General features: G+C 40.3%; 2 protein-coding genes and 3 long non-coding RNA genes across 5 annotated transcripts; 2 read left to right on the forward strand and 3 right to left on the reverse strand.

The window, feature by feature from the left end:
* The first annotated feature begins 1269 nt into the window (after window positions 1-1269).
* PDE11A (phosphodiesterase 11A) lies at window positions 1270-192581 on the forward strand. The gene is made up of 20 exons (XM_067549179.1): window positions 1270-2637; window positions 28492-28650; window positions 87796-87885; window positions 91675-91815; window positions 94171-94235; window positions 99975-100110; window positions 104708-104783; window positions 106263-106330; window positions 107207-107299; window positions 112227-112277; window positions 134275-134421; window positions 134518-134625; window positions 142897-143006; window positions 146231-146321; window positions 147595-147695; window positions 165435-165512; window positions 167035-167102; window positions 170165-170235; window positions 173873-173956; window positions 192423-192581. Exons 1-20 carry the CDS (start codon window positions 1840-1842, stop codon window positions 192579-192581), a joined length of 2694 nt encoding a protein of 897 aa, XP_067405280.1. The 5' UTR covers window positions 1270-1839.
* Window positions 175800-180015, reverse strand: LOC137154145 (uncharacterized). Its single transcript, XR_010920107.1, has 4 exons — window positions 179598-180015; window positions 178435-178488; window positions 177954-178031; window positions 175800-176338 (listed from the first exon to the last, which is right to left on the reverse strand). It is a non-coding gene; the product is annotated as an uncharacterized lncRNA (long non-coding RNA).
* LOC137153611 (uncharacterized) lies at window positions 187062-203994 on the reverse strand. Its single transcript, XR_010919849.1, has 3 exons — window positions 203894-203994; window positions 192723-192840; window positions 187062-187609 (listed from the first exon to the last, which is right to left on the reverse strand). It is a non-coding gene; the product is annotated as an uncharacterized lncRNA (long non-coding RNA).
* An 11-nt stretch (window positions 203995-204005) lies between these two features.
* IFT70B (intraflagellar transport 70B) lies at window positions 204006-208383 on the forward strand. Its single transcript, XM_067549180.1, has one exon. It carries the CDS (start codon window positions 204144-204146, stop codon window positions 206145-206147), a length of 2004 nt encoding a protein of 667 aa, XP_067405281.1. The 5' UTR covers window positions 204006-204143; the 3' UTR covers window positions 206148-208383.
* A 9293-nt stretch (window positions 208384-217676) lies between these two features.
* Window positions 217677-240576, reverse strand: LOC137153612 (uncharacterized). The gene is made up of 4 exons (XR_010919850.1): window positions 240548-240576; window positions 239858-239985; window positions 218063-218123; window positions 217677-217857 (listed from the first exon to the last, which is right to left on the reverse strand). It is a non-coding gene; the product is annotated as an uncharacterized lncRNA (long non-coding RNA).
* Window positions 240577-259300: the final 18724 nt, after the last annotated feature.

Below are 259300 nucleotides of genomic sequence, written 5' to 3' on the forward strand. Positions count from 1 at the left end.
ATTCTGAGAACCTGCTTTAACAGTCTCCATTTGCCTGCAGCAGGAGGAGGGGGCGGAGGGTAAATCAGATTTCCCTGCCCCCCTCCACACACTCATCTGCACGTGTCTCCATATTTGGCGTGTATCTTTATAGCCGCACAGAATTCAAGTCTTCCTGCTGGAGGGGGCTGCTCAGTGGGGATTAGTTATCTGGTAGTGTTTGAAGTCTCTCTCTCTCATTTGATTAAGGATTTGGCTGTCTGCGTGTTTTTAGTGAAAATCTCATTCATTCATGAATTTTTGAAGTCGCCTTCATTCAGCCTGGTTATGGGATGAAAGAAAGCTTTATTCACGTGTTAGGATCCATGACTATGTTTTCAGTCACTTATGCACAGGCATCGATTTAACAAGTAAATGTGCTTCTCCACGTGTGCGTAAAAATAGCCCTCGTCTGTCTGTCTGTCTCGGTGGATGTGGTCGGCTTTCCGTCTCGCAGCTGCTGCTGCTGCAGAAGGAGGCACACGAGTCGCATGTGTTATTTGCTGCTTCTACATCCTTAGCAGACCCGCACATTCCCATAGAAAGGTGACCACGTGCGCCTCCTTGGGTCTCCCTCGGGGAGAAAGACCACAGCAAAGCGCTCCCCACAGAAGTACTCACGTCACGTCCTCCCATTCTTCATTCGCTGGCTGTGTTTGCAGAAAAGCAATAAAGAAAATACCGTTAACGATGAACAATGCACTCTGGGCGTGGACAATTCAGTTAATTCAACAGAGTGAAAGCCTCATATTCTGCAGGCGCAATCAAGTCAAATACTTGAAGGCTTCTTTGAAGGAAAATGTATGTTCATTTATTTTTAAACGAACACAAGCATCATTTTAACAATTTATAGAAAAACAATACTTCTATCTCACAATATTTACACCTCCCAATATTCCCACACACATTCACACTCACAAGTCACATATACCCACAAATCTTTCTCGAACACAAACATTGCTCACAAATCTCTCTCACACGCACTGCATTTTTTTTAATGAAAAAAGGACTGAATGCCTTGAGCTCTTTCTTTGAACTACTAACAAAATGCCCTTTGCTGTAGCTCCCCAAAGTATTGATGTTCATGATCCACGGGGTGGACAAGGGGGGGGGGACGGACACACTGCATAATCAGATCTCAGTCCCTCTGCACTGCACACTCCTGGGAGTACCGATGCTACTGCCTCCAGGAAAACAGGATGCTGCTGACTCTCTCCCTGCTATCGCCACTTGCTCTTCCTCCCTCCCTCCTAAACTCACGCGTTCTTCCCTCCCTTCCCACTCCCTTCCTCAGTGGTCTGCCGGCTGCTCCTGCGTAGCCCAGCCACTTGCAGCAGCAGCTTTTTCGCACAAGGGTTTGCAAAAGCGCTTCCACCCAGTTCAGGGCATCTCCATCCTGGTGGGAAGCCGCGGCAGCACCTTTGCCTGAGGAAGTGGAGGGAGCAAGAGGACCTGGCCCAAGGGCCAGCCGAGGGAGCGGACAGAGGAGGACCACAAGAGCCAGGGGCCAGGTGGAGGAGCAGGAGGCGATAAAAGAGGAAGCGGCGGGCCAGGACCGGGAGGGTAGAAAGTCAGACGGACGTTGTTCCCTCGCTTCTGGGCAGCAGCGTCCCCACCTCTCCGAGGGAGGCCCCCCGCCGCCTCCCTACGGCCAGGGGGGGCTGGGCCCCTTTCTGGTGCCACGTGGTGCTCTCCTCCTCTCCCTCCAGCCGGCCATGGTGTAGCAAGGACGTAGACAGTTCGAGGCAGTTTCGGGACGAGCGGTCCCAAGTTGGGAGCGGAGGCTTTGGGAGGCGGCGCTGGAGCTGGAGCCCGGGGACCATGTCAGCTGCGCCGGCTGCCAGCCTGGACTTCGCTGCGGTGGAAAGTTTCCTGGACCGGCACCCGGAGCTGGTGGAGAAGTGGCTGAAGAGGAGGAACTCGCTCGCCGCAGCGCCTCCCCCCGGCAGCGCCGCCGGAGGCCCACCCAGCCTCGGGCCTGGCGCCAGCAGCTGGGGCGGCAGCAGCAGCAACCCCGGGGAGGTCAGCGCGGCGGGCGGGCTGCAGCGAAGGGCCTCCCAGAAGGAGCTGAGGCAGAGCTTCGCCAGGTCCAAGGCCTTCCATGTCAACCTGACCTACGACGAGCACGTGCACGCCCGAGCCCAGGAGCCTCTCAGCAGCATGCGGAGAAGGGCCCTGCTGAGGAAAGCCAGCTCCTTGCCCCCCACCACGGCGCACATCCTCAGCGCCCTGCTGGAGTCCCGGGTCAGCCTGCCCCAGTACCCGCCCACCGCCCTGGACTACAAGCGACACCTCAAGGAGCACAACGAGCGCCAGTTCTTCCTGGAACTGGTCAAGGACATCTCCAACGACCTGGACCTCACCAGCCTCAGCTACAAGATCCTGGTCTTCGTCTGCCTCATGGTGGAGGCCGACCGCAGTTCGCTCTTCCTGGTGGAGGGAGCCGCTGCGGGCAAGAAGAGCCTGGTGTCCAAGTTCTTCGATGTGCACGCGGGCACCCCGCTCCTGCCCTGCTGCAGCACTGAGAACTCCAACGAGGTGCAGGTGCCCTGGGGCAAGGGTATCATCGGCCACGTGGCAGAGCACGGGGAGACGGTCAACATCCCCGACGCTTATCAGGTAGGACTGGGCCCAGCCTCAGGCCTTGGAAGTTTCTGAGCAGAGGAACTCACATGCGGGCCACCCTGGGGACTCAGGGCCCAGCTGCCTGCCTGGCCCGTGCCCCTCAGCTTATGGGGAGCTGGGTGAGGCTTCCTTGGGTCTGGAGCACTGTGACTTTCCAAAGGGGGAACAGGGCAGAGCAACCACACTGCCCTTTGCTGCTACCCTACGCATAGGCTGTGTGTGCCGGAGGAGAGGGGAACCTGGAAAGAATGGTTGAAAAAATTGGTAGGATTAAGCCTGACACTTGATAGAAATCGCATCCAGCATACTGAGCTCTCAATCAAATTGATAGGTAGTGAGAAGTCAGGATTTTGGGCTCTGCCAGGCCCTGGTTAGGGCAAGACACTTAACCACACTGGACTTTAGCTTACTCACCTCTTGAGATACTCCTCTGTTTCCTCCTCTTTGGTTGGGACAGTCACCTTGCAGTCAAACACTATAACAGATCATTACAGCACAATGTGAGATTGTATCAGTGTTATGATACAATGTTGTGCTGTGATGATGACTTGTGGGCTCCTGAAACTGATTTTTGGGAACCATGAATCCTTTTCATAGGCATTGCTTGCAAGATGTGAGATTGCTCAAGTAAAATTAGAACAGACCCACAAAATCCAGAATGGCTGACAAGGCTAGTTTAACTGGCTGTAAAATGAGGACTGATATATTTTTATACTTCATATCACAGGGTTGTTTTAAGACTTGATTCACTTTGTAAGGTTCTTTGAAATCCTCTGATGAAAGGTGCTAGAAAAGTGCAAATCATTATTATCACCCTTATTCTCGATCACTGGCTGAGTTAATCTTCCTTTCCTGACTAGTACTAAATCAATCTAAAGATAAAATATTTCCAAAAAGCATGTATTTCTCTGGCCCAGCCTGTATTTCCAAACCTAGTTTTGGGAACAAGGAAATAACCCCCATCTCTCTTTACAAGGACTTTCTCCACCACATCAGATTATTCACTTTAAACTTTGAAGGATTACATTTAAATCTTGGAGAGCTATATAGGGTTGAGAAGTATATGTCTTCATAGCAGGGATTTAAATATTTGTCTCCTTGATGATAAACATTTGTTCAATGTCTAATGTTGTCCTAGAATAATAAAAAGCAAGCAAACAGACAAACACTTATTCCTGAACCATGCAGGGAGAATACTAGAAATTAGAATAGAGTGTTTTTTAAAATTCATCCTGACTGGCCTGCATTTTTGAGTTTTGAGTGAAACTATATATTATTCATCTAGTACCCAGAAGTGAGATAGGCACGTTAGAGGCATAATAGGTTGAGACCATAATAGGTTGAGGTCTCTGCCCCACAGAATTTATAAACTAAAGAGATAGGACACAGATTAGGAGAAAGGGATATAACACACAAAGCAAAGTAACTGAGGCCAAATTTTGGCACACACCTGATAAATTCTAATATTTTTCTTCTTTTCCGTTCCCATTATTTGCTCCCTTTTCCCCTCTGTTTCTGATCCAGCCCACCACTCTAAAACATCACCCATTACTCCCCACCTCGTCTCCCTACCTTCTTTCCCAGTCATTGACAGTGAGCTGAATATGAGATGGTTGCAATACAAAGAGATTTAAGCAAGAAGTAGCCAGTCAGGAGATTCACTCAGTAGTTCTAAGTGTCTATATCATCTGAAGGGACTGAAGTTTGTCAGGGTCAGGCCTCTCACTATATCTTCTGTCCTCTTTTGGCTTTATGGAGTCTGGACAGCTCCAAGTGCTTTCCTTACAAGAGATGAGGTGATCACCAGTGTGGCATGGAGTTTTCTAGAGGTGAGGGATTGGAGCATTTCAGTCTTACTTGCCCTTTGAAAGAGCTCAATTTAACAGATTTATTTTGTTCATGGCAGAAAATGGAGAAAAATAATCAAGGCATTTTCTATTAATTGGTCAATCAATATTCACTTTACATTCTGTTTCTTATGGCTGGATTCTGTTCATTGTAGTCAGACTAATAGTTTATAATTAATACACTTCTCTATGTGCTTAAACCCATAAGTATATACTTAATGGGGAAGGGGGTGGAATCTTGGGCCCTGTTCTCTATTTACAATACTTAGATCAAGATTACTCTGTTTCAATTTCAGCCACTTCAATGGAATTATTTCTGATGAGCTTCTGCATCAGAAGCTTCAGTCTCTGGTTTCCTTGTGGGTTTTGAATTGAGGATCTGGCTTCTCTTGATTAACCAGTGTGGTTCTGAGTTAGTGCAATTTATCTTCTTGTACCTGGCAGGTATGTGACCATTACATATTATTAAAACAGAAGGAAACATAGTCTATTCAGTACTGGCAAGAATAAAGAGCCCTAAAGAGGCTCAGATATGTGTGCACAGACAAATGACAAATGTTCCCTTTTAGATCATTGCTACTGCTTTCAGATCATTGTTAGTGCTCACAATACACTACTTTAAAAATTAATAAAAATGTGATATGATTAGTCAGTGTTAAAGACAATGCAGGTGTGTTTGATCAGCTGTGAAGTGAAAAAGCATCATCAGGGAGCGAGCTTTGTCAGGCTGACAGATGGAGGAAAAAGGGATGACATAGTAGCATTCTTTTGTATATTAGAGAATGACCACAGTGAAGTTAAAGGCTCAGGTGTTCACAATATTGAGAGATTAGCTAAACAAACACCTTTAATTTAATTTAAAGAGTGTGTTTCAGAACATAATCAAGCATGTTAAAGAGACAAAGCTATTCCCCTAATATCATTCAACTGGTTTACAGAAAAATCATCTTAAAATATTAACAAGATTTGGAAGGTTTATCATTCAATGTTTCAACCATCTTTTACTTCCTCTGGGCCTGATCAAACTCCAATTGAAATCACTGGAAGTCTTTCCATTAGCTTCAGTGAAACTTGGATTGGGCCCTTGTTACAAACAGTGTATTTTCAGCTTCCACTGAGTCACAGGGAGTTAAGAGTGCTTATCATGTAAGATTGGGCCCTAATACTTCAGGACCCAGTCCTGCATTTTGTGTGTGCAGATAGGTCCCCTGTGCCCATATAGAGCTCTATTGGTTTTAATAATTTGTTATGGCATATATGGTGTTTTCAAAGAGCATAATATTTGTTACAAAATGCTTTTTCCTGAAGTGGAACAGTCATGAAATCAAATAATAGCTTGAGGCCTTAGTAGTGAATCTGGTGGCCATTAGGTTATTGGGCTGGATCTTGCAATCCCTTACTCATGCAAGCAATCCCATTGAAGTCAATACTTACATATGAAAGGGTTTGCAAGATGAGCAGAATTAATTTTAAATTTGAGGAGTGAATAGTAATACATTTTTATTAATATTAAATAAATACTTGGCTCTTATTCTCCAAGGTAACTTGATTTATGAAGTTTGAGTCATTAAACAAACATTTCAGAGGCCAGCAGAAAATAGCAACAGTCAGTGTTTGTAAGTAGGAAACTCCTGCTGATGAATGTCATATACCTTATATTCTAGATGTTGCCTGTTTAGTTCTATTATTTTATTTTATTTCTTCTTTACATTTCCTCTTAAGATAAAAGGCATTTTAATTAAGGTGAAATATCACATATTTCAGCTTAAAGTAAACCTTTAGAAATGCACAACAGCACAAAAATGGAATACATTATACATTTTATGCTAAGTCATTTATAAAGAAAAACTATTGTTAGAAAGCTTGTGCTAGTGAAAGTTTTAAATTTGGATGAAGAGCAGATACTAATGGAAATACATCCTTTGTTTCGTTTTAAGAGTCCAGTCTTGCAACTGTTATTAATAAATAATCCATTTGATTTGCGAACAGGAAGTTGTCAGATTTAGTTTTAAAAAATGCATGTACAGTGGCCATTGACATATAGGGCTGCTCCCATCAATAAGACTAAGCAGGACTACTTTAGTAATGCCACTCACTATATGTGTATTTTTTTGAGACTTACTCCAACTGAAACAAAAAGTAGATGGCATAATTTTTTTGAACATCGCTGATTCTCAATGGAAAAATCTTCATTCTAAAATTGCAGTGTCTCTTAAATGAGAATATTTTAAGAGACAAATTAATATTAATAAGATTAGGACCCACTCCTGCAGGGTGTTGAACTCCTGCAATTTGTTGTTTTCATTGAAAGTTGAGGGGGCTCACCACTTTGCTTGACATGCTCAGAACCTTGCTTTATATGGATATAACTATGTCCACTGTGTGTGTGTGTGTGTGAATGTAGGTAAGTCCTCAGCCTCTGTTCTCCCTACAACTGAGTACAGGGAAAGCTGCAGCTTTCAGGTTATCCCACTCCAGTTTCCTCAACAGGGTCTAAGAGCAACAACAGGGAAGTCTTGAGCTGTACTTCTAATGTGAAAAACAAGCAGGGGAAAAAATGTAAGGGGAAAAAAAAGCTGTAAGGCCATCTTAGTACATCATAAAGGTGCAGTATTTGTGCTCAGCTGCTAGAGAATGGGTGCATTATAAATATATAGACAGCAAGGCATACAGAATTCATCTTTAATCATTTGTAAAAATATTTCACTTAGCTTAAAGTTATTGATTTTTCAAGACATTAGTCCTTTTTCCTCAGAAAACTTTTTTTTTATTTTTTTTTTACTGTTTTTGGTCTTTAGTTATGAATTGTTTCAATCTTATTCCAACTTTCGTATGCCAGCAATCACCGAGCAACATTTTAAGTAATATTATAGTCACAAGACACATTAAATTATATTTGAGATAATGTTATTTGTTTAGCTGTACAAAACTGAGACATTAATTTGATGGCATCCCAAATCCTTTCCCAGATCAATGAAAACAAAGCTTGCTCAAGTAGAGCAGTAAGTGTAGTCTTAAACTGCTAAAAATGACATTCTGCCAATTGCCAATGGCAAATTAAAAACCCAGGAAAAGGGTACTATTATGATCTTGTATTAAAATCATAATTATGAAAAGCAGTTTAAGAGAAAGTAGGACGTAAGTTTTTAATAAGGTGAGGAAAAAGAAATGAGCTATTAGAAGAGAAAAATATCCTTTCACTTGTAAGCTGGTGGGATGTGATAGAAATAAAACAGGAATCAAATTGTTTTTCAGCAGAAGTAATACTTTATAATAGTACATAAGAACAAGTTACCAGAGCAAAAACAAGCAAAAACACAAAGCCTTGCTTGCTTTCCATGATGCAAAATTCCTGAAAATTTAACAAATCCAAATATCTCCAGCATGGGGTTCAGCAAAGTCCTAACTCTCCTCTCAGTGGCACCCGAGCAGCCATACTTACAGACCATCTCCTTTGCACCTATGCAAGGCAAGGGAGAAGGAAACAAGAGGTAAGCCCTGGTGCCTACTGGGAATGTACTATTGCTCTGTGTGCCGTCACAGTTCTCTATCTTTCTGAGACTATACAGTTCCTGATCATGTAAATTCCTGATAATAGATTAGATGGATTATTGCTCTTGGCTGGATTTTCTCTTATTATCATACAATAATATTACAAAGGCTTCCACTCATTTGTGTAAACCTTTTAGGCTAGGAGTTTCCTTGTGTGAAAGGCATTTTAGATAATAGAAGGGCATGAGCAGATAGGAACTGCAATTTTTTGTGCAAGGTAACCATTAGCATTAGGTATCAATATTAATACTATATCTCTCTCAATTTCACAGAGTTGATAAGTGATTGTTAAGTGATTGTCAGCACAGAGCCTGAGAGGTGCAGTTCAATGTAAGGGAACATTTGAAGAATTGTTTTATTCAGCATCTCTTTAAAAGTAGATATCAGCTTGTAGCATTGTATTCATTCCAGTACTAGCCAGTAATACTCCCCTTCCAAAGGTAGAGTTATAGGTATTTTGTCACAGAAACATGACAAACAAGATAGACAATCTAAGAAAAAAATACCAAATACAGCAGAAATGAATTCAGATAGTTTAGCACATTAAACATGAATAGAAGAGACAACAGGAAATGGAGAAGAGAATTAAAACAATTAAAGCAATATATATTACTTTAATGTGCACAAGCACATTACATTTTCATCTTAAAATATAAGTTAATTTAAAGTTAAGGTTGAGTGTATGAAGCAGTAACTTCATGTTAACAAACATTTATGGATGTTGTAATTATCCCCAAACCAAATGTTACAAACCCAGGAATTTCAAAGTTAAGGTTATAATACTTGAACATGTTAATATAAGGAAATGCACAGTTAAAGCACCTGAGCAACCTTAACTCTGCCCTATAGTGATGCCATATCATTACCATATGATTCTGATTACAGCATTTTAGTTTTTAATCTCATCTGGTACCTAAACTGATTTTGAAAGACACATTAAGCATTTTTCATGTGTTTGTTTGGGGGCCTTGCATTTCCATATCTAATTTTAGAGATCTTAAGCAACAACTCCAGCTGCAACAAATGGAAACTGGAGGTGCTTATAATCTTTGCATAATCAGGCATATCTAATTTTTTTCTGTTCTTCATTTTCCTTGTTCTTATTATGCTGCAGAATTGTTTCAGTTCATTTCTTAGTGTGTCTATTATGTGTATATCTAAAATATACATATGCATACACAAAAACAAAAGTGAGAAATGGAAGATAAGATGAGTAAAGAAGTAGCAAGCAAGAATTAAAATGAAAATTGAAGTAGTTTAGAAACATATAAATATTAAATTCCAATTCCTTTAACATAAATTAGCATAAAGTCAAGAAAGAGGAACTTTGAGGAGAAGCCAGCGCTTGATAAGTCAACACAACAGTACAGGAAAGTTCTGGAAGAAGAAAGGTAATGTGGGATAAAAGCACCTTCTGCAAGGTGCTAGCTGCTCTCAGTTAAAAGAACAGAGCTGAGATGCATATGTAACATTCACACACACTGTTAGGTGAGGGCGCTCAGAGGTTCACAGTCAGTACTTAACACCTTATAGATACATTAGAAACTCATTTATCTGAATGGCTTTTATCTGGAACTCCCCATTAGCCAGACATGTTTTAGATCTCACACGTGCATTATTTGCAATAAAAATTCCCTCATTTGTCCACATAAATTATTTAGTTTTCCATTCTATTTAGATAAATTGATATCTACTGTATATTTATTGCTTAGTTAAAGCTCTTTTTCAGAGAACATTATCCTTTATAACATGATTAGTCTGTCCCACAGAAAGACAGCCTTAAAGATTATACTGAACATAGGTTATCACTTTCTTAGAAAAACAGGAACACTATTTAAAAATTATGACATTCATAAAATCCCATAGAGTATATTGGAGTATGGGAATAGTTTCTACATAATGCAGTTAAATTATACCTTTGGTTTAAGTACAGCAGTGACCCTAGAGCAAGGGCCTAATCCAACAGTTCTCACTCAAGATGAATTTCCATTTCAAGAACAAGGACTCAATAAGGACTGTAAGATTGTCCAGAATGATTCTGATATCACATCAAGTTTATCTGCTCTTTAAAGTTTTATTGGCTTTCAATTTTCCATGGCAAATGAGTAGTTCATTTTACCTGTTCACAGTTGCATGCTATTATGTATATATTTTCCCCTGAGAAAATCACCAGTTTAATGTAATTTATTTGCATATATGATAACCATATATACAAATTAACTCATCAGCTTTATTTCTCTTTTATAAACACTGTTATATTATAAGCATTTCAAATTAATGGTCAGATGTAGCTCCTTATATAGTGGGAGCTGGATCATGCCTTAACACAGTACTCAACTTAATCCTAATTTTACAATATACAGCAACATACTGAGCAATATCCTTTCTTATTAGGAAATATTTTAAGAGACTTTACTGAAGGGGACAGGAGTCAAGGACCCAGATCCTGCAAACATTTAACCCCATGTGTAACTTTCAGTAGTCCTGTTGATCTTATTGGGACTACCGAAACACATAAAGTTACCACATGCATAAGTGTTTGCATGATCTAGGCCTAAATCTGTAGGCAAATTCCATTGAAGTCAGTGGAAGTTTGTTACTTACCTCACTGGAAGATACAACAGGCCCAAAGCCATCCAGTATTTTTGTATACAGTGAACATGTACCTTTAAGAGAGTGACTTTAGGAGTTTGATTGCTAAAGGAGAATGGAATGCGGTTGGATCAAATGGGTTCCCTGAGTGGATCCTGATATGGAAAGGGAGGTTGTATATGGAAAAGTTTGAGAACCACTGTGCTAGACCAAATAGTAATGGAACTGATCCATCAATGTTTAGTATGACAAGAACTTGGGTTTGTAAAAACTGGTTACCTGACAAAACAGATTTCTTTAATAAAACTATGAGTTGTAACAAGGAGCTCACAGAAGCTGTCACACATGGTCAAACCACAGATTCATCTAATTTGGTATGCTATCTTTGTTGGGATCATCAATACCTTTTGCTTCTGAGGAAGGAAAAACATTGCATAATGCATCTAGCTAATAATGTGCTATAAAAAAGTTCTTCCTGAACCCTGCTGTTGATTAGCTCAGGCTCTGAAGCATGGGATGTAATTATGCATGTTGTTAGCTTAAAATTCATGTCTTCAACATTTTTAAATGGTCATGAAGCTATCTACTCCGTTTTTAATTCAGCTATAGTATTCCACCATGAATTTTTGCCAGTGAGTCGGGTAGCTTATTTTGCTAAGTCAGACATTATTATACAAGAAAACAATGCATATATATAATGGATATACAGCAAACCAGTAAATGAGATAGGGTTCAGAATTCACATGCAAAAAATTCCCAGTATATACCCAAAAATAGCTTATGTATTGCATTGAAACAGTATGCTATTAGGAATGATATGCATTATATGTAAACAGCAGTATTTTTGTTCTTTCTGCTGAAAGCTTATTGAAACCTAAATATCTGAAATTGAACAATTTGTCTCCCTAGGCCCAAACGTGATACTTATTTCATTTTTTCCCCAGCTAAAGGAGTAAAAGTATACTAGAAAACACAAGGGCACATGAGAAAGGTGGGGCACAGCATGGTAGGTCAGGTCTTGAGGACTATCTCTCCTACCTTTGCTGACTAGACTCCTTCCTCTCCCATTGTGACTATGTAATTTCTTTGTCAGCTATATAATCCAACTGTGATTTTCTAAGAAGCCTAAGAGAATTAGGTGCCCAACTCCTATTGTAGTTCAAATGGGAGTGTCGTTTGTTTCCCTTGAAAATCTCTGCCTAGTTGTGTACATAATGTTATGAAAGTGTATGTTTTAGTTGTCTTTATTATGATAAATGTTTTAATCTGTTTTGAAAACATTTGTCAGTGCGCCAAATTCTGTCTGATGCCAGGGCAGCTTTGTGTAGGTCTCCTTAGGTTCAATGAAGCCAATCAATCCAACCATGTGAAGATTCTCCTGATTTAAGGAAATCCTTGTGTGACATAGGTCAATGATCCCAGGAAAACACAGGGCTTTCCATCATAGGTGGCTTATTAGATAATGAATAGTGGCTTCAGCTGCTTTTTCACAAAGCTCTTTGAGAAGAAGATAGCTTTTTTACTAGTTAGTAAAGTTAGGTTGACATCCAGAAAGAGAAATTAGTTAAATCTAGTTACTCTGTTGTGGATCTGGAGATTTAAAAACAAAACAAAAAACAACCAATGGAAGTTGGTGATATAACTGAGATCAGTCTGGCTCTATAAGCCAGATCCTTAGATGTTGTAAATCAGTGTATATCAATTTATACTACCTGAATATCTAGTCCTGAATCTGTAATAGTCTGAACTGTGTGCAAGATTCTATCCCGTAGTTTATTGGGAAAAATAGTTCTAATGGTATTTTCTGCTTCAGCAGTCTTGATTTTCCTTTTGGAAGGAGGTCTTATTGTGAGGCATTGTAGGGGATGATGTTTCATCTTTTTTAAAATCATTAATGATCTGGTAAAGGAGCTTGTGTGTACATTACCATTAACAGATAATACTAAAATTGGAAGTGCTCCAAATAGAAGGGTAGATAATGAACTATTAAGGAAGTAGATTTATACCAGTGTAAATCAGAGCAAAATTTGGCCGTAGCAAGTTAGAAATGTAAGAAAGATAAAAATGAGACAAGACAATATGCTCATGTTTTATGTAACATTATCTTGATAGTTATTGAATACATGAGTAGTTGCACTGTCCTGTAAGTAATAGTGACCGTTTACTCAAAAATGAACATTTTTATGATAAAAACCTCATTCTGCACATGTAACGTTTGAAATTTGTGGTATTGGAGAGTTGTGTGGACTAGTACCCACTGCCTTGTCCCTCCCTATTCAATTACAGTTGTTGGTGGGCTTTATCTGGTTTTTCATTTTTGAGAAATATAGCTATCTTTAGGTAGAAGAAATTCTATGGTAAGTGAATTGAATGCACGTTTTCTTTGGGGCTGTGAAGTTTGAGGTACTCAAGAACTGGGCTGGCCAGTTCCTCTGTCTTTTTTCCTTATATTTGCGGGTTAGGAGATTTCTTTGTGGATGGTAAGCATGGCTGCAATATTCTTTAGATGGCGTATTTTTAGAGATTGTGCCATTTTTGAATTATTTGTGTAATGCAGATTTGTTTCTTTTCTTTGAGGCTGTTTATCCATTTCTATTGGGGGGGGGAAGTAATCAGTGTTTGTTTTTTATTTATGCATAATTTGATTTGTGCAACATTTGATGGTCCAGAGAAGAACTGTAGAGTCTCTAGAACAGCTCTGATGCATTTAGTTAGGGTATCTCTACATTAGAAATGTAAGTTGACCTAGCCACCACAGTAATTACTTTTGTGTTACATTTTTGTTTTATCTGTATTTAATTTCCTTGAATGTTATGTTTTGAGCTTTTTCTGGATCGTTTACTGTCTTTAGATTGTTTTCGTTTCTCATGGAGATTATTTTGTTCAATTTTATAAGAAGCATGATTAGGTGATTTAATAGATCTTTTCCATCTTTAATTTCTATAAGTATCAAGGCTATTGCAGCAAAGGTTCCTGTATAAGCAATCATAGCTACCTACCTTTAATCATCTTGATATACCAATGATGTTTTGCAGTGCAGTAATCAATGGCTTTAACCATGCTATTGGTCTCTCTCACCCTTTCACTATCTTTCTATCAGAGAATCTGCATTAGTTAACTTAGAGAAATACTCCATTCTGGTTTGTAATTTCAAAATAGCATGTTGGAAGTCATTTTGCTTTGAGTTTTTATTCCAGCAGCCTGAGTACTAGTGGCTGTAGTTGCCCTTGTGGAATATTTGAGCCACTCTTCTTGAGAAGAAGCCTGTTAACTTTAGTTCTGCTATAATGGCCTTGCAACAACTAGCTTTCTTCTGTTTTGTGGAATAAGAAAACTCTCATCTCAAACTGTAAATTTGAGTAGGAGTTTTTTGTGCTCACTTGCTTTTCTACTCAGCCTGTTCCCATAAATTTAACACATTAAAATGTGCCTTTACACTTTAGCCTCTTTTACAGAAAGCCTGTAGATTAGTATTAACATTGAATAGCTGGGAATATTCAGGCAATGGGTTTATTGTGTATTATATTATGGGACTGTAGGTTGACCTGCTTTGAAATTATATTCGGGGCTAAATCCTATTGATCCTACTTATAAACAGAGAGTGTGATTTGGCACTTTGGTGTTCAATAACTGCATGTAGAAACCACTAGTAACTACTCCAGAATGAGCATTTTTGGGCTAGAGATCTGTTCAGTAAATACTTTAGTTTTGTTTGTTAGATTATTGATGACAGTAAGAGGTAATATATATTGTAGGTCAATCTTATTTTGAGACAAAATAATTGCTAAAATGGTTACCAAATGTTCTTGGCAAAGAAAGCTGGCTTAATAACTTATGTCATTGAGAGAGTATAAGTTGAACTTTGTCAGAATTCAAATCTTAAAATATTCCCAGTCAGCTGGAGGTGACAGAATAGCCATTCTTTCAACTCCCCCCTTTCCTTCTTTTACAGTCACTTTATTCACTTTTGTTATATGCTGTCTTGTTATTAGCTTTGTCATGACTAAAATCTGTACCTTTTATTTCCTCAATAAATCCCCCTATGTTTTCTTTATTTAAAAAATACTTAATCCTTACTTGTCAAACAATATGAATTGTATATTCATTTGAGATCAACATTCAAATACAATTGGCAAGGCTTTGCCCAGAAAGCCAAGTATGATATCACTTCTGTCAGACTCACCCTGCTGCTACAAATATCTGCAAGAAAAAATTATGCAGTTTTAAATTAGATAAAGTCAGAGCAAAACTGTTATTTTGGTCTGACTGTTGTTTCATAGGAATTTTAGAAAGCTTGTGTATCATCTGTTGGATCACTAGGACCTCATGAAAAAATTTTTTGGGGGCTGGGGGAAGGAATATTTAATTGAAAATGCCAAGTAGATGTGTGAGTTCCTGTAAACGTTTATAAGAGTTCAGTCTTTTTAGTGACTTCACTTCTTCTCAGTGGACATCACTGTACCTATCCTTGCTTACAGACAGCCCCCCAACCTGAAGCAAATACTCACGAGCAACCGTACACCATACAACAAGAACACTAACCCAGGAACCTGTCCCTGCAACAAACCCCGTTGCCAACTCTGCCCACCCATCGACTCTAGTGACACCATCACAAGTCCTAACAACATCAGCCAAACCATAAGGAGCTCATTCATCTGCACATCTACTGATGTAATATATGCCATCATGTGCCAGCAATGCCCCTCTGCCATGTACATTGGCCAAACCAGACTGTCACTACGCAAAAGAAAGAAAAAATGGTAACATCCATAAACCAGTAGGAGAGCACTTCAGTTTCCTAGGACAGGGGTGGCCAACCCGCGGCTCGCGAGCTGCATGCGGCTCTTTGGTCATACAAATGTGGCTCGCTGCTCTTTGCATGTGGCTCTTTGCTCTTTGTTCTTTAGGGCTCTTTGCTCTTTGAAATTGACAAGCTTTTGGGTGGAGGGTAAGAGAGGAGGAGAGACTGACAAGTGAAATTGACATGCTGCAGCTGAAACAGAAAAGGTAAAGTGGCTCTTTGCGGCTCTTTGTCTCTGACTGGTTGGCCACCCCTGTCCTAGAACCTGTAGCTGACTTGAAAGTTGCCATACTTCTACAAAAAACCTTCAAAAACAGACTTCAGGGAGAAACTGCAGAGCTGGAACTCATATGCAAACTTGACACAATCAAACTGGGTCTGAATAGGGACTTGGAATGGCTCTCTCATTGCAAGAAGTAATTGTCACTGTTCACACATTCTCACCTCCTAATCAATGGTTGTGAATAGGCCTCATCTACTTTAACTGAATTGACTCTCTTTACACCTACCTTACATTGTTGTTTCTAACCCCTGGATGTATATATATACCGCCTATCTGATTTCTATTTCATGCATCTGATGAAGTGGGTTGCAGCCCACGAAAGCTTATGCCTGCAGAAATGTTAGTCTTTAAAGTCCTACAGGACTCTCGTTGTTTTTGCCATATTTTATTGCTTCCTCTAAATGAAAACAGTTTGTTTTCCAGAGTAATTGGTCATAGGATTATTTAAAAATAGATTATATATGAAGAAATTGCCAGCTTGTTCTGCTACTGAAATCAATAGAAACCAGAGACAGTAGTATTGGATGTTAGCTGATTATTTTCTTATTTTCTACTAAAAATAAAACTGGTTAGTATAAGTGTATGGCGTAAGGTCATGGTTCTTGATAAGCATCATATTCTCAACTTTGCTAAATTGATCAGCTTTTTTTTTATAGTTGTCATTTAAATTCCTCACAGCTCCCATGACTGATTCTGCAAGCCGATTTTTATGTATGCAAGGGTCAGTCTGTCCAGGTGGGTCCATTTCCAAGATCTGAACTCAATCAAGGCCATACTCAGGTAATCTAGGGCCCTAGACAAACTAGGACATGGGGTCCTCTGTGGCCTTGTCCCACCTTTGGAGTAGTGGTAGCAGGGGCCCTCCCTCCACTCCACACAAAGCAGTGGCAGGACCCTCCTTTCCATTAGGAGCAAGCCAAAGGATGGGCAGTTGCATGGGATCACCCCAGTTAAGGGTATTTCTGGAAGGGTGGTCTCATTATCAATGTTATCTTTACAATCATGAGGGCTGGACACTTAGAATCTCACTGTTTTTAATGAAAACTGATATAAACACTTGATTCCAGGAGCTGGGGCCCTTGGCACACGCATTAAGTGTCTGTACCTTGATCTGGCTCTGTATATGGTAAAATACATCTGCCTATATATGTTTTATAGTCCCAGTAAGTATGACTAGATAGGCAGAGAGGACTTTGTCTGCAGTGCAATTGCTCCAGCTGCTAAAATACTGACACTTGGATTGATGGATCAAGTCTATTCAGGTTTGTGTCTTTCCCTGATTGACCATCACATTTTACAGGACAATATTTTCTGAAAGAGGAATTTACAGTCAATAAAAACAATTTCAGACAAGAGAAGGTTTGTCCTCCACATTGACTGTTCCTGATATATGTATTATATTTTTGTTGGCAGTCGTGAAATTCCAACTTGAATGGGTCTCCGGCATCTGAAATTCTAACTGCATAGTGCCAAAGGAATTAAAACAGAGACGTCTTTTTGGCATAATTTATATTAGTAAACCAATGGTAGATTGCACATCATAATGTCTGCATTTTTATTAAATGAAAATGCAGTCAATACAATTAATTTGTCAAAAAGAAAAGATGTTTCACATCTAGTTACTCTCTAATTTTTGACAGGGTTTTTGGTTAAAATTGATAGAATCCGAAAGCAAAAATTTGAGATTATTATTCCTTATATTCTGGTAGCATCTAAAGACCCCAGTCTAGATTAGGGCGCCAAAGCATTCTTCCAATATTTAGGAAGACAGTCCTTATCCCAAGTGCTTGCTGTCTAATTAGATATGATGCAATAGGTGATGCAACTAACAGAGGGAAAGACATGGGGACAGAAGGATGTGAATATAATTAAGAGCTGAATAACTATGTGATCTCTCATGTGAATATCTTGTGGTTCAGCAATATAAATACCAGCTGAAAAATAATTTTGTTTACTTGAATCTATCTTTTTTCTTCCTTTTTCCCTAGCAGCCCATTGAAACCAAATTTCTTATCTGCCTTTTCACCCCATTATTTCAGAAGCTAAAGTTCAATTTCTTCAGGCATAAGCTTTCGTGGGTTGTAATCCACTTCATCAGATGTAAGGAATAGAAATCAGATAGGGGGTATATATATACATCCAAGGGTAAGGAACAACAATGGGAAGGTAGGTATAAGCAAAGTCCATTCAGTCAGAATCTATACCTACCTTCCCATTGTTGTTCCTTACCCTTGGATGTATATATATACCTCCTATCTGATTTCTATTCCTTACATCTGAAGAAGTGGGTTACAGCCCACGAAAGCTTATGCCTGCAGAAATTAAATTTGTTAGTCTTTAAAATGCTACAGGACTCTCGTTTTTGCGATAAATAAACTAGGGAGCGCACAATTGACCCAAACGAAGAGAGAGGAAAAAAAGTCTCCTAGTCAGACCAGTTTCCTATCTCTATGTGCACTGCACACCAGGGCAGATGAACACCACAACTATGATGGCAGAAGTTGGATTAAACAGAGTGGAACTTGCACCTAGAAATTTCCTCAGTCATTATAAGTCAATTTGGTGGGCTGGTGATTGACCTTTTTGCATCTGGAAATAGCAGTAAAGTGTCCTGTCACTGTGGCCTCTCCACGTGTCAGGCCCTGGGATGCAAAGTGATGGATGGTCTCTTGCATAGCCGGGGAAGGTCTTTGCTACTTCCCATTTTTTCCACTGCTCCTCAGGACCATGCAAAGGATAGAGCAAGAGCAGCAGTGATACTTTTTATGCCTTTCTTGCTGAAGAGGCTGTGGTTCTTAGGCCTGATTAACCTGGCACTGAACCTGAAAGTTTCCTTTCTTGGAGTACTAAGGTCTGTAGATCCAGCCTACTCTGCAGACAAACAGATCACCCAGAATAGAGATGGAAATAGATAGACAAAGATTTGTGTTTACTTCATTAAGGGAATTTTCCCATACTCCGCAGCAGAAGAAATTGTGCTTTTTCTTCAAAGTATTGTTAATACACCCCGTAATTTAGGAAAATAGAATGGAATTATCTTGGTAATTGAATCTGTCTCAGTGGGAGGGAACTTCAGGAAGAGGGGCATTTGCCTGCTGCTAAGTGACTAACAGGTTTGATTCTGCCCCCAAACTGGAAGCAGATTGAAGTACTCCTTTTAACGGACCTGTAGACTTTATTACTCAAAGAAAGGAAATTTTGAGGTAAACCCATATAATTTCTTAATGTTTGCTTCATTCATATGTTTGTCTTGCAGCTGTCCAGGTCTTTTCCTTAAGCCTACTCCTATACACAAAAGCTCTCCCTATTCTGGCCTGTCAAGCTGCCACCCAGTTTTAATTCATATCCTTCCCTAAAGCTCGTTTCGTTCATGATGCCCAGAAGATGCGAATGAACAATAATATTAATAGCCATATAAAGATTTCCAGTTATTCCATCATATTCCACCTTGTTTACTATTCTGCTTTAGACAAAGATCCATGGAGCAGGGACTGTGTATGTTTTGTCTCTTCAATAATGCAAAGCATATTAGTATTTCAACAATAATAATTAATTCTGGATAATAATTGAGATGTAATAGAGAAATAGTTGCACTAGCCTGATGAAATAATATCTTTGTGGTATTTCATTTTCAGAACTGGTAAAGCCTACTCTGTGATAATTGCACTGCATTCCACTTTATTACATGACTTAAGGCAGAAGACGACCCTGTTTATAGGAATGATCCTGCGTAGTGCAGAGTGCCTCTTACTAGGAGAGTGAGGGCCCTCAGCTCCTATTGAAGTCATTGTGAGGGTGCTCAGCAGTTTGCAGGATGCTCTCAACACCATGCAGGACTGGGACCTTGATGCCATTATTAAAAGTCGTTTATCTTATTTTTTGGCTCTGTTAAGGAAATTGTCAGACAAGAAACTCAAGGGAATCTCATTGCTTTATCAACGATTACAGTTTAGTAACCCACCCTTTCTAGAAACAAAGGACGGTTAGTACACTCCTGAGGCACAAATAAAGTCCAAGGAAGAAGAACTACTCCTAATTAAGTTACAGCATTAAAACAAACAAATTAACGCCAGATACATTGATTGCGACAGATCACAGTGATTTAGAAACACAAGGTATGATCAGTATTATGATCCCTGTTTTGAAGGATAAAAATGCCTGAAGGAGCATTAAAACAGCTCAATATGTGTCTAACTCATTAAGCTGGTTGAAGAAAATAATGTCTTGTGATCTAACACTCATGTTACTCTTCTGAGATAACTACAATGTTCTGTTTCTGTAAGCACTACAGAAATAACATACTAACTGTCACATGCAACAGGAAAGCATGATTTAAAGAAGACATTTTCCCAATAAGTAGTGAGATTTATGTTTACACCTATAAATATATTTTTTTAAAAATCCTTGTATCAAAACTCCCATTTAGAGCTAAATCCACAATGCAACTAATTTATACTAATTTCTAAGAATGATTGGTCAGTGTCACCTTTTAATATATCTATGGACCAGTGGATTCTCCAGCCCCAGCAAGATTGACAGATGATCACTAAATTATTTGGGTTCCAGGTAATCTCCTATTACAAGTATCACCAACTCATTGCCTGGTGGGCCAGCATGACTGGACTACTGTAGAAATGGTAAGGAAGGAAGGACACGAGAATGTAGGAATACTTATAAATGGGGTATATTGGTATTCCATTTATCAGCAGCAGCACCTAGTCTTTCATTCCATTTCCCCATAAATTCTCCTACCTCGCAGGCAAGGCCAAAATTTCCTAGGCCCCAGACTGTGCCAGTTCTCCCCAGTTTCAGTGCCTCTTCCTCCTCCCAAGATTATTCCCTCTCCCCACAACAATCCTCAAACTTCACTGTCTTCTTGGATGTTGCCTGTCTTACTCCCTCTTCTGGAATGAGCTGGGTCAGGTTTATATAGATACCAGACCCCCTCCTACTCCTTGCAGCCTCTGAAACCACTGGTTAATTAGAATCAGCTGCTTGGGATTTTTTTCTCATCACATATGACAATTCATACTGTCACAATATCATTAAAGGTGTTTTGTGGATTTCCTCTTCAGCATCACAATCAAATGTCTAGACAATTTTACTTTAAATCATAAAAATTAAATACGGTACAAACTAAGTTAAATATTGTTCACTGCACCAGCGAAAGCAAAAATACATGCCAACTTGTATTTCTGGAGCTATATTAATTTCAATACATGCATCCATCACATTCAGGTTAGTCTTTCATTGTTGAGCATAGGAAGCCAGGGTGCAGTCAAAGTTTTCAATCACAAACAGATCACTTCCCAGTTATAAATATACCTATCGACTAGTTTCCTGAAAGTCCTGCTTTTTCTTGGTAATTCAATATCAGTGACAACGGGCCCATTTGTTTTGGGAATATCGTGTAACCAACACTCAGGGCTTCCTCCAATAGGAATACTCATTTAAATGTCCACTTAAAAATAACTCCAAGGTTTCCAGCACTGATTTTGGTCAGTCTTTATTTAAAGTCTTCCTCTGCTAAACTGCTAATTTTGCTTTCAGTTGTTTCATTGTATTTATATAAAATAGGTCGCAAGAATCTTTTATCATGGGAGGTGTTAGTTAACCTAAATACTGGGCTTCGCTGTCAGCTCCCCTTATATGTTCTGATAACATTTGTGTAAATTTCATTATAAATGTTTCCATTAATTGTGAGACATAGTCAGTGCATCTTTGAAAGATTTTTCTGATCACATGTACAGTAATAGTCATTCAGTGGCTACTAGCCACACATCCAAAGACAGAAAAGCCTAAAAATCAAAGTGAAAATCCAGACAGTGTAGCCATTGTAGGAGGCCTTCTTTTAATGATGCACTGAGGGAGACACATCTTCATTTAGTTACTGTACCAATATACAGAGAGAATGTGTCTATATATGGTGAGGAGGCTCATGGAATGGTGAGAACCCATGCTTGGTTTAAGGTTTCGCAATACTAACAGTTGTCCATAGGAAATTTAATGCAGAAACAAAAGCCACCCTCCTATTTTTACATTTACTACATTGTAGTTTGTTTGTAGAATTTTTTTCTCCTGTTTGCCTGCCATTTTGAGTTCAGCCACACAGCATGTATCAGCTAGCTGCTCTGCACAGCGAGCAAGTCATTTTTAATCAGGAACTATGTATGGCTCATGCAGCTAACATGGGAGAAGAGTTGCCAACAGGGATGGATGCTAATCCTGTTAGAGTATGTGAGAACTGAAATGGATCCGAGGGGAAAGAGCTGCTTGTACTGTGCCAGTACAGTCCCCTAATGAAGATTGGCAAGAAATGGGGGACGGACGGCACTTCTGCCCTCCTGTGAGGCTGCATCCACCTATTTTAACAATACTAATGGTGCCATCCATTACAACTGGAAGACTCTTCCCCTGTGTTTCAGCCTGTAAAATCAGCACCCATTAATATCCATTCCCAACCGGCGTTGACAATGGACTCTAGTGACAGAGTTCAATACTCCACCCAAATCTGTCATTTAATCTGACAGGATGGCTTGGGAATGGTCATCTCTGAAGCAATAACAGGGATGTGCTGCCCATATTTTAACATTAGGCTCCCACAAAAATGACCTTTGCTCCTCCCCCCTCTAAATTCTGGTAAGTATGATAAAGAAAAGAGGCAACATTGCTGGCAAAGGTGGTGCATTTTGCTGGAAATCTTTATAACCTATTCCTGAAAAATATCTTGAGTGTATTGATGAGATAGCAGTGTTCAGTTTGTTTAATTAGATGTGGGCAGTGGGAGTAGGACCGTGCAGTGATATTGGGGTGTGAAGGAGGACATCCTCAGAATTTTTCTTTTAACTTCCTGCCATTTGGTGCAATCTGGTTTATTCAAAAGGCAAAATACTTGCTTTGAGAAATACTTTTATGAACTCCAGCATTGTCAACTCTGTTAGGGATGATTTAGTTGTAGATAGGTAGAAAAACAGTGAGCTTCATCAGAAGTAAGAAAATATCAACCTTCCCTTCAGCTTGGGGTCTGAATTTTAACTAGAGTCCCCGGGGAGCTCCTGAGAGCACCCTTCTAGAAGGATATCCTGATTAGAAATAAATCTCCAGTCAGAACCTACCTCAGTGTATAGATTAAATTAGAGACTGCTGATGATTGATTCAGCTATAGACTGATCCAGCCAAGAAAGAAAGAGCTCATGTTTTACAATTTTTAGACCATGGTATGGACATGTGGCAAAGTTCCCTGAAAACTTTCAGGAACAATAGCAGTATTTGGGAAAATTGTAGATTTAGATGAAGTGAAGAATATCAAGCCAACAGGAAAGAACAAGATTTTAAGTCAGTGTAAATTGTTAAATTCACTTTAGACCTGAAGATGCTCAAGTGGGGAACTGAAGGTGCTGCAGGATTTAATGTATTGCATTTTTAAAATTTTGTTTTCTGTCCATCAGATTATCATTTCTGATAATAAATATGTCAATTCCAATTTCTTAAATTCTTCCATCTGTGAAAACTCAATTTTTCATCAAGGTATGGTAGCACTGAGGGCACAACTTTAGTTTTGTTCGAAAAAGGTTAAATTTATGTCCCTGGCCTAAAATCCGAATAATCAGGTTTTATGCGGATGAAGTATACAATGGTTGGACGTGGAGGTGGACATTGCAACTACACCACTTTCTGCAATCGCCTGTGCAGGACAAACACAGATTCCGTAGCCACAGAATTCAAGGAGCGCCTATGTACCTGGTGTGGCTGCCTGGCCACAGCTCCCCGTGCTCAGCCGTACTTTAAGGCATAAGTTGATGTGGAGGGCCTTGTGTGGATCTATCAGGGGAGGTAGCAGAGGTTTGAGGGGGCCATCCCCTCTGTAGCACCTAGGGTAAGAGTCGAAGGCACATAGTAGCACAAATCCAAAGTGCCACCCTCTCTCTGGCCGCAGCAATGCTTAGTGGCAAGTGTATGTAACCCGAGCCTATCCTACTCCAACAGGTTCTGACCCAGGGCCCTATGAAACCAATTACCCCAATGCAGGGTTCAGGTCTTCATGTCCCCAAACACATGCCCTGAGTCGCTTCCTGCCCTTAGGCCTACTTTGGGCTTCTCCTCTGCTGGCAGTGGCTTCGTGTCTCTCTCAGTCCCTGTGGTCAACTGGTTCCCCTCGGTGTAGTCAGGATACTCAGTCTTGGAAGTCCGGAGTCTCGGCAGCTTCTTCGCAGGAGCCTGCAGTGCACATCCAGTCTCCTCCTCAGCCAGCTCAGACTGAGCTGAGCTGCTTCCTTTTATATCCTCCCTCTGCTCACGAGGGGGATTAGCTGTGGCCTCTTGGGCCCACAACAGTCTATATAAACCCCCGCGTTGCCAGTGCAGGGATGATACACCTCGTCACAGGGTTTTCTGTACCTGCATGAATTTTCTCCAGCTTGAATTTAGTTTTTTCCCTAAACAAAAGGAATTACACTACTCATTTGTAAGTACTAAAGATAATGTAGCATATTGTCTTTTAGGACCAACATTTTACATGAGTATGATTATCAGTGAATTCATCTTTTTTTCACATGAGACCAGAAATATTTTTAAATGTATTAGAGAATTCATATTTAGAGCTTTCTTCTTATTCCTGATATAGGGCCAAAATGTATTCAACACATTACAGACGAGTCAGAAGTCAAGGCCCCTGCTCTGCAGACAGGGCCCAAGCATAATTTTTTCAGGCCCAGTACAAATTTGTAACATGGGCCCCCTCCCACACACATCACAATCCCTCATCCCATACATACAATCTCATGAGTCATGAAAAAAGTTTGAATTCTGAAATTACTGTTTCATATTCTACATTTCTGAAAAATGCCCCTCCTCCCCCCTTTGCTATTTTTGTTTAACATAACACCCAGCCTGAGAGTCCTACAGGTTTGCTGATTATTTTGTAACTTTTTGGTCATTATAAAGGTATTATATCCTGTCAGTGTCTTGATTTTTTTATTCTAGTGGACCAATGTGACTGCAAACATTTTATAATTAGGCCAATTAACTTTAAAGCTTTATTTTTGTGGTCTTTTTCATTGCAAAACCATGAATTAGCCGCCCCCCCCCCCCCAAAGTCAATTTGTCTACTGAGTGTGAACTTGCAAGAGAAGATAGCTAGGTGGCTTAACTGTTCTTTTCGGGCCGCAAGCTTTGTGGCTTTTCAGGCCACAAGTCTGGATCTTTGAAAAGACAAGAATCAGAGAGTGTAGCACTACTCTTTCCTGCTTCTTGTAAATCTTCTTAATGTGGTGGTGCTAATGGTGATACTACCTGACACTCTTCAAGCATTAGATGGGAGTCACATGACATGATGCATGTTATGGCAGCTTTTTGTTGTCATCAATTGCCAGTGCCACAGACACAGTTTCTATATTGAAATCATTTTCATCTTGATTTTGTTCATCTGCTTCCCTAGTTAGAATATTGCCTGACTGCAGAAAGGCCTTGTTTGATTTGAAAAACGGGAGGATAGATTGGTGTCCTTTAGCTTCTTTTAGTTCCTTTTCTTTTACCTCCTTACATTTCTGGCTGCCTGATTTGTATTTATAGACACCACCAGACATGGCAGTATGGGGTGTGTGTGTGACTGTGACTGAATTAGACACTTAACTCACATATATTTCGAGCCTGCAAATCCTACCAGAAGCAGCAGCAGCACTGGCTCCCACTGTCCTATGGTGCTTTGCTTTGCCCCTCCCACCAGCTGTCTCTCCCTCCTGCCTATGCACAAGGAATTCAAGAACTGGTAGGTCTTGATCTTGATATGATAGACCATGTCACAGAGAGGAGCACAAATTTCTCTGTCTCTAAGTCTTAAACTACAAGTCCTAGTTTAACTGCACAAACACACACTCGCTATTCTAGAGAAGGGCCTGGACTGGGCCAGGAGGCCCAGCAACTCATTGTTCAGAATGTTGCTTGAGACTGCTCTAACACTGCTTCTGATTGGCTCCAGCAAATCTCACAAGATCTGGACAATAGATACATAGATATAGGGAAATAAGTTTCTATAAATATCCTCAGGCATGATCTACAATTTAGCTTCAATTTTTTCCTCATGGTAATGGGGCTTGCAGCCTGAGCCGTGCCCCCCAGGGCCTCCAGGCCCTTGTAAACTGTACCCTTTTTTCCGCCCATGTGGGGGCTCTGTCTGCAGAATTTACAGTCTGAATATATACATTGAATTCCAGATGGAAAAATCTAAATATGTTTAAATCTCTGCTTTCCAGAAAGATTTGATATTGTATTAGAGTCCTATAATCCCACTATGAATATTAGATCTCATGTAACATGCCAAAACTTCCTTAATAAACCAAACCTAATGTGAAAACACAAAGAGGATTTGGTCAAAACCAGCAATTTCCATCTTTGGGAAAGAAAAAGCTTGCATAGGCTATTAGTAAAGTACCCCACATAGTCCAGCATGCATACATTGCCCAGCACTATTAATTAGATCTCTTATCTTCATCAGATAACTTCTTCAGAAAAAATGGTCTGTACAGTGATTAAATTATTTCGTAATAAAGATTAAACTGTAGTTGGTTTACATACCCTTTTAATATCCTCTTCCTAATTATATTTGATTCACACTTCTAATTACATCCCTGTAATGAGGCCCTGTGGCTATGCACTTTGTGTTTGTTAATTTCTTTTATGTATCTATACTCATCACTGGAGTATCTGAATGCCTCTTGGAGATAGTATTCACCATTCTGACCTCACTTGGAATGGGAACGAAACAATGCATGGGTGCTTCCTTGTAGAAAAACAAAATCAAATTGTTAGCTGTAAAAACAGTTCTAGTTTCTATTGAATTATTTCACATTTCAATCTTGAAAGTTGTCATCTTCTAGTGATTTGAAGGGACAAGTATTACCATATGTTTAGCTCTCATTTACATCCATCTTTAATGAGGATTAGTGGACATGCTATCTTAGATTTAAAAATTAATAGTACAAAAATACTTACAAATATTTTGTCATAGATGAAATCTTAGCATTTTGATTTTGGTATATTGTTTAGTATGCTGTCTCCAATTCTGTGTTACTTGGATTTAAAAATAAGTCACACCTTGATTTCTATTATCCTATTGGGAGAAGTCCCTTATGTTTACAATGTAGATTCAGATAAGCATTAAATACACCATCCAAATTTCTCAGAGAAAGTACATGTTTTTATATGATTTCCTATGGGAATTTTAAATGTACTTTTATTGTTAATGTTATTCAGTTTATGATCTGGAAATTATATACAAACATTCAATAACAGACGTTCATGAAATCCTAGGGTATAAAAACTAAGTGACAGTGTATAGATGAGAGTGTGACTTAATAATACTAAAAATGCATTCTCCACATCCATTTTAATATATATAAATACCTGGTCTATATAATGTAAGATAGAATGCCTGGTATAAAGTGTATATAAAGTATAAAATTATATACTATATAAAGTAAAAATAAACAAAATGGCAAGAAATTAAGTTTGCAAATTGCTTCAATAAGTAATCACTACTTGCCATGTAACGCTTAGGGATGCATTTTCATTGTGAAGATTCAGTCACACTGCTCCCATTAACGTTAATGAGAGTTGTGCTGTGAAATCCCTGCACACTATACTGAAAACATACCCATGGGAACTCTACAAATTGAAGTAAAAATTAAAGCCAGTTAATGGATACTATATTTTAAGAACATTCAGGTTAACGGTATTTGCCCCTACATTTTTAATGTGCTGCAGTGGGATTTAGTTGGACATTAATTGTAGCTAAGCTGTGGGCACCACTTTGAAAATATTGGTAGCTAATCTTACATTGTTGAACATCTGTTCTGTTCAGATGGTCTCTATGAAATCTTTCATTGTTTCATAACTCATAGTGCAGTTTGAATATAGCAACCTGGCAAACATAAGCTTAAAGGTATCAACTTAAAAATGGCATTTCTGTCTGAAGTTTTTATCTGATGTGGTTACGTGTAACGATTATGATAATTAAGGTTATTATAAATTAATGAGATTAAGAGAACAAATATGTTCAGGGCTGGATCCCATGAAAGACAGAGCGAATGAATCACAGGAGAACTCAATTCTTAAGCACATTGGGGATCACTGAGGAAAATGAACCCAACTTGGTGGAAGCTGCATGGCTAGAAGGAGAGACTTAGAGCACTCTTTTTTTCAGAAGAGGAGGTGCAGGAAGATGACAATGGCTCTATTTTTGTCCTCGGAGATGAGAGGTAATGCTCATTTGTCCTGGCTTCAGGATGAAAGAGAGAAGGAATATAAGGGAATGTTGAAGTAGAAAGAGATGCTGCTTCTGGTTTCCTTCTCAAAGGCACAGCTCTGCTGTGCTGTTACTTATGTTCCTCACAATCTTTCCTTTTTAATGCTTCTTGAGTTTTCTTCTCCCACTCTCTTCTTGGGGTCTTCTGTTCTTCTCCTTAAGGATGAAGTCTACCCTTGTGCCCTATTTTGAGGGTTTAAATGATGCATAGGTCTTGTGCTAACCTTCTGCAAAAAGGTGTATTACATCTTGTACTTGGAACATCCTAATAAGGAAGTTTATCTCTTGCACTATATTAACTATGGAAAACAACTATTAGGTATGCTATGATAATAGGGAATAAAGTACCTATATAATGTCACTGTTAAAAAAAGACATTGAGTGAAGAAGATATTCAATAAACATTTTTCCTTGAAGAAAACTCAGAAGTATAAGATGCACATGGTAATATTTCCCTTATTTCCCTGTGTAGGATCGTCGCTTTAATGATGAGATTGACAAACTGACTGGATACAAGACAAAGTCATTGTTGTGTATGCCCATAAGAAACAGCGATGGAGAGATTATTGGTGTTGCTCAAGCTATAAATAAAACTCCTGGTGGTGCTCCTTTTACTGACGATGATGAAAAAGTAAGATTACATTTATTTTCTATGCTTCGTTTCCCTGGAAGCTTGAGAAAATCCTTCCACTATTAATGATCAATTCTCCTATTTTGTAAGAGAACCCACCTTGTTCATAATGAATTTTCTCTGTGGTGCTAAAATCATATTGTGAGAACTTACAACATTCCTTTGTTTCTCATGTATTCATTATAAGTTTTGGATGTATTCATATTGTAAGATCAGTTTGTACCTTGCTTCAACAAATCTAATTAGGCTTTCTAATTGAGAATCTGTTTTCTCAACTCTTCCATCATTGTCTAGGTAGAACTAATAACAAAGTGTTGCTCGCTTAGCTTTGTGATAAAGTGGATATAATTGTAACCCTACAGCAATGAGCTCAACACTAACTGTTTCTTATTTCATGAGGTCAAGTCCCAGTGTTCTACTTTTATCAGTTAGCATTTTTCAAGAAAATCGGAGTTTGTGTATATCATCTTTCGTTAATTCATATATAATAGAGCCTTGATGTAGGAATGAAAATTCAAATGCTATTTTTGTGTGTGTCTGGTATCATCACCACAGTTGATAGTACATCGTCTCTGTATTAACCTGTGATTGCAGAAAATACCATTACCCATAATTACTAATGCAAAATGATTAACAAAAATGTTTCAGAGCTTAACATGCCAACAACTTAACAGAAATATGAATTGCTTTTGAATAACAAACATTTGCTTAGACTATTTAAATTTATTCAGGGTAGTTGCATTAAATAGCCATATTAAGTTGGAGGGCGTTTATTAATAATGATCTTTTTTATCTTATAGTAAATTTGGTCTTTTTGACATGATCGTATGACTATGTTTACACTAGACACTGTTTGCTAAGATTTCACACTACTGCTATCACTGGTTCAGTTCCACCAATGGGAGCACTAGTAATTTAGGATTTAAAGTGGTGTGTTCTGGTTGGTGGACAGGATTCTAGGTGGCTAGTGTATTAAGCATCCTGTAACACCACTCAGCAACTCTGCACGATATTGCTCAAAATGCTGTTGGCCATCAGGGTTTTGTCTGCACTAGAGTTCCCACTAGTGAAGCTGCGCTGGGGATAGCAGTGGTGGGAAATTTTAGGAACAATTTTCTAGTGTAGACAAGGCCTTAGAGAAGGAATGAACTCTGCAAAGGTTAACAAAAGATTTCTGCTTGTTAGGCAAGATGTAGTTTTGTAGTATGACAGATTAGCATTAAAATATTGTATATTTAAATTTGCTGAGAAAGAATAAGTCATTGTTTGTGGTTTCTATAATATAGCTACAGGCCAAACACACTCTATTGTACATCTAATGATACATATTGGTATTTCTTCATGAAATTGTCTCCATAGATTTCCATTTTTTGGAGTTGCATGGACTCGACTGTTTAAAATGTAGTTCAGGGTTAGGAGAGGGTAAGGGGAGTCACCTCCAAGCCAGTAATGAGGAGGCTCATGTGTATGTATTTAATCAGGATTGAGCTTCCCTGCTGGCTGCGGTACAGACCACGCCCTGAAGAGTTTATTATCTAGAAGTATTGAGAATTCTGTTTGTGCCAGTGGTATAATATATATGTTGACATTATTGTGCCATGACAATAAGAGGAAGTACTGTATTTACTGCAGGATAAATAATAAGGTCTGTTGTAAAGAAAAATTCCTGCCTCCTTGGCTTATCTCCTAAATAGGTGGTGATGGTTTCTAGAATGGAGAATGATCAGACATGAGTGAAATGAATTAGGAAACTGAAACTAATGTAAGTTGTGTACTGTGTGAAATGCTTCATAAATAAAAAATGGTTTCCTGTAATTGTGTGTAGTAAGTATGGTACTGTGAGTCTCATTTTTTTAAATCAGTTTTATATGATTTGTTCTCATTAGATTTATATATTTTTATGTTTATTATAAATAGAGTACAGTGCACAGCAATAAAATTGTTGCTGAAAAAAGGGAGTCATCATAAGAACTGTTGTGTGACTAGTGAGGATAATAATATGAATTTAAATATGAATAATGTCTGTCGATAGCATCAGTATCTCTTTGATTTGGTGTGTAATTAGAAACTTATTGCCTTTCTGAGGTATCTTTATGTGATGGAATCTTTTGGCAGTCCAGGAGGGAAAATACCAACTTAAACTAATAACTGGCTAGATATTAAAGATGAGAAAGGGAGGAATAGCTGTTATTTTTGCAACTGATAGTAGCTGTCAGATATCTTTGATCGGAAACGTGGATGAACAGCTATTTCTCTGTATTTCTGAGAGATATGGTTACACCTCCTTGCCAGGAGGTGGAGACAGTCCAATAGATATGTTGAGTGACATCAGTTTTGTGCACCAGGTGTAGCTTGTGCGCTCTCAGTCCTCATTTATTTTCATTTCCAGCAGATGTAACTGTACCCATTTCGTTTACTTTGTTTTAAATTTCTTTCCATTTTATTTTCTAATCTGGTGCTTATTTGATCTGACTGGCAACTGTTGGGTTAAGCTTCTGGCTTTTCATTTTCATTCAGATCACACTGTTTTGACCATTTTGAAAAACTGGAATTTGGATATCAGCGTTCTAATTTATACACAACAAGTGAGTACAACATATAGAAGAAGAGAGGATATAACAACAGAAAATATTTCCATTGTTAAATAAGCTAACAAAGATGCACACTTTGAAGGTCCCAAATAATTTAGAGATACTGTGTGGTTTAAACAAAATAAAAAAATCATCTGCCACTGGCTGCTCCTCATTTTAGCCACTAACATAACCTAGTTAACATAACCTAGTTATGTTAGTAATTAATTGTATAAAAAGAAAACCACATAAAATGTTCACTGCAGTGGATTTGTGTAACTGAGATGTACTGCTGGTTAGCTGGTTTCCTTGCAGTGCGTAGGAGTGACAGAGCAGCATTCCTGTCTACGTCAGCAGCACCAGATCTGGCAAGAAGGAGAAAACATTCAAGCTCTGCACTGAAGATATCTTTTCCTCATGTGGGAATCTTACAAACACTAATGTTTCCCCTGTACCTTACAAAAAACACAAAACAAAACATAATGTGTCTGAACAAATGACAATAAGGTGCTCTAGTTCTAACTTTAGGCAAAGATTTGGAGAAGTGACTTGTGATTTGGGGGCCTCAGTTTTTGGGTGCCCAACTTGAGGTACCTTAAAGGGGCCAGATTTTCAGAGTGTAGGTACTCGGTGTTTTCTGAAAATCAAACCCTCTTAAGGTATCACAAATTGGGCAGCTGTCATTAGAGGCAAAATTGCTAGTTATTCTTGAAAATCTTGGTCATATTGTATAAACTCAGGAAACTTCAATTATAAAACTAGCCCTGTCTGTTACAGTGCTTAGCCACAAGTGAATAAAAGAAGCAGTAGCTGCTTGAAAAATCAACTGCAAGGTTCCTTTTTTCTTAAAAAGATTTCTGCACAACCATTCTTGTGGGTGCAAATTGTTCCTGCATAAAGGGAATTGCCCTAACAGCTGGCCTATAATTTTTGATGTTACATATGTCAACAGCACATACAATTATCCATAGGAATAACTGATAAACTATCAGCTTCATGAATGTGAATTGTGTATTGGATGTAGATAGATGTAAATATTTCATACCAATTTCTTGGGTTCTACCATTACTGTATTTGCATTCAATGTTTTGACTATTAGATGTCATGTAAAATCAGTGCTATTTGTTTATTTCTTATTTGCTACCTTTTGTACTATCTTTCTACTAATCATTTAAAGAAGTGTTAGAATTCTAAGACAGTATGTCATAGCTCTTAGGACTACATTAAAGGGGCTCTGTCACACATAGATTCTTAAGAAAAAATAAATGAAAATATATTTGGGAAAATAATGCCCTATAATACAGCTTAGATTTAATGAGATCTAGCAGCCCCTGTGCTGGATCTCTTATGCTGTTCTGTTTAAATCTTCTGTACTCTTGAATTTCCTCAGGCTGTGGTAACCTCAAATGCATTACACGCATCGATGAAGCTACACAGAGTACATGGGATTTTGACAAAACATTCCACAGGATTTAGCATGCAAGCCTTGTTATAGTATCAGCAAACATGGGGGGGTGGGGGCTTGTTAAAGTTGAGGAAGAGAACAGGGCAGTGCTTTCCAGAACTTATTTAAACCTTTCTAAATATTCAGGTGATTCAGAAGAGAAAAGGAAGGTGTGCAGGCTAGTTCTTTCTTAAGGGTTGGTTTGACCATTCATGGTTTTAACATATTGGATTCCAGTATGCAAATGAACTAAATTCAGCTATATATTGATTGGATGGTGTCATTGTTCCCAACAATGAAATATATTGTAACAAATTTAAAATGAAACTGGTAAACAAACAACTCCCCACATTTAAGGTATGTTTTTTCCCTTTTGTGCTATTTTTTCCTCCCGGAATTATATAAAGAAATCAAGAAATAGTCTTTTTCAAAACCTGAAGACTAAACTGCATGATGAAACAACACTTGTGGCCATTAGTGTCTTGATTCGATAGAAAACAATTATATTTTCAATTAGAATTAACTAGATGCTAGCATTGTTTTTTGTATTTTTCTTAATTGTTTTTTTCCCCCAAGCTGCAACCAGGTTTATAATTTACCATATGTAAACAGGTGCAATGTTCTAAAAATCTCTGTAAAAAAAGTGAAATTCTGTTTTCACAGCAAATGTTTAATTTCCTATTTCTGTGAAATCTATGGCAGCTGTGCGAATAAGATAGTATTAATAGTGTGTCAGAGTGAATTTTCCATACATAGTGAATGTTGTTCAATGTGTGATGCATTTCTTTCCTTCTTTCTGGTAAGGGCCCAGATCCTTCACAATGGGTCCTTCATCTTCTTTGAGCTTATGGGCAGAACTGGACCTGTCAGTTACTGGCAGTAGGACAACACTCCACTTGAAGTTTCCTCTTCCACTTGAAGTTCAGTGGCCAGTGATCAGCCAGAGCTCCTGCCTGCAGGGCAATTCTAATTTAATATGACCAAAACGTAGATGGCTTTGTTTATAAGAGCATGTTTATTACATATGTAAAGCTGTAGTGGAGTCCACTACTTTTTAGGAGAAGAGGCTGATATTTACTACTTTTACTTATTTTCATAGTAGATTATATTAATTTACATTAATAGTTTATATTAAATTAGAATTGTAAAATTTATTTTCTGAATATGGAACAGTGGGTGGCCTGGGAAGGCATAACGAGAAACAAAACATCTGTTTGCATTTCTGGTATTATCCTGGTATAATCTTTTGCGTCTTCTAGACATTAGTAAACACGGTGAGAGACTCATCCTAACACAAGTTTGAAAGTCTAATTTAGACTACTGAATGCTCCTTTATGTCCATTTCTAGTTTTCTAACTAGAGTCTTCTGATATGTTACATCAGTATAAATCAAATATTGCATCAAGGAAATTTATAAGATGTCATGTCTCTTGGGTGGCGACCTGACTCTCCCTTGTGACTAGACTAGACTGACAATTCTCTGCATTCACTGTGTTACTCCCAGCAAAGACAGGCTGTCTAACTTGTTAACTTTCTCTAGTGTAATTGCCCCATTTATAAGTTACTACACAGTTATTTCTAAGCAGGTCTATTTTATGTTTAAAGTAAAAACACTACTGAAAAAAATATTAAAAATAAAATCGACATGAATGCTTATAAGATAGCCAGAGATTATCTCCTTCCTCCTCTCAGTCTCCGCAAGAGCTCTGGTCAGTATCAATCCTTCCAGCCCTTTCCTAAGGACTAGGTAGCTATGTGGATCAGAGGTCCTGTCCATTTGGTGGATTAGAACGAAGACTCTGAGTCAATTTACACTCCAAGTATTTATTCAAGAGTCCTTTGTTTGGCTGTTGGTCCCTAGAGAATCCTGTTTGAAACTTTGAAGTGACTAGTGAATAGGTAGTCAGCCAGACAATGGGTCCCCTCCCCAGGGCAAAGTTTCAAAGGTACAGATAACTGGAGGAACAACATTAGCATCCCCCTCCTCCTACAGAAGTTGCATATCACAATGACACAAGCAATTGCATTTTGAATACAGTGGACCCCAAAAATATTACATTTAATTCAGTAAGGTTTATCTAGGATATTGCATATCTGTCACAGGAAGGTCACCCCTCTTTTGGAACAATTGTTTTGAGTTATCTGACTATAAACTCAGGAAGACACCATTACCAGGTTTACATTAAGGACTTTCTTCACAACTCCATAAAAACTAGAGAAGTTAAGCTCTCATTTATAATGATAGTAAAATCTGCAGAAATTGAGGGGGCCACAGGCTATCTGCAACCTGAAAGCCACAGTTGTTTATACACCATTGCTTGAGATCACATGGGGACTATTTACTGTCATGTTTGGCAGGTTGTGGGAATAGCTCTTGTAAATACATTACAAATGATTGTGGTATGTTGAACATGGGAAATCAATGCCCTTTCTTGAGAGGTGTTGTACAGAATTTAATAACATTAAGTAATTATGTCCACTAGGACATCTGGGAACGTTAACAGTGAAGCAACTCTGCTTCCTTGTGTACTGCTTGGCAATTTAGTTTTGTTCATTTAAATCAAAATTACCCCTAGTATGGATTGTCTTAACAGCGATTTTGTTTTAGTAAAATTCCAGAAGAGTTGTGAGAGGGAAGGATCAATTCACGGAGACAAACTTTTTTTTAAAGAAGAATATAATCATGAAGTTTTCAGTTGCATTTAGGGCTAAATCGTACTAGTGAGGGGATCTGCAGGTATTTCTTCTTATTGTCTGCAGATTTTGAAGCATGCTCATGGTAACAGAAGTCATTTTAGATTTCCCTGTGCCTGCTATTAAGATCGAGCTCTGGGAAGATTTTCCAGCTCTGTACAGCTAAAGCATATGGTCAGCTTTCTGGTATTATTGGTTCAAGAGGCCTTATTCTTGCAGACAAATATGGAATGGGTTCCTTAATTGGTCTCCTGCCTGGATTTACTCAGTATATTTTCCCAACTGGAACTAAAGTTACCTCAAGCATACTTTTCTGTTTGTGCTAGAAGACTAAGGTAATAATAGTTAATGCAAAAGGTTGTTCTCTTAGTGCGTTGAGTAAAATATTACACAGGACAAAGATCACAGAACTCCTTTTCTTGTCCTCCATGTAGCCATATTTACTATCCTCAGGTGTATAGAGAGTAGTTTAGAGGTCTCAGAAAAAAGACTAGAAGCCCTTAGTTGTGATCCAGACTGTCCAGCCAGTGTGGCCTTGAATAAGTTTGGCAGAAACTGGGTAGGCAGCAGTTAGGCAGAAAAGGACCTGGGGGTTACAATGGACAGGAAGCTGGATACGAGTCAACAGTGTTCCCTTATTGCCAAGAAGGCTAATGGCATATTGGGCTGCATTAGTAGGAGCATCGCCAGTAGATCGAGGGAAGTGATTATTCCCCTCTATTCAGCACTGGTGAGGCCACATTTGGAGTAATGTGTCCAGTTTTGGGCCCTCCCTCTCCCTACTACAGGAAGGATGTGGACAAATTGGAGAGAGGCCCGCAGAGGGCAATACAAATTATTAGGGGGCTGGAGCATATGACTTATGAGGAGAGGCTGAGGTAACTAGGCTTGTTTAGTCTGCAACAGAGAAGAAGGAGGGGGGATTTTTGATAGCAGCCTTTAACTACCTGAAAGGGGGTTCCAGGGAGGATGGAGCTAGGCTATTCTCAGTGGTAGTAGATGATGGAACAAGGAGCAATGGTCTCAAGTTGCAGTGGGGGGGGGGTCTATTGGATATTAGGAAAATGTTTTTCAGTAGGAGGGTGGTGAAGCAGTGGAATGGGTTACCTAGAGAGGTTGTGGAATCTCTATCCTTAAGGTTTTTAAGTTGCGGCTTGACAAAGTCCTGGCTGGGATGATTCAGTTGGGTTTGGTCCTGCTTTGAGCAGGGGTTGGACTAGATGACCTCCTGAGGTCCCTTCTAATCTAATCTTCTATGATTCTAAGTCATTTACCTATGTTAGGCCCTGTCTACGCTAGAGAGCTTACAGTGGCCGCTCTATGCTGACAGGAGGGAGCTCTCCTGTCGAGATAATTAAACCAGGCCTAACGAGCTGCGGTAGCAGCTCTCCTGCCGACATAGTGCTGTCTACACTGGGGCTTATGTGAGTGTAACTTATGTTACTCAGGTTATGTTTTTTCACATCCCTGGGCAACATAAGTGGTAATGTAGACAAAGGAAAACTTAAGCTATCACTCATTGATATTGGAACAGTTGATAGAGTTAGTGTTTCTAGATTCTTCTGAAGATGACAAATGCTATTATTAAAAAGAGAAAGCAGTAGAAACTACATCAGTTTGTGGTTTGCCTTCTACTTTATTGGTAGACATGTCACAAAACAGTTTTTCATCTATGCTGTGTTAAGTCTCTTGGTCTTTGACTACACAGTGAAATTGACTAGAATAGCTTCAAATGTGAATTATCTGTTCCAGAATAAAAGTCACTTTTATTCTTGAATAATTACTCCACTTTATGATCTTAATTCCTTAGTAGTTATTCTGATCAATATCCCCAAGTAGGCAAGGCCTTATAGTACCAGATGTGGCACTGCCTAATTGGTATGTTATATAGATTAACCGTTCTTGATCTATAAATACTTTGTCAGTAGCAGCATGCCAGCAGAACTTTTGCTGGTAATATTTTCTAGCATAGACAAGGCCTATGTCTTCCTCTTCACTGATATAAATCCCACAAAATGCATACTATCTCAGAGCTGGCACAAGGATTAGTTGTCTGTATAATGGTTTGAAGCCATTACGTGCACAGAAGTATTCTTATTATCTCATGTAAGGGGTGAAATTAATTTAGCACCTCAACTAGTCTTCATATTCACTAGTAAAAAAAAAACAACCAAATTAATTGGGCCAAGCCACTCTTGCTTTTGGGGAAAAAAATCTGTTTGCACCAACAAAATTATGTATTGAAACCAATGCCTAGTTATAGAAGCATGTAGAGAAAACCTTCCTAGGCTGTAGCTGAAGTAAGCCTTATTTTCTGCTGATTATTTGAGATCTGCCCCACGGGTCTGTTGGGACAATTTAAAGACTTTTAGTGATGTATTTTTCTGAACTTCAGTCTGCTCCATTCCCAATAGCTGTTCTCCATAATAACTACAAGGACTGGTACATATTTTTAGACAATAGCATTTCCCACCTCTGGGGGCAGAGTGAAATGTTCACACAACAGTTATTGCTATCAAAAATATTTCCCACTGGAATAATGATACTGTTGCTGAAGATTACATGATGGGGTACTGAAAACTACTTAGCAAATCACTGTGCTAACCAATCAAATCAACCTCTGACCTTCAGGCTTCATTTGAAAACTGTAATTATACCTATATTACTTGGCTGTGGTACAGATTCGCTGTCTCAGTTTTCACCTCAGGTATTCTTTACAAATAGAGATCTCCCTCCCGCCCACCAAATGTCAAACCTACAAACTCAGCCTGAGATCTTAGAGTCAAGTTGAGTTCTTTCCTTCTCCCATATCACTGGTAATTAGATCTCAATAGAAAACAGCAAAAAACTTTCACAAAAAATGCATTGATAAACGTTTTTTAAAATATGGTCAGTGTTCCCTATAATAAAAGGTTCTGTAGGCTAATTTTGCACGTTGGTGGCGACTTTGCATAATTGCCACTGATTTGAATTTGATGAACAATTCCATTGATGTTACACCAAAAGGAATAGACTCCTGCCCCTAGTCTGTAGAATTGCCCATCTGGGGGGTTTGAGCAGGATGTCAGTGGCTATGATTACAGTGTTAAGGATGCAGTAGCCTTCACAATGGATATTATTCCCTTCTATGTGGGAGGATGGCCAAGGATCTGCGATGTAAATCCCCCAGTCTTTATCCTATTCCATCACCCTTAAAAATGAGGAACTCCCCCTGGAGCAGAATTCCATGCCACTGATGTGGTCCCTTCTCTTCATGGGGTCCCAGCATCCTGCTCCCTGTTGCCTCAGTTCCCTTGTGACCTGGGGGAGGAGGAAAGATTTGGACCATATGTTGGAATACTTCACTGAAAAACGGGTAATGAATTAATTGTTCTTGCTGTCGTATCATTGACTGACATCTATGTCCAGAATTGCTTTTGAAAGTGAGGGCAGAATCTCATTGATGTTTTGATGATGCTGCATCTCCACAACACAACAGAAGCCCCTGTTTTGTTCATCAATTAACATAATTAACATTCAGTAAAGCAGGCCAATTTTAGCAAAAAATCTGTTATTGTCCTTAGGAAAGATTTCAGAGCGCTCTAATTGGTTGTGAATGTTGTGAAGTGTCATGCTATTAGTGATGGAGCATAGAACACAAGGTACAATTTGTCAGATTACCACTGACACTTAGTCAACAAGGCTACAAATTGTTGTGTGTCCAGATTACAGATTTCAAAATTTCAACCAGCTTGAATTATGTGAACATTAAGTTAGTTATCATTAGCAACTTAATTGGCTAATTTCCTTCAGACCATTATACAGAAAACCAATCCCTTCACTTTATCCCCTTGGCATGCAGACATTTAACTAGACTTAAAAAAAATAGGATTACATTTTTGCAGTCACAACATTGTTGTAATTGTCAGAAATAGTCACATTGTTTATAATCATGTATAAAGGCTAAAGATTAACAGAAAAATGTTGCATGCTTTATATGACAGAATAACTGAAGTGTGCTATATAAGAATTCCCTTTGCTCAGCTTAGTGATACAGGCAGGGGAACCAGAAAGGACATTAATGTTAGGATGCTTTGTCAAAACCATGTGTGAGCGCATTAATTATTATTGGAGTCTGTCTGGAAACTTACTGCTTTGAATGTTTATCCCTATACATTTATCATCAAAACAAAGATGTTCACATCAGTAATTATAAAAGCTTACAGTCCTTGGCCAGAACTTGGCAAAATACAGTCTTGCAAATCTTAATATAAATTAAGTAACCACTTGCCTATTTTGCCATAGTAATGGGGGAGGGAGCGTTTAAAAAAAATATATATAGATGTTACTTGCCTATCTAAAAAGAAAATAAAGATACTTGCCCAACCTGAATGGAGAGTAGAATTTTATAAGACTGACGTTGCTGTTATATAGCAAGCTGTACTTCAGACCCCTTTTTGTCCCTCTTGAGTGCACTCCTTTGAGGACAGCTATCACTACCTTCGTTCCTCTCTCAGGATGAACCATGGGTTTCTGAATCCTTGGGTTGCAGCTCCCTGCTTATCACTCATGTTAACCTGAGAGGGCCAATTGTGTTTTTACCTGCAAGTCTTTCTCCCCTGGGAGCCTAACAGTGATTAAATTGACTCAAAAACAACTTCTTCAAAACAAAGCTGTATTTATTCACTCCAAAAGGTGCATAGTGCCCAGAGGAAATAGATTAAAAAACCCCACAAGGTCTAGATGCAAAAACAAATAAGGTCTAGATGCTTATTTTCCTTTACCTAAAGGTCAACTTAATCTTTCCTTGAAAACTTGGGTAAGCTCCATTCAGCCCAGTTATCTCCATCTCTAGGTTGTGAGAAGCAAACTGCTATGCTGCAGTATGTCTCTCTCTGTGTGCCTCCTTGCATCCCTCTCATCACTCACTGAACAGCAGGTGGCAACTAATGCAAGCCCTTTCTTGTATACGCCAGGATCGTTAAGATTTTTAGTATCTCTAGTATTGGCCAACACCAAATGTTCAAATACCATGAGTCAGATTCACCAAAAATCATGAGATTGGCTTGAAAATCATGAGATTATGTAAAAATAATAGATTTGGAGGGTTTTTTATTTGCCTTCTGCTTTTTTGAGCCTTTAGCGTACACTGAGGTCACATTTTGAAGCTGTCTCCAAAGCCACGAGGGCTTGAAACTTAATTTTTCTTCAAGAATGAAGGCTGAAATCATCACATATCCACTTGACACCAGGAGCTGAGGCTTTAAGAAAACAATCATGACACTCATAACAAAATCATGAGAGCTGGCACAGTGTATCCCCTTCAATCCCAGGTTTTGTCTGGGAAGATTAAAGCTTGCCAAATTGGTTGGAGTCAGGCAGGAGCATTCTTCAGATAATGCCTTCCTCTGTTGTTTCCTTAAGGAGCCTTATCTCAGGCACTGCTTTGGTTCCTATTTGTCCCCTGCTCACAGCCTCCTTTGATTTAACTCTGAGCAGTCAGGCCGGACAAGGTAGCTGAAGCCTGGCCTGACATGAAGTACATATATTAATAAAAAATACAGATAACTTCCTCATTCTACACAGCTGGCATACCTGCTTAGTAACATGCAGGAACTCAATGTCATTCAGTGATATTGCCATCAGAGAAGGAAACCTCTTCAAGACAGGTGGAATTTTAAGCATCTAGGACAGCGGTATTCAGTCATTATCCTCTTTTTTTCTAAAATAGGAAACACGCTGTTTCAGTGGAAACAAGTGTCCAGAAACAAAGTAATTACATTCCGGATTGGATTTGTCAGCAGTCAGTACCGGTACCATAGTCTTACTGTGCTTTCATTAGACTGTGGCACTGTAATGGCTCTGAAACTTTGGGTTTTCACAAGGAATTTGGTTTAGCTTTCCCTACTGATGACAGTAGGGTTTTTTTAATGGCTTGATTTTCAGAGGTGTTAACACCTGTAATTTTCACTGAACTCAATGAGAGTTGTTGTAGCATTCCAAATGTCAGGTAATAAGGGAATTACTGACAATCTGCAAGGCTATCATCAGAACCTGAGGAGTTAACCCCATCCCTTTTACCTCAATCTGTGTCAGACTTCTGAACTACAAGAGTTTCGTTCTTGCCTGCAATGGAAATCAGCAAAAGCCTATAAATAGGCAATGTTAGTCCAAACGTAATAAAAAACGGATAGATAAGGGTGTGATCAGTATCAGACATTGTCCCATTGAATTCAGTACCTTCCAGATTTTTCTCTTGTTTATCACAAGAATGATTTATCTTGAAGGGCATTATTAGTTATCTATTTGTTTGCAGTAATGCCCATGGGTCCCAGTCAAGGACCAGGACTGTATGGTTCTAGCCCCTGTTCAAATACAAAACAAAAAATTGTTCCTTGTTCCACAGAGCTTACAGTCAGAATACGAGACAAGAGACAAGTGGAGGCAGATAGACAAGTAGCACAAGGAAACATTGAAACAAAAATATAGAAGAAAAATTAGTGTTCTCACTTTACTTTTAGCACTGCTACAACTTGCAGGTTAAAATGATGGAAGGACATCACCTACAAACAATAGGCGCGTACCTCTTAATCTAAGCATGTATTACTGACTCCCGTTTATTTACGGGTAAACAAGTAACTTTCAAATACTTCTTACCTTTTCTTCTTAGCAACAATGCTTTCTTCTTTTTCAATTCAGAGAAAAACCTTCTTAATAGTACTTCCCCACTAGCCATAAAATAATGTATTTAGGTGAGATTTCAGTTATTTGCTATGTGTTGCAGTTGGCCTGAGATCACTTACCTTCGTGCTCATGGTGCCAACAGAAGCAGTTCCCTGAAAGTTCAGAATATGCTTCCATTAATGGTTAAGATATTTAATTCCTTCCTCCCTTGACTGATTTCAAGGAGATGGGCAGGCACTGTTAAATGAGGTGAGATGGTCACATTAGGTCTCTTTCCACTGGCAGAGCTGGTTTTGAAGGCAGGAGGAATGCCTGTTGGTTGCAGTACACAACCAGTTAGAACTTTCCATTTCCTTTGTAACCCTCAGTGTAAAGCATATATAAGCCACTGGTTAGTGGGTGGGGTGACCCCGGGCGTTTGATCTACAAAGATTTCAAGTTTGTTGCAGCCATGAGCTGCAAAGCCTGTTGCTTAGCTCAAGAGACTCAAACTTTTAGCTCTGAAGGCTCCAGTGCTAGCTAAAATGGCAGCTGTCACACATGCCTGGTGGAAACAGGGTGCAAGAGTGGAGGCCTAACATCACAATCCTAACTGTGATAAGAGATGGAGGCATCATGAAAATTCTCTTAGTTGGAACAACAAATATTTATTTTAATGTGAACTTCAGAAATAGCATGGAGTTGTCATTAGAGCTCTAGGAGTAAATATGAATCCCACTGGTTTTGAGAATAGTAGGTATATACACTTTCAGGTAGGGTAATTTATCCTGAATTCATGATAGCTACTTCCACTTCCAATCCTGGGAAAGTTAAGAGTTAAAAAGCAGACTACGTTCTCTACTGTACAGAGTTCTGACAAGAACCCTCCAAAGCAGCAAACTGGAGAAGTAAAAAAGTATCCAGTTTAAGATTGATTGTGAGAATTATATATTATGTGGACTTAGTATTTTTTCCTTACATGTGGACAGATGATCTCTGTACTTGACTGAAGAGAAATTGTTATGAACAGCTACCAAAATTTGATCACTTACAATAAACTCATTAGTTGCTTGCCTCCCAAACAGTTGACTGCGTAGATGAAAACATTTCATTTTTTCAAATTGTGGCTTGGAAAGTCTAAGTAGGGAGCAAAGGCCATGTCTGATCAGAAAATGGAAGTGTTTGAGCTGTAAGGAGGGCAGCAGTGGAGGTCTCCAGCTATTTGTGCTCAGCTGGGAGTTTTGAGTGGCTTGATGGGACTGCCTGTATGTTTTGCATTTGGAAGACCCAAAAAACATATTATTCAGGATATTAGTAACACTAATCATGTTTTCTAGAATCCCAGCTTCAAGCTTCAGAGAGGAAAGGGCGAGAGAATATTTGAGAAACATTTTATTAGGTTTGGTATATATACCCTATGTAGCGTTATATAGAGCACACTGTATTGATTGATATATTTATAAAATAAGAGTCCAAAAGGAGGTTGTCCAATGAGTCTGCTTTCCCAGGGTTTTAACATTAGTTGAGTGTGTTCTCAACACCCAGGCAATATACTTAAAATTATTTTTGGGATCAAATGCTGACTTTTGGGGGGCGAGGGGAGGAAGGAGGTTGATAATCTCTGATAAATAATTTAGTTCTGTGACGAATTTGATAACATGGTGGGTTTCCTTTATGCTCAACAGAACTTAAGTTATGCTTTTGTATCAACACTTCTGTTTGCAATTCTATGGATTTTCTGTGGATGTCAGTGTCCTGCTAGATGTTATGATTATCTATCTTTTCTTGTGTACAAAAAATCCCATAATTTGTGTTTATTCTCCTTCCAAACTTTTTATTAGCATGTGATGTTAAAATTTAAAATGCATAGATAAAGGATAAATGTGCCTGTGATAATTTAAAACAAACTTTTCTTTTTTTTAGTAGTCCTGATAGGAAATTAATCTTAAAACCATGAAAAACATTGGTAGCACTGTAAGCAGCAGGAATAATTACAAATGTATATTTTTATGTAATATTCTAGTAGATTAAAATGTTATTAAATAATTATAGCAGTAGAACCCTATTTTTAAACAGAAGTAATTTGTATCTGCCTCACTTCAGGGTTAGCGTTCTCATTTCTGAATCAGTTCTACATTCTATTTTTATCTAGACCACAGGTAACTTTGCTTGGTTGGTCATGATTGTTATCTGTTACAACTGGAGATGGAAGTAGTGAATATCTGCTGTTATGCTTGTTGACTGAAAATCAGATTATACACACTGTTAGACTGGTATTGTAGCTACTGAATTAATGTTCAGTTACAACATGAGCTGTTTATCCCTATTGTTGGGTCAGTCAGAACTTCACACTGGTACCTGATCATTTTCATCTGCAGTTACTGTCACCACAAAACGACCATGCTTTAACCCTGTTTGGGCATTTTGAGTTTTTGCCCTACATGTCGACCACTTAATTTCCAGCATTCATCATATATTAGCTTAGTGTTTCCAACTTTACACTGTTTCCAGCGACTTTAGCCCTAAAGGTTTAGTCTAAAAGCTTTGTTCTTAAAGTAATAGGCATATGTACTGCAGATAGCTGAAGGTGACACAATGGTGTTGTGATAAAGGCATCACATACAATTCTTAACACTTGAGCTTGGACTGAGTCAAGCTGTCCCAAATTTATTTTTGATGCTGAACTGAAAGCCTGGCATCCACACTTAATAATTAGTCCTATTAGTGTTCTTTATTGCATCAGCACTGCTTTCTTATCTGCACCCCAGGAAATTCCAGAAATGCTTTTAATTAAGTTGATTTGGCCTTTATACTTATCTCTAGTATTTTTAATATAATCCTTCCAAGTGAGCTTGCCATCAAATAATACCTAAAAATTTGAAGCTTTTAACTATACTTAATTGCTGACAATATAGATAAATTAAAAAAAGGTGATATTGTTCCTTTTAATTAAATCATTCCTTTCATTTTGTCAATTCAGAATTTAAAGTCCCACCTGTTTCCCCATTCTGTACCCTTCCTTAGGACTTCATTTACTCCTTTAGCAGCTGTTTTGGCCCATATAGAACAGTCATCAGCAAATAAAGTGGTACCTATTATTGCACTCATCACTTTTGGAAGATCATTTATCATGATGTTGAATAAGGTAGGACACTCTGCTGTGGAGTACCATTTGTATGTGTATATGTCTGGAGTAGACTCTCCGCTCTGACCTGCAGACTTTTACTTAAGAAATCCCTCATCCATCTATACATAGAAAGACTGGAGCAGAAAGGGCCTATTTTTATACTAACCACCCAGCTCCTTTCCCATCTGGACTTCATCTTTAACTACATCTTGCCCATCTTCCAGGTGCAGCCAAGTAGCATAATTGGTCTCTCAGATGCACATTCATTATTTCATCACCTATATAGGGTAAACATTCCATCACAACACATTATTTTGCTAATGTTAAAAAATTCTTACAACTTTTCTTGAGAAACTCTACCACCTCCATTCTTTGGAGCAACCACTTGAAATTTGACAGAGGTGGTCATCCAGGGGTGCCTTTTGTGGGCCTTGTGAAAATCCATTCAAATATGACTGAATTATAAGCCTCTGAATATCATCATTTGCAGATGCTTAGCAGAGGCTTGTGGAAGGCTGGCAGCAAAGTTCTCTGAATGTTCCCTCTCCAGTGAATATGCTCCACCCCCAAATTGCTTTGTACCAACCACTCTGAGCTCACTAAGCCCACAGAGTTCTTTGAGCATGATCCAGCCTGGAACTGAGCAGGACTTTTTCCTCCAATATTAATGATGTTTATTTTAGGAATGCTTAAGGGCCAACCAAGAATTGCTCCTACTTGCTGCCAGGGGCTACTGTGGTCTCATCCTCCCTTCTCTCCCCCAAGTGGCTTGACTTTGAGTTCTTGACTTTGCAACTTAATTTTTTTTTTTTTTTTGTAATGGTAATATAAAATGGTCCACTATAATACCCACTTAATATGATGTTCACTCATTAAAGGCTTGCCAGAGCTATCTGGTTGAACTCTGTCTTAGTGTTTCTAGTATTTTGCCCTTTGATAGCACCTTTCACCCATAGGCATCAAAACACTTCATAAGCTTTAATTAAGCCTGAGAGGCTAGTTAACCACCTTTTATGCTCTTTCCATTTTTTGAAAGTTTTTGGCACTTTAAGGCTATTACCTGCTGTTTAGAGTAAGAGTTCCACAGGTTTTTGCAGCTCACACATGCCAAATCAGTGTCTAACTGCTGGCAGAGCATTCAAATTCTGTGTTTAAGAATCATATTACATAAACAGAAATAGCCTATTCATAGTGCCATCAAGTGGAAGCAAGCTATAACAACACCAACAGTAGGTTTAGTTTATACAGATTCCCTAGAACATACATTTGTATTTGAGAAGAACCTAATTTATTCTTACTTCACTAATTTGCAAATCCTGATGATTCTGACAAAACCTATGGTGACTATCTTTCTTCCAGCAAATACTGGATAGCAGAGGCTGGCATATAGATCTCATATTGTCTAAGACTTAAGTACTTTTACTAAATTATGGAGTCACAGTAGTCAGAAGAGGGATTTTGTAGAAAAAAATAATATGTAATTAAATACTTTATCATAGTGCATATACACAAAGCACATGAATTAAGGTTGTACAAGCAACCTTAATTCTGGTGTTCCTAACTTTGGAGTGCTCGACTTTGTAACCTTAATAATGTTCTTTTAACATAGGTATTGTGTGTGTAATTTCTTAAGTTTTTAAAAAAGTAAACTGGGAAAAAGAAATTCCATTATGTGGCATCTGATTGACACTTATATGGTTCATCAACAGGATTGGAATCTTTAGATTCACAGCACAGATCTCTGTTACTTGAGGTAACACCGTAACAGATAGCAATAGAAGGCTATGAGAGATACACTATCAGTGGTTTCAGAAATATTTGCTGACAGCGGAAGAATGGTGAGACTCAGGAATCTTGGGTTCCATTCCAGGCTCTGGAGGGAACTATGCCTAGTGGGCACATATTCTTTCTCTCCTCTCCCCCACCCCCACCTTCCTGGTTCTTCTTGGCTTTCTGCCTTTGCGTTATACTCCATTTTTAACCTTTATGGATTTTTCTTTAGTGCTACGTTTATTATTCTCCCTTTATTTCACCCTCCTTCCTGTGTACTGTTAAACTTTTCTGATTTTTCTATCTTTTCTGATTCTATTAATATTTTATTCCTTATTTATTTTCTGTAATACTAAGGGGATTTTTCCCCCTAACTTTCCATGTTGTAGTGGTCGTTTCTGTATAACTAAATTCTATTTGTATCTTATTTTCATATACATTTTACAGTTTCATTTTTCTTCTTTGCTCTTTTCCCTTCCCATTTTCCTCCTCCTTTTTCTAAATTAGTTACTAAGCATTATAAAAAACCCTGACTGTTGCAGGTAGAAAGTGCTATTAAAGTATGAACTATCATCAGACAGAAAAAAATCCTCCTTCTGTAGTTTGATTTGGAGATGCTATCCTTCACTTTACCACCAAAAATTAAAACTAGTGTTATAGTACTGGTGCATAATAGCTGTCAAGTTCTACCTCAGAAGTTTTTTGTCAGTAGTGCTCAGTTGTTACAGTGATGGGAGTCAAATATTTATATTAAATAATCCTTGTATTTATGCATACTTAATATTTTCTCCTGATTGATCTTTTAGCTTCCAACTGCTCCATCCTACACCTTATTTTGTACATTGGAAATACACATCAGTTCAATAGAGTTAAGTAAAATTCCCTTTTTTACTTAGTTTAAAGCCCACCTAAGGAAATAAGCAGAAGGGCTACAAGTCTCCTGCAGTAAGTGGAGAATATTTGTCAAACACAGTATCATCACAGAAGCTGTTATACTGAATCCAAACCCCTCGTCTCTGCACTACACTGTGTCCATCAGTTGGTCTGGAGTATTAGTGCCAGTTTCTCCAGTCTGTTAAATCCACTTTTTATTGGTATGGAGAGGAGCGGGTGGATGGGAAGAGGGTGTGGTGCAGCATAGGTCTGCTACACACTGGTGAAGAATACAGTAAGGTCTCAAAGGGACCTGATGCCAATAGGTAAGTGAATGCTTCACCAGGGTCATAGTGGTCCCCTGTCACAATGTGTCAGAGTGGCATTTGGACACAGTTGAGAATTTTCCCCATTGTTACCTTTCTTTTCTGTTGCTTGGTGGTGGAAGGACCCCCCAAAACACCCTCCTCAGAGCTCTTACTAGGTTCCTGAAATGATCATATCAGGTCTTCCTTACTCAATGTCATATATTCCTCTTCTCAGTCTTTCTCCTCCTACCAGACTACTATCCTAAGGAATTCTCCAGAGTATTTTAGGATATCTGGTGCCCACGTTATGATAATTGGAAATCAGTCTGCACCTCATGTAGTTGCATAACACTCATAATAAATAGCTCTCATTTCTGACTGAAAATACTGAGGGCTATATAATTAAGATAAGTTTTGTTCTTAGAGGAAAAAGCTGAGGATTTGAGTGGCAATTGAAATAACTGAAAGACACAAAGGAAGCCAGGCCACAAAAGAACCCAAAGGGAGCAACCCACAGGAGGGATATAGCAAGATGAAACCACAGGCAAGACACAGCCAAAAAGTGAAGGAAAGCTAAAAGTGAGGAAGCAAGGACTATGCAGGAAGAGCAGCAACCGAGATTCTTCGCTTGACCAGACAGAGAGGGGTACCTTGGAAAAGAGCCCAACAGAGGCAGCAGCCCCATCTGTAAACCAAAGCTGAAAGGAAGCCAGCAGAGAAAAAAGGAGAATTCTGATCAATGACACAGCAGGGGGGAATCTGGGTATCACATTGCAGGGGTGCAGTTCAGACTAGCTAGTGATTGCGTCACCACCCGTCCTGTAACCTTGGTATCTCATGGTGCTTTGCTACTGTAGCTCCCAACCTGAGTCCCTCATAGATACTCAGGGTGTGACCTGCATGCTGTGTATAGCTACAGCCTGCCAGCAACACTTCAGTCACACTCTGGCTTCCACCAGCCTTGGTTACCACTTGCAGGGTGACTCCAATACACTCCCAATCCTGGATTTTCCCCAAAATGTGTATGCACTGACCAGCCCTCTCCTGGATAATTAGATATTAGAGGTCCATTGGCCATGTAAGAGGTCAATATCCAAACAGTCTGCTACTTTAAATGGAGTTACCGAACAATTCAGTTTAAAAACCATGAACAGGGGATTAGTTTTGATTAAATAATAAAACAAGCTTATTTAACTACAAAAGGTAGATTTTAAGGAAGCACAAGTCAGAAATGGTTACAAGAGAAAAAGATAAAAAACACTTCCTAGTAGTGAGACTTAAACTAGACTAAACATGGAGCCTGGGGGGGAAGGTGTCCCTATGCTCTTTCTTCTCTCCTGTGTATGCAGAAATATTGATTTGCCTTGTCTCCCTCATCCTGTCTCAGTCTCAAGGATCCTGTTTACTACCTAAATGTAAGTAGCTCTCACTACTTTGTTTCAGATAGACCTGCTTAACCACTCCTGCCTAATCAGGGCTATGTGGGTTTGAACATGTACTACCAACATCATACAGGGGGGATTCATTACTTTATATGTAATACATTGCTACATAAATTTCACCATATTATTGACCAGAGGGCTATTAGCTGTCAAATGATCCCTCAAAAGCCATATTTTATACAAAGATTACTACAGTAGTGTGTAGGGTGTGAATATGGGAGGGGGGGTGCATTTGGCACATTGGGTTAAGATATTTGTGGTGGAAACAAAGAAAATAGAATGGTGTAGGGTGCCTCTTAAGTGTCAGTCAAATAATACCACAATGAAGGTGCTACAAATCCTGAAGTATGCTGGGAAAAGGAAGCTTAACCTGGAAAAATGTTGATTTTGATTGCTTTTTGCATCTGTGTTCCTTTTTAAACATTGTAGATGAAATCCTAATTCAATGATAAAAATCAGTTTTTACACTGTAGCTGTGTAATTACTACAACTCAGCTGATGATAATGACTGTTGAATTCAGTTTTGGGAGGAGATTTTATTCTTTTTGAATCTTTGTAAAGTTGGGTATTCAAGTTAGCATTCATGAAAAATTACAGATGGCACTGGACACAGTGTATTTTAATTACCTGTTTTCCAGTATCTAGGCTCCTAGTTTTCTTCTTTTCATTGTTAGTGTTTATGATCAATGCAAATACTACCAAAAACATTAGAGAAGATTAACCTAATGAATACAAAAATACTTTGGGATCATGGATTCTCTACCGCAGACTGTTAATAAACTTTTTTAGTATTTTGTATTATTCTGACTCTTTATGAACCCTTCCCAAGGCAGCTGCAGCAGTTTATTTTCAGACAACAGGGGTTAAAAAAATAACCTTAGGTTCATGCTTATGAGTCTGCATAAAAGCCACCTCTTACTTTCTTTTTATATGAAAGTGACAGCTTTGATTAACAGAGCATTATTCTTTTCTCTAGTGCTCTGAATTTATTTTATGTTTGTTGTAAAGATGAGAACACTTCCTGCCCTAGGTTAAAAAAAAAAAAAAGTATTTGAGAACGCAGGAGAGAGAGATTAAGCAATTGCTGAATCTACCACAGAGAGATACTGGTCTGTTTAACTAAGTTGTCTAAGTGCTCTTGGGTATTATTTCATCAGTTTGAAAAAACCAAATGTTGATTTTTTTATAATGCCCTGCAAGTCTTTTTGGCTTAGATTTGATTGAAACTGTTAATAGAATATGTAACACTGACAGTGTACTTTTTTTTAAAATGACAGATTTTTAAGCATAATCCTCAACCTTTTATTCTCCCTCCCCCCCAAAATCTCTTAGATATTGTCGTTCCTTGACATCTTTTCTCTGGCAGAGAGAGCATGCTGGTCATAGAGGCCTGCGCAGATACAAAATCTGTATCCTCATCCAATCCACAAAAATGATCCATTGTATCATCTTGATAAGTGTTTATATCTTTGTGAGCTAGAGATTGTACTCCGGCTCCTTTTGAGTTACAGGATTTCCTGCAGACCCTTTTAAAAAACAAAAAACAAACAAACAAAACAAACAAAACCCACCTACTGGGGAGGGGGTGTCATTCATGCAATTCCATAACATGCAACAACCCCCCTCACCTTTCCTGCTAGGGGAAGATTGCATATACTGGTTCGGCCTGGTTGGAGAAGCCTACCAAACAAAGAACTGTATAGAGTGACCAGCCTGACATTGGGGGAGAGGTCACACACACTCTCTCGCCATGGTTGGAGAAGCCTACCAAACAAAGAACTGTATAGAGTGACCAGCCTGACATTGGGGGAGAGGTCACACACACTCTCTCGCCAAGAATTTACTGAAATGAGACTGACAGAGGGATGCAAGAGGACCTGAAGTACTTTGAAACCTGCCAGTCTTCCTGTGGAAGATAGGTGACAGGCTGTCACCTAGGCTTGTGTATAAGTAGTTTAATGTTTAAGATATTTTCTCAGTAAGGCTTTTGTTTTGAATAAATATTTTGCTTTAAGAAGGCTGAGCAGTTACTGGTTAACCCTGTCCTTGCCCCTGAGAGAACAGGACTGCAAGTGCTGAATTGAACTCAGACCTGCTGAGATAACCAGTGAATTGCCAGAAGAATTGCAGCCTCTCCCCCTCCAGACTGGAGATTTGGTCATGGGACTCAGCCCCGCAAAAGGTGACAGCTAGAGGCCTGAGACCTAAGAGGGGTTCTGTTAAGGATGCCATGAAGGGGTCAGAGGTGCAGTTATCCCAGCACTGTGATATTACTTTCTCAAAAATAGTAAGAATTTCCTAAGAATTACATCCCAGCTATAGAATTGTGTTGGTTGGTTTAAAATTTCTAGATAAAGGTGAATTATTCTTCCTTAAGGGATGACCCAAAAGGCATTGAAGTCAATAGAAAAACTCCCATGGATCAGGCTCTTAAATGCTACAGGAAGTTTTTTTCATAAGAGATTGTCATCCAGCACTTCTGCAGAAACATTCTTAAAACTGGAAAGATGATAGAGTAAGGGAGTAGATTTTTTTACATAGCAGTTAGACCAGTAACTTCCATCACTTGACACATGAGACAGTAGGGTGTCATACAGGGCAGTAATATCAACACCACCACAAGGCATTAACAACAATATAAAATAATTATGTAAGTGACACCTTAACATTAAAGCTGCTAACTTTGCTACTCATCTGAAAGGAAGGAATAGAATAGTGCCTATTTTAATGATGTAAGAGATTATTGAACATTGCTGGCTGGAGAGATTCCATCTCTGGTCTGGCCCAGATATGCTGCTTTTCTTTGGATACGTGGTTTGTGTGATGTACAAAACAAAATTCACCAATGACAATTTGATTTAAAAAGAATATTGTTGGGTTCAGGATGCGGCAGGTATCAGGACACACAAAGTTTGTTTACAGTGAAAAGAGCAATTTTTGATAGTGTGTTAGTGTTGTCAAGCAGAAAGTAGGTTAACATTCTGTTTTCACTTAACTAGGGGGGAAAAAAAATCACTTAACTCTAGATTTACACCAGTGTAACGCCATTAAAATAAATGAGAGCAGAAGTCGATCCCCTGTCCTTTAAAAGCTACATGCACTGCAGCTGCAGCTGCTCTCTTTTACTTCACTTATTGAAATGATCCTACGACAAGACAATCCTTTAAAGGGTTCAGGATTACTCCTCTCTCACAGCATTCACATTCATACTTAACATGTGAAAATCCACCTTCAGCTCAGTAAAATTTGAGCTGTGTTCTTAGTGGTTTGCACTGACCCATGGAAAGTTATTTTGCTCTTTTTATTTACTTTATTGTGTGTGTATTCTGTCTGATTAGTGATGTATTCTGCTTTTACATGTTAGAGTATAGCTTTATTATTTCAACTATAGCGAAATTGTGAATTTTTTTTATTTTGACCCCTGTAACATATTAATACTGACATTCTTCTTTGAGCACTGGTCCCTATGTTGATTCCACGCATGCACCGGAGCATGGGATTTCATGCCATGCACCGGAGCCGGAACTGTTCATATTATGTTCGTTGACCTGCATGCATGTCGGCCATGTGGTGCATCCGAGGTCTTATGAGGCTGCGCGGGTCGATGCCCCTTCAGTTGCCTCTTACCACTACATGGCCAGAGTTGGAACCCTCTTCCTCTCTCCATAGTGGTAGCCTTTTTAACATTGTTGTATATAGCTTTTACGGAGTTAAATGTAGTTTTAATAGTTAGAAGTTAAGTTAGGAATTTAGTAGTAGTTGTCCCTTCTATCCTTTGCGGGGTGTCCCAGCCGCTTAGGGGGACTATGTCCCGGCAAGCCGGCTTTAAAAGCTGTGCGTCATCTCCACACTCCTTCTCAGTGAGTGATGAACACCAGTGTTGTCTCTATTGTTTGGGCAAAGTCCACATTGTCGCCCACTGCTCCATCTGTCACTCCTGCCCACCCACTCATGAGGCTCGAGAGCTCTGACTCCGAAAACACCTGATGGAGGAGGCAATGCACTCACGTGTGCATTTGGCTGGCACGCTGGCGGATCCACTGGAGCGTTTGGCCTCCCTGAGTACTTCACTGGTTCCATACAGAATGGCATCTTCTGCACCGGCGCCATCATCGAAGCAGCACCGTGGTCATAAGCAGCACATGCATGGGCACAAGGACAGCTTCCTGAGAGGAACTGCCTCAAAATGCAGCATTGCCTCCCTGAGCTGTGCCAGGTTAGGGGAGAACTCTGCTGCTCCTTCACCCAAGAAGTCTCAGACAGAGCACAAGTCTAAACACCGTTGAGACCAACTGGTGTCGTCCTCTCGCTACTCCCTTTCCCAAGTCTCTCCATCACCTGGCATCACTGCTCACTCCACGGGGGCTCAGCGACCACGGCCACCCTCCTCATGGATGTTTCATGGCAGTACATTTGTAAAGCAGCCACGTCGTCCTCTGTCCACACACTCACTGCTCACTACACCACAGTCCCATCAGCGGCAGCGGATTCGGCAGTTGGCCGCACAGTTCTGCGGATTATCACTTCTGAGGAACCCTCACTCCCACCTCCTTGCTGAGTACTGCTCACTATGCTACCCGCGTCTGGAAATCCACATAGGGACCAGCCCGCCAAGAAGAAATGGAGGTTACTTATTGTAACTGGAGGTTCTTCGAGATGTGTGATCCCTATCTGGATTCCAGTACCACCCTCCTTCCCCTCTGCTGCAGGCTCCATGTGTCGGTAAGAGGGACCTGGAGGGGCATCGACCCGCACAGCTTCATAATACCTTGGACGCAGCCCGCGGCTGACACACAACATGCACGTGGGTTGATGAATATGGCTACAAACCGTTCTGGATCCCTGTACATAGAGCGCGTGCACCACTAGGTTTGGAATCCAGATAGGGACCACACATATTGAAGAACCCCTAGTTAAAGTAAGTAACCTCCATTTTTCTTGTATAAATCCAAATTCTGTAGGATTTGGATGGTCTCACTTAGCCCCTCTCTTCCTTTTTCTCCTCCACCTCACTGCACGCATTTTACACTGGGTTTTATGGGGGGATACAGCCAAAGGATATATTGGAAGTGTTACCTAGATGCTCTGGTATTTTTTGGTTAGTATGCCCTGGGAGACGGAAAGGAATTTTTGTTTAGTGTATAAATTGCTGTTTGGGAAAGGTCTTTAATAAGATAAACTATCTTAGATACTGTGTTTACATTCTCTGTGGATCCTGTGTTGGGTTTTTTTTTTTTTTTTTTTTTTTAAGAAGAAGAAGAAGAAGAAAACTTTCATTACGAATGTAATAGATGTTATGGAAGCCCTGCTTTTTCAGGTGTACTGTTCTTGTATTATAGGAAGAGATAAGTTTTATGTTCCTGATCCACTTTATTTACTATAGCCAACTAAATAGTGAACAGTTTTTTTATATTAGACCCATTTACCATGAAAAGCAGCTCACTAGCTTATTTGCTTTGAGTGCTGATAACTATCTATCTGTTAAGCTGGTAACACGTATGTGGTGAGCGTGGGATTGACAACAGTACATATACCAGAACTTGAGTTGTTGTGGTACTTCTGATCTAGCTCCCCTTTCCAGAAGGGAGGATAGTGGCTCGATTAACCTGGGTCACCCATGTTAATGAGCCACTGTCTGTCCTTCTGGAGAAGGCCCAGAAATGGATGAGGTGGAGGAGGCAGCATGAGGAGATGGCAATCTTGCGTCCTCCACCTCTGCCATCTCTCCTTCTGAAGCATGGAGCTGGGTCTGGAGAGTTCCAGCACTTTCAAAATGTGGGTGAAAATTAGGAAGAGACAAATAAATAATGGCTTATGTACAACTCAAGAATTTTTTGGTAAACTGAAAGTGAAGGGACTTATGTATACATGATCAAAGGAGTCAATATACAGCCCTGTTGTGCGCTGACTCTTACGCACGGTCATGACAACAACATCAGCTTTTTTCATGCTTTGGACTAGAGACTGGGTGCCTTTCCTTCCACTGCTTAAATAGTGTTGGATGCAGTTGAACTACTGCCGTCAGTCACATGGATGCTTACATACGTGATTTATTGGGATGCAGCATTGAGTACTTATATTAAGGTATATTTGCTCTCTAATTGTACACTCTATGCCAGAGAAGCCAATGCTCCCTTCTCTTAGCTAGCATTAACTCCCCCTCATCCCTGAGCACCCTCTTGTGGCTAGTCACCCTAATGCCAGGGTATCATCCCACTTTCGCTCTCGGATCCCTAAGAACTCCACAATAGGCGGTGTTGCCTCAATATTATCCCTCCTTGGCAGGGGTGTGTGTCAGTTTATTATAAAAACTGAATGAAAAGCCATAACAAAAGTCCTAAAACATAGTCCATCTCTCACCCCCAGTGCACATAGTCCTTACAATGCGCCAACATCTAGTCCATCAACATAGCACATACCACACTAGCCCTTCCATTCAGAGGGCAACCCCGCTCTTCCGAGCCCAGCCTCTCCCCACCCCCATTTCCCCAGCTTCTCTGCTGGCAGTTTATCCTCAGAGGAGCATTCCTTCTGTTCCACTAACCTCTTCTCTCAGACAAATCAGCAGGTAGGCCCTGCCACTGTCCCCCTGGCCCTCAGTTGCAGCTCTTCAGCAGAAGGACCGCAGCATGTATTTTCATTATCTGTAGCTTATAAATCTTGACCCACAGAGGTAAATCCACTTTCCTTTGTCTAAAGGCAGGCTTGTTCATCCACTGCCTCCAACAGAAACATTTTCAGCATACCTACATAACACACAACCCATATATACATCACACAGTATGTTCATGACCAGTGTGTCACCACCAGCTTTCATAAAAGATGTTACTCGATACATGTTGATAGTGCAGGGCTGTATACAATCAGTTGAATCAATTGCTTATGCTTGGGGGTTCAGAGCATCTGTTCTCCCTTGGGGTGTCTGGGCCCCGATTGTCACAGCACCTAAACTCACTCAGCACCTAAGTTTCTACCTCTAGGCATGCACACTGCTACCTCACGCTAGGCATTTGGATGCCTATCTCCTGCTTAAGCCCCAGAGCAATCCACATGTTGGGAGAAGATAAAACATTCATCTGCTTCTCTTACTTGCAGGGCATGATCTGCTAGGCAGCCTTTGAGGATTAGGTCCCAATCAAGATCTGGTTAGTGGAAGAGTCGGTGCTGCCCCCCTTATACAAACTTTTAAGTTCAGTGGGCATAGCCCTCACCTGGGATATGGGGTTCAGTTCTCCCCTATGCATGATGGGCAGAAAGGATTTGAACATGTCTCCCACCTGTCAGGGGTGTGCTCTAACCACTGGGATATTCTGATATGGGATCCTTCTGTCTCTCCTGTTGCTTTCCCCCTTTCCCAATTTCAGAGCCCAGGCTCCAGCCTAAGTGGGAACATCTACACTGTTATTTTTAGCCCCGGAGTGTGAGCCCCGTGAGACCCCGGCAGTGGGCCCAACTCTGGGACTTGTGACAGTGGGTTTATTTTTTGCTGTGTAGATGTGTCCTCAGTATCTATACACAGTGGAAGGCAGGCGCTTACACACTTTCTTGTGAGAATGAGTTAGGTGATGAAGTCTCCTGAGTTCAGGAGAAGGGTTCCTGGTTGTGATTGCAGGCAGAGGTAGGTACTTCCTTATAGCCAGGATGTAGGCGCTTGACGCCATGAGGGAGAAGAACTGGGCACACACCTGTCTTGTCAGTATCTCCATTGGGTCTCTGGCTAGTGTGTTGGCTGTTGTGGATCACATTTTGAGATGCCCCTTCCTCCCTGTTTGTTGTATATAGAACTACGGTGCTTAACCCCGGCTTTGTGCATTGCAGTATTGTTCCTGTGATTTTCTAGGTGCTTAAAAAGTAGCTGTTGCAATGCCTAAATCCCTTTGTGGATCCAGGCCTTAATCCCTTTCTTCTCTTCCTTTCACCGTATAGAGGATTAGTTCATCCCTGCCCTGCCCTCCTGATAGTTGTCCGGGGTCAGTTGTTGTTTTCCCTTGAATGCACTGGGTGTTAAAAATTATCCACCACCTCATTTCTACAGCCTTGGTCTGTTTGTTAAGAGTGCTGTTCATTGTGACTATTTGATACTCAAAATATGAGATGTTTACAACTGACATATAGAGGATGTAATATGTTTGTTCCCTGATTGGATAACTATGACTCAGTGAGTCAGATTTTTGGAGCAACTACTCACCCTAACACATTCAAATTTTACTTTCCCCTGGATGTTCTCCAAGAGTTACTTAAAATTCACGTTTCCATGGTACTACTGTGCTGGTAAGCTTGCTTGCTAGAATATTCACAGAAAGTGGACACACAAATGGAGGGAACACAACTGAAGGGAATTGGTTTAGTATTCCAAACAAATATTCCTTGATGAATTCATTAATTATCCCCTCTGTAGTTGCCCACCTCTAGTGCATCCGTTGATAAAATGTGAAATAACTTCTTACAGGTGGAGGCACAGTGAACAGTCATCATATAAAACACACACTTGCAGCAGGGGAGTAAAAGTATCAGCTTTAGAAACACTGGCCTAGAGTCAGTGATCTGAACAAGAATCTTATTTCAGTAAGTTTTGGAGCTGAAGGTCATTATTTTAAAATTTCTACAGTTGCCTGCATGCAGTTTAGCTGCAGACTGTATTGTAGGTGATCACATACACATTTGCTTCCAAATGGACTCATGACCTTGTAGATAATCCTAATGCTCATAAGAGAGATCCACAGAAGGGAAATGATGTTGCATTTTGTTTACATGAGCAATGAAAAACTCTGGCATGTGATTCTTCTTCTAAAGACATTCAGTACAGTTCTAGAGGGATAACTAAAACTAAACTAGCAGCATATACCCAACATGAGCCAGATGTTTGTGAATTTACAGAAACTAGAAAAGGAAAGGAAAATATTCTGCTAAGGATAGTGAGTTTAGTGTTCTTAAATGTCAGACAAATGTTTCGTAAACAAGGAAGTTAAAGGTTCCTTCAGAGACTCGTGAACTCTGAGGAGATCATGACAATTTGTTCTTTATACTTTGTACTCTAATTGTAATAGTACATTGCAGTTCTACAGTAACTGCCAGCTGCAGATTTTAAGGCTTTTTAGAAATAATGGTCTGCAGCAACCTATTAGGTAGGTAAGTATTATTAACCCTATTTTACAGATAAAGAAATTGATGTACAGGAGGGTTAAGTGAGTTGACCGTGATCACAAAGCAAGTTAGCAACAGAACTGAGAATAGAAACCGCAACTGATTTCTTAATCATGTATCCTAACAGCTGATATTCATTCCCTCGTTCTGTGTATAAGGAAAGAAGATAATTGTGTTTATTATGGTCTAAAATATAACTATTTTGGATTAAAGATTTTGCTTAAAATCAGAGGGTTGCACCCTCAGCAGATGTATAGCATAGCTTTACTGAAGTAAATGAATATCTGAATTCAGTCAGTGGAGCTGTGCTGATTTTAACTCACTGACAGCCTGGTCCAGAGAGTTTGACAGTAAATGACCTTTAAATATCTTTTCCCACAAAAGACAAGTTGAGTCTGGCACAACCATGTTCTGGATAAAAGCCTTTAATACTCTAACTACATTTTTAAGTAGTCATGTGTACATACCTCACTGGACTTCGAAATAAAATTTATATAAAAACAAAGGTAGCAGCTCTGGCTCCAGCCGCCTGATTCCTGAATTCATTGTTTAGGCGCTCCTAACAAATTTAATGAAATGAAAATCATTTGATAAAGTTAGATATAAAAGTTGATTGTTTCGGTTTCTCTTTATATATTTTAGATTGCAGCAAAATAAGCTAGAGGCACTAGACTTAATGATACCTAATTTTATTTTTGGGATCCAAAAACCATGGCTAGATAGGAAAACCCATTCTGAATCAAACAGATTATTCTGTTAACATGTTTCCAGTTGCTTGCTACAATCAGTTTGTATTCCTGACAGTAAGTAGCTGTGACCTTTGGGAGCCAAATGAATCAAGTTTGTTCAGGAGGTTAGAAATATAGAATAAAAAATCTTTAATCAAACATGGAAGCCGCTGGGCTTTTCCTGTATTTATTTCGTCTCCTTTTTTGCTCACACCTGACTAATAGATCTATCATGATATAGTTAGTGATCTTCCTAACAACATTAAGATGGAGACAATCCTTTTCATACTGTAAGCCGAAGACATGAGAGTTTTGTGTGCTCTAGTCAGATTCTTTAAGACACATCCTATATAACATTTATCGTATTTGTATAATGAACATTGCATTAATATAGCTTCTACATTTAAGACTCATTTCATACACAGAAGCCAGGAAATTAAAAAGGGGACTGTTCTCACCGCACCTATAATGGCCAGTTGGAACTGTGTCAGGGATAGAGAGCAGGGGATATACAATGGAGGGGCCAAGAGAGGGAAATTCACACAATACTCTCCAGCTGTCCTGCTCATGCCTGCTTCCTGGCCAGCGCACCCACTGCACAGGTTCACTCTGTACCTTCTGACAGAACCCACTGCACAGGTTTACTCTGTACCTTCACATCCGCAGTCTCCTCTCTGGCTGGAGTGTCTATATATGGTGAATTAGGCAGAGTATAATTTAGAATTCCTGATATTTATGTCTGAACTAAACAAATCTGAAGTTAATTTTTTTATAATAAAATAGACCTTAATATATTGTATTCAGTGTTGTTACATCACACTAATTACTGTAACCAAAGACATTATGCCATGTACTGTGGGAAAGTTAGTGCTATGAGAAATGAACATTGCATTTAATTGTTGTCTTAGTTAATTTGTATAAATTCTGTTATTGTTTGTGTGTTAGAATTCCTGTGTATAATATTTTGCAATTACTTTAATTAGCTATTTTTCTGTGGGGATCAAGTGATGTGGGTCACCCACTTTAAGCTGAGTTACCTGACAATATCTGAAAATACCACACGACTAGGATAGTTTAGCATACCAAATTTTTTTTGATGATAGACTCCACGATTCCTCTGAAGTCTCAAGCACAACTGACAGAGGATTTAACAAGACACCACAGTTTTGTCAGATAAGTTTCCCTTTACTGATTTGATATTCATTCTGTATACAGTTTACTATTTTCATTTCAGGGTGTTAGCATTGGTTACATTCCATTCTTCTCTTTCAGGTAACTGTGGTAAAATAAAGGTGAGAACCTCATACCCAGGAACTTGGTATAATTGAATCAGGTAAGTGTGATGATTATCTAATAATTATAGAGATGGATCTTAACTGAAATGTCTCTCTTGCACACCCTGTACTCTACGGTTTTCGCTGTCTGAGACCTCACAAGCACTCACTTGGTCATCCATTCTCTTGGCAATTACAGAGTCACTTTGGGAATTGGATGGTTAGTACTAGAGAGGAGCAGAGTAGGGGGAACTCCTGCCCCACTGAAGCTTACAGGAGATGGGAATCCTTTCGTTCATGCACAAGCCATTAGAAACAGTTTCAAGGAGCAGGTATCTTCAGACTCAAAAGCTCAGTTAGCCAAAGCATTGCATTTTGGGAGCACAGAAGAATAGAACAAATGGGAAAATAAAATAAAACTGTCTTTAACCCCTTAAGGATCCAAGGATAGAAAATGCTATTGAATGTAGGACAAGGGTGAATGGTAAATATTACATTCATGCTCCATATCCACTCCATACATGAGAGGGGGGGGATGATCGGAAGAAAAAGGTCCTCAGAACCATAAAAGATTTTTTAAAAGGAGTCCTAATAAAAGAAGAGGTTGTTCCTGTTCTATCTGTACTCAAGCATTGCTCTTTAGGGTCTCTTGAGAAGATGATAATACAAAAGAGAGTTAATGTCTCTGTCAGCTGTAATTCTGAGAGCCTCTTTCCCCCATTATTCCCCTGATCAAGGGGCAAGGAGGGAACAGAATTTTAAAAAGGTCTACTAAAGAAAATTACAAAGGAAATCCAAACAGACTACCTTGTCGCAACTTTCAGAATGTAGTGGATCTTCCTTAAAATTAAGTTTTTTTCCATGAAGGAAGTACAAACAGTTCTACCCTTATAGGCAGATTTCTAATACACACACTGCTCTTAACTGATTTTCAAGCATTTCCAACCTTTTATCATTAACCTTATTTCCTTTAACAAAACTTTTTAGATAGTACAAGTGCTGCAGAGGTGTTACCTCTCCTGCAGCATGTCCCATATGTTGTTCCAGGCCTATGGTTTAGAAATATCTATTACACGGTTTTCTTGGGTGGATAATGTGCCGTGCCCCAAGTCCAATGAATTAACACAAACCTGTCCTGTACAGAATGTCACATTAGGGGGAAAATGGACAGTGATATCAAGGCTGTTGTGGGCTGTGCCTGTGTATCTCCTTTAGTTCGGATTGTTGGATGCTATTAGGGTAGGTCTACACTGATGCAGTGGCAGGCATTGATGCAGCGGCATCAATTGAGCGGGTCTGCATAGACTCAATTAGTCCACCTCCACGAAAGGCAGCATTGACAGGAGGGCATCTGCCATCGATGCAGCGCTGTGAAGACACTGCAGTACGTCAACGCAAGTACGTCAATGGGAGACACACAAGCTACGTGTCTCCCGTCAACCACTGCCACCCGTGTAGACCAGCTCTTAGAGGACCGAGAGTCGCACTTTTTGCCTTTAATTCTGATTGGCCTCCCAAAACATGGTCTGAAAAGTCCACAAACAGAACAGAGAAGGGTGAGGGTTTCTCTGAAACTGCTCTACCTGGGATGAGCCTCCCTGGGTTGTTGCCCAGCTCTGTCACCAGCCTTATTTTGATTATCCAGGTTTGTATAGAAAATATTTTTATCTAGGTTTTGAAATTGTGCCATATCCAGTTGTATCACACTATTTTCAAAACAAACCAGGGAGACCTGATGGAGCATTTTGCTTTCCAGATGTGACCTTCTTATGTCAGATCCTGCTCCCCTTTCTCACACTATTCATGTAGGTTAATCAGTGGTGCTATTTGCACGAGTAAGGAGGGCAGGATTTGGCTTTTCATGCACAACATTCATTTAGAGCAGCAGGTGGGACTAGTTGTACTTACAGGATGGCTGGCTTTCCACATTTTCAGTTACCACCATTGATCATCAATAATATCCTACAGGATACAAATTGGGCTGCATTGATTTTAACCAAAATAAACATTTCTTAGTCAGCCCAGTACTCCTGTGGAGGACAGAAGATGAACTGTCTGTAGCAGGTTCAGAGAAGTCAGGTAGAGTCACCGAACACATCTGTCTTACCATGCAACACCCTGGGAGTTAGTCTCTTGTCTAATGCAGATTTACTATGTCTATTACCCCACTGAACAAAAGAGGCGTGAAAGCACTGTGCTCAGAGGCTCCAGATCACAATCAGCACACTAGGGGGGTACCTTTCTCTGGCTAGTTGCAATTCTATTACTTATAGGGAGCAGGGGAGATATAATGGTGGGGCTGAAAGAGGGGGCAATAAATCAGTTTTAGCTCGAATTCATTTTTTTAATTGTATAATAAATCTGAATGTCTCAAACAGCTGGCAGTGTTTTTAATGTCATGTTTGTTATAAAATAAAAAAATTGCTAAACCTTGGTTCATTTGTTTTACTCTATTTTTTTCATTGTTTGAAGTTTTATGTTAAACAATTCATTGTACTTAGGATTCTCAGCTTTAAGTGCAGTTATGGTCAGAAGAATAACTCAGTGAAAATGACATTTCTATTACCTATAATATTTACTTATGGTAGTGCATACCGTGTGCTAGGCAAAAAGCATCTGTTACCAGCATGTCTGAGCCATATCTGCATAAACAGTATTTGATACTGTCAACAGTGCTGTGCCAATATACATATGGAAGAATGAACTAGATTTTAATGTTTTGCACGTCAACAATATTTTTAACTAAATTCTAATCGCATAATCATTATTAAATGTCAGATCCCTGGCTGAGCTTATGGGTAAGATGATCTTTTGACTTGAAATCTGAATACTTTTGTTCTGGAAGTAGCTTATCAGAGAACTATGGCACTTTGTTATTTTTACCCCTTTTTAGCCAATTTTTGGGATCATGTGAGTTGTTGTAGAAAGGAGGAAAAATTGATAATGAGCCAGCTAGGTATTTCTTTGACACAATTGTGTTTCACAATAAAGAACATACAAAGGCCTGTTTCCCTCGGCATAACTGGAATAAAAAACGAGTCTCTCTTTGCTTACAGTTCCAAACCCCTTTTCAGCCAGCACTTAAGCTGAGAGAGCTCTTGAGCTATTTCCAAGAAGCATGCTATCAGTTCTTCTGTGGCTGTATCCTTGGCTTTCTGCTGTTTCTCTCAAAGCTTCTTTGACACCTCCTCCAAATATTCAGCATAACCTCAGAGCTCAATTTCTGATCAGTCTTACGTGTGCTTTTATTTTGGGCAGCAACATGTGCTTGTGGTCTGGGTGGAGGCTTCTATTGTTTCAGCAATTTGGTTCCATTAAGAAGCTTCATTGTTTCTTACATTTATCCTGAATGATGGGTAGCCGTTTCTTCCACTATCGTCAATGAGATAACCCAACCCATAACATCGTTTTGCTACCTTAGTACATGATTGCAGGGAGGTAGCAATGTACATGCATACATAAGACTGTTCATATGAAACTTTGAAAGACTTAAATAGTATTGCATCATTCCTTTCTGCATTGTTGTTTATATTCTCAGAGTTCCAGCTCACAAATGAGGCAGTTAAATTTGCAAGCATCAACTTATTTTAGTTTAAAATATATACTTTGTGTTGTTTGAAAACACGTTACCTGTATATACACACGTGAACAGATTCAGCTACTAAGCCAATTAGTGTGGTTTGTGTTGCTCAGGTGAGAATAAGTGGTGTTTAACCCTTTTTAATATAGAAAGGCTCCTGTGTTCTTGCCTGGAAAAGGAGTATTCTTCCAGTTTGAAAACCGGAAAAATCCATGAAATTGCATCATTAAAAATAAAGACCTTGAATATGAATTGTATACAAAGGGCCAAATCCTTGCAGTCTCCATATGAGTCATCTCACTGACTTGAAGGAGAATATTTGTGGAAGTGAGTGAACAGGATTTGGCTCAAAATAGACACCGAGGGCTAGACTGTCACAGTTTTTACTTGACTGTGCAGGGGAGAAAAGCCTCCCCTTACTCCTCTCTTCAACCAGGCTCTTATTGCAACTCTGGCTGCAGCATGTAAAGCAGCAGGTTATTTGTTCTATATGCTGTTCTCTAAGCAAATGGGGCAAGAGGGGATAGAGCAGGGCAGGTAGTGGGAGGAGCTCTGGCTTCACACCCCTCTTTTCTACACTGGCCAGAGTAGCTGGCACAGTGCAGAGAAATGAGCAGGCTGTTTCACAAACATGTAACTTGCTCCCTCCCCCAGAAAGAGAGAGGAGAAATAGGGGAGGAATTGTGACTAAGACCCAAAGCATTCTGTAGTCTGCTGGCCAGTGGTGCAGCAGTGCATCATGCCTCACTGAGGGCAGAATTTAAAGTTAAAGAGTTTTCAGCTTCTCAGACAATTTAACTACATCCATACCACAGCCCTGGAGTGAATCTAGAAGAAAAAGTAATAAGAAACTGGCAGTGTTTGTAAACAAGGTATTATAAGGAAATAAAAAAAAATTATTAAACACCAAAAATATTTCACACTTTTATGATGCCTTTCCTAGGAGGCCCTCAAAGCACACTGCAAACGTTAATTCACCTCATAATGCCTCTATTTGGCTTTTTAATACCCATTTTACAAAATCCTAACTGTTCAGACACTGAAACATGAAGCAACTGGATAAAGATTATGCAGCAGGTCAATGGCAAAACCACACAGAATCAAGGAATCCTGACTACCTCTCAGTCACTAAACCACATTTGCTTATAAAAACAAGGTTAATAAGCTGAAATAGTAGTAAATAGTAGTAAAATGTCATTTTGGAAAGTGTTTATTCAAACCTGAATATTCAAAAAAGGAGGAAGTGAGGATTATACCCCAAATAACTAGTAATTTATGTATTAGGGTAGTAGCTGTGAGAAATAAGAGAATGAAAAGTTTGCAAAAAAATTTTTTGCAGCTGCTGCAAAGTCAGATTTATAGTAGCTATTTTCAGAAGTGACTGTCTCCTTACAAAGAAATAGCTGAAGTGATTTTTCATTAAGGGACGGGATGACTCAGGCAATTGGGGGACTTTTTGCAACAGTTGAAATTTAGTAGTACTGTTTTCATGTGTTGAACATTCAGTTCCTAGGAGACATCACAAAAACTACCATCACCCTTGGCATTTTCAGCAGCATGGAGAATAACCTTCTTGTTAGCCTCTAGGTAAAGTTGGATAAGAGGTGGCTAAAGTAAAATTGATTGTACCTTAGAAAGAGAGGGAGTTGAAAATAAGAATTTTGTTTCAAGCAAAGAGAAAAGGCTGGGATTGAAAGGAGAAAGAAAAGAAAGTCTCTGGCAGGGCCTACCTCCTTCTACTCAGGGCTTGTCTTCATGGAGTTTCTCTGGTGCTGGTCATTTCATCCAGGTAGCAAGTTGTCTGTGACTCACAGCTGGACCCAGGCATCCTCATCAAGCAAGAAACAAAGCTCTGGGGCTAGGACTTCTTTTAACTCTCTACACCTGACATCTGCTGCAGGTGTAGCAGGGCAGGGCCAATGGAGTCCACAGGCTCTCATTCACCCTTTCTTGCCAGAATGGGGCAAAAGCCTCCATGCCAGCAAGGGCAGGGAGTACCTAAAAATGATCATCTCTGGGGAACAAGGTGGGGTGTTGCTCACCCACTCAAAAGCTCAACCACTGTGCAGTCCCTTTTGTGTATACCTTACACCACAAGCATGCTAAAAGTAGAGTGTAGCCATGGCGGTGCAAACAGTGGGAACTCTGACTATGTACCTGTCCAAGTTACACCAAAGAAAATAGTGTCCTGGGCACCAGGCATTTCTGACGCAACTCAGCTGTCAGAAATCACCTGTCCGCAGCTCAGCAAAAGTATTAATAGTAATACGTATTCACCTCTCCTCAGTGTGCCTCATCTTTTTGGCTTGAGATGAAAATAATGAAGAGTACATAAATGTTATAAAATGTTGTTGATTGAGGAAAAATACATATAACTGGAAGGAATGACCTTGTTTATGGAACCAATTCCCTCTGTAAGGTGTTTTTTGGTACCAAAAACCAGGCTTCAGAGAGGTTTTGCAGGGCAGGGCAAAATCTGCCCCTCCTCCATTCAAAAAAAAAAAAAAAATTACCACTGGAGGGGGTTCCTATGGCATGGGTGGGTGGGTTGAAGAGCAAGCCTGCCTCGCATTCACCTCATAGCAGCAGTTTCCATCCCACTGGGCTGGGCTCGGCTCTCTGCTCCAGGCGTTGCAACTTGGCACATGGCATGGCAGCATCACTCACTCAAATTTGGTGCGGCGGCCCCTCTGACATGATGAACGGGTGGGGCAGGGCAAATCTGAGTGGTGAAGCAACTCCATCGCAATGCCACTTCCTTTGGGTTCCTCTCAAAAGAGGGCCCAAGGTAAACTGCCTCTGCCCTCTCTCCTCCTCCCCTGCTTAGATGCCCTGCCAAGAACTTCATGTGGCTAAAGGAATGTGTGTATGACTTAATTTGAGGTCCAAAATGTAGTCCGGTATGATACGCAGTATTAAAATGCAGGATGCAGTGTATTTACTAGGTATAATATTCACATCCCTTAAAATTTACATATATCTCTGAGATTGTAACTCATAATATTGCTTAAAATACTGTTCTCACAGAGTGTTCACCCAACCATTTTCTGAGCTCTTCCTGCCACCCCCCATAATATTACCCTCAGGAAAGAAAGGAAGACAAAGAGCTTCATCAGAAGCTGTTGTGAAACCACTTCCTGGCCAGTTTCTGAGCAAGGAGAGGAAAAATATGCATTAAGTGTTACCAAGGGCAGATGCTTCTGAACCCCGAACTCATGCAAAAGACCATAATGGGAGATTTGTTTGAACAAAGCACAGAGGATGTGGTCCACAGTGTACAGCGCTTGCCAGTGAATGAAAGATTTCAGTTTACAATATTGTCACACAACCAGAAATAACAGTTTTATAACAAATTAAATATCTGCAGCATGCTGCTGCTGCTGAAGAGCTCTGGGGAAATCCTGCTCCCAGATGTAGAGGACCTGGATGGTAGTGCTGTCTGTACAGTATGGAGGGCAGTGTACCAAGAGCCGGTGCGCAGAGTCCACACTCCTTCAGATGGGGGACAGGATCCACTACTGTCCCCTCCAGATGAAGGGGAGATTCGCTAGATGTAGGCTGCTGCAGATCTGAACATGCAATAGCAACCACTGAGCAACTGCATAACGTGGGTGGAGAGAGGATTCAGTGTCCCCAGATTCACACCCTTACCCCTCCACCTCCAAACACACACACAAGCCTCGGACAACTCATGGTCTGTGCAACTGGGTTATCAGGATTTGGCCCTGTGCTTCCAGTTTATAAATATCCTTGCATAGAGATTGACAGTGATGTGTGCAGGTGTGTATCATTAGTTCAGGAGATAATGATGTGTGGAATAGTACCAGAGCTTGCTTCCAAACCAGCCCACACACTTTCCTCAGTTTCTTAAAGTCTGCAGCTCAAAAAAAAAAAAATGGGGGCAAACATGCGAAGTTAGGCTGCCACAGCTTGCACCAGTACTAAACTGAAAGAGATAGTATAGTAGCCTTAAAACATGGTGCTTTCCCTAACACCCTGTGAACTAATCAGCATTGCTCATAAAACAAATGCTGTGGGAGTTAACAATTTACTGTAAAAAATAATGAACAGTTTAAATTGGCCAAATCATAACAAGAAAAATATAGTGTGAATTTACACCAATACTGAAACGATTTTTTTAAATCAAGATTTTATCTTATAGAAATGTTTATTTATCATCATTATGTAATTTATTTCAAGAATTTTGAAAGTTAGTGTTATCAGTAATGACTCTGTGATGATGGGACATTTAAGAGGTATTTACACGATTCATTACAATCTAAGGAAATTATTTTAACCATGAAAAAGTGACTTGGGATGAAAGTTGATAAACAAAATTTGTTTTTAACCAAATTTAAAAAAGAGTTTTAATTGCCTCTGGCATTTTAAAATCTAGAACTTAAAATATATACTGTAATTTCCCCTGACTTGTACTGCTTTTTAGCCAAGTTATTGACAACCATCCTGTCAAGCTATATCAATGAGGACACATCGGAATTTTTTGAGTAATCAAATGTAAGGCTAATCATTCTAAGATGTGACCAAAAGAAGCCAATGTGTTGTTTATGTTTTATAAATAATTTTAAAAAAATGTAATCCATCTTCTTCTTTTTTTTTTTTTTTTTTTTTTTTAAATAAAGCATGAGACGCTGTTGGCCATCCTCGTGAATGGCTTAATGGCAGATTTTCTCTCTCTCGTGTGTATGTGTGTGTTGTGGGAATACTGTGATTGGTAAGACGTCCCAAGCTCCCATCTGCCCACAGCCTCACCTTCCCTGGCATCAGCACTGCCTCAAAGCAGTGCCACCCCTTATCTCATGGCAATTACCCTCTGATCCACTGCACAAACATATTGTACTAATAGGGTGCCCAGCAGAACAGCATCCCAGCCCTCCCATGGTCCAGACAACAATTCTTTATCCCTACTCCTGCTTGGTAGGGAAGTGAAGAGCAGCCATTGGGCAGGAGTGGTTAAACTCCTTCCCCCTTCATAAAGAGATAAGGATTGTCCCACAGAAGCAGCTGTCTTCATTTCCCAGGGGCTTCTAGCACCAAGTCTCATCACACTTGGGGTGGGAGACCTCTTAGTAAGAAGTTTTCTTCTCTCCCAGGAGAGAGAAAAAGGAGGTGTTTCAGTGGACAGAAGGCCCAGTCACCCAACCATTTGGATCTAGACGTAGCAGCAGCTCTTTTAGACTTCATGAATAGAAGCAGCCACACTTCTGCCTATGTTTGGAGACTCCCAGCAGCAACTCCTTTTATCCCCATGGCCTAATGCACTTGGAACCACAGTGTACATTAGAACATTGCCATAAGGAACCTTAGTGTACACTTGCCTTTTCTGCAGCAGATGTATGGTTACATATACTGGTAGTGGAATGTTTACCTGCTAAATACAGTGTCTTAGGGACAACATTTTCAAAAAGAAATCCTTTCTTACTTAGGTCTGGACAAGACACTAGAGAAAGTTCAGATGCAAATAATTTTCAATCAACAATTTAAGGCCTATGTTAACCAGACAGTATCTCTTTAATATGAAATAGGTTTCACATATTCAGGTTAGCTTATTCTCAGTACTCAAGCCTGAATTTAAGTTTTTCTTTCTGAGGGCCCAATTCTGCAGATGCTGGGCTATCTTCATTCCCATTAGCTTCAGAATTTCCTTTTGTTGTTGTTGTTGTAAGTGGTAGAAGTATCTGAGCCATTCTGAAATATACTGTAATAGGATCAAACTCAGAGATAATTTCATAGAATCAGATTAAATTAACAATGTAAGGGACAAATTCTGTTCCATTCTTAGTCCTTGTTATTGTCAATTGTATTCAACCACATAGTCTGGCCTGCTAGAGTGTAAATTGGTGTTGTCGTGTATGAGAAATATTAGCAGTATAGTATGATGCTTCATGTTAAGTGATATTTTGACAATGAGTCTTTTTGTTAAAATTTAAGTCAAGTAAGGGCCCTAGAATATGTACTTTTAGTTTACAGACAAGAAGTGGAACTATCAAAATTATAATAAATACATGGGCAAACCTGCAATATTGAGGAACTGATTATGAGAAGTTTTCCTACCTGTACTGAATTGCCAAAAGACTGATGTCCTACTATTGATTTGTCATCCTAAAAAATGGAAAGGAAAATAGAGACAGCTTTCTCTGGGAAAATGAAGGAAGAATAGACCCAAGTGTCAACAGCAAAATGTGCAATGACATGCTGTGACAGTGACATTAATATTAAATACATCTCAGCTTGAAATAGATAAGTGTAGAACACCAGTGGCGAGTTTCTCAGTGTCCAAAGGCAAGCCAACAAAATGACATGGATGTATTTTAAAAAGATACAGGATATATCCTACCAGAGATGCATATGATTCTATACATTACATAATAAAATATTTAAATGGTCAATAAGGTCAGCAGAGACAGATATAATAAGACTGTAAAAGATAAATAGAAAAGTTTTGGTGAAATGCAAATTATGTGGTCCTTTATCTGGGTTATTCCCATGCAGGGGGCAAGAAACTCCATGAAGTCCCCCTCAAGAACTTTCCTAAACATTCTTCTGTTTGTTGGTGAGGTTAGTTGCTGCAGAAGAAGCACCTGGATTGCTTTGATTGACAAGAAGTAGCATCAAGGGAATGTCAAGGGACTTCAGTGCTTTCTGAATCCCCTGGATTTTACTTTAACCATCTTCCAAATATCAGTTCATGTTTTGCATATGACAGCACCTGCTCCTACTCAGAACTGTTTTGTAGTGGGAAAGAAAGGAGAAGAAAAAAGCAGCAAAGTCCACATTGAATCAGTGCTACAAATAGCAGGCCAGTCAATGGAGTTATACCAATTTACACTGCTGAAGATTGACCCAGAAAGCCTGGTTTGCTTAGTTGTGACATCCAGCTTCCACTGTTCCTTTAGTGTTTTGTATTGGAAGTGATGAGCTTAACACCATTTACTTCAGTCGAAGCTGAGGATGTTTGCAGAAGGCTCTCAGCACCTTATAGGCTTGGGCTCTGAATACAGTCTGTTCCGGACGACCTTTGTCACTACTAACTCCTTAGGCTAAACAATCTGTTCCACTTTGTATTTAGCTGTGATACTCTGAGTACCTTTCCCAGGCCTGCAGAAGAGTCTGGGTAAGCTCAAAAGCTTGTCTCTTTCACCAACAGAAGTTGGTCCCATAAAACATATTATCTCAACCATCTTCTCTGTTAAATAAAGATGTCTTACATAAAAAAACAGATACCTTTGTAAATCACAAGGTGTCTCTTGAAACTTACAGGAGAAGAATCTGAACTGAAAGTTAATTATTTCAGCATGATCTCTGTGTAGACTGTTATATGTGGCAGAGCTAAAGAGATGCCAATCCTCTCTAATTTTCCATAATCCTCCTGATTTTTACATGTAATTATGAAATTACTAATTCAGGCTTAAACCTACTGATTTTGAAAACATGCACATGTGTGTGTGTGTCATATATATATATATATAAAATTTGTGTGCTTTTGTGTCACTCATCACTACTCGCATCCTATGAAAACAGCAAATAGCACCACAGGCGCTGGGGACATTCTTCTCCACCACCCTGTGACACATGCATAGACTGTGTAGTGAAGGTCAGATAGGAGGTAAGCCACAGCACTTTTGAGTGGCTTGGGACATCGATGGTTTCACCGTTCAAGCCACAGGATGCATGTTGCTCTCTAATTGCCCTGTGTAGACCCTGCTGGATTATATTAAATTCACTCACCCATGCCAGCAGGAGCCACACGGGGAATCTAGTGCCTCAAGCCCCACTGAAAATCACTGCAGCTTGCCTCCTATCAGACCCCCACTGTGCAGTCAGTGAGGGAGGAGAAGCCAGAGTTGAGAGGGAGCACAACAGAGGATGGAAAAGAGGAGGATCATCCTGGGAAGGAGGTCCAGGCCTGGGACTAGTCAAGGTATTTAAGAGCTCTTGGCATAGGAGGGCAGCTTTCCTATGCCTAATCTCCCCAGTCTCACTGTTTGGGTGTGGGGTGCAATGAGAGGGAAAGCCTAGGGGATCAAGGCTCCTCCTTTGGCCATAGACAGGCAAGGGAGGGGAAGGGAGAGAGGTCCCAGTTTCTGCAGAGAGAGGGGATGGGTAGAGAGAAAGAGGTACAAGCAACTTCCCTTATTCTGCCCTAATATTTTTCATAAACATCCCAAAATGTCTCAGAGCGAGGTTGGTATCTCTGGCTAAACTCTTTTTTGTTAAACTACAAACAGTATTTATGTAACTGCAGAATTTAGTCTCGCTTGCCCCACATACACTGACACGTGCCCACACACTATCTCCAAAAATGTAATTTTACTGGTAGTAAAAGTGAAAGAAGTGAAACCAACAATAAGAGTTCTGGCACCAGGACATAAGTGGAAATAGTTTTAATTTGTGCTCATGTGCTCTAGGATGTAAAGCCTTCTGCAAAAAAAAGACTACAGATTAATTTAATTCTTATTGTTGCCAGGAATTGTGATGAAAGTGTAAAAGTAAATGGTTTTAATAAGTGTTGTCATTTAAAAATTAAATTATGAATGCAAGCATATGGAGTTTATTCCTGTTTTTAATACCACTTAGAGTGCTCTCAGAATGTTCCCTTTATATAACTGATGCTACCTAGCTTAATCTGAAAACTGGAAAAACAAAAGCAAGTCTTAAAAGACAATTTCTAGTTTATTGTTAATGACAAAATGAATGTGCTTCAAAAGGACATACAATTATTCAACCTTCCCAATGTAAAGGTCTGATCCTCAGCTTCTATTTTAACAGTACCAATGTCAGCCACTGTCGGTCTTTACAAATCTTACTCTACAGTTGCAATATGAAGATGTTCACACCTCCTCAAATGATCTTCGTGCAGTTTTATAACAGTGCTTCAGTCATGAAAGATGAGTCTAATGATTCAGGCCCAGAACTGAGACCCAGGAGCTCTGGTTCTTTTTCTGACTTTGCCAAAAACTTGCTTTGTGATCCATAGCAAGTCATTTAACCTAACTGTTTACCTAGCTGTAGAAAAAAATCGGTGTCATAAGGCTTAATTCACTTATGTCTGTTAAATTTTTTGGGATTCTTAGGGTATGTTTACACTACAAGCACTACAGAGGCATAGTGATGTAGTGTAGATGGTACAATGATGGAAGCAGTTTTCAATCGCTCTAGTAAATTCACTTCCTCGAGAAGCAGTAGCTGGGTCAACAGCAGAATTTCTTCATCGACCTTGCTGCGTGTACATTGGGGGTCAGATAGACCTAACTACACTGCAGAGGGCATGAAGTTTTTCACAGCCCTGAAAAATGCAGTTAGGTAGACCAGGCATTAAACTGAAGACACTGCAGAAGTGCCAAGTGTTTCTAGACTTATGGCTGATGTGTTTTGAGTTGCCCTCTCTATATAAGAGGGAGGAGTGATTAAAATTACACTTTTTTTTCTCTTGTCTTGTGTGTCCTGCGCGTTTTCTCTTTCTGGTGGATAGAGATTATGGTTATGTGGATGTTCTTGTTTCCTTCATGTCCCAGTTTATTTAAAGGACTTGTCTGGAGGTAGGGAGTCTGAGTAAGAACCTTCATGTCACATTTGATCTAGACCTTTCCATAGAGAACTATGGGTTGTTATAAATAGGACTGCTACACCACCTATTATAAAGGCTGTCAGAATTTTCTACCATGGGTAAAACAACCTATCCTTGATCTTGGAAATAACTCGACTATTTTGGTTGAAAGTTTCAAAAAATATTTAGCCTTAGGCAGACACTTACACTGTATGTAAGAGAGCACTATGATTGCTCTGAGCTCCAGTATGAAACTGGAGATAAGCCAGTTGAGAGTTTCTGGGTTAAGCTTAGAAGCAAGAACAATAAGGGTGATGTCGTTGTGGGTGTCTGTTATAGACTACCAGACCAAGAGGACGAGGTAGATTAGGCTTTCTTCGGTCAACTAGGGAAAGTTTCCAGTTCACAGGACCTGATTCTCATGGGGGACTTCAATCACCCTGACATCTGTTGGAAGAGCAATACAGCAGAGCACAAACAATCCAGGAAGTTTTTGGAAAGTGTTGCAGACAACTTCCTGGTGCAAGTGCTGGAGCAGCCAACTAGGGGCCGTGCTTCTCTTGACCTGCTGCTCACAAACAGGGAAGATTTGGTAGGGGAAGTAGAAGTGGGTGGCAACCTAGGCAGCAGTGACCATGAGATGGTCGAGTTCAGGATCCTGACGAAAGGAAGAAAGGAGAACAGCAGGATATGGACCCTGGACTTCAAAAAAGCAGACTTTGACTCCCTCAGGGAGCTGATGGGCAGGATCCCTTGGGAGGCTAATATGAGGGGGAAAGGAATCCAAGAGAGCTGGCTGTATTTTAAAGAAACCTTATTGAGGGCACAGGAACAAACCATCCCGATGTGCAGAAAGAATAGCAAATATGGTAGGCATCCAGCTTGGCTTAACAAAGAAGTCTTTGGTGAACTTAAACACAAAAAAGAAGCTTACAAGAAGTGGAAGCTTGGTCAGATGACTAGGGAGGATTATAAAAATACTGCTTGGACGTGCAGGAATGAAATCAGGAAGGCCAAAGCACAATTAGAGTTGCAGCTAGCAAGGTATGTGAAGGGGAACAAAAAGGGTTTCTACAAGTATGTTACCAACAAGAGGAAGGTTAGGGAAAGTGTGGGCCCCTTACAGAATGGGGGAGGCAACCTAGTGACAGAGGATGTGGAGAAAGCTGAGGTACTCAATGCCTTTTTTGCCTCTGTCTTCACAGACAAGGTCAGCTCCCAGACTGCTGCACTGGGCGGCACAGAATGGGAAGGAGGTGAACATCCCGCAGTGCTAAAGGAACAGGTCCAAGACTATTTAGAAAGATTGGACATACACAAGTCCATGGGGCCAGATACAATGCACGAGAGGGTGCTGAGGGAGTTGACTGATGTGATTTCAGAACCATTGGCTATTATCTTTGAAAGCTTGTGGCAATTGGGGAAGGTCCCTGATGACTGGAAAAAAGCAAATATAGTGCCCATCTTCAAGAAAGGGAGGAAAGGGGTTCCAGGGAACTACTGACCGGTCAGCCTGACTTCAATCCCTGGAAAAATCGTGGAGCAGGTCCTCAAGGAATCCATTTTAAGGCACTTGGAAGAGAGGAAGGTGATCAGGAACAGTCAACACGGATTCACCAAGGAAAAGTCATGCCTGACCAACCTGATTGCTTTCTACGAAGAGGTGACTGGCTCTGTGGATGTGGGGAAAGCGGTGGACGTGATATACCTTGACTTTAGCAAAGCTTTTGATACGGTCTCTCACAATATTCTTATCAGCAAGTTAAGGAAGTATGGGTTGGATGAATGGACTATAAAATGGATAGAGAACTGGCTAGAGCATAGGGCTCAATGAGTAGTGATCAATGGCTCCATGTCTAGCTGGCAGCCGGTCATAAGCGGAGTGCCCCAGGGGTCGGTCCTGGGGCTGGTTTTGTTCTACATCTTCATCAATGATCTGGAGGATGGGGTAGATTGCACCCTTAGCAAGTTTGCAGATGACACTAAGCTGGGGGGAGTGGTAGATACCCTGTAAGATAGGGATAGGATACAGAAGGACCTAAACAAACTGGAGGATTGGGCCAAAATAAATCTGATGAGGTTCAACAAGGACAAGTGCAAAGTCCTGCACGTAGGACGGAAGAATCCCATGCACAGCAACAGACTGGGGACCAACGAGCTAGGCAGCAGTTTTGCAGAAAAGGACTTGCGGGTAACAGTGGATAAGAAGCTGGATATGAGTCAGCAGTGTGCCCTGGTTGCCAAGAAGGCTAATAGCATATTGGGCTGCATTAGTAGGAACATTGCCAGCAGATCATGGGAAGTGATCAGTCCCCTCTATTTGGCGTTGGTGAGGCCACATTTGGAGTATTGTGTCCAGTTTTAGGCCCCCCACTACAACAAGGATGTGGAGAAGTTAGAGAGAGTCCAGCGGAGGGCAACAAAAATGATTAGGGGGCTGGAGCACAAGACTTATGAGGAGAGGCTGAAGGAACTAGGCCTGTTCAGTCTACAGAAGAGAAGAATGAGGGGGGATTTGATAGCAGCTTTTAACTACCTGAAAGGGGGTTCCAGGGAGGATGGAGCTAGGTTGTTCTCAGTGGTGGCAGATGACAGAACAAGGAGAAATGGTCTCAAGTTGCAGGGGGAGGTCTAGGTTGGACATTAGGAAAAAGTTTTTCACTAGGAGGGTGGTGAATCACTGGAATGGGTTACCTAGGGAGGTGGTGGAATCTCCAGCTTTAGAGGTTTTTAAGATGAGGCTTGACAAAACCCTTGCTGGGATTATTTAGCTGAGGTTAGTCCTGCTCTGAGCAGGGGATTGGACTAGATGACCTCTGAGGTCCCTTCCAACTCTATGATTCTATGGGAAATTTAAACTCAAACAGTTAAAAATTGGCAAAATTATGAGCAACTGAAAAAGGTCAGTGTCATGGGAGTGAGAAGTGTCAGGCTTCCTTGCTAATACGCGGTGCTACTAGCCCCATCTGTAATTAAGTGGTTACGAAACTATTGTGCACATGCTGACTCTTTTCTTGTGATGACCTCAGAGAAGCAACCTTTATTACTTGATTAATGTGGTTCATTCTTATCAGGCCTTTCAGTAGGACTTCTCCAAAGCTTGGAATTAATTCAGGCTGCAGAAGTACATCAGAAGTACATCTGCTCACTGGTTTGATCAACCATGCTCATATTACGCCAACTATGCAGTTTTTACATAGGCTGCCTATAAAGTGAGCAGCCTTTCTTTTAGCCCTGTTTTAAAAACGTAATGGTGCAGGGTCTAGCTCTGTTTGAAACATCTTCATTGAACTTCATGATGGCTGACACCACCTTCAATTTTGAGATCCTCAGTAATGTATTAGGTTGGCTTATTATTATGCCTTTGCTTTGATGGGCCCTACGATGTGGCACCCATTCAATCCTAGACATCCCTTTCAGTCTGGCCTTCCTCAATTCTACTCTTCACAACATTTCTTCCCCAAATTTATTTTCATATGGCCACTCTTGTGTCTTGTATCCTTTCCCCTCTACCCATGTCAGACATCATGATTTAATGTTGGATTTTGAATTATTGTCTAGTGATCTAAAGGAATTGATGAGCCAGGTTCATTTAGAATAAAATTATTATTAGAGATTCAAGTCAGGCAACATTTCCATTTGCATTAATAGGAGTTTTACAGGATTTGGCCACTAAGTATTAATGGAGATGAATGGTTTTCCCCTAATCTCTCTTAACGCTTCCACAAGTGTGTTTTGGCTTTGGAGAGTGTACTAGGCATATTGTCATATTTCAGATTTATCTGAAACAACAAAGTTTATTATCAGGCTTTCTGTGGGAGGTCAAATACAGATTACGCACTCCTCTTCTGCACACTAAATGCTAAACACAAGAAAACATATAAATATTAAATATGCCTGATAAAATGTAGCTAAAATAAGTTTATTAAATCCTGTGAATATTTTGTGTGTATTTATATGACAAAACAATTCACAACATAGCTTACCTAGATTTTTCAAGCTTCATCTTCTTTTGGTGATGTCAGATATGAGTAAATCTTAACATAAAAGTGACTGGGTAAGAAACATCCAAAGGTTAAACAGAGAATTGAAATAGGAAGAGTAGATGAGTATAATTCTGATTATATAAAAAACATTTTTAGGACTTCATTGTTATAAATCAAACTTCACAAGGATTTACAGGGGAGGAAGGGTGGAAAGTCCTATTTCAAGACCTGAGGTGTGTATAAGAAAAGATGCAGGTTCAGATTTTGTGCTACACCACCAGGAGGGGCACCACAGAAGGTCCAGGCCAGGGCAGGCTGTGAAGTTAAGCCATGTATATGCCCTCCTGACTTTAGGTTGTCCAGAGGCTGAAATGGCCCCCAAAATTACTTAGGCAGCTCATGGACCTTTGTGCTATGGCCCTGCCCCCTATTCCACCTCCAGCTGCTCTCCAACAGCAGGGCTTGTGAGGATGGGGTCCAGCAGATGAGTCTGATCTTTTGACTTTTTAGGGGAGTTGTTTTCTACTACAAAACGGTGTAGGGATCTGGCTGGTGAAGAGGCTATCTAGTTCCCTTGTGCGCCGGAAATCACATGAGACAGACCAACACTTGGCCCGTGCTGGGGAAATTCTCCCTGGCCTCTTGCAGGCTGTTTACAGCCCCTGCAATACAGTCTGAATTCTGGCAGCATATGTTTTCTTTGGCTCTGAAGCACCATGTGTTTTTATAACATTGTATAAATAATAACATGTAAACATGAATTTATAAAACTGCAGAGGTAATGGACTAATCAAGCAGTGTACTGCTCATTGATGTCAGGGGATGTATGTGTCTGGAATTAGGGTTCATAGACTGTCCATAGAGTATAGGGGTTCAATCTTATAATTAGTTTGGAAAAATCTCTGTTTTTGGCAGATGTTTCTGTGAAGTGCAAACTGCCGCTATGCTTTGATTTGATCATAGGAATGGATATAAGAATTGCCAGACACTGTACAGATGCCAAAATGTAATATGATTTGGGTGAGTGTTCACACTTAACCATATTGCAATTGATTTTGGTCTGTAGATTCTTGAACATAAAAAAACCCATTTAATATATTGCGTCTATTTTTAGGAATATAGGAAATGTTTAAATGGTATCACTGACTCTGTTTTTGAATATGCAAGTCAGGATGAATAAAAAACAAATTTGGAAAGTTTTTGTAGCTGTGCTGGTCGCAAGATATTAGAGAGACATGGTGAGTGAGACTAGGTGAGTTGGTCTATTATTAGACCAGTTCCTTTCAGTGAAAGAGACAAGCTTTCGATCTACATGGACCTTAAAGAAGAGCTCTGTTTAGCTTGAAGGCTTGTCTCTTTCACTAACAGAAGTTGGTCCAATAAAAGATATTACTTCACCCACCTCTCTGAAACAAATATGGGGTATTAAAAACATGTCTGTTTTATGAACAAATTTTCTCATCTTTCATTTTCCAGGAAGCCCCCTTAGCTCTTCCCGAACTCCATAAGCAATCTCAGGAAGAGGGGGTAGCAGAGATGCTTGAAGAGAAGTGGTTGTTGGTGCTGTTGTTGCTGCTTCCAACACTCAGAGCCAAAAAACCCAAACAAACCATTTGCAGAATGGTAACTCCCAAAGTCATGTGCCAGGCTAGGTGGACCAGGCCAGTGAGAAGCACCCTGTGGTCACCACAGCTCAAAGTTAGTGCCATTTGAGGTGTTTGTGGGGGGTGGAGTGGGCTCAGGGGAATGCTTCTGAGCAGGTTGGTACCCTTAAGTATATACTCTGACTGGTCTGTTTAATGCTGCTCAGTCCATTCATCCACTTAGTGCAATGCAATTGCCTCCCACCCTCCATTGCTCCCCTCTCTTCTGGAACTATGTCCAGGAGTAGAGGGAGACTGGAAACTGGGCTGTACATCTCTTTATCCCCCTGTGTTTCTGCTTTGTTCAAAGGAGGAGGGGCAAGTTAGAGAGAAGGGACTGGGAAGAAAGCATCTTTACTCCTTTTGCCACTCAGAATAATTCTCTGATCAATTCTGTGTGGTCTCTGAGTTTCCTCAATCTTCAGATATTCTAATTTAGAGATCACTTGGCCTGGCATAATTCTGATTTCCTCACTATTCCTTCCTTCCCTGCTGAAAAAATGTACATCTGCTGAATTCTCATCAAAACTTTTACAAACAGTAGAAAATAAGTCTCTTTGAGTCAGATTCTACTCACAATTATACTGATTTGAACCCAAAGTAACTCTGTTGAATTCAGTAAGCTTGATTCACAGACCAGGTTATGAGCTCCTCATTGTGGTACATTTGACTGGGACTGGAGGGATTTAATGGCACCAACTGCCCACAACATCTCTGTTCTACCAGGGAGCTGAGCGGGAGCCATCTAAATAGGGTGAGGTGAGGCAGGCTGGGAAATGTGCTATTTCAATCTGTCATGCAGAGAATCTCTGCCCTCAAGGCAGTTATGTATGTGGTTGTAGGGAACTTGGCTCATAGGGATGATTCTGGCCCATGGTATTTACAGTACAGTGGATTTACAGAGTGGTGTAGCAGAGAAGAATAGGCCTCGTAAAATTGTAAAGTTGTGTTCAGGTGAATCATCACCTTCATTAAATATTAATGCAGTAACTGTTTAATATAAACTCAATAAACAGTAAATTACATACCCCAACACTGAAAATATCAGTATCTGAATTTCTAGTCTATTTGGTAGTATTATTTCAAACGGTTGATAGTCTATGGTCACATGCTATTTAAACCCTTTCTGGGGATAGTGCAACATTTAGTCATTTTGAGGACATGGAGCAAAGGCTTTTTATAAGGGTTCATCTGATGCTAAAATTTTCCAGAAACAGTTGCCTGGGTACTTCAGTCTGTAAAGTCAGCCTGTTCATAAAAAGAGCTGAGCATATGCAACTGTCACTGAGGTCAATGAAGGTTAAGGGAGCAGTTATGACAATGGAACAAGGAGAAATGCTTGCTTACAGAAGAGAGATTATAAAGAAACTAGGGTCTTGTGAACTGATGAAATCTGACTTAGAATTCTGAGGTCTTTCACCCTTAACCAAAGTAACATCAATGATGTATATTAGAGCTTTTGTTCTGTGAGATGGACATTCAAACAGGTTCTGAGGCTCTCTTTGAGATTGCTCTGTTTATGAGCTAAGATTTAATTTTCCAAGAAGTAAGCAAGTATAAAACCAGTGTAACTTGGAAGTGAGGGATTTTCATCAACACTTTTTGCTGGCTTGGCTTTGTTTGCTCTGTGTATGTCCTTTCCTTTTCTCTTTTAAAATTTTTTTCTGCAGATTATGGATTTAATATTATAAACCCATTGAACCATGTATTTCTTGGGTTTAACAACATACGTTAACCTATACAACCATGAATTCTGCCTTTCACTACACTATTTCCACTGGTTCTGACCACCAAGAGAGAGGAGGAAATTTTGTCCAATACCCAGCCCTCACCGCAAACCTAGCCATGCAAACTGAACTCAAATGGATCAGGGGCCCTACCTGTTGACGAAGTAGCCACAGTTTAGGCCTGAGGTTGACAGCAATAATCACCTATCAATCACTTTGCCATAAAAAGGAGCCCCTGTTCTTTTTTTTTGTACCTTCTGCTGTGTTGGTTGGGAAAACTGATTCAGCAAAACCAACAACTTCTGAGTAAGCTGGGAATGTTTTAGTTAACATTTACATCATTCCAGAAAAATAGGTAAAGAAAGAAAGCTAGTTTTGTAGCTTGCCATTTTCCTGTAGACTTATGGTAATAAATAATGAAGTTTGCATTATGTGTTTAATTACTGGGAAACTACGCCATAGACTATGAGACAAAATCCTGATTTTCTTTAACAACTATCAAATAATGATTATTTTGGTATTTATATTCTATTCACTTTTTTGAGGTGCAGTGATTAATATCTAGTTAACCTATAAACTTTGACAGTAAAAACTTTATAAACCTATAAACTTTGACATCTGAAAAATCAGATGTAGATGCCTTGCTTTAGGTACTCAGATTTGAAACCTTTGTCTTCTGATTCTGCAGTGATGGACAGTATAAAAATAGATCAGACACTGCCCTCTTAAATTCTGCAGGTGAATTGGCTCAGATGATCTGCATTTCAAAACCAGTTACCCAAAATCAGTAGCATACATGCAGGACAATTCACAAATTTCCTGTATCAGTATTTTACCCAGTGGGAATTCAGAGTGTTTTGGGCCTTGAAAATCAGGCAATTTTTATGTATATATTTAGATATCTAACTTTAGACATTCAAGTTTGAAACTTTCGGCCTGAGCATCTAGATCAGTCACACTGAATTGATCTTGTGTATATGGAGATACTAACAGTTTATATGAAAAATATCTTTCTGTAGAAAAATTAAGTGAATGGGAGAGGGCATTCACTTTGTCTCCTTCTTGTTTAGCAGAAACCATATCTGTTTAACATTTGAGGATTACGACATTAGCTAAAATTTATATGAATGTGATTGGATACTGAGGTTCCTGGTTCTTAACCTATTTCTCTTTGTAGCCATGTTCTAAGACTCCTAAAATAAATTAATTCTTCAATAGAATAAAAGGACTTAGAGATGAAGAGGATCAGGTAGTGGAACTGGTGCTCATCAGTTTATCTTCTCTTCATAAAAGTTTCATGTTCTGATAAAATATTGAACAGCATGTAACCTAGTACTTCTTTTGTGTTGTCAATTTGTGAGATGTTTAATTGCTGCCAAAGGACATCACAGTTTTTGCAGAGTGAGGCATGAGAAATTGTATCCAAGTATCTGTGTCCCATATGTTCATACAGTTTCACAGTATAACCTTGCTTACTTGCACTTCTCTTATCCAATACCCTTATAATCAGTACCAACAAATGGTGGTCTCTCTCCACCTCTCAGCAGTTTAGATAGATCAGTTTATTACTAAGACTGCATTATTTTTACATAATAGGCTATCACACATTTACGGATGCTACTGTGCCATGATGTACCATTATAAACCATTAAAACCAAGCTACAATTGCCAAGATAAATGAACAAAGTACATTTTGTGAACTGGTGTCCTTGGATTTTTTTAAAGTGTATTTATTTGCTTTCTTAATAACGTGTACAGTTCAATCATTTGCAATGGGTCTCCCAGTCATTTATTGCAAATTAGATAGGGTCAAAAATTACCTTTCATGCTACTAATACTTCATCAACTTGAAAAAATGCTTGCTCTTTGTGTGTTGGATTGGTAATTGGATATAGCATTGATGAGTAAATTCATCTGTTGTTGAATGGTTTATACAATAAGCTGCATTTTTCCACGTGAATTTCACATCATTGGCAGGACTGTAGGCCACAGCTATGCCCCCCTTTTATTACACCTTCAAGCACAGACATAATGTATTTTCCTTACTCAAGCTTTGGACTTGTTAGAAGCAGCTCCTTAAAAGTTGTAATGTCAGATCTGAGCGGATAGTTTCTTGTGCAATAAAACCGTAGTGTTTGGTAAAACATTCACAGACCCAGACTGTGACAGTTAAGTTCCCTCAGGTCATTCTGTAGTGCAAAAGGGACAACAGAGAAAGTACAGGAAAACTGCTCCTTCTTAAAATGTTCCTGTGTCACACTAAGGCAAATTAAAAATAACCTGTCATTTGTCTCTGTGTTCTTTCCCCTCATGGCTGCTTTTGATAACATATCTATGACCAAGCATAAGACTTCTCCTTTCTATTCAGTCTATCCTGTCTAGTTTATTTAGTAATGCCACAGCTGAATATTTTTATATTGGATCATTTGATGGCGGAGAATTGAGATGTCAAAAATTGTGAATTGTAAATCAATGAAATGTATAGTGCTGTTTATTATAAAAACATGACACTTCTACTTAAGAAAAAATATTTTTAGTAACCATTAATGATGGGGAAAATATAATTAGAATTTATTTTAGTAAAAGATCCTGGGAAAGCATGATGCAATATTCTTTCATGTTGATGTGCCAGAGGATCTTTTATTACTTACCCATCAGCCAAAAAAAAAAAAGGTGGTGGGGAGGGATAGCATTCAAATTCATGGTGACATTTCTTCAGCTGTTCACTTACATTCTATTTTGGGAGCAAAACCATTGAAGGATCTGGTATACTGTCAGGTCCTTATAATACTTGGCTAAAATGTAGAAGGGCGATCAGCACACCATTGGATATTTGTTTAGAGCCAATTGCCATAGTGTCTAAGTTCTGTAATGGTACTTCTGAATGTTTCCTGTCTGTTAAAGTATCACAGAATGCATCAGAAAACAGGTGTTTTGATATTGCAGTTGTAAATGCATATTTAATTTACTTATTTGAAGCCAAAATGTGATAACTGCTTTCTACTCCATTCTGTGATTCTGCAATAGAGGAGCCTTTTAAAAATGTTAATAACCACAAGTGATGTATCAATTACTGTATTACAGTTTTGCCAGAGACTGTTTAAGTAGCAGTAGCTATAGTATATGGCTCAGAAAAGACAAAATAGTAGTGGCAGCAGATTTTTGGCTTGCCAAACACTCTTTTAAAAAGTGGCATAATTGCTTTAAAACACTGGTGGTTCTTCTCCATATGATATTGAATTATATCACTTAATAATTGTGAACTTGTATTCACTCATTTTATTCTTTATTGTAAAGTTTTCAGTATTTTGGGTCTGATTATCCATTGCCCTGCATCTTGTGTAGTCATCTATAGTTGTGCAAAGTGGATGTAACACCACTTTTCTGAGCTAATAGCATTTTATATACCAACTTTTCACAGGTGTAAATGATTACACAGGGTGCACAGCAGTGCAGAATCAGGTCTGCTGAGTGGTGGTCATTCTCACCAGACAGTAATTTTTGCTTCTTATGAACCATTTTTGTGATGCTTGAAAATACATGGTGTGTCATCTTATTCCACTCCTATCACCCTGGTGTCTGAACACCTTGGTCTAGAATAGAAATTTGACTCCTGACTCTAATGGATACAGAATTAGGTTCTAAAAGTTCTATATTCTAATAGTTTTGTAAGGCTTGAGGTTGTTTTCAGCTAACAAGTTGTAGGTCGAAATTCATTTAAGTGGCTGATGAGCATACCTGATCCTCAAGGACAATGGCTAGTGTAAGCTTCCGTTGGCTCAGGAAGCCAGATGTCCTCTTAGTGATTCTAATTCCAATGAGAACAGCACATTTGTTTTTAGAATTTCTGTCTCATCTGCCACCTATCTGTAAGGACACCCCCACCTTCTTCCTCCACCCTACCCCCACAATGAGTGTATCCCTAGCATCCTTGATGTAAAGTGTCTCTACATGTATGTAACGACCATTATCACTGTTCTCTCCGGATGGGACAATGTCTGTATTTGTAAGTGAATAGATAAAGAATTTAAAACGTACTATGTAATCGATAAGAAAGCGTATATAATTGACCACTATAACACCATGAAGTTGAAGCTGATTTTTCAGACTTCCCGGTATCATGAATAAACTTCTTCAGTATTGTCTGTGCTGCCTGATTCTTGGAGAAAGAATCCTTCATGCTTTACAGTTTAAAAGTAGTCAAAACTCATGAATATGTCAAAGGTCATAATTTTTCTTGTAAGAACGTTTTTTCTTCCCAGATCTTTTCCCTGGCTATGAAGTTCAGTGATGCATTGCTTGTAAGCAAGTTTTCTATTTTATTTAAAAAACAAAAACTAAACCGAGATTTGTTAAATTCTCCCAGTGCAGTTTTTATAATAAAAAAATGAAAGTTTAATTCCTTCCCTCATGTGGTGGGGAGGGGTCGTTTCAAGTCGTGTCCCGTTGCCTTCCTATGGACAAAGAGCAAATGTACTTTCTGTCTAAAACACATCATTTTAATTTAAGGAGAAACACCACAAGAAAGAACCAAAGCAAAATCTTCACAAGAGAGCAGTGTGTGTGTTTGTCTCTCATGTTGCAGGCTGTAATAACTATGAGAACAAAATTAATACTTTAAATGTTAAAAAGACAAAAACAAAGACATCACAGTTTCATAGCTGCTACACATCAGAGCTATTACATGTTGTCAGGAGATACTCTCAGAATTCTTATCTTTGTACAAAGGCCACGTATAATGAATGCTAAACTGTACTGTACTATTCAGCCACAAGGAGGGTTCATGTGTAAATAATTTTAAATGAACCTTAGCCATACCTGGCAATGCATTAAAGAATCTTACGATTAACATATCTGGTGTGTATAAGCAAGCTCTGTGACCAGTCCATATATAGTACAGAAGTACATGACACAAAATAAATGGACATGTTGGACCAACACAGTGGTAAGGGAAGTATCAACCAAATTAGTAGGGTTCTTCCCAGAATGTTCCCTGAAATTTTGCAATTGATTGGATATGTCTTTAAAAAGTTACCATGTTTCAGACAGACAAACAGGAATGCCATCAAGTTGAATGTTGTGCCTCACTTTACTCAGTCAACAACTGCACAAAAGATTTGTCTTGGCATAATACCAAACAGATCAAGCAACAACTGTAAACATCACTGGACCTGAGGCTTCCATCTGTGTTGGGGTACCTATTGCTAATACATTATGGGATCTCCTTATGGGAGCTCCAAGATTTCAACCCACCTTTCCAGGAGAGAGTTATTTTTATTAGGGCTTTGTTTTGTAAACAAGGTAGACATTATGCCCTTCAATTGTAAGTCAGTTTGGTTTTTTACATCCTATCAGTTCTCCTGTCAGTGATGTTTATTTTTGTGTTCATCTCATCGGTTATTCCTTCCAAGGATGTCAAGATGGACTGACATTCTTTCTGTCTAGCCAGGATCTCTTCCAATATCCCTCTAGTCATCAGATTGCTTTCTTCCTCTGCTTCAGCATCACTTTCAGACTCAGAGGGCTTAATCCTGGTAACACTCTGTGTGTCCTCAGCTCTAATTGACTTTGCTGGATGTTGAGGGGCATTTCTTAAGAGGTGCTCAGTGTCTCACAGGCCTGGGACAACACAAGCCAGCAGTGCCAGTGTTGCTCCTGTTGTTGCAAACCTCTGGTTTGAAAGTGCCAACATTCTTACATTTTTACTCACTTGATGGTATTGTGAAATCACCTCACTTCAGGGGAGCTTTGTGCACAAAATCCTAAACTTGATGGGTATTAAAGTGCTTGGCCAGAGGATTTGTTCATTTGAAATGCAGAGCCAGCCCAATCTGTGGCCACTTCATTCCCTGTCATCCTGTGTCCCACCTCAAAATGTGTTTTTAAAAAAATGATGTGATGAACCTTAAAAGTTTCAGTGTAGTCTCAAAAAGTTTAGATTCTTACCTTAACGCATATGAACTTTATGAGTTCTCTTTCTCTTTTGTCACATTTCTACTGCTGTTCCCTTTTTCTTCCTCCCTTCCCTACAGCTGCTGAAGCTTGCTTTCTAACACTGTTTTTCTCCCTAAGAATATAATCAGCTTCCTGACTTGCATCTGATGACTCGTGTGCTCTGTTCCACTATGCTAATGTCCTGCAAAGTCCATTATGTCTAGAGTCAATAGGAGTGTCAGTCTCTGCTGAACTTGCCATCTTCAGATATTGAATGCTCGGGGGGGGCGAGTTACCATGACAGAGGCAATTCCAGAAGAAAGGGAATCCTTTGACTTGGGGCAGCTGCAGAATATTTAAGATTTTAATAGTCTCCACCTGAGGACAGAGTTCTGTACTTGCTGAGAATCCTGCAATGGACTTGTCAGAATAATAGGAAAGATCCTCACAAGCTGAATCCATAAATCCAAAGAGTTTTGGGTTTGGTTTGGGGGCTAGTGTTTGGAATAGTTCTTTCCCTCCTAACCTCCATAGACCATTCACAAATAATTTGCTTTGTTTTTAGTTTCATGATTTTAAGGGTGCAGAGCACTTCCTGACAGTTGCCAAGTGTCCTCAGATCTCATTGCTAAATAATATGGATGCTTACGTTCACTAGTATTTTCTAATGAACTAAAATTTCTCTTTGAAATAGGTGATGCAGATGTACCTCCCATTCTGTGGGATTGCCATATCTAATGCCCAGCTATTTGCTGCTTCAAGGAAGGAATATGACAGAAGCAGAGTAAGTAGAAAGCAGCAGCTTGGACAGCTATCAAACACTGTCTCCTCCCTTTCCTTCAAATTTCAGCTCTGCATAATTGTTTGTAAAACAGACAGTCTTAAGGAACCAAATTATGTTTTATTTCAAAATAATCTACACAAAACCTTTCAAGTGGATGGTGAATATCCTTCAGGCTACAACTTAGAGGGTGGTAGATAAATTTGCTTTTGATGATAGATGTTTGTTTCATGATGTCAATTTCAAGTTTATTGTGCTCAGATAGGTGTGTTTAGAACCCAGGCTGCAGAATGAAATGAGTTACATTTCCACAGATTCAGATCTTTTAAAAATTCAGAAATACCAACCCTCAAGCATCCTGGATTTGTAATATTTAATTTGTCTACAAAATAAGGTGGATATTTATCTATGAAAGTGAGTGAGCACAAATGCTGTATATGAGGGGTTTTATCAGCCTGTGCGTGTATGAGTGCATTACTTGTGACTGGTGAAGGCATGAGTTATGCGCCTTACCCCCAAAGGAGTACAACCACAATCTTTAAACCACACCATTATTCATTCTGTACATACCACATATTTTTCAGGAAAATGATCATAAAAATGTTCTAAAGGGTTCTAATTTTTTATTGATACTTTTTAAAAATATCTTCTCCTGTGCAGCTAAACTCCCTGTGTTCAATACTCTCATTGAGTTCAATGGGCCAGGATTTCACCCTATGTGTCAACTAGTCACACTACTTCAGGTATTAAAAACTTCTAAACATTACCTTAGTTTTTGTATATATAATAATGTGATTATAAGTATCTTGGTATCTACCAGGACCAGATACTTTTACTTTATGTCCCACTGGGAAGCTCAGAGTATCCCCTTTCCAATAGTTTAGAGCTCTAGTTTGTATCCTTGAAGGTCATGAAGTCTCTTACTCCTGTTCAGGTGTGAGTATGGACCACTGCAGTTTTGTGAGAGAGGGAGAAGAGACATTTTCGTGGCAGTTTTTTTTAACAATATCGTGACTGTTTGAAGCTGCTGAGGGATGTAGCTATTTGTAATTAATTATTTAATGCTATCTAAATCTATATAGGAGGGAGGAAGGAGGCATTGCCAAGAGCTGTCTTTTACTCTTTGGGACTTGATTAGTTGTAAGAAACTCTAGTCTTTAATTTTGAGATTTAAGCTGATGGAAGCCAAATCCTCTGGCATATATAAACCTTATTTTCTCTTGGGACTAAAAACTGATGGTGAAGTTTCTCCTTGTTATAGTAACCACTGATATCAGAAGTGTGCTGATATTTCTGATGATGTTGTGGCACAAAGAAAGAAGTAAATAAATAAAACAAAACATTTGAAATCCTCAAATCACTGTGAAGGGACACCCTTAAAGTGTTGATGATGGATGCTGGAGGAAGCCTCATTTTAACGTCCTCAGCCAGATGGGTGGTTTTAAACAGGAAAATATTAAGGTCATTTTTCAGGGCTCTTGGATACCTCCTTCCCTCTCCTGAATGCTTCTCACTCACTCCTTCATTAGAATATGGCCATTTCTGGGGATTGAGCAGCTCAGGGAATCAGCCTGGACACACAGATCCTTCACTTTCTTGATCGCTATTTCAACCTCAAGTTAATAGTAACTAATTTCATTGCCATTTGGCAGCTCTATGGTGACCTAAGTTCAGTGACACTGTAGAACTTGCAGGAAGAGCAAAGGACAAGGAAACGCTTGTTTGTAAAGTTGCTATTTTACATACACAGTTATTATTTTAAAATTTCTTGGCAGATTATGTTTTAGTGCCTGTTGACTTTCCCTGAAGATTCGTTGTGATATCCATTTTAAGTTGACTTGAATTTGGGGCCTGTCATCCCAGCTGTGGCTGTATGTTTTATCTGAAGAAAAGTTCTGTGGACATTACTTGACAAAATGTTACATGGACATTCATGCAAGCTCATTTTGATATCATCCTGGTTGTCAGTTTGACTGTTTTATTAATTTTTAGGTGGGATTCAATTAAACCGAAGTAATGAAATTTGTCTTGCAAATATAGACCTACAAGTTAATTTAATTTGGCAAGATAGCAAACCCTGAATCAGGCAACATAGAGAAGCTTGTATGAGTTGGATTGTAATCTATGTAAATCAAGATTTTCCCCATTTGGACCTAGTTTACTATTAGCAGTACTCAGACTACTAATTTTCTTTTATATATTTAGTGATATGGAGTCATTTTAATGTCAGTGCTGTACGCAGTGACACAAAATGGGCCAAATTCATCTCTGGTATAACTCCAGTGACTTCAGTTTATTTAAACCAAAAAAGAATTTGGCCTATTATTTTTAAAGATGATATTTTAAATAGAAAAGGAAACAATATTTTAAAATATTTTCAACTTATAGTTAAGCTGTACATTTAAATTTGGGTTTTTGTCTGTCAGATTTACCCTTACATTGCAGATATAAGTTAAATAGTAAAAGTTGCCTGTGAAGGAAAAGACTATTGTGTTTATGCCTTTTTTTTTTTTTTTTGCTTTCTCATGCAGTATGGGAAAGGCCTGGCAGCTTTTTTAAATTAAAAAATATTTTTTTCTTCTTGTTTTACAAAAATAGTATCAGGTCTTGATTTCCTTATTTTTGGTGGATGACTTCTTGGATGGTTGGAGGACTAGCGATTATGACACATGAAACATGAGGTATAAAGATTGGAAGACATTTTTAGCTAGACTAGGGCTTTATTGTTAACCTCTGTTTTAATACTTAACTCCTGACAAAGAGACCCTTATTCATGTTGAATAATACCTTACTCCACATATAGACCTGCAGAAGTCAATAGGACGGTTTTTGAGGTATGTCTACACTGCAGTGAAAAACCCACAGCTGGCCTGTGCCAGCCAACTTGGGCTCATGGGGCTCGGGCTGCATGGCTGTTTCATTGAAGTGTAGACTTCCGGGCTTGGGTGGATCCCAGGCTCTAGGGCCCTGTGAGGAGCTATGCCTACCTGCACCAGCTAAGGAGCTGGCCTAATGTTTTTTCCTTGCACAGCACCTTCAAATATCTCTCTCTCTTCATGGAAAACGTTCATATGAAATGATTTTGTATGTCTGGTACCTTTTCATTACATTTTATGTCTATTTTTAATTGAAAAAAATGGGTTCATTCATATCTATAAAGGTTTATGTACGCTGATTTTAAAGTCAGGATTAGCATGACTGTCATGTAAAAATATTTACATGTCTTTCTAGACATGTTTATTGATGTCTTGTGTTTGAAATAGCAATGAACTTTTTTAAATAAATGAGTAAAGCAGGGAGACAGGATTATAATTAAAGGCATCATCATAATATTCTTTGAAACAAACCTTTGTCCCCCCAACAATATGTCAGCACATGCGGACGTGTTATTAAAAGACACAGTTTTCCATACCATCATGAAGCATTTAGCCCTGGTAGCTAAATATTCTAGATATTAGCTAGATATTCTTGTATCCAATCCAAAATCCATAGAAGTAAATGGAAAAAAACTCATGGACTGCGGTAGAGTTGGAATGTGCCCTGTGTTGGACCAAACCCAGGAGTGATTATTCAGTTCTTATTCACTCTTTACTCAAGAAAAACTCCCATTGATTCAATTGACACTGAAATGGGTAAGAATTTTGCTTGAATGAAGATGTCAGTGGAATTATTCTAAATGTGCACCAATGTAATGATATCAGAATTAAACCTAAAGATTGCACATCTTTACAAGTAAATTATTTAATTATTAGTTCTACAACCAAGTTAATAATTTCCTGTCCTTTCATACAGGCTTTGCTAGAGGTAGTTAATGACCTCTTTGAGGAACAGACGGACTTAGAGAAAATTGTTAAGAAAATCATGCATCGAGCCCAGACTCTCTTGAAGTGTGAACGATGCTCTGTGTTACTCCTGGAAGACATTGAATCACCAGTAAGTGGTCCTTCAGATTTTGGAGAAAATCTAATATGTGAGTGGTATAATTTATTATGGTGAGTCTGTTATGTATAAAATGTGAGTATGGTATTGCACAGTGAATTTTTTCAACATATAATTTTTATTTTAAGTTACATAGACTTTATATTTATTTTTGTCAGGGGAAAACCATACCATCTGTGTATGGTCCCTTTTGTTCACCTAAGAGATTTACTGTTGTTGCTCTAAGTGCCTTATAGAATTGACTAAAAGAGGAGTGGATCCAGCTGTAGTTATATAGTCCTTACTTGCCTGGTTTTTTTTGTTTTTGTTTTTGTTTTTTTGGGTTGTTGTTTTTTTTTTTGTTTTTTTTTTTGAGACCTTGGTCCCTATGCAATGGTAACAGCATTTAACTGAGAAGCAAACTGCTGCTTTGTTATGGCTATACAAAAAAAAAATATCAAGAGGGATGAAAAGCATTTGTCTTCTGTTTTCCTTTTCTCCACAATGCAATTGCTCTAAGGAAAAAATCTGTCTTTGTTGTATCATCTTCCTGAAACTCACTGCTAAAATTGTCATTTTAAGAATATATCCAGTTGGTGGTACTTGAAAGCAGCCTTAATATAAGGAGCTAGTTCCAAAGAACCATAAACCAGTTCTTTAATGTGCATCTTTTAGAACCTAGTTCTTTCTGCATGCATTTCAGCAAATAGTCACCAACTGCCTTTGTAACTATTTCCTGTAGCTTTTGTACTTATGCATCTTTTATTTTTGTTAAAATGTAAGTTCAGAAATATTTGCCTGAATCCTTAAATATTTTCTGTACAAATATAAAACATTTTCCTTTCATGTGAAAATACCTTTTTTGGGGGGTGTACATGTATGGACATTTAATCACATAATCATGTTGCTGCTGCCCTGAAGATTCAGCATTCTACACCTCTATTGTGTCCCTTCTCTGTGGGATGCTCCACCTCTACTCTCTCCTGTCCTTTTTTGTCCCATCCACATTTTCCCCTGGGTAGAAAACTGGGAGAGGGCCAGTAGAGCTACGCAGTGTCCTGTTTACACACACATACTGTGGAATAGCACTAGGTCTCTTGAATCTGGGGACTTCCATAGCCACAGAGGAGGTAACAGGACTGTCCCCTACATTCTCCAAACTTTTCATTTGACTGGCAGTTCTGGAATTGTAAGTGGGGTAAGAGTTAAAGATACATGTTTCTGTCTGAGTCCACCTGTAAATGTATGATTTGTTATTGCTATTACTGTGATTTTGGAAAACGTGCTGTTGGATGGGATATATGCCATCCTGTTCTCTTTCAGGGATGTGAGTTGCAGATAAACTCCTGGGAAACATTCAAATTTGTATCACCAGAGATGGCATTAATTGTAGCTTGGAACAACCTGTGGTAATAAAATGTGGACATTACTTATAAAAAAAAAAAAGCCACACTGTTTATCTGCTGTTCATATACCATGAAAAGATGGTGTATGGGAAATATTCTGTCCACTTGTCAAAGGAATAATTATTCTACTGTAAAGTTACGTTAAAGACTAGAAGGTTAACAATATAAAAGTACTTATTAAGAATTTGATTTCATGCACCATTTCAACTTGTGCCTTTACAGAATCTGTGCAACATCGACATTTGCAGTCTATTGAACATTTCTTTAAGGATGTACACTGGTTCTTTGTATGTCTGATAATTGTGCATCTCTGCAAGGACTGTGAATCATAATTTCAATACACTGGAGGAAATGTAAGAGTCATTGAGGCACCTGGGGCCAACGGTTAACAGTCAGAAATATTCTCTCTATGGAGAATAAGGTGCCATCAGCTGTTAAGCACAGCTCCCCATTGAAATCAATCAATTGATTTAAATGGGAAATTGTACTTAAAAATTGGTGACACAATATGGCCATATTACATATATTAGAGGAAGTTCAGTTGGAGTCAATCTGGTCAACTGATGTTGTGTTTCTCCTCTGATTATGTCCGGGTGTTTCTGAGATTATTTAGCTGTTTCAGTTATTTACTGTGATAGAATGAAGATCTGGTCCTCTGAAGTCATTGGGAGACTCTCTGTATGCTGTAGCAAAACATTGTAGGAAAAATACTATTTTGGGAAGGAATATGAAGAAATCAATTGAGTGTATCTTTATAGTTTGCGTATGTGCTGTGTTGCAGTGTAAATTTTGAACACAGTCTACCTGAGGAATGGGCCATTGAACATTCAGTCTAAGATCACTGGCTGAAAATATCATTAAAATATAAAAATATCACATTGCTGCTGAATATATATGTAATTTTTCATGAAAAATCCCAAGCTCAGATAGCATGCTTTTTTTTTTTTTTTTTTAAATATGACAGGTGGTGAAGTTTACAAAATCCTTTGAGTTGCTGTCTCCAAAATGCAGTGCCGATGCGGAGAACAGGTTAGAATTCATATCTTCTATGGTAATGGATTGATGGTTATGTCATAGTGATTTACAGCTGTTTGGTCTATATTAGACCTTAGTATATTTTCTTATGAAACACTGGACTGATTTGATTAAAAAGAGCCTGATCCTGCACTTTTTACCCAGGCAAAACTCCCATTTATTTCCAAGGGAGTATTGCTTGAATAAGGCTCCCCATCTACTTAACTGACTTTGTGTCAGTGTGCCAGAGAAGATCTGATGTCCTTTTATTGTTCATGAAAAACACTACACAATTTGCAGTGACAAAAATTTTGCTTTGCTGGGTAAGTATCAAAGTAAAAATAATATAATACAGCTGTATTTTATTTATGGAATGATTTTAGATTTGTGCTCCATTGATAGAGTGTAAAATGCCTCACTGCAGTAGTGTCAAAGGATTGGCCATCAGACTGTTCAATGTGTTTTTATTTCTGACTCCTTCCTATAAAGGCCCCAAGAAACCAACCTATTGCATGGGAATTCAGGGGTATCATTGAAATATTTTCCCCTACCATTAAGGTTGAATCCTAAAACTGAATCTTATCCTAAACATTTAATTGAAAGTAGTTTGTATTAATTTTGAAATTAGTATTAGGCATGTAATACGAGTGCTACAATGTTAAACCTCAGTTTCTATCCGGCTGCTAACAATAACCTGGCAGATAGAGTGGAGGTACGGTTTATATATATACACCCAAAACAATACACATTTGCTAGGTCTATTTTATGCTTTAGCAGCTTTGACAGTGCCCTTTTAAGCAGCCTTCAAAGAATACAGTCATCTAAAATTTAGCTTTCTTAATGCTGTGCTACTTCACTTCCAAAATTGTAAGGAGAGATCCCACTCCAAGCTACCATGGTGATTGGATGCATTATACATTAGATAATTATAATGATAGTGCTTAGTACTTTATGAAAAACTTTTCATCCATAGATCTCAAAGCACTTTACAAAGTGTGTGTGTGTGTGTGTGTGTGTGTGTGTAGCATTACCATCCTCATTTTATGGATGGGAATCTGAGGATCAGAAGGGTTAAGTGACTTGTCCAAGGTCACACAAAGTCAGATGCAGAGCCAGGAACAGAATCCAGGTCTCCTAACTCCCATCTGTACCCTATCCACCAACAGAGAGGGATGCAATAGAGGAAACAAGGAGTAAAAGGAAAGTGAGCAATAAGAAATGAGAATGCTAGGAGTATGAACTGTTGACCTGCTAGTTCATATGAGAATGGTAAGTTATTGCTTTTGATCAGAAGTCTCAGAATAGCAATGGTTCTTTCCTAAGACAGTTAATGTGGACGAAGGGTGTCTGTTTATTAAAGCGTGGGGCCAGGACTCAGGAAAAAGGATTCTATTGTGCCACAGAGGCCTAGAAAAGTCACTTAGGGCCCCATAGTCCCTTCCACATTTGTGTGTGAAGAAGAGCCTGCACCCATGGAAGGAAGGAGCTCCAACTCTGTGGCAAGCAATCTCATGTCCCATGGAAGTTGCCCTTTGGGGTTCCAGTTTTGCAAAGGAATTGAGGATGGCATTGAGCCCTGTATCTCTAGCATAACAAATGGCATTACTTTAATCTGCGTGAAGAGCCAGGCTGGGTTTGCGAAGGTTAGTTCTAGACTGGCAGTTAGTGTAGATTTAGATCTGAATTGTAATCCTAGCATACATGCACACTTCTAATTAGTTGCACTACAATGGGAAAATAAAGGTTATTTGGGATACCTTGAAGCATGTGACATTTGAAAATTATTTCCAATGAATTTTGCCCTTTTCAGTCTAGATTCTGCAGTCCTTATTCAGGAAAACTCCTACTGATTTAAAATCACTGGGTGTTGTGCCTGAGTGAAAAGTGCAAGATCAGATTCTTCATTGTGACCTTAGTGAAGATTTGTACCATTATGTAAAACTGTGGCTGGGAGCCAAGCAGACGGTGGACTGGGGAAAGTTGTAGGCAGAAGTTCTACAGTGAAGCAGGGATAACACAGCTTTCCAAATTCTAATACATTTCCTTTTTCATTGTTAGAAGAAACTGACTTTTGTGCGATCCTTTACCTTTATCACCTGTTACTTCCCTACATATTGCCATGGTAAAACAACCCTGATTATCAGTACATATTTTCCGTGCTCTATTTGCAAAGAAATAGCCTTGGAGACCACATTTTTTTTACGTTCATCATTTGTTTGATTTATCAGTTTCCCACATACTGCATGGTTGGTTTCAATTTACAATATAATCGCAATAATCACATAATGTACAAATAATCAGAATGATAGATTCACATTCTCATTTCTAGTAGTCATTTCATTCTTAATGTGCAAGTTTTACCAAACATTTCTAATTTCCCCCCCTTTTAAAAAGGAATAAAATTTTCTTTTATTCACATTATTAATACCTTTTAAAAGTCCTGAAGGCTCCATCCTCATCTGTGCTGAGTTTATGCTTGATGCATCTGAGGTGCAGGGAAGGTGTCTTTAAGACATCTTTCTGCTCCTTCTATTCTAGGATCTGAAATGGCTTGTGGCATAATTTAGAGCGGCCAAAGCGCTGCTTAAGGTTACTGTGGCCGTGACAGTCCCATACAATTCCACACACTCATAGCAGTTGTGTGTGCTTTGCCCTGCCCCTGGTACTTCCTCATCCTACATGGAGGAGATGAGGAGTAGATGACATAGAGTTACCTAAGCCAACCCTGCACTACTCAAGAATCTCCCTATGTTGGGGGATCTTTGGTTGCCCCTTTAGGGCAGCTTCCCATTTGCTTTATGCTGTTGAGGCCAAGGATTGAACCTCTTGATATGAATTTGCACTAAAATTAAATACTGAGATTCTTCCTCCTCAAATCTCAGTTTCTCTCTCCATAGAGTAGCTGTAAAATATTTGTTGGTGATGTAGACAGTACACTTTTAAAGCTTCATCCTGAATTATGTCTAGTTTCTATAACTTAAATATATTTACTACTTCAGATGCTTGACACCCATAATCCAGTATGTATTTAATCAGTCTCTCATATAATAATAATGTCCAGATTTTAATCTTTGCTGTAAATCTTACTACTCTTTAAAAAAACCCATAAAATTGGTAAAGATACACACCAAGTGCTGTGCATCGGTAATTAGAATTTTACCCTTAAAGATTCTTTTTCTCTCAGGTCTGTGATGCCCCTGGAATAAATCTTAAATTATTTATCTAAATTTTGCATTTATCTTTGAAATATTCAAATTTCAGTTTAGGTTGCTGTCAAAATATTTACTATATAATTTATTTATTAGAGTCATTCAAAATTTTTGTCCCAAATGAAAATTGTTAAACTTCTCCTTTTTTTTTTTTTTTTTTTTACGAAGCATCTTTATTTATAGCTTTGCTGAACATTGTTTTAAGAATATTGAGTTTCCTTTGAAACAGGCAATTTCTATGGATTAGTCTTCAGAAATTAGCATAGCCAGCTGAATCAGTCCTTTCTCATTGACCAAGACATCCGGCTGTACAGCCTCTTTTCTTTCATCTCTGGGCAATGCCCCAAAATTGCTAGTTTCTCAAGGCAGCTCAAGTCCCTTTGTTCTTTAAAAAAAATTTTAATAGTTGAAAATTAAACAGTTGTCACTTCAAATCTGAGATGACTTGCATTTAGTGTTGCACTTATAAACAGCTGCCCAGTACCTAAGTCATAATCCTGCTCCCAAGGAGTCAGAGTGAATTTTGCTATTGACTAGATGAGAAATAGTGTAAGGTCCTTTTAACTTCTGCACAGTGGGTGTAGAAGTGTGGTGAATCAGGCCCATAATCCTGATATCCTGTGATAGTTTTGCTGCCAGTTTTGCAGCTGTTAGGCTAGTTGTGGCAGAGAGTCAGCCATGAAAAGGAGTAACATTCTTCTATTATATGTCCAGTAGGTTCTTACTGCTTCAACACTCATGCTATCTATTAAAAAAGACTACATCATGATTCCCTATCCATGTGCCCCACACAATCAAAATTACAAAAAGGTGACACTCCAGATATATTTTCACCATTTCTGCCAATGCTGAGTGCATGTAATAATCATGTCAACAAAGAAAATTAAAAATACAAAAAAATTGTGATTCCTTTTATTTATTAGACCAATTTGAAAAAATGAAAAACTACAAATGATACATTTTTAGTTACCTCACTAAAAGTGATCATTTACAAGTAGTTCTTTTTTGTAAGTAAACTTTTACACAAAATGAACCTTGATCCACTCTCTGATCTGTGTATAATTATAACTCTTTGAGTATCATATATAACTAATCTCAGTGGGCCCATCCTGGCATCAGTACAGGGCAGAGTTAAGGTTGTTTGGACATCCACCTTTGTATTTCCATATCTTAATGTGTCTGAATTTCTTTTAAATTTAACTCCAAGTTCAATTGTTTTAGAATGCTTGTTTTGGGGATAATTACAACATCCCTGTGTTTTTTTATCCAAATCGTTGATAGGTACTCTCAACCATAACTCCCATCATAAAATAGTTTTTGCCTGGGAATGTAAGTAGAATTTCATTAAATCTCTGCTAGACATTTTTCTGTATTGACAAATCATACAATTTGGTCTTAGTTTTGTAGCGACCTGATTCTTAAGCAACATATTCTTTAAACAATTTCTTTATAATGTTATGGAATATTTTATACTTATTCTATTGTTAAAAAGAATAAGTATGAAATATTCCATAACATTATAAACTAACACTTTCCTTCTGGGAAAATATCCATTTAAAAAAAAGAGAGAGAAGATAAATGCTTGACACTTCCCAGGATTGAGCCTTGAGTAATTTCCTGGATCTGAAGCTATGCAAATGTCTCCTTTCTCTGAGCTTTGACACACATTTTACAATACTAGCTGAAGTTAAATTAAGTCAGTGTTGTAACAATTAAAAAAATCTTCAGCGCTAGATTTCTCATTACTACATTAGCTTGTAATATTTCTCTTAATGGGGGAAAATATAGCTGATTAATTTATTGAAAAAACTGACATGCACATCCTTAGCGATATAGATGCTCTATTTTTAATAATGCAGTTGATCCACATTTCTGTTTATATTTGGAGTCATATTAATAGTTTCCTTTTTTGAGTAAAGTAACCCAGAACCTAAGATATAGGAGGACAAGATTTTCAAAAGTGACTAGTGATTTTGGGCACCTTAAAGGGGTCTGATTTTCCAGGGGGGCGTGTGTGTGTGTGTGAAATCCTGGCTCTATGGAAGTCAGTGGTAGTTTTGCCATTGATTTCAGTGGGGCGAGGATTTCACTTAATTAAACTATTCACGTGAGTGAGGGTTTCTGGAATTAGTAAAGGGCTAATTAGGATAGGGCCCTGGTATGGCAGCTCCTGCACCATGATCGAGACTAATGGCTTGTTTAAACAAACACTTAGTTTGTGGCAAGAGGGGTTTCGAAGCAGGGTAGATCCAAGTGCATTAGGGAACTTTGAGTGTTTGGCTGCAGAGTGCACATGAGTGTGTGATAGGCTCGTATGAGAAAGATTCAAACCCAGTTTGCTGCGAAGTAAGTGTTCATTTAGACAAGTCCAGAGACTTTTGAGATTGCTGTTCTGATAGTTACCTGACTATTATTCTGTGGCTGATGTCATTTAGCAGTTTTTTATGGCTATAGGTAATTCTGATGTTTAAAATGACTATACCTGGTGGGCTTTCAAGCAACATTGATTGTATTCTTTTCTTCCTTTGCTATGCCTTTATGATAGTTTCAAAGACAGTATGGAGAAATCATCATCTTATTCTGACTGGCTAATAAATAATAGCATTGCTGAGCTAGTAGCTTCCACGGGTCTTCCAGTGAACATCAGTGATGCATATCAGGATCCTCGCTTTGATGCTGAAGTAAGATTTTAAAAAAAAAATTAAATACACTGTCATATTTTTGCAGCTCAGAATAATAGAAGTCAAGCAAGTCCAAATGAATATAAAACAAAAGAACATTTGTTCTGAATTATCTCTTTCTTTCCAGTATGTCCTCTATTTGGCCTATCAGCAGCAGCATGGCCTTAAGCAATAACCACTTGTTACAGAAAGACAGCAAAAGGCAGTTTTATCTAGGGGATACAGCACTGTTCCTACTTACAACTATAGGCAGTTACATCACCTACCCATGCCTTGTTTTTCCAGTCTGTAAACTGGGATAATGATGCCTTCCTTTCTAAAGTGCTTTGAGATCTGTGAAAGCTAATTATTTTTGAAAATTCTACCACTGATAGTTCATGTCCCTCGTTAGCAGAATCATAGTAGGTAGCTGTCAGAGATACTGGGACTGTACACACTGAATGTAAACAGGAGCTGCAGTAACATTATCTCAAAAGACATGATTTTTTTGATCCTGCTTAGCAAACTAATTTTATTCCAGTATGTTTTCACAAATAAAATATACACAGTGGGCTAATTTTTTCCTCTCAGATACTTGCATGCAACTTCCCGTGAAGCCAGTGGGAGCTGTGTGTGCATCTCCTACAGCACAGTTTTGCCTGCTGAGATTTAGCAACAGGTAGCAAACAGCACTTTTGACAGCTATTGTCAGCACTGGGTTACTTTCCTAAGTTTGACTCAACCTAAGAACGAAATAGTCCCTGCATGGGTTATTCCTGCTTCCTGGACTGGGATTCTTGTGAGTTTTGGCTCACAGAGCTTTACATTGATCAAATCTGTCTGTCTAGGCAGACAGGAGGTTTTGTCCCCCTACGCATGGAACTGATGGGGGTTGGCCCGCAGATTCTATTGAGAGCCCGTGGAGATGAGGACCATCCAAACAGTGTTCTTGTGCTTCTGTGCTACTTTCCAGTCCCACTGACCTCCTAGGCAGAGCAGTATTTCTACAGGAGCTGTTCTGAGAATCAGTCTTCATCTGCTAGTGCTCACAAACCCCATTCAGGGGTGAGGGAACTGACAGAAATAAATGCCTGCTGGGTTATGATTAACTTGTGCTGGGACCCTTTGTGAAACTGGTGGTGGGAATAGCAGCTACCCTCTGGCCTGGTCAAAGGCCAGTCCCTGCAAAACACGCACAGAGGCCAAGAGGGTCAGTGTTTCTCACATCCGCTCATCCCACTCAGACTGGCTGCTTTTTGCATGCTTTCACTGGCAGAGAAGAGGGCAGGCTTTATCTTGACCATCATGTGCAGATAGTTTCTGAGGATCAGCCCCTATCAGGCCTGGGAGAGGAGGGTAAGCCACCTGCCCATCCCTTGGGAACAGTGACCCGTCAACTCCATGGATCTGACTTTTTCCAGAGATGCTGAACACCCACAATTCTAACAGAAGTCAAGGGGAGCTGCACGTGCTGAGCAGCTCTTAAAATCAGGCCCTGGTTTCCACAACTCAGTTTCCACTCCACGTAGAGAATGCTTTGGCTCCGAATTTTAAATTTTGTTATTGGTTGAGTTACAGTATAGAAACTCGTTCTCTGGCATTACACATGTAGGCTTCAGACCATGTCAGATTTGGAATATTTCAAGTTATCATTCCAGTTTCAGCTAAATAACTGGGTTACAGTGAGTTATGGACAGAGGGGCAAATTCCACCCTGCATTATATCCCTTGCAACACCACTACTTTAGTGACTTGCTTAGGAGTTGGGCAATGGGTTCACAGTAAGTTAGTGCACAGTTCCGTCCAGTGAGCCTGTTACATTACATTACTACAATGAGCACCTTCCATTTTGGTAGTTTCCATTTTGTGTATAGGGAAGAGCTCTCAAACCAGCAGAATCTGTCAAACGGAAAAAAATTTGAAGTGTGCACCCACTGTACTACTTTATGGGAAAACTATGCTAGCATTAATTTATTCAGAATTTCAGAAAGCACAATTAATGCCTGGGGAATATTTCCTGCCAAAGTGATATGCTGAAGTAAAACACGGCATACCCTTGATGTGTCTGCAGTCATATTTTAATATGCCATGTTCTGATTAATAATGCAGCCATCTCATATTTGTTTCAAATTTACTGAAAGTCTATGCCAATAAGAGATACTGACTAACATAAGAAGAATAATGATGCAAATTACCAAATATAAAGGGCAATAATTATTTTCTGTTGGTATCATCATAAAAACTTAATTCCCCAGGCCAGTTGTTAGAAATAATGATTTCTGGAGACAATCAAGTGTATTAAAAAAAAGATGACCATCACTCCTTATTAGTAAAATAAAACATGTCCTTGTATTTGTAATCATGTTCTATTGTCTACTACTCTTACAAAAGCTCTCTTTCCTCCACACTAATTTTTGTTTTTAAATGAAATTCTGAGGCTTCATTGTAAAATCACTTTCACTGAACATTTAGTACTGAGGTATCTTCATTAAGCTTATTTTAAGATCTACATCAAGATTTCCAAAAACTCAGACAATAAATAAAACCTAGCAGTTTTTCCCCCAAAAGACTGCATTATATTGAAATGGGCCATAGGAAGCTCCATCTTATGAAAATTTACAGCATGGAAGAAAAAGAATACATGTAACTGATATGTAATTGCTCTGTTAATGCATATGTTTTAGAATTTGCACCTGTGAGATTATAATACGTATTGGCACACATATCAGTATGAACTAATACAAAAAGGAGGTTCCTTTTATATTATATTCCATACATCTATGTAACATTTTTTAAAATGACATACTACCTAGGTATACTAAACACAAGTATCCACAAGGTGATCGCTTTCAATTTTTATTTCATCACCATTTTGAAAGGGGGGGGCGAAGAAACCACAATTTTGGAGAATAATATATCAACAATATAGGAAAAGTTAACCATGGAAAATGCTAATGGGGCCAAATTCATCATTGATGTAATTGTTCCTCTCAGTTGAGTTCAACTGAGTTGTGCCAGGCTGGCTCAGTTATATAAATCTGTACTCAAACATACTGCCTTCTGAACCTTGATGATTTTCTAGGATAAACGTTATTCCCCAATTTTCCTATCTTTTTTGTATTTTGCATCAAGTAAATGGAAGACTATCTCTAGGTAATTGGCAAAACATGACACAATCATGAGGGATTGAAGGTCATTGTTAGTTATGATCAACATTTGGTTGTTTGAGAGGGTTTGGACATTCAGTTGGTAATCTGAGTTCAGTACATTCCACCTATTCCTTCTTCTGCTTAAATATAATTACCCATTTCTTCACAGAAGAGTCATAAGACTAATAGGGCTATTTCCTCTCATGGATTTTATATGGGACTTCCCATTGATTTCAATTAGAAGTTCCACAGATGTATCGATGGCAAGATATGACTCTAATAGTAAACTGAATTGCTTCAGTTGAATAGCAGTTCCCCCAAGTCCTCAGTTGGAGGTCATTATAGAGTCAGTATGCAGCTGCTCACATTACAGACTTTGGAACTGCAGCATGAGAGAAGACATCTGTTCCCAGTACATCGCTTCTTTACAGAATTGTAACCTTTGCGCCTCATCTCTTATTTGTAGTTTTTCACTGTTTCTCCTGCTGTTGGTTGACAATAGCACCAGCAGCATCTCCTGATCTCTACCATTGACTGAGAACCGCAGCTACTCACAGCCCACCCTTTTAGCCCTCTTCAGTCTCTCTTCAGGGTTTGAAGAATCACTTACCTCCCTTGGGATGTCTTGCAGCACTAATTCCAAAGAACAGCACAGAAAATGGAGAATCCATGGCATTAAAAGTACATTGCAAAGCTTCAAATCACAGTATATTACCTCAAAACTAGCAGGGGAGGCAAAAGGTCTTTTTTGAATTACAGATAACATCTACATAGTAAATCTCACATCCTGATTTTTGACCACAACCCTCAGTTCCTCCTGAACTTGTCTTTTTCCTCCCACCCAGTTCCCAGCTCACTTCTTACCTTCAATTTTGCAAATCTTTCTTAACCCATATATCTCCTCTCTTTCTTATTGGCTGTTTTTCAAACCCAGTCTCAGATTAACCTTTGGGGAGGGCACCACACCCTTCTTTTGATCCCATTTAGCAGGTGATTCATATTTCCTTCCCTAAGATACCAATATAGTTGACCCAGGAATGATCTCCTCTTGGCATAGCCCTTCCTTGAAACTGTTCTATTCAGCTGTTATCGAAATGACTGGGCATTGTGTCAATCACATTTAGTCCTTAGTTCAGGTCAAGAGCCAAACATTGTAAGTTCTCTGAGACAAGTGCTATGTTTTCATATATGTTAAGACAGTTTCTAGTCTAGGTCCTGATTCAGCCAATACTTTGGGCCAAGTCCTGCTTGCTTCACTCATGCAGGTAATCCTACTACAGATTATGCTTCAATGGGAGTTTTGCCTGAGTAAGGCCTGCAGGATTTGACCCACGTGGGAATTAAATTGATTTGTAACTATGAGCTTGTTGAAGTCCTCCTTGATGTTACTATTAGTGGGACATTAGAGGACTATAATTAGCTACCCAAATACTGTACCAGTGGCTAAAGTTCTCATTTCTTACATCCTAGGCTGACCAGTTTTCTGGCTTTCACATAAAGTCTGTTCTTTGTGTTCCTATATGGAATAGCAACCACCAAATAATTGGTAAGATATTTTTCATAACTGAGTTCAGCATTGTGCTAATATGAATTTACTTCTGTCTTTTTAATTCTGTGTACCTTTTTCTCAGCTGAATATTGTTAAGTAGTTACGATACCTAGGATGCATGCTAAGTACCCAAAAAGGAATGTTTTGTCTTGGATACTGTATGGTCTGGTTTTCAGCTTTCCAATTGCTTCTTTGTTATATTACTTGAAATAATAATCTCTTTGTTGAAACTTCAAGGTGAAAGAGATGAAAACTGATAGGTTCCTCTAGCAATTTTCATGAAAATGTGTGTACCATATTGCAGTGCTGACACTAGGCATAACCAAACTAAGTAATTGTTTAGGGTCCCAAGCAGCTCAAGGGAGTCCCTCATTTGCTTTTTTAGTATTTGTTGGGGGAGAGGCGAAAAAATATTCCTGTTTAGCCCGCCTGTGCTATATTGAGACATCATTCAAGAGCCTCCTTTATCTGTGCAGTTGAGGCAGTTGTTGGTCTGATCCTGAAAGGTGCTTAGTACCATCTGTAAGGATTTCATTAGACAAACAATTATATGATTTTTGCACACAAAAGGGAAACCCTCTAAAATTATAGAGCCGGATCCTCATAAATTCTCAGAGCTCAGTTAAAGTCAATGGAGCGGGGACAGTTTACAGCAGCTGAGGATCTGGCCCATAGCCCATATGTTACGGAAGGCAATCAATGAGAGTTGAGATTGGTACGTATGATGCAGATGTGATGTTCACTCCTCACATCACAGATTCAGGCCCTGTGTGCTTAACCAACCAATACAAGCATGGTAATTGTGCCTTTTAAAAAATGTGGTTCATAATGTTTATTTCATAGAAGGAGGCAAAAGAGAAACTCACTGATAAATCTTACAATATTTTGTGCGGTCTGTAAGTAAAATAGAAGGAATAGTCTTTCACAAAGGAATTCAATATTGACTTATCTAGAGCCACCAGCTTGAATAGATTTTTCTCTACAAGTTGCTTAATAGAATTGGATATTTATTGACTCAGCAAAAGGTTGGGCCAGCCTTGGGGGAAAAGAGACTTATATATGTGGGTCATAGTAAATTAGCTAAGATTTAGGAATGAAGGCACTGATTCAGCAAGTTACATAGGCATGTACCAAGAAGTCTTTGAGACTACTTATGTGCCTAAAGTTTGTCAAATGCTTAAGTACCTTACTGACTCAGGGCCTTAATCTCTCACACAAAGCATTGGAGTAATACTCTGTAAACTGCCAATATTCCACTTGCACAGCAGAGAAAAACAGCTAAAAGTTGTTTTGATGCCATGATTCAGTTTACTAAACAATGAGAATTTCAGATATTACTATTTGATTACTATTTTTCATAATAAAATATTTGGAGTTTTGCTTTAGCGTTGGAAAAATATCATAATTAGTAATGAACAGAATGTCTACATTATGAATTAATACACTTTAAAAGTTTTGTCTTTTAACTTTCTAAAGGTGTAGCTCAAGTGTTGAACAGGCTTGATGGGAAACCTTTTGATGATGCTGATCAAAGATTATTTGAGGTAAGATGTACTTAACTTTGCAACAATTCTGTACTCTGTCAGCATAAATTCTGTATTGTTGGATATTGAGTGTTGTTTAAACTTAACTTGCAAGGAAAAGGCTTACACTGTCTATATTACTAATCAGCAGGTTCTTCATTGATGCATTTGGATTCTAGCATATCGGTGGCAGCTGTTTTGGAGAGATGCCCCCACTCCATTCCCTGTTTCATCTTTCATACCATTAATCAAGAATCAGAAAAAAAATCTTATTCTGACCCTGACCTGCAATGGAATAGGATAAATTTAGAGATAGATTCCAAGCTACAAAGTTGGAATCCTGATCTGAATTTCTCCAAAAATTGAGAAGTTCACACATGGTGTTTGGCAAATCTATAAACAAACATAAATAATAAGAGGTATTAAAAACTGATATTATCTGATAGTTTAATGATTATCCAATTAAAAACTATCCTTTCTAGCATCTCTCAGATCTAGTTTATTTGCTTCTTAGATGTTGCAATTGTAACTTTTCCCTATGAGTGCTATGTATAAGTGTTTTGGCATATTTGTGGCCAAATTAAGAGTGGATATAATTTATTTATTTGTATTGCTGTAGCAATTCAAATGCTCCAGTCAGGACCAGACTCCCATTGCACTTTGACCTATACAAACACACAGAACAACATACAGTTACCTAATCAGGTTCTTCTCATAATCATTTATCTTACAGAACAGCTTTACTGAACTGCATTCCCAGCCAATATGTCCTTAATCTAAATACAATTATTTCTACAATGTGTCTGTTTTCTAGTTTACTACTCATCCTATTGTCTTAAACATCTAAAACAGCATTCATCTTTGTGCTGATATTTTAAATGAATTCTTTCTTGTTAGGCTTTTGTTATTTTTTGTGGCCTGGGCATCAACAACACAATAATGTATGACCAAGTGAAGAAATCTTGGGCAAAGCAATCTGTGGCTCTTGATGTAAGTATATGATCAAGATATTCAAACACTCTCTGTAAACCATTTTTGTTATAAAGATATCATACATAAAAGGTCATTCTACTGCAGAATTTATCACAGTGAACTTTGTAGTTAGCCTCATTTTCTAAATATACAGTTCCGTTTGCTTAGAATTCTTGTTTCATTAAGATAACACTAAAGAGATTACATGGGATACATAAATTATAATGAACCCAATCTTCAGTTTATTTAACTTAGTGTCGCTCAAGAGAATTCCCCAGTTGCAATGTACATATACCAGCTAAGTATTGAGCTGATAATGTCTATCTAATGGCATACATTTTATTGTGATTCATAGAAGTAAAAAAGGATGTGGTCCCAGCCCTATGGAGCTTGCAATCTAAATCAGATAAAACCCAGCAAATGGTGTAAAAGGAAGGGGTAGAAAAGGGAAAAACAACATTTTAAAAAATAATAAAATTAATGAGAGTCATGTTATGTTATGAATGAAGCTTATAAATTCCCACACTGTGAGGAAAAAAATAAATAGCACTAAAGTAGAGGTCAGCAGTAGGAAGTAAGGTGAAAAAAAAAGTTTTGAGCAGGGATTTGAAGGAAGAAAGTGAAGATCCTTGGGGCATTGGAAAAGGGCAGTTATTACAGGTATGTGCATGGAGGGAGGGGAGAAGGTGTGTCAGAATTTCTTTGTTTTACTTCCAGTCCACAGTTGGATCAGAAGAGTGCAGTTACTGAAAATTTGTAGAACTTGATATTTCACACAACTGTGGGTGTTTTTTTGTGTTTAAACTTATTCCATGCAATGAAAGAGGCAGAGCAACTGGGAAAAATTCTGAAGGGAAGAGCTGATGTCTTATAGCCATCATGAGGCAAAATCTGTAGCAATCTTTCTTTCACAGTTGTATCCATTATTGGAATAAAGTGAGGGTCTGCCAGAGCTGAATTATGTTCAAGAATGTCACATTTCCTCTGCTAAAGGTCCAGGCTAACATACAGTGAAAGGTCTGCTACATGAATTCCAACACTGCATGTTACAGTATCTCATAACACAACTGCCCTTAACCAGTATGGGCGCCAGAGCACCATCACACAGCTTGCCAGTTGCAGACCAATGAACCTAAAATTGTGGAAAAGGTGTCTTTTTCTTTTCTTGTCCATTATTTCTTAGAAAAAGACACCCTTATGGGAAAGTCTTTAAGGTTACAGCTAAGCTACAGGCTTGTTTGTGTACACATACTCATACTAGGCTAATGAGAACTACCATGAGGATGAATAGTAGTGTTGCTACGGTAGCATGGGCGGCAGCAACGGCAGCAGTTTAGCCGTGCCAAGTACATATCCTATTTTTCAGGCAGATTTGTTCTCAGCACAGCTAAGCCACGTTGCCACTGTCCATGCTACTTTGGCTACATTGCTATTTACACGTGTACTAGCTCGGTGAGAGTTGTGTGAGTATGTGTACGCAAGTTGGGAGTGAACCCCTACCTTATAGTGTAGGCGTAGCCTTAGAATAATGAGGGATGAAACCACTGAGGTTCTATAAAAATTAATCTAAAGTCTGTAGCATTTAAAAAATAATTATTCCTTTTTGTAGTCCTTTTAGAAACATTCTGTAGAATTCTGTAGCAGAATAGAATTCTTTATTAAATTCTATATGATAGTTAAACCCCACTCTGCACAAAAAACACTGTTGAAAGGCTAATTTTCTCTTAAATTCTGTAGATTTTAAGAGAAGTGATGTAACAAGTCTGCCATGAGCTGCTCACATCAACTTCTTTCCCAAAGAAATCAAAGCTTTAAAGCTGGTCATACAGACTTCTGCTACTCCTGCTATGGCTGGCTGTAAATGCAGTGTTGGGGTAGCTGTGTGTCTATTTGACATTCAGAATGATAGCACTATAAATTAGGATTACTTTTTAAATGTTCCTGATGTATTTAAGACACTTCTTAAAAATTGGATGATATAGTTATGATGTAATCAGAGGCCTATATGATGTTTCTAGCCAAATGTGGATCTGATGCAATTACAGCTATGAAATAGAACTCTTTTTCATTAGGGTGTAATGAATTTTTGTCCTTATCCATTAAATATATTAAAATATATGTAGCTAGTATAGCCTTATAAATTAGAGGCTTTACATACGTGCATTTTACAGATGTCATGTTGAGGTTCTTACCCCTCCATTTTCAAAGTGGTGTACAGAGGTTTTAGATACGAGACTCTCACGAAAGTCAAAGGAAGTGAGATGGCTTTAAAAAAAACAAACCACACAGCTTTGAAAAAGATAAGTCTTTTTAAAGGATTTTAGTTACTCTACTGAAAAACAGGGTCTTTAAAATTCCCAGATTTACTGTTTTATTAGAGAAATGGGTGAGAAATAAGTTGAAAATCAATTAAGTTCATGAAAGTGGTATAAATCATCAAATAAAGTTTGCCTGGGAAGACTGTTTCTTTTGCTATGTATCACACCCCCACCCCCACATTATACATGAAGATAATATTTTTCTTGGGTTTCAAGAAATCTGTAATCCACTTGAACTTCATATTCTTGGTTCACACAATTACCAGTAGCCTTGGTTAAAAATATAGTTTAATTATTGCCTGTATGGTTTCCTCTCTTTCTTCTTACATTAGTCTATGATAGCTAAGTTTCAAATTTTTGAATAGTCACATGTAAACTCCCCCTAGTATTTGAAGGGCATGTTTTTTGTCAAGAGAAAAGTAATTTCCCCTAGATTTGCAGTAATGTCTTGGATTTCACACAGAACCTCAACTCCATGATGATGTGGATTCTCACTGTACTTATCTCTTGAATAGACAAATCCACTAGATTTACATAAAACACACAAATGTGGGATATTCAGACCAAAGTTTCCTGAGCTAAGTCATAAACCCCTGAACTCCTATGAAAATGGCACAAGCTATTTTTTGCCCTGGAGATTTTTATCTATGTCAGTATGGTCTCACTCCATAACTCAATCCAAAGCATTTAAGCATGTGCTAAATTTTAAATCCTTTGAAGTCAATAGGAGTATTTACATGATTAAATTTGAGCACATGCTGAAGCACTTTTCTGGATCAACACCTATGTTTGTATGAAGACTTGAGATTTAATAGGGAAAGTGTAAACCCTCTTTTCTTAGGGCTGCTGCAAGACTCCGTATTCTTTACAATTATAATAATCACTATTTGCAAGACCTCACAACCCCAGTTATTTCACATGAAATCACATCTTGGATTGAATCCTCTTCCACAAGAAGAAAAAGAAATTACAGCAAATATTAAATTGAGCTAGGTACAAAGCAAAGAACGTTTAGGTGGGAAATGGCTACTCATTATTTTATGTAAGAAAACAGAATTACTTGGTTGTAAAATACAACTACTCTCTTGGACGGTCTATAAAGATTAATCACCATGTGGTTTGGATGTTGATTAAAGGTATGATGAATGGCTACCATAATTCAATGAACAGTTATTCTTTCCTTAAATGAGAAGCAACCCACAATAGTACTTGGGTGAGATGAGTGCAAGAAATACAGAACAAAAAGAGGCTAGTAGCTCTCTACTGAAGGATGAAGACTCCCTTTCTCAACAATGGAAATACTTTGTTACTCTTTATGTTTATTGATCCAGCTAGATCTGCAATATCTGAGTGGCATTTCAAACTGACATTGAGACCAGATTTAAGAGAAGTCAATTTGATACAGACTATATTGGGATTCACATCCAAAAAAATACAGATACTGCTTTTTACATGGAGCTCTCATAAACACTGGCTAAGAAACAGAAAACAAAAATTGGAATAAGTGGTTAGTTTTCAATATGGCAAAAGATTAACAATGGAATGCCTTAAGGTTTCGTTCCAGGATAAGTATCACTGGGGTCTGGACTCCGGGACCCTGGAGACCCTGTCAAGTCTTACGTACCTAGTATATTTATGAAAGATATGGGAAAGGGAGTGAACAGCAGGATGGCAAAATTAATTTGGAATAACCAAGACTTGAAAAGAGAGAAAATTCAGAAGGACTTACCAAATCTAGCTAAATGAACAACACTGTGGCAGAAGAAATTCATTGTGGACCAGTGCAAGCTAATACACGTCAGAAGGAATAATCTGAACTAATCATTCATATAGCTGGGTTTTAAATTAACAGTAACCAGTCAGGAAAGAGACTTGGGCATTGTTGTGGTGCTGCTAAATGTGTTGTGTGCTGCTAAATGTGCTGCTGTGGCCTGAAAAGCTAATAGAATGTTAGGCTACAAATAGGTTAAAAAAGATCCAAAAATATTATGACATTATATAAACCCATGTTATGCCCTCACTTCAAATTGTTTGTACAGTTCTGGTCACCTTTTCTGGAAAGAGATATAATGGAAATAGAAGGTCTTCAGAGGCCTGGTCTACATTTACTGTGAAATTCGTCTGTAGTCAAGGACGGGAGGTGTGCAAACTATGTAGTATAGCTTGCATATCTCCCTTCAACTTCCTAAATTCTAATGAACACCATATTTAAGGGAATGGCAGCTATAGGCTAGAAATGATAATTTGCTAGCAGTGAGAAGCTTTTGGAAAGGACATATAAGCTCAATACTTGAATGAGAATCATTACTTCCAAATCAAAGTAGAAATAACTATGGACTTTCTCCTCTTTTAATTGCAGGATTTCAAGAGAACTATCATTATGCCTTTGATATTACATTACTTACTGTATGTGGTTACCTATAAAATTATCTGGAATGTAAATGCCTGATGTATACCTGAGAACCTGCAATTAGTTATACTGAATTTGCTGTAATTCACAGCTAACTGATGCTGCATAAATATTACTAAAACTTATTTTTAAAGCAATTTATTAGACAGCATCAAGGAATCCTAATTTCTACTTGTCCACTACGAAAAATTGATTTTTTTCTTTTGTTCTACATCAGGTGCTATCCTACCATGCAACATGTTCAAAGGCAGAAGTTGACAAATTTAAGGTAAGAATTTATGTTTCAGTTTAGCGTACAAAGCCACTGTAAGATCAAATGAATGCAGGTCAGCTAGAAAGAAGAAACAAAACAGTCAATTTTACTTTTACATTTGAAATAGATGCAGAGGCTGCATGGTGCTGACAGACAGTACAAACTGTTAAGGGATGAGTGTAGCTCCAAAAGGCTTGAGGTTAAGATAAGTAGTCAAAACTTCAGAATCTGCAGTACCCAACAGTACTGCTAAGTCTCCTGTTACTAGGTGGATGATAGAAATAAGGTGTTTTCTGTGCCAACTTTCAATTTTCTTTAGTACAGCTAACAAATGTAAATAATGACATACTGAGGCTGAGGAGGCAGCTGATAATTGTGTGTTCATGCTGAATCCTGCAAGATTATCAGGAGTTAATTTTATAAGAAGGGACTACGCTAGTTTCTGTCAGCACTCCCTGTGCACGAATAGCACACATATTTTGAGTGACTCAGAGTATTTGTCTTCTGGAGTGCTTTTCAAGTTGTATATGACGCGTCTAGGAGGATAAGTATGGTCATCTCTCCTATACAAGGTGTATATGAGGCTGATGGGAAGGTTAACTCTTTGTTTTGGGTTGGGTTTTTTTGCCTTCCTCTGCAGCATGGGGCGTGGGTCACTTGCAGGTTTAATCTAGCGTAAGTGGTGGATTTTCTGTAGCTTGAAGTCTTTCAATCATGATTTGAGGACTTCAGTAACTCAGCCAGAGGTCAGGAGTCTATTACAGGAGTGGGTGGGTGAGGTTCTGTGACCTGCAATGTGCAAGAGGTCAGACTAGATGATCATGGTAGTCCCTTCTGACCTTAAAGTCTATGAGTCAGTGAGGAGCTGCGGGCTGTCTCATCCATTCTTTGCTGCACTCAGCTCTGTCTCCATTGCTCCTGACCTGGCTACAGCAATGTAATGAATCAGTGTCTATGAATTTGGGGCTTGGCTAGCTGGCTGCAACTTAATCTGGACAACACTGAGATGATCTTGGTGCGTTGGAGAGGCAGCAAAAGAGTTGGAAGAACTTATATCAGTGCCTGAGCTGATTGATAAAGTGCAACTGCAATTTCTAATTCAGTTGCAAACATTCATTTTGCTATTAAATGCCTAGGCAGCGATCGTGGCCTAGAATGCTGTATGCATCTGTGCCTTATGAAAAGAGTGCAACATTTTCTCTCAAGTGTGTACCTTGCCACAGTTATCCACACCTTTATCTCCTCAAAGCAATACTACAGTGCATACTACATAGGAATACACATTGAGGCCCCTCACAAACTGAAACTAGTGCAGAATATTTTGACCTACTTAATAATAAATTGAATTTCATGTCAGGAGCCTATTACACCGGTGCTCTGGAATCTGCTCTGTCTTACAATCTGGAATTCTAAGTATTGCTTTTAGCTCATAAAGCTCTCAGTGGTTTGGGGTAGAGGTTGACATTTTCAATTTTCATCATTTCCATCACCTGTTCCATATGAAATGGCAGGACAAGTTCAGCAATGTATATAGCCAAACCTAGCAACCACCTTCATCGGCACTGGTTCAGTTTCTGTGGTTGTAGTCTAGACCAAGGGGTTGTAGTCTAGGCTGTTCAAGAGTTACTGAAGTTCAAGAAATTCCAATTTAAAATCAATTTTAATTGTTGCAGCTGAGAATAATACATATTGCTACAGTGGGTGCCCTTTTGAAAAAGAGTTACAATTCAACAGAGAAATCATATAATCAGCAAATGCCATTTTTGAGTTCCCAAAGTAAGAAATGACACTTTGGTTACTATTGCTGCTATTCCCCTATTGAGAATTCACTTCAAAAAAATAAATAAATAAAAGAAACTGCCTTAATTCAAAGTCTACTTCTAGTAGGCCGTGTAAAGATCTCGCCAGGAAAGTAGTGAAAGCACCATTGGTTGGGAGGCTGAAACCCATATTGGACTGTACAGGAGGAAAGTACAATACAGAACATCCTGAATGAGCATGATGATGGACCATATAACCTAATAGGTCTTTTCCATATCTGATTTCTATGATTGTCTCTAAAAAACAGCTCAGTGCTGAGGGGTCGTCATATCTCCACATTATACTTAGTTTTCTACATTTTTGGAAGGGCTTCCACTTCTTGAATTATTGGAAAGTCCCTCTTAAAAATAGCCCTTCACTGATAATAGGTCTTAAAAACTGGGTTGCCTTCTTTTAAAAATGCTTACATTATTAGAAGTTACTCTCTAAATAACCCTGCATTTGGGGTTATACCAAGATTTTATTATAATTGGAGGTTCCATCTCAATAAGAAATCCAATTATATGGATCATTACTCTCTGAAAATTAATGGCCCCAGCCCTTTTCACTTTTTAATCATTAAAAAAATTGACTAAAATAACATGAAAATACATTTATTCCACTGTTTTTGCCTATAAGCAGTTAGGTACTTAATGTACATTTCTCAAAAGGCCAGTCAGTATGAGAGGCAGAATTTTCTATGAAATGTAGGCTTGGTGTAAGTGGGTACAACTCTACTGACTCCATGGAAATTTGCCCATACACTCTGGTGTCAGTGACTAGAAGAATAATAAAATGTAATTTATGTTTTTATCCTAGCTCAATTTATCATTATGATGAGAGAGGAAGATTGGTATTTTGGCTAGGCACTGGAGTGGACTCAGGAGATCTAGGTTCAGTATCCAATTCTGTCACATAATTTCCATGTGACCTTTGGACAAATCACTTAATTTCTCTGGGTGTAATTCTGGCCCCATTGAAGTGCATGGGAAACATTAGCCAATGTCTTCAATGGGCCTAGGATTTCATTCTCTTTGCCTCAGATCCGTTATTTGAAACATTATTATGCAGTTTTACCCTTTGTATGTGTTGTCTATTCCGATTGTAAGCTCTTAGGGTGGCATGCTGTTTCTGTATGCACTGTTAATGTGTATACCTTGTTTACAACAGTGGGGCCATGATCTCAGTTAAGAACAAATGAAATTTTAAGGCCCAAACCTACATTTCTTCCCAATTTAAAAAACAGTCATCATAGTCAATGAGAGTTTGGGGTTAGCATACAACGCAGATTGGGATGGACCATTTTTCAGTTACTGTAGTTATAGAATAACAAGTGGATTTTAGATGGGGGAGGGAATTACGGAAGTTTATACAAGTAGTGCTACTAATCAAAGTCAATCAGGACAAATAGTATTAGGTTTTCCACCATTGTCCCCATAATTGGGATGTGTGTAGTACTCCCATCTTCCATTTGAAAATGGATGTTCCTTATGTGAATGATGTACAGAAGTAAAAGAACAGCACAAGTAAGAGACATTTAAACATAATGTTACACTATGGTCTACAGCTGAACTGGAAAAATCATGGAGCAGGTCCTCAAGGAATCTATTTTGAGGCACTTGGAAGAGAGGAAGGTGATCAGGAACTGTCAGCATATATTCACCAAAGGCAGGTCATGTCTGACCAACCTGATTGCCTTCTATGCTAAGATGACTGGCTTTGTGGATGTGGGGAAAGCAGAAGACATGATATACCTTGACTTTAGCAAAGCTTTTGATACCGTCTCCCACAGTATTCTTATCAGCAAGTTAATGAAGTATGGGTTGGATGAATGGATAATAAGATGTATAGAAAGCTGGCTATATTGTTGGGCTCAATGGTTAGTGATCAACAGCTTGATGTCTAGTTGGCAGCTGGTAACAAGCACAGTGCCCCAGGGATCAGTGCTGGGGCCAATTTTGTTCAACATCTTCATTAATGATCTGGAGGATGGGGTGGATTTCATCCTCAGCAAGTTTGCAGATGACACTAAGATGCGGGGAGTGGTAGATACTCTGGAGGGTAGGGATAGGATACGGAGTGACTTAGACAAATTGGAGGATTGGGCCAAAAAAAATCTGATGAGGTTCAACAAGGACAAGTACAGAGTCCTGCAGTAAGGACGGAAGAATTCCATGCACTGCTACAGACTGGGGACCAACCGGCTAGGCAGCAGTTCTGCAGAAAAAGACATGGGGGTTACAGTGGACAAGAAGCTGGATATGAATCAACTGTGTGCCCTTGTTGCCAAGAAGGCTAATGGCATAATGGGCCGCGTTACTAGGTGCACTGCCAGCAGATTGAGGGAGTAATTATTCCCCTCTATTTGGCACTGGCGATGCCACATTTGGAGTATTGTGACCAGTTTTGGGCCCCCCGACTACAGAAAGGATGTGGACAAATTGGAGAGAGTCCAGCGGAGGGCAACAAAAATAAATAGGGGGTGGAGCACATGACCTATGAGGCGAGACTAAGGAAAATAGGCTTGCTTAGTCTGCAAAAGAGAAGAATGAGGGAGGATTTGAAAGCAGCCTTTAACTACCTGAAAGGGGGTTCCAGGGAGGATGGATCTAGGCTGTTCTCAGTGGTAGTAGATGACAGAACAAGGAGCAATGGTCTCAAGTTGCAGTGGGGGAGGTCTAGGTTGGATATTAGGAAAAAAAATTTTTCTAGGCGGGTGGTGAAGCAATGGAAAGGGTTACCTAGAGAGGTGGTGGAATCTCCATCCTTAGATTTTTAAGGTGTGGCTTGACAAAGTCCTGGCTGGGATGATTTAGTTGGGGTTGGTCCTGCTTTGAGCAGGGGGTTGGACTAGATGACCTCCAGAGGTCCCTTCCAACCCTAATCTTCTATGATTCTATGAACAAATAATTTCTAATAAATAATGTGCTGGACAAATGTAATCTTTTCCTATTCACAGAATGTCCATGAACAGATTCTCTCAAATTTATTTGCTACTCAGAATTATTCAACTTTTTAAATAATATATTTAAACTGTGATGGCTTGCTGTTTGGATCTGTGTTGCTTAGTTTGGACTGGTCACACAAATCACATTATGTTGTTTTTTAGTCTCTGACTGGAACAGCATAATTCTTATAGGCAGGTTTCTGCTGCAACAGCTGTTTCCAGAAAGCAAATTTAGCCTTCCATAAACATTTGTGTGCATGAGATTAAAATATGCTTTCCAGAAGTGTTCTTGCTTCTAAAACTCAGTCATATGAATATTCACAGGAATTGAAGACAAAATGAATGAAAATATAGATGAAGCAAGTTCCTTAAAAATTCAAATGAATATTTCTCAAATTTTTGGAAAATTCACCCAGTTCTACTATAGGTGCAAAACTCATCTCCTATGCTGAGCATTATTATACAAGTTAATGAAGATCATGGGCCTGATTCACCGCTATATTTCTCCTGATTTACATCAGTATAATTCCATTAAAATCCAAATGAGTTACATCAGCATATAACTGGAGTCTCAGTGATGGATCATACCCCATATCTACATTAATTCATTTTCTTTATTGCGAAGCCGGGGCTATTTGTGTATTTAAAAGCTGTGTGCCAAGTCAGAATGGAAGTGAAAGCTTTAAAATTAGGCAGACATCTCTAATTTCCATACTCCCATGATTAGTGTTTGGCAAAAATTATTTATAATATTATAGAATGGAAAAGCCTCAGTTAACCAAAATTTAGCCTAAATTCAATTACGTCCTATAGAGTGGTACTACACTGGCTGGTGCCTTTTCATTGGGATCTAGATTCACCAAGCCGGAAACATAATCGTCTTTTTTTACAATGCTATCCAGATTTAGAAAGCCAGCCATCATGAGCAAAGAATGCAGGATTGAGCCCCAGGACTGGATGTTTTTAGAAAGAAAGTCACTGAATTCTGAGATATGATTAAACAAGTACTATGTCTTAGATTAGTTTTAAAACTCAGATAGCAAACAAACACACCCACAAACACACATCACCTTAAAATTCAACTAACGTATTTTCCTAAGGGAATATGCAAGCACTTCTCTATTGATGTGTAATATACAAGAAGCTATTTTTAAAAAGCTAACCTAATTGTGCAGCTCTGAATGGTATAAGCCAGATCAATATTTAATGGCTGTGTTTCATTATTTATAGCCTTTCGAGATATTCCCTTCTGTAGAGCAAACAGTACACAGGAGAGCTACACGCTAACAAATAATGGATCACCTACTGTACAGAATCTTTGATTCAGAATGTAGTGATAATAATATATCCCTTATGCCTCAGCTACTTTGGCCTAACTCTGGCTGATAAAGGACTAGCCTAATTGTAGAAAACTGAAAGTTGTGCTTGGATTTTTGTCTCTTAAAAATTACAGATATTTTATAAAATAAAGATTGAGAAAATTGAGCCAAAAAGAGGGAAGAAAATTTTAGTACTGCTACGCTACCTGATGATCTAAAACAGCTGGACACTTTCAAGACAACTGGTTTACATAAATTGAATTCTGTGAAGGCACCAGCTGTAGTGGTATAATGGATGTACTAAACTCATTTAATATGAAGTTATAATTTTATACACATCCTTAGATACTCTGTGATGGACAACGCAAACAAAATTAAGTTGAAATTTTTAAAAATGCCACCAGATCTATAGATGTAAAAAATGTTCCAAAAATTTCATTAAAGTGTTTTCGTTTTTATTTTCAATTTTTTTATAAGCTCTAGTTAATTCAGTTGAATAATATTGAGTTCATGTGGAAAAAACAAACACTCTTTCTTGCAGGTCAGGTGGAATGTTTAGATTCCAGAATGCTGTATGTATAACTGTCTAGTGTATTTATATGGTGTCTGTCACCATAGTATCCAAGTGTTGGTATCTAGCTAGGTTTCAAGCTCTGTTGCTGATGGATCACATGAGTGAGAAGGGCAAGTCACTTCACCTATTTATGTTCTGTTTCCCCCTCTGTGAAATGAGGATAATAATATTTAAACCCCTCTGTAACGCTCACAGATTCTTGAATGATTGGGTGCTATACCAGTACAAAATATGATGAATTATCATAAACCCATCCAAAATGTATTGGGGTTTAGGCGGAAAATTGAGACGGTTCCAGTGTTTTCTGAATTTAGTAGCTAGTCCTTTATATAAAGATCATAGGACTTTAGTAGAACATCTCTTATGGAACAGTCCTATAGAATCTAATAGGGATTAAACAATAGGGGTCTATAGACATTTATTAAAGTTCTGTGGAAATTACTCCACAACATTATGGAATTTAGTAGAAAGTTTTTAATAGGAGTGTTCTATGGAATTCCATAGGGAAGTGATGTCTCTATGATTATATGCTATGTGTTAAAAAAAAAAGCAATATTGCTGTTCTGATTGCAGAATGAGGGAATGCCAGCGATAGCCATATTAAATAATAAACGAGTACCGCTAATAGAGAAAGTTGTCAACTTTATAGACAAACTGGAGTATAAATTGTATTTGTTTTAAATCTCTACCTAGTTGTACTTATCCGTAAACTACAGGAAATTATTTTTATATTACTGTAAATGGAAAAATTACTGTAAATGGAAAAATGGAACTAGACAATACAAGTAAGCAAGACATTGTTCCTTTTTTTGAAGAATTCTTCAGGAAAAGACATGGAAAATTATTTACTGATTGTATTTTACTATAAATCTAAATCAAAGCACCTAACCTGGGCTCCAGGCTCCTTTTACAGAAATTAAAAATACATTCCTAAGGAAAAATATGCCCAAATCATCAGTCTAAAAATGTCACTGATTTTCTCCCTTTAATGTTGGCTTTTTTCACTTTATTAGGTAATTGTTCTCACTACTGTAGTGATATTTTGACAACAATCAGGTTGAGAAACCTTGAACAGGGAATGATGTAATAAAAATAATTGATATTGACTAATTTATCCCATGCTAAAAAAGACTATGTGTTAGTGTCTTGCTCCTATCATTTATGATACTGTATACTGTTGCTTATGTTGAAAATTTCTCCTTTTATTGCATTTATTGTGTTGTCCAGAAATATCACCTCAGGGCTTAAGAATGCTGTTTCCAGTTTGCTTGTTTTTCTAAGCAAATATTAGGGACATTGCATCATTCATAGCAAGAGGTGAAATGATTCATTATCCAATATAGCTACTGTCTTTCCTTCAATCTGTTTGGTCACCTCTCTTACAGAAATCTCTTGTCATCTGAAAAGCTCTGAGGAATAAATGCAGTCCAGCGTTGTTATATTCAACAAAATAAAGCAAAAAAAAACCAGCAAACATGTAGTCCATAGAAAACGTTCTCAGAGTGAGAGCAATATCTGTTTTATGATAAAGCATCAATGCTTGACAAATGATAAAGCAGTATGTTTCAGTCATGAACACTTACATGTAAATTTAAGTATATACTGGAAAAGGTCATGCAGATAGGAATGAAGACAGAGGAGTGTCTGCACATTCAAGTCAAATCCAGAAAGACTCTGCTCTAGGAATTATCACTCTTATTGTGAAGCCCCTCATTATGGATCTGACTGAATCATTTAGAAAGGTGAGCAATTATTCACAGAAGTAAACTATTGACATTGAGATAACTTGAGTGGAATTGCTCACTACTGGGAACACCCAACATGACCTTATTAGGAGCATTGTACTGATATTTTCTCTAAATATTGACAGAACTCTTCAAAGTAATCTAGTACAAAACTCTATAATTTTATATATTTTTACAAATCTAATCTATTTTTCCTATAGCATCCATTGGTTGGAAAATACAAAAAATATTTTCTGATTTTCATCAAATTTCATTTCACTGGAACTTTTTTGACCAGTTCTAGTATTGTCTACACATTCTTTGAATATTAAATGAAGATTCTTATCTTAAAAATCATATTAAAAAGCATAATCCCTTTATTAGTGATGGTCATGATATTAAAACTGAAAACATATCGCTTTTCTCTCAGTGTGGATAATGAAAATGAAGTAGGCAGTTTTCCTTTGTTAAAAGAGCAGTTCACTTTCTGACTCTTATGCTCTAGCAAAACGCTGCAATGTTTTGGATGCAAATGCTACAGGGGAATGATTTATTTGTTTTTTCACAACCTTCTGCTGCAATTGTTTTTAAAATATTAATGGTAATATTCCTATAGTGTTTTTTTTATAAAAGCTTATTTTAAAATTTTGACCAAAGTTAGCTTGGTGTAGTGTCCCTTTAAATTTTTTAGGTAAGGGCAAATGGTTGGCATTTGTGCTAGAACCTCTTTGTAATTAGACAGCTCAGGAGAGGTCAGAAACTGGAAATCCATGAGAAATAAACCCACTGTGAGATGAACATATTTGGCCACTGGGTGCCATCCTTGCTCCACATTAAGGCTGGTAGTTGAGCAGCATTTCTTTAAAAATATAAAATTCTAAAGAAGATGATTCCAGTATAATTTCAAACTGTAATAATGTTTTTTGTGTGCATGTACTGGAATATGTTAGCAACATAAGCAGTTTATTTCTCTTGCACAGTGGAGTGAGGTGAGAGCCTAAAGAAATATCATCACTGGTTCAGATGTGTTAGAATCAAAGCCCCACATCAATAATTTCATCTCACAAACCTCTGTATACTGATACAGGAGTAGGGTGGTGCTGCTGTATTTCTGCATGCACGTGAGTATATTTGTTCCCACGAGTAGTTTCAGTTGGACTTTACTGGCCCTACTTGCTGGAGTAAAGTTACTCAGATGTGTAAGTGGGCCCACAGAGGCCATTAGGCATGACAGACAAGACAATCTATTATGTATTATATAAAAGTATGTGATTACTGTTTGGCAAAAGTTATTATATTGTTTCATTGCCTGTCAGGGTGATTCAGAATTCTTTTAATCTACAGAGTTCATGCAACTACTCCTTTTCCTCCTAGCAAAAGCCCAGGCATAGTGAACATATTTTCTAATGCAAGAAATTAGTTTTACATTTTCAGTCTTTTAAATTATAAACATTTTAAGTATGTGAAAATTTGATTCCAGCAATTCTGTTTCTTGCTGCAACTGCATAGAGATTGTACGGATTGCACCCCAGGCGAGAACAGTAAACTGAATATTTTATGAGGCAATTTCTGTGAAGGGTACTGTCATCTTTCACTTTGCAGCAAGCTATATCCAGCATTGTGAACAAGAAAAACAACTGGGGACATCGCACATCAATGTTTCCTAGTGTAGTTATGAACTTGACTGCACATATACAGATCTATATATTGCATTTTAATAGTGTAATTGACCCCATTGTGTATCTCCATGGTGTCATGGCACTTAGTACATCCCAGCTTTACTACAAACTGGAAGGCAAAAGAAGTAAGTGAGTGCTTCTGTGTCTAGGCTCCTGCTAAATAGGCGCCCTGCTAAAGAGACGGGCCTTGCCCTGAAGAGCTTACTGTTTTAGTAAGCATTAGCTTTTGCTAATGGCTAATGGCTAATCAACTGGCTTCCTTCAGATGAGAAAAGACTATAGATATACCTCAGTTTACCCATACTCAGTTTACACATACATTTTTCAACACGCAGCTGAACTGCATTTAGGTCACCCATTATGTTTGCTTCTCCTAGCATCCTCAAACCATTCATTACCTACTTGGCATCTCCCTAGCCCCACTAGAGCCTTTTCCACCCTCCTCACAACAGAAGGAGCTACTCTTTCTTTGCTACCACTTGGGCATCCTCCTGGTTCTTGTGTCTTCAGGTCCCCAGGTCCTTGGGAATAGGGCCCCCAGGAAAGTCAAGAGAACTACCTTATCTCCTGAGAAGCCACCACTCACTTATTTGATCACCTGTGGGTCAGTTCCATTGTTCTGGAGAAGTTTCTAGTATCTGTAGTATCCCAGAAATTATGACATTCACATCAACCAGGTGACAGTTTGGGGAGCCTCTTTGAATTAAAAAAGAAGTTTTAGATGGTATACTTCGACTGATATATATGCTTGATTGGTCCACTTCTCCTAGCTATTAAAGGCATTCAGCACTCATTGCAGAGTTAACTAATTTTCCAGAAATCTTTGAGCATTTTCCATCACAGCTTTTCTCCTACCTGAATCTATAGGGGAGTATCATGTGAATGTGTAGCATGACAGTGATATCCATGGAAACAGGCTGATGTCATAAAACAGAATTATGACTATGCAGGATCAAATAAATGTAGAAGCTGGTTTGGAGTGGGAGGGAGAAAGCTCTTACTTACCATTCACAAATACTGCAATAATAGCAAAGAGAATACACAAAGGTAAATTCTTTTTTGGGTTTGTGTGAGTGTGGAAGTCCTTTTCAGTAGTAAATGTTAACAGCTAGGCTTTTAGAGTTACCATCACATTAAAATGAATGGGGAAAGTTCCCACCATTCACTGTCTGAGCTTTTGTTTCACTCTGCTTGCAGACTCATCAAGATAGCTTTACACATTTACACAGTAAATAGAAAATCTTCACCACTAACAGGGCAAGAAACCATTTTTGAAAGCTTTAGGCCATAGCAAAATATCATGAAATTAAACTCTTGCTTGATTAGAATAATGTAGAGTGAGACACTGTGTAAAAACTGTGGGAGACAAAACTGGTATATTTTGTTGGAGATCTAAATATGTTCATTACGACCTATTAACATTTTAACCTATGTTAAATAACATCTTCACATGAATAAATGAAGGAATAGAAGAAAGTGAGAGATGAGGAAGGAGAGGACGAGAAATTTAGGTTTGGGCCCAGTCATTACTTATATAGGAAACCGTCACGGAGAACCCAAGAACTGCTGAAAATGAGGCTTTGTGTTGTTACACAGCTGCCACCTTCAAACCCAAAGCGTGATTTTTGTTTGTATAGATAATTTATAAAGTTTGTAAAACACTTTGGGAATCTCTTGGGAAGAAATGTGCTAAATAAATACAACGTGAATATTATTTACTTTAGTGTTGATAGGGCAGGTATCTTTAGAGATCTTATCAAATGTCCACCTTCTGTAAGAAATCCATTGCAATTTAGTCTTTTTTCACCTTCTCCTAGGTCCTTTAAAAAGCTTAATTAGGAGTTTTACACTCCATTGTTAGGCTCAGTCATTGGCATAAAACAGAGCTGTGTGCCACTAAGAGGATGTGGGTTTGGAATTTGAATTTGCTCATTTGCTATCTATCAGAGCTGAGCAATGTTGCAGAAGTATCATACTCAGCCTCTCGGACAGGAGGGAAGGTTAGCTTTGTGTCACTGTACGGTATCACCAGTCAGCCTATCAGAAGCCGCAGGAACTCAAGCTACCCCGCAAAGAGTAAGGCAAGATTTTTTTTTTTTTTTTTTTTAAAGCTGACAGTGTCAGGAGAATCCAGGTCACCATGAAGAGGCCTAAGGTGTGATTTAATGACTCAGCATGTTGGATGTGTTTTTAAAATCTGTACTTGGAAGTCGATGGAAACCAAAAAGAACAATACAAAGATAAACATTTCGTAGGGGAACTTTGAGGTTTTTAGATGCTCGCCTGAAAATGTATGTTATTCTTTTGAAGGTGTTGTTAATTTGATTTTGATTTAAAGTCTAACACAATTCTGCTATAGCTGTCAATCACATAAACCTGAAATAAGATTTTATCCACAATGGAATACCAGCCCACTCGTATTTGCATAGCTTCTCCCATCTGTCGCTATTCTGCCAGCCTGATTGGTCACAAACACTTAGAAAGAAAGCTGCACAGCCCAAAAGGAAATATTCATCCTGCTTCATTAATGCGCATGTTTCCAGGACTGTTCCGGCCAGCCAGCCATCTGACTGTACATCAGAGTGCCTAGTTCAACTTACTCTCTCCTCAATACTTGGAATTGTATCAAGCTGCATCAACTGGATCAGATGCAGTGAATGCTGCTGATGTAGAGTGGGCAGAAAGTAGTTTAATACCTGCATGTAGCTACTGCAAATGTATTTTTTTAAAGCCACCTTCTCCTAGCCCTCCTTTCTCTCTCACACACACACACCTCCTTTCCTTCCTCATAGAAAGGATTAGAAGACTTAGTTGGCTCCCAAATAACCCTGGCTTCCTTCCTTCCTCCGTAGAGAAGCCTGATTGTTTACCTCCTCCCTTATTGGGCTCTCTCCCCTTGCTGGATCTTCTGGGCGGGGCCACTTGACCTCTCTTCTACCTCATAAATCTTCTGGAGGAACAGAATGCTGGCTTCTTTGCTCTCCTTCATTTACATGGAGCATGTAGCCCATCCTCATTAACCATCCTGCCTCTTCATGGGGGTAACCAGTCATCCCTCTGTCCCATAAAGGTAGGTAAGGACCTTGTGGGGATAGGTAGTCTGCATGTCTGACCCCTATTCTGCAGAATGATTTGGGAAACACTTCTCTTAGTCTTGCTGCTTGTGGCCCTTTAACACTCTGGGCTGGTACTGCACTAATGGATTACTATTAGCTCTTCACCTGTACTAGTAACCCTTAAAAAAAATCAAGCGTTACTACACCGTGGTGTTTCTGTGTGCTAGAAAACCATTTTAACACTGCAGATTGATTTAATTTGTAACAAATACAGTAAAGTCTGCTTTTTCTATTATATTTTGTGACAAAACTTTGTAATGTAACATTTTCACTTCAGTAGTCTATGACATTTATCTCTTTTCATGAGTCCTAGTTTGGAAAAAAACCCAGTTAATTCTGAAAGGATCAACTGACTGATCAGAAATATTTGCAAGATGGAGTTGCTGTGAAATTATGTGAAAATAGGATGCCTGCAAAGCTGCCAAGATCAGCAGTGTCTCCTAGGAGGAGTCATTGCTAGTGGCACATTTTAAGCTGTGTGAGGGCAAGGTTAATTGAGATACCCTAAATACACATAACATGCATGTTTGGGTCAGTTGTTTTTGAACCGCATGCTATTAGGCAGGACTTTATGAGCCAGAACCACGCAGGAGGGTGAAGGGAGGGGGAAGGAGTATTGAGGGACAGTGCTAGAGTGGCAATTACTAGAAGCACTCTGCATGCAGAGGACAATCAGGGAAAATGTTCCTGGGGCTCTCTTGGGGAAGGCCAATAGTGTATTCCTCCAGAGCCATCCCCTTTGTGCCTCTACAGCCATGGCCACAAGTTGCAGACAGATACTTCTTCATTTAGACTACACAAAAACGTCAAACATGGGATGAAATCCAAGCCCCATTGACGTCAATAGCAAAACTCCCACTGACTTCAGCCAGGATTTCACTAATGGTGCATTAGTCTGTGTAGTGTAGACATTATTTTCGTGCGGAAGGGGCACATTTGTTGTTGATTTATGTGTTTATAGTGATAGGGGTAATTGCAAAGTTTGGTTTCAGATCTGAATCTGAAGATCCCAAAAGTCAAAAGTGTTCAGATCCAGTGTTTTCTTCCATGGCCACTTCTAGTATTTCTTCTTGGTTTCAATATTTGGTTGAGTGACCTTCCTCTGCCAGCAACCTGATTGCTCTTACAACTTCCTCTTCCCTTGCAGTATATCCTTTCTGTGCAGTAACCCCTTACATATCCTGTCAATAAGCAGAAGCAGATAGCTTGGATGCTTCAAATGCTGCAGCATACTAGGCTCTGGTGTGCACAAGGTTCAAATCAGAGGCAGATGGAGTTAATTTTTGCAGAGGAGAGGGAGCATCCAGGCTGGTTATACTGATAAACAAGTGGGACTCTTGGGTGTGGAAGGAGATGTGGAAATCTGGAAGGTAATGGAGCAGGGAGACTGACAGACCTGTGGGTGGTCAAGTGGGGGGGTGGGGGAGAAGAGGTGTAAAATGTCAATAAAGCACCCTCACTCAACTCTAAAGCCCTCCTACTAAAAGCCCTCTAAACTCTAAAGCTCTCCCACCATAATACTCTCTCTGCTTCCAGTTCCTTCGTTCCCATGTATTGTGACCCATTTTGGGACCAAAATTTGAGGGGTGGGGAGGAAGTTGTTGAAGGGCAAATAAGAGCAGGATCAATATTTACAGCTCTCATTTTGACCCTAGAGCAAAAAAATCAACATTAGTGTGCTAGGCACATTAGAATTCAAATACAGACAGCACACATGCAAACTCTCCTTGATTCTATTCCCCATTCACTCCTTTTACTATAAATAGTCAAAAATTCTCTTTAGAGGCCGCTGTCCTATTTCTGCTGCTGCAGATTGCTTGGGAGGAGATGCTGATTCAGCATCATGAAGGGCAAAGACATACCATCAGCAGGATGCAGTGGCAGATGGAGACCTTTAAAACCAGGTTTGCACTGGCCATTAAAATATCCCATATCTGAAATAATTGGCTCCATCCTCTTTAGAGAGAGAGGCAAAAAGGTGCTTCAGATGTGCTGCCCCTTAGAGACATCAGGTTTGGTTTTGTGCAATTGTAAATAGAAGCAAAGTTTGGCCCACTATGGCTAAACAATGTTTTATTATAAAGAAATTTCAATTAAAAGCAGCTTTACATTTCTTTGCACATACAAAAATATGCAGGTAGTTTTTATGGGGCTTTCTGTGTAAAGAAATAAAGATATTTGAGGCACAGATATTAAGCTCACATAGCCAGCCATTAGCAGAGCTAGGAGCAGCATCCATGTCTCTCAAGTGCCAATCTAGTGCTTTGTCCACTTGGCAAGATGGCTTTTTCATGGCAGTGAATATTTTATAACCAGGATACTATAGAATCTGCTGCAAATTTGAATGTGTCTAATATGGAATATAGTGACACTAAGGATGCTCCATTGTCAAGATCAACCTAAAATGGCTTACAATTCCCAGATTTCACTGCAAGATATAGTATGAGCCTCTGTGCTGTGTTCTTATTATCAAACGGGAAACCCAAATTTAGATCCATGTAAATAAACAATGCTAATTAGAATGACTACAATTAGAATTTGATCTGTAGGAAGTTTGTGAAAGAAATTCCTAATGCCACTTACCAGTGTGCACTGACTTCTGTGAATCAGGACTGGACAACGAGGAGTTCAAGAGATGGGAGAGATTACAATCACTGCCCCTTTAAATTTCCATAGCTGCCCACCTCCTGACTCAAAGAGCTGCAGAACTGACTTGTGCCACTTAATGTTCCAGGTAACCATTTTACATGTTTCCACTATGTTATAATTTCTCCCTGTGTAAGAGTTCTCCTTCCTAGAATTATCTCTATTGCCAGATCATGTCTTGATCCTGATCTCTTGTCTGTATATCAGGCTAGCTAAGAAGAATAAACTAGCGTCATGTTAATTTGGAGTTTGGTATAGCTTTTGGTGCTGGATAACAAGAGTTCCCTCTTATCTAGAATACCTTTGACTGTGAGACCATTAGGGAAACCTGTAAAGCTGCACAATTTTGAAACAGTGGTAACATATTTCCAGGTCTAAAAATAGAAGGGTGCTTGCCATGAGCTTTTGACCAGCAGTCATCCACAAATTATTCAGTAGGGGAAATATTTTTCCCAAAAATAGTTTAAAGGCATCTGTTTTTCTTTAAGGTATTAATCAATTTGAGGGTGTTCAGTGATACATTTTGCAAAACTTTTCAAGGACAAGATTGCAGTGTTGACCGCTGTGTGAGTTTTAATGCAATATATTATTAGAATTGAAAATAAGATTAAAAGTAAAGTTGTTTGCAGGAACATTCACCAGGCTAAATGTAATACCAGGCTTATTTCCAGTATGGGAAATGTGCTTATTGGACTGGCAGAAGTTTCCCATTTTGGTTTGCTTGATTGATTGCTCTTTCCTTGCACATGATTGCTTTATTCAGCAATTACAGTGTGAACACTTTAAAATGCTGTATATATTTTTACTGCATGAGCTGATTTGATACACACACACACATACACAGTCTGTAAGAACACAAGTGAATAAATATTTATCTTTTTTCATCTAGTTATATGCTAACAACATAAAGAAACAAATCTACGCAGCCAATATGTTCTAAGAATGGAGAATGTTATAAAATACTTGTTTCCAGCACTGCTGAGGTATAAGCACCAGCGTTTACCTTTCAACTGAAATAATAAACTCTCAGTGCTTCCCAATCTTGATTTGCTAAAGTTTCTTTGTTTAGGTTCTGCCCCACACTTTACATAGCCATAGAAGCCTAGGATCAGATCAGCAATCCATCTATTCCACTATATGCTGTCTTTGACAGTAGCCAAAACCAGTGGCTGCGTTTTGTATACCCTGATCATGTCCCCTCTTGTTCCGTTTAATTTTTGATGCTGGGATCCTAACAAAGCCATTGGCCTTCAATGAGCCCCCCGGATCATTTTATAAATTGATTCAGCAAGGCTCAGTCATTCTTTTCCCAGCAGTTCACGTGTCGTTATAAAGTCATGTGGTGATATTTGTACATTAAAATAAAAGCAACAAGGAAATGAGGAGGAAAAAGGTCTGACTATGTCTGGCCCTAACTGGGTACCACAAGGGGGAAAGCCAGCACCTGGAGCTCTTGCCGCCACCACCATGCACCTCACACATCGAGACAGTGGCAGCCACAGTTCTGGTCTGTGTGCTCTGATTACGGGTTATCCATCTGATCTTGGGTGATCCCTGAGAAGGATCTGGGAGTTGTGGTGGATCAAACAACCTCAACATCAGTCAGCAATTCAATGTTGTCACAAAAAAAGTAAATGCAGTTAGGTTGCATTAACAGAGGAATTGCATGCCAGTCACGGGAAATGATAGTACCACTTTACTCGGCGTTGGTTAGGCCTCAGCTGGAGTACTATGTCCAGTTTTGGTCACCAATGTATAGAAAGGACGTACAGAAACTGGAAAGAATCCAGAGATGAGCAATAAAGGCGATCAAAGGGATTGAATACAAGCCATATGAGCAAAGGCTGAAGGAACTGGGTATGTTTAGTTTGGAAAAGAGGACATTGAGGAGGCACACGATAGCGGTCTTCAAATACTTGAAAGGTTGCCATAAAAAAGATGAGAAAAGTTGTTCTCTCTTTCCACAGAGGGCAAGACAAGAGACAATGGGTTCAAACTAGAGCATAGCAGATTTAGATTAAATCTCAGGAAAAACTTCTTGACTGTAGGAACAGTAGGACAATGGAACAGACTGCCTAGGGAGGCTGTGGAAGCTCCTTCACTGGAGGTTTTGAAAAGGAGGCTGGATAACCATCTGTCTTGGATGGTTTAAACACAACAAATCTTGCATCTTGGCAGTGAGTTAAACTAGATGACCCTTGCGGTCCCTTCTAACTCTTTGGTTCCCTGCCTCCACCATCGGCTGCCAAGTCCCACCCACTGAAGCGAATGATACATGGGAAGCTCCTTGGTCTGGAGATTGCAGAGGAAATTTTGGCCCTTCTGTAGCTTTTTAGATAAAAGAATAATCAGGCCTTATGTGTTAAGAGGGGTCATGAAAACAATTTGTGTTTTAATCAAATCTTTGTTTTGAGCCCAATATGGCTACAACCAGTGAAGGTACATGCATTTCTGCTTACAATAGAATTATGATAATAAACATAAGACAATAGATTCTTCCCTGAGTAAGGATGAAATGAAGGTATTTATAATTATCCTGCCAATAGTGGGGAGAAAAGACTTCAGGGCATAATGATGTTCTCAGTCATTTTGAGAAAGATACAAAAATTTACTCATCAAAGGTAAAATTTTCAAAGTTGCCCAAGTGACTAGGAGCATAAATCCCATTGAAAGCCAATTGGACTTAAGGCAACTTTCAGTGCCTCCTAAATCAATAGGCACCTTTGAAAATTTTACCCTGTTAATCCAGTCCCTGGAGCCTTAATTCCATCTATCCTCCAGAATGAGAACCTTTGTAGGTATTGTTTGTTTGTCTGTTTGTTTGTTTGTTTGAAAAGAAATTCAGTGAAATTTACCCTGTTGTACAGGAAGTCTCCTGCAGGACAGGTGGAATACTGAGGATTCAGGGCTGTATGTATTTTAATATTCTGTATATTGAATATTTTTTTACCTTTGTAATTTAAAAAATGAAGTTAAATGGCCCCTCTCCTATAAAACCCCAGACTGCTGTAGCTCAGATACAAGAAAGTGAGGACAGACAATACCAGGTGCAGCCAGCACATCGCTGCTGCCACACATCATTTTTATAAACATTATTCAAATTAGCTTCAGCACTCATAATTCTGTTGTTTCCTTTATTGCTGTTGTAAAGCAAATGGTTCTTTTATACAAATGTTATCTCCTGCCTATTAATCCAGTAATTATTTTAGATTATGGCACTCCTATTAAATTTAGGGATATAAAGCCTCAAATATTTAGAAGTTTAAGACTGACATGGGAAGAAATTTCCTTTGACTTGCTTTATTAATATTCTGTGGGTCAATTTGCTACTCTGTTCTTTGACAAAGAGAAAAGAAAATGATGATAGTGCATTTGAGCTACAGCATCAAGTGTCTCCCTTTGAATTAGAATTGGCTGGGCAAAACATCTTTTTTGGGAAAAATTTCAATTTTCTTTTAAAATTTTTCTGATTTTTTTGTCTTTTCAATAAAAACCCTAAAAAAACTAAGACAAAAAGTGAAAGCTTTCCAGCAACTTTTTTTGTGAACATTTTTCAGGCAGTTCTAGTTCTAACGTAACTTTTGTTGCCAACACTTTTGAAGTTCATGCCCATAAACATTCCTTATAACATTCAGAAAAGGCTCAGATATTTTGCATCCAGCAACATTTTGTAGAGAGTGCATGAATCACAAATAATGCATGTATTAACTGGGGAACTCCACGTACATTGCAAACAGCCTGAGGAAGCTTTGAAGAGTGTGTGAACCATAAGAAACTTTGCCATTGTCTATTAGCTCTCTGAAACTTGTTATAGTAGAGACTTAGCAGTTATGGCCCAATTTCACATCTACAGAGACAAGATGGGTGAGGTAATATTTTTATTGGATCAGCTTCTGTTGATGAGACAGATAACCCGTGTAAGCTTGTCTCTCTCACCAACAGAAGTTGGACCAATAAAAGATACTACCTCACCCACCTTATGTCTCTAGTGTCCTGGAATGGACACAGCTACAACAACACTGCATATTATAATAAATTTCATAATAAAAATTGTGATTTTCTCTTTTCCTAAAAAAATAAATTTAGTGCTTATAACCCAAATTTTAAGAAATGTTAGGCACCTATAACTTATATTGATATAAAACAGAGATATTCAGAAGCTTGCAGGATTTGCCCCCTATGGAAGATGATAAACTGATAAAAACAGAAGTACCGTGTTAGTTTCCAGAGCAGATATATCTCAGGTAATAGCGAAGCCAGCTTTCCCAAATGTACCCTGCAAAAGTTCAGTCATGTCCTGGAAAGACTCTAGGATTTAGATGGTTATTCTGTTTCCCGAGCCAATTCAGTTCTAGGTTGATGAACCCTTTCAGCTAGCACCAGTAATGGTGATTTTTTTGTGCTACTGGCTCCCCTCCATTAGATACTGGATTAAAAATACCATTTTATTTTAGTTGGCTATTAACCAGCCACTTTAACATTCCAACGTCTGTACAATATTAACAGCAAGTACACACCATCTCATATTTCAAGGTGTGGTTGAACTGGCTTGAGCCTAGTATAAAGTGATTAGCAGGGACTTTGGTATGGAAAAGGCTTAGTGCATTGATAACACTCCAAGTTTATAACCAATATTGTAAAGGATGAGTTTTCAAAAATAGAGATGTAAGATTGGAACATACACTTTTTAAAATAAATAACAAAACAAAGTGACTGCATGGGCAAATCAGGTACTTGTGTGCAAATGGCTGTATCCATTCACATTTAACTGATTTTGGTGCACAAATGTAATAAGTGCACAGAGAATTGTCTACACTGTTGTACTATTTGACATAAACTCCATTCCTCCATTTTTAAAAAAGGTGACCATAAATATAGTGTTATATTTACAAAGAACAAAATGTAAGACTGTTATTATGTAATTATAAAATTGAACTGAATGCTCAAAATAACTTTGTTTAAATTTGATAAATATTTATACTAGAAATATATTACCCTTTTTGTCTCTGAACATACAGTAAAAATGTGTATAATTGTACAGATACAGGATGTAAAGACATTTGGCTAGAAAAACTCTGCAGGATGGTGTATTTTCCATTTCTGAGGCTGGTCTACACAGTTAGGTTGACATAAGGCGACTTCCATCAACCTAATTCTGTCAGTGTCTACACTACAGCCTTCCTCCGGCTGATATAAGTGCCCTACTACACCAGCGTATTAAGTCCACCTCCACAAGAGGTATAAGACTTACCTTGGTGTAGTTAGGGCGATGCAGTGTCTGTGTAGAAGGAGGAGTTGTGAAATTGACAAGAAAGCTGGGCAGTTAGAGCCCAGCTGCTCTGTGCTCCCCTGAAGAGCTGTGCAGCTGGACCCAACTCCTGGCCAGGGCGAAAAGCCTGAGCAGCTTCAGACCCCTCTCCCCACCAGGAGCCAGGCGGCCTTGTCAGTTTCACAGTTCATTGAGCCATGAAATTGACAGAGCTGCCTGGCTCCCAGGGGGTGTGGGCGGGGGTGGAAAGGCAGAAGCTAGGGCAGCTGGATCCCACTCTCTGGGCAGCTTCCCCTGGCCCTTAGTAGGGAACAGGGAGGCGAAAGTGGTGGCAGTCCACCAAGAGCCTGGAAGCTGTGAGGAAGCGAGGCTCTTGGCAGGGAGCTGCCAGCAGAGCTGAGAGACCAGGCTCTCATCTCCCACACTGACCCTCTTAGGTCAGTGGAAGCGCTCCTGGTGACCCAAGGGGAGTAGTATGGACGTGCACCACTGCTCTAATTACTGTAGTGGCTGTAAGTCAACCTATGCTAGGTCGACTTAGGTTTCTAGTGTAGACATACCCTGAAAGGTAGCAGTTAAAATTCACAGGTGCTGACTGTCCAGGAGTTTGTTGCATTAGACCATTGTAATTTGCACTGACTATATTGTGTTACTACAGTCACTGTAAAATGGACAGCTCTTACAGTCTAAATTCTACATATGGGCTCCAGTATTGATGGTAGGCATGTTTCCTGCTCAGATTAGCTTTTTTTCCCCTTATTTGCTAAACAAAAGTTGCTGAAACAAAAAGTTAAAGTTTTAAGTTTAGCTCTGGTAGAGATTATTTCCAGGGCAGGACTGACTTACAGTAAATTTGTTCTGAGAATCAGACAAAGGAAGAAAAGGAAAAAATCCTGAATTTTGAACGAGGAGTTTCCCTGTCTCTTTGTCATTACTAGGCAGCAAACATACCACTGGTGTCAGAGTTTGGCATTGACGATATCCATTTTGATGACTTTTCACTCGATGTGGATGCCATGATTACGGCAGCCCTCCGGATGTTCATGGAGCTTGGAATGGTTCAGAAATTTAAAATTGACTATGAGGTAACCATCTGCTCTGTAAAGATACCTGCTGCTTTGTTTTGGCAGTGCTATGTACACATTTAGTAGCCCTGATACAATTTGTACTTTTTGTTTCAGACACTGTGTAGGTGGCTTTTGACAGTTCGGAAGAATTATCGAATGGTTCTGTATCACAACTGGAGGCATGCTTTCAACGTGTGCCAGATAATGTTTGCAATGTTAACTGTAAGTATTCAACTACAGGGACAGCCCTCAGAAGAGCTTTTATTATCACATTGTCTTATGTGTCTAAACATCTTTTTCAACATTTGTTTTCTAGTTATTCCGTTAATTTATTTGATAGCAATGTAAAAGGAATCAGAATATCCTAATTATGGCAGTACATCTCTGGCAACATTTTATAATGTGTTAGCAACAATGATCTCACAGGAACATTAAAATGACTAATAATTAACAGATGACAATGAGCAGGGTGCTTATTAGAGATCTTGATGTTACAGTAGTATGTTCATTTTCTGAAATCTTTGATTTTGCATTTATTTCTGCATGTGAAAATGAAGGTGACAAAAACATGGAAGAGTAGAATCCTATCAGCACAGTTGTTTGGTGTGTTGATATTTATCAGCTACTTCCCTACTTTCATCTAAATAGATGTAGGAGATGTTGCCTTATAAACCATCTTAAAAATGGTTTTCCTTTAGAGATGATCTAAATGGGCTCAGCAGCAGTCTCCACATATTGTTTTCTGCTATTCAGCAAACATATCTGTCAAAGGGTCTAACCTCCTTTCTGTATATAGACTGCTCCTGTTGATGTGAACAACCCCCCCACCCCAAATATCTCACCATATCAGAGCATTCATATTCAGAAGTTGATGGTGTAAATTCTGCAAGTACCGTTTTTAGATAACTGACCCCATCAGGTGTAAAACCCTGGTTCATAGGCTAGAGAAAAGGATTGTAGCTCTGATTATTTTTCTGTAGTTGTCTCCTTTTAGAGATTTGTTTTTAAAACTAGAGATGATCTAAAGCCAAAATTGTAAATCCAAATCCCTTCATTTCAGAAGAATACAGTCTGAATTCCTGGATCCAAACTTGCTCTGAAGATTTGTGGGTAGAACCAAAACTGGAAAGGGTTTACACTTTCTGGTGCAGATGCAGCTGAAACCTTATGAGAACAGCAGTTTGAGAGATTTCAGCCCAAGGGGGTGGAAAGCCTTGAGGATCCCTACTGTTCAAGGCAGTAGAAACTGGTCCACCATGAGATTTGCCCTGTTTTGAGCTAAAATTTAACATCTTGTGAGATTTAACTCCCCAAACTGAACATTAACCCTGATTCAGCCTCAAACTCTAGTGTAAATCTAATCTGTATCCAATCACACCCTCATTGGTTTATCTGTAGCCTTAAGAGAAGGCCTTGCAGTATAGTGTTTGTGCAAACATTTCCTCATATGTAGGTTGAAAAATGGCTATGAAAAGTTGCTAACGTTTAATCAAGTATATTGAGATATAAAGGGTGAATAACTTTAAAGATTTGCCTTAGGCACAGGGAATGAATCACATTAAGAGCCATACCCATTGCTAGAGAGTCATTTAAATAATTAGTTTCATTCGTCCTTTTCCAAAGGGTTTGCCTGTCCCCAGCATACATCTACCCAAATCAATAAACATGTAAGAAGCTGCACATATCTTTGCAAAACAACCTGTTCTCACTCTATGACTATTTGCATTTGAAATTGTATATCTTCATATTTACAAACCTGTTTTGGGGCAAAACTGTTGTTGTTTCTGGCAACAAACACAGTTTTCTGCAGAAAAAGTGATAAAATTTCTATCCTCTGGGCAAAACTGATCTTTCCACAGTGAATGATGATTTTACTGCTTTTTTTCCTATTTAAAAAACGTAGAGAGACTAAAACTTTTAAGCTCCCCTTTTTCCCCCCCTCAACAAACTTCTGAACTTTTTGGTGTTCTGCTGTTTTTACATTTATTTTTTAAACAGAGTCCTAATTTGGGAAGCAAATATTCTAATATTTGTGAGCAGGTAATACAAAAACTGGGACGACTGAGAGACTTGCTTTATCCAATTGGATTCAGATTAATCATTGGGAAAAAAAATCAAACCCAGCTTGGCTTGGTTGGATACCCACAAATCGATGCACCCAAAAAGCCCAGGCCACTGTTGAAAATGCCGGCCTCTTTGCTTTTCCATGGTCATACAGGAAGCCGGTGACTGACATATCAGAAATAGACCCCAAAAGTTCTGAATCATTTGTCCTGTGGTTTAGCCCAACAGCATCCAGCCGTTTGAATCAAGGCTGTGCGGAGAAGTTTCATCTATATCTTTTTCTACTTGAATACCAATTTTTATGATAAATGTGAGCTACCATAAATGGATGGTGGGCTATTATATTACTTTGTATGGCTATGCCATATGCTGATTTAGTCACTCTTCCGTTAATGGGATCTCTGTTGTACAATGCTAAAATGCTTACATCCTCTCAAGACACTCTAGGAGGAACTCCTGAAAATTAGTTGGGAATTGATGGCTCCCTCCATCCAAATATTTGCAGAAGAATAAGTAAAAGAACTGGAACATGTCGTTTACTGGGACAGCAGAATTCTAGGTGGTGAAATCTGAGATGAAATACATAGGATGTAAAAGTAGACTCGAGACAGAAATCTACCAGTCCAAGAATTAAACTGATTCATTGCATTTTGTTGACAATAATATATCAAAGAAATCAAACCACACAAGCAGTTTCATGGTATATTCCAACACATCTCCATTTTGGAGAATCCTGGTCTTATTTGTGGAGATTAGCAAGGAAGGGCTTTGCTGGAAACCAGGTGCATTGCAAAAATTGTGTACTCGTTCTCTAAAGGGAGAGGAAGGAAGGGTATGTGAGCATAGCTGCTTTTGAAGACTCCCACCACCTGACAGTCTATAACATACCATTTGCATCACTGATGTTGCTACTAGCAGTGTTTTCAGAGGAGGCTGCATAACCTGTCCTGTAACTGGATCAGATTGGGCCTGATCCAGGGCCCACTGAAGTCTTTCCACTGACTTCAATAGACAATGGATCAGGCCCTTAGCACTGCTGCACAAATAAGATCTAATGCATTCCCACAATACTCCTTTGAGGTAGGTAAGTATTAATATCCCTGTTATACAGGTGTGCAAAGTGAGGTAGAAAAATAAAGAGGTATGAAGCAATTCTAACACATCCAGCATTAGAACTCTGTCTCCTGGCTCATAGCTGTCTCAGACCACTAAACCACACAGCATTTCATAAGACAAAGTGTGTTTCATTACTCTTCCTGAGAGGAAGTAAATAGAGAGGTTCAGTGGGGAGAAAGATTTAGAGGCTAGAGAATGGCAGTCATTCTTACTTTTCTGATAGCTGGAGAGATGTTCAGATAAACAGAATTAAAATTGTTTCTACAGGCAAATCTACAGGGACGCTTTTCTGTATCTGAAATACTGTATCAGACACAGTGTATGAACCTTACACTAAACTTCACAAACAAGTTGATAAAATGCAGGCAAGTAGTAGTAGTACAAGTTTTAGAACATTAATTTTTCATGGTAAGGAAGGAAACCAGGATGCCAGACAAGCCACTGATATGCGTCTGAGGAGTAAAACCAAAGCCAGGACTAACTGCTTAACCATTTGAAATTGGACTGAATTAAATTCTGTGTATTTCTATCAAAGGCTACCAGTTTGTGTGCCACCTTTGCTCAACAAGTGCCACAAATGTCATTTATCATATAAACTGTCCTCTGGGTGGTGCTGTAATGCCAAGTTTTCAACATGCTGCTTTTTGTGTGTGTGTGTGTGTGTGTGTGGTGGGGGGAGGAAGCATTCCATCCTACCGGGAAGCTTCTTTTCATCTAGAGATGACTAAATAAACACCAAGCAGGGAAAAAAGATAGATCTTCTTGTTCTCTATAAAGACTTGACATCCAGTCTAGCAGGCCTAAGTCTTCACGTGCTTTGAGAATAGTTCTCAGAACCTAACTTCAGAATCCCCTCAAACATTGTATAAGATAAATATTTCAACCCAAACAAATAATCTAAATTTTTCAAACCATGCTCATTGTCATGGTTTGAAAAATGTTGAGCTCCTGAAAAACCCAAGAATGACTGTACAACTGATTGTAAGCAAACTGCTGAACAAGCGTTCCAATGGAATTTTGTTTACAGTGAGTCTGCTCCAGCTTTGATGTTGATTTCACTGAGAACAAGAGTGGATTCAGTGTGTGCCTCAGTTTGGGTATGGAGGAAGGTTAGTCTTGTGTATAAGGTACCAAACTAGCACTCAGTTGATCTGGGATCAGTTCCTGGTTCTGGCAGCGGCTCTCGGCATAACCATAGGCAAGTCACTTAATTTCTTGGTGCCTCAGTTTCCCCGTTTTAGAAATAATTCCCTATCAGGATTGTTGAGATAAATTCATGATTATATGGAAGGTGCTGAGGTAGTATACATAGAGATGTATAGGAGAGGTTTTAAGATATTTTGTACTTAAAATCTAGTATAATGTCTTTCAAAAAACATTCAGGGTTGTCTGTGCCAATGTCCCAAAAACATAAATGTTTTAACTAAATAAAAAGTAATACCAGTATCTAGCAGGCCCAAGTCAATGTACCTAAAATCCTGTATTACAAAAAAGGCCCAAAGGGAAGATCATGCCAAACTTAGAAGAAGATAGTGACTTCAAAATGATCTTGAAGGCTTGCTTGACTTTTCAAAAGATATTCATAATTTTCAAAAATAAGTTTGGATTCAAAGGGACAAAAGATCAAAACAATATTTTACAGGTATGTCAATTGTGATTAGTCTCTGTTATCCTGTTTTTCAAGACTAAGGATAGTTTGCTCTTGAAGTTAGTATTCATGCATTGAGTGGTTGTCCCATTAACTTGCTCTTTACCTGTAGTAATTTTTAGATAATTATTTTGTCTGCTGTCCATCACAGCCTTATTATATAAACCTTTATATAATTATATCTGAGCTGACCAGAAGAAATTGTGTTATTTCCCCTCCACCTCAAAATCTTTAATAGCTGTTTATGGAATATTAGAATTTTACAGAACTGACTGGTAACAAGGAAAAAGCCCACACTCACATTCGAATTTATGATGCTGCTTCCAGATGAGCTGAACTAGGGAAATGCAGTTCAGTACTAACCACAGAATACCCCAGCACACACACTCTTACATCCACAGATGCTGCTGTATGTTTCTTTAAATGCAGCTGTAATACACATTTAAAATCCATATTTGTGATGTCAGCAATCTGATTTCCAGAGATAGGCTGAACAATTTATTATTCAGGGGACAGTAGAGAGGTTTTCCAGACTGCACATTGTGTATATTTCAGTGGGATTTGGGCACTTAACTCTTAGATTCCTTTCAAAACCCAAGTCTTAATTGTTTATAGAGTCTACCTTTAGTCTAGAGTTGCTCCTAATTACGAACTGGTATTTGAACAGAATACATTAAAAATACATGTTAAATATCCAAAGGTGCTTCCAGAAAAAATGCTTACTCCTAGATTTCTGTGGCAGAAGGTTCTCTAAGGATATGTCTGCACTGCAATTAAATATCCATGGCTGGCCCATGCCAACTGACTTGGGCTTGTAGAGCTTGGGCTAAGGTGCTCTTTAATTGTGGTGGAGGTATTTCAGACTCAGGCTGGGGCCTGCACTCTAGCACCCTGCAAGGTAGGAGGATCCCAGAACTCAGGCTCTAGCCTGATCGTCTACCCTGCAATTAAGCACAGTTCCTTAGCCAGAGCCCAAGTCAGCTAGTACAGGCCAAGGGCATCCAATTGTAGGGTAGACATATCCTAAAGGTTCCTATACTACAATCATTGTACTCTATCTCTAACCCCTCTAATCTTCCATGGAAATCAGTGCTGTTGGCAAAATCAATCAAGAGAGCTATGGTTTTTCTGCATCACTGATTCAATGTGATAAAACTAAGAATGAACTATATAGGTCTTATGGTCTATAGTGTCTATTTTAGAGCGTTCTCAGGTATGCCTTACTGCAACATGGTGGTCTCTAAGTTCCCAGTTCTGCTCCCATTGAGGTTAGTGGCAAAATTCAAATGGATTTAAATAGAAACAGGATTCAGCCCTAACTATATGGAAATAAACCCACTGGCACCCCAAATGGATTGAACCACTTGAAGTTAATAGGAGTTTTGAATGTGTAAAGATAAGGGAACGGAATGCCAGTGCAGGGTACAGACCCATCATACCACACTTTTGTATTTCTAACTCATGAATACTCCCATTCACATCAATGAGACTACTCATGAATATGGCATGAGAACTGCTCACAGGACCAGGCCCTAACTTAGGGCATGTCCACACTGCCATGGCGGCAGGGATCAATACAGCGGCATTGATTGAGCAGGTCTGTATAGACCTACTCAGTCGATGGGAGAGTGCTCTCCCGTTGACTCAATTAGTCCACCTCCACAAAAGGTGGAAGGCAGCGTTGACAGGAGATGCTTGTCCGTTGACATAGCATCGTGAAGACACCGTGCTGTGCAGACATAAGTACGTCAACATGAGATACGTTAGTTACATTAGCTAACTAGCATATCTTACATCGACCCAGCACAGCAGTGTAGACCAGGCCTTCATCTGACCCACCCTTCAGCAATATTTATTTTTAAAAGTAAATGTGAAGGAAAAGTAAAGCAATAGATAATTAAAGTCGCATCCAGTGTGCAAATAACAAAACACATAAAAGTGGGGCAAGGTATAATGCGATTCATTTCCTCCCATGAAAGAATGACCTCCATAACTCACTTTAAGCTCTGCCACTCATGAGTTATGGGTCATTCATGTTCTGGTGAAAATAAATTCTATTACACCATCATCCATAGCTATGTATTTTTCCTCTCTACGCATAAATTTAAAAAGTGGGGGACACAGTCACTCTCTTCCTGCATTATGTGCAAAGCAGACATACTCCTACCATAACAATGTTTTTAAATTAAATGTTTTTATTAAGTGAAATATCCTATATCTATTTATATATTCCATGACAAGATATTTGATTTAATAAAAAGTTTAATTTATTCTTGCACTATTGCAACTGTTAGTAAATTGCTTAACCTGTAGCCCTGCATTTATGATGCAGGCTAAATCCTTGAATTCAGTCAAACCTTGTGTTAAGCAAAGCACTGTTTATTATGGCATCAGTTTTCCATTATAAAACTCCAGTTTTCAGTGGTTTATAGCTCAGCCATGGACATTTTCTTTGGACTGAAACTTGGCACATTGTGTTGTTAGGTTATTAGCTGTTTTATTTATAATTTTTTTAAATGGGACCTTCTTTATTCTTTGTTGTACAAGAGTAATCTTAAAAAAATAAAAATAGAAGACTGTATTTTTCAGATGCTTCCTCTGCTCTTGAAACTGTTATTGAAACTGATGTTTTAAAGGCAATTTATCTACAATTCATGAGCAACCATTTAATAATAGTCAAATTAATCTGTCTATGGACACTTCATGTGTAGATCTTCTTCCACATTTAGATTAGCCTTTTTTAAATGTAGACAGAGTCCAATCCTGCTTGGTGCAGAGCCCTCCCAGAAGGTGCTAGGCACCCTCAACTCCCACTGAAATGGATGGGAGTTGAGAACACTTAGCACCCTGAAGGATCAGTGGTACATTATAATCAGTGAATCCAAGCATCACCCCAGTCACTGAGAGTTCACATCCAACCCAAGGCAGAAATCTGAAGTAAAAAAAACTAGCCCATTCGAGCTAAAATGATCATGATTTGGCCTAAAGTATTTTCTGTATTTCTCATGTCTACTATGTCCTTTTTAGTGCTGAAGAATTCCAGTGCATTATTTAAGAACAATTTCCTCTCAGACTCATGCTGGGTATTTCTAGTAGAATTATGCTATTGAAGGTATATCCACCTAAAATCATGCAACATTGTTTCTAATTCCCTTGTTGCAGCTAACAAAACGGTCTCTGACTGCTTTAGTATTTGCATAGCTAGTAAAGTTTCTCGCTCTTAATCCACCTTTGATTTAGCTTCTAAGTTGTCTCCAACAATGTAGATTGACAAATATGGCACCTCAGGGTATAAGAAGTTCCTGTCTACTTAACAGTAATTTTAAAATGGGACTAATTTTGTTTTATGTTTTTCACATATGTAAACTAAGTTTCTCATCTTAGTGTGTAAGGATTGTTTTTATTTTCAGCTCTTTTCCCACTGCACCTTCTGGGTACTGAGGAAAAGAGTATTAAAAATGTGACAGAGATAATAATAGATCACTACAAGGACATTATCTGTTCCACTAACCATCTAGCATATAGCAGTGAATAGAATATGACAATAAAACATTTATCTTGTCCTTATCTGAAGGATGGTGGTTTCAAAACAAAGATGACTGTTACTCAATGGACTAACATTATCTATCCTTCCTGCTTCTGATAGTTATTTTTTTTATTCTCAGACAGCAGGATTTCAGGAGATTCTTACTGAAATTGAAATTTTAGCTTTGATTGTGGGATGTTTATGTCACGACCTTGACCACAGGGGAACCAACAATGCCTTCCAAGCCAAGTAAGTTATCTAATTCTTATTACTTTAATTTGTTTTCCTTCCATATTAGAGCAAAAGGTGACAGGGGATAAAGAATGAAGCTTTAATTTCAGGGCTCCTAGGCCAAGGCCAAGTATTCTATGCTTACATATAATGAGGGACTATCCATCTTTATAATTCCCTATTCTTTTTGGTAATTGCTGACTTGCCTTTTGTGTCATGCTGTTGATTTGAGTTGCCCCTTGTGAACTAACACCTAATGTAGAAATGAGATGCCAAACTTTGATGATCCCTCCAGTCAGAATATCTGCCAGCTCTGCCAACACTGAACATGAGAAGTATTGCAGATATCCCACTCTCTCTTTGGCTGCGGTGTTGGAATCATAATGAAACATTTTCCAGTTATTTAATAAATTTAAATAAAAGCACTTAAAACAGAAGCCATGGGTCCACAAAAGGGTGATATTCATTCCACCTACATGAAGTCCACATTTTCAGTCTTTGGCATGTGGAAGGGTTGCCACCAACCTAAAACCATGGTGGGGGGCATCTGTGCAATCTCTCCACAGCTGATGGGCTGAAATAGCTACCACAACTCTACCACACCAGCTAGGTGGAGTACTGGGTCCACTGGTTCCATGTAAACACAGGTATGTGGCTTTTCCCTTGGCCTACCCACAATGAGACTGTGGAGCTGGCTTGAAGACCTTTGATGTAGTGCATAGGGGGTGTGAAGGCACCACTTTGAGGCCAGCGGGTTGGTGGATATGCTGTAGAGCTTGTGTTAAACTTTCTTTTCAGTTTCTTGTATCTCTTAAGTGGAGTCTTTCACCTGCTGGACAGATCCCAGTGAATTTCATTTTAAAAGGAAATCTCATTAAGGGCTCCAGGACTTGATCCTGCAGCCCTTACTTAAACATTTACTCTTCACTGCCTCAGGCAATCCCCTCCTCCACACGATTGCTGGTAGAGGCAATATTGTGTAGTGGGGGGAGAGAGGGTTTATTCCCTTTCTTTATACCTATGGTGAGAAGAAGGTTCTCTTTTCCCAACACCCCCACCATCTGTGTTTGGAAGGGGGCAGGAAATCTCTCAGCTGAGCTCTTCCATGGCGCTGTCAGTCAGATAGATTTCTAATCTAGGACCTATATTGTTTCATTGGCTCGCTGACATAAAGGAAATGTGACCACCTGCAGATAACCAGAATCCAAAAAGATCATCGGGATTTTGCTGTCCCACAGATTCCTGGGCCACAGCATGGTTTTGTGGCTCCACACTGCTGCTAGTCCTGTGGACCAAGGGCAGAGGCAGCTTACTCACAGCTATTTGAAAGCCAGAGAGCTGCTGTGCTAACTTATTTCCCCTCCTCCCCAAACACACACGTTTTTGTGTGCAAAAAAGGAGCACGTGTGCCCAGTGTGTAGTGTAAATGGACTGCTTTGTTTCTTAGGGCAAATAGCTTCATTACATTCTACCCTTGTTGATGTTTCTGATGCACCCACTTAGCATTTCTTTAAACTGCTGTTTCCTCAAGCTATTGGTACTGCTGCTCACTCTCAATAAAACAATGACATTGTCTGGATCCTCACTTGCCAAGATGAGAAAAATCAATTGCAGTGCTCAACAGACAGGACTACTGGTGCACAGGTTACAAAGCTGCACAGGTTACAAAGCATCACCAGTTGCTTTATGCTGCCGGAGTCTTGCAGAGAAGCAGAAAAAGATGGGAAATCATGTAAGATAAATGGGAAAGCTTTGCTGATTGATGTTTATGATCCTAATTCACAAAAATTAGATTTATGTAGGATTTAAATCCCTATAGATTCAGGCTAGGATTAACCTAACCATTTCTCTATTGGTATGTTGTGTAATATTTCTCTTGGGAAGTTTGAAACAGAGGCATTAAGCACTTGAATACTATCATTTCCAGTTGTCGTTTGACAACCGAGTACAAAGAGGATACTGACTTTCTAATGCTATAAAGAAATTCCTGAAGACATTTAAGAGAATACATAACACACACATAAAATATCCCTGAAAAAAGAAGTTGTACCTCTCATAACAGCAGCTATGATTTATTTTTCCAAACTTATCTATAAAGTTAAGCACCACATTTTCCTATTTTATCTTAGTGCTGAGTACCAGTGTTTTGTGTGATGAAAGATCAAGAGGTAGATGATGGAAGCAACATAACAGTTCTCTGAAATTGCTCTGTTAGTACACCTCAACACTGTTTTCTCTAGGGATGATGTTTCCCACTTATCCCCCTCTCTATTACAGCTGCCCTGATGATTAAATATCAGTATGGTACAGCTTTGTAGTATATGCTCCTAAGAGACGCCTGCTATTCGTTTCTAGCATAATCTCTTATACTCATTTCTTTGGAAAGAAAACCCATCTTGTCGCTTTAGGCTGGTTCCCAGAAGTGAAATAGTGGTGGACATTAATCTACTCTGACAGTCCAATCCCACTCCCCTCCACCTTCCAACAATTCTCAATTTCATAATTACATTTCATAGTTTTTCTTCCTTTAAAGTTTCAGCTTAGAAGTTTTAAACTGTATGCTGTATATATTTTGCAGCCAGCCATTTATAAATGATAACCATGATTAGAAAAATATATTCTAAGAATGTTAAACTTTCCTTTTATGGTTTCAGCTTCTGTTTTTGCTTACTTGATTACCTTTTGAAATCACTCTGGCGTTGCCCACTGCAGGGACAGGATTTTAACTACTCTTGAGCCTCTTTTACAGCAGAGTTTTGCAAATGCCTGCTATCTATATACCATAGTTATCTGTATTAGGGACTGGCTTGGTACAGAGGAGAGGAAAAGGTGGTCTCTGCCCCCACAATATATATTACTTGTCTGTGTATCTATCTGTTTGTGAGTACACCGTTGCAACATATGTAGCATATACAAAACACCACCTAATTTGAAATTAAACTAATCTTGCTCTTGTTATTATAGACCGTAAAAAAGGCACCATCACTCCTGAATTTAAATCACTTAGGTACTTTTGAAAAGCTCACTCAAAATTTCTATATTGCTCAGGAGGAATTCTTAGCTGGTCAAAGCAGACTTAAAATTATAGACCTGCAGGTTCTGGACTCTGTTAATTGGGTCTAGCCATAAGGTAGTATATTGAACTGTGGAACTCTATCTCTGCATTTCCATAAGACATCACTTAAACTGTGTTTGGTAAGAGGGCAAATGCTAATTGCTGATTGTCCCTTCTTCTGTTTCAGGAGTGGTTCAGCTTTGGCTCAACTTTATGGAACTTCTGCTACTTTGGAGCACCATCATTTTAATCATGCTGTCATGATTCTTCAAAGTGAGGTACTAGGCTAGCTAGGTTATTGCTTTCACTGTGGGGTGATGCGCTGTTTCATCCCCAGGGGAAAGGAAATACACCCCATGCCCAAACTCTTTTAATGGTCCTTTCCTCTGGGCAGCCTTTATTGGCTACTACAAAGCTTACTTACAACACAACATAAAACAATTTAACTGCAACCACTGGTTGTTTTCCCCTGAGGCTCTCCCTGCCTCATCCAGCCACAGAAAAGGAGAACATACCCTTCCCCTGTATTGCCCTTGGACCATTCATTTCTTTATATATACCCTTCTCAGTCATCTGATAGTCAAGGAATTCTTAGTCCTTTCCCAGTTAATGTGCTTACCTTGTCACACTCACCTTCTATTGTAAAAATAAAAAAATTAAAGCATTAAATCTGCTTTCCTTTTATGGACAACCACAATATGTTTGTAGTGTTTAGTTTTGTATTTTTAATAACTGTTGTTGGGTTTATTACATATACTGCAGTAACACCCAAAGTGTGCTGGGAACTTTACAAATGCATGGGGAGGCACAATCCCTGCCCCGAGCTTACTTTTTAATTGTACACATGATGCGACACACTAGCGGGGTAATAATAAGTGGGGAGAAATAGGCAGGGGGCAGACAATGGTTACATTCTGGCTGCAAAACAATTTTCCAGAGTCATAAGCTTTTACAGTCCTTTAAAAATTGCCTTCTTGTAGGGCCCACAGGGTCTTTTTGCTGCCTAGGGCTCCACAAACGTAGCTTCTCCTGAGTGATTAAAGCTTGAATGTATAGTGAGATGGTGGAAAAGAGTCAGGGGGAGTGGAGAGCCTGTATTTTGAATGAAAAACTGATTTAGTGTCTGTGACTGCTCTAACATCAGCTTGCATGCCTGTGAGCAACAGCACAGATGAATCTTTTGGCAGCACAACAGAAAACCACAAAGCACAGCTCCAAAACCATTTGCTAAAAGGGAAAGATTGAGATGTATCCCTGGTTTTCCCTCCATCAGCTGGGTCTGTGCAGAGTCAGACCAAAGAATAAATCTTTTTGTAAGAGGCTGTAATTTCATCACAGTTAAGAACACAACCCAGCTTCTTGATTACATTAGGGCAGGAAGTGCTGGCCACTGTAATCTCAGTAGCATTAACTTTATTATTTTGCCATGGTTTTGCCATGATTCAGAAAAATTTCTCTGTAGTGAAATGGGACAGATTTACAGAGTTAGAAACCTTTTAAAAATCTATAATGATTATTAGCCCTTTACCTTCTCTCACTCTTTCATTACAGGGTCACAACATCTTTGCTAACTTGTCCTCCAAGGAATACAGTGACCTTATGCAGCTTTTGAAGCAGTCAATATTGGCAACAGATCTCACTCTGTATTTTGAGTAGGTATTGGCATTTTTTATATTTGACAAATGAAAATCCAAAGAACATTCTCTTAATGACCCATAAAGCACCAATGGGGATACATAATATATGAAGTTAGTGGTTAATTGTGGTTGGAGAGATTTAGTCTAACATTTATTTTATATTAGGCTAATGGAAGTTTCTCATATGCCCAAATAAGTTTCATTTTGAAATTCAGCAAAAGCTAAGACATGTCCTGTCGTCAGACTTGCAGCAATTGCAGAAGAGAGTAATAACCCAATCCTGTATTTCCTTTACACAAGATTCCCAAAGAGTGCCGGATTGTTTCTGTGGGCATTTTAGAAAATGCAAAGAGATTGTATTTTTTTAGCCCTTTTTAAATGTCTAGTCAAATCCCCAATGGTGTTATTTATTGTACTAAAAAAAATTGTTCTATTTAGTTACTGGGCCAGATGCTCAGGTGGTGTAAATCAAAGTAGCGCCATTTAAGACAAAATAGGATTATTTATATCAAATGATGATCCCTCCTGCAAAGTTTAACTGGATCAAGCATGACTGGAGGCATCCCACAAATGCAGTTACGTCATATTCCTTCTTGGTTTTCCTATCACACCTCCAGGTAGTCAAAGTAACGCCAGTTCTTCCATTTTCCTGGCATTGTGATTAGTTTAAAAAACACAAAAATGGGAGATTCAAACTGAGTAAATCAATGTCCAATAGGCAAATGGAGTCATGTGTGCAATTGTTGGCATCTCAGTCAAGTTTTACATGTCCTGAGCATCATACCTCCAACAAAGTAGGTCAGGCAGAATCCCACTTGCTGGCATGGCATTTGGGTAATTTACTGGGAGGAGTGCAATAGAATGTGCAATTGTAGCTCAACTCCTGCCCAGACACAACATTTCAGTGTATTAGAAAATAGCTTGTTGTCCATTAGCACCATACTTGCACTCTGCTAGATGGCATTTACTTACTGATTTTTGACCTTGTATGGAAGGGGATATGGATTTTTCCTTCCTCAGTCCTGAGTGCTGATGGCTTGATGCCAAACCAAGTTTCCAAAGAACTTCAGACAAAATCTTTTCCTCATAAGGTCTGTTAATCTCTCTTTAAAATATTGCATACTATTGGGCACTGATTTGAATGGTGCAAACAAAGCTTGCTCTGACTGCTTTTTGTGTTATTTCACTACTGCATTAAGATCTCACCTTCTGCTAATACTGGCCATCTCTCAGAGTACACTGCTTTCTTTTCTCCCCCATGGTAGCCTATGACTTTTCATAGACAAACGGAGGCATCCCCCTCTCAAAACAAAACTAAACATTTTTTCTAAAAATAGCTTCAAACAATAACTTCATCAAGGATGTTTCTTTAGGGAATGGAACACATACAGTGTGCCCTGGCTAGGAGAAAACGGCTTTCACAGCTGCTATCAACCTCACACTTTCTGGCCTTTCCAATCTATTATGTTGTCTGTGCAAATTGCTCTGGATTTTGAGGGAAAATAGGATATGGAAATTGCCAGTGGCTTGGAACAGTGATGTTAGGGCCCACAATAAGCACTCTGTATAGCCCCCAATGTCTTAGCACAAGTAGCTAGTGCTCCAAAAATGGTTGGCATTCACTGGTAAGGGAGTGTGGGCAGTTTGGCTGAGGGATGATGATGATGATGATAAATTTTGCACAGTTCCTGAACAGACTCCACCAGCAGGACTCCTGTGGAATTCCTGGAAGAGTATGAAGCTCTTGCTCGCTCGCTCTCTCTCTCTCAGCAAAAATACCCAGGAGAAGGCAAGCAGTTGCTGCTTTCCTTTGGGGGTAAATCCCTACCTGGGCACAGCAGCCCTTTCCACGTCCCGACATCAGAAGGCGTGAATCTGACTCAGCCTGCAAGATCAGGTTTTGTGTATCATCAAACAGCACTGATCTCAAACAACATGCAGTAACTGAGGCTCAAGAATATTCATTCTTGGGTTTTATTATTAACATTGATGTTCTGACTTATTCAGAATGTTTTCAGAAAATTAAGGCCTTGGCTTGAATTCTGCAAATAAGACATCTTTTTCCTCAGTATTATCACATATTAAGATAAAAACACCTTCTATTGTGCCATTTGTGCTAATAGAGCTACTTGTACTGTTCTCTGCTAATTGTACAATTTACTTTTAAGTGTGTTTGAAAACCACCACCATATAAGCTTTCTGACTGTACATGCATTTAAAAGCTAAAATATGCATACTGATTATTTTGAGCAAGCACATTCTTGCTGCATTGACATAATTTCTCAGTTTTCTGCCTCTTAAATGTCTTTCGGGGGAAAAATCAGCATTGCGGTATTCTTGGATCTCTATTGTACTGCTATTCATAAAGTTCACGTAGCACTTAGGGATTTGGTTCGTGATGCAGTACAAGTATAGATGGAGAAACTTGCTCCAGGTGTTGCATGTTTATAGGACTTTAACTAATGAACAAATAAAAAGATGACCTGCAAGTGAAAGATCAGCACTGAGATTTGTTAGATGTGTAGATATATTGATGATAAATTATCTCAAAGACTTAGTAGATAATTTAAGCAATTTTAACAGATACCTGCTCCTTAAAAGTCCCAGTGTAAACTGTTGTTCTTCAGCAAGCCTTTCAGGTCCATAGTTAGAAAGCTCTTTACAAACTAACACTGACAGCTGAAAATAGCATTGATGGGTTCCAGAGATGATTGGATATAATCATCCTTGGTTAGAACAAGAGTTACTATGATGGGTGAGGGAGAAATAGCCAACCCTCACATGAATATACTCACATAACTGTTCTCACCAAAAGTTATTTTAGAAAAGTTCTCTCTGTGATTCTTTCCAAATTATGTATCAGCTTTCTCTTTTAGATCTAGCTGATGAATGTCTTTTTATTTTTTTAAACTGGATTCTCATCTGGCAAAAGAGCCAGACAATTTTCCCTTGTACAAAAAGGGTCTCAATCCATTGCATTATCTCAATCACTAATATTACTATTAATAAACTCATTGCCAGCCTATTATGTACTTGTATCTCCTGTGAACTCCAGGTAATGTATGAAACCCAGTCTCCTGAAAACATTCTCTTGATACTACACACTCCCCCCCCTCTTTTTAACTGTGATACTTGCTAGTACAGTATGTGTTGCGAACCTACCAATGAAAATGTTGCTTATTGTGGACACTTACTGCTCTTTGCCATAAGTGGGTAAACTTTAAACAATACAAAGTCCTGGGGTTCTGACTCAGGCAGAATTCTCCTACCATTTAGGATTTTAACTGGACCCAGATGTTCTATTCCTTCTAGCAATGCATATTAAATAACCTTCCATTGTTCACTTTAACACTGTAGTTGTACAAGTATCCAGAGTTAACTTTATGCATAGAAATTCAGTTAAAAACCAGTACTTTTTGTTATTCAGCGAAATAAATTGGCTATTGTCAGGCAACATTCAATTACCAAAGATTTCCTGAAGTACACTACACCTGTTATAGCTAAGAATAAGTAGAAATGCATTTGGTTCAGAGCCCCAAAAATGACTTTTTCAGTTTTTGTTTATGAAAAGAGAAGGAAAAAAGCCATCTGCTTCTCTTCATCCCACTGGTGTCCTGGCACATTTTTGTCACATTTTTTTTTAAACTTAAGTGTCTTGAAGTCTCCACTAAACATGAAGTAGATCAGAAAAGTTTCAGAGGTGTTTTCTGAATTATCAAAGGTGGATGAGCTTTTGAATGCAAGCTTCTGTTTAAGCCCCAATCCTTCACAGGGGACCACTGTGGTAGTCTTTTCTGACCTCCTAAGTAATGTAAGTACCTAGATAGGTGGTATGAAGGATTCAGCGCTGCAATAAGATCTGGACAGGCACAGCAGCTGTAATGGGACTCTACAAGAATACAAGGGTTTGATTACAGGATTGAGCCCCTATTTCCTGAGATTCTCAAGTCAGGGAACTGTTATTGTTTTTGTCCGTTTAGTGCAATGTATACCCTTGACACTGTATAAATAATCAACAGTGAGATATAGGTGAGAATTATTGTCATTGCTAGACCAAGTAATCAGACAACAGGCAATGGAATAGAATTGAAAAAATTTGTAGCTATGAGGCTTTCATCCTTACAGCTCATGTTAGTAGTGGTCATATATGTACCAAAAGGGAAAAAAAAAATGCAGGTCCAGTAATAACATTTCATCCCTTATACTTTTCCTTAGAGTTTTTGAGTTTCCAGTGATTCAGGGCAAAATTTCAGTGACTGTAGGACCTTTATCTCTATTAAGCCAGCTTTGTCTTTATTAATGTATTTATGCTCAAATATTTCTCTTCAGCCCTCAAGCGGATTACAAAATAACTGATTATGTTTATTTCTGACACTCTCGAATGTCACTTGCATAGCTTTATTTACGGTAATTACAAAACTAGTCCTAGTGGATACCATGTTTAAGCACCCACTAAGGCAGCGTTAAGTTGTTTCCTCACACATGGCTGCTTTTCACAGATTGAGCCTTTCAGACGCTAGAATCTCTGAGGGGATTTAGTATGTTCCTACTGCATCTGTTCCCATGGAGCTTAAAGCAGCTCTGTTATTCAGAAATGTGTAGCTCACCAAAATGCCTTGAATCATCTATATTTTACATTACTGCTTTATGAATCTGCTTTTTTATTTCTGATGTCACAATGTTCAGGGTGGGCATGAGGGGTCACCTTTTCTTCTGAATTGTCGGTTTATTGCCCAGACAATATGTAGTGCCTAGGAACCAGCAATAACTGGAAATGAAAGAGTTATTAAATTTTGCTGTACTGATATTTCTTCTGGTAAGATTTTGGCAAGGAAATGTGTATTAAATAGAAAAACGTAAAAGGCCACCACCTCCGGCTGTGCTAATAACAATGTGTAGTTGCCAATGACCAGCCCAGGATTAGGTTGATTTAGGGTCTATGCGCCAGCTACTCTAGGCCATTAAAATTTTCATCATTGCAATATTTATTCCCACAGGGGCAGTTATGCCACCATGCCAGGAATCTGTGTGAAAGAAATGAATTTTGTTTTCTGCTTGTGTGACTTTGCATTGTATTAGCAACTTTTCTAAAGTGCAACCACTCTATCATATTTCATAAAACACACAGAAAGATTAGAGTGTCATTTTATCTGCTGCTTCATGAGTGTGCTAGCAATCTCTACATTAAATAAAAGGGGGTGGGGAAGGAATCATACAAATGTCATTAGAAAAATTCTGTGATTTGCTGCAAGTTAGTGAGATGTCTTTGTTGTTAATGCATTGTAATCTAACCCACAGAAAAAGTTCAATTATTTCTGTATTTAATTCTGTTCTTATAGATTCCAAGGCCAGAAAGGGTTGTTGTGATCATCTAGTCTGACCTCCTATATTAACCATAGAACTTCCGCAAAATAATTCCTAGAGCACAGTTGTTAGAAAAAACATCCAATCTCAATTTAAAACTTGTCAGTGTTGGAGAATCCACCATGACCATTGATAAATTGTTGGACTAGTTAATGACCCTTACTGTTAAAAAATGTATGCCTTATTTCCAGTCTGAATTTGTTTTGCTCCAACTTCCAGCCATTGGATCGTATTCTATCTCTGCTAGATTGAAGAGCCCATTGTTAAATATTTGTGTCCACTGTTGGTACTTAGAGACTAATCAACTCACCCCTTAACCATCTCTTTGTTAAGATAATGCTCATATCCCAGTCATAGGTTATTGGAGAGCCACCCATTATGCCTTAGAATTCGTAACTGAAGGACCTTTAAATAGGGGTGACTTTATCAAGATAATACAGGCTATTTAGGGCTTGCAGCATTTCTGCTAGGCCCCTACATGCCCCATTTTAAATTCTCTCCATTTGTAATGAGCAAGGGTGGACAGCACCAAGTGTATGAAATTCAAATTGAAGGTACAATTGTATGATTACACATTCAGATTGCACTTTCAAATGAACATACTGATGTATTTATTTGAATGTGCAATTAGTGCAGAAGTGGATACATTTCAGTGGTGGATGAAGTGGTTGATGTCTATACTTTCAGTCTAACTAGGCCTTCATTCAGCAGACTATAATGGCCTATAAGACGGTAAGACCCACTAAGATCCATTGTGCTAGGAATCTAACTATACTTTTGCTTGACACAAAGGCAGCAGGGTCCACTGTAGAAGAGGGCACAGGATTGGCACTCAGGAGAGTTGGGGTAGCAGAGGTATGTCTACAAAGCATTTTGAAGCAAGCCTCAGGCTAGAAGCCTTTTAGAATGCTAGTGCAAGTAGTTGTATAGAAAGCGCTGTGAAGTTGCAGCTGGGGCTAAGGCTGTGAAGCATATGGAGAGGGGTGGGCTTCAGACCCTTAGCTGCAACTTCAAAGTTGTTTCTATACAGTTAGTTTTAGAGTGCTAGTGCTCTGTTCACTCAGGCTGGAGGCTCACAGCAAAATGTTGTGTAGCCATACCTCTGGAGTCATAGAATCATAGAATCATAGAATATTAGAGTTGGAAGGGACCTCAGGAGGTCATCTAGTCCAACCCCCTGCTCAAAGCAGGACTAACCTCAGCTATATCATCCCAACCAGGGCTTTGTCAAGCCTCAGCTTAAAAACCTGTAAGGATGGAGATTCCACCACCTCCCTAGGTAACCCATTCCAATGCTTCACCACCCTCCTAGTAAAAAACTTTTTCCTAATGTCCAACCTAGACCTCCCCCTGCAACTTGAGACCGTTGCTCCTTGTTCTGTCATCTGCCACCACCGAGAACAGCCTAGCCCCATCCTCCCTGGAACCCCCTTTCAGGTAGTTAAAAGCCGCTATCAAATCCCCCCTCACTCTTCTCTTTTGCAGACTAAACAAGCCCAGTTCCCTCAGCCTCTCCTCATAAGTCCTGTGCTCCAGCCCCCTAATCATTTTTGTTGCCCTCCGCTGCACTCTCTCCAAATTGTCCACATCTTTTTTGTAGTGGGGGGCCCAAAACTGGACACAGTATTCTAAATGCGGCCTCACCAATGCCGAATAGAGGGGAATAATCACTTCCCGTGACCTGCTGGCAATGCCCCTCCTAATGCAGCCCAATATTCCATTAGCCTTCTTGACAACCAGGGCACACTGCTGACTCATATCCAGCTTTTTATCCACCGTTACCCCCAGGTCCTTTTCTGCAGAGCTGCTGCCCAGCTCGTCGGTCCCCAGTCTATAGCTGTGCATGGGATTCTTCCTTCCTAAGTGGAGGACTCTGCACTTGTCCTTGTTGAACCTCATCAGATTTCTTTTGGCCCAATCCTCCAGTTTGTTTAGGTCACTCTGTATCCTATCCCTACCCTCCAGGGTATCTACCACTCCCCCCAGCTTAGTGTCGTCCGCAAACTTGCTGAGGGTGCAATCTACCCCATCCTCCAGATCATTAATAAAGATGTTGAACAAAACCGGCCCCAGGACCGACCCCTGGGGAACTCCGCTTGTGACCGGTTGCCAGCTAGACATGGAGCCATTGATCACTACTCGTTGAGCCCTATGCTCTAGCCAGTTCACTATCCATTTTATAGTCCATTCATCCAACCCATACTTCTTTAACTTGCTGATAAGAATACTGTGAGAAACCGTATCAAAAGCTTTGCTAAAGTCAAGGTATATCACATCCACCGCCTTCCCCACATCCACAGAGCCAGTCACCTCATCATAGAAAGCAATCAGGTTGGTCAGGCATGACTTTCCCTTGGTGAATCCGTGTTGACTGTTCCTGATCACCTTCCTCTCTTCCAAGTGCCTTAAAATGGATTCCTTAAGGACCTGCTCCATGATCTTTCCAGGGATTGAGGTGAGGCTGACCGGTCTGTAGTTCCCCGGATCCTCTTTCCTCCCTTTTTTGAAGATGGGCACTATATTTGCTTTTTTCCAGTCCTCAGGGACCTCCCCCTGTTGCCACGAGCTTTCAAAGATAATAGCCAATGGCTCTGAAATCACCTCAGCCAACTCCCTCAGCACCCTCGGGTGCATTGCATCCGGCCCCATGGACTTGTGAATGTCCAATCCTTCTAAATAGTCTTGAACCTGTTCCTTCAGCACTGCGGGATGTTTGCCTCCTTCCCATTCTGTGCCACCCAGTACTGCAGTCTGGGAGCTGATCTTGTCTGTGAAGACAGAGGCAAAAAAGGCATTGAGTACCTCAGCTTTCTCCACATCCTCCGTCACTAGGTCGCCTCCCTCTTTCTTTAAGGGGCCTACACTTTCCCGAATCTTCCTCTTGTTGGCAACATGCCTGTAGAAACCCTTTTTGTTCCCCTTCACGTCCCTTGCTAGCTGCAACTCCAATTGTGCTTTGGCCTTCCTCATTTCATTCCTGCACGTTCGAGCAGTGTTTATATAATCCTCCCTAGTCATCTGACCAAGCTTCCACTTCTTGTAAGCTTCTTTTTTGCGTTTAAGTTCGCCAAAGACTTCTTTGTTAAGCCAAGCTGGACGCCTACCATATTTGCTATTCTTTCTGCACATCGGGATGGTTTGCTCTTGTGCCCTCAATAAGGTCTCCTTAAAATACAGCCAGCTCTCTTGGGTTCCTTTCCCCCTCATATTAGCCTCCCAGGGAATCCTGCCCATCAGTTCCCTGAGGGAATCAAAGTCCGCTTTTCTGAAGTCCATGGTCCGTATCCTGCTGTTCCCCTTTCTTCCTTTCATCAGGATCCTGAACTCGACCATCTCATGGTCACTGCTGCCTAGGTTGCCACCCACTTCTACTTCCCCTACCAAATCTTCCCTGTTTGTGAGCAGCAGGTCAAGAGAAGCACGGCCCCTAGTTGGTTGCTCCAGCACTTGCACCAGGAAATTGTCAGCGACACTCTCCAAAAACTTCCTGGATTGTTTGTGCTCTGCTGTATTGCTCTTCCAGCAGATGTCAGGGTGATTGAAGTCTCCCATGAGAATCAGGCCCTGTGAACTGGAAACTTTCCCCAGTTGAGTAAAGAAAGCCTCATCTACCTCGTCCTCCTGGTCTGGTGGTCTGTAACAGACACCCACCACGACATCACACTTATTGTTCTTGCTTCTAAGCTTAACCCAGAGACACTCAACTGACTTATCTCCAGTTTCATACTGGAGCTCAGAGCAGTCATAGTGCTCTCTTACATACAGTGCAACTCCTCCCCCTTTCGCCCCTGCCTGTCCTTCCTGAACAGTTTATACCCATCCATGACAGCGCTCCAATCGTGAGAGTTATTCCACCAAGTCTCAGTTATTCCAATCATGTCGTAGTTTCTTGACTGTGCCAGGACTTCCAGTTCCTCTTGCTTGTTTCCCAGGCTTCTTGCATTTGTGTACAGGCACTTGAGATAAGTAGCTGACTGGCCTACTTTCACACTATGAATCGGGAGGCCTCCCCTGCTGCCCCCTCCTCCTTCTGCTTCCATGCCGTGTCCCTCTTCCCAGCTGTGACACTAACCTACTGTGTGACCTTGGAGAAGGTCTGTGCTTAGACAGATAATTCTTTGGGGCAAGATCTTTTTCACTGTGTTCGTAATTGGGAGCCCCCCAATTACATGACACCTTGTGAACCCAATTGAAATACAAAAAAAATAAATTGTCATAAGTCAAGATTGTTAGTGAGAAGGCTCCAAGCCAGCCTTAACATGGTCTCACCCATTTTACTGTGTGCAGTTTTGCCCTGTGAATGATCCTTGTGTTCATAGAGTATTAGGGTTGGAAGGGACCTCAGGAGGTCATCTAGTCCAACCCCCTGCTCAAAATAGGGCCAACCCCAACTAACTTATCCCAGCCAGGGCTTTGTCAAGCCAGGCCTTAAAGACCTCTAAGAATGGAGATTCCACCACATCCCTAGCTAACCCATTACAGGGCTTCACCACCCTCCTAGTGAAAAAGTTTTTCCTAACATCCAATTTAGACCTCCTCCACTGCAACTTGAGACCATTGGCTCCTTGTTCTGTCATCTGCCACCACTGAAAACAGCTTAGCTCCATCCTCCCTAGAACCTTCCTTCAGGTAGCTGAAGACCACTATCAAATCCCCCCCTCACTCTTCTCTTTTGCAGACCAAACAACCAAGTTCTATCTTCGAGTGATTGCTCATATGCATTCCAATGTAGGTGTATGCGCGCCCCGTGCACAGATTCCCGGAACATTTTCCCTAGCAAGCCCCGCATGGCCAGCTCAGGCGCCCCCTGGAGTGCCGCGCTCATATCGCGGTATAAAGGGCGCTGCTGGCACCGCAGGTCCCCAGTTCCTTCTTTCCGCCTGTGACGGTTGCTGGAACTATCGCCTCTTGCTGCGTGCAAGTAGCTCATTCCCTAGTGTTTTCTTACTGTTTCAGAGTTGTTGTTCATTAGTTGTTATATAGTTAGATAAGTTAGTTAGTTATAGTGATAAGGTTAGAACCCCGGACGGGGTTCCTTCTACGAGGAAGTCATGCCAGGTTCCACAGGCTTTAAGAACTGTGACTTGTGTGGTAAAGCCTTCCCGATCAGTGACCCGCATGACCGCTGTCTCCGATGCCTTGGCGAAGAACACCGTCGAGACAAGTGCAAAATGTGTAAGTCCTTTAAGCCTCGGACTCAGAAAGAAAGGGACGCGAGGCTAAAGGCAATTCTAATGGAGTCGGCGCTCCGTCCAGCTTCCGAGCCGTCCCGGTCTCCGTCGGCACCGAGTGTGTCATCGGTGCGGAGCGCCCCCCCACCGGCACCGCTTTCGGCACCGCCGCGGGCCTCGAAGGTGCCCAAGAAGACGGCACGGCCCCTGGCCGCACCTAAGGACTCCCCCTGGCCCGCGCAGGGCGGAGGGAGTACGGAGACGCCCCAGCCAAGGGCCGTAGAGATTACTCCGGCACCGGGGTCTCCGCGCGGGCTGCCTCCCCCGACTCCTGGGGGTGGGGGAGTGCACCTGCAAGGGCCGTCGACGCCGGAGGCGTTTACTGCGGCACGAGCCCTCATGGCCTTGCCCACGCCTCCGTCCCCCCCTCGGCTGAGGGACAAGGGACCTGCGTCTCGGGGCAAACCCGCGCTGGGTGGTCCCGGTGGTTGGAGACGCTCCCAATCCAAGTCTCCTTCCAGACGGTCACGGAGGGTGGAGAGCGTCGGCTCCCCTCCGAGCTCCGACTCTAGGTCGTCGAGCGACTCGGCACCGCGGCACCATGGGCGGTCCCGAGTCCATCGCCGGAGCCGCAGGTCCAGCTCCGATCTGAGCAGGGACCGGAATTCGGGCTCGCAATCTTCGGTGCGGAGCCCATCCCGGCACCGATCCAGGTCACTGTCGGCCGTCTCGAGAGGCAGCGACTCACATCTGGTGGCACCGCTGACTCCGGCACCGATGGGCCCGGCACCGGTGATGGCCCCGGCACCGACATCGGGGCGACTGGACTCCCCTCAGCGTCGCCATCGTCGGCACCGCTCTCGGTCCCGAGGGGGTAAGTGGCACCGCAAGTCCTCTCGCCGCAGGGGCAGGTCTGGTGCATCGTCGTCGTCGTCCCCGACCTCCTCGTATCGCCGGCACCGCAGAAGTCGGTACCGGTCCACGTCGTCCTCGTCGGACCGCTCCACGCGCCGGCGACATAAGCGGCGCATGGGGGGGCTCCAGCGATAAGAACGCGGTGCGGCTGCATCAGCCTTCCCTGCAGGCCGCCGGGTGGACCCAGGGCCCTTGGCAGTGGCCGTATTGGGGACCTTGGAATGCCCCTATGCCCCAGGGCTCGGTGTCACTACAATCGGTGGTGGCCCCCCCCAGTACCCCCGGCCCCTAAGGCCCAAGAGCAGGGTTCGGAGGATTCAGACCCAGGGAGGGACCCTCTACTGCACCCCTACCTTTCTCTTCCTCATCCTCGCCTGATGAGGCAGCAGCAAGGGACCGTAAGGGGCCCCTGTTCGATTTCAGGGCCCATCAAGACCTCCTAAAGAGGGCTGCTGAGAACTTGGGCATGGAGTTTAAGCTCATGTCTGAGGAGGAGGACTCCCTCTTTGGGCCCTCGAGCTCTCTGGGACCCTCCCGGGCGACCTTGCCAGTACATGACAATGTCATGAAGATCGCAAGGAAACTTTGGCAGACCCCCTCCGCCCTGCCTTCCACTTCCAAGGGGGTGGAACGGAAATATTACGTCCCCAAGGAACCATTTGAGTTCCTCTACAACCACTCCGCGCCAAGCTCCCTGGTGGTCGATGCGGCCAACCAGAGGGACCGTCAGGGGAACCAGGGTAGCACTCCTAAGGACAAGGAGGGCCGTAAGCTGGACTTATTCGGGAGGAAGATCTACTCTACTGCGGCGCTGCAGTTTAGAGTAGCGAACCACCAGGCCCTATTTGGGAAATACAATAAGAACCTGTGGGCCTCGATGCAGAGGTTTGCCTCCCAGCTGCCCCCTGACCAGGAGGCAGATTTCTCCACTGTCCTCCAGGAGGGGGCTGCAGTGGCTACCGCTGCGCTACAAGCTGCTAGCGACGCGGCGGACACCGCCAGTAGGGCAATGGCCTCGGCGGTCGTGATGCGCCGCTGTTCGTGGCTTCAGGCCTCTGGCCTCACCCAGGAGGTTCAGCAGGCCATTCAGGACTTGCCGTTTGATGGCCTGGGTCTGTTTTCGGAGAAGACAGACGACAAACTCCACGCACTCAAGGACTCTCGGGCCACCCTGAAGTCACTTGGGTTGTATACCCCTCAGGCCTCCAGGCAGCAGTCCAGACCTCAGGCCCAGAGGCAACCACCACCCCCGCCCAGGCCGGCTCCTCGACCCGCCCAGCAGAGGAGGCCGCCAGGGGTCCTCTGCGGGGGGCCAGCAGGGGCCTGCAAAAGGAGGTAATCAATCTAATAAACGTTTTTGACCCAGAGCAGGAGGGTAGTACTCTTCCTTCTCTCTGGGATCTTGGCCGACGGTTTGCGGATAGGCTTCGCCCTTTCCTTATAGAATGGGAAGCCATTACTACGGACCGGTGGGTCCTGGAAGTGATTGCCAAGGGGTACACCCTCCAACTCACAGTCTCCCCTCCCAACACCCCTCCTGGGCTGTCCCCGACGGGGGATCCGGCCCTAGTTCAACTCCTGGTCCAGGAGATTGAGTCCCTCCTCTTGCTGGGGGCGGTGGAGGAAGTCCCGCTGGCCGAAGTGGGTCGGGGATTTTACTCCAGATATTTCCTAATCCCCAAGGCGAAGGGAGGCCTTAGGCCCATTTTGGACCTACGTCGCCTAAATAAGTATATTAGGCGTGTTAAGTTTCGTATGGTCTCCCTCGCCACAATTATTCCGGTCCTTGACCCAGGGGATTGGTATGCCGCCCTTGACTTGAAGGATGCATACTTCCACATCTCTATATTACCGGCCCATAGGCGGTTTTTGAGATTTGTGGTAGCGGGACGCCATTATCAGTTTTGGTCCCTACCCTTTGGGCTCTCCTCAGCACCCAGGGTATTTACTAAATGTATGGCCGTGGTGGTGGCCCACCTGCGCCGTAGAGGTGTTCAAATCTTCCCCTATTTGGATGACTGATCAGGGGGAGGTCGAGTTCACATGTGCAGCATAGTCTGCTTCTCACATGCGAATTGTGTGCTAGACTGGGGTTGCTTATTAATGAGCAGAAGTCCACACTTACTCCGGTGCAATGTATAGAATTTATTGGAGCCAGGCTGGATGCGGTACAAGCCAGAGCCTTCCTCCCTCAAGCGAGGTTTGAGGCGATGGCAGCCATCATATCTGATCTCCACCTGTCCCCCATGACGACAGCCAGGCACTGCCTGCAGCTGTTGGGACATATGGCAGCTTCTACATATGTAGTAAGACTGGCACGATTGAGGCTTAGACCTCTCCAGAGCTGGTTGGCTTCGGTATACGTACCGCACAGGCATTCTCTAACTAGAATGGTCCTGGTTCCCCCACAGGTTCTGTCGTTCCTCGATTGGTGGAGGGACCCGAGGGAAGTGATGACGGGCGTTCTCTTCAGAGAGTTTACCCCATCTGTGACGCTCATCACAGACGCATCCGATCGGGGATGGGGAGCCCACATTTCTCACAACCAGTGCACCCAAGGGCTTTGGTCACCGGAGGAGAGAGCTCTGCACATCAATGTACGCGAGCTCAGAGCGGTCCGATTAGCCTGCAAGGCTTTCCTCCAATACCTGAGGGGCAGGGTAGTCCAAGTCCTCACAGACAATACGGCAGCCATGTTCTATGTGAACAGGCAGGGAGGGGCACGCTCCTCGGCACTCTGCCAGGAAGCTATTCGCCTCTGGGACTTCGCGGTGAGACACGGGTTTCATTTATCTGCCTCTCACCTCCCGGGGGTACGAAACAACGAGGCGGACCACCTCAGCAGATCCTTTTCTCCCCACCACGAATGGTCCTTACACCAGGACGTGGTGGCTTTCATCTTCCAGCGGTGGGGTACTCCCCGTCTGGACCTGTTCGCTACAGCGGAAAACAGAAAATGCCCGAGGTTCTGCTCGCTCAGGGGTCGCGAGCCGGGCTCTCTGTCCGATGCCTTTTTGGTTCCCTGGACAGGGGATTTAATGTATGCATTCCCCCCCGTCCCGCTCCTGCCCCAAGTTCTCCTCAAGATCAAGAGGGACAGGGCAAACATCATCCTGATCACCCCAGCGTGGCCGAGACAGCACTGGTACAGCATGCTGCTCGACCTCTCCACCACCGAACCGATTCCGCTACCCAGACAGTGCGACCTGATCTCCCAGGACCATGGGAGATTGTTGCACCCCGACCTGGACTCCCTCCACCTCACCGCCTGGAGACTCTGTGGCTGATGGAGGGAGAGAGAGCCTGTTCCATGCAGGTTCAACAGGTCCTCCTGGGCAGCAGGAAGCCGTCCACGCAACTCACATATAAAGCTAAGTGGCGGAGGTTTTCGGGGTGGGCGGAAGAGAGAGGGCTGCACCCAAGCCTATCCCCTATACAGGCTATCTTGGAGTACTTGCTGCAGCTTAAACTGCAGGGCCTGGCCTTGGCCTCCCTCAAGGTACACCTAGCGGCCATCTCGGCCTTCCACCAAGCCATGGAGGGCCGCTCCCTATTCTCTCACCCCATGTCGGTAAGGTTCCTTAAAGGGGTGGAGAGGACTTTCCCTCAGGTGCGGGACCCAGTGCCACCCTGGGACCTCAACTTGGTCCTCAATGGGCTGATGGGCCACCCCTTCGAGCCCTTAGCTACATGCTCCCTTCTCCTTTTATCATGGAAGGTAGCCTTCCTGGTGGCTATCACCTCGGCTAGAAGGGTCTCCGAACTGAGGGCGTTAACATCGGAGCCCCCTTACACGGTTTTTTATAAGGATAAGGTCCGGCTGAGGCCTCACCCGGCTTTTATGCCTAAGGTGGTGTCTCAGTTCCACTGTAACCAGGACATTTTCCTTCCTGTGTTCTTTCCAAAACCCCATGGGTCGGAGGAGGAAAGGAGAGGACATTCGCTGGATGTCAGGCGAGCCTTGGCCTTCTATCTTGAGAGGACCAAGCCTTTCCGGAAGTCGACACAGCTCTTCGTAGCGGTGGCGGACAGGATGAAGGGCTCACCTGTCTCCACCCAGCGTATCTCCAAGTGGATTACTGCCTGCATTAAGGCATGCTATGAGCAGGCAGGGGTACCCCTCCCAGGGCCGGTGAGAGCACACTCCACTAGGGCCCAGGCCTCTTCCGCAGCCTTTTTGGAGCGGGTTTCCCTGCAGGACATCTGCAGGGCAGCGACCTGGTCGTCAGTCCATACGTTCACGTCGCATTACGCCATCGTGGAACAAGCAAGGGAGGACGCAGGGTTCGGCAGAGCCGTGCTGTCAAGAGCAGGTCACCGATAACTCCTACCCTCCTCCAAGGTACGGCTACGCAATCACCTACATTGGAATGCATATGAGCAATCACTCGAAGATAGAAAACAAGGTTACTTACCAGTAACTGTTGTTCTTCGAGATGTGTTGCTCATATCCATTCCAAACCCACCGCCCGTCCCCACTGTCGGAGTTGGCAGAAAGAAGGGACTGGGGACCTGCGGTGCCAGCAGCGCCCTTTATACCGCGATATGAGCACGGCACTCCAGGGGGCGCCTGAGCTGGCCATGCGGGGCTTGCTAGGGAAAAAGTTCCGGGAATCTGTGCACGGGGCGCGCACACACCTACATTGGAATGGATATGAGCAACACATCTCGAAGAACAACAGTTACTGGTAAGTAACCTTGTTTTCCCTGAGTCTCTCCTCATAAGTCATGTGCTCCAGCCCCCTAATCATTTTTGTTGCCCTCTGCTGGACTCTCTTGAATTTATCCATATCCTATCTGTAGTGGGAGGCCCAAAACAGGACTCAATACTCCAGATGTCGCCTCATCAGTGCTGAATAGAGGGGAATGACTTCCCTCAATCTGCTGGCATGCTCCTATTAATGCAGCTCAATATGTTGTTAACCTTTGTGGCAGCGTGTTTTAGATTTGAAAGGCAGAGTTTGTTCTTTATTATTTTATTTTAAAATGTAAGAACATTATTTAATAAAAAGCATATTTCCATACAGGAAAACTGTAAAAAACAAAAAACAAAGAAACCCAATAGACAAAACCAAAACCATTAAAAATTAAGGCCAAAAATTCCATCCTTACCTGATGCTATCTTTCCTATGCCTTTTGGGGGGTGGGGAGGGCCGGTCTGTAAACGTAATGGATAATGTTCTTTCTTGAGCCAGAGGGACCTATATTGGTCAACTTCAGTGAGACTTTAGCACATACAGCAGAGGGCAGGAATAGCCCTAAACCTGAGCTGTCCACAAGTGATTTAACTGGTAACTATAGGGCCATTAGCTTAGGGAGGACAGCTCTTTGGAGGTTTCTAGCAGAATCTTGACCTAGCACCTACAGTCACTGCCTTTAGCTTCAGGCAAGTTTATCATGACATAAGCAGGCAGCAAGCATGTCTACACTGCAATAACATCTGTGGCTGGCTTGCGTCAGCTGACTTTGGCTCACGACTATAAAATTGCAGCATAGATATTCAGCCTCTGGCTGAAGCCCAGGCTCCGGGACTCCAGCCCAATGCAATTTTATAGTCACAAGCCCAAGTTAGCTGATACAGACCAGCCACAGATGTTCTATTGCAGTGTAGACATACCCCGGGATATGTAAGTGCAAAGTAAACATGGGTTTTGACAGACAGACTGTAGCATCTCTTCTTGGGTTAACATCCAACAATTACGGAAGATCAAAATGGAACATCAGTTTGGATTGCCTTCCTTTCAATATTTTTTCCCCTCGGTCTTATGGAAGGAGGTAGGGTGTTCTAGTGATTAGAACACAAGTCAGTCAGTCATGCTAGCTTCTATTCATGATTGCTACCAACTCACTATGTGACCTTGGACAAGTCATTAAACTTTTCTGTGCCTTAGTTGTAAATAATAATATTTACCCATCTTTGTGAAACCCTTTGATAGCCTCAGATTAAAGGCAAAGTATCATCACCATTTAATATACATTTTATGTGCATATAGCCCTATTGGCTATATGTTGTTACCGTTAAAACATTTCATTCTTCCATAAAAACCTGAGTATTGAGGTGCCATTTATTTGTGCGTCTACGCATATGTACGGTTTATCTATTATCAGACAGCTCGGATGTTGTTGCTAAGCAATTATAAAGCACGTTCCAAAAATTAAAAGGGTTGTGAAATGGATTGTCAACTTAACATTTTCTAACATTAAGGCAGGACGTACAGTGATCTTGTGTTCTCACAGAAATTTTGTTCACAACACAGCCCCAAAAGTTTGTGTTTTTTTCTCCTGATTATGTGTTTTGTTGCAGGAGGAGGACAGAGTTTTTTGAACTTGTTAGTAAAGGCAATTACAATTGGAATGTCAAAAGCCATCGAGAAATATTTCGGTGAGTCCTTCCTTTGCTTTCCTATTGCTTTGGGATGTAGCCTCAATTTGTTGAAGGAGGTTAATGCCAGGAATACAGAAAGTTTGCAGAATACAGAAAGCCTGGTGTTAAAATAACTAAGTATTTTGGAATCATTTTGACATATGGGGACAGACTGTGGCTATAAAAGCACAGCCCTTGGTAAGGGAAGAAGGGTTCCTGGAGCAACTTCTGTTTGAATCTACGTCTTCTATCACAGCCCAGTTCCAAAAGCCAGTAGGGGAGGAATCATCATGGGTCCATCCTACCTTGCTTCTCCCCTACTCATCTTTCTTTCTTTCTCACTTCTCCTAACCCCATCAGGTGTTTTATTTCCTTTTCCTTTCTCAATGGGCAAAAAAACAAAACAAAGAAACCCTAACCAAACAAAAAACCTCCACCTTCTGGTTGATCCTCCATCTCAACCTAGATCCAGTGACTTCTCTTCCCTTCTCCCCCTGTTCCCTTTGATGCCTCTTTTCCTGGCTGAATTTCCCTTTCCCCACCTGCTCCTCAGTTAAGGACTTGCAAATGTGTTGCACTCCATTAGCTCCTAAGAGCTGCCCATTGGTGAAAGGTTTGAGGACAGCAATGTAACCTAGCAGTTTTGCCACATTCTGAGTGCCCACCTCAGCCAAGATCTCAGCAAAGACTGGGAGCGGAAGAGGAGAGTGGCTCGGGTACAAGAGAGAGATGAGATATCATCGGCACCTGCACCCATCTGTGTTGACTTATCTGAAATTTCTAAGGTTGTTCCATTTTGGTGTTTGAGGGCTGAGGTATGAGCCATTTCCTATTTTTCCATATAAATTCACCCATCCCTAATTTTAGAATTGGGCAGTATATTTGATGCTTCCTTTTCAACATCCTAGTTTTCATTTAAGCTTTATCATACTTTAATCTGCATCATGGTCTATACATAAACCGCTTTCTACAGCTGAATAATTCTTTCTAATGTGTATAAAACATAGTGTAGCCAAGTATTAAACTACACTGAAACAGTGTAGCCCTTATAAATCTTAATTTTTTATTGCAGATGAGCAGTAGAAACTGCTGAAACAATGTCTGGGATGCCTCTCATGATTATAGGTTATCTTGCTAAGCAATCACTTATAAGTAGATAAATAATTAATCCAGTCTGCATGATTATATAATAACTCCCTTATTTACATCATTGTAATGAACATGCTACATTGTACAGTATAATTATCACCAGTTAGAAGTACAATTAGTAGCAAAATTAGTAATTTGTCTGTAGTGATATGTTTCTTTTCAGAACACAATAAATTTTAAATTTTATGCATTATCTATATAATATTAGACTTCTTAGGTGTAATGTGGATATAAAAAACTATGCTGATGGCTGAGATTTCAAACAGTGCTGTTCCTTTCAGAGGAAAAAGGTGCTAATCCTGATTTTTTTTTATTTATGCATTCAGGGCAGATTTGTTTAGAAATACAACAAAGGTTTATTCAGTTTGTATTGTTCATTTCTGTTTTTCAGATCAATGCTAATGACAGCCTGTGATCTCGGAGCTGTGACCAAACCGTGGGAGATTTCAAGACAGGCAAGTCATGATTAATAGCAGGGCTGGAAAGAGGCGGTACTGGTAGGACAATATTCCCAGGGCCGTGACTTGCAAGGGAGCAAAACTGCAGTCAATTTACGGCAGTATTAATGTAGCTTTAAAAAAAAAAGTAGCAAGGGGTTTCTGCAAGGCATGGTTTATTGCACAGTTTTTTCCTTTGCTTGGTGCTACTGAGCAATATTTAGGTATCTGAAGAGATCTTATATCCTCTGCTCATCTATTTACCTCTTAACTCCATACCAAAAATGGCCCTTTTCCAAAAAGCATCTCTACATTGCAAACATTTTCTCTTTTGGTAACCCTAGAGTTACCTTTTAACCATGTAACTACTTCTGTAACCAAGTGGCAATAGCAGAATTTGTCCTAAATATGGACCACCAGCAGGGACTGCCATTTGATGAACATGTCCTAATGGACATAGAATATGCATTTTTTAGCATAAAGAAATCTGCTAGTTATCTCAGCAGTGGCTTAACATTACAAGATGTACTTTTAAAGCCCTATTCAGCATTCCTTACTCAGAGGGGAGGAAAAAAAAAAAAAACAAAAAAAAAACCAGACCTCCATTGCTGAGTGGGGTCCTGAGAAATGTATATAATGCCTATGCACTCACCAGCAACTTTTGGCAGGACAAACCACTATAGGATGAGAAAGAGTCCCGTAGCTGGAAGGCTGGCTGGGTCAGGATTGGCCCCATCCAAGAGCCCGGACCTTAGCCATCCATTTACAACTGCCAGAAATCTTCCTCCCCCCCGCCAGCCTCAATCACTGGCATGACCCATCTTTCCTACTACCAGCTCCCAACCTTACCTCATTAAGTAACGTAGGGAGGAGGCAGCTTATGTTGGAAGAAACATCCAGCAGCAGAAAGCATCTAGAAGATGTGCTCCTGACAGTGCTCACCACCAGTTAAAACACTGTGGAGCAGAAGATGGAGGTTAGGCGAGAGGTGGGGAAATGGAAAGAAGCCACTTTTCTTGGGGCTGGGAAAAGAGGGACTGTGGGTGGAAGATGAGGTGTTATGGGAGGTATATATGTATCATTTTAGTACTCCGATTTTAAAAAGCATTTTGGTATCCATCAGCTTCCAGAACTCTTATTCCCTTGACGCAGAATACAAGTAACTCATGGAAATCAATGGAAGTTTCTCCCACTGCAGGATAAGAGTTTTAGGACTCTTCACTTCAATCCCACCTCGGCTATGGTTGCAGCACGTCATTCCTCAGTTTTCCCTCTAAAACTCAGCTAGCTTTTCCATTTCCTTTGGTATTTAAAACAAAGTCAGAATCTGCTTATGCTTCTTGAATGAGTTTTTTGGACTATGGGAGATCAGTACTGAAATCCAGGGCCGTCCACTGAAGTGTAAGCCAACTATCTTTTCTTATGACTTCCAAATGCTGCAGCTGAACCTTTCCTTGTGGTCTAACATACTTGTATTAAAAACCAGTCTAGGAGCATTAAGCATCATCTGGTTGAGTTTTTCAAGACAAAAATAAATAAGACACACTAATGAGGCCACAGAATGAGGAAATCTGTGGAGCCTCAACCACGCTGGGAGGAGAAGTCGTCAGAAGGGAGCAAGGTGGACAAAAATACATAAAGGGAAGGAGCTAAAGAATAAGTGCGAAGGACAAACATTGCAAAAGATTAGGAGGGGGACAAGACATACAAAAAGAGACAGGGAGATGGAATGTTGAAGAGAGCAAGAGGCAAGTACATATTGATCTGGAATAACCCGTAATTGCTGTTAGGCTGTCCAATTATTCCAATGCAAGGTATATTAATCCATGATTTTATTCAAGCGATGGGGTTCCCTATAGGAACAGCAGTTCCAAACGGTGTGAGATGTTTCTGCTGGTAATTAGCCTTAACTTAGCTGAAGATTTAAAATCATTTTATCATTTCAGTTCACATGCTTTCAACTTTTGTGACTCGTTTTTAAGCTGCAGCAAGTTTAATCTCCGATAATTGTTGATTGCTATGCAGTCACTTGCACAGGCTAACTTGCATTTCCATGGTAGACCAGGAAGTTTAGTTATTCTGAAGTGCAAATTCGATCCTTAGTTCACGCTGTTGTGCCTTGGTTTCTTATCAGTGTATCTTAGAACAGGAAGTAGGCACAACAGGGTGAGTTAACAGAATGTCATCTTGAGTTTCCAAGCTTTTTGTTATATAGAAAAACACCTTTATCTCAATAGCCACATATTTGTGGAGGTGCATGACAGCAAGCACATTTACTTAGCAAGCAACTTTAGTATAAACAGCAGCCCTGTCTGGGCTTTACTGGTTTCTTTAGGTTTAGTGTTTTAAAAAATAATCTAGTTTTGAATCCTGCATCCTTCCAAGTAACACATACCATTGTCAAAAATGAAGACAGCTTCATGCAGTCTGGCAAAAGAGTATATAATACATTTCCAAAAGTCAACCCTGCCATTCTTACATTTAATCAAATCTGACCATTTTAGTTGCTTAAGAGCTACAGTGATGAAAGTGGTATAGGGTAGATATAGTACAGAAAAACAAAGCTGAGTGAAGAAAGAGCCTTATGATTTCACATTAAGTTTAGCTAACACAGAACTTGCTGATTAGCTTTGTTTTTCCAACAACTGAGAGTTTCAGTTCCAGCAACATTGTAAATAGCAGCAGCACCTGCCCGAGAGCTCATGCACACTTTACAAAATCTTTTTACAAAGGTAATTTTATATGACTCCATGGAACTAATAATGAGCTATTCTACTCTCAAATGCACAAGTTACATGCAGCTCCAATTTGACTGGCCATTGACAGGCATCAAAAAGGAAATGAGAATTTGGAACATGACTACAAAGAGAGAGAGACATAAATCTACCTTCCTGTGACTGAGACCCAAGCTTAGCAAGGTGCTTAAATGTGCCTTACTCCAAGTACGAGTGGAACTAGCCATGAATTTACAGTTAGGCTCATACTTAAATACCTTGCTGAATTGGGACTGTAAGCAAAAAATTTGTGACCCTAACAAATAACTAACATGAACCTTAATCTTTAGTGTGATTATATTTTAGGCAGCTGAATTGGTAACCAGCGAGTTCTTTGAACAAGGAGACAGAGAGAGATCTGAACTCAAACTCACTCCTTCAGTAAGTTTATCATCACTTTTGAACTAGTTACATGTGTGTGTAGGAGGAAAATTGTTCTCTTGTCATTGCTTTAATTCAGAGAACCAACTGGGTTTCATAAGAAGGAATAAATGAGAGAGAGATGAACAACCTACTATTGGAATCCAGCAGTGAAATTTAGGGCCTGATCCAAGGTCTATTGAAGTTAATGGAAAGACACCGCCCAATGACTTCAGTAGGCTTTGAATCAAGCTCTTATTCACGATGTGCTGTACATATCCCAAGGTTTATATTGGCAACTCATTTTACAACAGTACTGAGTACAATTTCCAAGATGCAATAGTCAAACCAGAAGTCACGGTACTAAAAAGCATAATTGCTTTGTTTGCGCTACGGTGTGACATTTCTGCCATCAGTTTTACGTGATGCATCCAGTACCCTCCTGAGGAATTGCTTCTTCTGTATGCCTACAAGTAATGTTATCACCGTCATTGTAGGGTTATTTGGGATGGTCTCTACATCATACACAGATATAAATAAGACGTGGAAAGGAATAAAGTGTCAAAGCAAACTGCAAACAGGAAGAATGAAAACAAAAGACTTCTGTTACAAAGAGGGGACCTTCCCAGTTAAGTATCTTAAAAGAGAAGGAGAGGGAAGACGACAGTTTGGGCTTCTAAGCAGTTCAAGTTGAAGCCATTCAAGAATATAAGAAAAGATCGGTCGTCTTAATCTACATATAATTCTACATACGGCTGATACTTCAAGAAAATGATCCAGACCTCTCATACAAGTTGTCTTCATGGCAAGCATTCTCTGGGCCAGATCCCCAGCTTTAATCAGCATAGCTTTATTGAGGTCAATTGACTTACAGCAGTTTACACCAGTTGAGGATCTGACTCAGTGACTCACGGTTACTGTGACTGGAGTCAGCATGGCTTACAACTCGATACACTAAGCTATAGAATCTTGGGTAAGTTAATGAATTTCTTTCCTGTAGTAGTTCTCTGTATACATAAGTAAAAAAGTAGCTATAGTACAGTGAATTAGCAGTTAATTAGCCAGAGCACTAAAAATGCGGGTGCCTTGGAGGAAATCTAGCCCTGAATAACTGAAAGTACCATTCCACAAAATATGTATTTAGGGCCTTTTACATAATGCATATAGAAGCTAAAGTGTCCTCACACTAACGAAGTCCCACAGTAACAGAAAATAAATTTTACTTTTAAAACATTTTACTATCTTCAAATAGCAGGAAATTCAAATGCCTTGTAGCATTTAATGCAGATAGCCTTGCACCAACAATCTTAACAATGAACCAGGCCATGCCATAAAATCTGCATTTTGGTCAGCTCATGGACATGGTGTCACCCTAATATAGCAGAACCCACCTTGCTGAAGCAGCAGGGTGGATGTGAACAGGGTGCGGGGACGTATTACCGTAGCTCCTGAGGGTTCCAGGAAAGCTGCATGCAGCAACTTTAGAAAGAGGGGAAGGAGAATGTGCTGTTGTGCACATCCTCAGGGCTTTCTCACCAACACAGGGAAGACACTGGGGCTGTGGTGTCTACTGCCAGTAAGATTGGGGTAGTGCCTGCATTACGGGTCCACTCCTGCTCTAGGGCCTGAAAGAAGAATTCTACCCCTTCCCTTACTCCCTTGGCATTCCTGAGTGTCCAGACAAGTTACTTGGACTGGGGAGGGGGGCCCTGTGTGAACCCATACTTTTTAACACAAATAAATAACTTTTTTTAAATTAAAAATTGAAGTTTAAGTTAAAATAAAAACCCGGATGTTAAATAAAAGCACAAGCTTATTTTGAAAATTTAACCTATTTAAAACTGAGTCTATATTAAAGGTCTAAACTTACTGTATCTATTAAAGAGACAAGGTAGGTGAGGTAATAGCTAACTACTTCATGCTAAACTGTCTGTTTAATCTTGTATTTAGCTCTGACACTCTTAGTATCTTTCCCAGACCTGAAGATCTCTGTGTAGCTCAAAAGCTCGTCTCTCACCAACAGAAGTTGGTTCAATAAAAGATATTACTTCACCCAGTATGTCTGTAATATCTTGGGACCAACATGGCTAAAATAACACTGCAAATATGTATTAAAGTTAATTGAATTACAACATTAAGCAGTACATGCTTGCTGCCAACTTTTAAAGAAAGTCAAAACATTAGACTGGTGAAAGTCATCGGCTAAGCTCCTGAAACCAGAGTTTGTTGAACTGCTAAACCAACTTTTGACAGCAATAGCCTCTTCTACAGGTGCAGCAAGAATAGATACATTCTTCATTTTAGTTTGTTCAACAAATTCAGGTCCATGACTAGCTCATTCAAAGTTAAGAAATCAACTGGGAGTTTAAAGGGGTGGAGAAAAAAAGCAGGAAAGCTTGTTTTCCTTTTCCAATCTATTAATAAAAACTAGGTGTGAGAGGATGGATGAATTCTAAAATCTTGAAGCACATGGTGACCAGAAACAATCACATCAATTCACTAGCTACACATAATACTTCCTTTGTTTAAGAAATCCGTTTAAATGCAAAACATGTTTTGATATTTTTTTCCCTTGTATATCCAGCACTGAAGGTAAGTTTGTTTAACAAAAAACCAAAAAACTGCTGTTTGTGCATTTTTAATTGGATTTGAATTTCCATCCAAGTAGAGCAAATGACAAATCACAAGTAAATATTTAATCTGGTGAATAAGAAATGCATCATTCACCATTTTCTAATATAATAAAAAAGGAAAAATTAAGCAACTAAGTGCAAGTTAAGCTATATAATTACTTTAATAAGTATATATACACACTGTATCTTCCTCTTTAGCAAAAAGATGCACCAAATGTAGTGTGAAGGCTATACTAAGTTGTAAATCAATATGCTTTGACTGTTATCAACTGATAATAATCAACCTTTCTTTAGGAAGAGAACTAAAAAGTACAAATGCAGGACAATTAAAATCAATAATTTAAATCATGATTAAAAATCTGTGTTTTAATCTGCTTCGATTTAAATCAAACCACCCTGGAACAAATGATGGAATATACAGATGTAAAGTCTGAGGGATAAGGGCCAAAATCATTCAGAGTGTTACAATTTGAATAATGGGCATTTTAAAAAGCTACAGTAGCAGTCACAGAAATGTTTAATGATTCAGCCTTATCACAGGTCACCTAAAGGAAATAAATATGTGTATACTACTAGTGAATCTAGAGAAGCTAGCTGGGTCAGGAAGACAAAGTGGTATCCTCTGCCTGTCCACACAAGGCTATTTCCTTGCATTAAGTTTACAAAAACGGAACCAAGAATGGGATTTTCAGAAATACCTACTATATCACTTAAGAGTTCAGGTTAAAATTTTCAAAATCCCACACAAAATCCTCTTCTCGGTTCTTTAAGTGAGTTCTTGAATCCCATCCCTAGGATCCCATTAGATTATAACAGTCAAATAAATTCAGTTTACAAATTTCATAAACAGCTGTTTATTTTTCATCCTAGACAAAGGGCTAGAAAGACTGTAAATACCGATTATTGTTTATGAAGTGTTCAGTTTGTAACAGTTTGATCATAGTCACAAAGTGCTGAATGCAGCATCTGTAAAATATTCTACGTAATAAAGCATGACACTTTCCCCCCCTTCCCTCTCAATTCAGGCTATTTTTGATCGGAACAGGAAAGATGAACTACCCAGATTGCAGTTGGAATGGATTGATAGCATCTGCATGCCTCTATATCAGGTAATTTTTACTTCTGCAATTGTAGAATCAGAACACTGGTCCTGCATCTGAGAGAGAGAGAGAGAGAACTAGCTAGCGCTCGCTCTATATAACAGCCTTTGAGAAGGGCTGGGTCTTTAAATCCTTATACTTATTCATGCAACACCCTTAATGTGCTTCCTTCTTCAACTTCAAAATTCTCGGTATAAACAGAAAACTTTAAATTTACCGAAGAAAAAGAGGAGATGATTGTTGTACATATCATTTCTCTTTAAATTCAAAAGCTTTTTTGTCATTCTGCCTGACATTTGAGACTCAACATCGTAACGGCTATATTGTGCAAAATGGTTCGTTCAATAGATAATTCTCGGCTCGGCACTGCATACAGGCATAGACCACCTGAACAACCGTGGCTCAAAGGAAAGCACAGGGCTGAATTATTCCAGTCTAGTTCTGGCTCCCCTTCAAGTTCAGCGTGTGTGTGATAGAAGCTTTGGAGGGGCATTCCAGGTCAGAGTCTCTAAGACACTGGAGATGTGGTCCTTGATTCAGCAAGCACGTTGTCTAACCCACAATGTGTTACTGTGATCAGGCACCCAGAGATTACTTGTGTTCCTGGTACAATTCAGGTGCATATAAAATGGCTGTGTTAGGGGCTGCACATGACCAGAATCTTCCAGTTTAATCCAGATATTTAAAGCCAGTAGGTACCTCTGCTTGCACCTAAAGGTACAAGCAAGACTTGAATATAGATGTGACACTTTACAAACAGTAAATGGCTAGAACAAACAAACAGATCCAGAATTTGGCCCATATGGAACTTGTATTAAAAACAGAACTGAAACAGTGAACTGCAAGCCACAGCTATGCAGGGAGGGCTAAAAGATGGGAAGTAACACTTTACAATCTCAACCACAAGTCACTGAGTCAACAACTTTCACACCTCTTTGTCAGCCAAACTCAGCACCAAACCCTTCATTCTGTCCCAGGCTAGCCTCTCATGGAAGTCAGAGGAGGTTTTGCCTGAATAAAGACTGCAGGATTCAGCCATCAGTGCACAAAAAAAAAAAAAAAAAAAAAAAAAGCAAACAGATGCATTAGAAAATGAATATCTAATGGAGGCACTAAAGGGGATGTTCTGTATGTTACCAGCATGACCAACTATTCACTTTGAAATCTGTGCTAGAGTTGTGCTGTCCTCCTGCACAACCTTGTGCTCCCAGAATTCCCAGTGACTTCAACAGGCATGTGAGTGTACAGGGAATGAAGGACAGGATTTTAATAGCAGTTCCAATCTGTTCACAGTAACTCCTTTGCTCAGACGCGTAATTGTGTGATTTAGCTCTTATACGTAAGAAAAAATTTGTTTTAGAAATCTGTCTTCTGATTGTGGCCACATATGCCACTTCTCTCTGGCCCTTTATGTGGGATTCGGGTCCTGTTGAAGCTGGTCTTCCCCATACCCAAACTGGTATGGTGCCTTACACACCTGTACTTTCCTGGGTGGGTGTGTGGGGCAGGTCACAGGCTTTTCCATAATGAAATAACTATTTTGTAATCTGTGAGACTAATTTACAGCTTCCAAACAAGTGAAAAATGGTCATAAACAAGACAGAGACTTTACAGCTAGCAATCCTGCCTTTATACAAAAGATAAGTGGGGGGGGGGAAACAGACATTGAAAGAGAGCCTATTTTTTGCTAGTCTTATTTTCCCCAACCATGGCAACCTTATTAGGAATACTAGCTCTTATGCCAGAAGTCATGATTTATTTGTGACAGCGTCTTTAATCAGAAAGAGTACAATAAGGCAGGGTGGGCAGAGAATCAAAGCAGCAAACACCCACGGGCAGCCTGCCCTCAAAGCAGCCTGTATGTGAGTAGACTAGCTCTGAACACTAAAGCACTGGTTAGTTAGCTCCATCTTAGCAGGAGATCTGTGGGGAATATATTCACATCTGATTCCTCTGCTTTCTGCTGTCTTTGCATCATGCTGTGCGGCTGTTAGCCTGCTGCTCAACAACTTAAAAAATTCTCTATCAAACCTTGAAGTCATTGCAGCACCAGCCTTAGGGGTAAACAGAAAACTTGATGTCACAGTATCATGCTGCGTGAGCTGCCCTCTTGAATATAAAGCCAGTTTTTAAATTTCCATATCCAACTTAATCAAACCTCCATACACTCATCGCATCAATGATGCGCAGAGGCACTGTAAATTCTGTTTACAGATGGTAAGAAACCTCCTTTAGGGATGGCTAGATGCACTACAAATATTGCAAGTTCAGGGGCTTTTTTTCCCCTTTTCCATATCAATTTCTCTTTTAATTTTAACTTTTATAACAAAAATTGCATGGACTACACATCACGGGATACAATGGCTTTCATTATAGTTGCATCAGTAACACCTGTGAATGAAGCATAAAGAGGTGGAATGTTGGTGGACAATAAGAATTAGCAAAACCTGAGCAATGCTTATATAATGCACTGGCATAAAGTTTAGAAATTATTGGTTGTTTGAACAAGTGTAGAATTTTATATCGAGTATTGCCATTTTATTATAATATTAATCCAGACAATAAACAGGGACATGTTAATGTAGCCATTTCCCCACTGCAGTCAGAGGGAAGTTTGGCTTTAGTAAGACCTGCACTAAAAGGCCTGCAAGTCATGCTGATTAACTTCACATAAATGTAATAATGCTACATTCCTCCAAAGCTTCAGTAAAAGCAAACCGAGAAAGAAAAAGCAGAAACCTAGACTCTTCCAACGTCTAAATCTGAACCTTTTTTTTGTATCAGTGTATTAAAAATGTAAACAGACAAGCCCACTCACCAGGACTAGCTCCTGCTAAGGTAGCAGTCCCCTTGATCCTTACCTAGGCTGCTCTAAATTATGGAGGCTAGGGCCGTCTCCAAGGGATTACTTCACTAGTCAAGGGTTGCTGGAGTGTAATGTATTTTCAGCTCTGTTCCCTCATGTTCTCTGCCTCCCCAGAAATGCCCCCTTTGTTGTTGCACTACAGAGACCAGGTTCAGTCACCTAATAGTGTTTTTCTTGTGAGGGTGTTGTTGGCTGTCTTTGACTTTACTCCTGATCTTTGATCTCTTGGACCACAGCAGTCAACCTAAATGAGCTACTACAAAAGTGTGTAAAACTACAGTTAGCTAATGACCTCTTAGAGGAGGCCCCATAGAGATTAATTACTTTTCTACTCTAAATATATTGGTTGTTTCCAGTGAAGAAAAAATTCATTGGAGCCAATGGGTGAGGAAGCTAAAATTGAAATAATCCATTGAACTTCATTAAGCAATGTATTAACTCATATAGATCAGCTTTACCTGCAGTGAACTTGATTTAAATCAATCAAATAGCTGTTGTTTGAAAAGGATTTATAACAGCATTCTCTAGAATTAGTGTATACGTTTGTAGTTATATAATGACAAAACATAAATCTAAAGGATATTTTGGTATATAATTTTCCAAAACTTCAAATGAGATACTAGAAGTCTATTATATGGGTGTTCTCAATTTAGTCTAAGAACATTATATTATATTAATTACTTAATAGCTGTTTGGACCTGTCATTAGTTAAATATCTTCATTCAGTGAATAGGACTGATTGCTGTTTTTATGGGGGACAGGGTCTGTCTTTTAGGACTTGATTCATTTGTGACTGTTGAACAAGGTGTGTGTACATGTGTACACACCCATATTGGCAGCAAGATACAGAATATGAATTTCTGAATATGCAAACATCAAAGTTATTCATGCCAATAAGGCACATAATCACACTAACATTTTTGTACATGCAATTGTGCATGCACAATTTTTTAAAAGTAAGACCTTAGTGTCATACTCTAACAGGCACCCAGTTTAATAACGCAAAGAAGAACTAACAAGTTTGGATTTGCCTTTAGAAAGCATTAACAAAAATGAAACTATTTCAAAGTTGGTTATATGGGTATTTTAAAAAATTTTTGGTTTAATTGTTAACCAATTAAAGTTTGTGATAAAATTTACCTTAAGAGATTTGAAACTTTCCAATTCCAGTGCTTGTAGTAGTAATCATAGTTGATTCTTTCCTCCCTGCTGTGCATCCTAGTTGTGAAGAGAAGATCTTCCTGATTCTTTGTTTATTGTTCTTTATTATAGCATCTTAAAATATAATTTTATTGAATTTACTCTTCTTTGTAACTAAATGTAATGATTAGGGATCAGAATATTTTATATGACATTGGAGTTTAATTTTGAGTAACAGTACATCAATCTATTTGAAATTAAAGTATCTAAATAGTTAGAATTTCCATTATTCTTTACTGCACCATGTTTATTCCTTATTAAGAAAAACTCCCTGGAAAGCACTCACATAGAAGAAAATAGATGATCAAATTTAGTAGCTTAATTTAATAATTCCAAAAACATAGCTTTTTCCTTGGAGAATATTTCAAACCTCCTGATATAGCTTCAGTATCAAGTACTGTATAAATAAAAGTAGAATTACCTCCATTGTTTTGGCTAGGACGCACTCTTCAGAAGAGGAGAGAAACAGATTTGTCTAAAGCAGAAAAATCTAGGTCATGACATTGAAAATAAAGTGCCTGTGTATTCTGTTAGATGTACCCACAGCATGTAGAAGGGAATTTGGGATGCAGTTTTATAGTTCCAGCAGATACTGGACACAATTTTTCCTGTAACTAGAAAAATCTGTTTTTAAATGCTTCACAACTGCAGAGTTAATTTGCATTTCACAGATATCAAGGCATTCAAAGTCTCCATGCAACTGGTGTTCAAAGTTTCAACAGCACAAGGAGCCTCTTCTAGACTCCAGTTGCATTTTGTGTGCACCTAAGGCAGGGTTGACCTTAAAACTTTGATTTCCCTAACTAGGACTAGATTACAGCCCTCCTATGGGGCTCAGATATAGAAATCTGATCAGAGATTTTCACAAACAGCATTAAAGCTTGGCCTTCAAACAAAAGATGTTAACAGAAACCCACCCACTGCTCACTGGGCTCTTAGGCAGAGAAAACATCATGAATAACAAGGCCAAAGGTCAAACTCTGCTTCTGTGTATTTATACACAGTCAGGTAGTCAGTGACAAGTGACAGCAGCTCTCTTACATTTAAGGGAGATGTCTTTGTGGGAGATAAGTCCACAACCACATGCTTTTGGCACCCTGGACGGTCACTTATTTCAGTTTTAGTCAAGACTCTTTCGTGTGCCAGAAGTTGCAAAGTTTAGTGCTCAGAAGAAGTTAATTTGAATTGCTCCAGCTAAGTCTCCATTAAAAGTTTGGAGGATCTGTCTCTTCCATCACCAAACATTTTCAGCATTTTAGACTTCATGCTGAGGGACGGTAAGAATCTCTGCATCTTTTTCAGATGCTATTCTTGACACACCAAGGAAGAAATCAGGTTGCTTCCTCCATGTACTTTGATATCACTTTTTGCTAATCCTTATGAAACAGCAAATCATCTCTGACCCTGTAATTACACTGTTTATAAAATGATGTTGCTACTACAACCCTCTAATTTATTCAGTTCATTCATATTCAAGAGTGGATGAAAGGCAAAGGCTTTTAACAGTAGTAGTGCTTCTGAGACCCACAGGGAGAACAGACAGACATCCCCAAAGAGTACAACACTGTGGAAAGGTGGACTCACCACTACAGCACCCCATCACAGCTGGGCATGGCATAGCAGCTCTTTCCTCTGTAGCACCATCTGGTCTGCTTCATCTTTTGACTTAACCCTCCAGTCAGGTCACTTTAAAAATCTCTTCCCTTTGAGGATAATAGAACTAAATGTCCAACACCTCTGGGATGCCACCTGCAATTCTGGGCCCAGGGGCCCATGTTTCCTTTTCTCAGGGCTTTCAAAAGTCTTTATCTCTTTTTGTCAGGGGCTTCATGCCACCGTCTACAGGGGCTGGGAGGGGAACACAGGCCCACCCTCTATACAGAGTTCCAGTTCAGAGACCCTAAGACAGCCAGTCAAGGTTCACTCTGCCAGACTTCTTCCTACACCTTGCCACTCTTCCTGTTCCCTATGGGTCTCTCTACTACCAGGAAAACAACTACAGCATTTCTTTCTGCAGCCCCCTTTTGGTCTAAACTTCCTCTGTTTATCCAGTATCTCCAGCTGGGTTTCATCATTAATTAGGTCTATCTCAGCCTCCAGATTCAAGCTTCTCTACACATTTCCCTCACCTGTGTGGGGTAGGTATCCCATTATAGGCAAACACTTTGTTTTCCTTTTCCTTTGCAAGAATTTGCCTTGAAACATGACTTGGAAGTACATGTGTATGCTATATGACTTAGGCTTAAAGTATAAATTATTATAGCAAATATAAGGGAGTGGATTTTAATATTCCTTTAGAGTGATAGGAAATACAGCACATGGCTCACATCCACAAAAAGGACGTAGGCACCTAATCCCCACACTTAGGCACTTAAATCCCACTTTTAGGCTCCACGGTGATCCACAGAATTCCCACCCCGCTGCCGCCTAGCCCTGTATGCACCTAAACTCATTCTGCACCTTTGCAGTAAAAGATCCCTAGGCTCCTAAATTTATGCCTCTGGGCATACTCACTGCTTTACCTGAGGTATCCTAGTGCCTCCCTCCTCCACACCTAAGCCTCAGCACGATCCATGAACCAGGAGAAGATATGGGTTCACCTGCCTAATTTATGTGTGAGGCCCGATCGGTAGGGATGCTCAGGAGCTGCTGTTTTGGGTCCTACTGCAGCAGCAGCAGCACTTCCAACCCAGTAGTCAAAACACTCACCGGCACTGAGGAAGTTCTGGGTTGATTTCCCCCCTTCTGCCTGAGGGGAACAAAGGATTTGCACCGGGATCTCCCACCTCTCAGGAGAAGGCTGTAACCACTAGGTAAAAGTTATTACATGGGCATGGGCATTGACACCATTCCTACCCCCACCAACCCCTCTAGCTGTTTTCTGTGTATTGAAGCAGGCACCTAATTCAGTTGCACAAGAAATGACTTAAGCATCTAGTGCTGAGAGTAGTTCCTGGCTGTGGGTTGCTAGCAGAGATAAGCACCTCTCTGCAGCCCACACTCAGCACCTAGTTCGGTGAGAGGGGCAGGGCTTATGGCGTGACCCTCTTATCAGCATTTCTCATTTAGGTGGCTCCTTGCCTAGCATGCCAGCTTTTGTAGATCACATTCTTAGCTGCCTTTCTCTCCTCACACATTGTACAGGAAGCCTCCACACCTAACTCAGGCTGTGTGGATTGCATTGTTATGCCTGTGATTTATCTAAGTGCTTAAAAGTTAGGCATTGCAACACTGAGCATTGCAAGAGTCCCTCTGTGGATCCAGGCCTTTGAGCCCTTCACAAAAAGAGAAGTTCAAGGATTGCAGACAGTGCTAAATCCTGATTCAGCCCTTACTCAGCTACAATCCCCACTAATTCAGTGAGAGTTTTTCCTGGGGAAAAATTGAGTAAGGGCTTCAGGATGTGAACATCTCCATTCAAAGAGAGCCCTACCCAGAATTTACTGTATGGGATGGTTTAAAAGAAGTTTGCAAACATAGGGCCAAGTCTTGAATTCCTTACTAAGGTAAAGTCAAAAACCTGGCTGCATGCAGCCAAAACTATGTCCACGAACATGCATTTAAATTCCAACCAGCTTTTTGGTTCAACTCATATTTCTGTCTCTCATATTCACTTCTCATGAACATTCGTATGACACATTCTTTGTTTGTGTGAATGTTTCTTTGTACAACTACCCATATTTGCTAGTGACCAAGGCTATTTGTACAGACAAGTGCGCACTATTTTTGTTGCTTTTTTGCCTCTTTAAAAAGTTTCAATCATCCAAGTAGTGAGCAGAAACACTACCATATGACCTAGTCAACCAGGTAAACCCCACAAATACTGAGTACTGAATAGGCCACAGTCACAGTTTTCTGAAATGTGCTCCCATTTAAATGTTTTGAAAGTGAATGAATTAATGAAAAATCAAAATCTGTTTGTGAACAGAAAAAGGACTAGATCTGTCAGAAAATGAATTGACAGTGAATAATTTGATCAACACTGGACAATTTTCATTACATCATTTTTACTTGAATACAGACTTTTGGACTCGTTTATGGATAGACTGATTATTCCCTAGTGAAGGTCTAAAAGGCTATCTTTCAAAAACTTTTAATAGGTGTTAGAGAACACCACAGAGAACCAAGCATTCAGAAATGTTTGTTTGTGACAGTTAAGTTGAGCACTGACATTGAAAGATAATGTGTCTGTGCTTCCTGGGAATGATGAGTAAGGCATATAGTCTCAGCCTGCAGTACGTGACACGTTATAGACAAGGTCTGGCATAGGTAGTGGCAGATTAGACAGTTTCATTTTCTGCTGCAAATGTTGACGTACAGGGGGCACTGCTGCTAAAACCTTTCAAGGAGGATCAGCAGCTGCAGCAATGTCTGCTCTACTCACAGAAAGGTTTGCCTCAGGAAAAATTAGATCTGGCTCATTACACCATGTCGCTGTGCCAGAGATAGGGTGGTAGATAGGGATCATGGGGGTTTAGGCAGTTGGAAAAGGGGCTTCTGGGGTGCTTAGACAGGAACAGAAGCATCTGGTTCAGAGTGTTTCTATAGGAGAGGTTGCCTAGGAATATTTCTACCACTGATGAACCCAAATCAGAGCAGCCAGTCCAACACACCTTGAATTTTCAGGAAGTTCAGGTTCACATGTGAACTTTAAGGCTCTGGTCCATTTTTCCACCTTCCAGTAGTGAAATGGGCATCATTGGAGTATCGTCCAAACCTCATTCTCCTAAACTAAGAACAATATGTTTATTTTTACTGCTTCGCTTCTGGTGGATAGGGCACAGGTGAAAGAGTGAAGTTCAGGCTCAACATGGAGCACCACAGACAGGAAACCAGAAAAAAAAAAGTCAAAGGAATAAGTTAACTGGCAATTCCCCAGGAAAGTGATGCATTGTGAAATAATGACTATGAGAAGTATGGTGCCAGAGGCACAATTTTTGAAGGGTCTGGGGCAAAACTGGTCAAGAAGAGTTGCCTGCCCAACACTGTATCCATCTACATTGTTATACATCACTGTGGCGTTGAAGAATTCACAACTTTATTACAACGAACACAGAGTAGCTGTGTAGCTCTCTCGATCTTTCCTTCCCCCACTCTCTTGAGTAGTATTTTATTGTAAATATGTGATTTTGGTGGGGTTATTGAAGGACAGCTGGATCAAAGAAGTGGCACATTACCCTGCCACTGATAATGTAGGAATATGCAAGCTTTCCCAGGCCATCTGAGGAGGGGGAGACAGCATACTCCCTCCCTTGATGGGCTGAGTATTTCATATTGCTCCTCAAGTAACCATGTAGCCAGCAGAGCAGAGTTATTGACAGGCCACAAAAGAAAGCCCATCCAGTCCTCTGCTGGACTGATAGATCAACAACTAGGCCTTCTGAAAGAAGGAGTGAATAGGTGAAAGAATATCAGGGGAAATACTGGCCCCCATGAAGTCACTGGGAGATCTGCCATTGAGTCAGTGGAGCCAGATTTCACAGAATGAGTTCAGAGGCTTTTCAGCATCACCTGTGAAAAAAAGGTGGTGAACTATTTGTGAAGTAACAAATCAGAAGACAACAAAATTAGCTGGCCAGTACATTGAAAAGGAATGACTGGTGAATGAAGACACATATTAAGAGCACAGGAAATGGATTGAAAAGTTGGCAAATAAGGTAGAAAAGACAACCAACAGAGTGAGTACAGCAAATCTGAAAGAAGATAAATGGATAATTTAACAGCCATTCAGTTTTGAAGAAAGACAAAGGACAAACTACATTGCATCAGAAAAGGACTAGAAATGATGATGGATGAAACACTTTAACTGTTGAACACAACAGAATCACAGTTGCCTGCAGAATTCCCAGCTGAGGGTAAATTTAAAAACCTAAATAAGGATATGAAACTGATAAGGATTAAAGAGTTGTTCAAAAATCTATGTAATGGCAAGGCAGAAGGCATTGATCGCTCCTCAGTATAAATGTTGAAAGAAAAGGGGAGTCATCTCATATTTTTCACAAACTGTGTTAAAATATGCATGTAAAAGGCGTATACTGAATCCTTGGTTTTATTAAGTTATTATGAACAGATGGGCTATCAGTTTGCCTAGATATGGTAGCAACACATCAGTTAGCTATTTCAATAGATTTCCAGGCTCTCGGTCACATTTCTTCCCTTTGACAGCAAGAACAATTTTGACTCTGATCAGAGCACACTTTGCTACAAAGAACTTACAAGTATAATATACTTTTTCCTCATTATAGCATATGGGTCATTTTATCAATAAAAAAGAAGCTTGTTTTATTAATCCCCTAGCCATAACTTTATTAGAAACAGATATTGCAGCATTATTTTTGACAGCGTACAGAATGTTTTGCTTTCACCAGAAGGAAACTTTAATAACTATTCATTTCAGAGGCTGTTGAATATATTTTTTGTATGATAGATCACCCCTCCTCACAGTTTGCTTCTCCTGCACCAATGAGGGCAACTACAGCCAGGTGAATTCATTCCCTAGGGAGGGCAGGCACTGTTTTTGTCATTGCCCTCCTTTGGAGGTTTCACAGGAGACAGCTGCTTTAGATTATATTGGTAGGCTCCAGAAAAACTGCACCAGCAGAAGTCCAGAAGGAATGCAATGATTTAGTGCAGCTCTAGCTTCCCTAGCCACACACCAGCCAAGACTCTGGGAGCTGTGCTTGCCCTTCTAGGCCACCCATCAGTGGGAAGCACGCAATCTTCTTCTACAAGTGCAACTTCCTCTTGTGGTGCACTTACCCCTTTTGGAGTTTTGCATCTGGGTCTGATGACTGAAGCTGGAACAAAGCTGGCCTTTTATCCATAAAATAAAGCAATAAAATATGCACACACCTCTGTGAAGTAGCTCCTGGAAGCTAATCAACCTGTTGTCCTTCATCTTCTGTAGCAAGTCGCCAGAAAACAAACCTCTTTTAGCAATACAGTTTTGTTTTTCAGTACTAGCACGTATGTAGAGCTAGCAAACCAAGGGATGATTTTGGTTTCATAAAACATCGTCTTGTCAGGCCAGAGCTTTGGGTGGCTCATCTATAGGTTCCATTTTCCTCTGACCTCAAAAATTTCAAGGAATTTCAGATAAATGGTTCACCTTTGGCCCATGTATTCCCTTATGAAAACCATGCCAGCAAAACTCAGAGTCCAGTTCAGCTCTGTTGTGATCCACACAGACTTTAGTGGTGCATCAGACCCTAACATCTGGTCTGAATTTATCTCTATGACTTCCTGGTCACTAGCTCTCCCTTCCATATCAGGAAATTCCTGCACTATAAAAATGAGTAATTAGAAACCAGTGGATGCTCAAAATAAAACAAGTCATATGGTCTTATTGCAAAACTTGCTTTACACACATTAGACCTGCAGCCATACTTCCTTGAGCTGGAATCTCATCAACGCTCATAAGTTAAATAAAGTCAGAACTGGTCAACATTTGGGAAGGAGCCTCCAATGAAAAGCCTGGGTCCTGCTGAAAGGTGGTATTTGTGATTCAGTAGGTGCCATTCTTTCCCTTGAGTCAGTTTGGCATTGGGTGAGATGCTGAGTTTTATTTATACAGCATTTTGGACTAAGAGAGACCTTCTCTCCCAAGCCACGCTGGCTCTGGGGGCCCATAAGGGAACAGTCCTCCTGAGATTAAAACTGCCTGGGAGCTGCTAGAAAAGTGCTCTTAGCAGAGGCCCCTCAACTTTGGAACTTATCCCACTGGTCTGACTGAGCTAATTTATTAACTGAGTGCAGAGCAAGACCAGTTTCTTTCCCTAGGCTTTTGCCTGCAGTGGTTGGTTGCGGGGCTTCAGTGGGATGCTTGGGGAATGTGTTTGTCTTTTTCAAGCTATGTTTTATGAACTAATGTCCATGTGCTATGAATTCATATTTGGAATTTTAGTAGTAAAGGACACAAACAATTCAATAAGTTTTTTAGCAGCAGCTGCTGTGATAGAAAACTCAGCTCTCTTTCTGTTGGCTTTATCATCAGGAGACATTCTTTTAAAACACCTGACTGAACTGCTGTCAAAGCACAATGCTCCTGGTTCAGTGCTCACCTGGTCTATATGGATATTGAACACAGGACAGATTCTGATACCCTTACTCGTTCTGAGTAGCATCTTCCTCCATGAGCAGTCCCTTTGACATAGTCAGCAGGATCAGCCCTTCAGAGCATGAGGGTGCCACACTAAGGGTATGTCTGTAGCAGAACCACACTAGGGGTACATCAGAGGTGTGACTGCAGCAGGTGTGGGTATATCTGTGCTAGCTTTCATAGAACTAGTACAGCAAAAAAATAGCAGTGAAAACAGACTGGCGCAAGACCGCCAGGTATCCTGGGTACACACTTGTATTGCCAGCCCGCACAGAAACCCACATCACGTGTGTCTTAAGTGTTATTTGTAACCATGCTACCCAAGCTGCACTCACACCTCCACTGGCAGTGCAGATATATCTTTGCACCACCTCTGTAAGGTAGGCAACATTTACTATCCACATTTTACAGATGAGGGAAATTGGGCAAAGAGATTCATTATGTTGTCCTAGGCTGCAGAAGGAGTCAGTGTCAGTCAGGCTAAGAAGTCAGGAAATCCTGGCCCTCAATTCTCCCTTCAGACCACTTGACTATGTGTACCAGTTAGTGATAGGCAAAGTTTGTAACAGCTGCAGGACAGTCCAGTAAAGCCAGTGGGTATGCCAGTCAAAAACATAGCTAATCTTACCCTCTTTGATCCCAGTCATGCAGCTCTGTTTGCCATCCTCCCATTGATATCTTCCTGGTTACCTTCACAGCCTTAACTCTGCCGACTTGTGCATAGGTATCATCACAAAGCATTACGACAGCTTCCATGACACAATCACACACTATTTTTCAAGTAATACAAGTCTTTGTCGACTTTTTTTCCTTATACCTTTGTCAGCTGCGTCCTATAAAATGCAGTGAATATATAGAGTTCCTACCTCATTCACTGTGCATCCTTTCATTCTCTCTTTGTGTGGCCTATGCAGAGTAACATAGAACAACAAGAACAAACAAGAACTGTCTGAGTTTGTAGAAAAAAATTGTGTGATACAGAACCATTTGAGAAACAGTATTTAATCATATATTTAAAATCTGCAATATATAGACACGGAGATACATGCCAACGTCACTGGTATTTCCTAACTTTTGAGTGTTAGATATCTAACATGAATGTTCTCTTAACATTTTTGTAATGGAAAATGGAGACAAAAAGCTTTTACACTAGCTAGGGATAACTTTATAAAGAATACCAATCTTGAGGCCCGATCCTGCACCTGTTATTCATGTGATTAGCCCACTCCATTGACATCAGTAGTGTGCGCCAACAGGTTTCAGATTGCCAGTGTTGGACTCTCCTCATGCTTCAAAGCATAAACTGATCAGCAGCTGGGGTCATTTTACTAGGGTACAAAGACATTCACAATAATAGCTGCATTATTGGGGATTTGTGACTTCTTCTGAAGCATTCAGTTTCATCCTTTGCCCTCTGAAGTCAATGGGAATTTTGCATCAGTAGGAGTGGGACTGGATTTTATGAACCTGGACACCAAATTAACGGGCATGGCAGTTCCTATGAGGAATAAATGAAAGAAAAAAAGAGTTGCATGAAGGAACATTACATCAAGAGATTTTAATTCAATAAAATGGAAAGTATATTGTAGAGCTAGAGGTACAGAACCCTGATTGGGCTAGAGCCAAATAAACTGAAATAGCTTTAGGGATAAATTGGTGAATTAATTTGGATCATGGACAGGTGCTGTGAATGTAATGCAGTAAATGTTCGAGAACCTGCCAGGGAGGAGAGAAACGTTGCTTTTGAGATAATTTCCCAGAAGCTTCATAAAAAAAAATTGATTACAGGCATTTAATAAATAAAACAGGGCCAGAAATATAGTAATCAAATGAGTTTTTAATTACATCTCAGGCACAAATAAAATCCAGTTTGTGTAGTTTGTGTCAGAAAAGTCCTAGTAAAATGCTTTGGTAAGTGGAAAAAGTAAAATAAAGGCTCATTTCCCATAGGAATTACAGTAGTAGGTTTAATTAAGAGTAGATCAAAATAAAGGGGAGCAAATCCAAACTATAAAACACTATTTCTGTATTGTAAACATCTAATCAATGTATGAATAGATATTTTATATAATGTGTGAAAAATTTGCGCTGTGGAGCATTTCTAACATGGTAGCTTGACTAATGTGTAACAAGCTAAAGTTTTTTTTATTATTACACTCCATATTCTGTAACTATTTAACAGAATTAATTGCCTGTGATGTAATAAGACTGAAAAATCAAAGATCTGGTTTATTCTTTGTGAAATATTGCTTTCAATTTATTTTAGCCAATTTTAATATCCTTGGGTAATCTTAAGGAGTATACTAAAAGCATCCTCATCCTCCTTATTTAATCTTTAAATGCCTGAGTTACTTGACCTTTTAACATACACTTAAATCCAAATTTATGAGCAATCTATATATCCACATAGGGAATCAAAAAGATGTTCACATTTCACAAAATATGCTGATTAACTTGCGATTCAAAAAGTAGAACTGATGCTGGTGCATTCTCAATACAGCAAGGGCCAACACTGTTTGGACTTTTAGGAGCCAGGAGCAGGATATGGTCCTTTAGGCTTAGCTTGGTCCATGTTCATGTACCCATAGGGACAGCGGAAACCCCAAGCAGAGATACTGCACAGCACTTGTGGCAGTAGAATATCTTGTCCATGTATAATGCCAGCAATTCCACCTTCATCAACCAGTACGAGGCTATCGCTGCACCACTTTTGGTATGCAACAGGTAGTGACATCAGCTCTGCAGCAGGATGGGAAATGGACTGGACTAGGGCCACAGAAAGCAAAGAACAAATCTGCTTTGGTTCTAGGATCCCCTTATTACCCATACTGTGCAAGCTAAAGGCATGTTTGTCAGATGTCCTGGCTTAGAAACATTATTCTGACCTGCAGCAACAGACCTTGCACCACAGCAGGTCATTTCCAGAGTGCTTTCACCACCCTGGTGGACAGGGAACTGAAAACGCCAAACCTGTGGTGTGGTCTGATTCTGTGGTGGGACTGCCGCTCAAAGAGCAGAGTACAGAGTCTGCCTGGAACTAAAGAACAACTGTCAGGCATTGCCAGGTGTGCCCAAGTTCCCAGTCTCCTACATCTCCTTTACATTCACTGTAGGCAGGTATACGTTATTAGTGCAAACGTCTATAGCATGGGCAATGTGTACATCATTCTGTGTTTTCAGGTCACGGGGTCTGGAAGGTGCAGAATACTGTGTCTCTGCCTAATGATAGTTTTCAAAAGTGGTGATTTTTAAAAAATCATCAAAAATTTGCACTTTTTCATCAAAATTTTGAAAATTCAAGACATTTCTGCTAGCTCTAGCCCTGTCTGTTGATGCACATCTGTAGATGCATTGCCATCGCTGTGACAGGATGACTGCTTTTCATAGGAAGTTCCTGGTGAACTGCTATTAGGGCTTGTATGTCTAATTGACTGCCTCTGAATTCTGGAGGGGGTTGCCTGTCCACACCAGCAATGAGTTTCTCCCACAAATATTAAAGTTTATAGTGGGCTGTATCACATAGGTTAGCAGAAATATGTAATGCTCTGAAATAAAGAGCTAGAAACATAGAGCACTCAGAGGTGGGCTAGTTGCTGCCGACAGAAACATTATAAATTTGAACATGCTAAGTCCTAAAATGTTGCTACAAAGTAATTGAAATGCCACTGTCAGGCATACCATTTCTGAAACTGATTGGGAGACCATTTAAGCTCTGCCTCTAACCCCTCCCACTGGGCTTCAAGTCTCACTCCATGGTAACTGCATAGTCGAAGCACTTCACAGTAGATTTACTCCATGCTCTAGACAAATCAATTAGTTACTTATAGTCTGATTTTCAAAAAGGCTGAGCATTTGTATTTCCTACTGAATCAACTGACATTGCAGGTGCTCAGCACATCTTAAAATCAGGTCATTGAACTTTAATCATCAAGCAGGAACTCAATTAAAAATCTACTAAGACTTACTTCAATAGGTAACCAAGCTTCCCTGACTTGCAGGGTACCCACATTAACCTACAATTCTAGAGAGTCTTCTGGGCTTGTGAGGCCATTTAAGCTGATTGCAGGTGAACTAACATAGAATCATAGAGTTGGAAGGGACCTCAGGAGGTCATCTAGTCCAACCCCCTGCTCAGAGCAGGACTAACCTCAGCTAAATAATCCCAGCGAGTGTTTTGTCACATCTTGGTGATTTGGTTTAAATGACAGGATTAACAGCAAAAAACCCATTCCTACCATCCCCTGTATTTATAAACATTCTGCATGTCTGTAAAATTGTCTGCTCCTTCATTTTCCCGTCTCTCCAAATTCCTCCACCTTGCTTCAGACTGCAAATATGCACTTTACATTCCATCACAGAAAGCAGAATATCCAACCTGCTTGTAGAGGCCTCACACTGTTAATGGAAAGGGTTGCACAAGAGTGATACAGCGAACTTTCTTTATCTCAAATCTAACAGATCTGACCAGTGCAGGGCCCCATACACTTCAAATTTAGCAGGCATGCTGCTTTACCCATTCTTAGTGTATGTTCACTGCTGTTTTAAGGCTCCATCTTTAGAAATACGGTGTCACAGCCAGGGTACAAATGGTGACTTCTCAAGCATGCATACATAGTTCCAAAATGAAGGTTTGAGGTTAAAAGGAAAATATACATCTCTAGTAATCTTCCTATGAAGGTCTACCATGGCTATGTCATTTGGGGCCTGATCCAAAATCCACTGAAGTCAATGGAAAAATTCTCACTAACTTCTTCAGATCCAGCCCCGTGTAAGGCTGTTGGCTTCAATGAGACTAGAAAAGAAAACTATTTCTGTGCTTTATTCAAGTTGCTTTATACATTCTTTATTCTGAATATGTACAGCTCAAGTGAGTGTTGTATGAACATTAAACTCAGCTGAGAGGTGATGCTGCTCCAGCCTTGGAAAGCACATGCAGGTGCTGACAGTTGCTGACTGCCATGTGTTGCTTACCCACATAATGTGAAATCTAAGCTCCCTTATCTTCAAGGGGATTAGAGGCTTGTTCATGAACTCTCTTCAACTTGTGCATCTTGTCATTCAACTAATAGGCCTCCTGCTCATAGACACCAGGAACCCAGTGGTGATCCTGCAACCCTTGCCCTCCCAAGTAGCCCCAGGGGTAACAATGGTATAATTCACAGGAGTAAAGACTAGAGGGAGGCTAAACTATTTGTGGTGTTGCCAACTTGCATGGTATTACTGAGAGTCTGGTGATAGCTGGTGTTTTAAGAGCCCCAGCTGCTGGAGACAAGTGACTATGTGAGACTTTCAGCTTTCATTTTAAACTAAAACTCAGGGTGAAATTCTGTGCTGAGCCTCTAAGGGAATGTCTCTAGTACTGGAGCAGCCCAGAATCATTAGGCTGCACATAAACCACTCTTTTGATTTGTGAGTTCTCTGTTGAGCCACTTAGGGTACTGCAAAAAAGGTGTGTTCTTAACCCAGGGTAGCTAACTCGCATTCTCTAACTCAGGTTAAAATAGCAGTGAAGACACAGCAATTTAACACTGGAGAGCAACTCAGGTTTAACCCCAGGTTCTCCTATAAGCTGTAACTCGAGCTGCTACGCCCAGTTAAAAGCCAGGTGGCTGTGTCTTCACTGCTGTTTTAACCAGAATTAGCTAGCGCCAGTTAAGAACATACCTTAAATGGCTCAGCACAGAACTCACAGCTCCCAGGAATTGGGGTTGATGTGGCTTAGGCCCCTTCTGATCCAGGCCCACTCCAGGGGCTAGAGAGGCTTTTAGTGGCCTCCCTGAGTTATTCTATGGGTCACATTGCTGCCTGGAATCTCCATAGCACTGCATGCTGCAGCCCCGCTCTCAACACTGCTCTAAGCCTGGGGATTGTGACAGGGTTCACTCCTTGAGAGAAAGTCTTATGGCTGTCTGCCCCAGTTCCTATGTTGGGGAACTCTTCCCTTGTCCACATACGGGGCTTTTCAAGCCCTTTGCACTTGCTCCTTTACTCAGTACAAAGAGGCTGAAGGGGGGGGGTGAGGATGTCACCCTAAGTTTCTAGCCCTCATGACTGTGGAAAAGAGTTTGAAAATGTAACCTGAGTACACCCCAAAAGCTCAAACCCAGAAGGCAAATAAAAAGAACCTAAAATAGATTGTTTTAAAATCTCTTGATTTTAAGCCAATTCCATGATTTTTGACTCTTTGGGGTTGTCAATACTGGTGCAGCCAACAGGTTCCCTTTATCTAATTATTCACTATATGTGGGAACAGAGAATCAGAAATATTGTCAGTATTTATTTGTTTTTCTCCCTTTTATATATTTCTCCAGTCTCTAGTGAAGGTGAATGTGAAACTGAAGCCCATGTTGGACTCTGTGGCAGTAAACAGAGGTAAATGGGAGGAGCTGCACCAGACAACACTTCTCTCCCAGACAGCATCCTCCTCCTCTTCTTCCAGCTTTACTATGTCTCTTGAAGACATACATTAAGCCTACAAATGTCAGCTGCTGTTATGACGACAGCCATCTGACAGGCTGTCTTAAGCTTAGTCACATCATTTTTTAAAAATGCTTCCACAGACATGATTAATTGATTGGATGTAATTTTGCTGGCTATGATTTAGCTTTTACCTGTGAGTTCAGTTGGTCTGACAAGAAGGCCTGTGATAAGATGATGCTGATATCTGGAGTCGCATCGAAGACACAGCACAAAAAGCAATCATTCAGCTCCACCACATTTCAACTGCTACTGTTAAAAAAAAAACAAAACCCCACACACACCAACGAGACTGACATACAAGAATTTACAGCTTAATAAAATTAATACAGAGCAGACTTGGAATGCACATTTATAAATGCATATGCAAGGAGCTGAGGGAAAACAGAATAGCGTGTAATTACTTTGTTGTTTTGCATCTTTTCAGTATTTGTTATGAACCAATTATGCCTGCTTTTGTAATGTTTCTCTCACTCTTCCTTCCTCTGTTATGCTTGAGAGTTCTGAAAAGCCTGCTTTGTATTCTACAGAAGTATTTTTTTACAACAAAGCTTCTTAGTGATTGATCAGGGCTTTTAGAATTGCCTGTCTTTGCTACATTTAAAAACAAAACTTTATTATCTTTAAAAATACCAACCTGTCCCAGCTCCCATAAGATATTCATATTAACAATGCAGTGAATTGCTTTGCAGGTGGAAATTTTATAAAGGCAAAAATTATTGCATGGTAATTTGGGTTTGTTCTTTTAGAGATACTGTTTTTAAAGCATTCATTTTTTAAGCTGTAGAGTTCCCAAAAGAAAGGACTAATGGCCTTTAACGAAAATAGGATAAAAAGAAAATCTGTTGCCTTGTGCTAGAGAATCTGCATTGAAGAGCATACTATGGATGCGTCTTTCTGCTATAATTTCCAACTGACATGAACATTTTGACTGTTACCCATAAGATATGGTAGGGGAAGAGAGTACCATCACATGGGATATTGACTACCTCTTATTTCTCTTACCATTCTTCTACCCTATTACAGCTAGCAGAAAGCAAATCAAAGATCACATATCGGATAAACTGTTGTACATAAAATTTTAATCAAACATGATAGATCAAGAATTTAAATGTCTAGTTCTCAGCGATCACACTAGCACTGCAAGACGGTTGGCCTCTTCCAATTAGTGCTGAGATCCTTGGCAAACAGCACTTAATCTGTGACTTGAGACTGCTTGCTCTATTCAAAGCACCTGAATACAAGAGGATGCATGACAAAATGCTTCCCGCCTTTAGAACTTCAAAAGCATGAAATCGCCCCATTCAAGAGAAAAGATCATCAGTTATTAGAGGTCATGACAATGTCATTTTGAAACTAACAATGGCTACTACTGGGTAAAAACAGCAAAGAAATTAAAGCCAGCTTCTGATCTTATTTACACTGGTGTCAAACCAGAATAACTCACTGACTTCAGTGGAGATACTCTGAATTGTCACTGATGTAACTGAGATCAGAAGCTGGCCTATAAAACCAGATTTTCCACAAAAACTAAGTACCATCCTCTCCCACCTAGGCACCTAAGTAAGATGGGCGCTGAGCACTTTTGAAAATCTGACCATTACTATCTAATTGACAATTTTAAAAAATATGTCCATTTATTAAAACGCTTTGTACTACTTATAATTTGTGTAGACATTAGAATGCCTGGTTCCAGAACCACTGCAAGAAAATCTAGTTATCTAAACCACTGAACCATATCAGGTTTACTACCAAAGAGAAAGCCGGGGGTGGGGTGGGTAGGTGAGAATCTATGCTATACAGAGATGAATACATGCACAGTCTGTATGAACGTGTTTCTGTTACCTTTCCACCTCCTCATTCTTTCTCAAATAATGAAAGAGCTGGGATAGTCTGCTGCAAACCTATATAAAACTTATTTATATAATATGTGCTCTATGGGAAAAAACAGACACCATGATTGACTTGGTAGTGCTGGCAGCTACACATAGCTTTCCTGAATTTTGATATTACATATTGTTAAGTGTAACATAATTTATAGTACATATCCTATAGCTTCCTCCAAGGTTGAGTTTTCCCTCATTTCCTTTCCTTTTTATTGGCTTCAGTGCACTGTTGCCCATAGCAACACCCACTGGCAGTGATGGGAATTCAACATCACTGCCACCTGACATACAGTTGGGGCCCTAACAATGTCAACCATCAATCAAATGGCTATTTGTAATTGCCTCCATCTATTTCTCCTGTCTTGTGGGTATCTTATCTATTGTGGGTCAAAATTCAGAAACTGCTGACTAATGCTATGATTCTATTCTTTCACAAGAAAGCAAATGAAAGATTGTAGCAGGATCCTCATAAAATTCTGCTTTCAAACACACTGATGCAATTTTGTTGAAATTAGTAGGATTGTACTGGTAGAAGTGAAAACAAAATTTGACCACTGGTATTTTGAAGATTGAAATACTAAAGTCTTGGGCACAAAAAAAAATCTTAGCATTAAAGTTTTCACACTTTTAGCTTGAAATCCTGGCAACACATTTGTATTTCTTCAGAAAAAGGGGAATATTTGTACAGAAAAGTATACAATATTGGTTCTCAAACCTGGGATGGTGTCAGAGACCTTTGTCACTGTGTCAGCTTCATTATTAAAGGTTTTGGTGTTTGTTGTTTCGGTGCAAAAACAGCTTTTCTAGAGAAACAAACTTTTCCAGAACTGAAATGTTTTGTAAGCCTATTCTAGGAAAGAAGTGCATGAGAGATCACTGTAAAGTGTAGACTAACAGCCAAACCCCGCAGTCCTTGCTCAGTCCTTTGCTGATGCAGAGATCCAGCTGGGTGGTTCCACTGCACAAGTGGGAGGAGCAAATTTGGGGGGAGAGGAGAGGCTTGTAGAGAGTGTCTGTCTACAGCATACTGAGCTCTGGACTGCAGTTACTACGTGTTTGCTATGTCACAGGGACCCGTGGGGGTTAGCACGGGTTTAAGCAGGGCAGAGGAGGACCCACTTGTACCCAGAAAGGAGGGCTATGACAGCCTTGCTCAGCCCTTTCCCCCAGCCTTCCTGTGGAGACACCCCACACACAGATCAGCATCCCACTGGGCAGTGAAGAGTCCCCAGTCATTTGTCCCCATCTTCAATAGGAATTTTGCCTGATTAAAGACAATAATTTGTCTGTAAGATATTTGTGGCCCATAACTACAAAGTGCTGAGCACCTTCCATTAAAGTCAGTGGGAGCTCTGGATGCTTAATTCCTCCCAGGAGGTGCTTAGTACTTAGCAGAATCTGGGCACTGGCACACCGTCATTTACAAGGTTTGAATTTGTTGATTAGTAGGATTTGTGCCCATCAAGTAAATAAATGATAAACAATAGTATGGATGGGTATATTCCATTTTAGCTCAGGTATTCATTGAGTCACTAGAACAGCAGCTGCTTTTTCTGGCCTGGTGACCTTCTTAACCTCTCCTACTTCTGGTGCACTGCATGTTTATGAACATGCCTAATTATCAACAAAGCCAATACCAGTATTCACAAAACACTTTTGAAAACTGCAGCCAGCGGTGCCTGATATAAAAAATAATTAGTGGGATTTAGACAGTTCACTAGTTCATGCTAATATAAATAATGTTTCAGCATACATACTGAATATGTTAGTTGGCCTTTACTAAAATTAAGAAATTCTAGGTATATCTAGATATTTTGTGTATTTATTAAAGTTTTAGGACTAGCTTTAAGGTTTCATGATTACATAAATCTGTCAGAACAAAATTAACAGAAGGCACTTCCAGTGCTCAGAATGTCAGGAAACGTGAAGCAAGAAAATGATACTGGCAATCCTCAAAGAATCTGAGGATTTTATTAACATTAAAATTTTCTGGATTGGTTCTAACCAGTGAACATAAAAAGATATAAATTAGCTGAAATAAAAGGGTCCAGAAGTTATCATCAAGGATGTGCTATTGAATTTGACAGTACTGGGATACATACTGTATATTACTTGTTACCTTTTCCTTCTCTGATTATTTTGGATTATGAAGCTTTTGGATTTAATTTTTAGTTTACAAGCATGTTGGACATTGCATCTTTCAACTCTATGAGAAATACTGTTGTAAACCAAGTCTGTGTGTTTGTGAGAGAGACATTATACACATGCAGAGTCAGGCATAAAATGTATTTTTTCTACAGTAAATGGAGCCTATGTACTGTAAAAATGCATAACTTGGGACTGGAAATTTGTCTTATTGCATCTGTTTCCTTTCTATATTTCTTATTGTAATTCCATTTCCCTCATTGTTTTGTTTTAGTTTCTGTCAAACAATTCTGATTCAACATTTTTTAAAAGCATGTTTTGAAATGGACAAATTGGTTTTCTTTTATTTGTCTCATTAAAAATTAATAAATCACTTTAATGGTTTCCTGTAATTTCTTCCCCCCCCCGACCCTCCCAGAGGACTATCTAATTATCAGAGCCTCATCTATTGGTTATTCATTCATATAGAATCATAGATTAGGATTGGAAGAGACCTCAGGAGGTCATCTAGTCCAACCTCCTGCTCAAAAGCAGGACCAACCCCAACTAAATCATTCCAGCCAGGGCTTTGTCAAGTCGGGCCTTAAAAACCTCTAAGGATGGACATTCCAAGACCTCCCTAGAAAAGAAAGAGTAGAAGCACTAAAAACACCTTTGAGGGGTTCAAATTTCATTTCTTGAAACAGACCTGCAGCCCTTTTTCATGGAAGCAAGCCTTCATTTCAGGGAGTTGCACCCAATTTACAGTGTTGTGACCAAATGCCCATGACTTCAATGGGACTATTTGCAGGTGGGAGGATTACTCACACTAGTAAGGGTCTTTGATTTGTAATTTTCGGGATGATGTGCCATTATCCAGAAGAAATGGTACATATGCTTAGCCATTTCTGATGAAATGTCACATTGAAATAACCCATGTTTTTTAAGTGAATAACTCTTAAAAAGTTCAAAAAATGTTCATTTATCTCAATAAGGGCTTTGGAAATTATCACCAAATTCTTGTATGACATACATATATCTTGCTTTACCTCGGGCCCTGCTATTTATGGGCCCTGATGTGTTGAAACGGGTATGTCTGAGGCCCAAAAAGGGACAAGATACTATTACTTATTGTTACAACATTAAACATTTAAGTATGGTCTGGGATTTTGCGTCATGTTATACTGGCTTACTCTTGTTGTAACAACCACCATTAGAAACTTTAACCTTTCATTCAAGATACTGAAAAAGGAGGAAACAGTTAAAGCATCTGAAATATTAAGTAAGGCTTTTATTTTAACAATATCCCTTAATCCCTTTACCTATATCTGCGGAGTTTTTATAGGGGAAAAACCTATATGACCATCTTTTCAGATCCTTTTGAGGAAAAGAGAAGTTAGTTGAGATGGTCTGAAGCAGTTGCTGTAGAATTCTGATCCCATTTCCGTGAAGACAAAACATACACAAAAAGGGACAGAAAAGAACAGCAAAGATAGAAAATGCATCTTCTATTTCTGGTGCCAACTCTCACTTGAACCTTGCTGCTGAAGAAACATGGGCACAGCAAAAGGCTTTTATCAGCCACTTTGAGACCTGACAGACTTGCACCAGCCTCAGGCTTTCAACTGCCTCATTGGTCACAGGCTCAACACAGCATTGCAAAAGCTGCAGTCTTGGCCAGCCAAGCCAGACTGTTATTAAACAGAAGGCAAAAGGAGAAAGATAGGAAAGAGAAGAAATAAGGCAAGGAAAGAAAAAAAGACACAAGGCAGGGAGTGACCGCAGGAACCTAAGTCTCACATTCTAGGTGTTGCTTAGACTTTGCCGAAGCCACTGGAGATAGCAATGTCATTGGTTCTCTCTGTCTGGCCAGTCTGATCAGAACATCTTTCAGGATCAGGACAACAAAGACCCAACAGCATTGTTATGGATCCTGGGGTCTCAGGAGACAGTGGGGCTGCAGCCAGGGTAGTAAAGTTTGCTCCTCCCATTCCACTGTGTGAATCAACAGTGTAAAACTTTCTAAAAAAGCAAACATCATTCTGGAATCTATTAGCAGGAGTGTTGTAAGCAAGACACGAGAAGTAAACTCTTCTGCTCTACTGTATGCAGATATGGCCTCAACTAGAGTATTATGTCCAGTTCTGGGCGCCACATTTCAAGAAAGATGTGGACAAATAGGCAAAAGTCCAGAGGACAGCAACAAAAATGATTAACAGTCTAGAAAACATGACCTATGGGGAAAGACTGAAAAAAATTGGGTTTCTTTAGTCTAGAGAAGAGAAGATTGAGGGGGGACATATTACCAGTTTTCCCAGTACATAAAAAGTTGTTACGAGGAAGAAGGAGAAAAATTGTTCTCGTTAATCTCTGAGAATAGGGCAAGAAGCAATGGGTTTAAATTACAGCAAGGGAGGTTTAGGTTGGACATTAGGAAAAACTTCTTAACTGTAAGGATAGTTAAGCACAGGAATAAATTACCTAGGGAAGTTATGGAATCTCCGTCATTGGAGGTTTTTAACAGCAGGTTAGACAATTACCTGCCAGGGATAGTCTACATAAAACTTAGTCCTGACATCTTCACTCCAAAGTTTTTCAAGGACATCAAAAGGAGTTGATGGATGGAATGTTGATCCTCTCATTACTTTGTCTACCAATTAAGTAGCATTTCTGATTCACCAACTTTGATCCATTAATTTCTGATTCCATTCTCCTTTTGTTTACCAGTTATGATTAAGGTTAACATTTTGTCACAGTTATTTTTAGTAAAAGTCAGGGACACGAATGAGCAATACAAAAAATTCATGGAAGCCTATGACATGTCCCTGACTTTTACTAAAAATAACTGACAAAATGGGGCTGACTGTGGGAGGGCCCAAGCTCTGCTGTTTGGAGCTTGGGATCCTCCCGGCGCATGGGTCAGGCAACAGGGCAGAGGTGAAGACCATCTGTGAAGATGCCCCTTGCCTCATGTGGTTCTGTTGAAGTCTGTGGGTTCAGGTAGGAGAACCCCTAGTTTCTTCAATAAAAGGGCAAGGGGAAAAGTCACTGTGGATTGATTTAAATCAAGGCAATTTAAATTAGTGATTTAAATCATCAAGTGGAAAGCCTTGATTTAAATCATTGATTTGAATCAACTTTTCCATTTGTACTTCAGTTATTTTCTAAAGAAAGGTGCATTCTCACTGGTTGATATAACTATTAAAACATGTTGATTTACAACTAAATAGCCTTTACACTAGATTCGGTGTATCTTTTTGCTACCTAGGAGGATACACTATTATTATATACATTTATTTAATAGCTTATATAGCTTAACAGTTTCAAATTCTTATTAATTATACATTTTTAGTATGTCAGAAAATGGTGAATAATATATGGCTTATTTACTAGATAATTCACTTTTTGCTCATGATTTGTGTGTATAAAATTTATTTTTATTAAGCAAAACTGCCTTCAATGTTTTGGTACGTGAACTTCTCTTATCAACATGTTCCACATTTCCAATTAAATGATTTATTAAACAAAGGGATTAAGTGTAGTCAGTGAATTTAAATAATTATTTCAGGTCAGCCTGGGAAAATTTTCAAATATGCCTAAGTAAAAGTGACTGGAGCTTAAAGTTATACTCACCTACATCTCTTGAAAATGAGACAGTCTCCTAAATTACATAGGCTGACTTATAGTGCCATATTTATAAAACTTGACCTCAAAAGTTAGATATTTTCTCCGATTCTTTCTTTATATAGAAAAGCAGCCTTTAACTCTAACTCTGACTTTTTATAGTGACTCATTGTCTCTGCATGTTTATATTTTATTCAAATCTATTACGAGATTTTAAGAAGTTTAGGTCTTAACATATTTTGTATTAAATTCAGATTCCATTTTAAACAGGTTTATGTAAAAAAAACCCCAAAAACATAATTTAAACAAAATAAAAAAACCCAATTTAAATTAAAAAAATCAAATTTTTATCCACACAGAAGTTATGACATTTACCTTCCTACATATTGGAGAAAAGGCCCCAGTGTTTATAATTGCACAAAGTTAGGCAGGCATTAGTTTACTGGCCAAATTCTGCTACTTATGTATGTGCAACTCCCATTCTAGTCAATAGGAGTTGCAGCTGTGTAGCCAGGAAGATTTCAGCCCATGGGACTAGATCCACAAAGGGACTTAAGTGCCTAAGTCCAAAATTTAGATTCTCAAAACCTCTGCTCAGCTGCGGTCTGGCCCTAAAGTCACTAGGTGCCTAAATCTCCACGAGTAGATATGCACAAAGTTCCCTAAGGTCCTGGAGAGCTGTTCAAACTAGGCATTACCTGCCCTGATGCAGAAGGTTTTATCAGAAGCCGCCTAAGAGCTCTCCTACCAAATTGGGTACTGCCCAAATCACAGCAGTGGTGGTCTTATATCTTCCAGTCCATTGGTAAGAGCACTCACCCCTGGGTTCAAGTCCCCACTCACCTCCCAGTGAGTGCCCTAAGCATTGGGCTCTAAGGTATTCTGAAAAGGGGAATCTCTTCTGTTGAAGCTGTTCCACTTTGTATGGAATGCTTAAATATTCACTGGACTAGGCATTTGAAACAGTATCTTACAGGAGAGTGCACTAATCATTGGTCCACAGTCATTCTCATGGGTCTCTCTGGCCCAATGAATTTTTAAATATTTTATGCAAAGTGGAACAGCTTCAACAGGAGAGAGACTCATCTCACAATATCCCATAGCCTCCCCACTGCTCCAAATAAGAGACAGTGAGTATTTGACCAGGTCTCCCACAACTGTTCTAACTACTGGACGACTGAGCAGAGGGTGAGGGGAGGAGGAGAGGAAGCCTCCTCAGTTTTTGTTTTTTGGAGAAAGGGTTGAGCTGTCTTAGGCACTTAACCCCAGGGACAGTTAATTTATGTGAATCCTGAGCAGACAGAGGCATCTCCCTCCAGCTTAAGAGTTAAGCACCTAAGTCCTTATGAGGGAGAGGGGGGCATAGGCCCTGCGCACCTTTCCTTGGCATTTCCTACTGGCTATCTTAAGCAGCTCCCTGCCCAGTTTGCTGGCTTCTGTGAATCCCATACTGAGATCCTAACTCTCCCTATGCATTGCACCTAACTTTTGGCTGAGGATTCCACTGGATAGCAGGGCACTTCACGTTAGGTGCTGGCTGCAATGCTCAGGTAAGTTCCCTTTGTGGATCTAGACCCTGGTGTCCATGCAATCTCTCTTCAACAATTTGTATCTATCTTACAAGTGCAACCTGGTCAAACTACCAACAGTATTTGTTAGGTGGATCCTTCGATTTTGTTTATTCCACAACTTGTGTAAACTGAAAACCTGAACTTTATCAAGATCACACTCTCTTACTTTGAAATCTGCTCTGAGTTTTTAAATTACATTTCTAAGATCATACCATGAAAGGGTAATCCTTCAACATTTTAGAACACTTCAATGTATTGATTGCTCAACAAAGATTACAGCATTAATTAAAAGGCCTTCCAAAAACAAAAACACACAACCCACCAATCTCTATTTCTCAAGTACCCATCAAAAGCTGAATGAAGTTGAGCAGTCAGACCAACTTTGATATCCATGACAATTTTGGTCTGTGATTTGTGTATTCATTTAATTTGAAAATGATTTTGCCTTCATCTGTGAATGCAAACTGTGTGCTTCTATTCCCTGACACCCCAGCCAGTTCTCTGGAACAGTATTACATTAAAAATATATAAATAAAATGTTGCACAGACACCCTTCTTATACCCATCAATGGCTATATTCAGAACTAAGCTGTAACAAAAATATACTGTTGGTAATTGCAGAGGAACATAATTGAACACTTTTTCAACAAAATCTTTGATATATCACAAAATAAGACCTAACCTGAGTGTAGCTTATTTATGCATCTAAATAGCTTATGTAGTGGGTTTCCTTCTCCTCCCCCCAAATACCATAAAGCGATAGTGGTTAATTTTGTGGCAAGCTTAATTTTAAAAATCTTAAATCTGTTTAACTTCTGTTTTTACACACCAATGTCTGCAAACAAGTGGAACTCATTTTTAAAATATTTTATAAGATGGCTTAGCACTAGTGCAGAAATCCAATATATTGCATACACACTGTGCCTCATTTAGCCTCAAGTGAAACTTAAATTGTAGATGTCAGAAAATAAAGGTTTATAAAGATACTATTACAATCTAACTATAAAACCCGAGAAATCCACATACTTTTGGGTATTAGTCTCTTAATTAATTAACAATATATATCTGTGTCTATTATTATACTATTAAACCATTAAAGAGTCCTGCTTCAATTAAATCATGAAAGTCTAGTTGAGGAATTTGCTACTTCTTGTCCATGAAAGACAACATGGCTAAACCGTTAGGAATAAGTCGATTGGGGGGTGGAGAGTGGGGGTTATTCCTGGATCATCCATCAATTTACTGTGTGACCCTGGATGAGTCACATTTGGCCTGTGTTTCAGCAACCAACACCTTTGGAAGTTAGGACATTAATCTCTATACACCTCAGTCTCTTCTTCTATAAAATGGGGCTAATACTCCTCCCCCCACACACCTTTGTAAAACGCACTGAGATCTGGGTTACAAATGGTAGCGGATTGCCCTCTAGTGGCCGCTCTCCGCCACAGCTTCCGACTTCTCACAGCCCTAGTAGGTAGGTGAGCTGAGCTGAGCTGAGCTCCCGCGTGGTGTCAGCACTGAGGCGGCACCAGGTTCGATCCCTGGTGCAGGGCGCCCGGGGCAGTTTCCAGGCTACCACGGCAGGTACCAGGCCGGATCAAACTAGGCATTTTTCGTCACCAAGCCAGCCTGGCCCTGGCCCTGGCCCTGGCCTTGGCCCTGCGGCCCTCTGGGGATGGACGCTCGGGACCCGGCGGGTTTACCGGCCCCGCTGGAGACAGGCCAGGCAGCCGCTGTTTTTTGTTACGCAGGCACGCGGGTCCTCCAGCCACAGGGAGGCGGGGGAAGGGCCACGCCCCTGCCGAGAGGGGCTGTCAGCCAGGCCCAGGCTCAGGCCCTGCCTGCGGCACGCTGCTCCCCGCGCCCCTCCTAATGGTGGGGCTTTGGGCTGAGCAGCTCTGACTGAGCCCGCCCGGGCGGGCCAGCCGCAGGCAGCCAAGTAGCCACACATGCAACGCGCCATCCTATTGGCGGAGCAGCCCGCAGAGAGACTGCGATTCCCAACATGCATTGCGGCACGCCTATCGTCTCCACGGGCTCGCGGCCCAGCCCTCACTCCCGGAACAAGCCGGAGAGGGGCGCAGAGCGAGACACACTCACCGGCCAGGGAAATACGTCATTTCTGCTTCCGACAGAACGGCCGCCACCCGCGCGATAGCTGTGGAGGAGGGCGGTTCCCTTCCAGTTCCAAGCGTTTCCGGTTTCCGCCCAGGCTGTTGCCGTGGCAGCGAGGACGTGAGAGGAGCCGTCCGACTGACAGTCGCGAGTACTTCCGCTTCCGGTGGGGCGCCGCCGTTGCCTTGGTAACGGAGACAGAGGGAGGGACGCACTGGCCCTGGTAGCCGCGGGCATGGCCGGAGCCGCTCCCATCCCGGACGGGGAGTTCACGGCGGCTATTTACGGGCTGATCCGGACCGGGCGGTTCGCGGAGGCGGTGGGGATCCTGGGCAGCGAGCTGCAGAATAGCAGCCGCTCCCGGGCCGGCCTCTCCCTGCTCGGCTACTGCTACTACCAGCTGCAGGACTTCGCGGCGGCGGCCGAGTGCTACGAGCAACTGGGGGCGCTGCACCCGGAGCTGGACGAGTACCGGCTGTACCAGGCCCAGTCCCTCTACAAGGCCGGGCTCTACGCTGAGGCCCTGCGGGCCGCCAGCCCTCTGCTCGATGTGCCCGCCTACCAGGGACGCGCCCTTCGCCTGCAGGCTGCCGCCCATTACGCCCAGGGCGACCTCTCCGCGGCCAAGAGCCTGGTGGAGCAGGTGCTGGCCTCTGCCACCGAGAGTAGCCCCGGCGCCGCTGAGGATCCCTCCGAGCTGCCAGATGCCGAGGTCAACCTGGGCTGCCTACTGTACCAGGAAGGGCGGCACGAGGAGGCCTGCGGCAAATTTGCAGGTGCCATGCAGGTGCTGGGCTACTGCCCCGAGCTGTCGTATAACATGGCGCTGTGCTGCTACGCAGCCAAGCAGTATGCGCCTGCCCTCAAACACATCTCTGACATCATTGAACGTGGCATCCACCAGCACCCCGAGCTCAGCGTGGGCATGACCACCGAGGGCATTGATGTCCGCAGTGTGGGCAACACCCTGCTGCTGCACCGCACCGCCCTGGTGGAGGCCTTTAACCTCAAAGCCGCTATCGAGTACCAGCTACGCAACTTGGAAGCAGCCCAGGAGGCACTCACAGACATGCCGCCAAGGGCTGAGGAAGAGCTGGACCCCGTCACCCTGCACAACCAGGCGTTGATGAACATGGACAGCCGGCCCACTGAAGGGTTTGAGAAACTACAGTTCCTTCTGCAGCAGAACCCTTGCCCACCAGAGACCTTTGGGAACCTGCTGCTGCTGTACTGTAAGCATCAATACTATGACCTGGCTGCCGATGTGTTAGCAGAGAATGCCCATCTGACCTACAAGCTGCTGTCACCTTACCTGTACAACTTCCTGGATGCCATGATTACGTGTCAAACTGCTCCTGAGGAGGCCTTCCACAAGCTAGATGAGCTGGCAGGAACAGTGACTGAGCAGCTGAGAAAGCTTACCAAGCAGGTGCAGGAAGCTAGGCAAAACCGGGATGATGAGGCTGTCAAGAAGGCAGTTAATGAATATGACGAGACTCTGGAGAAATATGTGCCTGTCTTGATGGCCCAGGCAAAGATATACTGGGACATGGAGAATTACACTATGGTGGAAAAGCTCTTTCGCAAGTCAGTGGAGTTCTGCAATGAACATGAGGTATGGAAGCTGAATGTGGCTCATGTACTCTTCATGCAGGAGAACAAGTACAAAGAGGCCATTGGCTTCTATGAGCCCATTGTCAAGAAGCACTATGATAACATCCTGCAAGTCAGTGCCATTGTGCTGGCCAACCTTTGCGTCTCTTATATCATGACCAGTCAGAATGAAGAGGCAGAGGAGTTGATGAGGAAGATTGAGAAGGAAGAAGAGCAGCTCTCTTATGACGACCCTGATAAAAAGATTTACCACCTTTGCATCGTTAACCTAGTGATCGGCACACTCTACTGTGCTAAAGGAAACTATGACTTTGGCATCTCAAGGGTAATTAAAAGTTTGGAGCCTTATAACAAAAAGCTAGGCACAGATACTTGGTATTATGCTAAAAGATGCTTCCTGTCCTTGCTGGAGAATATGTCCAAGCACATGATCATGCTGCGTGATAGTGTTATTCAAGAGTGTGTCCATTTTCTAGAGCAGTGTGAACTATATGGCAGGAACATCCCAGCTGTTATTGAGCAACCACTTGAAGAAGAGAGGATGCACAGTGGGAAGAACACAGTTACATATGAAGCTAGGCAGTTGAGGGCACTGATGTATGAGGTCATTGGGTGGAATATGTAAATACTCTGGTATTTCTATACAACACAGATATGGACTTTCTCTTGTTTTATTTTCACTTTTGTTGATGTTGACCCTGGTTATACAAAGTAGTATATTTTCTTTTTGATGTATAGCATTTAAATATATTTGTATACTGTTTTGCTGTATTTAATGGAAAATGGTGTACTAGCACAAAATTAACATGTGTTTAATGACTAACAATCCTCATGCACCAGTGATATTTTATATGGGTTTTTTTTAGTTCTGACTACCAAGAATCTTATTACAGCAATGTTGTGGAAGTTATTCTGTGTATATGGTTTTATTAATGAAGCAACAATCACTAGCTTTTTTCATCTGTCTGTCGACACTTTGAAATAATTTCTCCTTCCCTACTTCAATGGAAATATCAGGCAGTGCTTTAATTTATGTTCATTTCCTTCTTTTGGGAAATGCTTTCTTTCTTTTTTTCTATTCCACTTCACAGATCTTATGTTATAGTGGTTGTATTTCCCAATATAAAAATAGGGTTTTTTTTTATAAAAATGAGGCTACAAAAAATTAGCAGTTTTCTGTTATTTTTACCCTTGTGCTTGGGGTTGGGCAAGTGACAGGTCTAATTCAGGAACTGAGAAGGAGGTGAGGTGTGTGTAGTAGAGCAGAGAAATGGGAACCAAGTTTACTCTGCTTCTCTTCCTTCAATGAGCCTCAAAGATGAATGTGTTCCTGGTTCTGTGGTGTACATTACACTGGCAAGATGGGTATTTCTGTACATTCTAATGTAAATTGGGCTGTGATAAATAGGAGTTGGTTCAGGCATTGGTCACTTCATTTCTAGTACTTATGACCTACTTTCATAGCTAGCTCTTCCTATGTTATGTTACTACCATTGCTCCCTTCCAGTTTAATAAGTTATGCATTGCATGTCACTTCATGTGTTGGTCTTAGAAGTACCGTCTTGTCTACTATCTCCCATCTACTCTCATCTCTAGAGTTTACTCGATAGCTTGTTCAAAGTAGCACATGTGGAAATAACCCATCATTCGGGGTCTGTCCTGGTGTGTTTAGATATCTGTTCCGTCTCTCCCTTTGATGGCAATAGTACTCTTACAATTTGCCAACCTCAGGTAAGGGCTGCATGAATTAGTAATTATATCAGAATCACCAGTGTTCAAAAGATTTTAATACCAATTTCATATGAGACTTACTGCTCCTATCCTGTGGTGAAAAAAATCTAATCTTCAGTCAGTTTTCTCCTCCTACTTGATACCTCTCAGAAAAGCTGTTCATTTACCTACTCCCACTCCTTCCTTCTGCAGCTGCGCTAATACTGGATCTAGACAGCCATCTCTATATTCCTCCTATACCTTCTGAAACATATGTTCCTTCTTTGTTACCTTTGTGCAATCCAGCCCTCTGCTGGTCACTGTCCAATTGTCTTCCTGAAGGCTGTTCTCTTCTTTGCACACCCTTCCTCACAAATTGGTGATAAACCTGAAATATCCTTCTTAAAGGATCTATATTGTACCTTTAATCCACTCCCTTTAGATAGCTTCCCCTTGCACTGCTTATTCAGTAAGATTTCAAATTTCAGGAACGCTTGGCTCTAAAAGTCCAGTTCAAGTCCAGTCAAGCTGTGGTTGACCTGGCAAGAGAAAGGAGATCTTTTGACCAGTTCACGTATTAAGTGTGTTTATTGGTTTTACTGAGTGTGCGGTAAAGAATCCAGATGCAGTGAGAGCCCCCCCTTATGTATACTGACTTTTCCACGTCTTCATCTTGTTCTGCTATGTTCATCACCCCTTTTTTGTCCAGAGACCAATCGTTAACACCTCAAAATTTGTCTTTTATAAGGTTGATCATGAATGGCAGGTCCTTGATTAGTAACATCAAACAGAAGGCTTACAACAGTTTCAACATTGGTGAACTAAATGTGTTCACACACTGGGAGAAAAACCTCTGGTGAGGGGTACAGTTGCTCATCAGATTTTCAGACAAGGGAAATGGGTGTGTTTTAGGTAATATTAAGGCTTAAGCAGAGTTTCTGAAATGATGCTAAATGCCTTCTGATCCAGACTACATGCGGAAAGAAATAATTTTCAGCATTAGCTCAGCTGCACCCTGTCAGCAATGGGCAAACTTCCTAGTGTAGACAAGACTAGAGCATGCCATTTGGCACAGCGTCATAGAAGTAAGGCCTCCATAGTTCATTACTCATTCATGGAGCCATCCAGCCCCGCACCATTATATTAACTATTTTCCACTACTCTTTCCACATGAGGCAGGAGACCTGTGATTTCAATTTTTGTTCACATTCATGGAGCACAGCAGCAGGCAGTAAAGCATCTTTCTGATTTACAGTGAAATTGTATTATATATTATGCAGCATAAACAGCATGACCTTTAAAAAAGGGTTTTTAAAAGTCACTCCACATAAGAGACTGAAGTGCAGGCTGTGGGCAGGGACACAGGGAACATCAGGGCTTTGTTTAATATTCATCATGCATGTTCTGTAAAACCCAGTGAACATTTTAAAAAAATCACTTTGCATGTGTAGGTGTCAGTGCAAATGTTGAATGTCCTTCTAGCAGTTTAATGCAGAATGAAGAGCACTTTAGTTTTATTCATGGCTGAACTATTCTATGATGTTTCAATGCTCTGTTTTCACATAACCAGTATTTAACAGTCATCATTGTCCATAACAAGTACCTAATAACAGAGAGGGACTCCCCCCTCTCCTTCCGTGAGTACAGAGGGGCGGGCCCCAAACCATGAATCTGATCACTGAAGGCTGTGGTTGGGACTGGAGAGGAGCTTCTAGCAGAGTCAAGCTGGCTCCTTTGTATTGCTCCCTCTCCACCTTGGGAGTTAAGGGGCTGCCCCTGAGTTTGAAATGAATGGGAAACATGCCCCCAGAGCCAGCTGTTCCCCCTTCTCTGCTGAAGTTTCCAGGTGCTGTTCCGTCTCTGTAATGTGGTTGTACCCAAAGAAGATGGATCTAAGCACATACATGGCTGAGAGCCCCATGACAACAGACCATTTGTTGAAGTCACACTGTCCAGGGGCCAGAGAGAGAACTCTAGGTAGAAATGTGGTCACAAGAATCCTCTCTGCATTAGAAGTCCCTTGCTTCCCACAGATCTCTGGTGATCCATGAAGATCATGATGGATCCGCTGCAAAGAGTTTGCACTCTCCTACTTGGGAATAACTTGCACATAAGGGAATGGGGTTCTTAGACTGAGTAAAATGATATAGACATTAGGAATTATTGCTGTATTATCTAGTACCAATCACTAGAGGGTGGAAGTTCTTGCTGCATGTTTGAAGTTTGTTTCTTCCTCCTCTGACAAACCCTGGAAAAAATGTGAATAGTAAAGTGCTTTCTATACTTCCTTCCCTCCCCTTTCCCCTCCCAAAAAAATCCTATGCAGTAAGGACATGCTGTGTTTTTCTGGGTTAGTGCCTACTGCTCTCTTTGAAAAGCTTGTTTGACGGCATGTCCACCTGCAAAGGATTTGATCATGAAACTTGTTATATAAATGTTACAGCCAATCTTATAACTGTCTTCACACTACAACTAATGTTACCACTATCTGGTTTACATGCAAGTACAATTTTAGGGGGAAGGCACATACATTTTTATTTGGAAGAGAGAGAGAAGACACCAAAAATGAGTTATGCTACTTAGAAAATAACAATCTGTCCAAATCCATGCATGTGCCTGCATACTTCTGCTTTGTCAATATTCAAGATATTTGTTTTCATTTAAAAAAAAAACAAACAAACAAAAACCAAAAGCCACACTACTCAGAAATAGCTGATTGTCTTACTGGGGTGTTCACTGAAGACAAACATTGCTTCTTCAGCAGAAGCATCTAGTTTTTGAGGTGCATGGCAAGAAAGAAGTTAGCAACCTCCTTTTATTACGTCATTATACGAAAGTTCAACAGCATGAAATCCCACCCTGCTCTCTCTCACCCCCCCCCCAGTCATACACACACACAACTATAGTGATCCTGTATTTTATCAGAATCATAGTTTGTTTCACAGCTTTTCCTTACACTGAATCTAGTGTCATATTATTAACCTCAGATCTTAAAAGGAATGTCACTTATACATTCATAGATTCTAAGGCCAGAACAGACCACTGTGTTCATCTTGTCTGACCTCTTGTATAACACACCATAGACTGTCCCTAAAATAATTCCTAAAGCATGAACTTCTTCTCAACAGTCCTGTTCCTTTGGATGACAAGTTGTATTATGCTGTGGTGTGCAGGGTTAGTTTTTTTTTTTTTTTTTTTTCCTCCCTTCTTTCAATTACTCTTGTAATAATTACAGCACATATTACATGGGGTGAAGGCCTTGAACTGGCGCTCTCCCAACAGTTCAAAATGGGATATCAGATTAAGCAAGGATGGAATGAAGAGTCAGCAACATGATTTACTTCAGACCCACCTTGAATCCCCTTGATGTTTAAATCTTAGTAGTTAATCAAATGGCTGCTGACAACAACAGAGTAGAGGCAATGGATGATAGGGCCACATCTATAGTGCTGCAATCAAAACGAATCAAAGAAATTCAGTGCTCAAAGCAGAGTTGAACTTCAGAATAAGGCAAAGGCACACAAGACAGGGAATAAACAGAATTATTTGTTTTACCAAAAACGGAAGGGATCTCATTAGTGGTTTTTACGGACAGGTTGAGGTTATTTCCACAGGGTGAAGGAGTCGCCTTTACAGATAGAGGGTAACAGTATTTTAGAGTAACCCTATTTCTCTGAACTCAGTGAGGTTACTGACAGGAGTAATGATCATTCACTGAGGACCTCATTTTGGTATCTTGATGTCCCATAATACCTCACTGTAAGTAGAGCCATTTAAAGGGATGAATGGGATACTTTTGAAGTAAATCTTACTGAGTGTGAGCAAGGGTGGCAGAGTCAGAACCTGAACTAAGGTTTGCAGGCTTGGGATCCCAGTGGCTTTACTGTGTGTGCTGAAAGATAAGACCAGAAAGATCTATCTTCTCTTCCCCTCTCTGCCTTTTTCTTCTTTATCTCCTTTTGTCCCTTCATTTACGTATAACGCTACGACTTACTGGCTACACATAGCTGTACCTGCTGCAGTAGATAAGGTTTTCACTAGTAGCCCTTAGAACTTGTTCCTGCAAGGTGCTGAGTGCCCTCAACTCTCACTGAATTCAGTGACAATTGAGGACTTATGTGGGCGTTGCGGTCTCTCAGAACTTGCAGGCTTAGTCTTTAGTGCTGTATTAGAGCCTAGCAATAGTTGTAACCATTCAATATAATAAACTCTATTGTTAACACTTCTGAACCTGTCTGAGACCCCAGTGATACGAGGAGGGTGAAGTGCATAACCAGGAATCTGGGATGGGTTTTGTTTTCTGTGAATTGCACATTTATATTTCTCAGTGTTCTCCTTGCACTGAATTCAAAAGCCATTTTGTTTTCAGAGTTTATTGCAGACTGTCAGAGGAGACCTGGTCCTCTCTCATCAAGATTTTACTTTTGTTCTTTATTTTGGCAATTGAAAATTTGAGAAATTCATATTTAATTATAGGTTTTGCCAATCCTTTTAAGAAAAACAAATAAAAAACCCTCTAAGTTTTGGGCTTTCATTAACTAATGCTGTCTCCTCAAAATAAATAGCGGGATTGCCCTGCACAATGCATGTCTCCTTCAGGTTTTGGATCATGTGATAAAATACATGTATGTACTAATATCACCTTGTTCTGCAGCATATTTCTGGGTAGGTCACTTTCCAGCAAAAGCATCTCTTTTACAACAAAGTGTGTGGATAAGGTAATAGATTTTTTTTTTTTAAAGTTCCAGTTAAAATAGTCTTTTATTCAGCCTTTCAACATGCCCCAGAGTTTGCAGCACTATACTAGTGCATGAGAACCAGAAGAGGAAAATGACTCACTCACAGCAAAAACACAGCTAGCCAGTTTAGTGTCAGTGTCCAAGCTGGAGAAAAATTACATAAACAGCATGAAAGTGAATTGCATTTTTTAAATTTCAGTTTGAATTATCTCAATTAGTCACAGCAATAAGACATTTGAAGTGTTCATTTAAAGTGACCGATAACATTTATTCTGAAAGACTGCAGAGAATACTTGTGTTTGAAGCTCTCAGCCTACAGAACAAACAGCTACTTTTCAGTTCCCAGCCCCTTATTTGGTCTGTGTAACTCAACTATGACCAACCCTTAGGAACAGTTTCCTAGTAAAATAAAAGAGGCTTTCAGGCTTGACAAACATTTAGGATTTGTCTTCAGGAAAACAACTCTTGGTTAGCTGAAATGGAAACCATTAGACTTATTTTACAAAGGGCCTTCTGATTTGGTGTAATTTTCCTAAAGCCTGGTTGAATTTAGAGTCAGATCCTAAGAAAGCTCTGGGATATACCACACCTGGCAAACCCAACAACTTGGGCCCAGGGACTCTTCCCTTAGCTTCAGTAGTTTTAAGGCCTGATTCGAAGCCCATTGAAGCCAATGGAAGAATTGACTTCAGTGAACTTTAAAATCAGCCCCATAGAAAATGTCCACTTTTCTAGGCTGTTTTTTTCAAATCATCAGACAGAAAGTCCCTGTAAGTACTGAAATACAAGAGGCCTTCAATAAAAAAAACTATTTACACTTGTAACCATGTGAATCTTCACTTATAAAACAGCTCACCCATCGTTTCTTACAACACACCCGCTGCATGTACAACATGAAATCAGGAAATATCACTGTTACAAACTCACAGGTCTAATCATAAGGGCCTGATCCTGTGAGTAGATCCATTTAGGCCGATCTTTAATGGGATTGTGTGGGCGCTCAGGTGGATCTGATTGCAGGATCAGACTTATAAGATGATGCACTGTATAGCACAATAAAACAAATGTAATTTGGACATTGGGGTTTATTCTCATTTTAATGTGCAAAGCAGTGACCTGAGGAGAGAATTCATCAGATCCACTTTCTTGTTCTCACAAAGCAGCACAGCACTACAACATGAAGGTTGTGAATACTGTATGGGCATATTTAACTCCAAACATTTTATAAACGTAAAATAAAAATGTTTTATTAACATGTATTAAAATAAAGATTTGTAAAACTTTTTGAAAAGCAATAATCCTAAATTTGTGTCATGAATATGACTCCAACTGCCAAAAACAAAGACACATGCACTTCAGGCTACTCAGATTAAATTATACACAGTTAGGGGCATAAGGGATATTTCTTAAGGAAGAAATTTTCATAGGTCAGCCTTCGCTAAATCACAATGGAGAAAATTATTAATCTGGCACTCTAAAATGCTTTGGTATGAAGTATATCAAGTATGTCACTCCAAAAGTTATTGCAGGCCAACTTGAAAACTTTGCTACAAGCTCAGTTTTTTTTGTTTGTTTGTTTTTACAGAGATACCCACACGCATCTGTGTGTTTTTACTATAGATTTCTATGATTTTGTTCCACCAAACTTTTCAATAAATAGAACCATTTTCTCTTCTTATTTAATAAGAGGACTGTTTCCCTCTCGATAGCCTAGTAACAAAATACCGCCTTTCCAGTCCAATATACACAAAGCTGCTGTGTCACCTGGCACCTGCTTAGCCAACTCTGGTCTTTTAGGACTGACGACGGAATCCGTGTGCCAGCATTGCTTAAGAAATACAAACAAACAGCATTAACATATTTTTTTAAATGTTCTATCATAAGTTGACACCAGAGACAATTTTACTCATCTCAGTTCCTTTCAGAGTAGGAAAGCAAACTTGCATATACATTAGGAGGGGGGAGGGGAAATGATTTTACTATATGAGCAATTCAGATTTTTTGAGATGTGGGAATTACTACATAATACTGTAATATATCCTTAATAATTCATTGCAGTCAATCTGCATACTGGCCCTGATCATACTTACACCTCCTCGACACTTTCTTCTCTATTCCGCATAATTATATCCCCCTCGCCTTTCCCCAAAACCTCAACCATACTCTCTTCTTCTATTTCTGTTGCTGTTTATGTCTCTTTCTTTCCCAGCAGTATCTCTGCAGGTGTTTTACTCCCTCTCTTAGGTCCACAGAATCAGAGATGTAGGGTTGGAAGGGACCTTGAGAAATCATCTAGTCCATCTCCCTGCGCTAAGGCAAGGCACCTCATGCACAAACAGAAGACATTTTGATTACTTTTTATCAGTTTTATTTTACTGCACTTTGTTTCTGCTGGAGAATGTAAATGGCTAACATTCAAAGACTGCTAAAATCAGCTAATATTCAGCCACTGCTGTAGGGGGAACTCCTTTCAGAAAATAACCTTCCTCCCTAAAGTAAAAATAACAAAACGTTCCTTTTTCAGAAATGAATTTTATTTATACCCCATGAAGCTATTTGTTTTGTTGTCCTCTGATTCATTGTAGTTCAAACAGTCTAGACAAGCAGACATGTAAACATACTGTATCTGATTTTACTGATAGGAGTTACAGTGATAAATCCTATTTGGATTTAAGGGAACTGCTTTTCTATCAAAGTCCTGGGATAAGGATTTTTCAGAAGGCACATAAATCCTCAGCATACCCACTGCAGAAGAGCCTACTACATTTTATGTTGAAACAAAAGTCACATCTTCATGTTGACTATCATCATCTATTTTTCCAACAATGAGGATAATAAAGAGGTAACCACTATCTTAAGTGTATTTCATAGAATTACAACTGACTCATAGCTACAAACAAAACTGTTGTAGAGAGCTCCATTAGGAAATATTACCTGATTTTTGTAAGTGATTTTATCCGTATCCTGGCAGCACATGCCTTTGTGTAACCTTCAGATAGCTACATTTAGACAGATGCATGCCATTCTCATGAGTTGCTACAGAGGGTGCTGATAAGACACAGTTTGGCACATAAACCACCACTCTGTTCTCCCACAGGAGGTCAGCACTCTGACATTGAATCCAAATGCTGTAGTCTGTTAGGAAACCACTTCATGTGTGACAGATGAGAGGCACAGAGTGGAGGGAAGAGCAGCTGCATGCAGCATTCACTAATAAAACACTGAACAGAAACTCCAACCACAAAATCACAAATAAGGGAGGAATGAGCACTGGCATATAAAACACACATGATCCTGCAAGATGCTGCGCTCCATCAGCTGCCACCGTGGACCATAGTAGTTGAAAGCACAGGACATTGCCCAGGGGAAGCTTGGTGCCTCCCAGGACTGGGCCCAAGCAGTGGATCTATGAAATAGAGCACTAACAATGAGATCAGGAACAGGAAAGAAACGAATGAATGGCTAATGCTCAAACCAGATGGACAGACTGAAAGGCAGCTCAGCTCTCACCCTGCCAGCACAGTTTCTCCTTTTATCTGAGGAGAAAACAATGAAGCCCAAGATGTTGGCATAAATGTAAAAAATAATGACATTGTCTCCCACAGGAGGGCTGTGCTCCTTCAGGACCAGATTCTGCAGGCCTTTCTATGGGTGTGGAGCAGGGGAAGCGGGCAAGGAGTCTTCTTCCAGTGTGAGGCCTGCATAAAGGCCTGGCAGAATTGCAGACCTTGCACTCCAGGAGCGCAGTGGTTCCTCTGTCCCCCTTTTTCCTGGGGGCATACAGTGTTCCAAAGGAGATGAGGAGAGAGTGGGGGCCATGGCTCTGTTCTTTACTCCCCAGTCAGAACTGCAGCCAGCTGCATGTGAGGGGTAAACTGCATCTCCCAAAGGAGTTTAGTTTCAGGTGTTCAGCATCCGTGCCCCCCCCCCCGAGAGCTCCAGGTGTTGTTGTTCCGGGCTGAGCCAACACCTCCTTGGTGCTTCCTCGGGTGATGCTGCTCTGCACTGCCTCTAAAGCATACGCCTAAATGGCAGTCTAGCCCATAATGAGCTACATTCATGGTTAGATCAGGACTATTCAACCACATCAATGCAAATCTGAAGTGACACCACTGATTTCATTGGAGTTACTTTGTATTTGCACTGATGTAACTGAAATCTGCATTAAGTTATAGGCATTTGTATGACACTCACAATCACAATATCTGAGCACGTCACAAACATTAATGAATTAAATCTTGCAACACCCCTGTAAGATAAGGAAGTACTTCTTATTTACAGATGGGGAAACTGAGGTAGGGAGACCAGGTAATAAGTCAGAGATAAAACTGAGAACAGAATCAGGAGCTTCTGACTCTCTCAGTCCTGTGCTTTACCTACAAGAATGTTGGCAGGCTCCTGAGAAAGAATCATATGAATGCTTTGGAAGATATAACATGCAAATAACAAGAGTTAATAACTATGACACACATTCAATGAAAAATTAAGTTATTATAGAAGTATTGGACCTCTGAAAATAAAGCAGGAAGAGTTTTCGGCCTTTTTGCTTAGTCCTAGTCATGCTTAGTCCTCGACATGAAATACAGAGGTGCAGGTCTGACTTTGCGAAATGCCTGCGAGTTAGCAGAAGTAATGTACCGTATAGTTTTGCCAATTGCTGGTATAAATCTGGTTACAGAAGAATTTAATATAAAAGCAAAACAGTTTATTTCTTTTTGATAATTTCTCTGAGGCTTCAGTGTCTCATTCTGGTCTTTTGTGCATGCCTAGAGAGGTGATCCTAATATTCAGTGTAAATTGTACAGATTCCCTAAAGGGAGCTCAAAAGAAATTCTCTGCTTCAAATTCAAACCTGATGGTACATATCACATCAGGGGATCCTTTTATCAGCAGGATACTCAGAAGGGATGAATGATTTACTCACATAATCTCTTAAACCTTCTACTTGCAGATTCTAGGATAGAATTTATTGCATTTTTATCTTTTGGTCCTAAACCCCCCCCAGCAAATTCCTCTATGAAATCTGAAACACTAGTCATCGATTTTCTAGCTGATGAAATTTCAAAGGCATGTGTTCTTCCGTGATAGAGTCACAGCAGGCCTCAGCCATAGCTTTGGTGTTCCCTCCTGTTAGAAATCAGAGAATGACTCTCTAGGGATGCATGTTAAATGGATACCTCCCATCTTTTGCATTTGGAAACTCTAAGGATTTGTATTAACCTCACATAATTTAAGACTGCATCAAGTTCTCAGAGATTTATTTCTTTAATTTTTTTTTCCAAATAGAGATATATTTACATGGAAAGCCTAGACAACTAATGGGTTCATTTTAAGTTTTAACCTAAATAATCAACTCTGAGTGAGTTAAGGATGATGAGGATAAGAATTTATGCAGCCAACATTGGCCTAGTAAAATGATGCTGTCTATTGCAGGCAAACAATATTACAATGAAACCAAAATTGAGCTGTGATTTTTTTTCTTTTAAAGTCTTTACATCTATGCAATGTGTTCTCTCTTACTTGATTAACATATATATTAGGGCCTGCTTCTAAATTTTGTTTATGCTGGTTTTACATTGGTAAATCATTTTTTTTGCTCTGGTGTAATTAATCTTGAATTATACTGGTGAAAATAAAATCAGAATGTGGCCTGTTGATTTGGAAACTAACTCTTTTTCTAATTAATTGCCTATCACCGTTTTTTAGTTCTGTGTTTGTCCAGCATCTAGCATGACAGATTCTAGGTCCACGACTGGAACTCCTAGGAGCTGACGCAATACAAAAAAATAAATACTAATATCCTGTTTCTTTATTTGATCTTTAAAAAACTGTTAGATCCAGGAACAAATGTGCACAGCTAGAATGCTGACGAGCACAGCATAATACCTAGAAAGACAAATCTGATTTTAGAAGACTTAGGGTTCAGTTCTGATCTCATTGAAGATGACCACAGTTGTGCTCTTAGAAGAGGCATATCCTGTGACCTGTACTACCGTATGTTGTTTCTCAAGAGAGCAGAGAATCAGCTTTGGACTGTAAAGTGCCCAATTGTCCTCTCACACCATTTTTACACCAGTGTAATTCCACTTACCTGGCTGGCACAGATCCTGATTCAATGTGTAATGTGACAGTAGAATCAGACTCATAGAATTCTAAAAAAGACATGGAAAGATCCTCCATTGATATAATCACCATAGCTCCATTTACATCAAAGGTGCTAAGCAGATTTTTATCATCTGAGGATCTGGCCCATGGTCATACCAAAAAAAAAAACAAACCATTTCATTGGCATTATTACTCCCATGAAATTCAGAACACTTTGGATTTGTTCAGCAGAGTATTTCCCACTCATTAAAAAGTGGGTATTAATTTAGTGAGACTGGAAAAAAAAATATTGAACTGAAAGAACCCAGCTCGAGGGGGCAAATGTTGGACTCCTGCTTTTTAATCCCCAAAGTAAATTCAATCCTGACTGAGTGTTTCTGGGCACTACTAGAACACCAATAATAACTATAAAGGGCCAGATCCTTGGCTGGTCTAAATTAGTGCTGATTTACACCAGTTGGGGATCTGGCCCACACATCAAATAATCCCTGACAACTTTATATTTATAGTTGTTAGCCCTAGGATTTCCACTTATAATGGCATTATTTTCAATAGATATAGAGAAGGGTTGGGGACCTTGCATGTGGGTTATTTAGTCCTTTCTTCTACACTGATACAGGATGGCATGGGAATGCTTATTCTATGCTGTCCAGAGAGCTATTATATATACACTTTGTGACCTTCTTAATGACAGTTTCCTGTACTAACATTCTTCCACCTTCTTTAAAAAGGTGTCCATAGCACAAACTATCCTTTCTAATGTTACTCACACCCTCACCATGGAGAACAGGGAATAGAACAAATGTCTTCTTAATAATCACATCAAAACATCATTGCTCGGCGAGTTGAACTGAGACCAATAGATAATCTCTCTCTGACCTCCACAGTGAAAAATATTCTGCCCTTTGCACCACAAGCAATGAAATGTGACCTGAGAATGTGTCAGGAGAGATGGGGCTGTCAATGTGGGAGGCAGCGCCTCAGCAGCAGTAAAAGGAAGGATCAGCCTGTGGAATGTCATTCTGGAAGGAATGGTGTCAGTGGGATCAGGGGATCTCGACTCTTTACTATCACATTGGTCTTCTTTGGAGCAGAGGGTATCTGTGCCAGTAGTGGCCTTCTCAGCAAGTGCATGGGAGGATTGGAAAAGGACAGAGGAATCTCTCCAGAGGAATCTCTGGTGGGGCTCAGCTGGACTGGAAAAGATGTGTAAGGCATCCAGCTGAACACTGTGAACTGGGAGTTGTGTGGAGAGCCAAATTATCGATGTTCCCTCTGTTAGTATTTACATTTAGAAGCTGATTTCATTCCATGACAAAGGGCTAATTCCTCAGCTGAGGGGAATTGATTGTGGCTCTATTGGATTTCTTCAAAAGGTTTGAGAAACTAATCCTCGATTTCTTAATTCAAAACTGTCTGCTTCCCACTCTCTGCTCCTTTTTTTACTCTCTCGACATTTGGTTTTTTTTCCTGTTTCAATCACTCTGCTTCCATTTTCACCTTATTTTTTTGCTATAGATTTTTTTTTTTTTTTTTTTTTTTTTTTTACCACACTCCCTCGTTTATCAAAACCAAATCTGAACCCAATGATAAAGCTGGAGTTTATTGTCAAAATTTCAAACCCATTATAACCCTGGGTCAAAATGAGGTGACATGAGTTCATCCATTCCTGATAAAACAGTTTAACATTCAAGGCTATACAACTGTGCACAACAAATGTAACATTGCCTGAGCAGGAACAGAAATCCACACACACTAACACATTTGCTTCCCCCCCCACTTCCCCTACAAACATGCTGCTGGTTTTCAATAATTCTTCCCATTTCTCAGGATATTAAATTTGAGCACAAGAAAACTCAGACAGCATGTAATCTCACTGTGACATTATAGTGGACTTAATAAAAGTCCACAAAACTTCTCAGAGCCTGGGATTTTGTTAAGAGGCATGTGTTTATGTTTTGGATCAGAGAGAAACACAAACAGGGTGAGGTGGGGTGGGAAAGGGAAAGAGAGATCAGATGAAGAAACTGATTAGGGCAGGACCTTTTCGGAAAATCCATGTTCTTCTAAAGAAGGTGTGGCCAAAGTTTGGCTTTAGCCTGAATGTGACTCAGATTTCTATTGCACACCTTTAATATGGAGGCTCAGTTATACCAATGCCCCTGAGCAGAGGGTCTCCCTGGCTGGTGTACAGCTAGAAGGAGGGCTCTGCAATGGTTAGGGATTGCACTGGAGGCTGTTGAGGTGTGTTTGGTCTGTGGCGAGAGCACACTGCCTTCTGGCTCTCTTCTAGTTTCCAGGAGCCACAGGAACCATGGGAAGCAGTGTGAGAGTTAGAGTGGATGCTGAGGGGTAGGCAGGTGCCTGCATGGCTCCAGAATGCTGGGAGCACAAAGATGGCTTAAAACTATTTTAATACCCTCCCAACCACCTCAATCCCTAACTCAAACACAAGAATAGAGTAACTGAGAATTAGGCCCCGAGTCTCCAAAGAGTATAAATCTTAGCATGCAATGTTCCATCTTAATCTGAGTATCTACAGCTCATTGCATGCTGGAATTTATAGCATCTCTAGGCTGAACCCCCCGATTAAGAATGAGGGAGTCTACAGGCACCTGGCAAGGTGCCTCACTTTGGCAAAGATTGACACCACAGTAGATCTATCTATAGAGTTGTAAATAAAATAATAACCAAGAACTGCAGTTCTAATCCCAGCAGTGCTGCTGACTCACTGCACTATATATATCATCGCTCCCCAGGCTAACAATTCTAATCTCCTGACTAGTGCAGCAAACCACCCTACTCAATACCCCAAAAAGCTCAGGATGCTAGACCAGCAAGTAAAATGTCAATATACTGGTCAGCAAGAAGAAACAATCAAAAACAGGAAGCAGCTAGATGGCTACAGACCCCTGCATAGAACTATCACACTAGCCGACTAACTTACCACAGGGAAATGTGCAAACTAAGGCAGATGCTCACCCAATACAGAACCACCGATGATCACTCACTAGAGGTGGAAACATGCAAGTACAATCTCCATAGAGGAGCAACTGTGTACCCAACGTGCCAGCGGAGAAACTGAGACAGAGGTACACTTGCTACACAAATGTCCTAAGTAGGAAGAAAGGTAAGAACGTTATATCCTTAAATGATCAGGAATCATAAAAGACATCTTATCTGAAGGTTATGAGGGGAAGCTGTGTGACTCTGAGATAAAGGAGGGAAATGGTGTCATGCTATAGAGCAACAGTCCATTGGACCAGAACTGGACAGTCATGACAAATAGGCAGATCAAACTGCACAACACAGTGTGGGACCCCTATCTTGGATGGGTCATACCTGCTCTTGACAGATGCCTGAGGGGTTGTCCTTTTCTTAGACTTTAGCAACATGTGTACAGCTTGTCATATCAATCAAGACTCACGGAAGTTAACTGAATTGTGTGGTCTTGGGAACATTTTTGCCTTGTTTCTTTATCTGTTTAATGAGAATAGCTTTCATCACCAGGGAGATGCTTCCTGCCCTGATTTATGCCCCCCATATAATCTTGTTGATTACAATGGGGTAATGTGGGGCATTAGGGCAGAATTTGAACCAAGGGTATTGGGGAAATTATTGTTTTGAACAGCGCTTTGCAAATGTGACATCCCACAGAGGTGCTATGTATTATCATTCCTTGCTCATTTACAATAAATCAGCTTATTTTTCTATACAGTGAAACTGCAACCTATCACAAACAGGAACTTGTGTGCATGCACACACATGTATCCATCCATCCACCCTTGCAGAATGAAAATTCCTATTTGAAGACAAACACCGATTTGCTATATTTGATGGAAGAATTTGGCATGATGTGTATATTTCACCTCAGAATCACGACATCCTAAGGATTTAACAAGGAAATCTATTGACACATGCAAGCATGCAGGAGTTAAAAACCATGTTATGGGGACATTTAATGATTTTACAGGGCTGCTGGCAGGACTTGGAGTAATGGGAATCCCACTGGTGATTTGTATTTTTGAAACAGGAGGACCTGAGTTGCCTCACTGCCAAGAATTTGATTTCTGACAGCAGCTGTTTATTCCATCTTGGCACTGCACCCCAAGCAAGGCAAACCCAAGCCTCCTGCAGAGGCTGTAACAGGCGCTGCTTATTTTTATCACATCATGGAAATGGCCTCACTCTGTTTTGCTTTCTTTTTAATTTTTTTTATACTTGCCAATTCTCACACCTAGGAAATAAGACTTTCAACTCACTCTATGCTCAGCTTTTTCTTTTTAATTTGATTTCTCCCCTAGCAACTGCACTTGAGCAAAATTACTTCTCTGACAAAAACAACTCTTGTCTCAAAAAACTAGAAAACCTTGGCTCTGCTTGATATACACCCTAGTTAAAATAAACAATAACATTCATATTTTCCTTCAGGCTGCACCAGAGCACTGGTCAACCATTCAGTAACTGGCCCATATTTCTTCTTTCAATTTATGGCCTCGTCGATGGACAGTCACTAATGTAATGTGCTAAGGTTTTGTGAGGGATGGTGTGGGGTGTATAATGGCTTTCTAGTTACCTACACTGAACCTCTTCATTGCAGATACACAGTTCAGTGATCTGTTAAGCACTTTTAAGATGATGCAGTGTGTAAAAAAATACTACATACTTGTAAATGTCAAGAGGAGTTACTGGTATTTATAGAAAAGTAACCGTATTACTATTTCCAGTTCTGTGGAGCAAATATGCTGTATACTTTAGGGTTCAGCTCCCACAGCTCAGTGGTTTTCGTGTGGTTAAGATTTTTAAGGTCATAAATAGATTAAGATGACCCAGGCAATCTAGCATTGTCTCTGGTCCTTTTAAAATATTAACACTCTAGGAAAAGGCAAATGACTTTCAGGAGAAAATAAAAAGAAATAGGGATGTGTAGCTTTGTAATGTGAAACTTGGAAGCCTTGTTGTTATACTTTAGGTTGCATTTTACAAAGGGCCTAATATTGCTCTGATTCGCAGAATCTGGCTGGGTGCAAGGAGAATTTCTTTAGAGCATCTTGTGGTTTGTAACTCAAAATAACTTGCTGATTGAATTTGCTAAATTTAGGTTTGAGTCAAGATTTTTAAAAAATGACCATGTAGGCAACATCTGACAATAAACACACATTCTGCAAATCATGATTCCATAATTTAATGCACCATACAGAAGGCTTTGCATTTTAATTTATCCATTTCTTTTTAATTGACCAGATTAATTATTCCCACTTTGCCATTTGGCAGATATGTCACTGTTCTTTTTCACAGCATTAATGAACTAAGTTAGGTTTTCCCCCTGTAATTAAGAGTATGAGTTACAGAGATCACCTTTCTAAAATCAGTTTAGCAGGCAGTTAAATTCACTCTTTAGTAAAGAATATATATGACATCAGTTATTTCTCATTTCAAAAGGAATTTAGTTTCTATTGCATTTTCCTCATTGACAAAGCTCTCCCTCTTTTTAGGCTGGCAATAAACAGGGACACAACTGGACATTACAAACCAAATCCTGAATAGCACCCAATGTTTACAAATGCTCATTCCATTTCTACACCAAGCTTTTTTGTTACTGCCTTTCAGTTGATCCTGGTCTGCAAATTTAAAGGCAGCTCAGAGATTCAAGTTGATATAATTGCATATTTTAACCAATGTTTTAAATTCTCAAGGTCTTTCATGACCAGTTCATAAAGAAAGAATTTAGAGCACACTACTGTGTTGGCTTAGGAAGATACATTGCAATTGTCCCACTAGCTTTATTTATTTTGTTTTAGAGGAGACTGGAGGAACATTAAGACTTTTGTAACCATGTCAGATCCAGGATTTTAGAGAGCTTATCTCTCTCACCAACAGAAGTTGGTCCAATAAAAGATATTACCTCACCAACCTTGTCTCTCTAGTGCAATCAACCCAGTAGTTGAACTCTCTGGGGGTAGACTTGTTTGTGGGTCTATAACACTTACAAAAGCATGTTTGAATTCTTGACTTGTCCTCCACATCACTATATTTAAATGAGAGTTTTCATGCCTTCATGTACAATGCCAGTTGTTTTCCCAGAGAATGTGTGTGCGCCACCTGATCTATGCAAGCTCTCAACAGAGCTCTCTTTCTCTGGTTGCATTGATTGGAGATACAGAGACAGGGAGACAGTAATGGAATTGTTGGGGAGGAGGAGAAGGAAGAGGCTGGGGGGATTTGTACAGGAATGGAGCAAGACCAATAATACAAACAATTATCCATGGACATTCTTTTGCATTTTTTAATTAATTCACTTCAGCCAGGTTGAAAGCCCTTTTTGTGTTTGCTTTCAATTAATCTCTACATGATGAATTTTGCTGTAAAAAATGTTCATGGAAAACAAATTTCGGATTCACATGCATCGGTATTCATGGAATCCAGTGGAAACTGGATTTTAAATTCACACATGCAAGTGTTAACCCTGAACATGTTTGTGCACTCATCCAATCAGATAACTGAAACAATGCCTTTTGACTTATTTGACCATTCACAACTAAGCAATGCAACTCACATTTAAAGTGTTCAAGATCAAAAACCACAGGAAATGTATTTAAATAATGAAACAATAGGAGTAAGAAGGAATCTGCTCATGGGTATTCCAGAAGCTGAAAAAGAGGCGAAATGCATTGAAAAACAATGTCATGTTGAATTATTTGCCCTTCTCTAATGGGAGAGATTAAATACTAGAGTGCTTAGATAGGAGATGGCGGGCATAATAAAAAGGCCAAAGCTGATAGAGAAAAGACAAGGTAACAGAGATTTAAGGATTTATGAGGGTCAGGGGAGATTGAAGAGATCAAAATAACCAAATTGGGGGCCTCAAAATCCTAATGCTGGCCCTGAAAAATAGGGATCCTATTTAGTAAAATTACAGATTTCTTCCCCATGTCTTAATGTGCCATATGCATCTGAGGTATGGCTGTGAGGTACATTTCTAGGTTTGTCTCTGTAGGTCCCATTTTTCAAAAAGAAAGAATGGACAAAAGCTTTAATGTATAACAAGACATTTGGAATGGCTCTCAGTGCATCTGGGAGAGTGATCTTAATTCAACAGGACTGTGAATAAAAATACAGCAACTGGTATTTCTAATTCCATTTCTCAGTGGAAAGCTTCTAGTAACAGCTAATAACTAAGTCATTCTAATCAACTCAGTGACAAAACCTCTAAAGTATGTATTATTACATAGTTTCTGATTTTTTTTTTAATGGAACCTGCATGTTGCAATCTCCTACGCCACAGCTGTAAAATTTTATAGTGTGCTCTTTTGTCTACTGAGAGTTCAGGTGTTTAACCACTGCTTTTTATCCAAAAAAATCTGAAGCAACAATAATGCTATCCATGTGCTACAATAAAGGAATATTTCAATTTGGCTAGCAGTTATATTTTCTCTCACACACTCACACACACACACACACACACACACACACACACACACGTTTACCTTCGGCTCTGAGTAACAGTGGTGTAAATCTCAGTAACTTCACTGAAGTCAGTTGAGTCATCCCAATTTACACCAACATAACTGAGAACAGTGTTTGGCTCACTTTGTATATATGCAAGACTAAAAGGACAGCGTTCTGTTCTTGTTTAGCGTGTAGCAGGCAGAACAGTGTTGGTGAGGAAAAGCATACATGCCTTGATTGCGGCCAACAGTGGTGTTGCTACAGAATTCCATAATCATATGGTTCTTAAAAGGGGCTGGAAGTTTGGTACTTTGCCCATTGGCTGTAGGACTGAGGCATTTTACAGGATTTATGTGTAAGTGACTTTTCAACTCAACCTTAACCCACAGACAACTCTGGAGGGACAGTGGTGGAGACGAAGAGGGACAGCGTATGGGAATTTGAAGTAATTAAAACTACTGCATGCATTCCAAGTCAGAACAGCTTTGTCCACACACTGTCTTGTGTTATGCTGGAACCTGGGTCTTTGGAAAGGGCAGTAATAAAAGACAGCAGTTCAATGAAATAAGTTCTCCAGTCATAGAAATCTAATGAAACTAGGGAGCCCCCTAAATTCATTACCAGCCCTGACAGGCCTTAGTTTGCTGCAATGATAGAGATTCATTACAAATGACTGCAATTCAGTTTTCATATCTTACCTTATAAAAATGGTCCAGGGACCCTTCCAGTAAGTACAATCCCATTGGCCATAGGGAAATCATCACTTACAAAAGTTCTCTGCTTCCACTTCAATCTGGTTTTCCTTTTGGGCAGTAATAAAATGCAGCAGCAGCAACAGCATTAATGGAGCCGTTCTGTATTATTGTGGTGCCTGCTATTGCTGCTACAGTTAAAGGTCTAGCAGTATTTTCAATAAAATAACCTATTTTCAGGGGTTTATTACTTGGTTACAAAAATTCATTCTGGGCTGAAACTTGGCACTCAAGGGTTCTGCCTGGAGCAAATCCGGCAAATCATCATCATAAAAAAAAATTCAGTTTGGCAATTTTGAGATTAGAGTGGGAGAGTGAAGAGGAAGAAAACAGACAAGAACAAGCTGCAAAGTGCAGATCAATTTTGTAAGGCTCAGGATCAGTTTTCTTGGTTCAATCTATGCCAACGGTAAAAGCCAGCTGTGGAGCAGGACTTCCCCCAAAGCTGGGGAAATGTATATCTGTTGTAATTGTTTGGACCCATCTTACAGAAATGCAAGTTTCTACATGTAGCAGTTTCATGGAGGTGAGGTGGGGTGGCTAATTACCCTAATTCAAAATGACTCTTTTAAACAAAAACATTCTGGTAATTTCAACACAGGGACAGCCTGTGCCCTCTTGCTACTATGGATATTTTAGAATTTTATTTCAGATTATTGGTATATTTGTTAAGCACTAACCGTGTGCAAGATGAAGGCAGTCCCTGTGCCAGAGAATTTACAGTCAAATAGACATAACGCAGAGAAAACAAACAATGAGAGTCCTGTAGCACCTTAAAGACTAACAAATTTCTGCGGGCATAAGCGTTCGTGGGCTGCAACCCACTTTGTCAGATGCATGAAATGGAAATCACAGATAGGAGGTATATATATACATCCAAGGGTAAGAAACAACAATGGGGAGGGCAAGTGCTAACAAAGTCAATTCAGTTAGAGAAGACATAGAAGCCCTGGGAAACCCAGAGGAAAGACTGCATTTGCGTTTTATAATACCCCTCTCCCCCCCTTCTTGTGGGCATCACCAAAGAAGTTAACATTTCAGAGGGGTTTGAATACAGTGGCTTGGCAAACTGGCCTACCTCTGGATATTGGAAAATAGGGCTCTATGTTGCAGAACTCCCCCTTACCTCCGCCCCACCATGCACACACATACTCCATAATGACTTTCACAGTCTGTTAGACCCTCCTACCCTCTTCCGACACCAATGTAGTTAGTGTTTCTACCCCACTCTCCTACGCCACTCTCAGCACAGCACACATGCAAGTACATATACACATATATATGTACACACACACACACACACACACACACACACACACACACACCCCCACCCCCCTTTCTGGGGTTTGCTGTTACTGTTAACTTGGACAACAACCCTTACCCAAAGTTTTCCCTGAACTTTCAAAGGAAGCTTTGTTCCTTCTCCCTGGATTTAGCTCCTTTGCTTAAATGGTGTTTTTCATTTGCAGATTTAATTGCACTTTACAAGTGTACTTTTAAGATGATTTAAATTACACTGGTGCAGACTCCTGGGAGGACAGTCTTATTTTGATTTAGGAATGGCATATATTTAAATTTAAACACATTCCTAATTGGTTTAAGCAAAATCAAAATAGGCCTGGTTTAAACCAGAATAAGAGGGTCCACAGAAGGGCTTGACCAGTGTAACTAAACCAATTCAAATTCATACCTTAGTTAAATCAGCGCAACTTTTCATATAGATAAGGCATGAGCCAAAAACTGAGCTAGTAATAAAACCTTGGCTGCAGGAAGGGACAGGAGTTCTTCAGTTCCTCACTCCTAGTAGGAAAAAAACCCCCAAAACTGTGTGGGCTGCCCTGTAATGTCATATCAACAGGCAGAAAGTGAGGATGAGTGAATTGCCTGTTAAAGAATAATAAATCAGTCTAAGATTTAACAAGAAAACATTGACCTGTACTCTGGTTTCAGGTTTTCACAGAAAAACAAATGTTTAGCCACAAGATTAATGAAAGAGAGAATTTAGAAAGTAAATGCAAGCTCTCTCTGAACTCTAAACACCTACACTTTATCAATTAAAAGGACTGAAAAATAAAGTTGGGGGGGGGAGACAGGGAGACAGTAGAAGGAATTCAAACCACAAAGTGCTTGTGCTTTCCGGATTCTTCTGCTTCCAGTCACTTCTGTCCTCAAATCTACAGAGCTCTTATACCTTTGTTAGTGAGAGCTGTCCTCAAAGCTGACAGAGTTAAAATTAATATAAAATTAAGCTCCATGGTGTACCCCAGATAGTGTTTGTGTCACCATGGAAACAAGTCATCTCAGGGTTCTCTCCATTGCCTAGTCCAGGGCTAGGATTCGCAGCTGAACAAGTGTTACACTTTTTTTTTACACCCTCTGAAGCTTTTGCAGGATTCCCTGTCAAAAACTCTTCTGGTTTATCCCATTTGGTCAAAACCCACTTGTTTAAAGAGCCCTGGACGAGGCTTTCAGAATAAACCACTGATTCTTAAGCCGCTTAATTTGTCAGACAACAACACGTTTTAACTCCACTTCCAGTGTCAAGGTTTAAATAGTAAGTCTTGCCATCATTCTATTCTATTTTATTGTTTAAGTTAGATGAAGAAACTGATCTTTTTCCTACTGAAATCAATGGCAAAACTCCCATTTACGTAAATGAGGCAAGGCTGGATCTGAAACTGGGTTCAGTCTCACAAGATGAAAAACAAGAGGTATGTTGAGCTCCTTCAACTTCTGCAGAAGTCAATGGAACCTGAGAACACCATGCAGGACTGGGATCTTCAAATGGAGTACCCTTGGGCTGATGGTTGGATGGTAGTTTAATAGCACTGCAGTGCATTGATTGATGTACAGAGAATCTGTGTTAGTTACATTTCCTCCTTAAATGGCCACTATTTGGAATAGCTACTTTCAGAGCACACAAAAAGGAGGGCTTACACTCCAGGTAGCCCAAAACAATTCAGTAAAGAGGTGGTCCAGGAAAAAAACAGTTGATACACTGACGGCGGCAAATTCACTGCCGTCAGATTGACTTCTCTGAATCGACTGAGCGGTCAGTGAAGACCTGCTCAGTCGATCCAGAAATCGACGTATTAAGACCACCTTCTCAAGTGCATCAACGGGAACGCAGTTCTTGTCAGCGCAGTGCAGTGAAGACGGCGCGCAGAAGAGAAGCAGAGAAGTCGACGGGAGTTACGCACTTTTTTGCGTAGCTTGCGTAACTCCGGTCGACTGCCACCGAATCTCGGAGGTAAGTGTAGACAAGCCCTAAGTAATAGTGACCATATTATAATAAAGCTCAACATCCTTGGGAAGGAGAGAATACCAAAAACTAGCACCGTGACATTAAAGTATTGGGAGGATAATTTTTTTTAAAAAGTGGAAACCAGTAAAAACAGTCTTTAAATTCAAAAGTGATGAAATTAAAATCTTTAGACTCATCATGGAAACTATTTAAGCAACTTCAATGTTGTCAAAGAAGACACATATAACCCTAACCAAAAAAGGAGGCAGGAAGGCCAGAGGGAAGCCAATATGGTTAAATAGCAAGATGCTATTCAAGCCAAACAGACATTCTTCAAAAAAATGAAAATCCAGACCAACGGAAGCCAATAGTGTATTTTCTTTCTCTATAGCAAATAAAGTGTCAGCTGATGCAAGTTAGGAAGGCTGAGTGGGATTCTGAAAAGTCATTAATGAAAGACATAAAAAACAAGTGAACAATTCTTTAAGAATATCAGAAGTAGGAAGTCTGTGAGGGAATTGGTAACTAACCTGATTTGCCAGAGAGTGACAAGAGCAAATAAAAATACAATAAGGGCATAGCAGAGGAGCAACATGATTTCTTTCCTCAGAGAGGGTTTAGGGGATACCTGCCCCACCTCTACTCTTTTCAGGCATTAATGTTGAGAGGCAGACCGTGATAGAGATATCAGAAAAGTATGTAATGAGACAAAGTGAAAAATTAAACAGGAGGGGACAATTCCCTCTAAGGGGGGGCATATTATTTATAAAGCTTGTCTAACAGACACGCAGAGCCAAATTCACCTCTACTGCCCCCAAAATGAATACATTTGGTGCTTGAACTAGAAGGGTCCCAGTGATGGCTTGGAGGTGAGATGATTCACAAGAACAGACTCACAGCAGCACTAGGTACCCAGGCAAAAACAAGAATAATATCCATCAAATGTTGATCCATCCATGCCCTAAAGTACACAGATCTCTTCTCCTGTCCTGTGCACCAGGGCTTCAGCAGGCAGCTCTTTGCACCTCTTAAAATATGACCAGAATAGTTTAAATGTTGTATCCCATCACCAATCACTACGCTTATTGCCAACTCAAAAAGAAATAAGCATAAGATCTCAGTTTTCAGAGCAGGTTACTAGACATCTTACATTATAGTTCCATTTAATTGTCTACATACATCTGGCAATATTTAGTTAATCTATGAATTCTACCATGGTGAATTCAGCCACCAAGTTGACTGCATTGTATAAGTCTTAATGTGTCTCATGTTTCCTTTTAATGGTCCAGAAATAAAATGATCAATTATATTAAGAAAAGCAATATGAATTCATAGATTAACTAAATATTGCCAGACACATGCAAACAGACATGCTTTATATCCACTGTCACACTGATTTAAAACAAGATGAAATGAGTAAAAGGTGAAACAGACACAGAACATTTGGTCTGTGTGTTCGGAGCAAATAAGAGTTTCTGCATAATAACTCAAGTTCCTCATATTTGCAGAGTTTGGAATGAGCTGTGGTGGCCACAAGGTGCGATTCAATTTGTTTTTAAATTCAGTTTTGCTATACTGTAAATGCAGGCTTTATAAAATCAAAAGAGTGAGTGAGTAGGTGGACATGGGGGTGGAATATTCCCTAGGGAGCTGTAAATGCAGAGATTGGGTCCAAAAAGCTTTACAGGAGAAATCCATCTAAATAGAGACACCGCATGAAACTGCATGTAATATTTAAGAGACAGCTCTGTGATCTAACTGTATAAACCTTAAAGCTAGAACAGAAGACAAAGATCCAGACCCTCTCATCTCTATTGGTAAAATTGTACAGTCTGATTCACATATGTTCATCTTTGAAAAGGGATTTAAGAGAGGTCAGCTGTGGAATGCATGCTCAGCTGAGGCATTTTGTGATTCCTTCCACATTATCAAATATGCTGAACTCGTGGTCCACATGCCTGCCACATTTCAGATGGCGGTGTACAGAAAGGGTTAGGTTAGGCCAAAAATGGGTGTTCATAGCTTGTGTCATGTGTTAAATGTATGTTATCCAAAAATCACTTAACTGAAGTCCATTTCAGAAAGGCAAATTTATTCCATTCATTAGAATAAGTTATCCTTTGCATCTTTCTGCGATGAGAACTGACTGGTCACAAGTATTTATAGGAACAGATCATCAAATGTAAATACCCCAATGAAAAACCCTGCAACTAAAATCCTCATTTGTATCTTGGTGGAATTAAAGAAATCAAAGGCCAAATTCTCTGCTAACATAAATTGATAAATCTGTTGAAATCAGTAGAGCTGTGCCCATTTATACCAGCAGAGTATTTGGCCCCAATACTTGTATCGCTTATATGCCAGTTACATTATGTGCATGCTATCATCTTTAGTATGAGAAATTTCACCATTGTGTCTTTGGTTTCCCCATATTTTTTTCACCAAAAGGAAATTTTAAACAAAATCATTACTAACAAACATCAATTTTTAAAGCTAGTGCTATTGGAATTTAATAATTTCTTAGTAGTGTGGAAACTGTTTTCTGATTATAATATGCATTCACCAGTGTATACAGAATGGGCCAAATTCTGTCCTCACTTAAAACCATATAGTCCCATTCAAGTCAAGAGAGGCCAGAATTTAGTGTGTGTGTGTATAGCAAAGCAAACAAGAATGAAATACCCTTATTCTGAGACAGCTTTAAATTTTCTGTGCTAATGTGGTGAAATAAGAACAGTAACTCTACATTAATGGAAAAGGATTCTCCAAAGGCACAACCCAGCAGGAAAATATTAAAATGTTAGCTTGGAATAAAGCAGCATTCAGATGTACTTTAGAAATTCTTTGAGAATGTGAAATTTGTTATAAAATAGAGCCTTATTCCCCCCATTGCAGGATACCAGTAAACCAAATCAATGTGATTACCGGTATCTTGCAGCAGAAAGACAGGCTCCTTAAACTTTTTTGTTGCTACAAACTCAAGGTTTTGTGGTTTATTTTGACTGGCCAATGCCTAGTTACCTCTAAGATTTTCTGGAAGCTATGTGTACTGAACGACTTTGAAGTGCAATGGAGATCGTTTTAAGGGATCACCAAGCACACAAGAAAATACACAAGACAAAAGAGGAGGTTTGCTCACTTAAATCTTGGGGGAGAGAATTAAAACTTCGGGGTTGGTCTTGAAACACGTATTCATGCAAAACGCCCATTGCCATCAGTGGGAATTTTGGCTGGTGAGGAGTAAGAGTGGACTATAGGATACGAGTGCTAAATCCGTCATTTTCACACACTGACCAGACTATGAGCAAACTAGTATTTGCCATCCTCTGTGACAAGAGGTGTTAGCTGATGTGATGTAATGAGATATGTAATTAGGGTGCATATAGGTTCTTGTGACACACCTGACTCTACTATTGTGAAGTCTCTCTCCTTTTCAAGTAGTAGCGCAAGCTCTCACCCAACTAGGTGAGGGATCAAGAATGACAGAATTCTGAGTGGCTAGGTCTCTGGATGAAGTAGTTCTGGCTAAGATAAGTAAAAACGAGAGTTCTGTAGCGCTTTAAAGACTAACAAATTTAATTTCAGCAGGCATAAGCTTTTGTGAGCTTCAGCTACCAACTGAGGAAGTGAGCTGAAGCTCACAAAAGCTTATGCCTGCTGAAATTAAATTTGTTAGTCTTTAAAGTGCTACAGAACTCTCGTTGTTTTTGCTGTATACAGACTAACACGGCTACCCCTCTGGAACCCTAAGAAAATGCAATTCTGTATATTTGGATCAGTTTCTGTTCCTCTTGGAATATATTACTAAATACTTTGAAATTAAGTAGCATCTTTTCTCCAAGGCTTTTGGCATGGTTCACAAACATGAATCAATCTTGGGAAGCAGGGGAGCATTATCAAGTCCATTTTATGGAAGGATATAATTTGCTCCTCTAAAATATGAATATCTGCAAGATGCAGAATGAATTAAATGCACAGGGTTTATTTGTAGGATATGCTAGACATCAGCCCACACATACATTCTGGGTCTGCACAGCCCAAACTGTTCAATATGGGAAGGTCATATATAGATCCAGATGTGTAACTGAATTTCACAGTTGTCACCATCTTTATTCTAATCCTGTACCCAGCATGTAATTTAGCAGTTAACTCCGTGCAACCTACTGTCTTAAGCAGCAGTGTTTGCAGAGGTGACACTAGCTCCTTTGAGAAATCATTCAAGCTCTGATTGCATGAAGTGTATCTGGATTAATAGCACATTTTCTCATTAAGTATCTCAGAAAAGCCTTTCAGCTCTTTTTAAAGTATCACATATACACTGCAAAACTTAATGGAAAAGAATCAGATGAGTGTGATCTTGCAAGCCTATGAATGCAGAGCATTGCCCAGGCACTCAGAGAGAAATCGGAGGCAGCAGCATCTGTAAAATATGCACATATAGCTAGAAAATTCCTGAGATAGCCTGAAGGCATGTCTGACACTTTAACACATTGCCATTATTGGCACATCTGCATCTCAAGGGATCCAACCAACTCATGCTGATAAGTGAGAGCTCAGTTATAAAGTGTGTGCAAAGATGCTCAAGAAAGAACCCAGTCATTGTAGAGCAGGTGACCAGTATTACAAGCTGCTAATGGAAGACAGTGATTCAAAGAGTACCAAAAGATTGGTGGAAAATTTACATAATTGACAGGTCTCTCCAGATCATAATGCACTATCCCTGCCATTCCCAGTTCAAGATATAAAAATGACATTTCCAGTCCATCTAGCTCATTCTGATGTTTTTGAGCACGGCATTCTCCATAGGAGCTGCTCTTATTCTAGACAGCTGCACTTCAGAGCGATTCCAGGCACAGTGTTAATGATGAGCCCTTGTTGATTTGTTAACTAATGCTATGGTGTCATCAGCAAATCTAGTTATGCAAAACCTTCTGGACTGGAACCTGCCAAATCACTACAGTCACATTTCAGATGCACATGATGCATTTATACCACTCATGAGACATGCTCTCCACTCCATTAACAATAACAACATTTGTAGTTATACTAAAGTAGGGGTAATCAAATCTCATGCTTCATGGTGTAAAATTATCAGGAAGGAATTATTACCCCTCACATGCAGTGTTGCAAAATATGTTCATTCATTTTGAAGCAGCACATAATGTTCCTGACAGAGGCAGATTATTTGGTTTGAAAGATTAGTGGTCTACTTCATTATAGCAAATTTTATACTCCAAACCTACAAATCAGTTAACCCAGGATACCAAAATATAATCCATCTTGTCTGGGAAATACCTGGCTCCAAACCTCAGGGAAATGGGGGAATCCAAATCTGGATCCAGATCCAATTTCTATATCTGTATCTACTTTTAGAATGGGCTGAATCAAACCCCCATTCCTAATACTCCCTAGGTTTGAGAGTTTTGACGTCTGGGTTGAGTTTTGCTATTTGGGCTCATCTGAAACACCATTACATTGATTTTCTATAATCCTTTAATACTTTCCATGACTGGGGGGAAAAAAGAAGCGGAGAAACAGCTGCCTTTGGGCAATTTGAATGTGTATTGCTGAGTTCATTTTCTTTTGTCCATTGCTGCTGTGAAATGAATGCTGCAGAATGACCACTCATGAAACAGACTAACACTATGTTAATCTGGAGCTGTGGAGGCAGCAGATTGCTGACCCAACGGCAGATTGTACACCTCACCTAACCCTTGTTTATTAATGATGGGTTTTTTATTTATACAAGAGGAATCAATGGAATCTTTCCCAGTTGATGGAGACAGAAATTGTAGAGTTTTCATTATTGTTGTCTCCATAATGTAGATGCTAGTTTTTGGCTCCATTCCTGGATTAATGCTACACAGAGGTTGGCATTTTAAATGACTTGAGAAATATTATTGGTATGACAGAATCAGTGTGTGTTGTACGATGTCTCCCAGTAGACTGGCATTTTTGCAAAACTGCAGCCGCAGGCCTGGAGCCTGAGAAATTACCAGATGACAGTGTCAGATTTATAAAAATTAAAATATATTGCTAGTTCTTGAAAATGCTATCAGAGATGGATTTTAAATCATCCTAGCTCTCCTTGCCTAAGTTGGCTGCTATTTCAAATCACCTTGGCACCAAAACCCTGGCCTGGCTGATGCTTCAAATTACCCTGGCATCAATTGCCTGGAAATGGTACTTTTAAATAAATGACCTCAGCACCAATAGTGGCATAAAATTGGACAATAAAATGCTTTCTTTTCAAGAAACAACTCAGCCTCACGCTCTCAGTTTTACAATCTTTTCCTTTCCCCTTTTCTCCCCTCTTTCTCACCTCAGTGCCTTTAAGGCTCAGCTCAGAATTCTGTTCATGACTTAATTTCTCCCTCCCACTTTGTAAGTCCCATGTTGTAGCCCAGGTGAGGAAGGCTGGCGAAGACTCCACAGAATCCATCATCATCACTCCTTACTCAGCTGGAATGATAGTTGACAAGCAACCTGATGTCCTCCTTCTTCTCATGAAGCAAGACTCTCAGACTGGGAAATGAACCCAGATGTCCTATATGCCAGCACAGAACAGTTCTAAAAGGATCACCAGGCTAGTGTCATGATATCTTCAGAGAGCATCTTGTAAAAAACACCCAGTCATAGGCTCATAGAAGATGGACGAGACCTGTGTCCTTATTCTCAGAAGTACTGAGTACCCTAGCACCACGAGTTCTACCACCCAGCAACCAGCACTTCACTGGTCCCAGTAATCCAACCAGTCCCACCCCAATTCCCAGCACCTCTTTACCATCCTCATCTTTCCACAGCACTGAAAAATCCTCCCTTGGTTTCTTCCTGTTACCAATATGATGGATTATGCCTGAAACCAGCATTCTTCATCTTTCCTCCTCTAATGAGGCCCTGTTAGTAGTTTTCATGCTGTGGATCCAGGATGCCTGGACTAAGTCAGCTTTAGACCATGTAGATGCAGCATTTCATCATGTTTGTACTATGTGAGTTCTGTATGGAAGTTGCAGCGGGAGCTGCAGTGGTGCAGCTGGAGCCCAGAACCATGCTGTCTTCCAAAGGGATAAACCTTCCAGCATCTATTACTCCAGCCCAGAGACCATTTTTCTGGTCTCCCAAAGAAATTGCTGGTGTGTGGAGGTAAAAAATGACTGCAGCTTCAGTTGACCATTGTTCAACTCCTTAGAGAACAAAGTAGAAGAGAACTGAAGAAAAGTCCTCTATCTAGCCCTACTGAACAACAAAGGGCACTTTGATTTGTGACTTAAAGGAGTCTGACCCACAAACTGATACAGCTGGATTATTTGTTTGTGCTGGTGCTTCACTGTAATGCAAAACTTGAGCCCCTGGCACACATAATATATATATTAAACTATAATAAATATAATAAACTATATTCAGGCATAATTATTTCCATATTTCTTGCTTCTCCTGGAAAGAAAATGGAGAATGGCATACCAGCTCCTTTGGCTCTCCTTCAAGCCCTGGTCTATACCCTTTAAACTACTAGATGGGGGAAAAGTTTTTAACTATGGGCCAGTTCCTCAGCTGGTGTGAATCCGTGTAACTCATTTCAACTTCATTGAAACACATGGAACTATGGCTGATTTACACCAGCTAAGACTCTAGTTCTTTCAGTCTATATCAGAAGATCTATTTTCCACCTAGCATTTTGGATCAACTTGGAAGACTAGAAAATGCTTAGCTTTAAAAGGACAAAGGAAAATATCAAGAAGCAACTGAGTTCTCAGGAAGGCAAAGAAGCACAATGTAATGGCTGCATGTTCAATTAGCAGACAGAGTCTGATGTCAGGAATGCTCAAAGCTGACATAATTCATTAGCCAACACATTCCAATAAAGTCAACGTGATCCACTACTGACACAAACCGATAGCGGGCTGGAGGCAGTCACTTTCAGTTTATGAACGCTGTAAACCATTGGCGTTATGATCGCTACAATCTGTGGTGCATTTTAAACAAAGAAATATGATGAGCAGGATTCCTGAGCCTTGGCATCCTATGAGGACCCAGTTATGTCAGAAAGTTCCTGGGCTTCTGGGGGGCTGGCTGGTTCTATTTTATGGCAGGATCTGTTTAATAGGTTGCAGATTTAGCAGTCCTCCCAAATATTTTTGTCCTTAATCTAAGAATGCCTGCTACTAAAAGCTTTTAGTTACCTCTGTATTTCTGCAGAGTAGGTAGCTGAACCCTGAATCTTTAGAGGTCTGCCAGCAAAAACCCCACCATCACCAAAAAGCCAACATTTTCTCCTCCTCACTTTTATTATCTCATCTCAGAAGAGCCAAATCTACAAATTGAAACTGTAGCTGATATTTAAGTTGCAAGTTTAGCCTGAAAGATAAATATTAACTGTCAAGGGATAAAAGGCTCTTAGCTTTTAATTCCAGTTTTGTAATACAAGAATAAAGGCACTGAAAATGCTGAGTTTTTTTAAAATTATTTCCTGTTAATTTTAATCAAATCTATAAGTACTTGCAAATATTCCTTGATCCATCTATATATAAAATCAACTTCTTCTATCCGAAAACACTCACTTCTGACTTGGATGCAAAGAATCATAGAATATTAGAGTTGGAAGGGACCTCAGGAGGTCATCTAGTCCAACCCCCTGCTCAAAGCAGGACTAACCTCAGCTATATCATCCCAACCAGGGCTTTGTCAAGCCTCACCTTAAAAACCTCTAAGGATGGAGATTCCACCACCTCCCTAGGTAACCCATTCCAGTGCTTCACCACCCTCCTAGTAAAAAACTTTTTCCTAATGTCCAACCTAGACTTCCCGCCCTGCAACTTGAGACCATTGCTCCTTGTTCGGTCATCTGCCACCACCGAGAACAGCCTAGCCCCATCCTCCCTGGAACCCCCTTTCAGGTAGTTAAAGGCCGCTATCAAATCCCCCCTCACTCTTCTCTTTTGCAGACTAAATCATCAGTGTTTCCCAGCCCAAACTGAAGATGAACTGCTTAGCAATTTACAGTAGATAGTGCTTTTCAACCAAATACTTTTACTGGGTAGATGCAGTAAATATTACTCTCCCATTTTACAGATGGGGTAACTGAAGCAGAGTGAGGTTAAAGAGCTGAGATACTACAGTGACAAAGACTTCATAAGCATGTAAACAAACAGGAGCTAGGAAAAGGCCCACATTTTCAGATTTGGGTGCCTTATGTTAGACATCTAAAACAGCCATCTGCTTTTCAGCCATGGTGAGTGCTTGCATCTTCCATTGTCCTTCATGGAAACTGTGCCTATGAAAATCTAACCACTTATTTAAGCTGCATACATATACATTTAGGTGTCTAACTTCAGTCACTCAAGTGACTTGCCCTAGCTATTGCTCGGTCCACTAGACTGCAGCAGCATTACTGCCTGCTATGGGCTGTTGCTATACAGCAGTATTCTCTCTATATTGCAAGACTTACCTACACTTTAAAAACTGCAACACCATCCAGTCAATCCCCACATACAGGCCAGAGTCAGTCATTAAAGTGTTTACACAAAAATACCAATAGTTAAAGGAGTGAAAAATATAACATGTTGTTCCACATATAAAAGCATAATTCTGTAAGACTTACAAGGTATCTGGCCAGGACAGGAGACAAAAATGTATATCTTCTGTTGGAGGCTACCCCCTCCATTTTAAATTTTGAATTCTCCCTATATTTCACCCCAGTATGCTCTCAGCCAATTCCCAGGGAGTGAATTAAGCACAATCTCCATTTGAGTTTTGTCTGTTTGGTTATGAAATGGACAAAACTGGATAGATTCTCTTCCTCACATGCCACTGCTCCTCCTCAACAGATTTTCTCCTGCTTGAAGCCTTTAGCGTTCATGTAGTTAGCAGTCTATCTAATTGCTACTTAGTTCAGGCCAGGGCAGTGTTGCCAACTCATGATTTTATTGTGAGTCTCATGATGATATCCGATGTTTTTCTTCAAGTCCTACCACCCGGAATAATGTGATTACATGAAAATTTTCAGCTTTTCATTGTTGTTTGTTTTTTTTAAGTAAATGGCTATCCCACATGGTTGCAGAAAAAAGCTTGAAAACCTCAGTGATATATCATCTTAAAAAAGTCATGATTTTGAGGGACCTAACTCATAATGCTTGAATTCTTGGCACTGGCAAGACTGCAGACCTGAAAGTAGCACCACAGGCTGTGGCACTTAGCCTAGGCGCTAGAGAGTCAGGGTGAAGTATCAGGTCTCAGCCTGCATACAGCAACCTAACTAAAGTGATATCCCTGTGTTTTCTGTATGGCGCACGTACACCACTCTCCACTCCCAGAAGATAACTACCAATAAAATACCTACCTGGAATCTGAGGGGGAAACAGGAATGCCAGTCACCACATCACTCCCCCACAGCCAAACACAAGTGCAGTGGCCACCTCCTAATGGTTCTGGGGTTGACAGTCAGAAAATATGAAGAGCCAGCTTCCCCTGAAAAAACAAAACAACAACAACAACAACAACCCGAACAGATGTGGGAGTAGAAGGCTAGATGTCTTCCGTCCTCAGAAGACAGTTAAAGGGAAGGAGGGAAAGATCAGAGCTTTTCAGAGGGAGTGGGGGCCAAGAGGGTCCTGGCTTGGACAGCCCAGCTGGAAACCAGATGGAACTTTCCCAGTTTTAGGTCTAGTCTAAAACTTTCTGACATTTGCTAAAACGTTATGGAAGGTCAGGGAATGATGGGTTAATGACTAAAACTGAAGCCTCACATCTCCAGTTACTTGACTGCCCCCCTCACATATAGACTTTAGCCATTGTGGCAGCTCCCCTCTAGTGGGTCCCACGCTTGTTCTGTCTCTAGTGGGCCAGGGCATGTCCAGTCACACCATCTTCCCTAAGGAGGGGGGTAGGGACCCAGGCCCACCCACTCCTCCGGGTCCCAGCCCAGGGGCCCTATGAGAGGCAGCTATGTGCTGCTGGCACTGTGTTTCCAGCTGCACTGTCTTCCCCTGGGCTAATTCTCCCCCTCCTTCTGGCTCCTTGAGCCGGCTACCTTTGTTTGTCCACAGGCCTCTGCGCTGCGCTCTGCTCTGCTCCTCCACTTTAAACCAGCACAGCACTCCTACTCCTCCTGCTTGTGCCCTGTCTGTTTGGGGCGGAGGGTTTTTATGGAGCACCTGGCTGGTCCCTAATTGCCCCCAGCTGCTCCTAATTGCCCCCTAACGACCCTCAGCTAGACTGCAGGGAACAGAGCCCGGAGCATTCTGAGGCTTATATATCTGCCTTCAATCACTTTCCTGCAGCCTTCTGCCTTCGCTGTATCACACCATGAAAAAGCTTGACACATAACATTTAACCTAACAAGTGAGTGTATGTTCATCACATAGAGTGGTTTATATAACACTCACACTTGATTCATTAGGAGTAGGAGTTCATTATTCTTCAGCTATTCCCAATGTCTCACTTTAACCAACCCTATCTATGTTTCCAGTGTCCGGGATTTCCCTTTACAGATGTTACCTGGGAGCAGGGATCGGAGCAATAGGCTTATTGGTACACTGATAGTCACATCTTTTTCATGTGCATTCTCTCTGGAATTAATTTTTTCTGTGGGTTTGTGGTTACTGCTGTAACGTATGGGACAAAACCCTTGTGGCATTCTCAGAGAGCCGACAGACATTTTCCCAACATATTGAGCCAGAATTTCAGATGGTATAAATTAAAATAACTCCTGTACAGCCAATGGAGCAACACCAATTTACATTAGGTGACAACCTGGCCCATTGTCTCTAACAGGGGAGACATAGTACTACCCAGAATATGTGGCAAAAGCCAAAACAGAACTTCATGTACTTTCTAGCCAGTTCCTAGTGCATGGTGCCACAGATTGCAGATAGTGGTAGAAAAAAGGAAAGCTAAATGTGTGATCAGCATAGGTGCTGGAACTAGGGGTGTAGGAGCTGCTGCCACACCCCCTGGTTTGAAGTGGTTTCCTTTATATACGGGGTTTACAGTTTGGTTCAATGGCTCTCAGCACCCCAACTATAAAAATTGTTCCACACTCCCTGGTGACCAGCCTAAATTTTCTAATTATCAAAGCAAACCCTTATGGAGAATGGAAAGAGCATAAGCCACTATGTCTTAAAAGGAATTAATTAATAGCAAGAAATCTGCTGATATTAACAAACCTAAATAAGCAACAGAGTTACAATCAAAATGGTTCAGTCTATAATGTGGGGGTAAAAACAACATTTATTATAATTTATAATCAGAATTATAATTTATAATCAGAAATCAAACTACCAGAAACACTACTCCAAAATTCCCAAAGGCAAAGTCTGTAATACTTATCAGCCTGGCAGGATAGAAAAGGAAGCCAGCGAAAGTGATGGAATAGAAGTAAAGCCAAATAGCAAACAAGTACACATTCAAGCAGTAAGGAAACAAAGCCACTGATCAAAACCCTAACACCTTCCAGCCTATGCGTGCTCTGCCGAGGCCCATTAACACTTCATAAGAGCAAATCTGCACACAGAGAAGGAATTATTATTCCATAAAAAACACCAAAAAGTAATCAAAACAACCAGTGGAAAGGATGTGATCTGAAGTGGGAAAGCAAGCCTCTGAATGGTCACCATGACATAAACGTAAGCCTTCTCAAAGGTGTGCTGGTTCTCTGTAGCACAGGGCCAACCCTTAGCACCACTGCTTCCCTGGGGTTCCACTCTTATGGGGAACATGGTGGGGTGGGAGCAAGCCCTGTGGACTCTACAGTTTACTGACTAGCATTATATCCATTTCTGGCAGTGGAACCAAAATGTGTCGGCAAGAACAGGAAACAAATCAATGTCTGACTGGTGGCAGATGAAGAACTCATCACAAAATATCACCTCCCTCTAGCAGTGGGATCAGAGAAAGAGAGAGAGGCGACTTATTTGAGAACAATGAGGGCTTTTAACACTCCTAACACACACGTGGCTCCATGGTGGTTGCAATATATGAGAAGGAACACTTCAAGGAGAAACCAGGCAAGTGTAAGTAAACACTCTATCATGCTGGCTACTCTAATTAGTTTTTGAACACTTATCTTCTTAGCATTCAAGCCTATACCATCTGGCTCTGAAGTGCAAGTTAACTTTCATCACAGCCATGCAGTAAACTTTTATCTAGAGTTATAATTATGATTCACTGTTTTTCCAGACAATTCTTGGCCTGTTAAAAAAAATCAAGGAGACAGATCTACTTCTCCGATGTGTCATTTTAAATATTGGAGGTTGTTTAAGGTGAAAGCAGCCACTTTATTTATCACTGAGCATTTTTTTTTCTGAGTGCTAGTAAAGGGGACTGCTTACTCTGCCAATAAGCATGTTGTTAGTTTATATCTCAGCTCTGAATTATACAAAGGTTGGAGGCAAGCTTTACACAGTGACTCAGGATGGAGACAGGCTTGTGAAGTGCTTATAACAATGGTCACATTCAGGAAAGGGACCAGAAACTCCAGTTTAGTCCATTCTGCCACTCAGAAAATAACTATACATATGCACAAGAAGAAGGAAGTAGAGTTTAGAATGACATAGGAAACTTAACTCTGACTTCACTGGCTTATGGGTCTGATCCAAAGTTAATTGGATAGGCAACTGGTGTGCTGTGATCACTGCTGATTAGATCATCCCATAGTTACCTTGTATGTGTTCCTTTTCCTCTTTAAAAAAAGGCAGTGAAATGGAGAGGGATCAAAATGAGAGGTGAGATCATAAGGTTCCTTAACCATGCCACAAAAGATTTATATATTACCTAGCAGAGCTCACATCTTTTACTCTTTCTGAGCTCTGATCACCACCCTGATCTGAAAACAGCTGCTCTGTTTAACAATAAATGTTTATCATCAGCACAGCTGTGTAGATGTTTGTAAGTCTAATTTAAACAACAACAAAATTAATACAAATAGCAGACATGATTACTGGCAAGAATGAATTAGGTGAATTGTGCACATAGGTGTATCAGGTGAGGTTTGCTGGGCAGAATTAAGGGATAAACGGGAAAATGAATGTCAAATGAAAAGATTGTCCCTGTTAGATACTTGTTCACTTGTGAAAAACCCATCCCAGATGGTACTTGAATGAGGACTCCTCTAATTCCAAAACCATAGTGCTACCTGGAGCACTAAGAGATTCTCCTTAGTGAGTCATACAGCTGAGCTGAGCTCATTTGAGATCCAAATTCAGCTGTAGATATTCAGATCACACTTTTTCTCTAGGGATTCAGGGGTTCTCAAACTATTTCACAGTATGGACATTGTTTTAATAGGGATTCTCTTTGATTCACCTCCTATCCTATTCACAGTTGCCTGGGCCACATCTTTTCCCAGTCATAATTATGTGAGCGAGTTCTCCTCCCATTTACATTTGCCTGAGCCATGTATTCCCCTATGTGTGACTGAGTAACATCTCTGCAACACTATTACAACTTGCATGGAGGAGAGTATTTCATGTGGTTTTAACTTCCTTTAGTGGACAATTAATTTGTCAGTGGAAACAACAAGGAGACCCAGAATCACATGGCCAGCAACTCTACAAGACACCAATGAGTACCCTTTGGAGTTCCAGCAGTCCACCTGTCTTGAGAATTCCCACTGTAGGGAATTTGTGAATTGCTCATCTTATTCCATTACAAATGGGATAATATTATTGAGACATTGTGGTCAGATGCACATGCCTGGTTGGTAGGGCCAATGCTACAAATGTAACCAAGTAATGAACTCTGATATGGGGCTGGATTATTAAGAAGACACCTTTAGATTACATAGTTCAGATACCTCCATTGTGTCTCCTAATTATCACTGATTACTGAAACAACTCCATACCTCTACCTTTCTTCCTGCATCCTGCATCATACGTTAGAACAGTGGTCCCCAAACTTTTTCTGTCGGACCTGCCTTTACCCATAATGGAATCTGTCTGCACCTCCCCAGGAGCTGCGTTCGGGAGCTGGGGTCAGGACCTGGAGCGGAGCCACAGTTAGGGCCGGGAGCCGGGAATTGAGGCTGGGACCGGAGCAGAGCTCAGGGCAGAGCAGGGCTGAGTGGCGCTCCCTCCCTTGGCCTGGGTGTGACTGTGCCCCCCCAAATGTTCCTCTCTTCCCCACAAGGGGATGCGCCCCACAGTTTGGTGATCACTGCATTAGAAATTAACATTTTCAGTCTTAGATTTATTACATATTTTGGCATTTCTTTGGCACATAGAACCAAATTCTGCCCAGCCTTGCCCATCTTGAAACCCCATTGGCTTCAGTACTACATTAACTTTGTAGCTGTAATTCATTATCAATGCAGCTTGAGTGTGGTCTTCATGGCTGAGGAAACTGTTCCTTTGTCTGGACCAAACCAAACTTCTGAAGCCAATACCCTACACTCTGCGTATCAAGCCCATCCCTAGACTTGTGAAGGCTGAAATGGTTTTAGCCTGAGTTTATACCTTGTTGCATTCTTTTATTGAGTATTCCAACCCCAAATCCCTCCCCATATACATTTGCACTCTGCTCCTTCAACAACAACTACAAAGGGCCCAATCCTACTCCCTATGAAGTCCATAGCAAAACCTCAACTATTTCTAATGGGGTATGGGAAAAACATGTCCATGCTGCACTGATAAAAGCAGTAGTCCTTGTTCTAATGGGTTAAAAGTTGGATGTGGTAAGCTTTACATCATTTTTGGGTAATGCTATTTCCCTGAAGTTTTTTAAATATGCAAAGTGATTAACTTGAATATTGGCAGCCATCACTTCATTAATGCAACCTTAGCAAAACTTCAGTAGCCCATTCATCTGGGGCAATTACATTTTTTTTCATAGGCAAATGAAATACCATTATTTTTCTCATCATGGCAGATTGGACACATATTATGGTGCCTGTACATCTTCAGGATGATGTTTTTACTATGTATTTTGATTTAGACTAAACTAAAAAGAATGCCTTTTTTCTAAAAGGGCTCCCAGGACAATCTTTAAATATACAGTAATAAAGTTAATTTAACAGGCTCCCTCAGAGACTTCCAGATGGCATTATGCTGGCAACAGCAAAAATGTAAATAAAGCTTAGCTTCCTCCCCGCATAGTACCCCACACATCTTACAGCCTTCCCCCATTCTAAAATCTGAGGGTGGGGGGCGGGATTGGGCTTGTGTATATAGGGTCTAGGATTGCAAGGGGCGTGAGGCAGGCCAGAATTTCATCTTGTGTGTCAAAGTAATTCCAGAAGATAGACTCTCCCTCTTTCCAACTAGCCAGAGGGGAAAATAGACCTTGTAAGGTTATGCTAGACAGCACAATTTTTAATAATGTTCATGTTAGTTGCACACATAATTAAGACTCAGCACTTGGTCCCCCCCTTGTAATTTAGTCCAACTGAAATAAATGGAACCATTTCCCTCCAATAACTTTTCAAATTTTGCCAAACAAATAACTGAAATCCTTTCAAATGAAATCAGGAGTGACAGGAATCAGCCTGAGAAGAATTTTTGTCCCACCTGAAAATCCATGTTTTGTCTAGCTATGCCCCTCAATTCCAAAACTAGTGGCACTAACCTTAAGCTACAATAATGCTAGCAAGATATCCTATGGCATGTCTAGAAGCAAAGGACCTGGTTCTATCAGTGTATAGTGTGCACTGAAACCCCAGGCAGGAGAGCTCTTTTACTACTTTATTCAGATTGGGGGTGCCACGTCCGATGACTTAACATCTTCTGTCCCCCCACCTCCCACATTCTCTGCTAGAGGCTGCCTTATAGCAATAGGGCCCAGGGTGCAGTCTGGATATTTATTTACCAAGAAGTGGAAAATAAATTAATGTGCTCAAAAGCGACTCTAGTACCCATGCAGGATGTGAGTAACATTACCAGCTGCTAGCAGATTAAAAAATCATGGTTTTGGAACAGTATCTTGGACTGAATTACTCCCCAGGGGTAGCACCATAAGAAGTGCAGTGGGAGTTTCTGTTGTACTGCCTCCAATATGTGGCCTGATCCTGTAAGGTTAAGTCATCTTTGAAGGCAATGGGAATGGAAAGTGCTCAGCAGGTTGCAAGATTGGGCCCTTTGCTTCAAAAACAAAAGATGGAAAGAAAAAACCAACATCCTTTTTGTGAAAATAAAGGATGTGAGTAGGTCTACATGGTTTTGCTAAATTCAGATTTCTGGTCTATGTAGGTTCTTATACTGCTCATCACCATGGTATATGAGGCGCTCCTCCTATTCATGACTAAAATGAGTTCCTGTCGGGCTTGCACATTTTGTGCCCACTTAAGCAAACGTCCTTTTCTCCTCCCCCCTCTGTGTCTCCCTTCTCCTGCCTTCTTCTCTCACTGCTCATTCTGTAGTCTGGAGAAATGTCATTTTGCAGAACTTGTCCATTACGTCATCATGTAAAGAACATACAATATAGAGGGTCCAGGTAGAAAAGGTCTCTCCCCTCTCTCCACAAAAGAAATAAAATTAAAAACTAGACAAGCAACTTAGAATTGCAACTAAAAACAATAACATGCCAGATCCTCAGCTGGTATAAACTGGCTTAAAGCCATTGACTTAAAAGGAGGCACTGTGGCCTAGTGGGTAGAATGCTGGCCTAGAACACCATAGACCTATGTTCTAGCCTGAACTCTGCCGTTGGCCTGCTGAATGACCTTGAGCAAGTCACTTCATCTCTTAGATTACCTGCCTGTAAAAGGGGGAGATAATGATACTAACCCCATAGTAAAGTACTTTGAGATACAATAGAACCTTAAAGATATGAACTCCTCAGGAATGGAGATTGTTTGTAACTCTGAACAAAACATAATGGTATAGTACCCTGCAGTCATTGTCTTCCAGCTGAGGCCGGGAGAGATCTCTGCAAAGGTGGCACCTAACAGCACAGCTTGGTTTGCAAGCAGCTCCCTGCCCTATTCCTAGTTCTTGCCTTTGGGCTGAACTGGGGAGGCTTGCCCCACACCCGTGGCAGTACAAGCCCCAGCTCTCAGCTGCCTCTCCCCCTGCTCAGTGCACTGCTTGCCACACTCCAGAGGCAGCAAGTGTAAGGGGGTTGCTGCCAGCGCCCCTGCCTCTTGCACTCCCAGAGGTGCTGGCAGGATCCAGGAGTGCAGCCACGGACAAAGCTTGGGCCACATCAGTGCACAGGCTGTGGCCCTTTAAAATTCCTCCAGAGCACAGCTGACTCCCACTCTACCTCCAGGCCAGGTTTTGGCTGCAACCTTCAGTTCCTTGCAGCAGCATCAACATGGAGCTTTCTTTCCTGGGCTCTGGAGGGGGGGCTAAAACAGCTTCCTCCTCCCAGTGCGGTGGGGTAGGAGGGAGTGAAACAGCGCCCTTGGCTTACAGGAACAGTGCAGACCCCGGCTGGACTGTTTCTTCTCTGCATGCTGACCTTGCCATATAGGCACAGTATTTGTTCTTTGTTCCCCCATCCCCCGCCTCGCTTCTGCCTGATTGCTTACTTCCAGTTTCACAGGGTGTTCAGTTGACTGGTCAGTTCGTAACTCTGGTATTCATATATCTGAGGTTCTGTTGTATACTGATGAAAAACAGTACATAAGAGAAAGATATTATTATTGTATAATGAAATCATACAGTAGATTAAACAACTCCCACACTTCTCCCTCTCTTCTGAGCCCGCACCAGAACAACCCTGAACCTTTGGCAGCAGGTTGTAAATCTATAGATATGCTGGACTTCCTGATTGCCATCATTGTCCACAAATAATATCCTCACCCTTCTACATATATTCTATGGACTGTGTGTACACACTCACAGATGATAGATTTTTTCCTTGATATATACAATATTTGTAAAAATGCTTATGTATAACTGGGGGTGTTGACGGGTGAAAGGTAGTTTGTTTTTGTGGTCATTTCTGATTTATGCAGGGAAAATGCAATGGGCTCAATTCTCTGGTCATCTAAGGTCACTTGGCATTGTGTTAGCATAAGCAGTGCCAAGTAGCCTGAAAGGGAGTGGAGAATTTCCCTTGAAGCAGATGAATTCTTCATTAGCATAAATTTGATAGCAGTGGCTCTGCTTCCTCCTGATCCAAGCAGCCTCTTATCCCTATCATACAGGAAAGAAGGGGACATGTTGGAAATCAGGCATAGAGAGGAGAGGGAGAGGTGGGGACATGGCTGAATAGAATTGTGGGATTTTCTGCCAATGGTGTAAATTAGGATTACACAGATGCATCCTTAACTTGTGGAGATACTGGACAGCTCTGAATCAGGGTGCTGCAACCAACACTCTGCGCTGCCTCTTTCCACTATGGCTGATGTACTTTCCCCATGCCATCACAAAAGCCAATGGCATCACAAATATACAAACCACCCTATTAGTCAGGAAAACACAGAAATGTTATATAAGTAAATTGAACATAGTTAAACTAACAACACTGACAGCATAGAAACAGCATAAAGAGAATGTACAACGTTTTTATATTGCAACTTTTTTATAAGTTCATTTTTATTGCCTCACTCTTTAAAATAAAGCCAGGGGCCTGATTTACTATTATTGAAGTTTAATTTCATGTCTTGGTTTCTGTTCTTTACTCTTAATTTCTTCTATAGCCAGCCTTCCAAAAGGTAAAGAGCTAGAACAGCTGGAAAGTTTTACAGCCAGGCTATGCCTCAATTGCTGTAAGCCAGTGATTAAAAAATGAATTCAGTTGTAGCCTCTACTTTCAGGAAACTGTTCTAGTCATTTTTAAAAGATATTTCTTGTTCTATGAAAAGCAGGTGAGTGTCTGATCAAAATCACTCTGGCCTTCGCACCCAAGATGTGAACTCTTGTACTTAGGGTAATACTAGATAGCAAGTGTGAAAAATCGGGACAGGAGATGCAGGATAATAAGGATCTTTATACGGCAAAGCCATGAATATCGGGACTGTCCCTATAAAAGTGGGACATCTGGTCACCCTACTTGTACTATGGTTTAGAACAACAGGTATTAATGAATAAAACTTCTGAGTTGCTATAGACAAAATAAATGCAAAAACAAAGCTTGTTAAAAACATAACTGTAGCAGAATCCAGTGATTAGAGGATTGGTATAATATTTTAACAGGTCTTAACACAGACTTCCACCAGTCCTGGGTTTCGCAGGATTGTCCTGCTTTGATCCCTACAAACCTCCTGTCCCACTCAAAGCAGATTTCCTGGACTCAGGGCTGCCCAGAAGTCTGGCCCGACCACTCCTCCATCTCTATCTAGAGAGGGACAGACTGGCCAAACCCGAGTGGCACTGCGTCTCACTTTAGCTACCCGAAATGTTGGGAGATATGTTAACATGCCAAGCAAAATTGGGAATCACAATTCTTTCACTTACAGGTTCTTTTCTCTATGGATCTTGAAGTGCTAATAGATCAGAAAAGGGGATAAATATTACTAGCCCCACTTTGCGGCTGAGGAAACTGAGGTTTAGAGTGGATAAGTCATGCAGCAAGTTGGTAGCAGAGCTAGGAGTAGAATTTAGGTCTCCTGTCTCTTAATTCCATATGCTAAACACTAGATGGTGCTGCTTCATGTGAACTTTATAGCAACCAACTAATAGGATTCTCCACACTGCTCCAAGGCCTTAATTACTTCAGAGTCAGGTATGATCATATTGGATTGTTAAGGCCTTAGCCAGCAGAAAAAGCCCCTGTGACTGCCAGTCATCAAAGCTCCTTAGGCTCCTTTGGCCAGGTAGTTGTAGAGGGTGTTTACAGAGGGTATTTCCTACTCAGAAGTAACTACATAACAGCCTTACACAATCCCCTAATTCTGCCCCTCTCCCAGGGGCAGAGTCACAGATTTAACTCAGCTGCACTATCTTGTAGTTATGGGTAGGTGGCTGGGAATGCTCATTGTTGCTTAATGTGCCAGCATGTGGAGGGCCTGAGTTCTTGTCTGGCTGATGGAAAAGAGCCCTTCCCACTCATCTGTGCAGGTGAGGTGTGAGAAGCCCTTTCCAGTCCAAACACCGGGAGTGAGATCCAGATCCTACTGAAGTCAAGGGAAGTTTTTCCACTGATTTCAGTAGAGACAGGATTTCAAACCCTGTACTTACCTCCCCCCACTTCCCCCCTACTAGAGCTGCACATGGATGAGAATCCAGTAATTCCCAGAGAATACATAGTGTCACCCAGGGAGAGGGAAAAACATGGAAAAAAGACCAAGAGAAAACAGAGCATACCAGGTGGGATATTTCCCTGATCTTCCCCTCCCAACTCCTCTGCCACTGCCTGGCAGAAAAGAAGAGTTTGTATGGGGGGTGACTGTTGATCTGGAGAATGCTGATCATTCCCTTGAGTATGCTGCCAATATCCACAGGCTGTCGAGGTCAAAATGCTGCAGAAACAGTGTGTTTGATAGGGCTCAGAGTTTAAAGTGTGATTTTAATCTGGAAAGTAAAAAAGCACCTTCTTACTCAATAAATCTCTTCCCCATGTGTGTTCAGTCACATCTGCTCAATAGTGCACAAACCAAGATTTTAGTATTGTTAATACCACACAGCCCAGACAACTAGAAGCAAGTAAGGTGAGATCTACTCCTCCTTGTTTATGAATCCTTCTTCTACTCCTATCAATAGCTTAATGTGTTCCAATCAGTTACATATTGCAAACTCAGAGGGTTGGCACAGATGTTACTGAAGGCAGTGAAATAGAGGCAGAATATGTCTTGCAGAATCTTTTATTACTGGTAAATATTATTGCTTGTAGTGCATAGTAATTGAGTTCTATAAACCTTCTGCCTGATATTGTCAGCAGGAAAAAGGCCAGGTTTAATTTTCTAGGAAGTCCCTCTGAAAAATTAAGTTACACTGGCTCAAACCCCCACACAGAAACCTGGGAAACTATAGATATGATCCTGAGTGCCCTGGACAGGCAATACTTTCTTCTCACAGAGTCCAGGGGTTTAGAACAAAGAGAACTTTACCATGGGGGCAAAAAAGGGGGACAATAGAATAAAGTTGGTAAAGCCAGCAATCAATATATTAGCAATATCTATTAGATAAGACTCTAATGTAATAACAAATAAATAATATGCACTCAGTAATAATTTGTAATGTACACACCTTATATGAAATTATTTTTTATTTGAAATTGTACATTTCCTTGGTGAGGATGTTGTTTTTCTTTTCTGCGGACACCCTCTAGTAGCCTCTCAGACCACTAGGGGTCCGTGGAGCACGGGTTGGGAACTGCTGTTCTAGAAGCTTGCCTCTGACTATACAGGCTGCCACCATCAAAAATCATACAAATGTAGAGCTGGAAGGAACAGCGAGAGGTCAAGTCCAGCCCCCTGCACTGAGGCAGGACCAAGTAAACCTAAGCTATCCGTGACAGGTGTTTGTCCAACTTGTTCTTTAAAAACCTCCAATGGCCACAACCTCCTTTGGAGCCTATTCCAGAGCCTTATGATTAGAAAGTTTTTCCTCTCATCTAACCTAAATCTTCCTTGCTGCAGATTAAGCCCATTACTTCTCATCTTTCCTTCAGTGGCCCTGGAGAACAATTGATCACAGTCCTCTTTATAACAGCCCTTAATATATTTGAAGACTATTATTTGGTGCTCCCTCAGATTTCTTTTCTCAAGACTTAAAATGCTCAGTTTTTTTTAACCTTTCCTCATAGGTTGGGTTTTCTAAACCTTTAATCATTTTTGCTGCTCTCCTCTGGATTCTCTCCCATAGGTGGCATGTTATATGGGCCCACGGCACCCGTGCTTCACCAACATTGAGGATGGTGGTCCCAGCTCCACCAATATTTCTGTGGTGCTGGGGGGTTGGCTGCGGAGCCTCCAGTGCCTCTCGGCCGTAGAGGTGCAGAGCACAGTGGCCCCCAACACCCAGTACGGCGTGGCCCGGCCTTCCTGCCTCCCTCTCTCTCCCCCCGTCCCCTGACACACTCAGTGGCTGGCCAGGAGCCGCTCCTGGCCTCAAGCAGCACCACACGGTGGTGCTCCCCTTTCCTGGCCCCATCTCTCCCCCACGTAACGTAGGCCCAGGCCAGGACCTGCTATGGGCACCACCAAAAATTACACGAACGTGGCATCCATGTTCTCTCTAATTTGTCCATATTTTTCCTAAAATGTAGTGTCTAGAACTGGACACAGTACTCTGTCTGAGGCCTCACCACCTTATAGTAATTTCATCTAGACCGGCGGTTCTCAACCAGTGGTACTTACGAGAAGGCTGGGTGGTACGCGAGCCGTACCGCGCCGCCGAATCCGCCGCCGGAAGTGCCCTCCCGCCCACCCTTGCGAAACTTTGCAGCCAAAAATGGGCAAGCAGCGGAAGGGTTCGGCGGCGGGTATTGTTTCCCCCATGTAAGCCGCCGCAAGTCTCTCCCCGCTGCCGCGAAACCCCGCCGCAAATCCCTCCCGCCGCTGCCGCGAAACCCCGCCGCAGGTCCCCTCCCTTTTTTTCCCCGAGTGGTACTTGGGTCGGATACAGTCACGTCAAGTGGTACTTGACCTGACTGTACCTGGCCCGAGTAGTACTCGGGGGAAAAAAAGGTTGAGAACCGCTGATCTAGACCACATTTTCCTAGTTTGCTCATGAGAATGTCATGTGGAACTATGTCAAAAGCCTTACTAAAATCAAGATATATCACATTTACTGCTTCCCTTCATCCACTAGGCTAGTAACCCTGTCAAAGAAATTAGGTTGATTTGGCATGATTTGTTCTTGACAAATTCATGCAGACTATTCCTTATAACCCTATTATTCTCTAGCTGCTTACAAATGGATTAATTATTTGTTCCTGTATTTTTTCAAAGTATCTTATAGTTAAAGGAATACACTTTTAGTTGCAAATGCTGATGTTTTGGGTATTTAAAGTTGGGGGTTTAATGCCTATTGATGACTGCAGTGTGTATGTAGCCATGATTCCTTACACAAGAATCACACATACCACTTTGTTCACAGACGCCAGCCTCAGCTAAAAATTGTGAAAGTGGGTTTATTTTGCTGTGCATTATTCTGTGTTTGTAGCCCTTACACTGTATAATACTATATATCTTCAAAGCACTAGACAAAATATTTACTAACTAATTTTCTGTTTAACCCTAATGAGTGCAAGTCTGGCTTTACTATTGTAAGTAACACTGGAGACGGGGCGGAGAGCAGATTAATAAGTGTTGCATGGAAGATCCCAGAGCCTGGGAGGATAGTTCAGAGGGCCAGGATACAAATGTGTTCATCAGTTGTCACCACTTAGATGTTTAAAGCTCAGATGTGTAGCAGATCTTACCAAAATATATTGCAAATGGCAAGAAATCATAGCAGTCACTTTTTTTTTTTTTACCATGGCCAGGTAGCCTCAATATTCTACCCCTAAGGACACAGATTTCCTTTCTTATGGGACTTTAGAACAAGTATTGAATTTAAGCTAAAGCAGTGAATTTGTTGCCATCTTAAACATATTCTCTCGCATAGCAACCAAATTCCTACTGCCTGCCTTTTTCTGTCTGATGTTCATTTCACTGTAATTTAGCTGCAGCAGCAGGCATTATACCCTGCTGGCTTGAACTGCCTTGCTCTGCTTCCTCAGCTAGCACCTTCCTCTATTTCCTGATCTGTGGTTCCTCCGGAGGGAATTCAGCACAATAAATAAATAAAAATTCTGCAAACAATATTTTAAAATTCTGCAAATGTTGTCACTACATAAATATGGAGGCTTCAGCATGACAGTGAGGAGCACAGACCACTGGCTGCATGGAGGTGGAGGTCACCCTACAGTCCCCGCCCAGGACACAGACTCCATGGTGAGGCTGCACCCTGACACAGCACCCTGAACACCCTGGAGTCCGGCCCCTCTGTGCCAGGTAGGATGTCCAACCTTCTAATTTGTGAAAACCAAACACTAAGCACCAGAATCTCCCCTGACCCCTGCTCCTCTTCTCCCCCCACCTTCACTCCCTGCACTCTCCACCTCCCTCCTCCTGCCAGGTGAGCAGGGCTCTAGTGGTGGAGGGGGTGACTAGGGCAGGACAGGGGAGCTGCTGGTACCTCTCTCCACCAGAGCCTTGCCTGAGTGCTCCTCCAGGCTCCAGTAGCAGCTGCTCTTCCTACCACCCAGTGGCGGAGGCCGGTTACCACATGTAACTGGACTTTTACACTGCCAGGTCTCCTTTTTGACCAGTAGAAAACTGGACCCCTGGCAGACCTAGTGCCAGGTGCACCAGGTGTGGGTAGGTAGGCTCAGCCAGGCAGGATCCAAGTATGGAGTGGCTTAGTGGGGATAGCCCTTGTGGGTTGAGAGGGTTCTGTGGGGGGCAATATAAGTAAAGGCAGCTTGCGGGGTGGGGGGAGGAAGGGGGATGCACAGGGGCTCATTGGAGGTTTCAGGTGCAGGGGCAATGGGATGCTGGGTGGGGTCTGGGTGAAGGTGGCTGGGGCTCAGCAGCGGGGGAGGTCCAGGTGCTGATGGAGTGGGGATGATGGAGTAAGGGGTCTGGGTACAGCTAGTTGGGGCTCAGTGGGATGGGAGTCTGGGTGCAGGAGCTCGGGGGGAGGGGGTGGGTGCAGGGGTGGGATGCAGCAGAAGGTGCTTGGGATGTAGGGGTGAGACTCAGCAGGCTGGGGGTTCAGGGGCAGGGAGCTCAATGTAGTTTCTAGATGGGGGGGAGGTGAGGCTTGGAGCGGGGGTCTGGATGCACTGGGAGTTGGGTGGACAGGGAGCAGCTCCCCATACAGTGATCCCTCCCCTTGGTTGAGGAGCGAGAGGAGCAGGAAGAGTGTGTGTGTGTTTGTAGCTTCCTGCAGTGAGGGGAGGTTTCTGGGGATGGGTCTGACTCAGCCCCAGCCACTCCTTGCAGGGGAAGACAAAGTCCTGTCCTCTCTAGCCCAGCCACCAGTTGCAGCTTAGTTCAACCAGAACAGCACCTAGTGCAAGGGAAGCCTCATTATCATTACAACCAAGTCAAGGAGTTAATCATAACATGCTTAAAAGCAGCAGTGTTGACAGGGTATAACACAGTCCTGATACTTGTGTGGAAAATAAAGAAGTTTATTTTTTGAAAAATAAACATTCACTTGAGTTTGCTTGTTTGTTATCCTGACTGACTACTTAGAGTGAATCAAATGAAGCAAAAAGGAAATGAAATAATGACAGAGATAAGGCTCCTTAAATGAACAATAGGAGGTGCTCTAAGTCAGAGAATGTCCTTGCCTGATTCCATCCAGGCCAGCAAGGTTTTCTGAACCTGGGATCAAAGGGATACTAAACCTTAAGGGAACTAGCCTGGGGAAGCAGCAGTGATTGAGTGGGTTGCCAACAAGGAGAGACTTCAGAGAGCCAGAAGCTGCAGCAAGCAAGCAGCCATCCCAGCCAAGAGATGGCAGTAAGCAAGGTGAATGCACTTACCAATGCTTGCAAGGAAAGATTAAAGTTTAGGTAATGGGAAATATGCACAGAGGCCTTTTTTGTTTTAACCGCCTGCTCTGGCACCTTCAGGTGAAAGAATGTTTTGTTTTGAAGAAGCTGTTTTTGCACAATTTTAATCAGCTGCTGGTCACAGGCCCTCAGAGGAAAAGGTTTACAGGTGCCTAATATAGTTGGGGCAATGCAGAGGCTGCCACTAAGAGATTCAGTTTCAGAGTGGTGAAACCAGGCCTTTCAATCTTTGAGAGAGATGAAGACATTCAGGCCTAGCAGCTGAAGGATGGACTATCCAGGACAGAAAGGGATCTAAATCTGTAACTGACATTTTGTAGCATGGGCAGGGCATACATGCTTTCCTCAAAGCCTGACAGCAAGGGGCATTCTAAAGCCATGATTTTTATGTATTTTCTTTTAAATAAGGCAGGCCTGTATGAAGTGACTGTTTACTATTTCCTTACATTAGCCAGATTTGCTTTCTTAAATAAATGGTGTTTATTCCCTGATCCTCACATTTATTTACCCAGCTGCTGTGTATTTGCTGGGTGAAGATGTGTGTAATTTGACTTTCAGCACAGCCTTTAACCCATTGCCTCCAGGCAGTCAGGATTTCCTGGCCAGCAGCTCTAATGGACTTTATATCAGGAAATGCTCTTGGCTACTGCTATTGAATAAAGGAATAAAGGTCAATTGCTGTATTCATCCCTTCTCATTACCCCTACGTCCCTAGGGTTGCATCTGTTCAGACAGATGACTTGCTGGACAGCAATAGTATTGTCCTATGTACGCACATCAAGTTTTGCATTTTCTTCAGCATTTATGAGGGACTTTGAGTCCATTACATCAGTATCATCATTACTATTGTTTTATGTTTCCTATTTCTCTCGTGCCACTGCCTTTTTATCCAGCATTCAACATTAGTTTTAAAACAGCTGACATTACTCACATCATTAAACAATTTCATATGTTATTCATTATCAGGCCAGAAGTGTTGTGATCATTTAGTCTGACCTCTTATATAAACACAGACCATAGGACTTCCTTGAATTGACTCCCATTTGATCCTCAGCATATCTTTTAGAAAAATATCCAATCTTGATTTAAAAGTTACTAGTGATGGAGAATTACAGCCCTTGGTGCATTGTTCCAAAGTTAATTACTGTCCCTGTTAAAAATATTGACCCTTATCTCTAGTCTGAATTCATCTAGATTCAACTTCCAGCCACTGGCTCTTGCTAGACTCGTCTGCGAGACTGAAGAGCCCTTATCACATTTTTGTTCCCCATGTGGGTACTTATAGGCTTTGATCAAGTCACCCCTTAACCTTCTCTTCGTTAAACTAAACAGATTAAACTCCTCAAGTCTATCATTATAAGACAGGTATTCCAATCCTTGATTCATTCTTGTGGCTCTTCTCCCACCCCTCTCTAATTTATCAACATCATTCTTGAATTTGTGACACCAGAACTGGACACAGTATTCCAGCAGCAATCACACAAGTGACAAATACAGAGGTACTATAACCTCACTACTACTCACAATTGCCTTGCTTATACACCCACGAATCACATTAGCCTTTTTGATCATAGCATGACATTGGGAGCTCATCGTCAGATGATTATCCATCGTAACCTCCCAAGTCCTTTTCAGAGTCACTGCTACCCAGTACAGAGGTCCCCATCTTGTACGTATGTCCTACATTCTTTGTTCCTAAATGTCACTTTACATTAGCAGTATTAAAACACATGGTTTGCTTGAGGCCATGTTATAAGCAATCAGAATCGTTCTGTATCAGTGATTTGTCCTCCTCCAATCTTTGTTCTGTAAACTTTCAGTAATAAGTGTTTTCTTCCATATTATTGATTTAAATTTTAAATAGTGGGATCCCACTAGAAAGACACCCACTCAATGAGTTGCCATTTACAATTACTTTTTGAGACTTACCAGTTAAGTGTTTTTAATCCATTTACTGTCTGCCATCTTAATTTTGTATCATTCTAGTTTCTAATCAAAATGTCACGCAGTATCAAGTAAAATGCCTTACAGAAATCTATTACATTAACACATACCTTTATCAGCCAAACTTATAATCTCATCAAAAAAGACACGGTATGACAGGATCTATTTTCCATGAACACGTTGATTGGCATTAACAATTATTTACATATGTCCGTGTAGATGCCTCCTAGCCCTTCCCCGACCAATACTCTAGTGTCAGATGTATGGAAGTGAAGCCCTGGCTCTTGGGGTCTCTTCACTTTCTCATCGGTATTGCAATAGCACCTAGAGGACCCAGCCTCATTGTAGTAAGCAGTGTAAAACTGAGCTGCAAAGCTTTTAAAGAAATTGTTTAACATCCTTGATCATTAAAGATATAAGATTCAAATACACACATTTAAGTATTAAAACAAGGGCAGTCATTTGTTAATTTTTTATTTGATCTGAAAGGCTGGAAGAGTCAGATTATACTTTACAATCAATCTCATGACACAGCTTGTCCGATTTCTTATAGGCATAAATCTCATTACTATCATTAAATATTTTTATATTACATTCTTCAAAGGGATGCCATGCAATGCTTTATAGCATTGTGAAAAAAGTTGTTAATTCAAAAGCAATGGCATATCCACATCTTTTTAGTGCTGAAGTAATAGACTGGGTACTGCAAAACAGAATGAAGTCTAAAGTTATGGAACAGATCTCTTAAACGCCTTCTGTCCCTGTGGTATTAAGGTGTAACTTGAATAAACCAATGATTTGCCAGTTGATCTCAACCGAAGATATAGGATATTATACTTTTAAGATGGAATAGACATAAAAGGCTGTAAACCATCAATTCTTAAAAAATCAAGAAAATTTTAAGTTCACATAGAATTTAATGGGAGCCAATAAGGTAAGTATAACATGGGTCTATAAACGGTCTATCACCTGGGAACCTGTAAGGCATTTATCAGGCACTCTGCCTGTGGGCTAGCCTGTTTAATGTGTCTATCCAGCTGCTAAGATAGATTCAACTACTACAGAACGCATGCTTTCATTTAAAATAAAGGATGTTGGCTTTGATGGGTGTTGGATCAGGTTTTAGGAGAGCTATAAAGTGTCTTCCTAGTATTCACTTAATATGGTATGTATTTAGACTAACTTAAAACACTAATTTTTCAAAGTAATTTAGGTGCAGAATGGTATGCTTAATTTGCAGATTCAGTTTCCCTTCCCCATGAGCAATGTTGGATGCAACCAAAGATACTAATTAAAAGTTTACAGTGTTTACTTAACAGTTGAACTAAATTACCTGGTTTAATTTCTAAGCCTTTTCCACCTTTCCCACTATAATTTTGCAGTTTTAAAGTAATTGTTAACATGCAACTCATACAATTACATTAAAAATGCATCTTTCCCAAGTATCTTC

Source organism: Emydura macquarii, unplaced genomic scaffold (genome assembly GCF_026122565.2).
Source record: "Emydura macquarii macquarii isolate MOO-44397 ecotype Brisbane River unplaced genomic scaffold, CSIRO-AGI_Emac_v2 contig_1253, whole genome shotgun sequence".
NCBI lineage: Eukaryota > Metazoa > Chordata > Testudines > Chelidae > Emydura > Emydura macquarii.

What these genes read in the sequence shown, in the direction of transcription:
- PDE11A (XM_067549179.1), top strand. Translation starts at nt 1,840, where the DNA reads ATGTCAGCTGCGCCGGCTGCCAGCCTGGACTTCGCTGCGGTGGAAAGT. An exon ending in TGGAAGACATTGAATCACCA is followed by an intron (nt 91,816 to 94,170) that starts GTAAGTGGTCCT and finishes TAAATATGACAG; the next exon opens with GTGGTGAAGTTTACAAAATC. An exon ending in AGCCATCGAGAAATATTTCG is followed by an intron (nt 165,513 to 167,034) that starts GTGAGTCCTTCC and finishes TCTGTTTTTCAG; the next exon opens with ATCAATGCTAATGACAGCCT.
- IFT70B (XM_067549180.1), top strand. Translation starts at nt 204,144, where the DNA reads ATGGCCGGAGCCGCTCCCATCCCGGACGGGGAGTTCACGGCGGCTATT.